This window comes from Echiichthys vipera (genome assembly GCF_963691815.1).
Source record: "Echiichthys vipera genome assembly, chromosome: 1".
Classification (NCBI taxonomy): Eukaryota; Metazoa; Chordata; class Actinopteri; order Perciformes; family Trachinidae; genus Echiichthys; species Echiichthys vipera.
Window position 1 is genome coordinate 22,153,886 of NC_139826.1, and position 256,935 is coordinate 22,410,820.

The window sequence follows — 256,935 nt, forward strand, 5'->3', positions numbered from 1 at the left end:
ACAACACAGAAACAGCAACCTAATGTGGGCCATATTAAAAAGTGAGCTACATGTAAACACACTGAAGCTTCTAATAAATCTCAGTGTCATTATTATTACATTTCACAATGTTATTAACATCACTGAGATCGTGATTATAATTAATACAGTATCTGAAGACACACACAGCTGAATCACTTTTTAAATATTGCAAACTGTGCATGCTGTCTATCGTTCCATTTCTGTTGTGCGGTAGCTGGAGAGAGATTACACATGATGGTGTTTAATCTCTCTGGCTCCCGAGGAGAGGCTTTCATGTAGGTTTAATTAGCTTCTTTAACCACCAACACAGAGTAAGACTGGCTGTAAGCCTAACTTTAATCTTAGTCAACTCTAAAATGATTATTACCTCTTTTCACACTACACTTAACCCAGGCACAATTGTATTATTAAACTATTAACCCTTGGATAACTGTGCTATCAGTCATGTGACAAGGAGATGAATTAACCCTGGGCCGACACGCTATAAGGTTCACTGAGTTAGACATACATAATGTGAACACCACTGTTTCTGTTTTATAATAACATACAAAGACCTTTGTGATCTAAATGCTGGCGAGTACAATTAGATTCAGTAACTGTTTTTTTTGTTTCCGTGTGTTAACTAAACTACCATTTGAGTCAATAATATATCAAAATATCTGAACCCAGATTAACATAAAGCTATACTGGCATAATGAAAACATCATGTTTTCAGATAAAAGATAATGAGTTATTGCATTGATATTCCCTTCAGAACACACAGGTTGCAACAAAGCCCTCCCGCTGCCTTGTGTGGGTGCAGCCTTCTCGGCTCTGATTTGGGGAGACTGATATAAAATGTAACGTCTGGAAAAAGAACACGAGGATAAAATGGCAGCAGGCTTTTTTGATTTAGACTGAGCTGTGACAGAATGAGGGGGCTAATTTTCTGGATATGTATCTAAATTCTGTTAAAAAGACAAACATACAAAAAAACGCTCACCGTGCTTAAACATTACTTGTCACATTCACCCATTCATACATTCATAGGCCCATCATCTAACCTAATCCACCTCTCTCTACGTCTGAGCTACCACAGCACAGTTAAACAGTGCTCCTGGCAGCTTGTTAAACACACAGGAAATCACAAATGTGCACAGGCAGTTCTGTATGTGCAAGAACACGCACCAGAAATAAATGTGCTGACTATTTATAGATTTCTAGACCAAATAAAGTTTGTTCATTGCTTCATCCAGTTTTAACACATAGGTGCATTTGGGTTCACTTTCATTTATCAGAGGAATTAAAAAGAGAAACAGCAGAGAGGCAAGGGCGTGAGAGAAGGTCAATAGGGAGTGAAAGAGGTAGTGGAGCAGAATCTTGCTTGATGCAACCCGGCTGACTGACTCACCTAAACAGAAAGGGCTGAGGGGGAGTGCAGGAGGGGGTAAATAATAAATAAAATAAGGGAGAATGAAACAAAAAAACTCTGAGTGCAGGAGAGTAAAAACAAACTAGAGCTGATAAACAGGAGCTTAGCTGAGAACATATCCTTCACTATTCACTACTACCTCTTGTTATTTACCTGCTTTTGTAATGAACGGACACTGGGAAACTAGGACCTAAATGCAAGAAACGAGCTCCAGGGCTTGTCAGGATGAAAGTTCCTGATGAGAGCTGGGATGAAGATCAGGGCCCTGGAGATCCAACTCCTCTCTTCAGGACCAAACCCCTCCCAATCCACCAGGTGCTGGAAACCCCACCCCCTGCGTTGCACATCCAGGATTCTCCTGACCGTGAAGACTTGATGACCACCCACACATCGGGGGTTGGTGGGACAACGGCAGGAGGGCACAGCGTGCTGGTGGTCACTGGCTTCAGCTGGGAGACATGGAAGGTGGGGTGGATCTTGAGAGCAGAGGAGAGTTAGAGGTGAACAGCAAAGGGGTTAATTACCACCTTGACTTCATACGGGCCAATGAAGTGAGGGGCGAGGGCGGATTACAGACCCTTTGACCGGCCCTCCCTATCCCCGATTCCTTGGCAGGGAAGAGAGGAGGTGGGTAGCCTAACGAGGCCCCAAAAGGTGACATACCTGTGGCTGAGCAGGTAAGGGAATTGTGAGCGTATGCGATCCAGGTAAGTTGTGTACACCAAGAAGAGGGATTCCGAGCACAAACACAATGGAGAGCGGTCTCCAGGTCCTGGTTGGCCCTCCGCTGAACTGCGGATGGACGAAGGAAATCAGCAGGAGGATGATGAGCAGCCTTGCTTCTAGCACAGGTGGTGCAGGCCTGGATAAACTCCTGGGTATCCTTTTGCATAGATGGCGGAGAAGGGACAAGGTTCTGGTGACCCCAGGATGGCAGGCGAGACGGAAAGAATGACCCCACTGGAGCACCTGGGAGCGAGCAACGGGAATAACCAGTCGGATACAGATAAGCTCCCGTAAACGGTCTTCCCACCAGGCTGTCTTTGACCTCCTCATTTAACCTCTTAAAAAAAGATACTCTGCAGAGCCCTTTCATCCCATCTTAATTCTGCCGCCAAGGTGCGGAACTCAACAGAATAATCAGCTGTACTTGTGGAGCCCTGACGCACATTAAGGAGGGCTGCCATGATGCCATCATGAGAGCTTCTTTCTATAATTATCTGTATTTATTGATGTTGTTTCCACGCTGGAGATCAATAAGGTGTGACTTATCATATCTTACCTTATCTTATCTTATCTTATCTTATCTTATTTTTTACATTAGGTTAAACTAGCAGGTTTGGAGATAAACAGAATACATGTACATAGATTATTAACCATTAAGGTTGAAGATACTTATGGAAATTATTAGTGTTCTCTTATTTCACAAAAGTTACTGAGAAACCTTTCTTTTTAAAAAACGAAACATAACAAAACACATGGTTCTTATTGTTGTTTCCCTAAGGAAGGGTTTCTGTAATATAACTATATATTTACGTTGAAACTTCATCTGGCAAAAAAAAGGTTTGTTTAGCTGACATATTCAAGCTGTGCTTAGTCAACTGATAAATTGACCACATAGCAAAGAATATAGTCTCTGGGCTGTATAGTGTTAATGAACTCTCATGAGGAGGATGGCAGTCATGCTGAGGTCAAGCAGTCAGCTACTAATGACTAAAAACAAACATAAAAAACACAAACACAAAAATAAATACTTGCCATATAAATAAATATGAAAGGTTTTCCTGCATGGAAACTTTAAGTATATATACATATAACAAAGAACTGCAAAAGAAGTAGGTGGTATATTGATAACTAAGCACCCTTTGTCACATTTATACAGAAACCACTGACTGCATTCAGGAACAGAGTAATTTAAAAGCAGGTCACAGCTGAATTCTCATAAAGATTGAAATGCCTCAGCTCTATTAACGCTCCACAACATTTTTGGATTAGCCAAGAGTTAGGCAACATCAGGCACATAGGGCCTATGTACATGTTTTCAATATCAAGTGCACCTCCATTGTGGTAAAAACTTTAAAAATGTACTCTTTTCTGGTTTGTGTTGTTTCTGTTTCCTTTTTTTCCATTTTGTTTAGAACTGAATTAAAGGGGCACTTATTTTCTTTATCCACTTTGTTTATCGACTGCTGGGTCATGTTCAGTGGAGTGATTACAGTCGAGGAGAGAGATGAAAAGCCCAGTTCAGACCAAAGATTCGCAACAAATTTAAACAATTTTAGTATGTTGCAGGTAAAAGATGCAGCGGTGTGAACTGACCCGTCTCGTCTGGACTCAAAATGGCTGACGTTGTCGCCTGTGACTCAGCTTGTCAAATCGCCAGCAGGTGGTTTTAGAACATAAGACATGTCACCTGTTGCAACAGCCAATTAGCTCGTAGCAAAGTCAACTGTCAGCTGGTTGAAATTAACATTTTGGACGGAGGCTCAACTAGTGTGCGTGACAGAGAAAGAGAGAGAGAGGGTTGGGCAGTGGTTGGTTTTTGACTTTAATGAACACGGCATCCTGGTCACAAACTCTCACAACATTTTAAGTGATAAGTATGCAATGTAGTAACAGGATCTTGGTCCATATTTGATTAGGGCCGCCTAGCTTGATTGATTGATCAGAGTTTTGCAAGGCCTGCCCGTTGTGGTTGTATCCATCATGTATCGGGCGGCCGGATCTCCTGGTCTCCAGGACCTTTTCAAAGTTGTAAACATAAACATTATAAATGTGTCCAAGTTTATTACCTGTTGCAGTGAATGACATCAACTGACAGGAAGTTAACATGGACCAAGGCTTTTGCTGCCCAAATATTTTCCATGGTTATGTTTAGTAAAATAAGCACAGCACTACAGGTTAGGGAAAGTCATGTGGAACCCAGAGGAGTCTGTTTTACAGGCTCCGGTAACACTTTAGACATACAGATATTGTCCAGTTGGTACAGCATGGGCATGGGGGTTTTGGACTGAGCATAGCACTGCCGAATGAGGCAAAGCAACAGTAGTGAGTAGGAGGAAATTAGTGATAGAGGAGATTCAGAGGCAGGAACAGACTGCCAGATGTGTAGTCTCACAGACAAAGCAGGGTCTGTGGAAAAGAATAATCAAAACGGCAGGGAAATGAATTCATGCCAGGAGCAGTTTATGACATGCTTCCATCTTCCAAAAAGCTCAATAAATGGAAAGGAGAGGACTCAACATGTTGTTTATGTTCAGGTACAGCTTCACATGGCAAATTTATAATGTACGACAATTGGAAAATGAGAATGGAAATTAGGGAAATGGCTCATCTTTTTTTTCCTATAGCTACCACTGATCTAAGGCTAATTCTTGTGTTATCCTTAATCCTGGGAATTGCGGTGTCCTTGTCCTGTTTCAGCAAGGGCATGGCTGGTTACTTGCGTGCCGGACGGCCCCATTCAACCGACTGACACTTCCGCTGTATGCCGATCTGACGACCACATTATGCTTTATCATTCATTAACTTTTCTTTTATTACTGTCCGAACCTTTTGTTACACTTCCCGGCTGCTGTTTCACTCCGTCATATTATGTAATGTATCATTATGAATTGTTGTGCATAACTTTTCGTGAGATATCATATGAACCTGCTGAAGAGAATAGGGTGGATTGATTGATGTGTAGAAATGGCCAATTACCATGGTAGATAGCCTTAACATGATGTTAACTGTTGGCCTACGGTGTCAGACAGAGAAGAACTTTTGGCTGGTTTTAATGTTTATCGATAACCATATATGTAAACTTAAACTCTAAGAGACAGTATAGCTGTGAAACACAAAGGAAACCATTAGTGGTTGGTCCCTGTTTCAACTCAACTTGGTCAGTTTATGAGACAACTAAGAGCCAGCACCTACTTCTTCTGATTAGCCACTCTGGGTTCACACCCAGACGCCCAGTGAATATCAGTGTTCACTACTGCTGTATCTTGACACGATAATCTTCTTTTTAAATGCACCACTGCACCCTTTTCCCCCACCATAGAGCACTGCCGACAGCTCATACATTATCATTGAGTGCCTTTTCTCTTCCCTTCCCCTTCTCTCTCTCCATGTCACACCCACTGACTCCCCCACACACCGTCCTCCCCCGCTGTTCTCTCGAGCTGGAGTATCTCAGTGTGAAAACCTCATTATATTCTGCTACTGGACCTGCAAACTCAATTGGACAGACAACAGTCCAGGTCTAAGCCAGTGGTTTTTGTGTGAGTGTGGATGCACATGCATACATGCCGTATGTGTGATCAGTGGTGAATAAATAGGGGAAGGGCTCAATCAGTGTGACAGTGCCCAGGTGGTGAAATGCTCCCTCATTTTTCGAGTATTGGGTATCAGTGGCTGCAGCGTGATTTGGCCGGGCTGATGATATGAGGCCTGCGGCCAGCTACACATTTCACAAAGCTTTAACTGGCACCTCATTCACTCTACTTTGCTTCCGGCCCCCAGCTATTACACTTAAGACTCTCTTGTTCAATAAAAGCCATTCTTTAGCACCACTGTCTTTATTCTTCCAGTGTGTAAGTTTCAAGATCTGGATATAATAGAGAAGAATCAACTATCTTGTAATAGGGCTGTGAAATTTACGGATATTATATAAAGGAAACTCAAGGAAGTTCAAGTTTATTTGTAGTAACACAGCAATGAAATACAGTGTGCCTTGGCACTCTTTCAGCGATCTCAGTTTTGGATGAAGCCGTCCCTCCCTGGAGCATCTCTCGGATACAGAACACACACACACACTGACTCTACGCCGTTTCCAAACATGTGATGTACTGAACAAAGAAAGCTGGCTCTATGAAGAACACTGCAGGTTCCTCAGAGAATAATCCAGCTTATATTGGCCAGGCTCTGAAGAAGCAATTAGAAGGATGATTGAATTATGCTCAGAGATTGTGAGAATATAAAACTTTAGTTAACTTTACTATCGCCTATTTCCTTGCCTTGTGCCGTGAGACACAATAGAGGGTGTGCATTCTCAAACAGCCCCATTCATCATCCTCCACGCTCCTATCTTTCTGTGTCAGGGATAGCCTTGTTCACTCAGGCTGCCCAGTTCGGAAGAACCCCACCACCACTACCACCACCACTCTTAACTTAAGTAGATTGTTCTGCATCAGTAAAAGAGAAGCCTGAAATCAGAGAAAAACATGCAAAAGCATGCCACAGGGCTTAAAGTTCTGATTTCAGACAAAGAGCAGTTTTAAATTCATATATTACTTAATTCAATACATTTTAGATATGTCCTCCTGGACAACTTTTCAGGCTCACAAATAGTTTTTTGATTTAACCCCTGATACCAGAACAAAATACCACAGAGGGAGCAGAAACATTGGTCTAATAAGGAACAATTAGATGACATGTTTATGACATTTGTTCTCATGTATGCTGAATTTCCTGTCATTTTCACCAACTAATTGTCATCTTTATAAATAAAATATTTTTTGTAGTAACAGTAGTAGACTTGTCAAATGTTGGATATCAAAGAAGTTTCAGGCATTAAGAGCACACTTTTGACAGATTTTTGTATTTCATATACTGATACTGATACATCAACTCCTGAACCTAGCTGAATAATGTGTTTAGCAAAGGTGTAATGCAAAAGGAAATAATGCAGATGTCTACTGCATTTGCTCTTTTTTGGTTGACACCAACTACGAGCTGCTTAATGCTCCACTATGTGCTAACTCTGTCTGTCTGCTGTTTGGTACTGGGCATGTAGTCTACACCCACATTGCTGTATTTTCGATTAAAAAGCATATATCTTTTGTTACGTTTATGCCTTGCATCCACGCTATTCCAGTGTCTCTGAGTGTCAGACACAAACAGCACTTTCAAACGGGAGACCCAAGTTTGCGCACCATGTGAAACAATGCCTTTTTAAGTTGACTTTCTTACATTATGTCCCTTAGTCTTTTAACCCAAACCATGATCGTTTCCTAAACCACATAGTTGTATTGCTTAAACCTAACCAAGTAACATCTGTTTTGTTTTTGCAACTCCCAGACAGTTAAAAAGTAATGCCAAGGGGTACCGGCGGCGACCGTTACCATGTGAATAGATAACAGCCTCCAGAATTTATTGGTGTAGCAGACACCTCCGGTCCATATGAGCTGAGTACAGTCTTTTAATGGAGCAATATCATCCAAAGCAGTTTGCTGTTGGTCCAAGCAAATCTCTGGTCTTACTTTTCCCTCATTGCTGTTCTACCTTGGAAGTATTTTTAACTTATGGTTTGTAATGCTATTTTTTTAAGGGTAAAAAAATGCAAAAAAATGTATTTCCTTGTTTCTTTACTTATATCTTGGTTCCTTTATGCCTAGTGTATGTGAATGGTCACGTGATATGCGTATCAGGCTTGCTATTATGGACGGAGAATCTTTCTTATAGGGAGCTAAAATGCTTGTGTTGACTGAAACGTTTTAGTTTTGAAACATCGTTTCAGAATGAAAACTTAGTAGTGTAGATGTTAACTGTGGTCTGTGGTCTTACTGAATGTATGTGAAGCAAAAGGGATTATATAAAAAATAACAAGGTTGCGTCTTTTCATGTTTGATTATGTGTTATATGTTATTGTTATCTTGTAGACATACTTTTTTTCAGGCCTAACAACCTTCATGACAATACTGTAGTCGCTCACAGCTTCCTGGTTATTATCATTTAACCACTCATCCACTGACCAAGAGTCGTGTCTCTCTCTCATATAAAGTAACGGTTGCAGATTATCCTCACCCGGTGCAGCAGTCCTCAGCACCACTTCTCATCTGCTCGCTTCTTCTCTGTTCAGCAAATGACACACTTCCCCCCACCCTGTCAGACTGCATCCCTCTTTGAAGTTAATGAGTCAAAACTATCACTCGTTTCGCTTTTAATTAGAAAACGGACAGAATGATTACATTTTTAATTGAAGCTGTCATTTTCAATTTACATATGACATCCTTGAGAGGCACTCTCCTCTCTTAACTATTTATTTATTCATTTATCAGCAGCCTTCTCTAGATTTTCCACTTATTCGCCTCCTGATCTTTTTTTCTCTTCCTCAGCTCCTCTCTCGCTGTTTGGGGTCCTTCTCAACAGAAGGTAAAGATGGAGGCCCCTCTGTCAAGCACTGCTTTACTCCAAGTAATCTTCAAAGCCTTATTTTCTACTATCTTACAATAATTTATGGTTATGTCTCTTGTCAGATTCTATCATTTAACCCCCATTATTATTATTTTTTCATGTTCCTTTGTTGGAGTTGACATTCCAGATCCAGTTAATCAGGATGTGAGCCAGCACTTCTGGGAGGCTTGGAGAATCAAAATGAACACAACTATCTGGAAACTTGGTTCAAAGCTCAGATTCGTACAGTTTTTTTTGTGTGAGTATAAAACACATGCCATCAATACAAGAACAAAGGAAACAGACAAAAGACAGAATTAATAAAACAATATACTTCCTGGTCAAACTACATTGCTAATAGAAAGGGTAAGTCCTACATTTAGATGATAAACACATATCCCATATCCCATAACCCAAAACCAACTATACAACAGAACTAATACAGAACTTTTCACCTAACTGGAGAAGGAGTGAGCTGACCTCCTTCACACCCTCCAGTCTCTTTCTCACAACTTGCTCATGGACCTTGCCTTTTTGCGGTATTCACAACACAAAATGTTAAAATACTTCACACCTCATCTCAAAGAAATTATCGAAATGCAAAAATAACACTCATATTAAGAAATGTTTTAAAAATAAGCATGATGAGCCAAAGTTGAAGCCATTTCTTCACAAAGGGGTGAATCTGGAAGAAAGCTTTCTCTCGCTCAAATTCTTTGGGTTTAGGTGAGTTTCATAGATCGAGGAAATGGACTTTTGGAAAATAAATTGTCATTTTGGATGCTGTCTTAACTTTTTGCTCTAAAATAGTATTTCATGTAAAGAAATGGCTACTCTGCCAAGTAAAAGTTTGTTGAGTTGGTGAAATAATTTTGTGATTTGGGGGGGAAATTGCTTTTCCATTTAAGATTGGCAGCAAATTGTGAACCAGGAAGCGACTGTTGTGTGTGATGAATTCCCCCTGATCTTTCTTGACAAGTGTATGCTAAAAAAAAACACCCAAGATGGCTGCCTCAAGATGGCTGTCAGTTTTTCTTATCACGCTTTAATATTACATGTATGTGTGGATTTTGACTTTAACTTTCATCTTTCTTTTCTCATTTTGTTTTCAGAAAAGTCTAATTAAGTAATTTAGGTGCTGAAATGTTAACCATGAATCTTTCATGTTGTTCAGACAGACTGTGAAGGGATCAGATGTGACCTTTAAATTACAAATTAGAAGCATTCAAATGTTAGAAAAATTAAAATGTATAACACTGTGTATTTTTGTGTGTTTTAGGGAATAAAGTGTGCTTAGCTCTGCTGCATAGACACTTTCTGCAGGGGGATTGTTTTCGTTTTGTATCAGTTCTTTTGTTGGCATTTGCACGAAAAGCTTGTTCAATCCTGAAAGGACATCATGTCTGACAAGGAAACAATGGTAAATAATTTGCTAACCAATGGAGACACAATTATTTGTGCTTTTCCTGGTTGTCAGTGTAAGCAGCAATGTATCTAATTGGTAGAACCTGTTTAAGGATTGTTGGGCAGTGTCGCAATTCACTGGGAATATAAAGAAATTTATAGATATTTCTAATGATATGTGATCAAACTGATATGGTTTCAAAAGTAACATACTGTATTTTATAATTTCATAGTGTTACAGCTCATGCTAATTTTTTTGTATGTGACAATATGGTGAATAATTCAGTTCTCTATGCTGAATTTCTACCAGCATTAGTTCATGTTTCATTTGTACTAATGCTGGTGCAAAATAGCTCAGAACAGCTGTAGTTGTGAGTTCTTTGTGTTAAATGAAGAACTGACCCTTCAAACCAAATATCTTAATATCTTAAACTTGTTGAACTTTTTAGTTGTCTTAACTGAGTTGGTTTTGCATTTTTAAAAACACCAGGGGGATAATAGAATCATCTATATACAGTAGGACATGCAGTAACTGAGCACAGAATTTAGTTGTTCTAAAGCTTATGGATTATATAAAATACAGTAATTATCTATCATTATGTTTGTTCCCTGGTCTCTACATTTAAATGCTTTAATCATGTATTTCCTTTTCTTGCATTCTTTGTCTTCCACACCCGTCCTCTCCTGTCTTTCCCTGATTCTATTGTCTTTCTCCTCTTCTCCTCTTCTCCTCCTCCAAACCGGGAGGAGTGGGTGGCTGCAGCTCTTTACGGTCCATTTCCTGGTGAGGAGGCTCTTGAGTGCAGCCCGAACCATTCTTTCTCCGTACAATGCTGTGTTCTCATTAACTCTTATCAAAGTTCATCTTGCATCCAAATGCTGTGGGCTGCTCAATACAGACTGCACTGAAAAGAGAAAATGAAAAAGACAAAGATGTAGACACATACACACACACACACACACCCACACACACACACACACACACACACACACACACACACACACACGCACACACACGCACACACGTACGCACACACACACATAGGGAGGCTGAGAGACAGAAAGACAGACAGAGAGAGGGCATTGTGAAGATAAAGGATGGAGAAATAATGGTTTAATGGTGATTGAGTATGGGCAGAATAATCACTGCTGTCCTCTGACTAGACTGAATATTGGTTTGATGTAAAATTAAACTGTGCTCATATCTGAAGCACTGATAAGCGTGTTTTTTTCTGTAAATCAATATTTTTCTTTGTCCATTTAGATTCTTTAGAGCTGGAAAAGGAGTTAGAGAAGCATAACTGGCTTGGGAAAATAATTAAAAAGAATTCATAATCGTAATTCAATCTCACGCACACAATAGAGGCCCTTTGATGAATGCCCTCGTGTTATGTGCTTTCAATCCAGCATCAAAAGAGAAATGCCAATGCCAACCCTCACAAGCTCTTGCATGGTGCAGAGCATAAATGAAAACACTGTCTAAACAGAGGACACAAGCAGGTGGAGACAAAAAGAGAGCACTTAGTGCAATCCTTGCTTGATTTGCTCAGATAATTAGAAATCACCCTGTAATTGTCTCTGTAAGTATCATCTACTGCTACTCATAATGGTAACTCCTCCTCCTGTGTCATCAGATCTTATGATGCAGCTGGATTTCTTCATTGAGATGTAAAGAGCGATAATTAGAGGCTGATTGCAGCCTTCAATGACTATCACAAGATGCTTAAACACATAAGAGCCCTATTTATAATGAGAAAAAATATCCTGTTCTCTGATGAGAGCTTTCATCTAAACTTGTATTATCTTCTGATGCATAGGTATTTATGTGTGTCTACCTTTGCATGCAGAATAGGCTCTGTGATAGGCAACGTACTTCTAACAGCCAACATAACTTGTTTCCAAATGCTCTATTTTCATGAAGTCCCTGTTATTGACTGGTGTTTCAGCTTAGCAGTCATTTATCCCACCAACATAAGCATACTGGAAGTGACACTGTTCTCCAGGACTGAATGAGGTTTGTTAGTCTGGCTTTACCACCATGATTGACATGAAATTCTACCTGAGAAGCCATTTAACACATCTTGTTCTTATTCCCTTGGCGTCAAACATGGCGCTTTGTCACATGACCTAGGCGTCTGACATCGCTGCACAAGGCACCCTCATGCCAAAAACACACCAGCCAAGAGCTATGTAGTGCTTGCCACAAACATTATATTTAACTATATGTTTTTCACAGCACTTCTCCCAACTTTTAGTTTGGCTGAGCTCGGAGCGGTTGACACAGGTTTTCATAGACATTGCATGGTAGCTTGCCACTGACTGCACTTCACCATTGCTTGGTGCATTTTCTGCGTTAAGCGTCCGTATGGGACGCACCAGGTTTTTAACTGTAAACCCATCAAATGGGACAAGCTGATGTTGTTATGCTTAATGATGCTGCTATAGGCCTAGTCTGCCGGGGGAAAATCCTGTTGCTTATACTCTGAGCTTTTATCCTGTCTGTGTGTATCATTCATGTCTCATCAATGCATGTTACTAATTCAACTCCATGTTTGCCACCATAATTATTATCATTGCCACCTTCCGTCACTATAGCTGTGCCGGTTTCTTGCTGTTCTGCTGTATTAACTGTAACTTGTAAGTCATATTCATTCCTTAGCTATCACTTTAGTCACTTTTGTGGTTGCTTGTATCTCTGGAAGTGTGTCTGCCTGTCTTTCTTTGTCTCTCTCTGTCCATCTGTCCATCTTTTCTCTCTTTCTCTCTTCATTTCTTCCTCCCCAACAGGTCAAGACAGATGTCCGCCCGCCACAGAGCTCGGTCTGTCCGACGTTCCTGCCCGTTATGGGGAAGGTTTTCGTTGCCACCGTACTCAATGGGGGAATTGTCTGGTCTGTGTAAATCATAAATAGGTCATAGAGTGTGATCTTTACCTACTCTGTAATGTGTCCTGAGATAACTTTTGTTATGATTTGGCATTATAAATAAAATTGAATTGAATTGAATTGAATTGAATTGAATTGAATTGGATTGGATTGAACAGGACAAAAACTGTGTTCTCCTGGGTAAGAGTCCATTGTATGTATGACCCAGCCCTCCAGCCCGACCTCAGCCCTAAGTGGTAATTAATCAATACTACGTCACCCAACTTCCGGAGCAGTTGCCGTTAGTTGAAAAGCCCAGTGCATGTCATACAGATAAAGTGCTAACTTTTCTGTGGTCTGTGGTTATATTGTTGTTGCAGCTATCAGTGTTCAGTTAAGGGCTGCTTAAACATAGGTCTGAAGGTAGTCGAAAAAACATAACACTACATAAAAACAAAAACTTTTGTGATAACAGCTTTATACACATTTATAGCACACAAGACAGTAGGTCAAAGAAACACATACAGCCACCAGTATACTCCTTCAGAAGTGCTTGTCCAACTTTTAGTGATAAGATACTGGATGTGTGCGAGCAAGTCACAGCATTGCCTAAAAAATTTATATTGCGAAAATAAAATGAGCATGCAATCGTATTTGTGGATTATATTCTTATTCGCTGGTAGTTTTATATAACAGTTGTCAATATATCAATATTACAAGATAATGTCCCTACAGGGGATTTGCTGGAAGGCTGGTTGAAATAAAAATATTTACATTATTAAAAATAGAGATGTAGCCTATAGTTATGTCGATAGTAATCGTATTATGTGTGCAGAGATCGTAAAGACGATGGAGAAACGAGTTTTATAGGCAGTGGAAATAAAGACAGAAAGTGTTTTGGAGGGAGGGTGGCCGCAGAATAAATGAGGCATTCAAGAGGATTGTTTGTCTCTCAGGAGAATCTCTGAGCAATTGTCAGTGCTGCGGTGGGTGATTATTAGTGGTGTTGCTTAAAACAAACTTATCTGACTCAAAGGGATTCTTCTCAGCTCAAGGCTTTCAGGGCCCCACAGCACACATACACTTCAATCACAGCTCGGTAGCGTGAACACTTTGGAAACCCTTCGCCCTCTGTCGAGACTCTGCCTCAGTTGCCAGATAAACACTCACAGGAGACTGTCTTATACCATAAACACCAAGAATTTAACCATGATGGATGGTGTTCGAGAGAATCTCATTTCGCTCAGGAACTCTGTCCCCCAACTCCAATATTTAGGCTTTTACAAATCAATAACTCATGTTCCTGAGTTTGTGTACATTTTGTGCTGAATAAACCTCTTGAGTTATTTTGTGCAAACTGCCTGTGCCCCCAAAATAATCAGGTCTGTAAGGAAAAAGATAGTTTAGAGGATTAGATGTTCTTTGTTGACAGGAAAATACAACTAATGGGTGTGTGAATGTTTGTGTGTCTTGGTCCTGCTTAATGTGTGTGTTTATAGACAACCTTCGGTCTTTGAGATGGCACTGTTCTGCTGCTCCCACTTTAATTGGCTGCTGGCCCCTCAGCCTCGCCTGAATGGAGAGTCATTTAGGGACCTTTCACTCTCATTGAGGATTGTCGGTTGCCGCTGCAGGAGAAATTGCATTCCTGTTTCTATACAATGGCTGGTCTGAGTAGGACGGGGCAAGAGTATCACTGTCATTATCATGACAATGGAAGCTAATTCCACTGCTCCTAGCGCCATTCTGAAACCCTCTGCAGCACCAGCTTATCAGGGGGCACCATGAGACCAGCAGGAAGCTGTGCAAGCCCCGCGTCTGAGGCAAAGATTTACACATACAGTACACACTCACAGGCATACACATATACACACATACACACGAACACATTCAGGTCTCATACTTTGTTTAGAGAAGCAGCCACATCCATGAATCAACACATCAGCAAGAAAAAGTTTATAACACAGCACATCTCTCATATTATACCCCTGTCATACTGAGGGCTCAACCAGGGTTGATTTTGTATTTGAAAGGGTTCACTCATGTTGACCTCTGCTTTGTGAACCCAGATTGAGAGGTGGGTGTCAGATTTTCAGCAAAAAGGTGAATAAATGTAATTTCCCAAAATGTTGAACTTTTTATATAAGATGACAGTACAGGGCCTGTTACAGCCGATTTAATAGTTAACAAGTAAACAAACCGGACATGCCTGTGTTAGCCTACGTCGAGACACTGTGTTGTATATTTAGCTTGCAGACAGAAAATCTAAAATGTGTTGGGTAAAGTGGAAACTACAGAGCCCCGAAAGTCCTGAATGTTAATTTTTTTTTATCTTGTACAAACAAGAAAAAAATAAGGTTTATTTATCGATTTAGGTAAAATGTGGTCGCTGGGAAAGTTCCAGGGCACTCCGTTTTAAATGCCCTCTCACTCGGCATGTCTCGATTACAAAAAAGGACCCCAGAGGGATTTACCAGACTGTGGAGGTGCCGTATTACTCTGAATGGGATTTGATCGTCAGAATGGCACTTCTCCAAGTGAGAAAAACAGAATAGTTGCAGTTTGAATTGTCTGGCTGACATTCAGACAGTTTTATGAGCACTTCAAGAGCCGACCATTATTAAAAGAAAGACGATGAAAACAAAGAATTTGTTATCATTTTGACATTTAGGGTAGCTTATTTGATTCACAACATCGTCTCATGTACAAGTAATGTGAAAGAAAACACTCCACCTTAAAAATTCCGGTCACAACCAGGCTTTTTTCAGGGGAGAAAAAAGGGTTAGGGTTACAGCCACTAGGGGCGGCTCACATTCAAATTAGGGGCATCTTGGCAAGTGAGACCCACCTTGAGACCCCATGGAAACGCAACTATAGATACATTTTTTGGGACTTTAGGGGCTCCGTAGGGAACTCAGTAAGATGTTGGTTTGCCCCCGCTATTAAACCTGCAACCTCATCCCTGTTTTGTTCATTTGCACCATTTAACTGCAACTTTGCACGTTGGTCTGACCCCATTATCTACTGCCTTTATCTTTCTCTTCCCTCTGAGTGTATCATCATCTACCATCTAGCAGGATCTTTTTCTTTTCACTGAAAGGGCAGTATGGTGTCGGACCTCAGAGACGCTATGAAACACCCACTGACCTGATCCATATTTAAACTACACGTCTGGCTGCAGCCGCCACTCTCAGGCAGGAAATGCTCATAAAAATACAAAATAAAATCGTACTGACACTTCCGGTGGAGCAACTTTTTTCCGCCATCTTAACACAACTCTATAAAATCTATGCTTGCGATGCGCACATCAACCCAGCCCAAAGTCAAATATGCATAAACTTAGGCCAGCCGATTCCCCCGTTGTCAGTCAACTGAATGGGCGTTATCAGTTGTTATGAGGCCCGAATCTATCTGCTACTTGGCTCAGAAGGCCGTTCAACGTAGCTGTAAACGGCTTAACCACGGGCTGTATGAGGATGTATCACAGTAGAAAATGAGTCAGCTCACGTGCAGTGGGAGTTGATTGCTTTTTAAGTTAAGTTTCTTCCTATGGTTCTTTAGTCTTTTAATCCAAACCACATCGTTTATTGCCTAAACCTAACCAAGTACCAGCTTTTTGTTTGAATTCACAATGCGACTCCCAGACTATTAAAAAGTGACGTTTTTTTAATGGCAACCGTTATCATGGGAATATATTGCGACAGGAATTACAATTAACATGTTTTGGGTTTTTAAACATATTGCTGATTGCTGAGTCAATGTGTCGGTGAGCGCAGGGTGAATCAGCAGCAGAAACACATTAAGCAGCTTGAGGAATCTGTTTGTCGGTTGATATGTATTATTCTGACAGAGGTCAAGTGAATCTACCGCCTTGTTTCAAGTTCAGATTTACCCTTGGACTGAAAGAATTGGTGTTTCTGAAATACTAAATGGCATGAGCAACAGTATCTTAGGGGCATTTCCATTGTAATTCTTTCATTAGTAAGTAATAAACTTGATAGAGGCTTTACTGTAATAGAAACCTTCGCTGTCCAAGGTGCTGAATCTTTCAGCATATAGAATTTTCTTTCTTGTTTTTCATGATAAGCCTATCTGGACCAATATATCATGGACCTTTTTGTAAACTCAGTCACAGTTTGACCATTTTACAGGTGAATACAAGAGTCACTGCCTCACAGGATGTTCTGCGATTATTTACACAGCTGCAGTCAGGAAATTATTTTAAATTCTTTGTGTGTTGTTACTCAGATCAAACTTTTATATTCCACTTTGTTACCAGCCGTGACAGCGACACTTGTATTGCTTTCAGTTTGTGAGTCTGTGTGTGTGTGTGTGTGTGTGTGTCATCATGGACACACACACGCACACACACACATGTTGAGGATCAGTGACAGAAATAAGGTAACTTTAAAAAATAAATGTCTAATGTATTTTATTAACTGAAAATAGCTACTTTCTTCACCTCTGGTGCTTTTCTTATCTCTAGTATGTCAGCTATACTATAACACTACTGTATAACAGGTGGCACCAGTGACATAACAACTCATCTCTTCAAGAAAATATCCACATGCTCTCAAACTACACCCCATTTCCTGTCATAAATCATTCTTTGTCACAAACAATGAATCCCCTTCTGGCTTTCTGAAGGATGTCTCGCTTACATTATTATTTAAGGGTCAAAAGCATTCTGTGGGTCGGACCATTGTTAGAGGAAATGAGGCTCATACTTTAGTTTTTTTTTTCTGAAAACTACTCAGGTAAGGAGTGTGGGATAAGAAGTTTATAGAGTCTACAGCAGTGCTAGCGACTCTCTGAGGCAGTACTTAAACTTATTATATCTAATATATATCAGTATAATATTGACATTGTTCAACGTTGTAGTTAAGCCTTTCAGCATGCTAATATTTGTTAATGACACTAGATGAAAAGTGTGTGAGTGTGTGTGTGTGTGTGTGTGAGGGGGGGGGGGGTTATCGAAACTGTGACAATTCTCTTGACCAGAACATGAATGTCGCATCCACTTTGAATGTCATAAGCCCACCTTGCGTCTGTTATCGGTTGTCATCGAAAGCATAGATTTGAGATGGTGCTGGATCCCTGCAAGGAAGTGACATCTAGTAGCAGTGGTTTTTGATGGGAGCAAAGCAGTTGTAGTATAAAGAGTAACAAAGATTGCATACTATATAGTTATGTTTCACTTCCCGTTGACCACATGTTTAAAAACTGTGACCATTTGACCATGTGCGAGTGAATGCAAATTTCAAAGCAATCAACCCAATAGTTGTTAAGACATTTTACTCTCAACTTCAAATGTCTCATGATGTGGGAGGGAAAGTTACCAGGATCACCAAAATCGGTATGATTCATCCTCTTGGAATAATGACTCCTAAATGTCTGCACAAAAGTTCATGGAATTTAATGCCGTATTGGGCCAAATATAAGATTTTTTTTTTCCTGGAAATCTGCCTGAAAAAGGGGGTCGTCTTATTTTTGGGGTCTAGTTTTTAAAGACCAAGTAAGTGCTTGAAAAGACACAGTCACTTAGTCAGTGTGAGCGTTACATGTTAATACACAGTCTTAACAATAGGTGGCGCCAAAGATCTCTAAAACAAGTTTTGTTCATCACGAGCCATCAATCACAACCTCAACACGCAGACGCAATTATCGGAGTCCGAAAACAGTATCTGTTGTAACCGGGTCCCAGAGTGGGAAGATTTGAAAACATCCCCCGTGGCATTGTCATCTGGACGGCGAAACCGCATACTTTGTTAAAAGATGCTGTCATCTTCCCACCTCGGACCACTAACCCCTGCAGGGTCACATAACAACAACAGTGCTGCTGCGTGGAGAGAAGAGAGACACAAACCCATAGGCTGTATACTGAACTGTACTCTGAGCGACATGCATGGGAATGAATTAGGCTGACCATATATTTCTCCCTTTTCCCTGATGGAATGAATCGCTAAATTGGTCGCGAGTAGCTTTATAAAATGTTTTCCAAGAAGGTCGCACCAAGTAGCGAGACAGTGCCCACCTGTGAGTGCTTTGGTACAGGGAAGGGGCTCACAGCCGCACCTGCTGCTCGGTGAGGACAGTAACTACAGAGTCCAAAACACCACAAAAGTCTCCAATAAAACCAGAAACAGTTGACAGATTTGGATGGATGTGGATTTCCGAAATCGCCAGATTTGGCAAGAAACTCGTCTGTGTTTGTATTATGATTACACACAACAGCGGCTTTCCCTTTCGTCTTCTCCTTTGTTGGTGTATTTCTGTGACAGTTACAGCACCACATCCAGGCCTGACATGTGTATTACAGCGTTTTAGCCGGTTTCACTGGTTTCGTGTGGATGCAGATATTTCTTGAGCCGCGTCCGTGTGGACTGAAAACGTTTTAAGAAAGAAAGAGAAAATAAAGGTCGCTTTCAATCGTGTGGACTTACCCCAACATTAGCTTTCAGTGACAACTAGCTTACCGTGACATGGGCCTGACTCATGGAGAGGCATAGTGATCGTCCTGACAAAAGTAGCTCAAAAGTCAAAACTTAGCTGACAACTGAGGGGAAATTATGATGCCAATTTTAAGGTAATGGTGATTAACACGGCAGAGTCAAACAGCTGTCAAGCAACCGAGAAACACAGGAGATTTCATTGTCAGATGATTTACTTTTACTGTAGATGGTGAATTGGACACAGAAGGTACGACTTGGTCTTGTTTTTGTTGACTAACAATTATTTTGAGACTGATCATTTTGTTTGTTTAACGGATTCCTGAAGAGGACTATTTTTGGTTTGAGACTAAGACTAATTTGATCTTCAAAAAGTCTTTTTCCAAAAATGATTCGTAAAAAAGGATAGTCATCTTATAAACAGGGTTAACTTATATTCAAAACAATACAGTCATTTTTTAGATTTTGTTTAGTCCAGGTTAAACTGATGGACTGACCAATAGATCACCGCCCCTAGAGCCACGGCACACTGCTAGCATGGCTAAAAATATAAATACTAAATGATGAATACTGCTTTCCATGATGCACCCTTTAGAGAATATGTGCACCACTGGTTTTCATTGTTCTCAATTCTTTGCTTTTGTGTTGTTTTTGTGCTGCTGTTATCTGTCATATCTCTCCTCTGTTCTTAAATCAATGGTGATTTGAACACAGTCCAACACTGTATAAAGTCTTCACTTTTCTTTTCCCTCATTCCTCTAAGCAGCTTTAAGAGAACTGAAACATCATTTAATGATGGCAGGCCAAAACCATTTCCAGGTCACATGAGGCGTTGCGGATGGAGGGGACACAGCAGCCTTTTCATTCCAACTGAAGGTGCTCAGAGGATAAAGAATGAAACAATTACTTTTCTATGTAACATACATCCGTTTAATGTTAAAACATTTGTACATGCACATTATATACAGTACATCTAAACTACATTGATTTGTGTACGGTTGAAAAAACAACATTACTGGCCATTGTCCTAACCGACATTTAACACATACTGAACACCTAGTTTAACCCTTTTGAGAAATCCAGATCACCTGTTATCCTCCCACCGGGCAATGTGCTCTGCAGCTGTGAAACACACATAATCACACATACACATTATGGAAACAGTGCAAATATGTATGGAATTCAGGAAGTTGAGCACTGAAGCTAAAGTCGGTAACTTTCTATGAAAGATATGTTTGATTTAGATTTTTTGTTTGCTGAAACTCTCACTATATCCTGACAGCACTTCAGACAGATGATTTGTAAAAAAGTCATGTACCTCTAAATAAAGCTGCTCCTAATGGTATCTGCTAGATTCCAAATAACCAGGGAGAGCGGAGAAGTCTCTGACACAGGGACTGCTCATGAACTCCAATCAAACTGTGAAACTAGGCAATGCTAATCAAATATGAATAAAGATTCTAATACTGTATTGCCTATTTCACGTGTTTGCAGAAACATGTTTTAGTGTACAAATTAGCTGTAAAATGAGAAAGTTCGTGACCAATTCGAGTCTAAACCAAGCACTGTCCACCAGCCGACTGGCCAGACAAACTCTCATTTTAGAGCTAAACGGTAACCTTAAAAAATGTTTCTGAAAACATTTTATTTGACAAATAGGCAAAACAGTAACAGACTATTGTTTCATATTTGATCATGTGCCTAGTTTCACACTCAATTCGGAGTTCAAGAGCAGTCCTTTTCACACAGAGATTCTGAGACAGCGCCGGAATGGAGGAACGTTGGCTCTTTTTGTTATTCACACAGACCAGGCAAAGGTGGCCTCAAGTCAGCCCAGATGTGATTTCACACAGAACGGCAGCATTCTCGAAGCAAAGGAGACGTCAGCGTCTAGTGTGTGTGCAGGAGCTGGTCTGCACCGTTTATCTACCACTAAAAGTCAACCCGATCTACACTGCCAACTTTATACATTATAGTAGCACAACTGTCAGTAAACAGAAGGAGAGAGCTGGACTGCAGTGCCGTGACCATGTTTTGCGTGTGTGTGTTTGAGAGAGGGAGTGAGAAAAAGAAAGAGGGGAAGAGACAGCGGACAATTGCAAGCAAGGTTTTTGTAAGTTATTATAAAGTGACTGGGTTGTCACTTTTTGACCCTCCTGTGAGTCGACTTGTGCATCATTACTGTATGTCGTTCCGCCCTGCAAGCTTTCCCATTCACACAGATGTCGGCTTGGTGCTGTTGCAGCTCTGTCACTACCTCCGTTGCTAACTCAGAGGCCTAAAAGATCTCTTTTAGACCTCTGTCTCTCAATTCCGTCTCTGTGCCTTTCACACGGTGCAACAGCCCAGCAACAAACAGGCAGTGTGATTGAGGTAACAGACACTGCGTCGGAGTGGTTGTCGGTCTAGCAAATGCCATTAAGAGAAGACAAGGTAGAGCATAAGGTAGAGGTACATATCTTTTTAACAAATCGTCTGTCTTATTGTTCTTTCAGCAATAGTGACTATTTCAGCATATATGAAAAAAAAATTACACAAAGTTACGGACGTCAGCTTTAAATGTGCATAAATCCCCAATAATCCTTCAGAGGGGGTGAGGAAACAGTTATTAATGTAAAACATGAAACTAAGATTTCTTTAAATGCATATGGAAACACACATACACACATGCACATGCAGTACTCTGGAGAAACGTAGCTCCGTGTCTGCCTCAGGCTGTGTGATATCCACTTATCATTTTATCACCAATTAGCACAACATCGCAATGAAGGCTGGAAATTACTCTGATGAGGGCTCTGTGTGCTTATAATCAGCTGAATTTATACATTTCACTCTTTGTTGCTTCAGTGAAATGTTGCTTTATTTCTCGAGAGGAAGGATTTTAAAATGATTGAAGAACATTCACATAGGTTTAGCTTTGTTAATAAACTCTACTACTGTGGTGGTTGTAAGAGGGGGCAAGGGCTAGTGACCCTGTAATATTAAGCCTGGACCCCCCTCTGCACCCCCTAACTAGACTGTCTTTAAGAGGCTGTAGCACTGACTGAGGCATCCATAGTCATCCGTTTGTAGGGCGCTTAATAACATTACATTTTACATTGTTACAACAATACAAATAAAGAATACAAATACAACAACGCATCAGAGTCAGTGAGCACAATTCCAATCAGAAAGCAATCTATTGTTAATTAATAATTATTAATATTTCTATATACTGGGATCCCTAACAGCCTTGGAATTACATTATTAGGGTCTGACTGGAAAGCTCAGACTCTTGTTGGATTGGATTCAATTCAGCCCAATTTTATTCATGTATAATGATTAGTCCTCATAGAGGCCATTTCATTATGTGCAACCATTTTTTTTTAAAGGGCTATATTTTCTAACCCAAAAATTATGGCCACAGCTTGGCTCCCCTAATGGTCTAGAACTGCCATTGCTGCTTGATTTGAACTACTGTTGACATAAAACCCAGTTTCCAATAAAGCTGGGATGCTGTGTAAAATATAAATAAAAACATAATGCAATGATTTGCAAATCATTGAAACCTCATATAAAATCAAAAATAGCACAAAGACATTTCAAATGTTTAAACAGAAAAATGTAATCTTGTGAAAAGTATGTCAGCACTACGTTTTAAAACAGTTGGGACTGGGTCATGTTTACCACTAACACTGTTGCACCACCAAACATTTTAAGTGGGTGACATGTCGGGACTATGTACAGAGCCATGCTGTTGGAATATGTGCAGAACGTGGTTCGGCATTGTCTTCCTGAAATAAGCAAAGCCTTCCGTGAAATGGATGTAATTTACTTGTTAGCATATGTTGCTCCAAAGCTTGTATATATCGTTCAGCATCAATGGTGCCTTCACAAATGTGCAGGTTACGCCTGCTATGTGCACCTATGCACCATTGCACCCCCATACTATCACAGATTCTAGGTTTTGAAATGCATGCTGATAACAAGCCGGATGGTCCCTCTTCTCTTTAGCAATAGTTATAAGGATGCAACATCTACCATTTAAAAAACAAATAATCTAATTTTGACTTGTCAGACCCCAGGACACTTGGCCTAAGTCCATCTTAAATGAGCTCGGGCCCTGAGAATGTGGCAGTGTTTCTGGATCTGGTTTATTTATATGGTTTCCTGTCTGCATGGCAGAGTTTCAACTTGAATCTGTGGATGCAGTGATGAACTGTTCACAGAAAATGCTTCTTGGACCACGAACGTCAAACATTGTTTTTTGGTCTTATCCCTTGTTTACAGATATTTCTTCAGATACTCTGAATCTTTTAATGAGAGTGGTGACTCCATCCTCATCTTTACTATAATCCAACCCGTAAACCCTCTTTTGATCACGATCTGCTCGTCCTGTTTTACACTAACAAACTACAAAGAGGGAGACATTAAGAGGTCTTCAAAAAGCAGGTTGTAAAAATGTAAGCCTGGCAACGCTGACCACATTCACAGCAGATCATTCATTCAGCTATGAGTGATCAATACCAGATTACACATCAACCACTTGCAAAGATGCACCCAAGTGGGTAAAACTAAACATCTGCCGCGTCACATTCCTTACGATCAATGTAAGTGCTATGTATGTGTCTAACACTGCAGGTCTTTGTGGAGCTGACGTATATTGATCGCTTAAAGGCTCTGGTTGGCAAGCAACGGAGTGCATTGATTTTGACTGAGTGCCATGTTTAAATATGTAGGTAGGATCAGAGATCTTTCAATGTTGTGGACACACTGGATTAACATTTTAGACATCACCCTGCTGTGATTATTAGTAGCAGAGGCTGTGAAATAAGTATTACTAATTGTCTCGACACAGTAGAGCACAGCAGGTGCTACCATCCAAACAAATACAAAAAAGCTGTTAAGCTCCATTAAGTGATATTTTTGACATTAAAAGCTGAATCAAATCAATGTGTGATGTGAAAGACTCGCTTGTATCTCTGAACTGACCCCCCGAGTCTTCAGCTGGCACTTTTAGTTCACTGTTTTATCTGGCCTTCACATTTACTTTATTAAACTAACTACGAACCGCAGCCCCTCTCTCTCTCTCTCTCTCTCTCTCTCTCTCTCTCTCTCTCTCTCTCTCTCTCTCTCTCTCTCTCTCTCTCTCTCTCTCTCTCTCTCTCTCTCTCTCTCTCTCTCTCTCTCTCTCTCTCTCTCTCTCTCTCTCTCTCTCGTCTTCTCTCTACTGTCATCTCTAATAACACCATAACTGCTCAAAAATGCTCAATAAAAAAAGGAGTTGGTGGACCAAACTAGACCTATGTTGAGGGAATATTAATCAGTCGGTAGTCGTGTCGGATTAAAGGTGCAAGTGTGTAGGATTTAACGGGATCTTGGTAGAAATGGATTTTAATATTAAAAAGTATGTTTTCTTTAATGTATAATCACCTGAAAATAATAATCCTGAGTTTACACTTCCTTAGAATGAGCCATTTATAGCTACATATGGAGCAAGTCCTCTATCCACAGAGTCCTCAATTACCAGTCACTACTGTCACAATCATACTCAGGCAAAGAAAATGGCGATCGGTGCACAAATCACCTGCCTTGAATACTGTTCTGATGGAACTAGTGCCACAGTTTCGGGGGTGGATTTATTTCACCATGAAATCCAGCTCCTGGTGGTTTCGTGCATCAATTAGATTTTATTTTAAATTACGCGAGGACAGGCCAGTCTCCTTTGCACATCAACTGTAGACATGCTGCTGCAGTTGAAGAAATGCAGCCGGATGTGTATAGTTGTCAGAGGCAAGGGAAAAACAATGCTTCAGTGATCAGCTATTTGGTTGTGTGCCCAAAGTATGTCAACAATGGCAAGTCTTACCTATTCTTAATTCATATTATGCTTATACTGTATATAAAATGTCATATTTGTAGTGACTACTGCCTCCCCTCCCCCCTCTCCTAGAAGGAGCCTTACCATGCAGGCATAGGTATCGGTTCTGTGTTTTACATCGCTGGTCGTTCCAGTTAAAGGCACTTGATGCCTGCAGCTCTACACAGTTTCCAAAGCTAGACAGAGAAAGAGAAGGAGTAAGTGACTCTGTGTGCTGAGTTTTTTTCTCTGCATCTTATTTTTTGAGCTTCTGATTTGAAATGTTTACTGTGAAATTGAAGAAAAAGAATAAAAAGTAATTTTTTCAGACCAGTTTTGGTTGTTTGAATTTATCAGTTTTTTTCAGGTTTTACTACATAATAGTAACGCACAAAGCAAACAGACACAGAACTCCTAGATGGATAGATAGATAGATAGATAGATAGATAGATAGATAGATAGATAGATAGATAGATAGATAGATAGATAGATAGATAGATAGATAGATAGATAGATAGATAGATAGATAGATAGATAGATAGATAGATAGATAGATAGATAGATAGATAGATAGATAGATAGATAGATAGATAGAACAGAGGAATGGAGTGAGGGAGAGACAGAAAGAGAGTGACATCTAGTGATCAGTATGAAGGTTGCACACCAGCAAGCACAGATTCGTCCATGTATACAAATGTGAAGTACAGTATTTGAGAAAACCTCAGTGCATAATGCAATTTTAAGATGAAAATAAACGAAATATCAAAAAAACGATGTATCTCTGGCATTAATATTTCGGTCATACATACTGTTGATCTATATACAGACACATCCGTAGATTAGAAAAAAGCTTGCAGCTCCCACCTAGAGATTCAGATGATCAGTTTTTTGTTTGTTTGTTTGGCTCCATTGCACTTGGCTGTCTCTGTTCATCATGTACTATAAAAGTACAAAGTAAATGTGTCTCTTACCCCTGGTTGTCAGGTTGCCCAAAGGCAAAGCTGCTGAATCTAGGAATCTCTCCTGTGTCCCAGCGAAATGAGTCTTTCAGAGGCTTATATGTCAAACCTGTGCAGCAAAAACATTGCTGTTTTATCTGTGCAGCATCTCAACAACCTCCACCTGGTAGTACATCTGGTTCAAACAACAGCAGTCTGCCATCTAATCTGGTAGTGCTGCCTGGTGTTAGAAAACATTATGATATCTTAACATGTATGTGGATGAACAAGATGAAACACTGTACCAATCCAGAAGTTTTGTGTCTCAAAGTCAGTGTTGGTGACCTCGTTGCTCGTCTTCAGCTGACTGAGATAAAACGCCATGATGTCCTGAACCTTCTGATTGTGGATCTGAGCTAGAATACTGCCTCGTTTCTGGTGGTGTAAACAAAAGGCCACACAAAATGCAGAATGAAAGTCCTTGTATGTAGATGTACATTGTATATGATGTACTATGGCTGAAGAGCTCGTCTCACTCTCTCAGTGGGCAACACACACCTGTCTCTCACCTGACAGTGACTCTTGGCCCCATAGTACGTTTCTGCTTCTGAAGATACCATGAAGCAATCACCATCTATCAGCACATCACAGTTGTGGAAGGGAAACTGCACTTTCTCTGTTGAGACACAAGCCACCAAAAAATGCTGAAAATGCACAATAATGATACGGACTATCCATCATGGCTCAGGTTCAATGAACAGACTTCAATATGTAGTATCTTTAAGCTATATGGTGCTGCAGGGATGATGTTTTTTTGTGTGCAAACCCAGAAGTTAGCATTGCCCTGGTTCCATTGACAAAATAGGATGATGGGATTTTTTCATTGGAATTTGAATTATTGCAAAAAATAAACTCTGGGAATTTTGAAGTGTTAATGCAACTGGCAGAACAAAAAATGCACTACCACAGTCACATGACTGTCAACATCCACTATATTCCAACTGATTTTGCGTGTCCGCCGTGATGGCGTTTGAAGTCTCATTTAGCCACTTGTTAGCAACCACCTTTTGTAAGGCGGCTACAGGCTTCAAAATTCTGATGTATTTCATGTCAGAGGGGGGAAAAGTGAACATCTCTTAAGCCTGTGTTAACCACAGACCTTTTTTCTGGCATCTAACCAAAAACCCATTAAAAAAAATGTGAGGGATCCAGAAGTGCAAAAAGGCTAAATCAACTCCAGGATTCAGGACTCATTCCTGCAGCTTTCTGTTACTGTTGTAAATGTGGAATTGTTGCCTACCTAACAAGAAGATATGAATGCACATAAATACATCGTCACATTTGTTGCCAGCTTTAACACATCAGTTTGCTGGTGCTTTCACCATGTCTTCACAAAATGTCACCAAACTAACCATCCCTTAAGATAAATATAGAATGTAGCAGCAACCACATTTCTTCATTATATGTGTGCATGTGCGTGCTTTTGAATTTGAAGACAATCTGTTCCTCAGAGTACAAATTGCTGAGCGATATGAAAACACACAGAAGCACAATGCACTTACCTGCACACTCAGCACCACCATAGCCAACATCACACAAGCAAGAGCATTTTTCTTCTTTGAAACGACCATGTACACATTGCACACTGCACCGTACTGGAAAAACAGACACTTAGTACAGTGAAATCTGCCTCTGTACTTTGAACATAAGACTAATTTAATGAGACCTGATACGAATTTAAACTAGCTTGACACTGCTATGCTTGCTGTTGATGAGTGGTACCCTGGCAGAGGCGTCCAGTGTACCCCGGGTCACACAAGCACTTGCAGGATGAGATGTTAAGATGGCCGTGCTGACCGCAGCTCATTCGACATGGATTTCTTGGAATCTCTGATAACAAATGTGCATGCACACCAACACACACACACACGCACACACACACACACACACACACACACACACACACACACACACACACACACACACACACACACACACATTGCAAAAATAAGAGCTAAAAACTTTTACAACCGATCATTTTACCCAAGTTAGTTGACATTGCAGCAGAATTCTGATTCTAGGTATAAGCAGAATATCACGAAACACACAAAATACTTCATGAATTGCAAAGCTGCATATAAAAAAGAGTGGTAGAAAGCGTAAACAAAAGACTTCAAAGCAGATATTAATTGTATACATCATCCATCTTTGTTAAATAAGACTTAATTTGCATTGCTAATCATCGCATTTCATTGATGGTATGTGCACAAATAAGCATGATGGACATTAGTGGAAGTGGTCTTGGTAAATTCAATTTTCATCCTTTTCTATTTAATATTTGTGGAGTGCCCTAATGAAAGCCATTAATATTTATAGCAAAGACCTGGAGTTCTCCCTCAGAAAGATATTGTGAATGTCAAATGACAGCAATATTAGCTTCTGCAACTGTAGACTTACCACATAATCCACCCACATGGTCCCACAGTCTAAAGCAGCCAGACATGGATGAGGTGCAAAGAGAGCAGTACAGCCCCGTCTTATAGGGCATCACCAGCCGTCCATTCACCTCCCAGTTGCCCCTGCAGCAACACAAATACAAACTACAGAATACATATACTAAGAGACACACAAGGGGCACCTGGGCTAAAACCATATTAATGTACAAAATGTTAAACAAAATCTCCACACAGAACAGGGGCTGAGGCATTCACATGACCTATTGACCTGCTGTTGTCTTCAACGACATAATGTTCTGTGAGCTGTATTGCAGATAAAGCGGTTGGTATTTTGAGTATTCATCTTTATTGTGTAATGTGTGTTACCCAGGGTAATATGCACAGACAAACATTTCCCAGAGGTCTCCTTCTCTCAGACACATCTGACTGGCACAGCCCACGTGACTCGAAGTGGCCCATACCATCTATTCATCAACACAAAGTTTAGACACACTACATCAGCACTTTTGAAGAAAACACACAAACATGAGTATCTGCGAGGCGTCTCTAAATATATATTACTCCACACAAATTTGTTAATACCTGTGTATAATGTTGACAGGTGGCATTTTCCCTACATTGCCCGCTTAAGTAGAGAAAATCTTCACCCTCCTCAAACCAAGAGTGAATAGCATCAGAAAATGAGGCGACACCGTAAGCAGAGAGATGTGTGTTCCAGCCAATGTGAGTGACAGATGAGGAGGGTTGAGGAGGCGGGTCTGTGTGACACGATGCTGCCCTCTCCTTCGCAAGTAATGCCAATTTCTCATTCCACTCCTATAAAGACAATAATCATAATTAATAATATCATTACACAGCTTTCATTTTTAACAGTGTGAGTGACACTTGTTAAAGAAAAATGTAATTTTGCTGACCATGTCTTAGACTTCTAATGTTACAAGGATTACTTTATTGTGTCTGTGTGTTTCAGAAGTGCATGTCTGCAGATTAAATAGTTTAAAAGCAGACCTGTTTCAACTTTTCCTCTATAGTTTTCAGTATTGGGGTCCAGCAAACCTTCAGATTATATTCATCATGAGCAGTTCTATCAGATTTTACCATAATTATTTGACATAGGTCATCCGTCAGCTGCCATCAAAAACCCAAACAGCATTCACAAGACTTTACTAAAGGCATTTCATAATGAATAATCAATTATTAATTGAAATGAATAATGAATTACTAATTAAATCAATAATTACCAATAGGAAATGTCCATTATGAACTCATTTAATCATAAAAATATGTTATTGGCGTCTGTTGGAGCTGCACTTTAAATCTGAAATGAAGGTCATATTGTACTTTGTAGGAACTGATTAAAACGGGATGAAAGGAACAACTCTTTGGCATGAAGGTCACTCCTAATAGTGCATGAGTGATTTTCTTTAACCGCTTAATCCTTTTCAGGGGTCGGAGCCAGTCTGGCAGGACCAAGAAACACAAACTGACACTCATTGTGTGCTACTAACCAGTAAAAACACTTTACTAAGCGGCACATTTTCCAAGATTGACAGTGGCTGATTCAAATAAACAACGTACAAACTTTCCACAATCAATCACTCTGCCATATTTGCTGTACAAACATCACATTCAGGAACTCTCGCTAGAAGGAAAGGCAACATGTGGAAAGTTACAGATTCAAGCTCCTTATGAAAACATACAAAATGAATGAAATCAAAGAAATTGAAAGTTAAATGACCTGAAGTTGAATCATTTTCATTTTTGTATTATACACCTTACAAGGACTGGTCGGTTAAACTCTCTTGGGCAGCACTTTCTAGCAAGAAACCCTACTATAAGGAATTATAAACTAATGGTTTTATCTTACTGATGCTTTGTAGATTAGTATGAGCAGTGTCGGGTAGTAATGCATTACTTGGTAACCCATCTTTTTCAGTAACTAGTAGTAAAATAGATTACAGTTGAAAATCAGTAATTACTGCTCCCAGTAATGCTCTGTTTATGAAAAGATGTATGAACCCTGCAGCTAAACAGTGAGAACTGGGCCTCTGGGAGTCTGGTGCCAATATTAAACTTGCTGATAGTCAGTAAATACCATGGATGGATCATAACAAGTTTAGTTACTTCTTATGAACCATTTATATATGGTTCCTTATTAAAATGTTGTCTGGATAAATTAGGCTCTCCTTTAGGTCAAAGAAGAAAGGTTAGAGTGGAACCTCCAAATATCCTAATCAAATCAACACAGAAGGATGGTAATGGACGGTATGTATACCACAGGCTAACTGCTGCGCAAACGTCTTTATAAACTGACTTGTGGCAAGTGGCAAACTCTCTAAGGTGAGGTTTTGCAACAAACAAGCGAACAGTGCAATGCATGGAGAGGCATCTTTTGTGCACTATGTCCATTGTCTTGCTGCTAGAGAGTAATGGAGGATTGGATTTAACTGCTTCATATTCCTATTAGTAAATTCTCTTGAATTTGTCAAATGGCTGCTGCAGTATAGTTCAACGTCTGTTCTTCTTTCATTCTATCATAGAAAAAAGAGGTCTGTTCTCTCTCTCACGAAGTGAGGGCCAGCGGCTAGCTGTCACTCGAGAGGCAGCGCCCCTAATTAATCATAAAATTTAACCTCCAATAAAATAAAAACTATATTGGTACAAAAAAACTCATCCCTCTCAGTGTTGTCATGGAGATATGACCTAAACATACATCCTAGAATGTTTTTTGTACCAGGCCTTTAATATGTTTAATTATGCTGTGAAAACGCTGGTGGCCACTGCAATTTTGACACTTCCGCATTGGATGTACCAAGAAGTTGCTGTGGTTAGGGCTTGAGTTCTATGTATGAACCTGATTAGTCGACTTTGCTCTCTGATACCAGCCAGCCAAAGTCATTGTCTGACACTTTGATGCCCGGCAATATTTCATTATGTCATGTTGTATCCGCTGTTTTATACCAAATTAGCTAAATCAATAAAGCTCCATATTTTTGCTGCGCGCTCTACAGATCTGTTATTTTTTTTCGCCCTATAAATGTGTTGAAGTGAATTGCTGGAGATTCAGAAGTTATGGGAGAGATAAATAATTACGATCTGACAAACAGAGGTCATGATTTACATATTAAAAGTAAATACTGAACTTTCATTTCTGTCTTTGAGAGCGATGGTGTGACCTTGTAATAATTCCTCAAGAGCTCAAAGAAAACCAGCAGATAGGGCGTTGGGTAAGAAAGGGAGGAGCATCATTCATTCCTAGAATACTGGTATTTTATCTCACCCTGAAAGCAAAGCCTAAAGGTCTATATAATCACTTCTACACAATCTCACCACAATGCTTACTGGTTCATTCCTGCGTGGGAAAAAAAAAACCTTATTCAGACATTCACAAACAGCCGAAGCCTTGAGCCTTTTAACGTTTATCAGTAAAGCTCTTTAATATGCCTCTTCAGCTCGGCAAAGCTTCCTCTGAGGGTTTTCATGGGGAAATTACCTGTAATACCAGACTTGTGAATGCAGAATGATTATCCACACCCTCTTTTTCTCATTACTGTCTTATCAGTTGAGAACATTCTCCGAGGCTGAAGAGCAGGGGAATAAAGGGGGCTCGGTCTGTACGGGTGGCTTTGAGGATGCAATCTATGAAAAAGTGACTATTTGCCCTGGCAGAAATCTCATAATAGGCCCGGAGGATATCTAGTGCATTGTGAGTTTCATAATCCGTGGTTACCTCCCCGTCATAATCTCATGCAGACGAGACAGTTGTGCAGATAAGTACTCTTAAAGCAATGCAATAGATGGAATAAGATAGGGAGAAGATTTACTGTAGTTGGAGTGTTTTGTAGAGAGTTTAATATTAATTTGAATATTAAGAATTGCCAGACATTCAGTAACACCTCACCATGACACTGTTTCTATCGCTCTGTTAAAATTATGACAGGCATTTTGTGTACAGTACTTTACTTGTGTTGTGCATCATTATTAAGAGCAAATGAATAAAAATGTTGCTTAGATAAATGAAAATGTTGCTTAGTTTCATTCTTATTCTGATTAAACAAAAAAACATTTTACTTTCCAATCCTCACAAGACTACACACTGCTAATTGATTCTGGCTTCATTCTGACGGTCCACACTATCACTCAGCCTGCAGCAGGGCGGAACAAATGATGCACTAACACTGGTGAGACTATCAGCACCACAGGGGAAGACAGCTCAAATAAAAAACATTTTTATCAATGCCTTTATTTAGCGCTTTGGTGATTTCACTTTTGAAACATAAACATCTTTTTTGGATGTGGATAACGTACATTTACTTAAGCACTGTCAAATTTTGAGGTATTTTGTACTGCATGAGTAGTTCCATTTTATGCTTCTTTATACTTTTATTCCACTTTACTTCCAACACTGAAAATAACTGTGGCAGTTTTGATGGACAGGTGTCATGGTCATAAATGTTGTTGTGGAAAAACTGTAGAAATGTGATCGATATTGTGCTTTGCCTGTGACTACTGCAACAGTGTAGAGATAGAAAAACAGTAAAAACAGAGATCTAAACCCAGTTTCTGGACTCTATTTTTGGAACTTCAAGCTTCTCTGAACTGTTAACTCACATCCACATCAACAGGGTTTCACATTCTTACGCAACACATCAGACCGTCAGACATAACAGTTTTCTCATAGGTTTTGCACTGGCAACTGCAAGCTTGTTTGAACTCAAACCATATTGATTAAGTTGGGAAAGTCTTCCAGTAGTGCAGGGAGAGAGAGCAGAAAGGCTACAGAACAGTTATTCATGGCAAGAGACTAATGTGAGAAAGTGCCTTAAACTCACATTTATGACAGCATTCATGCCATTCAAACACACACACTGAAGAAACAGACAATAGATGCCACAAACCATTTTTTGCATGTTAGCTGCTGTGGGTTTGACCCAGCTGCGCAGTCTATTGTGCTGGGCAACAATCTGCAAGTGCTCCTTCACCCCGAACCCTGGAAGAAAACAGAAACGCTCATTTAGTAACTATGCCTCTACTGACGTCGCCATGGAAACAGAATGCAAATGTGTTGGCGGATTGTGTGAGTGTGTGCGCGCGCGTGTGCGTGTGCGTGTGCGTGTGCGTGGGCGAGTGTGTATGTGTGTGTGTGTGTGTGTGTGTGTGTGGTGGTAACATGGGTTAATACCGTCAGTCAGTTTCACTCACAATTCAACTCAAGGCTAAGGTCAGTTGAGTTAAAGACAATATTTCAATCAAAACAAAACAGTTCCTTTCATGTAAAGATGATTTAAAATGAACTATCATAAGAATAGACTCTGAATTTATATATATATATATCTACGTATATATACAGTATTAAAACAGACAGAATATCTACATAATGCAAATATATATATATATTTATATATATGAGAAGAAGTAATAATTGTTGAAGATACTGTACATTAATATAAACTTAAAATGTTCTTATATTTGCTTGTAACTACATTATAATGTGTTGTAAATCATTTGTCATACTGCTTAGAAATAAAGGGGTTAAAGTAAACTTTGCAATCTTGGAGGCCATGCCAAATTAATATTACATTAAATTGTCCTTACAACTTTCAAAGATTAATAAAAGGATAAATTCTGAGTTATTAAATATTAGACGAGACTTTGATCTACTTTGATTAAATTCACTTATTTAACTCTTTTAAGTTACTCATTGCCTTCATCTGACTAAGCTCATTTCACTCAAACGTTAGAGTAGAGATTCAGTGATGGGTTAATAATGTTTCCTTCTGTTTGGCAAAATGCCATCAAAATGGTAATTTGTTAAATTGATGCCAAACGTAGCACAGCAGACAGTGACAGAACAGTTGGGCAGCTGGTGCTCTGCCAGGTGTGTTTGGACAGCTAGGAAAGCCCACTTGAGTCTACAGCTTAAAGGATTGCCACCTGATTGCAAAATAAAAAGAAAAACTTCCACTTATAAAATTGTATTCTCTCTTACTACTTCCAATAACTTAAATTACACCATGGGAGAAATGTCAAAATTATATGGAGGAGTCAAAATATGTGCTATATGTCTATAACGTTCATCCTGCGCTAAGAGTATAGCTGTCCCTCGTGGACACCTGGCTCGCGCACAGCTTGAAGTGTGTTTACCGGTGATGGTGGACTTCTGGAGCTTCGGTGTTTCCGTGATGATCCGGTTCGTGCAGATAAAAGGGGGCCGCAGAGATAAAACGACCAACAGATGCAAACACCGGGACGCGGTTCCAGACCCCATTGTTACCTCCTGAAGTGTCTCTCCAACAACAGCGACCATTTTGCTCAGTTCTCCTGCCTCCCTGCTCTTCTCCTCCCTCTATCCACTTCTGCGGCTCTCACCCCGCTGCAGCGCAGAGCACATGTCCAAGTTCAGTTCACTATTCCTACAACTGGAGACTCACTATAGTTAACTTCTTTTACTAGGGCATTCCTCTAATCCCTCTTTTTTTTGGGGGGGGGGGGGTGTACCAGTTAAAAAACAGTCCAAATGTCTATTATTGCATTTTTCAGTGTAGGTGGGTGCAAACGTGCAAGAGGAACAATGGGTCCTCATCATTATCATGGAGGAAATTATAGAAAGTTCAGATTGACCTGTCCTTCTAAAAGAATAAAAAAATAAAGTTTTCAGACATAAATAAAAACATATTCTCAATGTCATAGGCTACTTACCGTAACTACCAGAAGACAAACGACCTTAAAAAAAATACATGATTTAATCAGATCCTTTTAATTATCTTTGTTCAGTATTATGCTTTTCTGAATACTAGAACTTTTGATCTAAATATTCCTAAAACATGTATTACTTCAGTTTATTTAGCAGCATTGTATTGGTCATCAAAACGCCTTTCTTAGGTGAATGTAAATATGCTGCATTTTAAAACATCTTTTAGAGTTACATGTTTAGACACATCTGGTTATTGGGTTATTATCCCTGGTTCAATAACATGTAGCAGCTTTTTAATGTTATAATTGGTCAAGCTTTGACTTTTACAAACTTTAATCTATAACATGTTTTTAAGCTGATAATGTGATTTGTGTGTGTCATGACCTGTAACATACGACAATAGCCGCAAAATAAATGGAGTGCAAGTGTTTGCCCTAAAACATGGTGGATTAGAATAATACCCGTCAAATGGAAATACTTGAGCAAAATGCATGCATTTCAAAGCATAACTTAGTACTTGAGTTCATTCCACCATTAACAGCAGGTGGGATACTAGTGCCATTCAGTCACTGATGACAAAAAAAACATATCCGTTAATCATCTCTATCATCATTTCCTGAGAGCTTAACTCTTGGTCAAACATGAGAGTTCATCTTTTTTAAATGAGAGGAAGTTGAGAGATGTGTGTTCATCATTCAGATGCATCACTACAGATATGGCTTCATTCCTGATGATGCAAGGGGTCATTTTTTTTGTTATATTTAATGAGCAAAAATGTTTGTGATATTTTTAAGTGTAGCAGAACATGAGGTTACAGAACTTAAAATGGTATAAAGTGAGCGGATGTGAGTGTGTAAAGGTCCAGGAATGAGCTGTCTGTGTGTTGTTTAGAAGTGGTGACAATGTTTTTTTATGGGCTCAGTGTGGGAAGCATGAATCATGCTTCGAACATAATGGGATGATTCAGTGTCTGGAGATGACTGCAAAGCGACACAACCGACTCACACTCACTTCTCTCCCCTGTGGGCTGAATGTATTTCAGTCCCCATTATTTCTTATCTCTTTGATTGTTGCTGCCTCCTTAAAGGACTTTATGACCCTGCTGAGCCCAATGGCAGTTTTGCATGCAGTCGGTTCTGGCCTCGGTCACACACGGCCACCAACTTAGATGATTTCTCAGGTGAATCCAACAGCCAGAGGAACCACTGTAAGCTTCCTCCCTGCTTGAGCACATAGACCCTCGTCATTACTCGTTGTCCAAAAGTTCATCTGCACTGTTTTCTCTACAGCAGCTATAGTTCAGTTGCAAACTCATACTGAGACACACTCACGTCTTTACCATGTAATTTAAATGACTGGATTTTCCACAAAGGCAGTTTTGTCAAGAATCAATGCAATGTTCTTTCTGTATACCCCGGCAGGGTTGAAAGGAGATGCTTGATGGTTTAGACCTTGCAGTAAGTAAAAGTAATTTGAAAGCCATTTAATTTTTTTGTTGACATTATCAGCCAGTACAGAAACAACCTGTCTGCCTTGTTTATTTTGATGTAGTGGGTGTATATGGTTAGAAAAAATAAGGGAATTATATTTTTCCAGCTGTAAATCAACACAGTTATAATATACAAAGTAAATAAATAAATAAAAACTATCTGTCATCTTAATCCATCTTTTTAGATTACTACCCTCATGATATAGCCATGTCAGGTATGGCTATTTGTTTGTAACCTGAGAAATATACGTCTGGTTTTGTTCGGTGTAACTACTATACAGTACAGGATCGCATTTATTACTATATTCCTGTAGAGGGCACAGCTTCTCTCCAGCACTGGGAATGAACACTCCATCACAGGTTGCAAATACAGTATTCTGATTTCAAGCTGAGCTGATACTAGTCAGATGAATCAGATGATGTAAAGTAGTCTAATACACAAAAAGGTTTGGTTCTATACAGGGTGACCCAAAAAAATGTATACACACTTTAAATCATTGTTAAGTAGTTCTCAAACTGACGTCCGTTCTGGTCAAGCCACTGCTGATAATGCAAAGCAATGGAATCACACACATCACCAAGGGTCAACCATGCCCTTGGTATTTGCGTGTATTCGCATTCAATGGCTGATCTCAATTCAGCAACTGTTGCAGGTGTCATAGCTTCGACTTTGTCTTTTGGTTATCGCCATAAAAAAAAAAAAATATATATATATATATATATATATATAGAGAGAGAGAGAGAGAGAGAGAGAGAGAGAGAGAGAGAGAGAGAGAGAGAGAGAGAAAGAGAGAGAGAGAGAGCAACTGAACAATTGCGTTATCAGCTTCTAGAGTGTACATACATTTTTGGGACACCCTGTATTTGTCCTTTTTTTAAATTTAACACAACTGACAATATTGTGTCTACAAAAACTTTTGCTGTAAACAAATCTTTAACAACATCAGGGAACAAGCAGGTTATAACCCTGTTGAGTATCACCGTACACATGATCCAGGACATCTTTTCCTCCACTTTTGTATAAACAAGACCTAAACTAAGCTTCTTTGATAGAGAGGAACTGCACAGGTTAAGTTAATGTAGTCACATTTTTCTTAAAGTCTCTTTCTCCTGATTGGCTCCTGAAAAGTAAACCCAACATTCCTCAGTGGTTCTCTGCAGCAGCTTTTCCAACCACCAACTGTGTTCCTTCTCTCACCTGGACTCCCTGCACGCACTCACACAAGTTCACACTGCCTGCATCTTCTAACACACTTGAGGATCGCTCGTCGTCTGCGTGTTGGACTGGGATCAGTAGAAACATGATTGCTGCGACTGTTATCGCCTTATTGTGTTTCTGCTCACTCCATCCTACTTTTGGACAGGTGAGTGAATTCAATATCACAGGCTAATGCATCTAGGTGCCTTAGCATATATGACATCATTTCAGTTAAACAAGTTGAAAGCCATGAGACATGCTCACAAAGATAGGTCTGTTCTATCTGGTGAATTGATTGCAACCGTGCCTCTAACTACCATGCGTGGCTTGAAAGGGAAACATTTCTAAAACCTGAGAAATTTTTCTCACAGCAGCATACTGTGAGTGTCCTGGTTTGGCATCACATAGAAGATTTTCTAAACCGTGAGTCACTTTCACGCTGCATTTAATCTTCAGGAACAGGACCTCAGAAAATAAATTCACTAAACAGAGAGAGAGAGAGAGAGAGAGAGAGGAGAGAGAGAGAGAGAGAGAGAGAGAGAGAGAGAGAGAGAGAGAGAGAGAGAGAGAGAGAGAGAGAGAGAGAGAGAGCTGTATGTATGTTACTGAGAGATGATCAGCATGTTATATCGTGTTAAATGTCCAGAAGATTGTGTTTGCTTGGTGGACGGTTTAGGTGTGTACGTGTGAGGACAAGTGTTTAAAGTTGCATTTTCAGTGTTTCAAAATATTTGTACATTGAAATCTGACACATCTGTTTAGATATTATAGTACCGTACTGTAATCTTGAGCTCCCGTACTGCGTGCCTCCTGCACACCGTCACCCAGTTTACATGGAGCCGTGTGAAACGTCAATTAGCAGAGGCAGAAAGAGGCCTTTGACAACTACACTATAAACACCAGCCACCCCTCCCAGATGACTGAAGCCTCTCCAAGTCCCAGTTCTGTCCGAATCAGAAAGGTGTTTTCAACAAATATTGACTCTTCTTACATAACCCTGGCTGGACGAAAACACTAATTGGTTGTCTGAAAACATGCATGAGAGGACAGGGCAGAAGGCGTAGAATGACGCTGTTGAAGAGGACACGGATGGAAAACACTCCCTCGCCCCCGCAGCCAATAGAAAGGGATTTTGTAACACAGGTGATGTTTACGCTGAGGGTGTTTTTTACCTGACTGAACCCCAACCCTAAATCCACCACACCATAAAGAGCAAGTTAGCTGTTGCTGATTCCTCTTCTCCTAAAAAAGGCTCATGACAGTTGCAGAACTTTATGCAATGATGAGTTTAAACATCCACATGGGGTCACACCTACAAACTTAATGACAAGAATATAAGACTTTCAGAAAGTGTTCCTGTGTGTATGACTAAGTTACAGTATCTAGCTTTGAGAGGAGGAGGTTCCTGCTTGCAAATACTTACAGTGGCCAAACATACTCTGACCCTACTGTATTTACTCGCTCATATAACAGCCCAGCCTCTGTACTGCACAGATCTTCAGTAGGCTTCAATTTGTTTACCTGAAGAGGGGGAACTGACTCTGTTTATCACATTTTGTTTGGAGACATGATTATATTTCATACTTTTAATTGAACCAACTACTTTCACAATTACTTTTACAGTAATAAAGCAATATATTGACTTAGATTTTTTTTAAAGTCAAAATCCAGTATGCATAAAGTATAGACAGAATTCAACGTCTAATTCATGTGAGGTGACCTGCAACTGAAATTGCAATTAGAGGGGAATGTATGATTGAAGCATTAAAGGACATGTTCTGGCTCAGACACTATAAATAAATAGAAACAAGATATTTTGGTTGTTAAAAGCTTTTAACATTGTTTTGCATCTTGCGAATGAATGGAAAGTTAGTTCTCCAGCCAATACATCATTTACATCACTGGCTTTTGGTCCTGCGTTCTCTTTTTCATGTCGAGAAATATTTATTTGAATGTACTGGATCCAGAGGAGTAACTTTTCTGTATTCATGAATTCAGCAAAAGATTATTCCTTTTTAATAAAACTCATAAAAGGTTTTTTTTAAGGAGAGTGTTTTGTAGGCTTCCAATATTAGTAACACTATGTAAAGTGCAATACACTCTTAAATGCTCCTATGGCTTAGAAGAACACAGTATTAGCAGAAATCATAACTTCTCATATCAAAATCATTGAATGTAAGTGCTTACAATTATGTAGCTACAGTTTTATATATTTGATACACTGACATATTCTTTAATGTTCAAAGAAAACACATTATTTTTCTCATGCTGTCTGTTTGAATATTCCTGTATTCACCTTCTGTTTGTAATAATCCGTTTTAGCCCCTCTCTCTTTAAGCCCTCCTTCCGAAAAAGTCAGCTCTGATTGGTCAGTGAGTCCGGGTCTTCCACATCTGCGCTCTCTGCGTCTTTGCAGGCATTGCAGCCTGCGAATGACTGTAACTTCAGCAGTACTTTCTACCTATATATAGTATAGTTGTGACATCACAACTGTACAGAAGTCCTGATAGCTTAAAGTATCCCATTTCTTAATACAGGCTGTGTGCATTCTCTGTGGATTGAGTGTGTTGGTACTTTCACAGTATTTATGTAGCACCTCAACCTGCTTTATAACCAAAGAAACTGATTTGTCCCAGGACTGTCCTAGTAGACAGGAAATACAGGGTTCATTGAAGCAAGTCCAGAAGCTTCTCTCAGCCCATGAAGCCTCATACATGCAGAGTCTTCGCAACCTGAAGAAGAAAATAAACCTGTTGCAGAGCAGCACAGGGAAGCAGACCACAAGAGCCATTAACAGTAAGCAAAACCCTCAGAAATACTGATTGATTAAAATGTTAAATGTTGACATATGAGCCTTTCTGCTGTTTTTCTTTATTACCTCCAGGTACCTGCCCAAAACTGGACACGCCGATCAATGGGAGGAAACTCGGCAAGTCACACAGCGTGGGTCACGAGGTTCACGTTCTCTGTGACCCTGGTTATGAGCTTGTAGGATCAGAGAGCAGGGTTTGTCAGGAGAGCCTGACCTGGAGCGGCCAGCAGCCTACCTGCAGAGGTGAGAAACCAGCAGTGATCTCCTGCTACCTGGCCCTTACTGTGAGGGTCAGTTTCCCTGCCTCCTCCTCATCCTCTTCCCACCATTGTCTCTCCTCTTCTTAACCCTGACCATCACTCATCCTGTTATCTAACCCACAGATCACTTCCTGTCATCATCCTTTTGTAACCTTCCCCTCTCCTGCTCTCTATTGCCATTCCTATTTTTGTGCATAATGCATGTACCCCACATTTTTCTTTGTAGAGATACATTTCATATGTGACCCATGATCATATTTCCTCTTTATGTAGTCTTGCCATTCTCCAAAGAGCTTAATGACTGCTGTGATATCCGATATTTCAACCTGTATGTCCTCTGAAGATAATAGCTTAAAGGCTGTTTGATGAGGACTAACATTAACTCACCTGCTCCATTTCTTTCTCATTCACTCTCTAACATACTCATGCAATGATGTCACAAACTCTTATCTTCCAGCTTCAAAGATATTCAGTTGCATAATGTCCTTGTATCTCTAGAAGGTTGAAGTGTAGCAATGGAGTCTCCTTCTTTAACCTTCCTTTATGTCTTTTCACTCAGATATCAATGACTGTTCCTCCTCTCCGTGCCTGAACGCTGGGACATGTGTGGATGAAGTGAATCAGTTCTCTTGTGTCTGTGCCAAAGGTTGGACTGGAGCTACCTGTCAGAGCCCTGTGCCAACATGTAGGTATAATACAGTACATACTCAGACCACACACATATGTTGGAGTTGGAGTATCTTCCCCGTCTTACACATGAGATGTCCGGGATTTGTATTATTGGGTTGCATCAAATGTTTTGGGAGATACATATAAAAACTAAACACTTGTACTCCAGAACATAGTTGTATAGGCTAGTATCCAAATCCTCCCAGTCTGCCCAAGGGGATTACATTGGCCAGTGGTTTGGCTTGCCAATTCAAACCAGTGCTACATACCACAAAGTAGGTTATTGAATTCCAGCCTGTCCATGTCTGTGTTGGTTGGGTGGCAGTGGTCTGCTACAGGATGTGGATGGTGCACTGTGAATCTCTGATGCCCAGTTTATTTATTTTTTTTCTATTTATTAGATATTCCCACACTAACTTACAGTTTGTTATCCTGTGTCTATTAACCATTAGATATTTTATTTATCCTTTGGGGCAAGTTATAATTTATCACATCAAAGTCAGACTCAATCAGATCAGAATCAGAATAAAGTCATGACTGTTTTCACATATGAACCCGAGACAATGTCAGGAAAATCAGGTCCGGAGATAGTCTGTAGTTTTCTGTTTCACACAGGTGTGACTGGCATGACACAACTACAGCGCGCCGACTGAGACGTTTCTTAAGTCGGTCACAAACAGCAGAGTCTCTTGCAGTTCTTTGAGTCTGTCGGATGATTTTGGTGTCTGTCTTTACGGACAGAATTTCCTGAATCTTGTCCTCTCTCTTGTTTTGCTTTGCTGTTTGCTGACGCATGATATAAGTGTCCAAAAGATGCCCCATTTAACTCTGTGGATACACCGGAGAATAAGCGGCTGTATTTGAACACACATTTGACTGCATACAGTCCTAAAGCACTGGGGAGCTGGCAGTGTAAACTCTGTTTGATGTCCAGTCCAACTGAATTGGATATTTGCGTTCTCACATATAGCCCCGCCAGTTAATATTTAGATAATTTCAGGTTCGGGTGCATGTGTTAAAGGGCCTCCCCTTCCGGTGGAACACAGTGAGACCATATGTCAAAAAAAAAAAGTATGATGAACTTTTTATTTTTTTATTTTTTTACAATATTTTACAGTTTTGTAAAGTATTTTGACAATAATATGTGCACAATGGACTATTTGACAGTGGAAAAATAAACTTTCTATTGGATTATTTATGTAATATAATGCAATGTAATGTAATTGGTGAACTGTATGTCTGTTTCTGCTGCTTATATTTTATATTTTAACATGGTGATTTTGACTCCAGAAGTGTACAATATAATTGCCCCGAACACTGAAAAAAGATTCATAAACAGCAACCCAACTGAATAACATGAAGGATAGGCATACAGTTGTCTTTATCATTACATAGTTGAATTTGCATATGGATGGATAAAGCTCCCAATACTAAATTGGACTGAAAAAAGGCAACCTTGAAATAACTGAAAACATTACAGCCTGAAATGAAAACACTTTTCCTGTCTTCATCATTCAGTCTTTGTCACCATGACAAACACTTCTGCCGCCACCGCTGCTGCTTCTACTTTGCCGGCTGCCACCACTGGGCCCTTTGTTCGTCCATCACGTTGCACTTTAGTGCAGGGGACCACCCACTGCACCTGTGAACCGGGATACACCATCTCTGGCAGGGATAGCAACATCTGCACTGGTAGGATTAAAACCTGTCCTGTGACTAAACCATACATTAATGTTTCCATGTGGGATGTTAACTGTGTGTGCATTATTCATTTTTAGATATCGATGAATGTGAGCTGTTCCATAATGGCCAGGCTGGGAGACTGTGTTTACATACTTGTGTTAACACTCCTGGAGGCTACCGCTGTTCTTGCCCGGTCGGATACAATGTGACCCGCGAAGGACGCAGCTGTAAAGGTCTTTGTTTTGTTTTGCTATCGCTTTTCCTTCTCTTCATTTTTTTTAAATCTGTACACAGCATTATTTAAAGTATTCCACAAGATTCCTTTTACTACAGTGCATTTAACACCTCTGGCCCCATTTTGATATAAAATCCTTGCTATACTGTGTAGCTTAGACTACATGCAACTGCCCTGGACATTAAATCACACTTTTTTAAGGAACTTAACTTAGGATTTAACTGCAAGTTTCATCTGAAATGGCTTAAGTAAAAGAAAAGGATAATTGAATTCTCATACAGTATGAATGATAACCAAACTAACATTTTTGTTTGAATACATGGGTTACTGTGTTGATGATTCGTCACAGACATTGATGAGTGCGCCACCAGACAGAACAACTGCACAAAGGACCAGATGTGCATTAATACGTACGGTGGTTTCCAGTGCGTCCGTGTGGACTGCCCCAAAATCCCTAATGCTACATATGTCAAGACATCACCAATGTGAGCATTACTCGTAATTTAAATTTTTTTGCATCCAAGTTCACTCACCATTGTATAAATATTTTTTTTAATTTGGGGATGCCATCTTAGACCAGATAAAACCTTTGACAGCGACTTGTTTGATTCCATTGAACACCGTTTCTCATTCATGGATTAACTTTTTTTTCCAGGCGTTGTGAACGTAACCCCTGCTCTGTGGACAACAAAGCATGTTCTCTGACCCCGAACTCCTTCTCCTACCACTACCTGGCTGTCGTGTCCAACCTGACAGCTCCTCGCGTCATGTTCAGGGTCTCAGCATTACGTCCAATGGGTGACACGCTTCGCTTCTCTCTGCTGGGGGGAAGGCAAGCTCGGCGCCACTTCACAGTCCAGCGTTCAGACCGTCTGACAGGTCAGCTGATGCTGGTGAGCCCTGTGCAGGGCCCTGCCACGCTGGAAGCGGAAGTGGAGATGAGCGAGCTGGAGAGACGAGTCCAGCTGGGGAAGTACATCACCAAAATCACCATGTTTGTTTCCCAGTATGACTTCTAGAAAGAGACAGGTGAAAGTGGATACTTAGAGCACAAAGGCCAAACAGATGTCTGGACTATATTTGGTCATGGATGAAGTGATAATCTGATATAATGTGGGGACCATCTATTCTACTGCTAAAGCGGTTGTAGCAGCCAGATCGTAAAACTGTAGTCAATTGAACATATTGACTCTCAAGTGATGGATGGATTAACAACACAACTGCATGTAATTAATGTTTAAGAAAATGGGTTCTTCAGGGGCATCGGTGAAGCTATAGAATGCAAATTGAGTGTAAGTTTGAGGTAATTAAACTATAAGAACAAGAGTTTTTTATGGATAAACTGGAACATATTTATTGCACAAATATAAAAAAAAGGAGATTTATTGTAAAAGGTGGATGACATGATGCAAACAGCAAAATAGCATTCAACTAGAGGAGTGCTATTTTTTTTGTAAATGCCAGTCCTGCTTTGTTGACATGTACATGCATGTTATGTATACTGGACATGTAATCATCATGACGTGTGAAGATTTTGTAATTCTCTTCATTATCGTGTGTTATTTATATTCTGGTTTCAGTACAACTATAATACAATCATTAAAAACACCATATCGATCCTTAAAAGTTCAGTTTTTTTTATTTTAAAAAGCACACCTTCTGCAATAAGAGAAGTCTGATGTTTATATATATACAGTATATAAGCGGTGGTATATGTGAGCAGTGGTTGTTTGGGAAACACTTCAGTTCTCACAGTACAGAGCAGTGCTGTTCAGCAGACAGACAGCCAAAGACAGGCTGCTCAAAGAGCCACTGTGTTCTTACAGTGCATGAATAACTTTTAAAACGTGCAATACAAGGCTGCACAGAGAGCTGCACATTGCGAGTAATGCTTGTGTGATCATTTTCCCTTCATCAGGTGTATATGTGGAACAGTATCATGGCATTTTAGAGAAGTGTGATGAAATGTGTCACCTCTGTACTGCACCAGCCATCCATCTACTCGTTGACGTTACACATCTATCTAAGAAAGAATCCACACAATACTGCATCTGTGGATAGTGACAAAAGTGTAGGTTCACTGGAGACAAACAGGATGGCTTTAGTTGCACGAGGGGGCTCCATACTGTGACTGAGACTTACCCATGACACCACTGGGGGTGGGGGGGCTTTAGCCACTGGATCCTGCACGCTGAGTAAAAGGAAAAAAGATGCTAAGAGATAGGGAGGCAGACAGAGAGTGATGGCTGAATAGAGAGGGCTGAATAGAAGACGAGTCACTCCAGCCAGCCAGTCACTGACTGAGGGGTGTAGGGTGAATTAAAAACTCTAGTCTTTATTACTACAGCAGAATAGACCTCTCACTGTTTCTCAAGAAGAATGTTTTAATGGAAGAAGAGGTCTGGCCCTTTGGGATCCACAAGAGGTGATAATTCAGTATCCGAAGTTTAAAGGGATAGCTTGGCTATTTTGGAGCAGAGTTGTATGAGGTACTTATCGATAGTGGGTTACCTACAGTAGATCAAGGTAAGCATGCCCCCAGTTTGGAGAAGCAGACCGTACTAACACACAGCTGACAGCAAGGTAAAGCGGTGAAAATTTTTGTACGCCATACTTTATTATCTTCACCACTTTACGCTTTTATTGTATTTTTAGGTGAGTGTTATTTTAGGTTTATTTTAGGTTATTTTTCTGTTGCCCCCGTCCACAGCAGCTTCTGTGTCGAGATTCCTGTCTACTTCTCCAAACTGGTGTTGTGCTAACGTCACCTACTGTAGGTAACACACTAACTATCGATAAGTACCTCATACAACCACAACCACGCAAAAAAGCCGAACTATCCCTTTAACCTTCTCCCGTCCCCCCAATACAACCCCAAATAAAACCCTTCTCTCTATTCATCTACAGTTTATGCTTTCTGTGGATATTTTTTACTTTGCACTGCTTGTGCAACGCCCAGCCTTGTGCACAACAGTTACTTACTGTATACCACTGGGCTCTGATAAAAGTCTGCCTGTGAGAGCACCTGGTTTGAAATCTTGTGTTTTGACTGTGCTGTGTCACTTTTCCCCCCTCACTGTCCTCTCTTTTACTCCCCACCTCGGCCTTATCATATTACATCCACCTTCTCCACCTTCTATCCATTTCCACCACCCTTTCTCTAACTGCTCTCTCCAATGTGGCTGAGTCACACCGTACAGATAAAGCGTTGACAGTGTGTATGGGAACTGAAATCAAAATCCTGATCACAGTCTGGTTGTGAGGTACCGTCATAAGAAACCAGCACACTCTCTTCCACAGCAGACTGGGTTATCACTGGTTCTTACTTTTGAAAGGAAATACCTCAGTCTCCTCTGAAGTATAACAGAACAAAGGAGAGTGTGACTGGGTCTGCTGAGGCTCCAGAAAGTGCAGACAGGACTCCTCAGTCAGTTTGGCTCTGGGCCATTTAATGTGGGCATGCAGGTGGTGGAGAGGAAGGAAAGAAAAGGCCTGCCAGCAGTGCCCACAGTTGCTGTGGTCAGTTAAACTGCATGACAGTGCAGCACAGAGCAGACAGGATAAGAGTTTATAACTTACCTCATTTTTTAATCCAAAATCAGAAACTGTCTGTAACCCCTCTCTCTTTTCAGTGCATTCTCGATTACTGTCCAGTCAAAGTATAATGATTGTTGAGTTTATGTCTAAGTGTAAGTCATGCAAAAGAAAACCTGTGTGCATTTTCAACCCCACAGTATTACACTGCCCCCTGCTGCTCACCCAAAGTGCTGCCTCTATTTTCAAACTGATGTGCTGTTTTCGTCACTTTGTGCATTGTCTCCGTTTGTAACATGCACAGTTGAATGAATATCATGTGACAATAAAACTTCATTGTAAACAATGCAATGTCCTCTCAAAATGAGGTGTGTCTAAATCAAACACACACACACACACACACACACACACACACACACACACACACACACACACACACACACACACACACACACCATTATATGAATAGACATTTCTGCAAAACCAGTTGAACACTGATGTGCTCACTGTAAAAGACTATTATGGATGTAAAACACTGATGAATGCGTTATCATGTCTTTTGCATGTTCAGTTACACTTTACAGTAATATGATTGAACTACATATTGTGTTTCATAAATTATCAAATATTCCAGGGCACATGTTTCTTGTTACTGTGTAATAATTCTGTGTTGAATTCTGCAGTTGCATCTCTGCAGGCAGGAAACTTCTTGGGGCCTAAGGCCAGTAGGGGGCCCCGGAGAGCTGACAAAGTTTAAACTACGACGTGACAATGCACAAAGTTTGCAATGACAGTAGGACCTGACCTCCCTAAGGGGGCCCCACCTGACTCCACCCAAGTTTGTATTGTTCTGTTTATTAATATGTTTGAATCACAAGTTGTTTAATGTTTGTTTGAAAATAACTTAAATGTGCACACACAAAAAAGTTAAAATTTTGCATTTTTTTTGCTGGAGTCATATTATTTATTTAGAGGGGCCCCTGTGAATTTTTGCCTAGGGGCCCAACAGACCCTAGAGTCGCCTCTGGCTGCAGCAGGTAACAATTAGTGTGACTTTTCTGCACCATGCTCTGCACTGATCCCTCTCAGTCATGATGATGCTCTCCGGAGACCACACCCAACATTCAGCCCAAACTCTCGGGCTCCTCCCCCACAACTTCCACACAACTTCCACTCAAAAGAAAAAAAACCTCCAGTGTTATCCTGAATCCCTGTCGTACTTCTGCGACATTAAAGTAAGTCGTGTTAACTGTTAGCGGCCCCCTGAATGCATGCTGTCTAATGTTAGCGCCTCTCTTACAGGATCATGTAACCGCAGCACTTGTAGACACAGATATCCATCCTCCTGTTTTGATTTTGTTGCTCGGACTGCTGGCTAACTTTGCTAACTTTAGCTTAGCTGAAGTAATCTGCGAAACAGGCGATCAGCAAATGTGTGAGATTAGAATAAACTTCTTGTTATGGGAGATTTAGGGTAAAAAAAAACCCGCGTGTGTTCATTGTGGATACTAACGTGTTTACTTTGTTAAACAATGATAACTAACGGGGGGCTCCGTTTGCTAACTTCAACTTGCTAACATGGTCAAAGCAGAAGTCTGTTACTGGCCCATGCATGTTCAAGCTCATTTATGCATTGCCACCTCTGAACTGAAACTAAAATGTATGTCTCCCATGTCTCACTTATTCTCGCTTAAAGGTGTGTGATAGGAAGCAACACCGAGATTGCATTAACACACGCTCACATACTTGCAAACTGACAGCTGCATTGATGCTCAGGTTTTTACACACGGGCAACTTGCCTTAGGTGTAAATATGCATGCAAAATGTGTATACATGCACAACTCGGAAAGACAACGGCATGATACAGTATACTGTAAATCAAGGCAGGGCAATATGACTATATACCAGTGGTACATTTACTCAAGTACAGTTTTCAGGTACTTGTGCTTTACTTGAGTATTTCCAATTTATGAGACTTTACACTTCTGCTCTACTACATATATTTGGCAACTTTAGTTACTTTACAAATTCATATTATTAATACAAAGCATTATCAGCAAATTTAATAACATATATTGTTCTAGATTAAAAATACACAGCCTTATATAAAGAACTATAAACTAAAATACCTTTACCATCCTTTACCAAGTGATATTTAAATTAAAATGTCCATAAGTATAATCAAGTATTCTGAAATGGGCTATTCTGCATAAAATAATTTTTGTACTTTCATTACATTTTGATGTTGATACTTTTGTACTTTTACTTAAGTAACATTTTGAATGCAGGACCTTTACTTGTCACAGATTATTTCTAGAGTGTGGTATTACTACTTTTACTTAAGTAATGGCTCTGAGTACTTGTTCCACACCTGCAATATACTAGACTTTGAGACAGTATGAATTTGTCAAAGATTTTGCAAAACCATACAGTCTCTTTGTTTTCTCTGAAATTTCTCTGAGCACACGCTTCTTGATTTGTCAGGTGTTTAATTTGCCCGATTAGCCAAAATATGGTTTCGCATTGCCAGACCATATTCCAGAGTTGCAATATGGTCTGGCTGTACAAGCCATATTACATCCTTCAGCCAGATGACATGAGATTAAAAAAACAAACCTTTGGTGACAGGTGATTTCTATCCCCTCTAGTAGCCCAAAGATGATCCATACGTAACAGAGGACCACAGAAGAGCAGAGCTCCAGCGGTGCAGCAGAAATGTCTCCCAAAGTGCCCAGTGGCCAAGGCAGAGGGGATTATTCTGCAGTGCAAGTAGCTGTTAGAGTGCGGCCCCTGCTGCCTAAAGAGCTTCTCCACTGCCACGAGAGCTGTATCACCGTGGACCCGGAGCTGTGTCGTGTTACTCTGGGCCACGACCGACACTTCCTCTGTGACTACCTATTTGAAGAAACTTGCTGTCAAGAGGAGGTTTATTCCTCGTCTGTTCAACCACTCATAGATGCTTTCTTTCAAGGTTTCAATGCTACAGTCTTTGCCTATGGGCAGACAGGCTCAGGCAAGACTTACACTGTTGGAGAAGCTAACATTTGTAAGTTATTTATTTTTATTGTCATAACATGTCAATGAGTTTTAATGTAACAAACCACTTGCATTCAGTTATGTGTGTTTTCATTGTGTTTGTAGGTTCCTTTAGAGATGAGGAGCAGGGTATTATCCCGAGGGCTGTTGCAGATGTCTTCAAGCTGCTAGATGAAAATGACCTCACAGACTTCTCTGTCCGGGTCTCCTATCTGGAGGTCTACAAAGAGGAGTTTAAGGACTTACTGGAGGTTGAGACAGCCAGCAAGGACATCCGTATCCGGGAGGATAAAGGCAACATTGGTAAGAAAAAGGCAGCCTGAATTGCCTTTAAGCATGTCTTTGTGGTTGTGTTATGAAACGTTAAGCAGCATTTTACTGCATTTAATCCTCATTTTATCTTTTTCCCATAGTTTTGTGTGGCGTAAAGGAGTGTGAGGTGGAGGGTCTCGATGAGGTGTTGAGTTTACTAGAGTCAGGAAACACAGCCAGGCACACCGGTGCAACCCAGATGAATCCAAACTCCAGCCGGTCTCACACAATTTTTACCGTGTATATGGACCAGCGTCGGGGAAGCTCTCGTCTTTATGGGACTGCTACAAATGCTGGACCACAAATGTTGTCTTCCAAGTTCCACTTTGTTGACCTTGCGGGGTCAGAGCGCATCCTAAAGACGGGGAACACTGGAGAGAGACTGAAAGAGAGTATCCAGATTAACAGTGGTCTTCTGGCTCTGGGGAATGTTATCGGGGCACTGGGGGACCCTAAGAGAAAAGGCTCTCACATACCATACAGAGATTCAAAAATCACAAGGTACATTTTTAATGTGCTCATGAGATACTTTAGCAAACCACTTTAATATGTGGTTGCACTGCTCTGTAGCAACCAGGGCTTGTGCTACTTTTGCTGCCATTTTATTATTCTATGTGATGTTTTATGTGAAGCAACAGACTGTTTTATTGTGCCCAAGACAACGTTTATTCTATTTTAGAAAAAAAAGGTGTAAAATGTCTCTTTGGTTTAATCTCTATAATCCTTGTTTCACCTAGAATCCTAAAAGACTCTTTGGGAGGAAATTCCAAAACACTGATGATTGCCTGCATCAGCCCGTCTTCCTCTGACTTTGATGAGAGCCTGAATACACTGAACTATGCCACAAGGGCCAGAAACATTCAGAACCGGGCGACAGTCAACTGCAAGCGTGAGCCAGATCGGGTGGAGGGACTGGAGCAACAAATCAAAGCCTTACGCAGAGCCCTCGAAAACCGCCAGCGTTCAGAGACCCGCATCATTTCTCACGCCGATCTAAACAGGAGACCACGACTTGGAGAGGGAGAGATCAGCAGACTGCAAGCCCAGAGTGCCCACTACAGGACATGCACCGACACTGCTTACAGGTTAAAGCACATTGATTGATCAAGTTAAATATAGTCTCCATACATTTTAATTGGGCTGTAAGGATGTAATGGCCTGTTTTTACTGATATTTTTTCTGCACGTCCTTGAGCATGTGAGTGGCAAGTTAATTTGTGGGTTAGGAGTATTATTATTATAAAGGTGTTAATTATGATTATTATATTCTACTTTCTTTTAAATGCATAAAAGGCTTATATTTGGCATTGACATATATCTTCATTTTGAACATTGTTTGTGTATTTTTTACCCCTTTAACACCAAGGGTTCAACCAGGGTGGAATCGGGGTGAATTTTGTGCTTGAGGGTTAACTGGTGTTGACCAACTCGGTGTTACCCAGGTCGAGGGGTGGGTTGGACATGGTTGGACAAGAGACTATTTCAGTGGGAATGGCAAACTACCAGGGTCGCTAAGTACCACGTAATTTGTGTTTATTGCTCCTAGGTTGAGTCCAAGCCGCAACCATAGCGATTTCCAGGTTGATTCAATACGGAAGTGACAAAAATAGCAGTTTGCCGAGTGGCCACTAGGGGAAGGTTTCATAATAGAGCAATTTCTCATTGACCCCCATGTTAAACATGTTGTTTTCACAGCATAATTTAACTTATTTAAGGCCTGGTACAAAAAAACCATTGTAGTCTGTATGTTTAGGTCATACCTCCATGACAACACTGAGGGGGGTGAATTTTGTTTGTACCAGGCTAGTTTTTATTTTATTGGAGGTTATAATTGATGAATAATTGGGGGCGTGGCCTCTAGAGTGAACGCTAGCCGCTGGCCCTCACTTCGCCTCGGAGGTATACGGCAGCCGAAAGGACGTATCTTCCTCCCCCCCAACGTCACATACATGCCCTTTTTTGGTAAGAGGAAATGAGGCAGAGTCTGACATGTTGGCGACTCCCATAGGTGACTACGATTGTATCAAGTTGAGAGATTGGACCTCGACGAAGAGGCTACATCCATTTTTTTATACAGTTTATGGTTGAGGCCTAGGTCGATTCTGAATTGTAATGACCCAGGTTAAACCTAAGTTGAGTTGCTTGGTTTGAATTGACCAAAGAAGGTTTGAATAAGGGTCAGATAACCCTGGTCTCACCCTGGTCATTTGTGTTAAAGAGGTATTAGACGCAGTCAGAGACAATATTGGAATGTAATTTTAACTTTTGATGGAGTGCATCTTACTGCTGAAAAGAAGAAAATTGCCAGGGTAATTAAGGAGATGAAAGGAATACATGAAACTCTTTGGTAAAGTGGATTTTTTTGGCAGGGTTTCAATCAGTAGCATGTCTCAGGTGTCTCATCCTGACTGTGAGACGTGTGTTTTGCTATATTTCATCCATTTAGGCTTCCTGACTTCAAGTGTTCTATCATTAATATATCACAGGTTGCTGCAGGAGCTGCAAAGTGAAGGGGCTCTGACTGCAGAACAGAGTCTGAGAGTGAAGGAGTGGCTGTATTCAGTGGAGGAGGAGCGGAGTGGACTGACCACTGCCTCAGGACCAGACAGCGGCATTGAGAACATCTCCACTGAAGACAGTGTTACTATAAGGAGAGGAAGGCCTTCTCTGAGGAACCAGGTATGTCTCTTTCAACACTCCCATGGAAATGTATTTTTTTAAAGTTTTAAGAATCTTATGTTTTATGAATCTGTTATAAAAATATTACCCAGGATTCAGATGCTGCAGAGGAGAGATGGGGCCATGAGCACGGAGAGAAAGAGGATAGTGTCGTCCTGCTTCAAGCACAGATCCAACGGTTGGAGGAAGAGAACACAGATTTTTTAGCAGCTCTGGAGGACGCTATGGAGCAATACAAGCAACAGGTGAGATCCAGTGGAATTCTAATATTGTTTTTTTTTTCATTAGTGCAGTGTTTCAGTTTAATCATGGCATGCCACATTCATCTACAGTATATTATGTGTGTGGTCAGTTTAACCAAGCTGACCTGCAGTAATATGGACCAATTTGGAGCATGCGTTGCCTTTAGTGATAAGTTACTTATTTAATTGCTTTCCTTTTGTCTCAGAGTGATAAGCTGCAGGAGCAACAGGACTTGATAGTAGAGCTGCAGTGTCTTCTGTCCACTCCAGGGCTGATGGGCCTGGGCCTTAACTTGAGACCACGACCACACACGGCACCTATGGGCTCCATGCAACACAGTCAGAATGGAGGCACATACAGACAGGTAACCAGCAAGCATAGCTAGGCCTTCAGTTTGTGGTGTGGATTAAAAAAATGGTGGTTTATGCTCATCAATGGGATCAAAAAAAATCCATCTTATATTAAAAAAAAGGCCCACAGCATTTATTGTAGCTTGTTTTTACTATCATCTTTAAACACATCCAAATCAATTAATTAATTACCAGTTTATGTTGTTGTAGCTGACTTGTTTGTTGGTCTGTGGGTTTATGTATATGTTTAGTTACAGGTCAGTCCAGTGGGCTATCTCGGTAATGGGCCCTACGGTGATCAGGATGGTAGCCTCTATGAGGAGCAGGAGATCCCAGGAGGAGCAGAAATGCAGGACACAGAAGAAGAGGGCAGTCATTCCAACCTCAGCCAGGAGAAACGCAAGTATGTTTTGTTTAGCTTACAGTACGTTAATAAAATAAATAATGCACAGCACACTTAACAGTCTGAGCACATTCTTATGATTCTGTCAGACAGGTGAACCTGACCTGGACCAAGAGGGACATGCTGTCAGGAGGACCAGTAATTGGTGGTCGAGGGCTCATATCTCTGAATGAGTCAGACCTGCACCCCCGTTTAGCCAGAAAAGCATGTAAGCCTAACAACCTGAACTTAAGGTGCCCCTGTATGGTAGAAGTTAGAAGAAGAGTAATGTTTGGGAAGGCAAGAGTCAGTTATTAACCAAACTGTTTGTGTACTTGTTTTTGAATTCATGTTCACGCCTTGAGAAACATCCACGTAGTTACTGTAAACAGTTAACACAGAAAATGATATGCAACAAAAGGCCAAGATTTGCCCCGAAACATTTCACATGTTTAAAATCTTGTAGGTTTCTACACTGTTGCTCCTCTGATGTTTAGGCATGCAGTCTTTGGTTTACTGAGCATGTCCATTTCCAAGTTAAGGAATACTACTAGTAACTTTTTTGTTTAGTTTTTTCTTTTGCAGATAATGATCTTTAATTAAATTTCAGAGACACTAGCCACATATGATATGACAATTGAAATAGCTTTTTATTGTTTTGGTTCCTTTTGCAATCGAATGTTAATTGTTGTCCTGATAGAGTCATGGTAACCTCAGGCTTTTAAAAGCTGTTCAATATGCTTTTGCTGCCTAGTTTGGCCCGGATGGTACTGGCCCCTGAGTATGTATATCAATGAATGTTTATCCCTAAGTGATTCTCCGGTGGGTCCCTGTTAGAGATTCCAAAATCTAGACTAAAAACCAGGGGCGACCGGCCTCTGGAATGACCTGCAGGAGGAAATCATAGCCACAAATTAGTCCTCCTTTAAATCTCTTCTTAAAGTTTACTTTTTAAAATACATTTTTACTTTGCTATGTATGGCTTTTAATTAATTCAGAATCGGCTAAAGAGCGATCTACCGAGGCGACCATCCACAGCTGTTGTGGAGTATTTTGTAACTTTGTTTTAAAAGTTGCTATACAAATGACAATTATTATTATTATTATTATTATTATTATTACACCCAATTCATGCGCAAGTGGAGAGTGAGAGTCAAACAGGGATTCCTGATCTTGAGGGAGATCACACATGACGGGTTGAAGCTCTGGCCCCTTTCTCATGAAACCACCCTGCTGACCTCCTTTGTATTCTCTCAAATCCCTGTTTAGCCAACTCCAGTACTGGGGAGACATCTGTGCGTGAAAGTCTGAAAAGTTTTGAAGGTGTTTCAGAGTTGGGACTTCTTCAGGCACAGCAGAAGATCAGGGAGCTGTCTGTTACAATCCGTATGAAGGAAGAGCTCATCAAGGAGCTGGTCAAAACGGGTAGCGATTTCAATTTCATTACCTTTCCATAGCTGCATCTTTTCGAAATAGGAGGACATCTTCTGTGTTTTTATACATCTGTTGTTTGTTCTTTTTTTTAGGTAAGGATGCTCAGGCCCTGAACAGGCAGTACAGCCATAAGATCACAGCTCTGGAAAGTGAAGCTGTGCAGGCTCGACAGGAGCTGCAGGAGGCCCAACGGCAGCTGCAGGATCTCGAGAGGCAGGAAAGGGAGATCAGTGCGACGGACAAGACCAGAGCACAGGAATGTCGCAGGAAGATAGCTGCTGCTCAGAGCAAAGTTCAGGTTTGACTGCCACATTCATTCATGCTCTGTAACAACACATAGGCCCCAGAAAACTGGAGATGTACTGATGCTGATCTTTGTGGTATCTGAAAGAATATTTGGGTACAGCTAAGATACTATTTTAAACCCATATTCAATAAACAAGAAAACTCTGTACTTTTCTATTTATATTCTTATTCATAAGAGCAAAATGTTTATGGTTTGGAATTAGGTTCTAAGTCAGCGTCAGAGGGATACCGCTCGTCTCGCTAACCTCCCTGCCCAAAGCGAACGTCGTGTGTTAGAGCTGGAGCGAAGTGTTCAGAATATGAGGCAGCAGCAGGAGCAGCTTCAAAGGCGGCTGCGGCAGGAAAGTCAGCAGAAACGACATCTGGAGAGCGAGATGCAAAGAAGAACTCACAGAGTTAAGGTACCTCAGGCCAAGCGTGACAGCAATATGTTGAATTTTTGGGGATATTTGCAACCATAGAATTATTGGTACTGAAGCTAACTCTTAATTTATGCAGGAAATGTACATCATCACATACTACTTTTTTTATACATTTTCATATTTTGTTCAAGCAGAAAACAGAAGCTCATTTGAAGAGATATTTTACTGATTAAAATCCAGCTCTGTGTCATAGCAATATGGGCTGTGTGCATTAAAGGTCCGCCAAGATCTGCTGGACGACGCAAAATGCGTCGTTTTGCATCATAATGAACTGCTGAAATTTGATTTCAGCAGACCTCGGCTGCTACAATCTGCTGGGATTTCCGTCGCGAAGGGAAGCCAAACACTGTTCATCTGTACACACTGCCCACATTGCCATGATAAAGAGCTGGTTTAAAGTGGGCAAATCATCCCTTTAAATCATTCTGTCAGTTTAGTCCCAAATATTTTGCAAAACTTACTGTACTGTACAACTGTACAGTTGCAGGGAACCCTTAAAATGGTTCTATGACTGACTACTATATCACTGCCAAAGTTTGGCATGCCATTGATTTATGGTTCTAGTTATTGCCTCTTAATGTGTGTAAAAACAAATGTTGTGAAATGTTACCATTATCTATTAAAAGTCCAAATGTCTTTCAATGGCTTAAAAAAAACATATCAACTTATTTATGTCTCTTAGGCAGTTAGGCAGACAGTTTTGTTTTATACTAGTCCTGTTATTGACCTTTATCTACTTTTTTCCACCTCATCCCCTCTGTAGGAACTCGAGATGAAGAATGAGCAACAGCAAAAGATCCTGAGAATAAAGACAGAAGAGGTCGCTGCCTTCCAGAGGCAGAGACGCAGCGGCAGTAACGGCTCTGTCATCTCATTGGAAGAGCAGCAGGTGGGACGAGAATCTCTTGGAGATTATTTTCCTCCCATCTTTTAACTCAGAAAACAAACCACCTTTAAATCCTGAAAGAAAATTAGCAAAGAAAATTGTTTGATTCTGACTTTTTCATTTTCGTAAAGATAACAGTGGAATTTTGCTTGTGGGGCTTTCGCTCCCCTGTAGCCTCACTTTGTGTGTCTGTCTCTCTATTTCTGCATGACGTGTGGGCTTTTGTGTCTTGACCTCTTGTGAGCAGAAGATTGAGGAACAAAAACGTTGGCTGGATGAGGAAATGGAGCGAGTACTGGGCCAGAGGAGAGAATTGGAAGATCTGGAAGGCGAGCTCACTAAACGAGAGCAAATCCTGGCCAAGAAAGAAGCGCTGCTACAGGAACGCAGCGGATTAGAGACCAAGCGGCTTCGCTCCAGTCAGGTATTAATAATTGCAAACAACTCTATTCAGCGACACAGGCAACTGTCAAATGCTGAACATTTTTATTTATCTTCCCTCCAGGCCCTGAGTAAAGACCTGATGACGCTTACGGGCCGCATTGAGTCACTTGAGCAAGAGTTGAGTGAGAGGAATGGTCTTCTTCGCAGCGGCAGTGCTCAAGATTCACAACAGATTCGCCAAGAGATCTCCAACCTGCGTCAAGAGAAAGATTCACTGCTTAAACAAAGAGTGGAGCTGGACGATAAGCTGCGGCAGGGTAGCCTGCTGTCACCTGAGGTCAGATATTATTCTGGGTCCAAGCGCCAACAGAAATAAGAATGACAGGATGTGTTTATGTGTTTTTATAGCATAGAGAAAGATTAAGTTATTGGAAAGAAATATATATTGCTGTGCAGAAAACCTGAATGAAATATCACATGGTAATAATAGGGAATATGACTAGAAAACATGTGGCATTAGTAACAAATTCTTATCGATTGGCTCTGATATGACCAGTTTGTGACTGAATATTCATGTTCTCGTTCTCATTAAGTCCATCTGTTCCCTCTGATATTTGTAGGAGGAGCGAACACTTTTCCAGTTGGACGAGGCAATCGAGGCTCTGGACGCAGCTATTGAGTACAAGAATGAAGCCATCACTCAGAGACAGAGACAGCTGAGGGCTTCTGCCAGTATGCTCTCCCAGTGGGAGATGAACCTAATGGCCAAACTCAGTTACCTGTCTGCATCTGAGACCAGATCTCTGCTATGCAAGTACTTTGACAAGGTATGTGCAACTCTCAACATGAGATAAAGCTGTATTTTTTTTACCCTGTTCTCAACTACTTCAACATCTCAAAATGCCATATGTACTAGTTTTTTTAGTCAAGCTGGCTAGTAGGTTACACTACACTAAAGATTCTCTGAACTAGAGATACTACATTTCAGGCAGCGCCAATTGAATGGAATGGTAAACACGTCTGGTCTCCTAAATGTGCGTGGCCTCATTTGAAAATGTAATGAATGTCATGAAGATGGATGGTGTAAAGTTATAGGTGCATAATTTATTTATATTCTTTTTTGCCAATATTAGATATTTAAACAGTAAACAGCCATGTTCAGCATTACAAAAAAATCTGGATATTCACGAATGCTAGTTGATGTTAGCTTAGCTGTGTTTCCAGATCTAACAAGAGTTTGTTGCTGGGACAGAAACGGGTCTCAGACAAAGTTAATTTTCTCCTTATTTGGCCTTCTGAAAAATGCCAGTTTGGTGTCAGAATATTTAGGAGATATGTGGTTCATGTTCACTTCTCCAATTGGAATCAATGCACTCAGGACCTGCTGCTAGTCTCCTAATGAGCCGGAGCAGTGATGAAACGCACATGGTGCAGTTAAAGGGAAAATGACTATGAGTTGCTCTGTCTCACTTCTCAACCGTCTCTACTTTAATGTATTTTAAATGACCATGAGTAGTGACAACACTTGTTCATGCTTTCAAAATAAAGCTAAGCAGTGTCAGACCTTGCAGGGTGTCACTCTTTAGGTCTGAACTCGCCAATATGTGCTCTGAAGAGTATTGATTTTTCCTGTAGGTGGTGTCTCTGCGTGAGGAGGAGCGTAAGCTACAGCTCGCCCTGGCTGAGCTGGAAATGCAGCTGGATGAGCAGCAGAAGCTGTTGCAGTGGTTGGAGAACGCTCTTGATCGTACACAACTGGACACAGATCGCCGGCTCACACAACAGCAGAAGGAACACGAGAGGAGTGTGCAGCTCTTACTACAGCAGTGCAGAGGTGCGGATGACATGGATTTTTACAAAAGAACTAAAAATGATCACTCACTTAAAAAGTGAAAAATTCTTGTACAACTTAAAAAATATTCTCCATTCCTTGTCTACACTGCGTGTATTTCAGGTTTACAGGTAGAATATAAGTTGGATTCAAATAATGAAACATTTTTTGTTAGCATGTATTATACATATTCTTTTATCAAATTATATCCATAATCATCTGATGAAATTGATAGTATTTGCGCACCCTCAACTGTATGTCTCCTGCCCCCAAAGAGCAAATAGATGAGGGTCTTGCAGGAAGGCAGCGGCAGTATGAAGGATGGATCCATAACCTCAGCATGGAGCTGAACCACTACAAGGCAGCAAATCTGGAACTAAGCCACAAACTGAGGGAGCTCTGTGGTTCAGTCAGTCAACCAAGGGAACATGCAAAAGGTAGAAGTATTATTAGATCAATGGGTTTTTTGCTTTTGATATGTACGATTATCATTATCATTCTGTTTACAAATGGCTTCGGATAACCATGTTGTTAAGCCATACAGTACTTTGCTTCTTGCCACTTCATGTGCAAGTACCCTTCCACACATCTTCGGGCAAATCCTTTTTTTTTTTAAATCTTTTGTGTCTCTCGAGTCAACTGAGACTCAGCAGCTACTGTATCTCCATCCTCCTCTCCATTTTGTGCTGTACGTACAGTAGCTCAGTATCATCCTTCTGCTGAGGGAGCAGAAGAGATCTTTCCGATGGTTAGATAACTGCAGCACATTAGGGCTGCAACTTATGATTATGTTCTCTATCCATTGTTCTTTCTGCTATTTTATCAATTAATCAATCTATCAATTCGTCATTATGTCTTTAAAATGTCAGAAAAGGTGTGTGTGTGTGTGTGTGTGTGTGTGTGTGTGTGTGTGTGTGTGTGTGTGTGTGTGTGTGTGTGTGTGTGTGTGTGTGTGTGTGTGTGTGTGTGTGTGTGTGTGTGTGTGTGTGTGTGTGTGTGTGTGTGTGTGTGTGTGTGTGTGTGTGTGTGTGTGTGTGTGTGTGTGTGTGTGTGTGTGTGTTACATGAATGAGGGTGCAGGGAATGGATGAAAGGTGCTATATACGTAAGTAAAGTTGATTTGATTTCTTTTGTTCTGCTGTTTAGTTTCAAACTGTTATTTGTTTTTGCTCTGGTTCATGCCTGAATGCCAGTTCTTCATTTACACACTGGTGAATATCATCTGACATCCTATTTCTTTGATCAGATTTTTAGCCCCTTCAATCTATATCTTAACATTTCTTTTTGATATTCAACAAGCTCCAAGTCGTAGCACTCAAGTTCACTCAGCTCTAACTTTCCTTTTGATATGTGTTGTCTCTCAGCTGTGGCATCTGATGGTAAACCAGCAGGCATCGGCAGCATGGAGAAGCTGAGCCGCTGCCGTGAAGACAGCCCAGGAGGCAGGGGGACGGGCCAGTCCGACAAACCTTCCAGGTCCAGGGAGGAAATGCGTGAGCTGGTGAACACCCCTCTCCCGTCCACGTGGAGACGCTCCTCTCTCCCCACAGAGGAACCCGCTGTCATGGAGGAGTTGTGGCTTCAAGCGGGCGGGGATGTTCCCATTAACCGTGTAGTTCAAACTGGTACGGGGTCCTGGGGCGGGCCGGCGCCGTCGCTGCCTGTGGTTAAGTCTCGCAGAGAGTCCCGTCGCTCCAGCCTCAACATCGGACCACTGGCTTCAAACAACGCATTAATTGATGTGCGGAAGAATCCTGTTTGAAGATAAATGTGTTATATACTGAATACTATTCACATAGATTTTTGTTCTGTGGTTTCTGAAATATTTTGTTGCGTTACCCGTCTTTAGTATTTCAACTTTTGTACTTGTATATAAAGTTTTTTAAGGACACCCACTGATTTTTATATGAAGGTTTTATGCCTAGTAGATAAAAAGTATTGCCAACCATGAAAATCACTAAAAGGTGACTCATTTGCATTGTTACAAAGTGACGCTCTAATCATGTATTGTTTTTGCCTTCTACAGTATTTTATATTAAAATGTTTTTGCCTATCACACTCATCTGACTTGTGTTTTTTTCATGAAGAGTAACAAAAATGGAGAAATAATGTTATAATAATGTTGTTTGATCTCTCTTTTTAAAATCGATATTCAGGTTGGATGTTATCACAGTTGACGTAGATGACTCATGAAACGCAGCTGTGAGTTGTCAGATAAGTGTACGCATGTGCAACTGTGAGGTGTGTCTCGGAGGCCACAGCTGAATGTGTTGTCTTATTCTAGGAGGGAAATTCAAGCCCCCAAAATAAGCGATGATCGCTCTTTTGCAACCATTTTATCGTGAAGGGCTACTACCTGGATCTTGTCAAAAGTAGTATAGTGTATTCATTAGAGTACAGTGAAGCACAACAATATGGGAAAAGTCACACCCTGTAATGATTTAGTAAGGGAGAGTGCATTTTATTTTTTATGGGACAATCCTATATAATATTGGATGCGTGGAAGAGTTTGTTGCTGGGACAGAAACGGGTCTCAGACAAAGTTAATTTTCTCCTTATTTGGCCTTCTGAAAAATGCCAGTTTGGTGTCAGAATATTTAGGAGATATGTGGTTCATGTTCACTTCTCCAATTGGAATCAATGCACTCAGGACCTGCTGCTAGTCTCCTAATGAGCCGGAGCAGTGATGAAACGCACATGGTGCAGTTAAAGGGAAAATGACTATGAGTTGCTCTGTCTCACTTCTCAACCGTCTCTACTTTAATGTATTTTAAATGACCATGAGTAGTGACAACACTTGTTCATGCTTTCAAAATAAAGCTAAGCAGTGTCAGACCTTGCAGGGTGTAACTCTTTAGGTCTGAACTCGCCAATATGTGCTCTGAAGAGTATTGATTTTTCCTGTAGGTGGTGTCTCTGCGTGAGGAGGAGCGTAAGCTACAGCTCGCCCTGGCTGAGCAGCAGAAGCTGTTGCAGTGGTTGGAGAACGCTCTTGATCGTACACAACTGGACACAGATCGCCGGCTCACACAACAGCAGAAGGAACACGAGAGGAGTGTGCAGCTCTTACTACAGCAGTGCAGAGGTGCGGATGACATGGATTTTTACAAAAGAACTAAAAATGATCACTCACTTAAAAAGTGAAAAATTCTTGTACAACTTAAAAAATATTCTCCATTCCTTGTCTACACTGCGTGTATTTCAGGTTTACAGGTAGAATATAAGTTGGATTCAAATAATGAAACATTTTTTGTTAGCATGTATTATACATATTCTTTTATCAAATTATATCCATAATCATCTGATGAAATTGATAGTATTTGCGCACCCTCAACTGTATGTCTCCTGCCCCCAAAGAGCAAATAGATGAGGGTCTTGCAGGAAGGCAGCGGCAGTATGAAGGATGGATCCATAACCTCAGCATGGAGCTGAACCACTACAAGGCAGCAAATCTGGAACTAAGCCACAAACTGAGGGAGCTCTGTGGTTCAGTCAGTCAACCAAGGGAACATGCAAAAGGTAGAAGTATTATTAGATCAATGTGTTTTTTGCTTTTGATATGTACGATTATCATTATCATTCTGTTTACAAATGGCTTCGGATAACCATGTTGTTAAGCCATACAGTACTTTGCTTCTTGCCACTTCATGTGCAAGTACCCTTCCACACATCTTCGGGCAAATCCTTTTTTTTTTTAAATCTTTTGTGTCTCTCGAGTCAACTGAGACTCAGCAGCTACTGTATCTCCATCCTCCTCTCCATTTTGTGCTGTACGTACAGTAGCTCAGTATCATCCTTCTGCTGAGGGAGCAGAAGAGATCTTTCCGATGGTTAGATAACTGCAGCACATTAGGGCTGCAACTTATGATTATGTTCTCTATCCATTGTTCTTTCTGCTATTTTATCAATTAATCAATCTATCAATTCGTCATTATGTCTTTAAAATGTCAGAAAAGGTGTGTGTGTGTGTGTGTGTGTGTGTGTGTGTGTGTGTGTGTGTGTGTGTGTGTGTGTGTGTGTGTGTGTGTGTGTGTGTGTGTGTGTGTGTGTGTGTGTGTGTGTGTGTGTGTGTGTGTGTGTGTGTGTGTGTTACATGAATGAGGGTGCAGGGAATGGATGAAAGGTGCTATATACGTAAGTAAAGTTGATTTGATTTCTTTTGTTCTGCTGTTTAGTTTCAAACTGTTATTTGTTTTTGCTCTGGTTCATGCCTGAATGCCAGTTCTTCATTTACACACTGGTGAATATCATCTGACATCCTATTTCTTTGATCAGATTTTTAGCCCCTTCAATCTATATCTTAACATTTCTTTTTGATATTCAACAAGCTCCAAGTCGTAGCACTCAAGTTCACTCAGCTCTAACTTTCCTTTTGATATGTGTTGTCTCTCAGCTGTGGCATCTGATGGTAAACCAGCAGGCATCGGCAGCATGGAGAAGCTGAGCCGCTGCCGTGAAGACAGCCCAGGAGGCAGGGGGACGGGCCAGTCCGACAAACCTTCCAGGTCCAGGGAGGAAATGCGTGAGCTGGTGAACACCCCTCTCCCGTCCACGTGGAGACGCTCCTCTCTCCCCACAGAGGAACCCGCTGTCATGGAGGAGTTGTGGCTTCAAGCGGGCGGGGATGTTCCCATTAACCGTGTAGTTCAAACTGGTACGGGGTCCTGGGGCGGGCCGGCGCCGTCGCTGCCTGTGGTTAAGTCTCGCAGAGAGTCCCGTCGCTCCAGCCTCAACATCGGACCACTGGCTTCAAACAACGCATTAATTGATGTGCGGAAGAATCCTGTTTGAAGATAAATGTGTTATATACTGAATACTATTCACATAGATTTTTGTTCTGTGGTTTCTGAAATATTTTGTTGCGTTACCCGTCTTTAGTATTTCAACTTTTGTACTTGTATATAAAGTTTTTTAAGGACACCCACTGATTTTTATATGAAGGTTTTATGCCTAGTAGATAAAAAGTATTGCCAACCATGAAAATCACTAAAAGGTGACTCATTTGCATTGTTACAAAGTGACGCTCTAATCATGTATTGTTTTTGCCTTCTACAGTATTTTATATTAAAATGTTTTTGCCTATCACACTCATCTGACTTGTGTTTTTTTCATGAAGAGTAACAAAAATGGAGAAATAATGTTATAATAATGTTGTTTGATCTCTCTTTTTAAAATCGATATTCAGGTTGGATGTTATCACAGTTGACGTAGATGACTCATGAAACGCAGCTGTGAGTTGTCAGATAAGTGTACGCATGTGCAACTGTGAGGTGTGTCTCGGAGGCCACAGCTGAATGTGTTGTCTTATTCTAGGAGGGAAATTCAAGCCCCCAAAATAAGCGATGATCGCTCTTTTGCAACCATTTTATCGTGAAGGGCTACTACCTGGATCTTGTCAAAAGTAGTATAGTGTATTCATTAGAGTACAGTGAAGCACAACAATATGGGAAAAGTCACACCCTGTAATGATTTAGTAAGGGAGAGTGCATTTTATTTTTTATGGGACAATCCTATATAATATTGGATGCGTGGAAGAGTTTGTTGCTGGGACAGAAACGGGTCTCAGACAAAGTTAATTTTCTCCTTATTTGGCCTTCTGAAAAATGCCAGTTTGGTGTCAGAATATTTAGGAGATATGTGGTTCATGTTCACTTCTCCAATTGGAATCAATGCACTCAGGACCTGCTGCTAGTCTCCTAATGAGCCGGAGCAGTGATGAAACGCACATGGTGCAGTTAAAGGGAAAATGACTATGAGTTGCTCTGTCTCACTTCTCAACCGTCTCTACTTTAATGTATTTTAAATGACCATGAGTAGTGACAACACTTGTTCATGCTTTCAAAATAAAGCTAAGCAGTGTCAGACCTTGCAGGGTGTAACTCTTTAGGTCTGAACTCGCCAATATGTGCTCTGAAGAGTATTGATTTTTCCTGTAGGTGGTGTCTCTGCGTGAGGAGGAGCGTAAGCTACAGCTCGCCCTGGCTGAGCTGGAAATGCAGCTGGATGAGCAGCAGAAGCTGTTGCAGTGGTTGGAGAACGCTCTTGATCGTACACAACTGGACACAGATCGCCGGCTCACACAACAGCAGAAGGAACACGAGAGGAGTGTGCAGCTCTTACTACAGCAGTGCAGAGGTGCGGATGACATGGATTTTTACAAAAGAACTAAAAATGATCACTCACTTAAAAAGTGAAAAATTCTTGTACAACTTAAAAAATATTCTCCATTCCTTGTCTACACTGCGTGTATTTCAGGTTTACAGGTAGAATATAAGTTGGATTCAAATAATGAAACATTTTTTGTTAGCATGTATTATACATATTCTTTTATCAAATTATATCCATAATCATCTGATGAAATTGATAGTATTTGCGCACCCTCAACTGTATGTCTCCTGCCCCCAAAGAGCAAATAGATGAGGGTCTGGCAGGAAGGCAGCGGCAGTATGAAGGATGGATCCATAACCTCAGCATGGAGCTGAACCACTACAAGGCAGCAAATCTGGAACTAAGCCACAAACTGAGGGAGCTCTGTGGTTCAGTCAGTCAACCAAGGGAACATGCAAAAGGTAGAAGTATTATTAGATCAATGTGTTTTTTGCTTTTGATATGTACGATTATCATTATCATTCTGTTTACAAATGGCTTCGGATAACCATGTTGTTAAGCCATACAGTACTTTGCTTCTTGCCACTTCATGTGCAAGTACCCTTCCACACATCTTCGGGCAAATCCTTTTTTTTTTTAAATCTTTTGTGTCTCTCGAGTCAACTGAGACTCAGCAGCTACTGTATCTCCATCCTCCTCTCCATTTTGTGCTGTACGTACAGTAGCTCAGTATCATCCTTCTGCTGAGGGAGCAGAAGAGATCTTTCCGATGGTTAGATAACTGCAGCACATTAGGGCTGCAACTTATGATTATGTTCTCTATCCATTGTTCTTTCTGCTATTTTATCAATTAATCAATCTATCAATTCGTCATTATGTCTTTAAAATGTCAGAAAAGGTGTGTGTGTGTGTGTGTGTGTGTGTGTGTGTGTGTGTGTGTGTGTGTGTGTGTGTGTGTGTGTGTGTGTGTGTGTGTGTGTGTGTGTGTGTGTTACATGAATGAGGGTGCAGGGAATGGATGAAAGGTGCTATATACGTAAGTAAAGTTGATTTGATTTCTTTTGTTCTGCTGTTTAGTTTCAAACTGTTATTTGTTTTTGCTCTGGTTCATGCCTGAATGCCAGTTCTTCATTTACACACTGGTGAATATCATCTGACATCCTATTTCTTTGATCAGATTTTTAGCCCCTTCAATCTATATCTTAACATTTCTTTTTGATATTCAACAAGCTCCAAGTCGTAGCACTCAAGTTCACTCAGCTCTAACTTTCCTTTTGATATGTGTTGTCTCTCAGCTGTGGCATCTGATGGTAAACCAGCAGGCATCGGCAGCATGGAGAAGCTGAGCCGCTGCCGTGAAGACAGCCCAGGAGGCAGGGGGACGGGCCAGTCCGACAAACCTTCCAGGTCCAGGGAGGAAATGCGTGAGCTGGTGAACACCCCTCTCCCGTCCACGTGGAGACGCTCCTCTCTCCCCACAGAGGAACCCGCTGTCATGGAGGAGTTGTGGCTTCAAGCGGGCGGGGATGTTCCCATTAACCGTGTAGTTCAAACTGGTACGGGGTCCTGGGGCGGGCCGTCTATGCCTGTGGTTAAGTCTCGCAGAGAGTCCCGTCGCTCCAGCCTCAACATCGGACCACTGGCTTCAAACAACGCATTAATTGATGTGCGGAAGAATCCTGTTTGAAAATAAATGTGTTATATACTGAATACTATTCACATAGATTTTTGTTCTGTGGTTTCTGAAATATTTTGTTGCATTACCCGTCTTTAGTTTTTGTATTTCAACTTTTGTACTTGTATATAAAGTTTTTTAAGGACACCCACTGATTTTAATATGAAGGTTTCATGCCAAGTAGATAAAAAGTCTTGCCAACCATGAAAATCAATAAAAGGTGACTCATTTGCATTGTTACAAAGTGACGCTCTAATCATGTATTGTTTTTGCCTTCTACAGTATTTTATATTAAAATGTTTTTGCCTATCACACTCATCTGACTTGTGTTTTTTTCATGAAGAGTAACAAATATGGAGAAATAATGTTATGATAATGTCGTTTGATCTCTTATCTTTTTAAAATCGATATTCAGGTTGGCTGTTATCACAGTTGATGTAGATGACTCATGAAACGCAGCTGTGAATTGTCAGATAAGTGTACGCATGTGCAACTGTGAGGTGTGTCTCGGAGGCCACAGCTGAATGTGTTGTCTTATTCTAGGAGGGAAATTCAATCCCCCAAAATAAGCGATGATCGCTCTTTAGCAACCATTTTATCGTGAAGATGATCACAAACAGCCTACTACCTGGATCTTGTCAAAAGTAGTATAGTGTATTCATTAGAGTACAGTGAAGCACGACAATATGGGAAAAGTCACACCCTGTAATGATATAGTAAGGGAGAGTGCATTTTATTTTTTATGGGACAATCCTATATAATATTGGATGCGTGGCAGCCCTGGTAACATCCCACCATCTGTTTATAAAGCCCCTGAATTATAGGAACCATAGTTTACAAACTCCGAAGAAGATTAACCCTCAAGAAACATTCGGATCTGCTTTTATATAGAGACTGGTTTGTTGCTATTCAGTTTATTCCTTTATCTGTGTTATCAAAAATAATATGAATGAATAAAAGCTCAATTTATCTGTCCTGTTACATTCAAGTGGACGATTACTCAATGAGGACAAGGCAGCATATGTCTTTTAACTGGTCATCTCCCCACAGTGGGGTACAGAGAAAACCTGTGACAGTGTGGACACTATCCGAGCAGCAGAGGGCGGTATATCCTCAGTGTTTCACACCACTCTGGAATATTTCGTAATCATCTCTTTGAGGGTCGAGCAACAGGTTTTTTTTATTTCTCCCTGGACTGAAACTTGGATTTTTTTTGTTTTATTTTGTTTCAGGACTCTGAACACTCCAATGTAACAAGAGGGGTGGTGTACAGTGTATCATGCTATATAGAGTCTTGCTGGTTTGAGCTCATCCTCATAGAAAGATAAACAATTTCTGTTTAACTCATTAGGGAAAATAAAAATTTTCCCTAAATTACATTAGGGATTGTCCTGAGCTACACTTTACTGCACTAGTATGGTGAGAATGTATTTTAAGTTTAAATTGAAATATCAGCCATCAAGGAAACAAACTTCCCTAATGCAGCAGGAAAAGGTTCATTACCTAAGAATATGGAGTTGGACAGTGTGTAATGTGCCATTAAACCAAGAAAATCATTGTTCCTAGAGGCCTATGAAGCATTAAATGTCATTTCCTATCTTGAATATGACAAGTGGTACACTAGAGCAAAGTCTTAATGAGTTGGTTTTACTGTAACACGGATACACCACAAGCAAGGGCTGACCCGATTATGGCAGAGAGCTTTAAAGCATATTATTCAGCAGTCTATAATGAGCAGTACAATGTATATGAGCAAATGAAAGAGGAGAACATGTTTGGCCTTAGAGATACACACAACATCGAATCTAATTGTACAAAGTCAGACATTTTCTAATTCTGTATAAAGTTTTTTTTAATTATTTCTTATTTTTTTACAGTTAAGACGTAGAAACCACTTTGTTTGTTCTCCTAAACAATGTCACATCTACGTTGTCATATGTAAATGACACTGAAATAAGAATTCAAGCGCAGATAACATGCGCCACAGTTTGAATATAGAGAATAAGCAGAACACCGCCATCTAGTGTCTCAAGATCGTAGTCGCAACAACAAAAACTATTCCAGCAGCCGGGTTGCCAGGTTTGTTGCCAAGTGTGTCAAGCGATGAATCATACAAGCTAACGACTAAGTTCTACTTATCAATTCATTTTACAACAGTATTAACGTTAGCAAGTCTTCAACTGAAGTCTTTCTTTGAGTGGTGTGTGATCGATTAGCTAGCTGTCAACTCAAAATGATTCCTTGTTTCTGTAGCCTAGCAACAGACAACCCTGGCAAACCGCGATGCCAGCTGCTATCCGGCTGTAAAGTCTGACATAACACCCTTTCAAAATACGATTTCCGGGTCCAAACGCTCCATTAAAATAAAACAGACACAACAGCCAGCAGAACGTGACAGGAAGTCACTGTCAAACTCATCGACAAAATGTTTAAAAATTCATTCAGACTAAATATATTTTCTTATGGAAAAGCAATACTTTAATTCTGTACCCCTCAAAACGCCCCGTGGGTTTATTATTTTTTTTATTTTTTAAATAATATAGCTTTTAATTAAGATTCTACTTATTCAACCTTTATAATAAAAAATATATAAATTAATTATATATTTTTTTACAGTACAGTTCCTCACAGAGAGAGTTAAAACAATGAACATCTCACCACACTCACGGGGAGGCCACACGCGATTGGTTATCAGCGACTTGCCGTGGGTGTGACGTCATCGCAGCCTTTAGCATTTAGGGGGGAGAAAGAGGCAGAGAGGAGGTGAGAGGAGGAGATCACTGGAGGCTCCGTCAGGGGGACACAGCGCAGCCACAGGACCTCGGACCGAGGGCACACACTCGCCCACACTGCGGATGAAAAAGGCCGACCCACGTCTCTGCTCTCGTCTGCTCGTGCACGGACTTGCAAATCTCCCGATCACGGATACAAACACACAATTCAACAAGGATATCTCACCCACCCAGCCTCGGCAGACGGTGTGGGGATTTATCGATCTGATCCACGTGCTCACCTGTTTGTCAAAGCGAGGCTGCACCTGCACGCGAACTCCGGTGATCACCTGCACATCTGGAGCCTGAAACGACGCTGTCCTCAGCACCACATGTGGATGTTTTTAGTCTCCATGGATGCAGCGGGGCACGATGTCAAAGTGAGTCTCTTTGAGATGCATGCAGTGGTCTGACCTGTTCATATCATGCATGTTTTTTTTTAAATAAATGCATCTCACTCTCAGCCTAATATTAGACATGTTTTAGCACCAGGATGTTTAAAAACAGCCTGCATTCATTTATATATCATCATAATTCAAGTCTAATGTTTCCGATAGGGTCAAAGCCACAACCAATAGATCAAGTCTAGTGGGCAATAATGTCTAGGTTATAGTTCTCGCATTAAAATCTCACATGGAGTTTTTAGATATGGTTTCCCAATATCACAAAGACAACATTATGAAGCTACAGGCCTTATAAAGAGCGCCTCACAACCTCCATGAGTCAGTGAAGGCGACAGTGTGAGGTTTATTATTGTGTCCTGCTTGTCAAAAAATGGTCAGTCTCAAGTCTGTTGTCTTTTGGATATGTTCATAAAAAGCTAATATAATGTGTCACGTGTATGAGAGTTTATTCCTAGATATACAAAGAAAGTGACGCATGCCTTGTCAGTGCATTTTATCCCCAATTAAAACGACCGACGTCATACGCAGAGTACTGACAAAGAAAAGCGTGAGTTCATAGCGAGGTTATTTAGAGCTAAGGTATACATTAAAATAGCCTATAAATAAAATAATTTTAATGATTTTTGGCTCTTTCATTTGTAAGAAAATGCATTTGAAGGAAGGAATTGTAGAAAGATGATCCGTAAGCGTCAGAATTCCTTATCTCGGGGACAGCATCACAATTACATCATGTGAATCAAAGTATTGCATCATCGTATGGTTGTAAATGATGAAAAGTGTCAGATTAAATACATTAACACAAGGCATCAGCACAATGGCCATCTATGGCCTCTGACTGTACAAATCCCAAAGATTTGTAAAGTTTTATCGTTATTGTTAAACTAACCCTTTACTGTAGAGACAAATATCATGTGGAGCTAATTAAAATGTTAAAGCAGAGCAAAGCAGGGGGAGATGCAGTGCGGAGACAAAAACAGGCACATAGATATGTATATATTATTTAAAGTAGTAATGTAAAGTTCAGTAAGAGCTGGCAAAATGCTTGTGGTTGGTTGTTAGTTAGCAGTCTGTATTGGCCTTAAATGTAATTAATTGTAATAACCTTAATAACCTCATAAAGACTTGATGTTTGTCTGTTACTGCAAGAAAAATAATACATTTTAAATGTGTATTTAGATGAAGAAAAAATCTTACGGCTTAAAAAAGCATGTTTTAGTTGTAAGACATTTCAAGGTTGAGGTATTTCAGATTAACAATAATAATAATAATAATTGTTAGTTGCATTACGCCTGTAATTAGGCAACCATTAAGTCCTTAATCATTTTCTTTGTTCACAGGAAGCTTCAGGCTTTCCTTTTGCTGTTACAGCAAACAACGGAGCCTGTTCCTGTCTTTGGTTATCTAGCTGTATGAGTGTTAATCATCCATCATAAAGCTAGATAACCGAAAGCAGGAATGACCTCCAAACCCTCAGCTTTCTGCATTAATGAGAATAAACACATGAGGACGTCATGTCTTTTCAGGTGGGTTATGAAAAATATGCAAATGACACACAATTAGTTATTTTTCAGTGAAAAACGCCTCACTTTTCCGAGTTCCAGTTTGTCATTTGTGAGAATGTGATGCTTTTCCTAACCTTATGTGATAGTAAATCGATTATTTTTGATCAACTGATCATTAAATAGTTATTAGCTGAATGCAACAACATTTTATACGTATATATATATATATATATACATATATATATCTTTTTTTTTCAGTTTATTGAACACCCCCCTGTGCACAGCTTTGAAATTGCCCTCTCTTACTTGGGCTTGCTGATTTGTTCCATTACTATACGTAGAAGGCCAGACCACAGTTTAGATTTTCTCACACTTTAAGCTCTAATATCTTCTCTGTTTCCCCTTTTTTTTTGTCTGGGAGATTTCACTTGTTGAAAGACAGGACAAACTTTGTTTTCTCTCGTGAGATCACGATAAGCATGGGAATCACTTTTAAAACAAATCAGTCCCTCTCTCTTTTATAGAGGAATTATATGTCAGAGTTAAAGGTCCAAAAGATGCCCTGCTGTAGTGTATTAAAACACACGTGAACGATGCTGTCCAATGCTTCCCTTTGATACCTGAGTCTTTGTATCTTACTGTAGTTCTTGCTGTTGAGTCGTCCGCTCGCAAAAGTCTTTGTTGAACAAACCTAAAACAACGAAATGCACCAAATCAAGTTAACTCAGTGTTCTTATTGCTTTCATAAATGCAGATGATTTGGATAGTAGGCTATAGCTTAGATCTACTAAACTTTTATGCATTTAAATAAAAATCGTTCTTTTCATTATCAATTTTTTTCTCAAATTTTATCAAATCCTAAATTTCTTTGAATAATTGACAAGACAGGTACTTTTTCTGCCTCTTCTGCTCTGAAATATGTTGCTTTATGGGAATGACTTTGTAAGTATTAAATTATCCCTCAGATTCACCAAATATTTTACTTTAACCAAATGACTGTTAGCCAGAGTGCACACTTTAAACATTCACTATTTTCCCTGTAAAAATAACACACATGGCCTCACATTGCTTCCACTCCCTGAGCTGCAAATTAGCTAAATATTAATAAATGAGTAATTCCACAAAAACTCATCCGAGCTGTCAAGCTATACAAGAAAAGATAAGTGCCGTCTTGAAATCCCCTTTTGCTGTTGCCAAAAGGCATTAATTGTTTTTATTGTTTTTATTAACTTTCTTGTCCTGAATAAAACAAAAGACATCATTTTAATTTGAATGACACGTAATCTTTTAATGTAATTTCAGGCATTATTTCATGTACAGACACAGTGTACAGCAGTGATGTACTGCCAACAATTTTAAACAGGTGTTGGAAATGCAAAGAAGAACGAAAAACAGTTTACTCTGAATGGCCGCCCGTGTTGAACAGTGTAGGTTAGAGCTCAGCCTCCTTTACTGCAGGAACGTCATGTTGTCTATATGGAGGCCATCTTGCCGGAGTCTCCCTGCTACCTTTTAAAATGGTTGTGTTGGCACATAGCAGGGCCTCTTTAATTAGTCCATCGCTAGCTGTCTATCAGATCCGAATCTGCTCCGTCTTTAAGCCTTCCTGTCTAACACCACGTCTCCTCTGTGGTGCGATCTCACTAACTAAGAGATGTAACTAATTAATGAGGTCATGTTACTGAGCCCTTTAAAAGTCAAACAATGAGTCAGTGTGCATAACTGTGATTGAACAGGGAAAGAATGAATCAGTGATTTAGTGGGAAGAAAATCTCATGACATTTGATTTTATTAAAGCTGCTGTTCCTGTATACCTGACATATCACACTCATGTCACAAAGGCATGGGGAAATAGGAATAATTCTAATTAGGCTTGTTAGGTCAAGTTTGGAGAAACAATACATCATAGCACACTTTTGATAACATTTAATAAGGAAATATTAGACAGCGCTTATCAAAAATGAAGTTAAAGTCATTGTTGCTTGTTTTATAGTAAGCATGACGGATAAAACTGTATAATTTTTAGGTCATTAAGGTAGTTAAATTGTTCAGAACCTACAATCACCTGTCAAATCCAATGTGAGCACATGCTCCTTATGCAAGACTCCGCCCACATAAAACAACAAGAGAGAGATCTCAATCAATTATTTTGATGGAAAAGAAATGTAGGCAGTTAAAAATAAAAATAGGTAAATGCTTTTGTATAATCTCTGTTTATTTGATCATTTTAAACATCCCCATGACCACTTTTTCTTAATTGAATAGTGCAAAAATATTGTTATCTTTCATTTACAGATATATTTTGAATAATAATTATTTAAAATATAGTAGATAAATAAGCCTTATAGGCCTTGAATAAGGCCCTTGTATGAAACTTCTTTCTGAGCAGAGAATTACAGGCCATAATAGGCTTTTATTCAGTAAATCTGCTTTGGTGAAATATTACAGACCATCAGCCATGTGTTAATTAATGTATTTATTATTATTTATCATTGTAGGTGTAACAAATAGAGATGCAGCCAAACGACTTTGTCAAATGAGCACTGACCGTGGAAACCATTTATTTTTCTAAAGCAATCTCCATCACAGCACTGGGATGAGCAGCCTTACAAAGTGGTTTTCATTGATAAATCAATGATCATGAACTATAATTAAGAAGTCAGATTGGAGAAGGAGGCCTTTATTTTGAAATTAGCATGTTTATTTTTTCCAAAAGGCCATACTGTAACTCAAGGGCCGATTTAAAAGATTTACAACAGGGAAAAATACAACTGTACTGTAACCTTCCCTCCTTTATTTGAAACATTTGTCTCACCTTTACAAACACTGCAGGCTTAATTGTGTCATGTGGACTTAAAGTTCAATACAATTAAATATGTATCATCGAAAATGTGGGTTATTTTACAAATATAGCCCAGAGATAATAGGCTTCTTACTTACAGAGTGGTGTGTTTTCCACAGTGTTGAAACAGAGAGAATTAAGCTCACACAGGACTGTGTGCTGCAAACCTAAACGCTCCTTGCAGAGGTCTTTATCCGACATGAGGGCTCTCTGTTGGTCTCTTTGTGGGAGAAAGCAGAGCTGCCAAGAAACCCAAGAGTGGCCTTCAAAGATGGAAAATAAAGGAAACAATCACGCAAATCCAGCCGATAATGAATAGGAGCCAGACAGCTCTGCATATTAACATAATTGCATAGAAACGACGGGAGCAGAGAGAGTATTTAAAGGCACAGCAGCACCCAGCGTGTCCCTTCATCTGCCTGTCTGAAGAACAAGACAATATGCACATTTAAATTATAGATCTAAATGTTTTTAAAGTTTTTTTCACAATTTATCTATTATGAGTTGCCCTTAAACCTAACCTGAAGTTATAATAATAATGTATTTTTTTAATTCTATGCTTAGAGGCCTTTACTAACATCTGAAAATGAAAATTGTATTGGCTATAAGTAAAACCCCATAAGCATAGATAATTAAGTATAAACCTACAACCAGGACTGTAAAACATAAACATTAATACCAAAGTCTGAGTCCTTCTCAATGCACTCTGCCATCTTCCTACCTGCCCTGAAACATTTCTATTACAAACCAAAAGTTGTTCAATAATTGGTTAATTTTCTGAAACATGAACATGTAAATATAGATTAAAAAGCTCCAGATTACAAAATTAAAATTTTGTCGGGGAAATACTGAATCCATACATTCATCTATTTTTGGAGTGAAAACATATTTAAAGTTTGTCATTTGAGTTTAAACATACTGTACAATTTCCTTTGAGTTTTAGGGAAAACTTTAGTCCTGCTTTTTCAAGAACTTGTCCTCGTGATTTTAAACGATTAAATGTTGCATAAAGGGACTTTAACTGTAATATTGTGTTGTTATTGATACTGAAACTATTGAGTTAAAAACAGTCAAAGCACGTCCCTGTTCTCAGAATATCCTCCAGCTTTTATTTTCTGATTTATATTACTGCTGGCCTGTTGTCTTCCACGCACTACCAATTTTCTGTAACAATCTCTGTTCAAAGGTTGCTGTTTTCTTACCATGACAAGGGCAAGTATTGGTTTTAATAGTCGGCGCCACGGCTTGAGAAATAAAAGAGGGACTGTTCCTTTATTAGGCACCAGACTGTAATTAGACAAGCAGCTGTGGGGAGGGGCAGGTGTGAAGCTGGGCGATAATCTGAGCTCATACTACCAACACAGAGCACATGTGTACATCAGCCTTATTAGCTTGTTTCAAAATTGGTTTTATTTTTAGATTTAAAAAAATGTTGTTTGTGCGTGTGCGAATGACTCATTTTGATTTATAGATCTTAATTCATTTCATCCTTACATAACTAAACCACCAGAAGATATTTAAACCTGGAGTCCTAAATATAATGTTAACTTTACAATTATGTATGTCTTACATAATTGAAGAAAATTCTGAAAAGTATTTTAGAGGGGGAAAAGTCAGATTACAGACCAATTAATAAATAAGTTAATGAGCTATACCTAGTATGCACCTGCACACATAAAGTACGAGTTTTAACCCTGATGCTGCCCTCGTAGACGTTGTAGGAGACCTGTTGGTAAACAGTAGCCAGCGTCCACATTATCATTCTGATCCTGGCTTCGCTCCACAATGGCTGCTTTGTGAAGGGAGCACTTCTTTTCCCCAACGCTGTATATGAAAGAGGGCGCTGCAGTAAACCCTGGGCAGTGAGGTGGGAACGTCGCATCAGTCCAGACAGTGGCAGATGCCTGCATTAGCACTGCAGCCATGAGAGTGTCTCCTGGAAAAGTTGTCCCTTTGTCTTCCTGCCTCTTTATGTCTGTGAGGGACTCTCTCACAGTCAGTGTGGGTGTGTAGGGATGTGTGGTCTCATGCCAGAACTAATGAAAAAGAACGATGCCATTGTGTCCTACTTAATTCATAGTCCGATAAGTAACTCAATAGAGCGCAGTTCATATGAAGAACTGTGCTGTTTGCAAATATGTAGCCTCGCTAGTTTTTTTCTGTTACAAACAAATCACACAGAAGACACCTGTATAAGTACACCAGCTGTGATGCCAAATCACTATGAATAGCATAATACAACAACTCTGAAATCCAAGGCATTATTTCCATTTCGTTACAAAAAGGTAAAATACATATTTAAAAGGGTTTTAAGATGTTAAAAAAAAAGTAAATATACTACTGTTTACCATAAGGTGCTAAAACTGGCAGCATCAGCACAAGACAATGAGACACATGAGTTTGCAGGTCTTCATTGTAAGGAGTGAGTGAGTTTAAGGGTGTTTTGGGGGGGCCGGGGGGGGGGGGGGTTCTCTTACGAAGGAGACGATAAGATACACAAATTATTTATATGAACCACAACCTCCGAGCTCTCCACATTGTATGTTTTAGTCTACGTTCCTGCAGCCCCCTATCCCCCCACACTGATACTGCAGCTGCGATCCTGTCTTAATCTGGGGATAAACGTGATTATCCTGCTATGGCTTGTTCTTGGCTTTGTAACAGCGACAGGGGACCTTTCATGGCTCCCTTTTTTCCCATGGTCGAGTTGGCCAGAGCAGCTAAGACCCCCAATGTGGACCAGTCGCCATTCATCGGCTTAAGGCTGGAGCAAACAAGCACATCACATCGACCCTGAGGCGGATAAATGGAGATAAACATGGAGGTTGAAAATATTAGCCATATTATTATTCACACTCCTCATTTCAACTGTTTCAAAAGAAAATTTGAGATAGCTTTGTGCAGTAATGATAACTAATAAGTAGTAAAAACTATTTTGTAATATGTGTATATAAAGTAAATGCCACTGGTCTACATAGTATTAGGTATGTGATAATATAAGAGGAAATAGAATAATTAATCTAATTTTTCCCGTTATTCTTACTTGTTTCTTCATTTCTTTATAAAAGGATAATTTACAATAATGCAATTTCAATTAAACTTTTTGTTTTTATATAGTTGACCAATACACATTAACTCATGGCCCACTCGAGCCTTTTCTGGTGCTTTCTACCACATTATCTTACCTAATCTTCATTTAAATGATTCTAAATAAGATACAAATTAAGATGAATTTCCAATAAAACATTTGTTCACTCAGATTAGCAGCTGTTTTTTTTTAACATTTACAATGTGTAAAAGTACTGGGCACAATATCACAGAAGAAAACCTCAGCAGAATGGATTTCCATTCTCCCCCGCCAGTCGTTCAGACTGTCAGTCAAGTTCAAGTTCACAGGGTGGAAATGTCTCGACTCTTCATTCACTTCTGCCGTTCCTCCCCCAAACTCCTTCCTTCTCTGTCCCTCTCCCCCTGTGCTCTGCACTGACTGCATGGTGTTACTATGACAGAGGGCCTGTGGCGTTGTTATGGCAGCGGGCTGAGTGGCCGGGCTATGCACTGGTGAAAAGGACAGCCTGTCAGGGAGAGAGAGAGAGAGAGACGCAGGTTCCCCCCAACAGCTGGGCACGGCCCCCACCCCCTCAGACTTTTCAAACAACCAGACCCTGGGAACACCAAAAATTCACATTCATCATCCTAACACACACACTGCCCGCCTCTGTCTTCCTCCCGACTCCTACCATCACTAACCCCCCCCCCCCCACACACACACACACACACACACACACACACACACACACACACACACACACACACACACACGTATGCCCACCTGTAATGTGTAATCAGCAAAGTGAAGCAAAGGATTTAAATTTTTATTTTAAACTGAAATGAATAGAATGGCTGTGAAGATGAGTACATTTTCAAACCAAACCTGTATGTGTGTGTGTGTGTGTGTGTGTGTGTGTGTGTGTGTGTGTGTGTGTGTGTGTGTGTGTGAGAGAGAGAGAGAGAGAGAGTGAGAGAGTGAGAGAGAGAGAGAGAGAGAGAGAGAGAGAGAGATTTTGTTGAGGTCTCATTCAACTTTGAGCATGAAAGGCTGATGATTTGCATAAACTACATGCTGTCTGAGGGCTCGGGGGTGGCAGCCATACTGAGAGAAGATATGAGAGAACATGACAAAAAAAGAAAGCACAATCCTGCATTGTGGAGCTGCAGGAAGAAAGAGGAGGTTTGAATAAGAGAGAGGGTGAAAATTGGCAAAGAAAGGGTCTTACTATGTCCCCCAGTGGGATTAAATTGTCCGGGAACCTCTTTATATATAATTTGTTGAATCTGGCAGCAGCATGGCTGCGGGGCTGATCTCACTTCATGCTCCCGCCTGAACTTCATCCGACAAGAATACATGTGCTCAGATGATGCAACCGGCTTGAGAAAAGTGTCAATGTTCTGACTATGTGACAAATACCTGCACATGAATGTAAATGTTGAATTACGGAGACTGAATCTGATTCCTTTTGTTTTCGTCTTTTCTAGAAAAGGACCATAAGGAGGCTGATGCCGCCATGCTGTGGAGGATCTGCAGAGCTGGTAGAAGTGTGGTGATCACATAGATTCACAGACCAATATTCATGGGAGGTCTGTGTGCTATAATGTGGACGTATAATGACTGAAATGGGATCTTTGATTCATGATCCTGCTTACCTCTATCAAAACATTTGTGATTTAATTAGTATTTAGATGAAATGGATTTAAAATAAAAAAACGTTAAAAGACTGCTGATTTCATTCATTTACACTTGTTTTGATCTTTACTCAATAAAATAAATGTTGGAGAAATATGATGACTGTGTTATTATTTACCGTGTTGAAGCAGTTCATAAAGTAAAGACTGGTTTCTGGTCAGCACCTTGGACAGGGACAGCTCACTACAAACAAGCCATTTGGAGACACATCCAGTCAGTTATATAGTTACATATTGTTTGCATTGCAGGGCTGTTTAAATCTCTAATTTAAAGGCCTACAGTACTTTTCAATAAACACTACACTATGGCGGGGAAATATAGGAAACAATTTCTTTAATTTATTCATCTCCTTTCTAAAAAAGAAAATGGAGATAAGGTGTCTGCTTATATAAATGACCAAAAGACCCCCCCATGCAGTGTTTTTTTTTAAAATAATGATAAATAAATGGGAAACATAAATGTTAATTATGAAAAAGAAACAAAAATAACATGGGTCTAATTGTAGAATAAGACATCTAATCTCATCTGCACTAATACTGAATCCAGTCACTTTAACTTTCTCTTATGTCATCTAATAAGGAGATTATGTAATCTGGCATGATGGTATTGTAAACAAACTGTTGTGTATTACATGTTGCTATTCATGCGTGCAGCCCACATGCAGCAGTAAACGGTCTGTTGACCTTGTGTCCAGAGGGAGTCATGACCTTTCACTCTCATGGGACACAACTCGACTCAGCGCAAGCCGACAGACACGTGCGTGTGTGTTCCACTGGTGATGCGCTGCACAGATTCATGTGTCACATCTGATCCAGAACGATAAAGATGCATGTAGGCCTATATTGATACTGTCCTATAGGAGAATATCTTCTTTTAGAATCTCATGGAAAAAAAGGAAGAAAGAATCGTGTTGTATGAAAAGTGATGCATTAGTGTGTCCCCCAGGCCTCTTGGAGGAATCAAAGGTCAGTTTTTATCCCTCTTTTGTAACCAAAAATGGTATAAATGCATGTGTTATCAGAGCTTTTAAAAATGAGAAAATATTTCTTCTACTTAATATAATCCAAACAAATAGCATCAGAAACATTTTCAATCTTCTATTTAATTTCATTGTGTGGCTTGAATATGTCGACGGCATGCTTGACCCATGCTGGCTGGTATTTATGGTTTTACCTATTAGGCTCCAATACTGGAAAGCTTGCTTCAGTGATATTTTATACTATTGCTGGCTTCTATCTTTGTGGCGAAACAGTTTCAGGATGGAATTGTTTGTCTGTTTCAATATTACAATGCATAAAAAGAGGTCCATAAAGAGATTGTGTTCACTGATGGCTGCTAAAGTGCATGACTTTGCAATGAGAGGCCCAAAAATCACATAAGGGTGTCAACATTCTTTTGGTCACTTATGTCTCTCCCTTCACATTTGAGCATCAAAGCCTCATTCGTCTTTGACCGGAGGAACTCATGAGTTGCTGACTGCAGGTGTTCTCTACCGCGGCACTCAATGTGTTTTCATTCATCAATTCTGCTCAGATTTTCTACTTGTCAACAGATAAAGATAAATGATTTCTATTGTGGTAGGAGTCCCCAGAGGTCGCATTACTCACCAAAGCTGAGAAATTAATTTTCAGGCCGCGCTGCAAAGACCAAAGCAGTCTTTTACTTGCTGTTATTATACGTCAATAAACTAATACTTACCACGACATCCCATTCATTACACTGCTTTAAACTGCAATATGGAGTCCAGGCAACATTCTCCATGAGACGGGACTGGATTTAATACTTTATCAGAGCTTTCCTCTCATGGTGCTGTCAGTAAAATCATCATCTTCACTTTGGGAGCAGGAAGTGAGACGTTCAAAGTGAAGAGACCAGGTCTGTGTCTGTGGCAGGCTGCAGATGATTATCCAGTCATTTATATCTTCCAACTCAGTGAGCTTTAGGTCTTGTACTTCCCGTTTGCATAAGAATAGAATCAGGTCCTGTGAACTTCCCCAACCTATTGACGCAGCTCCCCAGACATGAATAGCTCTCCTATGAGGCTCCCCAGCCTCTCAAACAGGCTTTAACCATTGCCTTAAGTCCCAATCATGGCAATTTAATATATCTTAAGCCCCTGGCTGTTTTGCTTGAGCCCCTCTACAGTTTGTTTTGGGGCATTCTCTGCTTCTCACCTCATCAGCACTACTCATTATTTGGTCAAATTTAAGGGGCTTCTGTGGCACTACAAATTCCTTTTCAGCAGTTAAACACGCCTAGATTCTACATAATTAGAAAATGTTTTTTTTATATTATTATTCAGTCTTTTGATTTAGAAGAAAGTTCTGGGGATGTAGCACTTTTTTTAAACTGAATTATTGATATTATCAGACATAAAGTATAGACCTTTAATAAAAAAGGCACCAAAACAAGTTATGATATATCATTTTACATGTAAATCACATCTCCTACCCCGCATTGCCTACATTTTTCTGCTGTATTTAGGTGTATACGAAGTATCAATTATGAACTGTTTGTATTGTTTTGAGTGATCACTAAAGTCACTAAAGTGTTGTACAATGTTATAGGAGCCTGTGCCATTTTCCATGTATTTGGGGTTCCTGGCAGTTTTACCCTTTATTAAACCGACAACATAATAAGCCAGACTTACAGCTGAGTTTATGCTGAAAAAAGTATATGTGGAGTACGGACACTTTAAAATGTGCTAAACAATACAAAAAATGAATGCATATAAAGCTGTAAAGCTGTTTTAAAACCCCTGATGACAGCAGCATACTACGATACAAACCGCTTGAGTATAATGTATGCTGTTTCAAGATCTTATGGTCCACACATCCTCTAGCATTACATCATTTATCAGTGAATATCTCCTTAAGGTTATATATATATATGCAGAGATATATATATTTGTATCGCGTCCAATAACAAAGACAACATTTGAGCTAAATACATTTTTAAAAGCTGGGATTTTTGGATTTGACATACAATTGGTTTTACAGTGGCTTTTGTACAACTGGCTGAATGACACAAGTTTCTAGACCACAGAAGCAAATGAAAATCTTGGTTTGTTACATGACAGTGTAGGAGCCACATGCATGTTAATTGGTTTAATAGTTAAATGCCATTTAACTGACTCATCATCAGTAACTGAAATAGAAAATTAAAGTAAGAGTCTAAAAAAATGTAACTGTGCTCCTGGTTACTTTGAAAGTAACTGTTATATAATGAAATGTAGAAATAAAAGCATAAACATAAAGGCCACTGAGAAACAGTAACAAGAGCCATTCATTAAGCCTGAAGACAGTCAGTGTGCCTTTCAAGCATTTCAGAAAACAGGTTCAAATTAAATGTTTTCATTTAGGGTTAGTAAGTCCATAAACCAGATGGATGGCTCCATTAATGGATAGCGATATATTACAGTTCAATGCCCATTATATTTTGCTATATCCACAATGAATAACTTTTCTTTCAGCTTAAGAAACATGCAATTACCCTATAAGGTTAAGCTTATGTTCAAACATTTATAATCCATTAGACCTGTTCTTGAATTATTTCTCACTGTTGGAATTTAAAATGGGCGTCCATTTCATTCACACGTTATTTAAATTAGGTTAGATTTAACATTCTTGTCAAGTAAAAAAATATACATATTGCAGGTTAATTAGACTGAAGACCATCTACTTGATTCTGATGTGAAGATAGCAGTGAGCCCCGTCAGAAGTCAAATTCACAGTGGTGTCTGACAGTGGAGTCCATTCAGCAGCATGACTGAGTTGACACTTGTGTTGTGGAGTGTGAAAGAGGAAGAGAGAGCTATCAGCCACACTGATGCTCCCTGTAAATATACAGTAAACTGGACTACACCACCAACGTTACCTCTGCATCTGTTTCTCTTTGTTACTGTCATATACGAGAAAAAGACAAGTTGTTGTTGAGGGTCTACTGTGTGAGGGACTTAGTGTTTAGTGGGGTGATATTATCGGCTACATGAGGACTGTTGCTTATGACAGAAAATAGAAACAAGTGCGATATTTATAAGATTTTTAATGGTTAAAAATGAATTCTTAACTTGTTACATTCAGTGTGGAAAGGTTTCACCTTAATAAATAAGTTTGTTGTCACTAATCAATTTAGAGAAGCAGGTTACCCAATTGTCTCATGTTTAAAGATCCACATGGCAAACTCATTGTTTCTTCCAACATGTTGCCCCAAAAATCAATAGTGAAATAATAATACAATGAATTGGGTGTAAAAAAAAATGTTTATGACAGAATTAATGACCAGCCAGTGTCATTGTGGCACCACCTGCTGGAAGCTTCAAGTTCTTCCCTTGCCTTCTCACCTGCATTTACATCCTCACACATGCAGACACAAACACACACACACACACACACACACACACACTGACTGGATACATACACACAACCAACACCAACTCCACATGTTAAAGTTATGTTTGTGTCACAGAACAGAAATAAGTGTGTAAAGGATACTTTCTATTAACACAACCTTATTTACAACCAAAAAGTGACAATAGACATAACTTATAGTGCTTCTTTGGTACAACAAAAGACAAATATTAATATTTTATGTATTGTATTATGAATGAATGTAAAAGAAAATAAAACTGACATTTCGGTTCACATGCAATCAAGCATTGGGATGTGTATACTTTTATCACACAGAGGATGAAAAAAATATTGATGGACAAGTCTCTATTTTCTTAAGGTGGCAGGAAAATCGTTCAGTTTTTGAGCACAATATACATGGAATTATCAGCAACACATTTTCAAGATCAACACGACAAGACGATGATTTCAAAACACTTCACCTCAGTGTGTGATTGTTTTCACTGAGCAATGTCCTCTTTTGACTTGTTCAGATGTGCATGTCTCTGTATCTCAATATCATCGCCAATAGGGAAACATCAATAATTGTCGAGGCTTAAATCAAGTTTTGGATGAATGAATTTATCTTTCTGAAAAATGGGTGCTTAGCTCTTTTAACCAAATATAAAAAGATTAATATGAAATAGACAGCTGTCAGTTTCTTGTTACATAACATTATTTTGTAAAATGTAGGCTAAAGTCTTGTCAGACGCTTATATATATAAGTAAAGCGTGTTCAATCCCCTGTCTCATGCCTTCAATGCAGTGCATTGTTTCAGTTCACTGGGATGGCTGATGAGATTGGAGGATGGGGCACACATGGATATTTTCCCAAAGACAGAGATGGGACTGGTCCTGACACAAGGACCTCATCAAAGTTTGGGACACAAAACCCTTCCAGTTCTGCAGATACATAAACCCCTGAGAGGAGAAATGTGTACAAGACAACAAAGCACACGTTTGTTTCTCTTCTCTTCACATCCCAGTCAAAGCCTCTAATTAACACAGTTTCTTTTCAGATAGTGGAGATCAAATAGTAGCAATTATCTGTGCAAACTTTGATGAGGTGGAATCCCATGCATTCATGGCTGCACATTCAACAATAATGTCGGTCCGCGGCCCGGTTCACTGCACAACCAGAGCTTAGGGAGGCCCGCTCTGCAAGAAATTTAATGATCTCTAATTAAGTTCCATACAATGATCCATGCCTTACTACAAAATTGCAGGATAGAGCTGATTCACACACACACACACACACACACACACACACACACATTTACATACACACATATCTTTGGGTATTCAACAATGATTTGAAAAGTTTTGTAAATTCACCAGGTTAGAGAAATAATGATTGATACCATGGGTACAGATCCCGGCGGGACGGGGGGGACATGCCCCCTCAAAATTCCTGAAAAACATGAATTAAGAAAATAATAAATACCCTAAATTTTTCTAAATAGAACAAATGTGTTTTCGGATTTCACATCTAAAAATAATTGATAATATGGTGGAACAGATAATGTTTGACAAATATATTTCTGACTGCATATTCCATCTCTGGTCTCCTCCACTATAACACAAATTACAACACAAGTTTCTTACACAGATGCTGATGATCAGCAGGCTTTAAAACGAAGGGCTTCATATTTTGACATTACTCCATATCAATTAATCATGCATAAAGTAGTCCCATACACTGGGAGAAAAGATAGATGATGAAAAGAACTGGGGGTGAGTAGACATTACATGCCTGAGACCCTTTTAATTATCCAGGGGCGGCCGGTGGCTGAGTGGTTAGAGCGGTCGCCCCATGTAAAGAGGCTGAAGGTCCTCAAGGCAGCGAGACTCCGACCTGCTGCCCTTTGCTGCATGTCTCCCCCCCTCTCTCTCACCCCATTTCTTATCTGTCCTATATAATAAAGGCTTGAAAACTGCCCAAAAAAATAATCTTTAAAAAAAATATATAATGCACCAGCAGTATGCGCTGTTGGCTGTTTAGGACAAATAAAGAAAGGTAGGAACAGTAAATTATTCCATGTACAGTACTTTTTGATTGATATGGCAAGCCTCTACAATATTGTGATATATGATGACATGGTGTGAGTTGCATACTGTACGCGTGCACAAAAAAAATCTTGTTATCAGATCTACGCCCCTGATTGATACTAATGATAATAATGATGGTTAAGGAAACCTTCACTCTCTAGTCATGCAGCAGAATGTTGATGTTTCGTTTTCTGCTCTTTTGTCTTAACAACCAAGCCACGTCTCTGCTGTGTTTCAGCCAAACCAGAAACAAAGCTGCTCAGTTGATCATCTCTGCTTTAGCTTGGAAGTGTTCATGTTTGGAAACAGACAATCATGTTCGCAGAGGATGAATCCTACTTGCTGCTCTGACTTTTGCTTTAGCGCCACTATGAGGTCAACATTTGTGGTTTAGTGTAGACAACTTTTGATGAATTTCCACGAAATTTGGAACCAACCACAACCTAACCAATCCACCTCCTCAGGATAATTTGTAAATATTATGATCCCCTGATTTTCCATCGACGGCACCAGCTATACTTTGTGTTTAGTGCTAATTAACAAATTATAGCATACTACAGTAACACCCTAAAGAAACCCTGTGTCTAGTTTTCGACTGTATGCATGTAAACTGGAGGTTGATGACCAATAAAACGCCACTACTTCCCTAGATTTATACATATTATAGGGATTTATTATTATCCTGTTCGTTATTAAACTTGAATCATATTACCTTTATTTTCAGTCTGTCTTTTCTGACAGTGGCATGTTTTTTCCTTTATTGCTGTTTATTTATTGACTCTATATTGTGTAATTGTGATCTTAATGGGTAAAATGTTTTGAAGTTATTTTCTTTTCGGGGTTTATATATCATAATAGGGAAACTGTTGTTAATTGTCTGTGAAGTGAAATTCATTATGTTCACATTCAAATTTGAAGTTTGTCATTTCAACTGTAAAAAAAATATTGTAAAAATTAAAATAATTTCTTGAGGACCACATTATAAAGGAAACAAATCATAAAAGCATCAAGACAAAAACACAATTTTCATCTTAAGAGTGCAATAAAATATTTGACTATATTCAAATGCAATGCATATAGCAGGATATACCGGTAAATATATTTTAAAATATATCGCATTTGCCACTAAAGTTCATACACTCAAAAAATGCCTGACAGATAATGCAAGATTGAAGCCAATAGCTTTTCCTAATTTGTGAATCCCATGGAAAATAAATCCAACATGAACCAAATGTGGCATCACACCCTAAATTAATGTCTAACCCAATGGTTCTAAAGCTAAATACTAAAATACAGTGTGCCTGCCACAATGAGGACCTAGAAATTACCATTTTTAAGGTGTTTGTCATCCAAAAAAAACATACACTCATGCAACATCAACACTTGTGGACGTACACAAACACACAAACTGAGCGTTCATAAAACCGGCATCCCTGTGCCTGAAAGGCCGAGAGGGAAAAGGCTGAATTTCCTCAGGAGAGCACACAATCACAGGGCCACAGTGTGTCTCTGTAGCCAGGCAGGGCAATGTGTGCACATCAGGTTTTGTGAGGCTCTGACAAGATGTGACAGCCCAGCTCTCACTCAAAGATCCACAAATTTGGTCCATTTTTCTGCCTTTTCCATTTACAATGCTTCAGTGGAGATTTCTTTATTTCAGAATGGACAATGGTCTCTTTCTTTCTCATTCTTATGTCTGCTTCTCTCTCTCTCTCTCTCTCACACTCACAGAAACACACACACACACACACACACACACACACACACACACACAGCTTCGGTGGCAGACGCACGCACACTTGCTTGCTGTCATGCTCATTTTGATGGTAATTAATGACATCACCACTGCGTGCGGGTGCATGGTGGTGGTGGAGTGTGTGTGTGTGTGTGTGTGTGTGTGTGTGTTTGTGTGTGTGTGTGTGTGTGTGTGTGTGTGTATGAGGGGGTGCGTTTGTTTGTTGAGCAAACCGTGGGAACAGGGAGCTCTCCAGGGTGGCGAGTCAGGGCCTCCAACAATACATATGCTGTTGCTTTTCACCCAAACACCCTCCCTTCCCAAGAGAATCATTCCTCTCCCCTCCCTTCCTGTCCCCCTTTCCCTCCTTTTTCTCTGTGACTTTCCCTCCTTCATTTGCACAAGTGTGAGATTACTGCCCCCTCTCTGTCAGTGTGTCTCATCAGCTTGGAGCTGCCGGCCTCTGTTGAAGATACAGTACGTTATCTGCAAGTTTTATGTTGTAAATGTGTGAAGTGTGTAAATATATTGGCACCTGGCAAACAGTTGGCAAGATGAATTTGATGCACTTCCCTTACGTTTTTAGACTTGCTTGAGGTGTTGATTTTCAAAAAGAGATGATGTGCTAAATGGGACATGGAATAAGCAACATTTAGCCCACATGACTGATGACAGCTGTTTCGTCTGCAGTTGCCTTCTCAGATATCCGGACAGCACGAAACATGTCCAATACTAGCTGACAATTAAAGCTTGCTCAATTTAAACACATTCACAAAAACCTCTCTGCATTTTTCTCTCATAGATCGGTTAGATGGCCAAGGCAACTTGTTTCTTTTCCGGTTAGCAACTTCATCTTCTTCTACTCTGTTTACTGGTGGATTACAGACATGCATTGCCTATAGCGCCAACTTACAAAACTACAGCCTGGTTTATTATCTCTTTGTCTCCGATTGCTAGACAGCATTCCAGCACTGCCTAGCTACACTGGCTTATAATTATGGGATGGGGGAAACAACTGTACACTAGTTGTGTTGTAACAGTATGTGTGTATGTGCATGTGTCTGTCCATACATCTCCGTATGTTTTTTTCAAAAGAGAACTAAAGCATATATACTGTCCAGCACAACTTCTGAGGATGGCGATGCTGATAGACTGACCACATGCACTTTACAGCACACAGTCTTGCCTAGCGACCAGCCTGCAGTGAGACACCAGCAGCAGCATAGTAATGAGAATGTCCTGAACTTTGTCAAAGCAGCTCTGTGGTCCTGTGAAGGTCTCTCTGTCTCCAGATGACAACGTAGCCTACTTTTGTGTCAAATTCATCTGCTATTTCTGAAAAAATAATCCTCAAGTGTCTCTCTCTGGTCTAACCGTAAAAGAGACAAATACAAAGGAGTGCACTAGTGTCTGAGGCACGTTTTAGTGATTCTATTGAACGTCCAAACCCAAACAAATAGGTTTTCCACGACCTGATAATGACAATGCGTTGATTAATTTGCTGTAGATTCCTACATGTGAACAAAATTCCTGATGGTTGAGGCTTCTTTTATTTCCTTCTGTCTTAATTCTATTTTATTTTATTTCGATTACTAAACAAATCTTTTTCTTGGATTGGTCTCTGTCAAATACAATAAAGTTGTAAAGTAAAGGTGCACAAGGGCTTGGGTTGGGACACTTATTATTTATTATAATTATTATTTATTTCATTATAACTATGCTTAATATATACATCAAAAACATTCAAATAATTGTCGAATACCCAAAGATATGTGTATGTAAAATGTCAGAAAAGGTGTGTGTGTGTGTGTGTGTGTGTGTGTGTGTGTGTGTGTGTGTGTGTGTGTGTGTGTGTGTGTGTGTGTGTGTGTGAGTGTGTGTGTGTGTGTGTGTGTGTGTGTGTGTGTGTGTGTGTGTGTGTGTGTGTGTGTGTGTGTGTGTGTGTGTGTGTGTGTGTGTGTTGTTAAAATTCACTCCACCAATACCACTGGAAAACAATGTTGTAAAGTGAGAAATACACACTTATTTCCAGGCACTTGTATTTTCCCCTCCTTTCTTTTTTGGCTTTTGCAGTTATCCCGACTCAGAATTTTACTGTAATAATGTCCTTCCTTTCAAGTTGGGCCAGGAGTAAAAGCTGTTCTTGCATTGAGTTTGTTTTTCTTTTGCATTTGCACCTCTCATACTAGCCCTGGGTATTGTAGTCTGTTAATTACAGGCTTCTTACATGGACACCTACTAATTGTTAACAAGCTGCTAGGCATGTTAGAGGCTGACATTTAGCTGCACTTATACTTAACTAGTCAGCCTATTACTTTTTGATTCATGTTAAATCAATGACACAATTTTATTATAAAATCATAATTCGGATCTGGACCTCCTACAGTATTTCAGTCAAGAATTCACTGACAGAGACCCAAAAAACAGTCCAAGACCCCAGACAGCTAATCACAGTTTCATGAAAACACAACATCGTCCGGGTCAACCCCGCCCTTCCTCTGAATTTAAGAGATGTCCCAATTCCTGAGTAAAAGTTGGTCTCAGCAGCTTTGTGAAGAGGTTTTAAGACGATGGTTTTCAGGTGTCGGTGTCTATTCTAGCTGTAATGTTTTGTGACTATGGGCCCAAATATCCTCAGGAAAGGGTCATTCTTTTCAGATCAAAACAACTATTTTGCATGTGAACCTTTGGGGCGAAGAAGATGTGAAATGCATGCAAATACTGGCAATAAGCAACAAACAAACAGAAACTTAATCGTATCTCTATTATAATATTCAATAGCTCTTATCCACTAATTAGAGCTTGGTGCAGGTGGAGCTCCTAATGTCTTTCAGTCTAGGGAACTAGTGGCCTTTGTGGCCAAATCAAAGCACTCCCCTGCTATGAATAATTTCTGGTCCTCCTCCTCACCAGTGTTTCTCCCCTGAGACTTTCCCCTTTGACCCCAACAAATGGACTCTTGTCAACTGAATTTAAAAAGTAGTGATCGGCCTTTAGTAATGCCTGTTGTTCGGGGAATGGACATTTGATGAGTGATTACAATGACAGAAAGGATCCTACAGAAAGGTTGGTGGCGCTCAGCACTCAGTGGGATGTCTTGTGATAGGACGTCGGCATTACCAGCTCTGGACACCGAGGAGGTTAATTCTGTTGGTTAAATTAAATGGATTTTATCGCATCAACAACAAACTTCATCTTCAGCCTTCAGCCTTGTGTGTTTCTTTTTCAAATGAGATAACATTATGAAATAGTCCGTAAGAAATCATGGACGTGATGATAATGATTGTCAATGTGAAATTGACAGTGTCATGTGGAAATTGGGTATTGTGGAACTCTAGAAGGGCAGGAGCTTTTGTGTACGCTGATGAGTTTTATTTAGACTACAAGAGCTCCTGATATCTCGTTGAGGCCACTTGGCGAAGACAGTGAGAAAATGTAGGTTGTAACATCCATCTGAAAGCCCAGATGGACTCTGCAGCCTGCTCCAATCAGCTCACAAAGGTGATATAATTGCCAGGGCAGGATGGGACAAGGCCACCGCCTTTGGAGTTCTTCAGTCTCCTCCTTTTCCCATTGCACCTATTCTCTCCCACTCTTTACTCACTGATTATACTCCCCTCCTTCATTGTCCCATTATCCCCCTCTAACAACAGGCCAATTTGTCTCTCCAGCTTGGCTCCCGCCTCCCCTCCTGCTGCGTTATTTAGCCCCTCTTCTGCACTTCAATGGCAGGTACTGATTGGAGAACTTCCACGACCTCTTCACTATTCCTCAAAAATCCCTCCTCCCTCTCCCAGCAACCTTTAATCTGATTACAGGCCTTTCTGCAGCTTTTCAAAGGAGGCCAGTCCCAAGAGGACAATAGCAGACCAAGTGGTTTCACAAACACTCTCCCCAGGGTCATATGATTCACAAGAGGAGCTGCGTCCACTCTCCTCCGGCATCAGGTCACTGTAAGGCCCATCTGAGAAGTGATTGACAAGAAACATCTCTGTCAAAGCGCTTCTATCACTCACCTGTTGGACCCTGTCATCAAAAACAAATCACAGCAACTTTTGGAGTGTCTGGATAGATTGGATTCGAATTATGATCCCAAATGTCCATCCGTCTGTTTTACAGAGGATAAAAGACTGGAGCACACTGACTGATTTGAAGCATGTGGCAGGGCAAATAAACAAGCATTTTGACACCACCAAACCTTTATCGCATATATATATATATATATATATATACATATTTTATAGCCCCATGCATCACACGTTCATGTTGCCAGACTTTCCTTCATGACTTCTGTGGGATATCATTTGAATATTTTAGAAGTTATGTAGTTTAAGTTCAAGGAGACAGAACCAAGAAAATCACAAAGACAGCTTTACTGTTGTTGTCTTACTATAAACAAATGAATACTTGGTAATATTAACCAACAATGCAGTTTAAATGTTGACCTAATGCTGCGGCTGGTACACACTTTCATTTTAACAGATAACCCCTCGAGTCACTCGTTTTACCCATCAGGCACTTTTTAGAGACCTCCTCACTCAATAAAACTTCTACCACCAGCCAACCTGACAAGACAAGTACAAAGCCTATGTCCACCCAGTGTTTTTAGAGTTCATGAATGTCACAGTGATTGAACAGGAAATGACCCTATTGAGTGGCCTGACAGGCCTCATTACCCTCAGAATAAAGGGAGCAGGGGAACTGGAGCCCTGAGGCAACAAGCCCACAGTGACCTAAAGGAACTGGATGTCCACTTGCGAAGGGTTTAGCCTTCTTAACGCTCTAAGACCCTCCACACTTACGCTTTCAGGCAAAATGAAGCTGTGAAATGATGTTATAGAGATGAGGATATGTGTGCACTCATTCAAGGAGCATCAGTTCACAGGTATTTAAAACTGATGCATGAGTCCATTTGGTTGTCAGTCACATGAATTAAGGTGTCACCTGCTTTAATAATGATTTACAGTTATCAGTCAGGTATTTAAAGTGCTGTGGAAGTTAATCTGTTCTCCTTCAAAATGAGTCCTGTCATGGCAGGTGATTTGAGTTGTGTTGTTTGCCAATAAGTTCAAGTTCTCATTCCGTTCCATACAGGTTATGCAAAAGGGGGAACATGTAAAGTGTCGGAGCCATAGTCAAATTAATATGAATAGGGAATTAAAACAAAACAATAGAAACAAGCAAACAACAGGAGCAGTAAAGCTTGAAACACTACACTTAAGTTTAGGTGCTGAGGAAGAGGAGTCCTTCATGATGGCGCAGGCTTTTCTTTCAGACATCTTTCTGTGTCAATGTCCTTGAGGCAGGGAAACTGGTCCCACTAATGTGTTGGTCCGTCTTCACAGCCCGTTGCAAGGCCTTTCTGTCGGCAGCTGAGCAGTTTCTGATTCAGCAGGTCACTATGGACACTATGGTACATCTGTAGAACCAGGAGAGCATGGATGTGCACAGGTCGGCTCTCTGTAGCCTTCCTAGGAAGTAGGCCTGCTGGTGTCGTTGTGCCTTCTACACAAAGGAGGAGCTGTTCTGGCTTTACCAGAGATTGCCTGAGATGTGCCATACAACACATTCATCATTTCTTTTAAATGTTGGGATTATCTTTTCTGAATACTGAACATATCTGTAAGTGTAGAGTCCAGTATGTGTCTTTATGAGTTAAATGTAAATTTGAATGCTGGATGTTGCCCAGTTGCAAATAAACAACTGTATCAGTTAATTCAAACTAATGGTTGTGAGACTTGAATTAAGCCCAAAGTTTTATTTAAAATTTGAGAGATAATTCAAGACTTAACATTTGTCATGGTTAATTTTTCACAGGAGGAAATAACATATTAATAAGATATGATGTAAAAATAACTACATGTATACAGTGCGAGTACAGCGTAGCATCATATCATAAAAAAGCAATTTAGAGTGTTTTGTATATTACTAACAGAGCAAAGAAAGTGCAAATAAACAGAGATGTCCATTCATACATAAACTATACAGAACATTCATCCACATATACAAACAAGCATAGTGTGTGCTTTTAAGAAAAGGTGCGAATTAAGTTTAAATGAGGTCTAAACTCAGTCAATAAATGTTCATGTTCACAGGTACATTTTATTATTCCCCTCATATACCTCAATAGAAGGTGGTACCATCTGATGCATTATGTAAGGGCTAAATGTGTTGATGGATTGTGTTCTCGTGCAGGTCAGGTCAACTGGAGACTTACCTGCAGGTGAAAATGTATTTTTGAGTTAAAAGCATATTCAGCATTATTCAATTTAGTGTAAATTAATCAATCAATATATTACACAATGTTTCTGTGAGCAAACTGTGCTCTAAAGGTATGAGCCAAGGACGGATTACCAACTGGAAGGATTCATCATGTGACAATTAGTTTGTGGTAATTTCATAAATTTAACATTTTTGAATGTACCATGAAGATGAGATGATGAGATGAGACCATTAAAGCTTGTTGTAAACTAATGTCCACACTGGGAGAGGAAATCTGTTGGGGAGATCTGAGCAACAATGCCAGGATGTATCGAGAGGATATTGTGGGACACTGAGGGGAATATCAATGACCAACTAAACCCTTTAGTGCTTTTTATGGTTGTTTGTTCATTTATTTATGCACAGAGGGAAATGATAACATCATAATAGTCATTTATTATAGATATTCAAGGCACACAAGTGGATATCACAATTAGTAATATCAGTATTATAATAATTTAACTATGATAACAATATAATAATTCCAGTTGCATTGATTTATGAATGTGTACATCTGAAACTATAATATTTCAATGATACATAGCTAGATGCATAGATCACAATCATATATAGTGTATTGGAGGTAACATTCAACACTACAGGAACCACATTCCTGGAGATCATTAGTAACTTCCACCTTAAGAACAACAGACACAGAGTGAGTGATAAAATCATATGTACATGAAGCTTACAAAGACCTATACATTGTTTGAAAGAAATAACTAAGAAAATTCAACTCAACTCAAAAACTGTCTAATTTGGCTGCACTCCAAATACCTCTGATTATTGACTAAACACCTTCATGCACAACGTAATGTATGACAACATATTCTTCATTCATGAGAAATAAAACATAATCAGTGACAATATTCAACATTTAAAAGGCAAGATTTACAAGAACTGACGCAGGCTACAAATGTTTATCAGTTCTACAGCTTACACAACATAAACAAAGTGTCTTCGACTGCAGTTTCATCCAAAATAAAAGAGAAAGTAAATGCAGTTTAAATTTTCCTTCAAGAATAATACCAGTTTTGACTGTAAGACGATTGTATCGGGTGTAAATGGTGTAAGACAAGAGTGGCAGAGGACCAGTTATCAAAAATATTGTTCCTTTCTTGTAGAATTGCTCATTTTTGAGGGTGGCTCCTTCATAAATTAGTGTTGTATCACAGCTGTGTCAAGTTCAAAGTCTTATCCTCCTAACTTTGCTCCACAGAGAAGTTTGACTCGGCTCTGTCGAACAAAAAGAAGTAGATCATATTTAATGCATTTAATGAAAATTCAAAAGTAAATGAGGATGTCTAAGAGTGAGGGAGCTTACATGTCTTGGTGCTTGTGTATCATGTGGTTGTTGTACTCCAAAATAGGAGGGATGCTCTCCTCATCCTCAGGAACCTGAAAGCAATACATGAGAACAGATCAGGAGCCAGAAATACATCAGAGTAATTTCATAGTCATGTTCTTTTTTTAAAAAGAGCAAGACCGCCATCTAGTGGTAGAAAAGCGCTCGTACCTCCCAGTAAACCTCATCCTCAAAGCAGTTGTCATCAGCAGGGTCGCCCCAGATAGGGATCTTCAGAATGAAACCTTTGAAGAGAGAAAAATACAGCATTAAGCACGACTTTAGTTTTAATACCTTCTCCTCCGCCAGGAGTTAAAACCTATTTTGCACCTAAAATAATAAAATCAACCTGTGTAAACATCCCAGGAAACCTGGGCTGCTGAACCAAGAATATTGTTTTTTGAAAATATCAGGTGAAAAGATTTAGCTCCAAAATCCTAAAATATAACTGAATGTTTCCCTACAGTAACCCACTGAAACATTATTTCTGTTTGGAGAAGTTTCCTTTAAAAGCTGCTTGTGCCATTTTTTAAAAACTAATTGTAAAATATATTTAAAGTGCTGTAGAAATAAATATCATGTTACTTGATTCCCTTTTCATACTCTACTAAAACATACTAATTTATATGGAAATACACCAAACTCACCAACAAGTGCTCCTCCAATAAGTCCAAATGCAATTGACACACATGTACCAGCAGCCTGGAAGCCCCCCTGTGTTAATACAGATCTGTCTGCGAAATCGCCTGTAAAGTCAAATGTCTCGATCAACCTAGACAGGAAAAAAAAATAAAACAAATCCAGGGATTTAGTGGTTAATCTGTTTAATTAGGCAAAAATTTGGGTGTGTGCCTTCATTTCAGTGAGAGTAGACCAACAGGTTGGGTATGTGTGTGAGTTCCATTCACTCACCCCTCTTTGCCATAGACTTCTACACTGGCAGCAGCAGCAACAATGGCGCCTATAAAGCCGCCGAGCATCCCTGGCACAGCGTGCAGGTTGTGGACACCGCATGTATCCTGGAGCTTGAGGTATTTTTCCAAGAAGGGCTGAGAATGAGAAAAAAAACAGTCATATATTAATTAGTGATGTGTAACCGGGGGCATAAAACAATTTATTGGATATTACAGTCATGAGTCCATTCACTTCAAGTTGAGTTGAGTTTTTAAAGTGTGTCACAACACCTTTCATTTCATTACTTTCATCTTCAGAAAGTATTCAGTCCCTGCTATTTAGATGAGTCATCACTTGTAATTCTGTTCCTGTATTTCACCCACAACTGGTGTCATTATGTTACTTTTACTGTTACTTTTTTAGCTTAGCTTCCTGCAGTTTTTTTATGCCACTTTATCTCTTTTTTTCCATGCGCATTGATCGAAGCTGCATTCCAGATCTCAAGAGTTCTCTACGGTCATGAATTAGGAGGGTAGAGACTACAGGCTCACCGTGACAAACAGGTAGCCAAAGGTGGAGAGGATGCCACAGCAGAAACCCACGATTAGTGAACCATAAGGAGTGATCATGAACTCTGCTGCTGTTCCCATGGCAACACCACCTGCCAGAGTGGCATTCTGGATATGCACCTGTCAGGTAAAACAACACGTTAGTCATGGGAAATTGAGAAATGCACGGATTACCGGTTGTAGATTTGTTCTTCAGTGACAGAGTGTTACCATGTCCACTTTTCCTCTTTTCTGAGACATGCTGGAGATGGCCACAGTGGTGAGGACAGAGGAAGCGAGGGCGAGGTAAGTATTGATGGCTGCTCTGTGCTGTCCGCTGCCGTGGTCTGTGATGGCCGAGTTGAAACTGGGCCAGAACATCCACAGGAACAGTGTACCTGTGTGGTGAGAGAAACTTAATCAAACCACAGTCCAAATAACACATTTACAATAAGGTAAACCGGTTTGACAATGATGAATGTAAAAAAATAGAATTGTAGGATATAAATAGCTCACCAATCATGGCAAACACATCAGAGTGGTAGACAGATCCATTGAGGCGTTTGCTTAGGTGTAGGTTTGGTCGGTAGAGGACCCATGAGATGGCCAAACCATAGTACCCTCCGAAGCAGTGAATGACCATGGAGCCACCAGCATCTCTGCACTGTGGGAACGAGCACCACAGAAAGAAATTGTAATGTTGCAAGAATATGTTTCACTCCTGGGACAATATTTAAGTTTTGTGTTTGGTGAGACTCACATGAAGGAGGCTGAGGATGATGTATTCCTCCACAGCAAACAGTGTGATGCCAAATAAGGTGACGACCATCAGCTGGACAGGGCTTACTTTTCCCAGGAGGGCACCGTAGGCAATCAGAGAGCCGGCACAGCAGAAGTCTGCGTTGATCAGACTGTGAAGGGACAGGGAAAAGGACATGCAGGTCAGTATGGGTGGAATCTTTAACTGTGAGTAGTCAAAGCAAGACTGGATTACCAACAGGGCCCCAGATCCCTGAGGGCCCCAAAATGCTCAAGCTTCAGTGTATATCAGATGGTTTAGGCCAGGGGTGAGCAGATTGTTAGAATGTGGTGTGTTAAGAGCAGGAAGAAACCTAAAACATGCAGGACAGTGGCCCTCCAGGACTGGAATTGGGCACCCCTGGTTTAGGTGATATGATTTGATTCGCAAATTTGTTTGGGATTGGGCACCACTAAAATACAAAATCAATTAAGGTTGTGTATTATTACCTACTATAACAACTGTCTTTTGGTTTACATTGTGCTCACATGGTTTTTGCTCATATAAAAACCTGCTGCCATTTATAGCTTATTGTGTTCCCTGTAGTTAAAAGAGTAATCCACTGATTTAGCATTGCATTTCTAAAAATACTGTTGGACGTTTAGAGAAAAGAGGCTTAACATTTGTCAAGAAAGAATACAGGGCCTCCAACAAGTGAATCAGTTGTACGTTAGCCATGCTTTCAGTGAATATGCAAATTGTAGGTCTACACAGTGAGGTTGCAGTGAACCCCAACTGTGTTATGCCAAGAATGACTGCTGACTCGGAGATGCAACGAGGCAAGACTAGACAAATAATTACCTCTGTCACATGGTGACAGCTGAGACAGAAGAATCTACTTATGAGCAATCAATAATTTTGACAGGTTAAATAATGTGTTTTATATTTTTTTTAACACACCCATGCATGCACCTGCAACTCATCGGTTTTGATGACATACTGTATAAAAAGCTGCGCCTTTTGCTTTCAATTAGGACTTACCTCTCTACTCCGATGTAGATTTTCCCGGTGCTAGGGTCGAGCGTGTGGAACCAGCCTTGCATGAGAAGAGCCCACTGCAGACCAAAGGCAGCGATCAGGAAATTGAAGCCAACACCACCGAAGCTGTAGCGTTTCAGGAAGGTCATGAGGAAACCGAATCCAACAAAGATCATGACGTGGACGTCTTGGAAGCCTGGAGGGAGGGAAATAAACACATTTGTGTAATGACATTATCTGTTTCTCAAGCACTTTCTACTTTAAATTAACAAACTTAGGGTAATTTAAATGCTCAATTGAAGTTTCTTCTTAATTATGATAGATTTTAAATGTATGCTTGCATGTTGAGACTGTAATCGTTTAATTTGTTTAAACTGGTTACTTCATAGTTGTTTGATCCCTTTGATTCACAACGTCAATTTATGTCCAAGCAATATGAAAGAAAACACTCCACCTTGGTTTGGCTGCACTTTAAGGAACTCCTAATAATACTACTTCTGTCATTTAAAATGTGAATTTCATTTAAAGTATGTATACTTATTTTTATTTATATGTATTTATTGAATGTTGTTGTTTAGACTTCTGAGTATATGTTTTAAATAAAACATATTTTGCATAGGGCATGACGTTTTTGTGGGTGATTGACATTCCAGACAAATCACAGTTTCATCATACTTGGCTAATGTTGATCAGGTAGGCCTTTGTTTAACAATGTTTGATGATGTTTATTCATGATTTCAAATAAAAATTATCCAATGGCTTTTTAGTGCAAACCATTGGCCCCATAGGCTATTACAAAAGTAACTACTTGAGCACTAGTTAAAGCCCAAATCACACAAAAATAACTTATTGAGTTGAAATAATTTGCTGACAGCTTGGGCCCCCCCAGTTCAAAAATGTCATCTGCGCCCCTGTTCATGATGACGTTGCAACATACTAGGATTACAGTTGCTGCCAGATTGCCCAGAAGATTGAGTGTCATAAATTCAGAAATATGATAGTCTAATATCTTAATGTTACACACAAGAAGATGAGAGGGCCTCTCCTAAAATGTTCAGCTTGTGTTTCATAACCTTGCCTTTTCTGCAATTGTGATCTAGATTTAAGTTGGAGAACCAGTCTTGTTATATCGTAAATCATGTTGTTTTGTATAACCTCTGACGTGTCAGTGCAATACAATTTTGGGATGTGGCAATGTCTAGCAGTGAAGACAAAGCAAAGACAGAAACAGGAGAGTGAAGTTGGGGTGAAATGGCCAGAATATTGATCTAAACTGCTGCATCTGTGAGAAATAAACTACTAGGAATCAATTTACCCTCAGTGGAAAATACCAGTGTTGGTGTAGGGCCAACATCCCTGACACAGCATCATCAGAACAACACCTGCATTAGAATACACATCTTTTATAGCATTTTACATCCAGGCCGTCATTGATTGTACTTACTGGGATATCTGAAGTAGAAGTCATTCTCGATGTCGCTGGTGACGTTGTGGCTGTGCTTGTGCTCTATCCATTTCTTCACGTCTGATTCCTCATCATACCGGATGAAAACTCCAAACAGAATAATCATAGCAATCTGCCAGACGAAGCAGACGGCCGGCAGACTAACACGAATATTGGTGTTCTTTTGCGAGCCGAAACAGGTCCAAAAAGACTCACAGCAGTTCCCCATGTTGACGACTCTCTGCTGATGATGCTCTGATCACTCCTCGGTCAGGGCCCCTGAGCTGCTGTGACTTCCAGCAGCTTCTCAGCAGGTATATATATATGTATTTGTATATGGGCCTTCGGAGGGGGTGTGCTTCAGTTCTCCACTCACACAAAGGGGGAAAACACACACGGGGGTAGGACACACCTCACCTGTTGACAGGTTAACCACGCCTTACTGTAACTGCCCGTCTCTCTACCTGTGATTACAGCCAAGCCAAGCTACCGCAGGACAGGCAGCTACTGCAGCAGGAAATTAAGCAAGCGCTGCATTCACGCATGATGGAAGTGACTGCGGGCTAATAAGACATGGCATCATTTTGTGATGTGGTTACGTCTAGCCGTTATTACAAAATGTTCACATTTGGTCATCACAATCAAGAGATAAATATAAATATCAGGCATTTGTGCAACTGTAAAGATATTCAGCCACAGAATCCAACACATGTCATCGCAGTTGCTGTTCATGGAATTGGAAATTATTTCTCTGTGGCTGACACACACAAATAATGAACTCTGTGAGAACAGAGGTTAACACCCCCGGTTTAACACACCGTCACCGGATGATCTTGACTCAATTTAGGTGTGGATTACTTCGATCAGAAGGCATTTTTTTCCTACCATACCTGGGCTTTGGGTGTCGGGCTATACAGAGTACAAATTCGTTTTTTCCTACCTTTGAAAAACAGAATGTATATAAATACAAAATATATATAACTGTCATTTATTAAGAAATCGTACACCGGCAACTGTTAACATTTCAAATGCAACAACACGGGGTTAAAACAGGAATCAAAATTCCAGTATATCATGTATCTGCAAAATGTATGCGCATTTATTCGAAGATGCCTCTCAGCTACACACTTGTTATATATAATATTAAAAAAATATCTAGATTGTCCGTCCAGTAGGCCCAGTGTGAATACCAGTTTCTACAGAAGAAAGGTTACCTTCGGTTGCTTAAGACATTCATGGATGGATCTACAAGAATTTCCTGTCGGCTTGCAAAGGGCCTCGCTACTTGCCCCCGTTTTGAGTAATCATGCGTCTCTTCCTTCCTGCACCGACCCTGCATTCCGCATATGGTCAGATAAGGGCCTCAAAACTCTTAAGGACCTGTATGACGAAGGGGGTTTTGCGTCTTTTGCAGACGGAAAAATACAGCCTACCTAATAGCCACTTACCTTCAAATGAGACATTTTATCCCAAAGCAATTCCCACATTTTCCGAACTGCCCCCCTGAAGCTGAGATGGACCAATTCCTGTCTCTCAACGTACAACACAAACGACGGATACATGTAATTTATAATAAGATTCTTCATGGGGAAAGGATTTGGGGGTAGACCTTACTGATGACCAGTTGAGGGACATTCTGAAACTGGTCCACTCATCGGTGCCAGGCAGTCCCCAGCCGACCACGCACACATGTTCTGGACGTGCCCGAAGCTTGCTGATTTTGGGTCCGATATATTTAAAACCCTCTTAACACACATTTGAAACCCAATCCCCTGGCTCTTTTTGGGGCTCCCTCCGTCTAAAAATCCGCCCATTACCACACAACTTGTCGTTGCCTTTACCACCCTGCTTGTCAGTAACATTCTCCTTAAATGGAAACATGTTTCTACACCGACTCATAATAGTTGGATACGTGAAAATGTACAATGTTTCCGGTTGCAGAGGTTAAGGTTTTCACAGAGGGGATCTTTGGAGGCATTCCACCAAACCTGGGACCCACTGCTGGCTTTTATTAGCAGTAGTATCACTGTTATTCATGACCATGAGGACACTTCCTAGTGTTGGAAGGAGAGAGACACCCACCCGGCCCCCCTCATTTATTTATTTTTTATTGTCTTTGTCTTTCTTGAATTAAGTTAATTATTTTTGCTATTCGTTTAAGTGTGTTTTTCTCTTTCCTTTCCTTTCCTTTTTTATTTTATTTTATTTATTTTTACTTTATCTTACGTTATCTACTTTTGTTACACGTTATTTGGTTACTTGTTGTTTTTTGTTGTTTTTATTGTGACGTGTCTGACGTGGGTTGTTGGGAGGGTTTCATGTTGCGGTTTTTCTGTTTTTGTCTTTGTTTTTTTTGTTTTTTTTCACCTTTAAAGCAAATCTACTGTACATGCAATTTAGCCGTTTCTGTGTTCTCGTCTGCAAAACAGTTTTTTTCCTGTCCTATCTAATACGATGGCACTGTCACTCATACGACTCTCGTTGGCACTTGGAGCACAAAGAGTGTCAGTGACATCGTCGGCCTTGTGAAAGGTTAAATACCTGGATCTCCACACCAGATAGTTGGTCCAGTCCCAGCCTGGTCAGATGCGTACATGAACTGATGAAGCCTCTTAGATGAGAGGTGAAACGTCTTCCTAGACAAACAACCAAGTCCAGTTGCTTTTGACTGAAATTGCTTTGAGGATAACGATGACCTGGACACATGAGAACATTTAGAGGCTTTTCGAGTCTCTTCTTGCCAATTAACGTTACAAATAACTCAAATTCTCAAGATTATTTGATGGTTATCAGTGTTGACCACTGATAGTGTTGACCACTGATAACCATTATGTGTCGTTAAGGGCACTTCAAGGATATGTACTGGGGAATCCTGTTGGGTGATTTGTTAAAAAAACATACCATACTGTTGGTCACTTCCTTTCTACCCTCCAGGTCTATTATGGACTTACACCTTTCAAGTATTAGGACCACTCTCTTACACTATACTTGTCACATTCACCCATTCACACACACACGCACACACACACACACACACACACACACACACACACACACACACACACACACACACACACACACACACACACACACACACACACACACACACACACACACACACACACACACACACACATACACTGTGCCACCTGCTCATCAGGAGATATTCTAACCATTCAGAGGCCGGGTCACTCTGTTATGTACAATAAGCGAAGACACGCTTGTTCCCTTGTCGCATCACGTGCGCACATGTTCATTTTGTTCTCCTCAAACTCTTGTGTACATTGTGTTCTGGTTGTTTATTCCTAACTTGATGCTTATCTGAGAGATGAGATTCCAGTTTAAGGGTTCATCATACAGTATGTTACACAAAGTACATTCCAGATGATATCTGCTTTCCTTGTTCAACTCATTGTGATTATGCAACACGATATTTATAACTGACAGTAATCTCATCTTTGATAATGTTTGTTTACAGTATTTCTTCAAGCTCTATATTACAGTTTTTCTCAATTGCTAAAACACTAAACCCTGTTGTCTGAACCAATTTCTCTGTTGCCTGAACCCACTGATTGAATCAATCACTCTTTTGGCAAAACCATGAGCACTTTTCACCTGTTTAGACACAACTTCCCAACACATTTTCATTGTGATGCACATGTGCTGCATAATGGTGAGCACAGGTGGCAAAAGTCAAACACAATTAAAGCACGGTTGTCACCACTTGAACACAACAACTCAAAATTGATCACACTTGTGGCCAATGATGTGAGGGAATATATAAAGCCAGTTCAGAGAGCACTGATTTGTGAGGCACTACAATGGATAGAAATCTGAGAGGAAGAGTTTGTGTGAGAGGAGGTAGAGGAGATCAAGGTGGTCGAGGTGATCAAGGTGGTACGCGAAGAGAAAGAACAGTAATATCTGATGAAATCAGAGCTACTGTGATTGACCATGTTCTTGTCCTTGGTATGAGCATGAGGGAGGCCGGACAAAGGGTACAACCAAACATCGATAGATTCACTGTGTCCACCATAATCCGAAGATTTAGAGAATAGAACAGGTAATGACATTATAGTACAGTATGTACATGTTGAGAGCAAATTACTGTATGGCATATTACATTATATACTGTACCACAGTATACTGTAAGTAAATATGTTTCAGTACATCACTGTGCCAATGTACTGTAGTATTGTAATGGAGGGTTAGTCTAACTGTCTGTAGGCCTAGTATTCCATGTATATCTTTTGTAACTGCATGTTCTCTTTTTGTAGAATTGAAAGACTGCCACATGGGGTGTGAGGACAGGTAGGTTCTCCCCACACCAAGAGACCCTAATTGTTGATATGGTCCGTGAGCACAATGCCAAATTGTACAAGTGGCAAATGCATACGATTTCTGTTTGTTTTGTACAAATGCTACGTGTAAATGCACAAGATTTCTGTTTTTTGTCTTTGTGTACAAGTGCTAAATGCAAAGGCATTCAGCTTCATGTCCTGAGCATTGTGTTTTCTATTTTTCTATGTAGTGTTTAGTGGCTGCTCAGTAGTGTTTTTAATTTTGATTGACTTGGGGCACGATTTGACAACAAAGTTCAGTTTTGGGCACAGATTGAACTGTTTTGAGGTGAAAGTTTGGTTTTGCAAGAAGAGTCTGAGGTTTTGTGAATGTAGCTTGAAAATTGGGGTTTGTGTTCAAAGTTTAGAGAAAAGGAGAGAAGCTTTCAAGAAATGTGTCTTAGCAATCGAGAAAAACTGTAATACACAACCATCGTAATGTTTATTGTATTTAAGCAGTAGTTTACGACAGGCCGTGGTGTGTTGTGATTATACCACAAGCTAAGGGGCGATGTTTGGCCCGACATGAAGCAGAGCTTACAGAAAACGCTCATCATAGCAAAATTAAAGTTATAGTCACATTTAGTAACAATGTACACAATAAAACAGGCCAGTTGGCTGTCTGCACATAACAAAGCCCACACTGGCAACTAGCATAGGCTTAAAGGGTTAATGTTGGGTTCACCAAAGTCACACAATAACACAAAGAAACTATCGGAAGATCCAGCAACACGCAAACATAGATAATGTTTTTTTGAGTTACCCATCACAAAGGGATGTCTCACAGTAAGGTAAAATTCTAAATATAGCATACACTTAAACTGATATTGACTTTATTTAGCAGATGGGCACTCCTCAATCCATTCCTCCAAAGTTAGGCCATGCAGCAGGTCAAAGTTCAACGTATTTTTATCAACAGGTTGGTATCTTATGAAAAGTTATGCAAAAAAAAGTTGTATGATATTTTTTGAAATATGATGTTCTGTGAAACGCCATGAAACGGGTTTGTATCATTTGTTGTGAAATATGACACACTATTTAAGGCAGTGACACAGAGACCAGAAGTGAATCGCAGCAGTTACATTTAGGAAACCAAAGGTGTCGTTTAGATTTAGGCATCAAAAAAGATTTTTTTTAAAAAGGCTGTGGTTTGGCTTAGTACTTCCAGGACACGAACACCGCTGGGACATTGCGTCTACAGTGTGGGTTAAAAAGCATTTATGTTTTCATGACAGGCAGACATATGAGCTTGTGTGTTCTGGATGTTTGCAACATATTGCGCTGTACAATATTGTTATTGTTATAGTTTAATCACAGATTCACTAGTGTTACATTATACTGGTAAGTTTGAGGTCACTAAACACACCATGGGTAAACAAAATGAGTGGTCTATAACCATTCACTGCACTGAATAAAACACAATGTAATTAATAATAAAGTGACCATATTTAGTCATAAATGCCAAAACTAAGTGTAACAGTATAAAAATGGTTGCAGATAAAGGATACAATATCTATGTACATTTTCCGGATTTTTGTTTTTGTATATTTTTCTTGTTCTATTTTTAAAAAATGAAATAAGAAGAAATGAGCAAAAATCTGAGTTGAAATAATTTGCATAACTTCGTGTAGCAGAAATGTTTTTTTTCCCTCTTCTCTTTATTAACTTGCAGTTTATCTTGTGACCCCTTGTGTGGGTCCCAACCTGACCTAAAACGTAGTAAGTGGTTAACCATTCTGAGTGATGAGTAGTGTACTGCATTTTGCAGGGGTGCATTTTATGGATTATGAATTCAAGTTTTTATTTTTATGAATGATGTTATATGCAGTATTTCCTTCAAAGAGTGTCTGTGGTGTGTACAGTGAAGCTTACTTTTTATCTGATATTATAAAACAGTCACTGGCAAATTATCCTGTGATGAGAATCAGCAAGAAAAACAGTTCATCATTAAACATCTCTATCAGCTACAGCACATGAGTAAAATATAATTAGGGATGGGTTTGGTTTGCCATTGTCAGATGTTGGAAACCGTGTTAAAGCTTCTAATAAATCAAGCCACAGCAGCAGGGTGTTGTTTTGAAGTTGTTTGATGCCTAAGCCTAACCATCACCTTTTGTAGGCTAAAACCACCCACATTATGTTAGTTTTCTTGCCTATACCTAGCTGACACCAAAAGCAACTGTCGCAGTCCACTTTCAGTCCGTTCTGTTGTTGCTGTTTCGTAAGATATCATGAAACATTTTGTGCAGAATTTTCCGGCCAATATCCTTTGAACCTGCTGTGTTTTCACAGCGCTGTCACAGGAAACTTCCACCCTGAGCAAAAAGAGAGTCTGCCTTTGGGGAATAATTTAGGCTGTCACAAATCAATGCTTCAGTTAGGACAGAGTGACCATGCTGTTTTGCCTTTTTCAAAATAATGGATCTTAGCCCTGGAGTGGTTAAACATGTGACAAAGGGACTGTATGAAGGTTTCAGATCTTATCTGTTGAAGGTATTTCAGCAATGTTCCCAGTCACATGGTGTGCACTGCTTTCGCTGCACAGCAGTGGAATGATGCCGCAGGTAAGATAAGGAGCATCTGTCAATCAACAGGTAGTCTAAGTGAAATACAGATTAGTTCACAGCGCAGACAACAAAGCTAGAAACTAGAATGGCTGCCTGAGAATTTTGTAACTTTGGCATCCCATCAGGCCTGCTGAATGGTATCACTTACAAGGACAAGGTCTACATCCGGACGATAAATATTCTAGGTGCAGGAGCTGTGAGGGGCTTTTTTGGGAGAGGTTTTAAGACAAGATTGTATTTTTTTAAAACATCAACATTGCCTCCACATATTTATTTATTTTGAAAAGGCAAAACCGCCTTACTCTCTTACTAACTTGTTTGTTGGATATGCTCCAAAGGCAGAATCTTTTTTTGCTCAGGGTGGAGCAACACTCATGGTTTCCAACATCTGGGAAAGGCAGATACCATCCCCAATTACATTTTTAGTCATCTACTGGAACCACCTTGTCCATTTGCTGATAGTTGCTGACCAAAAAGATGTTTAACTGGGACAGTTATCCTTGATCAAGAGAGGTTTTCTTCAATACTTTCTGATTTTGATTTATATTCATAATATGCAGCGTCAACAAAGTACAAAAACTACTAAAGATCCAAAGGGGGTAATGAAAGGATGAGTTTTGGAATTCAGAAACTATGTTCAAATCAAAGAAGATTACTACACAGAGCCTTATATAAAATTTCATTAGAAGAGAACTTTGAAGTGATTTGTTGCAGATGAATTTAATTTTGTGTTCAACTGCCCCATGGACAGGTATTTGAGGAATCATTTATGTGAAACAATACAGTCATAGGAAATCTGATTTGTTTGGGTGGTCTGGAGGTTATAGGTCGTGTTTACTCTTTAATGAAGATATTCATTTTCTTTAAATGATGAACTGATTAGATTTTGGTGATTTTGGTGATTGGTGAAACCATGAGTGTTGCTCACTTTGACCTCAGCAAATGCATGTTTGGCCATCCACGCTAATTATAACAACATTACACAAAAATGTCTAATAGGATCAAATTAAGTAATGCCATTTTATATCCACAAGGTCAAAGTTCACCCTAACTCCAGAACAGAAGGGGAGACATTTGGTCGGATACTGAATTGATGAAACTGATCTTTAATTGTATGGATCTTCTGTGCAGCGAGATTTTAAAAGATGTCTCCGTCTCGCAAAAAAATCGCAATATCTTTTATTAAGTCTTTACCAATATCATGCCTGTCTGGTAGAAACCTCGTATCGCCATAGTATCTCCACCTAACTAATTAATTTATCTGGATCCACAGCACAGTTTTTTATTGTGATGCAAGTCAAATATAAGAGGTGAATCAATCATGTGCAACTGATTGTTGTAGCAATGCTTTTGAAATAAACTAAGCCTATAGTAATACACTTTGTAGCCTATTGATTCAAGGAAATAAACTGCCAGAACGAGCAGGTTGCACATTGATATGATGTCTGGAGCAACAGGAGGAGTGTCACTAACCACAGAGGAATTTCCTGGAACAGAGCCACATGAGCAGCTAGATATCACACAGATATGAGAGCGTCAGGCAGGCGGCTGTTTTTCTGTGACAGAAAACTCCTTTGCACTCCGATCTGACATTTAGATAACCCCCGTAAGAGCGTCTGAAGAGGAGACACAAGTTCTACTTTGTCATACAACATCTTTGTCTCTCACATGGTTCATCATGTGACTCCAAGGTCACGCACATGCAATTTGCCTCGTGGGCCTTGTGTGTCAGCCGCACAGGTGACTCTTAACAATCGACACTACATTCCTGGTTTAAAAAGCCACTTTCATCTTTTATTCTTTTCACTAAACTTGTATTTTGTTTGTTTGAATTATGTGCATTACTGAATAAATACTTGAAACCAAATTGACATTTGCTTCTTCATGTTGAATTTGTATTTTTTTTCCAATTCAGTCTGTTTTGAATACTGAATGCAACTATTTCAAACATATCAACTTCAGCACAAACTTACAAACAGTAAGTGGAAATGATCTGGCATGATATACATGTGATATATATTATATATTGGCTGATGATGAGTTTTTAAATACTCTGAACTGGTCATATTATGTTGTAATTTGATTTGTTTGTACTTTTGCACTGTTTGTTGTTATACAGATCATTGCCAAGTAAGACGATCAATATGTGCAAATATACTTGGCAATAAACCAGTTTTTTTTTTATTCTGATGTGTGCAAGAAATGTATCTGGAGGCCTTTGTTTTTGTCAGATTTGTCCTGAATATAATAATATATCATGCAGCAACTTGGATTCTTATACACTTAATTATGATTTACTGGGTGGCATAATTAACCAAAATCTTAATGCAGCAACTGTGTCATCACCTGTGAAGCTTTAATATCCAGTTTTCTTTAATTCCCTTTTAAGTCAATCTTATTCCATACGGTCTGACCATATTAAATATATATAACCTTAATTAAATATTCAGTTAAATATGTATAATTTAAAAACAAATGTAACCAATATTCTGCCTGACATGTTTGGTATTTTGGGAAACCCCTGAGAGACAGTTCTGTGGGTTTGAACAAGGACTGGCTGCACATCTTGGGTTTGTGTTGACTGCTCCACTGGCAGGACAGAGGGATTGTATAGGTGTTTCATCTGCTCTGTTCTCTTGGAAGGTCATTACTGAAATGACATGTTTTAGTCAATTTATTAAAGCACATCATATTCATATTACAATCCATTTCTCCGCACACATAATCACCGACCTGTCAGAGCTCCTGTTGCTGTCGATGACACACACCTTAAACTTCTTTAACATCAATAATCTCAATTGTTGAGATGGAATAAAACATCCAGACATACTACATGACATAAGAAAAATAAACATTTGAAATTCTTGTCCAGTATGATTTTGCAATTTTATTTTTAATTCAATTCATAATTCGTAATTTTAAGACACAATAGGAAAGAAAAATACTTTGTTTTTTAATACAAACTATAGATGCAAAGCTAATTAATCACTTTGTAATTGTGTTGTTTTCAATGTATTAACTGAAACAAATATAATTATTCCAGTGGCACACAGTCCATACACTCAACAAGTGTTCTGACAGAAAGCAAGACTGGGAAACAAATAACTAATAGCTGCAGTGCAGTATAATTGTTTTACTCTCCCAGTATTGTGTCCCTGTGAACTGAAGCAAAATTTATAACTAACATTATTTTACATTTTGGTTTCTTTTTTCCCCTTGTAAAGTAGATAAACAGTTGAATGCATTAATTCTAAAATAAATCAGCACTGACATTGTCACTCGAAAATAAATCATGCCTATTATCTTTGAAATGCTAGAAAAAAAGTACAAATAACTTCTGGTTGTTTTGTATCACAGTCATGAATTTCCATTTATGATATTTCCAGTATGCAGGCACACATACTTATCAGAATATCAGAATATTAAGCACATTGTAACATCAGGTAATGTAATTTGTATTTTTGTGAACACAGTGCATTGAATGTTTCGACACAGACAGGGTCTCTGGCACACTTTGTATCACGCTTCACAGGGACAATCACCACAGTCTGTAAACACTACTGAATGAATAACATTTGCTTAGTAAGTCATCAAAAGATTAAAAAAATGAATGCAATTGTAAATTGAACAGTAAATTACAGTGAGTATCCAGAAAGAGAATCAAATGTAATTTAGGGTTGAATTATTTTCTAAATCAATTAATTAACTGGTCAAATTTTCCATCCAGAGCAGCTAAATTTAAGTTTTTTTAAGGTGTATCTTCTGTTTTTACAATGTCTTAGCTGTATGTTTTGTTACCTTAACGATTGCAGGCCTCAACGTCAGGTGGCAACTAAAAGCTACAGAACCAGATAGACTGGTGAGGGGGTTGAGTTATGGAACACTTGAGCACTCAGTTTGAAAGAGCTACATAAAATAAATCATACCTAAGTACCTTCGGCCATATGAGTGATGAGTGACAGGCGCCACTCCTTCCTCCGTGCGGTTATTTGTCAGTGTAGAAAAGACTGGGTGTATGTGACATTAATTGGACATATTCCACTTTTGTAAATCATTGTGGGGTGTAAATTTTCAGTATGATTTTGCAGTCCCACAGTAAGTGACATGGATGCGTCCATTTAGGAGTTTTTAATGTACTCCACTTCTTTTTTCTAATTGTAGCACTTGTAGAAACTTTTATTAAGTAAACTTTAATAAAGAAGTTGAACAACTTTGTTTCAAAGCTCAGCACCTCTGCACTGAGAGTTTCCTGTTTTCATTCTCTGTGGGATTAATCTCAAATTGTAAGTATAAAATATCTTATCACTGAAATATGAAAAGGATTATCCATGCTAATTATACTAATCCATAGCAAATAGGATATAAATCACACAATGTGCACATCACTTCAAGAACAATTACAGTCATCTGAGCCAATGATATTCATCAGCACCTGGCTTCTGTGATGTGTATCAGTTCAGTGTAACCTCTCCTTGACATAACACACCCACACAGCCATCATGATGAGACATGTCAGTGTCACTGAAAAATGTCCCAGGGCTTGTCTGACAAATGCCTGAGACTCCAGGTGAGGGTCAAGGTAAGGTGTATGCTGTTTGATATAAAAAAGAGAGTCATGTTATTGTTGAATGACCAAACTAAACTTGATGTGGAGCATTTCTAGACCAGCCATGATCCCCTAATAGTTTTTCTTTTGTAATAATAGAAAGCTACTGATACAGTAGTTTACTTTCATTGGCTTCTTCAATCCGATCATACCAGGGCACTGTCAATTCCAGTATGATCAGGTGTTTTGAAGCCTCAGAGGGGATCATGTCTGGCCGGGGAGATGTTGATGCAATGTGTTGCGGAAACCTCAGCTGTTTTCCCAGGTCAACGTGTAGCTGCCTGTTGTTGTCTGTGGACATGCTCGGGGTCTCTCTTCAGCTCTGATGAAGGTGACTGCCTTCTTTAGACAACAGTGGTGTTTGCTGGTGCTGATGGCTGAGGCTATGCTCTGAGCAACTGCTTTGAGTATCTTGTCATGGCGCCAGCAATATCGACCTTCAGCCAGGGCCTTTGGGCAGCTGCTGAGGAGGTGCTCTAAGGAGCCTTGACCAGAGCAAAGGGCGCATGAAGGTGTCTTACTCTTCCCCCACACATGGAGGTTTGCTGGGCTAGGGAGGGCATCGTAGACTGCCTGCACAAGGAACCGGACGCGGTGGAAGTCTGCATGCATGATGTTTGACCAGGTGACTATGTCCTCCCACCTGGTCCATGCTCCCACTGCCCTGCCCACTCGCTCTTCCTCCAAGCCTGCTCGGACCTCTTCCTGGAGTAGGTGGTGTCTTTCTTTGCCCCAGGCCTGGCTGACCCCCATCAGTGCCTTTTGCCTTAGGCGGGACTCTGCCACCTCCACTGCCTTTGTTGCCTTCCACTTCCTTCCTGTCCTAACTTCAATCTCGGCTGCTGACACCTTACAGTCCCTGAAATCTCTGTACTGTAGGGCTTCTCTTGTGCAAGCCACCTTGAGTACTTCAGTAAGCTAATGTGTAGGGACTCTTATCATGCTACTGCAGAGGTTTGGTGTTATTTGTGAGCAGTATTAGTGGTTAAAAAAATCTGTTTTAATGCGTTCACTGTGCTGTCCCGTGTTAATCAGTGTTAGCTGCGTCCAGCTGTTAGCGACTGTTAGCGACTGTCCTGGATTTCTCCGTTAATAGTTGTTACAGGAAAAACAGTTATGGTAATAATATATAGCCTATGTTCTATTTATAGTAGCATACACCTGTGCTGTCTCAATAGAGACAGATATGTTGAAGAAAACCTTCTGTTCTCAGGAGGAGGAGGAGGAATGACAAAGCAGACGAGGCAAGAAGAAAATAGAAAACGATAATGCTGCCATCAACTGGGCCACTTATATTTTACAAGTCCTAAAACTTATTTCCAAAGCACAGGGGGTACAGTTTTAGTTATTTCTCATGTCTCTTGAGATTTGTTTCAGTGTTCTCACTGGACTTTTACATCTTTTCTGATGGAAAGAAATTAAAAAAATTACAAAACAATTCAAACGAACAGAAGACTTCAGTACGTGTCAAATAAACAGGCTTGTATTATGTAACTTTGTTGTATATGCCACTGAGCTCAGTCCTAAGTTTCTTGAAAGACGGTCTATGTCTGGGTTCGTACTGCCAGCAGCTGCTCATAATCCTGGAGATTTCCACAGGGCAGCCGTTTGGAGCGGGCATACGGTATCCTGAAACACAGCCAAACAGGTACTTATATCATCTTAGCACGCTTTACGCGTTTTCTGAAGGGTGGAATTCATAAAAGGCATCTGTATTAAAGTCAAGCACCAAGAAGGAGCAGGAATCTTCTTCAACTGCCTGTGAATACAAACACATTGGCTTATTTTGTCCTTACCTTTCTCCACCTCGTCTCGTGTCTGTTGGTTGGTCATGCTTGTGTAGGGCGTCATGCCCATGGAGAAGGTCTCCCACAGTAAGACTCCAAAGCTCCAGATGTCACTCTCTGTGGTATAACGACCTGAAAACACCAGCAGGGGGCAGCATTAGCAAAGGCACATGTATGGCAGAGAGAAACGGGAGAAGTGTTTCTGGTTGTGACTACAGCCTGGTGTACCATAGTTCAGTGCCTCAGGAGCCGTCCATTTGACAGGGATCTGTCTGAGGCTGCCCTCTGCAGAGTAGACACCATCATCTTGCTGACGGGACATCCCAAAGTCACTAATCTTCACCACATTGTGTTCTGCAACCAGACAGTTTCTCGCTGCTAGGTCTCTTAAAAAATTAAAAAGACAGAGGGAGAAAGATGCAAGAGCGATGTATGTATGAAAAATGGATGCAAAAGAGACAGAAAAGCATCATGCTCCGTGTATAAAAAAAAAAATTGAAACAGCGAGAGAACAGACTAAAAGGAGTGAGAGAACAGGCGTAGACTGTTCTTGTCGTATCTCTAGTGTTGCATGTGAGGCACTGTGATATGCAGAGTTACAGGCTGAGCAGCTACCAGCAGCCTGCTCTCATCTGTCCCCACTGGCAAAAGCATTCAGTGCTTCTGTAATGAGCCGGGTGTCACAACCTCATGTCTTCTCCGGAGTACTGACAACCTCCACTGATGCCTCACCCAAAGTACCCTAATCACTCTCACACTGCTAATCCCCGAAAACACCACAGTTTCAATTTTAGGTTTTTCTTTCTTTCAAATACTTTCACAACATATTCTTGATCCCTGCTTTTTCTCATCTCTCTTTTAATAAATGCTTTGATAGCAAGATTTGGGCATAGATTACATACAAAACCTCACGTTTGTTTGACCTTTATAATCAGTTCACTTTGAGCAGGTTTCGTCACTAGAGAGGTATTTTCACATTCCTCTCCTGAAGGAGGAGATATCTGAGCACTTCTCTGCAATTTGAAATTCAAACGTATTCCAGGCAAACTTTAGTTCGTACGTCACTAATCCATAAATCAAAAACAGGGGAACAACTTCAACAAAGCAGGCAAGATGCAACATTTCTCATTGAGGGAGAACCAGTAGATGTGCTTCCAGTTCCATCTGAGTTTTGTTTTTTACTTTCCATGTGGGAAATCCATGTTGAATAAAATATGAATCAGAGGTATTTTTTAAGTACTTTAAAATGTGTCTGGAGTGGCACTTTAAGAAAAATGTTCATCCCTCACTTTCAATTGCCTGTTTGACTGCTACATCAACATATGGGGGAAGTGCAGTTTGGTTCACAGTTGGATAACGTGAATGTTAGGGAAGTAAATTGTGGTATCATGTCCCATAAAGACTTTGAGAAAGATTCATCTGCCTGCAGTTTGTTCCACACTTGTTCTTGTGGAAACAACATCATACTCAGGGCGGGAGTGGGATTAATTTTCAGCCCTGGCGTTTCATGCCTCAGATCAGCCCACTTTAGTTAACAACCTCCTGTATTATACCGGAGATATATAAGTCTGACGGAGAGTATCTATGTCTCCAGGGTTCTCTCAGGGTCCTATGTCCCACAACTCAATAACCTCTTATATTTAAATGGTTTTATGCTTTCAGCAATGCATTTCGTCTTCAGGCAAATGTTCAGTGAATGTCACCTCCAGCCTACAGCCTACAGATGTTATACCCAAAACCTAGATCCTCAAGTCAATGTTCTTATATTTAGGCATTGTTGTCTCCACGGTGGCTGAACAGATTTTTACCATTCATACTGCATTTTAAATGTTCCCCCCTAATTCTTTTGCAATTGAACTGCAAAAATAGAGCTTACCAATCTCTTATAATGAAGACACTTGGAACGTAGGGATGACCTCATGACTTGACACGTCAAGTGTCTCTGACTAAAATTATCCTCTTAGCAATAGCTTTTTTTTTTTAGAAGGATCGGAGGGAATAGAGGATTAAGCTGTACTTAAAAGGTTGATAGATACCAAATAGAAGTACACCATTTGAGAGCTGAAGACTGTGTCGAGTGCACTAGTCATACATTTGTAATAAACATTGATGTTTAGGCACCTATTCAAAAGTTTCATATGTATAAGGGCTTAGAGTATTATGATGCAAGTATATGAAGGCCAAACTTTTGACATTTGGAGATCTCTGTAAGCATTTTCTGGCGATTAGATGTCGCACTTCTGGAAACTAAACTCAGAAAGCCCCTTTATTATCAAGGGATAAAGCCATCCATCCTCTGAATACCCTTGGTATCTAGTTTGCGGTTGTACATTTTCATGAGGCTGTGATTATCCTAGAGGTCACAGCAGCTTATTTTATACAGTGAAGTCAAGTTTAGAGAAATGGTCTCACTACAATGAAATGGCTACTATGGGGACTAACACCATCAAAGTGAATACAATTGGGCTCACTGAATCCACAAGAGTCTCAGCTTTACAGTCAAACACAATAACACATTCGTACTGCATCAGAAAAACTGCATGGGATTTTCATAAAGTGAGCATGTCTATAAGGGGGAGACTTGTGGGTAGCCATAGAACCCATTTTAAGTTAGAAATCTTGAGGGCAGAGGTCAAGGGACCCATTTGAAAATGGCCATACCAATTTTTTTTCCTCGCCAGAATTTAGTCCTACGTAGTGTTATTTGGCTGCAATCCCGACAAGCTAGCTTGCTTTAAAATGTAGCCTGATACATCCTCAGCTGTTAAGAAGTTATATAAAGGCACAATCTTACCTGTTCTTAATTTAATTATCAGACCTATACAATACAATAATATATTTGTATGAAATATTGTACAAATTGTATAAAATCGCATCATATTGTACAAATGTTGATTTATTGATTGACAAACCTGTGGATACACTTCTTGCTCTCAAGGAACTCCATGCCGGATGCTACATTTTCTGTCATTTTGACCAACATCTTCGGCTTCAGACTGTGACTCTCATGCCGTAAGAAAGTGAGAAAATCACCACCTTATGAAATGTTTACAGAGAGAGAGAGAGAGAGAGAGATGTGAAGGAACAAAGCAGGGAAACAATGGTAGAGTAAAGTTTGAAGCTGTTAAGTAAATAAGTTGAGAGATATAAAAAGTTAAAGAGGATCATATTTACCTTGAATGAGCTCCATGATGATGTAGATGGGCTGTTTCTGAGTGCACACTCCAATCAGCTTCACAATGTTAGGATGGTCGTACTGCTTCAGGATCCTGGAAAGCACAGGGGAGGAGGTGTGTGCGAGTCTGTTTGTGTGTGTGTGTGTGTGTGTGTGTGTGTGTGTGTGTGTGTGTGTGTGTGTGTGTGTGTGTGTGTGTGTGTGTGTGTGTGTGTGTGTGTGTGTGTGTGTGTGTGTGTGTGTGTGTGTGTGTGTGCACTAACCTGGCTTCCATGAGGAACTTACTCTTGTGCTCTGGGGCAAGGTTCTCTTTACAGGATTTCACCGCTACAGGAGTGTTATCAGAGCGCAAACGGCCACTGTACACTTCTCCAAAGTTACCCTGTGTACCAACATGATCAGTTTGTTTTTTTACTTTCTCTTCCAGCTAGCAGGGGGACATATCTGTAGATCTTTTCTGTGACAAACCATTACCATATGTACACAATTTTCTGACGATTTTAAATGAATTAAGAGATAAACGTGTAAAACCATTCTAAACTCTCACAAAGGAACACTGTGTAAAATGGGTAGATTGTTTATAGAAAGTGTTTTTGGCTGCTATTACTGTTCCTCCTGCCCATACCTGCTGTGAAGGGAAGTGAGTGATGGGGAACTAAATCTACAGCTCTCCTTCTCGCGAAAAATTACTCTCTAAAGTAGAGCAGCAGCTTGTATGAGCCTTCAGCAGTCTAAATGACACAGACTAAGTGGAAATCTTCCACCGTTTCCAAGGACAGTGTTTGCTTGCTGAGCCGCAGCAGAGGGATAGTAACACAAAGAAGCATGTTTGTACTAAAAACTTCTGAAAGACACACATTTTATTTGAGTAATTTGCACTCATGAAGCCTCATGCTATCTTTACCTTAACCTATAATTAAATCTATTTACAAAGGGATCTCAGCCAGTATGGAGACGAGAAATCATTACAACAAACACTACTCTTTCAATGTCCACGTGGGCAGGTAAGTATTCATTCATAAGACATACTTTATAAAAATGTGAACCTATCCTTTAAAGTGGCAGTAAGATCTCAAGAGCACCCATTGAGCCCCGATGATATAGGGCTTGTTGTGACCAAGCCCCAACCACAGCAACTTCCTGGCTGATCCAATAAGGAAGTGCCAAAAAAAAGGCAGGCTTTATAATAGAGCAGTTTCTCATTGACCCCCATGTTAAACAGGCCGTTTTCACGGCATATTTAAACCTATCTAAGGCCTGGTACAAAAAAAACATTTTAGTTTGTATGTTTAGGTCATATCTCCATGACAACATTGAGGGGGGTGAATTTGTTTACAGGCTAGTTTTTATTTTTATTGGAGGTTAAAGTTTATGAATAATTAGGGGCGCTGCCTCTTGAGTGACAGTTAGCCGCTGGCCCTCACTCGGAGGTATACGTCAGCCAGATGGATGTATGTCCCTCCCCCCCAACATGCACTTTTTTCTGTAAGAGGAAATGAGGCGGAGTCAAAGTCTGACACGATGGTGACTCCCGTAGGCGAGTACGATTGGATCAAGTTGAGAGAACGGACCTCGACAGAGAAGCTACGTCCATTTTTATACAGCCTATGGTTGTGACTCATTCAGCAGGTCTTCCTTGCCCTTTGACCAAACTTCCAACTAAGTTAATATGTCGACAACAGTCTCACTCAGAGACAGACAAGGCTAACTGTTAAAAAGCATTAAAACAAAATCAATAAAGAAAATGAATGTCTGCATTTCTGTTAAACAGATGTTAAGTGTACCCACCCGTCCAATGAGAGGTCCCAAAATAATATCATCATGTTCCAGGACCCACTTGTCCTAATGGGGTTAAAAATGAACAGCAAGAGATGTGTATTAGTTCTGTTTTAAACTGTGACACCAGTGAAGAAGGAGTGAAAATTAAAGGGAAGAGTTTTTGAAAGAAAGATCATAAGAGAACAAGTTTAGGTTTGTACGTGTGCTCATCTGTGACGAACATGGGCGCACTTTAATTACAGTCAGTATGTTGTACTGTGTATTAGAGCAGTACCTTCACTACAGGTTTCTTCAGCACTATGTCAGACCTCTTGGTGATGTGTTGTCGTGAAGAAAGCAGATGATGGATCAGCTGCGGAACACTGTGGAAGCTTTCTCCATCCAGACGGTACAGATTCTACTGACACAGATGGAAAACATACAGGAACGGGAAAATGTTGACGGCATAATAAAAAAAACGTATATATCGAAATAGCCTTTTAAATTGTTAGAAGGAAACAGTACTTTTTCTGCATACGTATTTAAAAAGATGTGATGTGACTTACATCCGTGTTCTGAATGAGGAAATGCTTGCAGGATCTTTCCCATTGCACAGAGAGCACATAACCCTGTTTCTCTTGACTCTTCCTCACCAAGAATTCTCCATCATTCTTCAGCAGCTGCTGGACCTCCAGTCTGGGAATGGCTCCGTGGTACCAGTCCTGCTGCCCCAGAGGTCGATCCACCTCCGGCACCGGGTTGAGGGCCGGAAGCACCTGGAGAGAGAAAGAGAGAGAGAGAGAAAAGCAGAATCCTTAAAGCTAAAATGAATAATAAAACAATAAAATGTAATGGAGGGTGGATTTTAGGGTGATTTTGCAGAGAATATACTTCAAAGGAGAGTCTGAAATACTTTGAAGTCTGAACTGCACCACCTTCCATGCCTCCAGGCAACTACAGAGTTGGGAACTGGAGAGTGAGAAGTAGTTCACACTTAAAGAAAAACAGCGAATAATGCCTGAAGTCCAGAGCATTATAGACACTAACATTTTATTTGCTCAGAATTATGTTTTATAGCATGAACACAGCGTTTTTTATTTTTGTTAAGGAGTAAAAACTGAGAGGCTGACTGCACAGGGTCTTTTCCCATTGAGACTTTGTGAGCAGCACAGCTGGGTCATGACTCTGTCAGTCCAGGATGATTAAACAGCAAATGCAAACTGGCTGCCTGAGAGGTAAATTTAGTTTGAGGTTAGGTAGAATTTTGAAGGTAGTAACTTTGACCTCATTAAGTGAAACGGTGCTTTCAAGAGCACAAGACTCCAAAGAAAGAACATGTGCCTGAGTGAGCTCAGCCATGCAGCGGATACACTTTCTCCAAAACATGATGAATTGTTTGTTGTGTGGTAAGAGGTTTGAGTGCTCAAAAACAAACTGCAGTTTCAGTTTAGGGCAGGGAGGTGGAAGAGTGAGGAGGGGAAGTCTTTCCTTTCAAAATGTCCTTCAACAACATACTAACAAAAAGATATTGTTCTGTACAATGTGAACAGTTCTGTCGAACCACTTGTACTCCATACATTGTTGTTCTGTGTGCAATTATTTTTATATAACTATGTATGTATGTATGTATGTATTCATTATTATTATTGTTATTATTAGGATTATTATTAGCATTATTATTCAGTACTGAACCTACCTCCCATTTGGGTTTAAACAGGCCACTCAGATTATTTAAGATCCCGTCCATAAGAAGTTTGGAAGGTGGTGGAGTGCTGCGGTCCTGAACAAAAGAAAAGATCCAGAGCACATCATGTTGATCAGTAATAATAGGCCTGAATAATAATTGGCAAACATACATTTAGTTTATCTAATGTTACTATCAAATTAAAAGCAATAAATGCAGAAAAAGTACCAGGGTTTAGATTGGTCCCATATAAGCCTCACTTTCACTGTGCAATTCTATCTACCACCTTTTTGTTTATTTGTTTTACTGCACAAAGGAAGAGGAACGTGCTAGAGTTGTGCCTGTTCTTATTAAGGTAATCAAATGAATAACACAGAGGCTTTGTAGATTGAACCATGATGGCAAACTACTGTATTTTGCCTTCCCCATTGTCAGCAGCAGCACATTAGAGTGTCACTACTTTGTTCTTACCTTTCACAATGAACAAAACAGCTCACAACTCAACAAAATAGCTCACAGTAGCTATAATCTGGAAGCGTGAATGGTGGACCGTGGAACAACCGGAGTAACTTAGGAAACTCTAACATTATCCAGTGAAAGAAAAAGAGCCCCACGGATGGAGGAAGAGGGAGAGTGATAAAAGATAAAACGTTCTTTCTACTAATCTCTATAAGCCAGGTGTTTCATGCTGTCTTTATTATAGCAATGACAATGGGTTTGTGGTTCAGATTGTGATTCTTACAGTTGTTTCTCCCTTTGGACAGTAGTCAGGCTGCTAGTGGTAAAATCATAATCATGAAAATCAACAACAGAAAATATGTTTTTACCTCTTTCACCAACAATACAACTTGGAAACATTAGGGGGGAATCCTATCTATCTCCACATTAAACGACTTGTAAAGTTATTATGGAATGACGTTTTTTTCGTGGGTTTTTTTTCCAGGTTCTCCAGCTTCCTCCCACAGTCCAAAGACATGCAGGTCAGGTTATTGTTGACTCTAAATTACCAGTATGTGTGAATGTGAGTTTGAATGTTGTCTGTCTCTATATGAGCCCTGTGATAATCCGGCGACCTGTCCAGGGTTTACCCCGCCTTCCCCCAGTGTCATCTGGGATCGGCTCCTGGATGACTTATTATTATTAATTTGCTGCTGTACAAAACAAATTAGATTAGGAGCTTTTAAAAAAAAAAGACAAAAGGTAGGAAAGACTATGGCAGGGAGATCATACGTTGCTTGTGTTAGATGAAAGTGAGCCGGTGTCTGGGTCCAGTTTCAGAGCGCAGGGAGGTTCTTTGGAGCCCAGCTGGTCCAGTTTCTCCTTCAAAAGAAGCCTCTGAGCCTCCAGTTTGGCTCGAACACCCTGAGATAGAGCAACCTGCTGGCGGCACTCCTCCATTGCATGTCTCTTGCTGAGCTGGTAGACCCTGGATGAAACAAAGAGCAGAAGTATATGTCAGGGAAAGTGAATTATTTATGTGTGGGACCTTTTCAGTGTGAGCAACACAGAGGGTGGCACAAGATAATAAAACATCACAAGTGACGCAGATAGACAATACAAGACCACACAGACATCAATAAGACGTATGTCTGTTTGCAAATGCTTCCTGTTGACTAATGTAGTCGACAATAAGACTTCTGCAGCGACAGCTTAGTCAGCCTTCGTTCTGGATTGAACCCTAAAATGACCCAAGTGTCCTGAGAGTGAGGTGAAACAAGACTTCTAAAAAAGATGCTGAGATTCTACTGTGTGTCTACTGCTACAGTAAACACACGGTTCAACAGAACAGGAACAGTGCATGGGTGGATTAACCTTTTAGAGGACACCAGGGGAAAATGTTCCTGTTGAACCCTAACTGACCACCTCAACCGCTACAGTGTACTCAGTACTCCTGTGTTGCGGAAGTACTAGTGGCCCCGAGTGTTCAGTGAGTCTGTTAAGTTGGTTGTAATTTCATAAAAGCTGCAGTTGGCAAGTCTGGCAGATTGAAATCACTCAGCCAAATTTCTAATGTTTACAACTCTCACGCCACTCCCCCACTACCACCGAGATCCTCCGCTCCCTCCCATCGAGTTAGTGTCAGTGCGCGTGCACCAGATTCCTGTGAACACGCCCGTGTCTTCTCTCATCAATAAACGGCGCGGAGTACATGCTACACGGCGGTAGGCTGGCTAGATAGCAATTGCTAACGTCATTTAGCGCGTGCCTCGCTTGTGGCGTGTGCAATTGATATTGTAACATGTGCGAGGGGGGAGGGAAGATTTGGGATTTGTGCACGAACTGTGCCTGTCAGCTTTCACACAGCCCTGCGCTGAGTGGACCGGATGATACGGGCGCTGTGGATTTTTGCAAAACAAACAACATGTTCTAGGTGCACGTAGAGGCACATTTTGTTTCTAAAACCAGATGATTTATGTTGTTCTATCGGAGCATAGTGTTGAAAAATGTTGCTGACAGCAACTTTAAAATGATGAATTGATTGAAAGGAAAACTATTTGGATAATAATTAATTGCTGTAGTCATTTTTTTCAAGTTTCTCAACTATGAAGATGGAGGCCCTGTTTAGACAAAGACGATCTAGAAAGGAAACGCAAAGGTGGCGTTGCATTCTCACTTTTTATTTTACACATTTAGACAGGCGTCTTTGGGGGGAAATCTATGCGCATACACTCATGCAAAAAAAGGGGGGAATTGGATGTAGTATGCACGTCAGGTGGCTAGGCGGTGCTGTGAAGCACTGCCACACAACACCAGCCAGAGCTTGTGCATGTGTAGAAACTTCCTTCTACTTCTCTCCCTAATAGCGGAGAAGCAGGACACCGTACAGTTTGACAGGAATCTGCAGCACGGTCTGCAGCCTCCCACCGAGGCAACTTTAATGTCGGACTGATGGAAATAAGTCCGCTTTTTTTTTTGCTTGTTTCAGCGCCAAAAACGCCATCGCGGCCTAAAAGAAAGGCACATCAGATAAAATATTATGTCGTTTTCTTCCGGGAGCATTGTCATGTAAACGGGGCCCCCCTTCACTTTTTCCAAACTTTTTTGCATTATAGACTTAGTTTAAAATAAATAACACCCATCCAAGACTGTAGCTTCATACATAAGAGGAATCCAGGCTGCAATCCCTTCCAAAGGTGCTTCAACAACGTACAGAGTAAAGGGTGCATACATTTTGCACATGATATGTCAATTTCTTTTTTTTGAAGGATTTTTGGCAGTTTTTCAAGCCTTTATTATATAGGAAAGACAGGAAATGGGGTGTGAGAGAGAGGGGGAGACATGTAGCAAAGGGCCGCAGGTCGGAGTCGAACCTGCAGCCGCTGCCTCGAGGACGTGGGGCGACTGCTCCAACCACTGTTCCACCGGTCGCCCCAATATTTAAATTTCTAATTTTTTATAAATTTGCTAAAATTTTGAAAAATCTGATTTTGCTTTGTCATTATGATGTATTGTGTGTAGACTGATGAGCAATAAGTATTTCATCTATTTTAAATCAAGCCTTTAATGCAACAAAGTTTGGAAAAAGTGACGAGTGACTCAGTGAAAAGTGACTCAGATTGATGATAAGTAGGAACCACAGTGTACTACAACTTCCTAAAGGTAACAGATTCTCACCTACGAGAGGTCACGCTAGGTCAACCTGATACAGCATGTCACTGTTGATTTGCAAAATGTTTATTCAAAAAACAAAACTAAAGGGCAGCATCACCTCTACTCCCCTCACTTACTACACCCCCACCACCATTTGTGCTCTCCAGCTGCTTTAAAGGTATCACCTTTTTGCAAATAAACATTTCAGTTGTCCTCCAGGAGTTCGTTAATCTCTCCCACAGGACTGTAAACCTCTAACACCTTCAGACAGCCTCATCAACAAAGACAAATGAGGTGATCGAGCTACATAACTCTAACCGTATCGCTGTATTATAATCCATAAGGCGCTTACATCCCCCTGAGACCACACTGTTATTGTTATTGCTGTTGCCCAGCCAAGAGCACGCTGAACTCTCCCGATGGGAACGGCTGCCTGCAGGGACAAACTTCAGTAATTTGTCTTCACGGCTACCAAAGGTGATGTGTTTTTACGTTGCGACCTCTGTGACCTCTGAAAGTCAGAGCATCATTTATGGTGTTTGTGTCTTTTCTCTGCTCACCTCTGGCCCTTCTTGACACCGCCCCGCTCTGCGTCCAGCTCCAGCTCCAGCTGTTCGACTGAGATCTGCTGAGAGCCCAGAGTCCTAGCCAGATTCAGCAGCTCCTCCTCTACCGCAGTCAGTCTGGGAGTAGCAGAAGGAAGAAGTAATTTATGCAAATTAGTCAGAGGAAATAGGAGGTAAAAACAACAGGGATGGTGAGTAGGAGGAAGTAGTTGAGACACTAAAAAAGAAAATTAGAGTTCAGTCATCTGGATGAGATTGGATCGTTTGTCCTCACTTGTGCTGGACTGTCTCAAGCGTCAGGTCGTTCAGTTCAATCTCTCTGGGATGCAGCTGCTCAGTGTCCTCCAGAAGACTGCAATCAAACTCTGCACAAACAGGAGTCTCCCCTACAGACCTGCAAACACACAGACACACAGGATCATCGCTCATCAGCCTTAGCTTTCATGACTGCATTTTTTGCCATCTGAGAGGAAGGGTTTTCTCTCAGTCTACCTGTTTTGTTGGATGAAGCTCTCATATTCTCTGTAAGGATCGATGGCTGTCAGAGCAGAAGATATCTCCCTGTGGATCCGTACCACCTCATGATGGAGGAGTGTAGAAATGTCAAAATATTCCTGCAAGATTTCCTTTCTGGTTCAGAGGTCAAGGATATCACATGAAAAAAAAATAATACAAGTCATTTTTGTACATTTTAGCCACAATCGAACCAGATACAATACATTATTTTAAAGCACGACATAAGAATTCCCAGGTGTCATGCCAATCTACTTTGAGATAAACGGTCCATCACAGTAAAAACATTTTGTTGTTTGAATTCTTGTCATATTTGTGGTTCTGTCAAGCAGGGCCTGTTTTGAAAACACTGCGTTCAAACAAGCGATGACATCTGAGATCTGACAATTGCTGTCAAACATTCAATGAATGAAACTACCAGATTCAGATTATGCTTTCCATTTTGATCTTCATACCTATTTAAAAGACATGTTCTAGGAATGCATAAATAAGTACAAGCTGTCAAAACAGTCACTACTCCAAACTGCATGACCAAATCATTTTAATATAACTGTTCATTTAATAGGACAAAAAATGTGCTTGAACTGTGGTGTAGCTGATTAAAAGATACTTTTGAAGTGTATGAGTTAAAAAAAAACAGAACAACAGAAACACCGCAAAGTAACACACACACACACACCCTCTGTAGCAGATGTTATCTTACAGTATGAGCACCATCTCCTGCTGCAGAGTCTGCAGAGCGCTGAGCAGGGCGGGCTGGATCTCACTGTAGTGCTGCTGATGGTAAACTTGAGCAGCTCGCAAAGACAACACATAGTCATTATGCAGCTCATGAAGTTTCAGCGAAGCCTTTATGTAACGCTCTTTAGCCTTGTCTCGCTCTTTATCTGCACACACAAAGGAGGGTGGCACATTATGTCATGGTGGACAAACAAGCACACATATCAGAATGAAACTTTTCAGAGAAGCATGTGATTTGATTTCTTACCTTTACTGGCCTCCTGGTACTTCCTCTTAGCCTGAGCTGCATCTCTCGCTGCCTGTCTGTAGCTGCTCTTCAGCCTCTCCAGCTCTGTCTGGGTCACCTGAAGCAGCACAAACATATGGAAAACCTTAGGTGCAATGACAGGCTTCATTTTGATTTACTGCTATGTGTGTGGTTAAAAGCTGCCTTCTGTGAAATGTTCACACCTGACACAGGAAGTGGATAGTAGTCATGTATATTTCCCTGCAGAGGAACATGAGACATGAGAGAAAACATAAGAGGAAATGATCTGACCTTTGTTGAGCTGCTGGTGCCAATACTTTACAACTCCAACTGTTAGCATCTCTGACATTGTTGTTCAGTCACAACCACAACATAAAATATATCTTTTGTACCGCAGATTGATTCATACAAAACCAAAGCTTTCATCTGCACAATAAGATAAGGCAATTAAAATAAACAAACTGCCAGACGGCCAAACTGCAACCCAATATGGATCACTGAAAATGAACACATCATTTCCCTGGTGTAATTGGGTAATAAAAACAGTTGGGGCAGGCAACAGTTTGAGATTGCATCAAAATGCATTTGCACACACTCTTTCCAGTCTATTGAACCTCATTTCATTGGACTGCTGTCTATTTATAATGTTGCCGCTGCAATGCTCATCGGCATATCAAGATGATATACTTGGGAAAAATCAACAAATAGATTTCAAAACAACAACGTCTGCTTTCATTCTTACAAGAATAATGCCATCTACATTAATACTTACCTTAATACCTTTTTATATACTGTAAATAATGGTCATTTAATGTGTTTGAAAATACCAGGGCATCCAGAGGACAAGGGGAGTAGTAATGATGATGTTAACTTTGACATAACATTGATCACTTGAACACCATAAAGTCTTTGCTGCTCAAAATACTATTTCAAAAGTCCAACAGTGTTTCCAAATTTAATTCAGTGTTGCTTCATAAAAACTGAGATGTGGGTGGTATTTTTAAGTGTATCATTGTTTAGAATGCAAAAAAGGAAACGTACAAAAAGTTAAATTCCAGCAGCATTGGATCATGGACGACAGTAGAACACCGTAAGTTGTGGTGTATTTGAGTTTATGTGCGTGTTAGTCACACACCTTGCTGAGCTCCTGTCTCAGTAGGTTCCACTGCTCTGTGTAGGTTTTGCGGAGCTGCTGTTTGTCTCTGATGAGCAGCGTCAGTTTGCTGATGGGACCATTCAGCAGATCCTCAGAGCGCTTCTTCATCACTTGACTAAGGAAGTCCGTCTGAGAGACCAGAACACTCCACGACTGACAGACAGACGGACGAGACAAAGGACAGAGAGAGAGAGGTCATTCAAACATAAGAACAACATACATTTTAGCCTCTGTTTTGTTTCTTAGTTAGCAATATATCTAAAAAAAGAATCAGTCAAATTTATCAGACCATGGTCCAGCTCTTTTTCCACAATTTGGATTTATACAGTATAAACAGTATAAAACTCTTTTAGGAGATGTTTTAGGACTATTTTCTGTTAACGTCATAATGCTTCCTGTAACTGGTAGCATTCATGACTTGACATTTTGCAAACATTTAAGAAAGCATTGGGCAATTGCAGCCACATTTTGGATAATTGTGAGTGATATACATAACTTTTGCATTATTTTAAAACCTACAGGCAATACACATTTCACTGGTTGTAACTCAGTGGCCATGGTCTGACATCCACACAGATGTGATGATCAGATATACTGTAGATCTGGATCCATACAGATAAAATACTTCCAAGCTTTTCTTTTCTTTTCTTTTTTTTATGAAAGTAACAAATTTAGAGGATTGTGAAGCGCTGGTGGTTTACTCTGTGTTCTTGCCTTATTTGGATTTGAGAACTTATTTCAACAATTAAATCATTTTAAACCACAGCAACTAGAAAGAAAAAAAAGGTTAATTGGTACCTATGCCTCCAGCAAAACGTCAGAGAAATGGATAAAAAAATGCTTTTAAGGAGGTATTTTGGAAACCCGGAGCCATTTATATATAGTGTATTTTGCATATTGCAAATTCCCACAATTACCTAAGAATATGTGGATTTTTTGGAAGTTTTTTTTAAGCTCGGAAAATAAAACACAGTTGTGTTGATAAGGGAAGTGTTTTTTTTCCCAATATGACCTCATATTACAGTTTAATTCTGTCAGATATTGTATATCTATGTGCATAAATAATTAAATAAAAAGATTTTGGGGGGGGAAGGAGGCAAATCTATTTAAGTTCTTTATATGGGAAACATTTATGTTGATTTCCTCACCTTCATTTTAAAAACTAAATTCACTAAGTCTTTGGGACTTTGTGCATAATGCAGCGGTGGTGATGATGATCTGTCAGACCTCACCTTGTTGAGCTGGCTGATGTAGTCCTGTCCTGCACCAGGCTGAGGCCGGTCCAGCTTCTCTGCCATGGCGGCCATGTGGTGCAGCTGCATTGAAAACTCCCGCTCACTCTTAGCCCGCTGACCCATCCACCTCTTCATGACCTCCATCAGGTGAAGCTCTGAGTCTAGTAGCCGCATGACAGCAGCATTTGCCTGCGGACACCGCAGGTCCTCCCCAAAACCCATCTTAATATTTATATATCTCGCTGCAGAGGATTCTTTGTCCGCAGTAAGTCCTCCAGCACCTTTGTGTTCTCATGTGCAAGACAGAAACAGAGTGGTGAGCTGAAGCAGCTCCCAGTGACCAAGAGTAGTTATTTCTCTGTGGCCAACGACAGCTCTCACTTCCCTGTGAGAACAAAAAAAATGCACAGTGTTTCATGTGAGGCAGCACTTCCTCATGTCTGTTTGAATGAGGTCCTGCCTGTAATTGTAATTTTGCTTTCAATTTAGGAACAACTTTCGCAATAAATCCAAAACCTTCCATTGTTGTGAGTGTACAGTTTAATGTAATGCAGGAACAATACACAGACAGGGGGAAGCTGAAGGCTGAGCACTGAGGTCGTGTTACATTATGGCCACTAATGCTCATCTTTAGCAGTGTGTGCATCAGGAACATCAGATATTTTTAAAAACTAAATGTACTTTACTCTGCTATATTGGAATAAAGTACAAATTTGACTTTGACTTGATTATTTCCACGTTATGTTACTTATTCTAATCTTCACTGCATTTAAGGGGTTACATCCCTACTTTTATTTTAGAACTGCAGTAAGTTACTTTGCTGATTTTGAGTGTTACAGGTAAACTACTAAGCCTCGACCAATTACACAGTAAAATGATGCTTATATCAATGCTTATATCAAAATTTTATTTTTACAATGATTGCTTTGACTGCTTTTAATGTTTGGATATTATATAGTACATGCCCCTATGGACAGCTGGTGAGCAGGTTATTGTCACAGTGTGGCATCAACATATCCCCACAGTGACCTAAACGTCCGATGCATGCGGGTGGCAGGTTTATGATACAGTTCATAAAATGGGGAGAAAGTAATTAAAATATATTTCCCAATGCTATTTAACTTTGAGCATGACCAGTGTGTTGAAACCTTCTCTGGATGTTTTTTTCATTTAAGTACACTGCTTATTGCTTTCAGACCATAGTAGATTGTAAAAACTGCTGATGGTGTTTGTTGCATAAAAATACATGAACATGAACCCAGTCTCACTTCATTACTTGTATTTATGACTTGGCTGGTGTTGGATGCAACCTCTCTGCTGTAAACTCATTGGCTTAATTACACCAGCCATACATCATCAAATACACTCATTACACAGACTGAGGAAAGGACAAAAATACACTGTGTACAATGCAGTGCAGCTCAGAGTGGTGTTACAGACCGCAGAGGAAATGGCTACTTTTATATTTAGATGCAGTATCTACAAAGCAGTTTCAGGTCATGTTATAGACAGCCAGCTGCACTGGACAATGTCAAAATGTTATATGTGCTATGTGGAGCGTTAATGTTTAGAAAACTATTTCCCATAACTGCAGTTTCAGCGGTTAGCTGCAACTAAGTTGCTTACATTTACCCAGGTTCTGCACTCATCTAAGCAAGAAACATTTCATGGATGCACTGGGATGCATCCTCAGTGTTGTATCCTGGGATCATTGAGTGTTTTGGGTCTCGCAACCTCATGCATCCTCGTCCAAGTCCCGATTTGCCTCCCAGTTGCAGTCCCAGGGTTCAGCCCTCTTAATTCAAAGCCACCTCGTGGCCTTCTCTGTGGCATCGCTGGCAGATTGAACCGCCCTCTTCTTGGGCACCCCTGTAATGCCCAAACAACTGAGGACTTTGCAAAGTGAAAGCACTGCACAGCCTCTACAGCCGTCTTCTATAGGCTCATAGAAGGTTCTCCGGCCTCTCTCCCTGCACTCCCCCACAAGTTCCTAATACTTTGCAAGTCTCTTCCCAGGGCACTGTAAGTTCCAGCATGATCAGGGGTTTTGAAGCCTCGGAGGTAATGATCATGTCTGGGCGGAGACTTGTTTTGGTTGCAATGTGCTGGGGGAACCTAATCTGCTTTCCCAAGTGGGCCTGCAGCTGCCAGTCAGAGGTTGTGTGTAGGAGGCCTGTTGTTGTTTGGAGGCGCGTTCAGGGTTTCTCTCCAGCTTTGACAAAGGGGACAGCCTTCTTTGGAGCATGATGGTGTTTGTTGGTGCTGATAGCTGAGGCTACACTCTCAGCAATTGCCTTAAGCACCTGGTCATACCGCCAACCAGAGCGACCATCAGCCAGAGCCTTTCGGCAGCTGCTGAGTAGATGCTCTAGAGTAGAGCCTCTTCCAGGGCAAAGAAGGCAGGAAGGTGTCTCGCTCTTCCCCTAGACATAAAGGTTCGCCCGGCTTGGCAGGGCATCGTAGACAGCTTGTACTAGGAAACAGACCCAATGGAAATCTACCTGCAAGATGTTTGCTCAAGTGATCCTGCGCTGCTCTCCCACCTTGTCCACACTCCCTGCTGCCAGAGCCCCACTGCCCTGCTCACTTGTTCTTCCTCCACGCCTCCTCGGACCTCTTCCTGGAGTAGAGTGTGTCACTTAAATACAAATGTATCAAAGTATCTATAGGTTACCTAACTTGACTATTTCCCTTTTCTGCTACTTCAATCTTCTACTCCACTGCATTTCAGAGGGAAATATGGTTCTCTTTACTACAATTAATAGAAGAGATTAGAATTATTATTATTTTACCTATTTTTTTACTCGTAAGCCTTAAAATTAGATTTAACATTTAAAAAACACACGATAAGCCAAATACAATGCTTTGTTGAAGATTAAACAGGGATTTTTTACTTCTTAAAACAAAAAAGGGTGTACAGTCATGCTAATGGCTCTTTAAGGCTGTACTTTGGCACCCCAGTACTTTGAACTCAACTCAGCGTGTGAGCATGCTAACATTTACTAATTAGAACTACACACAAAGTATATCCGATGCTGATGGAAAACAGTTTCACCGATATTTTTTTCATTAACCACACTACTGGACAAAATATTATTTCGACCTGATGAAAAGTTAAGAGATAACCAAAGTCATCACAATTCATCCTGAGAGGGATACAAATGTTAAATATGTACTTTCTGTGTGTGTGTACTGCATTTACTTACACTAGCAGCAAACAGTTTGTTCAGAATTACTTTGTTGTTGTTGTTCTAGCTAACAGGTGCTAACTAGCTAACTGTCATACACACGTAAATACCACATCCAGGCTTGTGAGATGTTTCAGACCTATGCTGATCAAGCTGTACGTAAAGACTCATAGAAAGTCAGACTGTCCTGATACTAAATTAGGCTAATGCTAGCTTATGTCAGGTATATATTAATTAATAATATACCAGTAAGATGCTGAAAATCATATTAACTGTCACTGTGTGTTATTTAATCTCTGGGCTGTACTGCAGTTCCTTGAACGTCCACTTGTGGTGTACTCCAAGTGATCCAATCCCAATAGACCACAATGTTAAAATGTCCGACTTTACAGCAGACATAAACAAGTTTTTTTGCCTTGTGTGTGAGAGGTCTAATTCCCCCATTCATGATAACTGCACTGGTAGTGATTTTTTATATAATTTGCTCATACAGACCACAGGCTTGAATGCACTTTTTGGAAGTCACTTTGGACAAAAGCGTCAGATAAATGAAATGTAATGTTGATTTAATGCTTAAAGCTGCATACTCTTCCTATTTACATAAAAAAAAAAGGTATTTTGGTATTAAAACCCACATTTTTAATTTAACCAAGTATCCGGTCTGACACAACAGCAGCGGCCAATGCAGTAGCTACTTGACTATTGGTTTTTATAATTACTAAATTATTTGTTTGCTCAGTTTTGAACACTTTAGGCTTCCATACATTTCCGCCGTTGGAAGCAACTACGTAACATCCAGCGGAAGTAGCTTGAATACGGCCGTGCGCAAAACTATCTTTGTTCAAAGCAACAATGTCTTCACTTCAGTATTTGACAAACTTTGTGAATGAGCGACTTACCGCTGCTGTTGAAGAAATATTAGGAGCCTTTAAAACATGCGTTGTTCAGTACGAGGAAGAGATTGACCGTCAGCGCAGACTGCTGGATGTCGCTTTGAAACCCCAAATAAAGTTAGACAGCATAGGTGTGTAGACATTTCCAGGTATAGACGCGTATTTATTGACTCAAATGTCCGTTTTTTTCTACCATCACACCAGTTACCTATGACAAGTGGTTTTAACTTTTAATAGCTAGACTGGATATGTATTGCAGATCTCTGTAATTCAATTCTTACTATTAAAAAACAACCTTTTAGATATCCACAATGGCATTCGTACTAGTACAAATTAAATCACTTTCGCCGTTCATGTGTATTGGGCTTTCAATTATAGATATCTACAATTACATTTACATGTCTAGAATGAACATAATATATAATATAACTGTAATGTCATTCTCACTAGTAAAAACTCACATTTCAGATATCCAATATTAATAGCCATAACCAAATGAAAAAGCATTCCAGATATCTATAATGTCATTTTTACTTTTTTCAAAATACATTCTGACCAGTAAAATGTAATTGAGGATATATACAACTGCAGTTTTTCTAGTAAGAATTACATCAAGGATCTCCAGATCCAGTAAAATGTAATTGAGGATATGTACAACTGCAGTTTTTCTAGTAAGAATTACATCAAGGATCTCCAGAATGTTCACTCTAGATATATCAAATGTAATTGTGGATATCTAGAACTGAAAGCCCAATACACATGAATGGTAAAAGGGACGTAATTTGTACTACAGTAGTAAGAATGTCATTGTGGATATCTGAAATTATCATTCTGACTACTAATGATTCAATTTTGACCAGGACAAATGGTATTATGGATATTCAAAATGTACAGAGAGTGCTATTCGATTAAATGTTAAAACCGCTTCCCTTTTCCCTCCAGGCCTCCCACAGCAACATGTCTGGTTGGTCCCTGACCAGCAGCTCTGTGTCAAGGAGTTGGGCTCCAGTGTGGACCAAGAGGACCCAGAGCCTCCACACATTAAAGAGGAACAGGGTGACCTCTGCAGCAGTCAGGGGGGAGAGCAGCTTCTACTCATTGTACCAAAGCAGGAGACCGTGATCAGTGAAGACCAGACCCTGCTTCTGAATCCTGATCATGAAACTCTGAGTGACAGCTGGCATTTGGCAGCTGAGAGCCAAGATCACACAAGTGACGACCACGGAGACTACGCTCAGCCAGAACCAAAGAAGAGAGGCAAAAAAAGTAGGCCTGGTTTATGTCACTCTACCATGTTAAAAGTTCGCCTGAATAGGACACACACACACACACACACACACACACACACACACACACACACACACACACACACACACACACACACACACACACACACACACACACACACACACACACACACACACACACACACACACACACACACACACACACACACACACACACACACACACACACACACACACACACACACACACACACACACACACACACACTGAAAAGACACCTGATGATCCCACGGGCAAGTTTTCTGTAGCTTGAAATGAGAAAGAACAAAGCAGAATGCTGATAAAAAAGTATCTAAAAAATGAAATATTATTATTATTATATATATTTTTTTTAAAGAAAATATGACTTCAAGTTCTCAGAGTACGACTAAAATGATTTGATTCGTAGGTTTTGTGCACCGAACAATACATCATATTTTAGCAAAAATCCTAATCTGTTAAATAAGCCAATAAACCACAATATTTCCCAGTATTTCACAAAAATGTTCACTTAAAATCAAATTTTAAAATAAAGGGTACAAAATTAATACAATTTCCTATATCGGAACTTTGGTTTTTTTTTTGTTGCTAGTGCCTGTCATTAAGGACATGGCTGGTAAGCTAAGTGGTATGGATAATTATAGACCTATGGCTCTTAGTATTATTTTTAAACCGTGGAAAATATCCTGCTAACAAGGTTAAAAAATGTTTGTGCTCACCGCTGATGATCAGTTTGGTTTTAAAAGCAAACTGATATACTGATAAGTGCTTGTATGCTTTATACACATCACTGGCGAGATAGCCTGCACACAGTTGTACTTTAATGTATTGATGACATATTGTGGTTTTAATATTGTAGCTCCGCCGACCCTCTTGTGAGTCTTAAATAAAGTCTGAATTGAATAAACGACGAGTAATCACGCTCATCCCTAATTTAGTTTTGTTTCCATAATGGGTTGAAAATGAAACTGTGTAAAGTGAAAGTGTGTGCAAATGGATGCCTTTACAGTGCATGTTGCATCCTCATTTAACAGCCTTGTTCGTGTATACTTCTGCAACCCTTCAGGTGGCTACAGAACAGCAAGTTCGCACGCAACGATGTCAACATGTAATTCAAGTACGGGATACACACGTCGTCAACTGTCTGACAACCACTGGCATTTCAATTTTGAAATACCTTGGAAGAAGATGTCACCTGAGCTCATCAGAAAGCTGGAAAGAGGGAGGCGACCAACCAAAAGTGAGAGACTTGAAATGATACGACTGATGGTCAGTGAAGTCTTAACAATATGCCCAACGCCTGGAAGGAAACACCTCAGTGAGATTGCGAGAAAGATGGCAAAGGTGTATCCTGTGGCATTCACAGATGTCATTGAAGGGGAAATCGTAGGCACCGGGTGTGATTCACTCACAAAACAGATGATCAGCAGAGTGGACAACTTGAGGAGAGGAACCAATTTCCTTTCCTTAAAGAGGAAACTTACTACCACCAGTGAAGGAGAGGGTACCACACCCAGGAAGAGAAGACTAGACACCTACGGATGTATAAAGTGGCAACCAACGCGGCTACCGCCTGAGGAAACGCCTAAATCCCAGAAACAAGCGCAGGAAGAGTTAAAGAAAATGTACAAAGACAGATGCTGTGATGCCAAAGGTATTGAGAATAAGATGAGGGCCACCTTCTTCACTCAGAGAAAAGACATTATCAGTGGAATTGAGACTTCTGATTTGACAAACAAATGGCCATATTTATTTGAGACAGCTGGCATGAAGACTCATTTTAAAGAGCTTACAGGCGCCGACATTGATGACGAAGCTGTGGCAAATAAATGCGCCAGAGTTGTTTCGTACCTCAAGTGTAATGACAAGACAGGGAAGATGAAAACCGTCTTCAGAGAGATGGAAACATCAAGCAAGAGTGTTGCAGACGTCACCGCTGCCGGGTTTCTTCAACTTCTTCTCAAGTTTTTCAACGAGGAAGAGGACCAGATGTTACATAAAGTGGATCCAACAACGCTGCCCTTTGGAGTGGACGGTACAGAACTTCCAAGTGTGCCATGCATTGTTGTATGCGGTATGTTGAATTTTAGTCTTTTTTTTTTTTCTTTTTCTGTTGTTAAGAAGTGGTTCTTATGCTCTGACTTATGACGCCATGAGGTTTTTGACTGGTAGCAAAATGAATGTATGGACCATAGCTCAGGCTACAGTCACGCTGATAAGGCATGTCATTGAGTCAGGTGGTCGTCAGACAGCAGAAAACCAAAACATTTTAAAATCACAATAAAACACATGGTGGAGTGTTGTGGGTTCAATTTGCTGTGGGTCGTTTGCTGCTGCTTTGGTGGTGGACAATAACACCTTAAAACTATGTGAGGGATAACGTTGAGTGAGCGGGTAATTATTGCAAATGAAACCTGACAGGATGAATCACTCTGAAAGGGTTTCATTCACATTAAAGACCTGCTTCCTGTACATTGTCCCGCGTAGTATGCAGTGTCTTGTGAAGGGAATCAATAATTTGACGTAAAATATTGATTTTTAAAATGATTTAACTGATGTAAAAATAGTCTTCCAGGGTCTATGATTAGAACTGCGTCCATAGCAACTGTCCGTCATACATAACAGCGTTCAGCCATTTAGAAATACTGTAGAATAACCTTACATTTCCAATCATAATCAAGTGTTCAGCAAAGCTGTGTTATAAATTGTGACTACAGTAAATACTGTGATAGTCTCGCATAGCCAGACCATACACCACAGCGCTGTGGAGTGTGGTCTGGCTATGCTGCTGCTAATTTCTGCTGTACCGTCAGCCCAACACCAGAAATTGCTGATATATTCACCAGGTCTATATTTGCATTGATATCAAACTTATTAACCATATCTACATTGATCAATCAGCTCCCAGTCTGTGTGTGAGACGGATTCACCTCACTTGCTACGGTGGGCAAGAATAAAAAATGTAATCATGCATAAATACTGTTGATTTTCCACATGGAGCCAACAGAAAAAGCTATTTTGGTTCAGTAAATTTGCGCTTTCAGTAGTAAGATGAGACGTCAATTAAGAGATTCACAGTAATAAGTAAACACAATAAACTCACAAACTGTATTCTTACACTAATTTCCATATTATACAGAAAAATACAACCGTGCAGGCAATATAGGCTTTGCAAGGATGTGCTTACGTCTGCCATGTGGAGGAAATTATAATAAACAAAGATCCCTTTTTGTTAAAATGTAAACATTGAGTAAAACATAGTAACACCTTGTCATTAAGATGCAAATATGACTTGAATTATATGTTATTTTTGTTTTTTGATCGTCCCCAGCATGAGAGGAAATTAGACATGCAAAGTCTCTACACTCTTGTTGTAAAGCAGAATTTTCACAGTCTCAATATTCTCGCAGGAGCAGACACTTCAAACCTGCTGAATTTTGCCATTTCTATGTCGTAAAAAGTGTGAAATTGGACGAGAGAGAGAGAGATTCTATCTCCTCGTTCATATTTTATAATGCTACAAATCATAGCCAGCTACAAAAAAAGCCTGGAAATTCAAAAGTTAGAATGGAAGTACAGAGAGTCATTGCAGTAGAGATGATGCACAGATAAGCGCTTATTTTTCAGCTTTGCCACCTGCTTTATGAGCAGCTCTTTTGAGGCACAGACCATTAAATTAGCAAAAAAAAAAAGATAACTATTGGCCAAAAACTCAGCCGAGAAAAAACAACCTGCTATGTACTTCCAACCATGTCAATAGATATATCCGTCCAATAACCCAACCTATTAACATCAGTGCAATATATCTCTTTACAGTAAGGTCAGTTAAAGATTTGGACTATTGGTCTGGGCTGTGGTTTGATTGTTTGTGTAACTGTAACATCTGATTTGACGTCAGTGGTTGTAGCTTTTCTCAGTTTCATATTGTGGGATTGAGACTATTAATTGAAAATGTCTTTGTCTAAACTATTCATTCAACAGGGCTATTTCATGTATGTACTTGAATGCCTAAATAAACAAATGGACTTCTAGACATGGGCTACGTTTGTCACGAGAACATACTGACCTCCCTCTCTTGTGTATATGTACAACAGGAAGTTCTCCTTTGGAAGCAGAGTACTTCATGTTATCTGTGGACCAGACCATTGTGAACAGCCACATCACTGTCTTCAGTGATGCTGTTGTGTTGATGTTTGCCTCCTACTATTGCCTGAACATCTCTTACCCGGCAGCCCAAGGAGCAACATTGGAGTTTTTGCAGAGGTAAGAAAGCAGAAGTAAATTATTTTGATTTAGGGTGCACTCACACTGTCCGCCCGTACCGTGCCCCGGGCTTTAGGGTACTTGTCCTCCCCCTTCCACTCCCCCCGCTGGCCAGCCCGTTTGTACTCACACTGCCTGGGCCTAGCGCAAATGCTTCTTGCCTGTTCATACGTCATCACGCCGTAACACGTCACACGCATTGATTGATGTCATCGCGATGCGTCGCTTTGTTTACAAATCTTTCCATAGACCTCGGAGCTTTTGTGCGTCTTGTCCGACTGTTTTTGAATCTTTTCATCCGACCAAATCTGCAGTAAACACTCCACCTCCGCATCACACCAACGTGAACCTTGCGCCGCCATTGTTTTAAATGTCCGCTCATGGTCGGTTCTTTCTTTTTTTTTTTATATATATGTCCGAACAGGCGCACATAAAATGACATCAGACCCGCTGTAGGCCTCGTGCTCGTACATGTGCAAACACGCTCTACAAAAGGCCACCTCTCTCAAACGGGCCGTGGACGGCCAGCTGGCCGCAGTTAGGCACGGTGCGGTTGCACTCACACTAGTCAAACAAACTAGGCTTTACCCGTAAAACCTGTTTGGGCACGGTACGGAAGGACAGTGTGACTGCGCCCTTAATTGAACTGCGTAATATTAAAAGGTCTTTCTAATATCATCCACTTACATTTTCACGTCTTAAGGACTGGGGTTTTACAAGGAAGTTACATGTTCTCGCTGTTTTTGTAAAGGCTTCCTCCAAGTGCTCAGCTTTTGCATCATCAGAGGACTACCAGGATGTTTGCAACAGCTGAGTGAACCAATACATGGTTGTTTCTTAATAATACGCCCAACTGTTAATTCAGACAGGCTCCAAATCCAAATGTCATACCGAACAGAAACTTGAGAGCTTTTGGTAAGGAAACAATGATGAAATGAAACTACCCAAAAAACCTTTCAGTAGCCAATTTTCCAATCACTTTCTGTTCCTTAAAGTGACATGTATGATTTGCTCTTGGGCTCCCCCTACGGTTGGGAAACAGTATTTTCTTCGACTACTGTCGTGGTTACATGATCAGGGGATACATAAGCATCTGTTGACAAGCAAAGGATACATGCAGCCCAGTCTGCCCAAGCCAGAAGTACCAGAGAGTAGAATGTCTTCATCATGTAATGCCAAATGGATATAATTTACTTACTTACTAGTAGACAACAGCATTAAAGCCAAGTTGCCATCGGTGGTGAATCCCTCTTCCTCCTTTAGCTCACGCCAGCGGGTGAAAGCTGAGCCAAAGTTGATCCTCGTCTTCCCTCGGATTCTGTCACTATCCCTTTTTCTTTTCTTGCTCTCCTCTGACAAAACCTTTGCTTCCTTCAGTTTAGTTTCATTTTTGGCCATGACATCAACACAGTATATAGTGTACACCGTCTATGCTGTATCAGCCAACACACATACACACGCTACTCCATAAAGAAGTCGATTTATTTTGTAGTTTTGTAAACAGATATGTTATTAAACATATTGCAAGTTGATGTACCATCACAAGGGTCTTGGACATATGTTATGAAGGTTGAAAAACTACATGGTGTTGCTTTAAAAGTAGCCTGTCCAATTTGGAGTCACCAGTTAACCTAACCTCTGGACATACTGGGTGTTTGGCACAGGGAGAACATGGGAACTCCCACCACAAACATGCTATACAAATCTCCACTATTCTGCTACTTTTATTGCTAATATATTACGAGTTTTACATTGAGAGTCCATGTTTTGACTGAAGTCGTTTTTTTTGTATTTCAATCGACAGGTGCCTCTTCAGGATAAATCCAGACAAAGGATCAAAAGTGGAGAAGAGGTCTTCCGGGAAGCGGCCGGTTATCAATCCAAAGGTTCTTTCCCTGATAACAAAAATAGCAGACTACGAATGGAGAGAGTAAAAAGACACATTTTTCAGAAGAGAAAATATTGGAGTTCAATCTCCCTCCTTTCACATGCACAGTAATTCATAACTCAGTTTCACATCGACTATACAAAACACTTACTATTGCCCACTTTATTCACAAGTTGGAGTATGTGTTGTCAGATAGTAGCACTGTGATGCATTTTGTGTACAGATTCTTACCATATTTAAAGTAAATAGTAGGTTCATACTATCAGACAAAGTTCCCCCAAGTCACTTCAGTAAATTTAGTTTCAAGATACTGTGCTTTTTAGCAGACTGGATGCCTTTTTGTAATCTTTTTCAATGAGAGTAAAGCGTTTTGCTCGCTGATGTTTTCTGCGTCCTGAATGCCTCAAGTTGAAAAGCGCCCAATGTCATTTAGCTTCACTGCTAAAACATGAATGAGGACGGGTGATTGTGTGGTTGCCTAGTAGCAAGAATAACAAAAAGACTCAGCTGGCATTGCTCTTTCTGATCAGGGCGTCTTCAACTAAAAAAAAGCAGTGCACCAAAAACCGAAACAAAGTAGTTAAAGCCAGAAAGGAAAAACAATCTAGGCTGAGCTGGGAGAGCAATTTCACTGTGAATCCTAACTGCAACAACACTGGGAGCAAGTATTAAACATGGATTGAAACATTATTTATCATTATTAGGTCACCATGCCTGTTGTTGGCCCAAACGCAAGAATTCCTACAGCAATTTGACAACATGTCACACAAATGTCAAATATGAATGCAATGATGAAGTGATGACATTTAATATACAAATGGTCAAAGGTCAACTTCTGTGACATCGTAATGTTTCTGTCCATTATTCAATGCCATAAGTTGGAAGGAGAGACATTTAGTTGGATACTGGATTAGTGAATTTAATCTTGAAACTGAAGTGATTGTTTAGATCTTCGGTGCTGCCTGGTTCAATATGTGTGTGAAGCATCCACATTTCGCCAAAAAATACACTTAATACCTGTTTATTAAATCATTTTAAAGTCTTCACTACATATGTTATGTAAGTTTGGACAGTTTGGGTGTAAAGTGCAACTTGACTGGTTTGCAGAGGCATAAATCTAGTTTATTTTATTGTGTAATTTATTTATTTTTTCAAATGGGCAACTTTAGATGCACCAAGACCAGACCCTGCTTTTGAATCCTGATCAAAAAACTCTTTCAACTGGCATGCAGCTGGAAGGCAAGATCACACAAGGGACGGCCATGGAAACTCATAATCAACTCGAGACGCTCAGCTAAAACCAAAGAAAAGATGCAAAGTAGGCCTAATGTTTGTCACACTACCATGTTGAAAGTTCAGCTGAATACTGTCACTGGTAAAAAGTTGTTAAAATGTGAAACTTGTTGGAAAGCTTTCATTCAGCTATTGACTGCAGAGACACCTGATGATCACCCAGGTGAGAAGCTCAAAATTAGTAACAACTGTGGAAAAGGATTCTGTGAGATATCAGTCTTTAAGCCACAAAACAACTACATGCCCGCAAAACATGTTTCAAATGAAGCTGTCTCTTGAGGACTCACGCAGATGAAACTGCAGCAAAGTAAAGTCATATTCATGGTCCCCAAAGGAGGACCTTTCCTCTCGTACCACCATGAAGTTCACATTTGAGTTTTTGACTGAAATGTCTCAACTGATTGATGGATTGGCAAAAAAATTTGGTACACACAATCATTTCCCCTTCAGGATGAATTCTAATCGATGCATGCGTGCGGCCCCTGCAGCTGGGTCAAATTTCATGTTTCATTTAAATGTATTGTTCTCATTTTATTAATTTCTTAGGGTTATAATAGTAATTAACCTCGATCTGTGTCTCGAACTGTACCTTGTTGGGTCCTTCAACTTGATATTTGAAAAGGTGAGGGAACCCTGTACAAATGACAATAATCTGTATTGTAATACATTTTAAAAGTAATTCTTCCAACACATTCCAATTTGCATAGATCTTTATTTTTTTTAGTAGAATCTATAATTGACATCAATTAAATAAAAAGGAGAAAAACAAGAGCAAAAACAAATCTTTAAATTACAAGAAAATTACACTGCACCATTCATATAGTACAAAAATATGCCTTATTTTAGAGTTATGTCCCATGTAAGATAGTCATTCTTGTACATTATTCATAGGTCACAAATCTGTAAGGTACTGTGTGCAGCCACAGGCCAGGAACCTCACAAAAAGGCGGGAGGAGGTCAACAGCGTCGTCGGAGGCTGCTCCACCAATCCCCCTCCCCCTCGGTCATCACAAAGTGTTTCATTTATACTAAAGCGAGCATATGCACACATGGACGCACGCAAATCTGATTCAGCCCTTAAGTTAATGGAGATGGAGATGGGATACATTCTACCTCCTCCCTCCACGGCTGTTGATTTTCAAAGAAGAAAAAAAGATGACAGAATGATTTTAACAAAACACTTTGAGCACGAGTGAAGGGGGTCGATAGACTGTGACAACCTGAAAGCAACACGTCGTAACACTAAACAGACAGCATTTAAATGATTGTCTTTGGTTATGCCAAAGATATTGCTCCTATTAACTCCATCTGACTTCATATTGATCACTTCAGACTACATCCTAAGGCAGGACTGAAGCAACATCGAGCTCCACGTGAAATAAGTCAGCTGTATGAAGAAAGAACTCTCCATCACTCCCATCCTCTCTTTATAGCCAGAGGAGACAATTTGCGATGAGCTGATTTTTTTTATTTTTTTTAAACATTCCTGTTATTTTCTACATTAAAAGACTTCACACATTAGTGCCTGTGATGTTGCAGCCTTAAGATGATGAACTGCTTTCTGGCACAATTAAAGAAACTGTTTTTTTTTTTGTGTTTTTATAACTTTTAGTTAAGTGTGTAGTTTCCGTCACATTCTTGCAGCGAAAGGAGTGAGCTAAGTTTTCAGCAGCTCCCCGTGCTTTGGAAGCATGAGCTACTTAATGTTGTCCGCATTCATGATTTTCGTATAAATTGAAAACTTCAATGCACAAAGCTCCGCATTCATCAGTTTTAAGTTTCCAGCTGTAGTGAATACAACATCAAGCTAAGTTGATAAATTGTTTTGTGTGCGCGTTCGAGGGGACACAGAAACTTGTCTGAACACCCTCAAAATGTTGCACTTTAGGAGAAACTTTATTCTTGCTTGGAGCAATATAAATCTTTAGTAGGGGGAGATAAACAATGCATAATGTTGAGACTTAGTATCAATACTAATTGCATGGGTCAGAGTCCCACATCATAGTTCTTCTAAAGAATAAAAAAAAGCATAGCAACCAGAGTTTAAGAAAATAGTTTATGGAAGCAATTTTGGTGCCGCATTATCTGTTGTGTACACTCTTTACACCAAGCTGGGAAGTCGATCGGATTTTGTGGCTCAGGTCTGAGACTGTAGTTATTACATTTTTAAATGAGCATCCAACCGGGGCTAATCGAAGCCTGAATGGCAGTAGGCACTAATGTATATCACACAAAGTGATGCAGCACACGCTCGTTATTCTGCAGCCACATTAGCTTTGTTTATTATGAAGACATTTTCTCTAAATCCACACTCTCAGGTTTGTTTCCAATCCAGTTTAGTGCTTCCTGGCTGAAACTGCAGTGATAAGCCAAATGTGCTACACCTGCACCGGCCATCTGAGATGAATTAAGCTTCCTGGCTCAGTGCTGTGTTTGAGAGCATACACACCAATCCATCCATCCCTTTGAGCAGGATGTTGGAAGGTACCGGTTTGAAACTCTTTATTCTCTGATGTTTATTCATCTTTCTTCTTAAATGACATTCAGCTCTTAATATTTATGAATAACACCTTCTGAGATAGCTTACCCAACACCCAGTGGTTAAATTAAAAATAGATTAGCTTTGTGTGCTTGTGCACCTTCTCGCCCTTAAACAAAGGAACTTTTTTGATTGTCAGTGACATAAACTTATGAACAAAAAGGTCTCCAGACCTGATGGAGCCACCTGGGAAAACTGAGTATGAGAGATGAGGAAAACAAACGCCCCTACCAATTTAAAGTTGATCCGACACTTAAACGTTAGCCAACACGATATATGAACATCCCTTCTACCCATTCTATTTTCAATAACAGGTTTTAAAGCCCAGGTGTGGCTGCCCATGAATGCTGATCCTAAAAGCAATACATTTTAGGAGAGATAGGAGTTCCAGCAGACTAGAATTTACAGCAGCTTTACAGTTTCTGAATCGAAATTACTTGTTTCCTCTTCTAAATCATTACATTTTACTAACATGCCTATTCTCCTAAATCTTTCCCGACAAGCATTGTCATATACGACCTACATATAATTTAACCTCTATTAAACAGCTCCTCTACCGGCGTATGAAACCTTGATGAATGATATGAGAGGTAGATAAAAAAAAAAAAAAAAGGATGAGCAGCTGCAGGTTTGTATGCATGTCATCACCATGACAACCCCTTTCAGCCAGCTTCGCCGTTTTTGTAGTGGGAATGAACAAAGAAAAAAAAAATCATAATTTCAACATAGCAGGAAAGGAGATGGATTCAAAAATGGCTGCACTTTGTTAAATGAGATGTTCATTTTAGATGATAACCAGCCCGGGAAAAAATTATAATTTTAAAACAATCTTTCCTTAAGATATGATTAAAATCTAGAATAAATATTTGCTGCAGTATCATTCAGAATATAATTAATTGGCAAGTACACTGAAGAGTTCATCTGAAATTCAGATTAGATGAAGACTGGAGGGTAAATGCAGAGATACTGATGAGACGTGGTGCCTCAGGATTTCTAAACAGCATTCAAGATTTGAAGAAGCGAGTGGAGACTGAGAAGAACGAGGAAAGGAAACCTTCACTTCAGACATCAGATACACGTTTTTAGACCTCATGAGCAGTACATGCACGCACAAACACGCAAATAAAGTCTCAGTGATTAGAATATGAGGTGTGTCTACATTTTGTAGTGCTAAAGTGCTCTGACAAAAGGGAAAGCCTTCATTTATTTATTGATAACTGCATCCACTCTGTCAAGGAATCAATCACAGGTCACTCAACAGCTGCCATCTGTTTTTGAGAAGCTCTTGTGCTCAACAGTCACATATTGTTCTCGGCCCCATCAGTACTCAGTGATTCTCTCTCAGCCCTGGGATGTGAGCACATCAAACACAGAAAATTAAATATTCCTGGACAGGATGGTGCCTCAGGGTTGATCAAGCAGTCTTTTATTCTTTTAACTGATCATACTTTTTCGATACCCCTCCATACTTTATGACAATTGGGGAGGTGAAGAATTTATGAAACTTTCCAAACTGGGAATAAATTGAGTCCATCTTGAATCCCAAAAGGCTTTGTGACTCACAGTTTGTTCTGCAGGGACTGAGAGAGATCTTCCCAGACTGTGTGTACAATTGGAGAACGAAAGCTCCCCTCACACCTAGAACAATAACTTTGCAGACAAAAAAATACCGTGTGAAAGATGGATTTTGTTTAAAACAAATACAAAACATCATCTCATCGTAAAGATAAAGACGACAGAGGAGCTTGTTTATCTGACGTAGTTATAAACCATTAAAGTCCGGACATTTCCTTGGCAACTATTAATCTTTTGATTTGAGCATTTGTTATATACACTATGACTTGCTGCAGTTTTCATGAACAGATTTTGGACGTTGATGTCACTTAACGACTTAATGAGACTCAATGTTTTCAAATTAAATTTCAGGGCTGCGTAATACCATCTTCTGTTATCGCTTTTAAGTCAAAGTACTAAATGTGTCTCTATGAAGGGCAGTACACTGTTCATCAGATTCACACACACACATACGTGCGCACACGCACACACACACACACACACACACCTCTACTCCTCACATTCGACAATCTCGTCTGGCTACTGCACTGAGACTGATGGGAAGAGGAAAAAAAAGTAAATAATGGTTTGTTTACTGTAACAAAAAGGGGGAAGATGGACTCTGCACAGACAGACACTGTTAGTGATTGAGGGCAAGAGGAGGGAGAGAGCCAGTTTAATAGAAAAGCGCCCAAGTGTGAACAGAGCAGAGTTCGGGCCATGCCGAGCTCTGAAAGACAGCCGCTTCCCATCATGTCTCCCACAGCAGATCCTGAAGCAGGACTCAGATGAGAACCCGGTAAGACAGAGACAGGAAAAAAGGGACAAGAGATAAAACCAGGAAAGACTGTGACAGAGCAGTTACCACAGCCCTGAATTATCAGACAGATGAGGGTGAGGAGACTTAAAAAGCAGGAGAAAGGGAGGAATGTGGGGGAGGCATTAAAGAGCACTTTGTGTTTTGATAAAGGCAGTCCTCTCATTTTGGACGTCAAACTCTTCGTTATCAGAGTCTGTATTTACCCCATCATCCCCCCACACTGTCGGGATGCCGCGGTACGACACCACCCTATTTCCCCCGAGGCTGAAACTGCCCCCGAGGCCGCTACCGGCCTCCAGAGAGGGCAGCTTAATGAGTGCGCCTGAGCGCAGCTGCAGCAGCAGGAAGGTGCCAGCGAATGTGGCGATGATGGCCATGCAGCTGAGCACGGCAACGGTGATGGGAAGCTGGGAGCTGAGCTGGAGCTGCATTCCCGTGTTCCCCTGGCCAACCATGAAGCTGCCAGGGGACTCTCGCATATACTGGTTGAGGTGCAGGCAGGTGCCAGAGATGGGGTCCAGGGAGCTGTGAGGGAGACAGGACAGGCAGGCCCGAGGGCTGAGGCTGCTGCAGGTCAGGCAGGGCGGTGGGCAGGGCAGGCAGGCTGGGACGGAAGCTGGTTGTATAAAGTTTCCCACTGTGTAGTTGAGGGGCTGGGAGCCCACCGAGAAGCCTGCTGTACATTCTTTCACACAGCCCTGCTGAAAGAGGTAGTAGCCAGCATTGCACTCTGTAACACAGAGAAACAAAACTGACATAAAAAGCCACACACACCTTACAGCCACCATAAACCAGCATCCCTGGACCCGACAGTCAAGACTCAGAGGGCACAGTCAATATTGTTGTGTGACATTTATGTATACATTAACCCATGTGTTGTTTGGTATCTTGGTAAATGCGAATCAAAGTTTTGAGGCAATCTGAAGTCACCATTTTCACTTTTGTTAGTGCTTCTTTTGCTTACTAAGGAAACTGATGATGAAATAAACTTTGCAATTTATATGCTGAGTGCAGCATGTTTAAGTCAACAGAGCCATTTCCATATGCAGCAGGCCCAGATGCAGACCATTGCCTATAGTGGCAATTAACAGACTGTGGTCGGGGTAACTGAACTGAAAACAGGAGCGAGAGCCAAAAGAAGGAGGAAAATCTAATTTACTGCAGGGTCTTTGTCAACATGTTCAGAAACAAAAAAAATGTAGTTGTGAGCCCCAAGTCAGAGAACGTTTACTAAACCATACATGATAATCACAATGATATTATATTCAGTTCACCCTCTGATGACTGTTTATGATCTCGTCTGTGGGCATATAAATACCTCAGACAGCCTGTAGGGGTCAGATTGACACTGTTTCAGACGAGATATAAGTGGACTTCTATACAGTAGTGTCTTGAGACATTGCCTATAGCAGTATTTGAATTAGGTAGGAAACGGCAGCATGGACACCATTAAATTTAAATGAGGTTATTAAAAAAGGACCTGCATTAAAATTTGATCTCATCAGAGCTCAGATCCTTATTTTAAATTGATATTGATGCTAAAGCGTTATAATGGCATTACGTGTGCAGGAAGAGTTGAAAAAGATAATTGCATGACATTCAAACCCCCCAGCTCCTCAGCTAACTTCCTGTGGGACAGGAGATCTTAGGATCTTACCGATGCAAATCTGCCTCAGATCCAAGGTCTTACAGTTGCCATCGCCAGGCTGAGCTTTGTCAGAGGAGCTGGATGACGCTGAGCTGGTGCCATACATCACCAGGGTGAACTGGGTCAGAGTGCCTGAATGGAGAGATAGAAGGGATAAAAAAACGTTGTTGTTTTTTTTATTAAATTGGAGACAAAGAAGCCCTGTCAAAAACAGTGAAGCTCCGGCGCTCCCTAGGGTGGATTTTGTAAATGTATTCGCTTTTTATGGAAGACTCTTGGATTTGCTGCATTAAGTGACTGAAAATGAATCCTCAAAATGAGCTGCAATTTAAAGACGGCATGATTTCACTCTGTGCCTAATATGAGTATTATAAAGTATTCGGAAGAGTCATTCAAGTGTAGAGACTGAGAGGTTCCACTTTAGCAAATCACTTCTTTCTGAGGAGGGAGGTGTGAGGCGTTCATCTCCATTGGTCTTCTGGGGTTTTCTTGGCTTTTGAATACTATGTTGTGGGTGGACCTGATAAGTTCATATGCAGACGGTTATTGGCTGATGATCTAAGCGCAAATATTCTCTCCACTGCATTATCATGCTCCCCGCTATAGAAAAAAACTAACGGCTGCAGAGCTGCACAGAGTCGGCTTCGCAGCTCGTATTAAGAGGACGAAGGCGCATGCACCTTTGGAAAACAGGAGCCACTTGATCTCTAATCTCCTGGCACTGATTCCTGAACCCTTGAGCTGAACTCTAGACTCAACAGATTAATGCATGTGTTGAATAACATTCATGTAAGGTCATTCTATGCCACTCTCGTGGCATAGTGGTTAAGACGCATTACACATGACCATGATGCCCCCACTTTCAATCCACTCTTAGCCTCTCTCCTCCTGTGTTTTCTGTCTAAATCTACTCACTTTAAATTACTGCTGAAATTTAAAAAACACAACACAATATTGCCATTAACTTTACAAATGAGAATCAGGATTTAGTATTCTGATTTACATGTCCTTTATATCTAATGATGTAGCTCTTTGTGAAAGTGAAAACTTTGTGATTATTTTTGGGGTTGTTTGTTTTTGTTGTGCTTTTGTCTCTTAATTAGTAAAATGATGCAAATGAATTGATGATTGTTTTTAAATCATTCAAGATTTTCCTGCTTCCAGCTTCTCAGATGTGATGATTTATTGCCTTATATAATTGACGATCTTTAGGTTTTAGATTATTGGTCAGACAAAACAGCAAAACAGTTATATGAAGATGTGTCTGCTTGAGGCTTGTGATGTGCATCTTTAACTATTTTCTGACACTTTACTTAAAAAAAAATATTAACTACTTATCAACAATTAACCAGAAAAGTAGTCAACAAATGAAATCAATAATGAAAATTACCATTAGTTTCAAATATGTCCAAAAAAGACTTGGACAGCATCAAATTCTAGATATGAAAACACAAACATGCAGACAAATCCGCCAACAACGTACCATAGTCACTGGCACCAGCCACGTTCTCAATCTCCAGCATCCATGCCCCTGTCGGGTTCTCATCCCAGGAGTGGGTGGTCATGAAAGCCCAGTCATTAAAACCCTCTGATGAGTAATCATGAGGCCTGCAGGAAAACCACAAGCAAGGAGTGTAAACAGTTTGTGTTTACCAACTTGTACTGCGACATGTACTGTATAGTCTGTGTGCATGCATGCTTGTGTGTTTGTACCTGGGGTGGAGCAGAGTGGAGCGTGTGCCGGCAGGACTAATGAGGTGGATCGCCAGGTTTCCCCTGCGGTTGTAGGACAGGGTGAGCCGGGCCTGGACATGCTCTAATGAGGTCACGTGACTGTCTGTCCCAATGCAGGCGTCCACACTCTTGTTAATGGACAAATGGCTTCCAATGTTGCTGTAAAACATGAGAAACGACACAAAGAAGCGGATGAAGACAGCGGTGCGCAATAGCAGGGGTTCCCACTCTTTTATAGAGATCATTTTCCAGGACATTTTCAGTGATGATCTAGCTGGTATGACAGACAGGGATTGTGTCGTGTGCTATGTTCCTCTCTGTGGAAGTCTGATTTAAAAGAAGTGCAGTCAATGGCTATAACTTATCTGTGATATCATCTCTTACATGCTTAGAAATGATGACACATCTCAATTTATTAGTATAACGTTGCTGCCTGTCGTTTTTACATTTCTCCATAAATCAGTGTTATTGGTCACTCATTACGTCTGTGTGTGGTTTTTATAAAGTTTTAACCATGTAAAATATTGAACAGAGCTTGTGACTAAATCTTGTAAAGCCATTGGATTCTCAAACTGTCAGCAAAACCTCACTTTCTTGAAGAATGAGGGTTTTAGAGATACTTTTTATATATATACTTTTTCTTCCATCTCTCTCTCCAAAAAATAAAAAATAAAGCTAAGCAAAATAAAAGAGCCAGCAAAAGTATCTGCCTTAAAAATAATTAATTTTGGCAAGAGTTGTTTCGATACTGATACTAGTATTGGAAATGCCTCCGATACTGCCGAAAATGCTGGATCGCCTATCGGTGAGTATGCAAGTCTGTACAATACCACCCAATTTAGCCTGGAAAAATTCAACTTAAAAGGTACTTTTCAATTGGATAAAACTGCTGTTATCCCAGAATCAATTCTTCTTCTCTACTCAAAAGAACAGTAGCCTACAAAGCAAGCTTCTGCAACATAACGGCCTGTTCAATAAATACTATTGTAAGGTTACCGCTTGAACGTTAATATGAACATAGCTCAGGGTAAATCAGTGGGAACCCTGATTAGTTGCAGGTTGCTTGCTGCTGAAATCATTAATGGCTCGTTCTGAGCTTTGAATAAGCTACACTGCAGACAACTGTGTGAGTGTGACACTTGGCTCCTGGCCAGTGAGAAAGCCTGCGAAGGGTGAAAGAGTTTGTGGCCTTGAACAGGATTAGCGTCTCACAACCTGCAGCAACAGTGTCCTCTGTGGAAGTAAAGCTCCTACCTCTTTTTACTCCCTCGCTTAGGAGATTACACGCATCCACAACAATTCTAAGGAGCAGGAAGACTCTGGGTTTTACTGACACAAGGTGCTGTGATCACCAAACTGTCACGCTGTTTTAAGACATAGTCACACCAGGTTCAGTCTGATACATTTTTCATGACGCATTAAAGGACTACATAAACCCCTCTACCTTTGTCAGCAGCCTCATATGGGAACAGTCCAAAAGGTTAATTTACAGCACTTTGAGAGTAAGGCAAGGCAAGTTTATTGGATAGCACCTTTCAACAACAAGGAAATTAAAGATGCCAACAGGTCAATAGCTCATTCCACACATACACTGCTAACCTAAAAATTATATTATACTATATGAGTTGTATGTGAAAAAGCAAATCTTTGCAAAGACTGTGTAATGAGCGAGTGGGCGTGTTCACGATGTTTCTATCATGCAACTGTCGTGAAACCAGAAGGAAACAAACATCTGAGGGTTGAGAAAAAGGCTGATTTACACTTAAATGGCAATGAAAATGTCTGACTAGAGAGACGACGAGATTCAGGAACTTCTGTCAGTAAGGGTCAATGCTGAAATCATCATATTGACAAATTTGAGGAACTGTAAAAGACATTGTTGATTATGACCAAATGACCAACCACCTTTGTGATCGTAGTGTAATCTGTGTCATGTCCTGCCTCCTTCACACTCTACCCAGGCGACACCCCTCACCTAAAGCAAACTGAGTCTTTCCAATAAGTGAAATCATGTTTAACACTGAGAATCTCCTGTTGTGGAAGGGAAACTTACAATATCCACACCTGAACCGAGGACATTGTTCAGGGCTCATATGAGGAAACTGCTAGTGACTGCCCACATTATTATTTAGATCCAAATTGGCTGCAATGCAGCACTTCTACATTTGCACGTTTAGGTTTCTGCGTATTTTGTGGTGATTTTATACAAATGGCTGCTGAAGTTGATTCATCATTGCCATTCGACCACGTCGGCACAGGGGTCTGTGATTAAGTGTCTGGGAGAAACATGTGGCGCTGTTGCAGGCATTGTATCTGTTTTTATAAGCACACACATTAAGATAGAGGGAAGGTTATGCAATAAACCTACAGACCTGTGAAAAATGACCAGGAGCAACTGATCAGGAAAGAAAGATGACAAGTTTAGCTTTTTTTTTATCATCAACATTTCAGGAGAGGCTACAGGTGAAAATCACTTCAAGGATGACTGTAAAAACACTATTCCTGTAGTGAATCTAAAAGATGCCTGGATAAAACACAAGCTTTCTTTGTTCATCACCAAAACACAACACTAGCCAAAAGAAAAACATTGCACAACCAGTATTTCTTTTTTTTTTTCCAGTTGGCTTCAGCTTGAATTAGTATTTTTCTCTGGCGTTTAGCAGCTCACAGCAGATTTTGCCTAATGCAATATGAAAAATCTACCACATACCTATAACATATTGGAAATCCTTTATTGAATATTTTTTTGAATTAAATATGTTAACAGCATTAATCCTGAGGAGACACAAATGTGTTTTCTAATCCTGTGTTTATAGTTTAAAGCTTTTCAGAACCACGGCAAAATATGCTGGGAGTCGGCGAAACCCGGAGTACTGCCATCCATTTGTGGTTAACACACTTCAGAGTGTTTCTAAATCATGAATCCTTTTTTGAAACATTTTTTCAGAGCATTCGCCTCATACCATGCTCCAGTTTGCAGCAATACAATATGTTGCAGTCCTGGTGGTAATTTGCAGCAACTTTGCTCAAAACAGAGTGCACACACGCACGCAAACCTGGATGCCACAATCAATTTTCCAAATGTATACACAAGGTTAGGCCAACGGAGGCAATAAAAAAGAATGATATGCAAACTGCTGCCACTCTGAAATCAACAAACAAATGTTTTTATACACGGAATGACACTCAAAACCCAAAAGTTATGATCATCATCTAAGTGTTACACATGTTAATGGCAAAAAGGAATTGAAATGTTGGTCATAATGGTGTACAGTTTACCCTGAACATGTGTCCTTTCTGATGACGCCGTCATGATTCTGTTGGATGTAATCACTGGATATAATTGTCAGTAAGAAAGACACTGCACCCCTACCTGCCGACTTATTTCAAGACGCTCTGGATAAGTGAGTCAGCTAAACACCTAAAATGTAAATTGAATAACCTGCCTTGACTGCTGTTCGCAGACGCTTGAACCATCTGCTCTGAGCATCTCATAGCTGCAGTAAAAGAGAGAGAAACCTCATTCCCTGCGAGGGGAGTGACAAGGAGCGCATAATGAAGAGGAGATGTCAGACTGTGACACTAGGAAAAAGAAGGAACAAAATGGCTGAGGAGGAGAAATAAAGTCTTAACAGCGAGTGCTACACATGAATTGACAAGTTATTATTTCTCTTTTAAATGCTCCCTCTCAAGCAGAGCAGAATGTCTGGCGCACGCACACACGCAAAAAAGCGTCATGGAGCGGTTCACCGAGTGCACAGAGCGGAGCTGCAGATGAAGACATAACATGTAACTGCAGCAAAGTGTGACAGCTCAGTTATACACGAGCATCTACTACTATACACCTGTGTTCTGGGCCACTTCACATGCTGAATTTACATCAAAACAATGTATACAACAATGTTTTTATTATGCATCTGTTCTGCCATTTCTTTTAATGGTATATGGACTACTATTATTTTTCATATTAGTGTTAAATTATCTCTCTGATCACATTCATCCATTCTCTGTTTTTATCATATGTTTGCTTAAATAGTTATTTACCTGTGAGCTCTATATGTGATGCTGCTATCTTACCCAGGACACACCTGTATAACGATTTTTTTTATACGAGCAAGGGGCTTCTCTGGTAAAAGGGGCCCTCCAGTGATTTAGTCGAAGGACTCACAAAAGACATATTCAGACAGTCAGGAGATATCCTCCCTGACTTCAGGGTTATTTTCTCAATGTTTAGAAAGCTCCAGAGCCAAGGATGACTTTAAACAGCTGTTTCTAAGTGCTTAAGAGAATCCACATGACGAGTAAATCCCTGATATTATACTTGTAACAATCAGCACAGCAGACAGGTTTCGATCCAGCAGGTGGCATTTCTAAACTACACGGCCCATCTGATCCAATGACTAGGCTTTTGTTGTTCTCAGCTAGCCATACTGAACAGATAATCATATCTCAGCGCAAACCAGCTGAGAAATAAAGGTTTTGGATTTGACACACTGATTGGAATGTTGTGGGCAACGGTAAGGCCTTTTGCTGAGTTTGCAAAATGCAACTGTCTTACAGTACCATCAGTTTTTACTCAACAAATCATGTGTTACTTCTAATTAGTAGGTTGTTTTTTTTTTAAAAGTGACAGCTGTAATATGTATCGACACTTGTGGTCAAGTGTGTATGTGTGTGTGTGCGTGTGATGTACTAACCTTGGTTCACAGACCATGGTGATCACACATTTCCGCTGTGGCTTCACACTGGTCCACGTTTCTGCCAGCTCTACAATTGCACTTGCATCAAGTAGACCGTATCCATATGAATGACTAACTGCAGAGACCGAGAGAGAAAAGAGGAAACACACGCATGAATATTTTGCCTGCTGAGAGCAGCATCCTCTTCCTGCTGCAACTTATAGACGAGCTGCGGTGTGTATCCAATTTTAAGCTTTCACACGAGCAATCCCAGGATCCTGCATCTCTAGTTGCAATTTGGTGTGATGCACAATGAGCTTCAAGGGCATTTGCAAACTGCAGAGGGCAGAAGAGAACTTGGGAGAAACTTTTGTACCTTTGCGTCCAACTCCATTGGTTCTCCAGTCGTTGGTGAGCAGGTGGTCGGGGTGAGAAGTTCGAACAACCAGATGTTGCATGTCCCGCCAGGTCAGATTTTTACTGGAATGCACACACACGCGCACACATACACACACGCGCGTACACGTACGCACACACACAGACACAGACAGACAGAGAGTAAGACTCTGGCTTAAAAAAAAATGTAAGCACTCAAACAAAAGCCTCTGACAGAACATCCCGCGGTTTTAACCTGCAGGTGGGCAGCTGAATAAATACGATGAAGTACCAGTCACATACATTCCTGAATTAGAGTAAATCTTCAGTCAACACATGTTTGAACTCAATTTTTACCCTTTGGCAAAACGTATTGTAAAGAGAAAATCTAAAATATTGTTAAGTGATTATCCTGCCTGCCAGGCAGACACACGGTTTGATTTAACTTTAAATGTATAATTTGTGTTGAAGATTTAGTCAAATTATCAAAACATATTATTTAGTCACTTTGCTAAATCACATTCTCATCCATTCCTAATTGCAATCCTTTTCTATCACCTCACTCTGTTTTGATACAGGACTAATTACTCATGTTTGTCCCCTCCTTAGTGCTGCGTGACTGGATAAGAATGATCAGTGCCATTATTGTAAATGCACTGTAAAAGTCTGTCAGGCAGGGTTAAAAAGTAATTCATAAAAAAGGATTTTAAAACAGAATTGATGCATAAACAAGCAGCACCTACAGTTAAAAGCCTGATTTATAACAAAAATGTTACATTTTTAATTGGGCTAAAAGTCTGTGCAAAATGGGATAGAAAATGGTTTTAACTGTGCAACTCAATGCCCACTTTGCAGTTAAGACACTTCTAAACGCGGGCTTGAAACTGATAATAGTGGGGCATTAACGCAAACTACTGTCTGAGTATTTTAATGTACATGAAGTTCTGAAAATGAACAATCTTTCTCTTAAGTAATTACAGCAGTCTTTTTTTTTTCTTTCCAAATTATATTTCTAACACTTTTTTATCCTTTGGGAAGAGAAATTATTTAATCAATAAAGGTCAGGGAAATACGCAGATGGGGAAAGTTGGAATGATGCTGTTAAGCTGTAGAGAATCGCAAGGCTTGGTAAGACTATGAAAAATGGTGATAAGCACTTACTTGGCCTCGAGGGCAAGAGCGATGATCCCAGCCGCCAGCGGGGCAGAGGCAGAGGTGCCTGTGTGGGAGTCTGTGCATTTTGATTTAAGGTCTGTAGTCACCTACGGAAGATGAACATGGTAAAGGTGAAAAAGGCAACTTCAACAAAAAACTGGACAAGTGGACAATATCCTCGAAATTCTTCTTCTAATTGAGTTTAACAACTCAGGTCCGTTCTCACACAGTATCACAAGTCCTAGGCTTTTACCAGAACTGCTCTTGTGCCTTCACATTAAAAAAATACATTCACAAGAAATTCTCCTGATAATATAGAATTTGCCTCCTTTAAGTGAGCAAAACACTTCATACTCCATCACTTCCTCTTACTATCTCATATGCATTTGCTACAGGCAAAGAAATCAGAAATCACCTAATGGTTGAAGAAGCGGGAACTTAAGAGCAAAAAGCTCTCAGCATGGCTCCCTGAACCAGCTGGAAAATCAAAGCAGGGAAATTGTATAACCCTCCCTAACAACTACCAGTGAGGTGTATTTGAGCAAGACTCTTTTTAGATCAACTGCTCCTGTGGAAATCTCCTCTGTGACTTAAAGCAGAGGGCTGTGGCTGCACTGGGCAGCTACCAGGAGTGAATTTCTGCAGCTGCATGAATACAAAGCGAGGCAGTGCACAACCAGCATGTTTGTAGTCGACAAAACCTATCTTGGGAAGGTAAGATAAAGGTTACAAAACATTGTTTTGCAAAAAGCCCTGTAAACCAAGGTATAATCCTAAATGTGAGGTCAATCTGCGTAATTTAATAAGATTGATACAAAAGCAGTTAGAATAGAAAATCTGCTCAATGCGCTGACCAATGCAGAACTTCCAAAACTGATCTTTTAACGGACTAAACAGACAAAATAATAAATGCACTGGCAAAACTGACTTTAATGCTCCAATTATACATGCAGTAACATCCCATATCCCCTTTACTTTAAATTGAAAGAGAAGGATAATAAAAGTTGAAAAGAAACTAAACGGACATTAAGATATTCTCTCCTGCATAATATGAGATGACCCACCCTCTCTTTTCTACTCCATCTCTTCATGCCTGGGATCATGAGTGACAGCACAATTAAATGAAGTATTAAGGGACCAGCCACATGTCATAGAGATGTCATAAGCTGTCCGTCTAGTTGGCCTGGCTGCCAGACTGTGCGCTAGAAAAAGAAAGACTGTGCGTGTGTGTGATTTTGTATTTGTGACAAGAATATTAAGAAGCAACAGATTGCCAGATGGCGTTTTAGCCGTTTACTATTCATAATAATAAGTCAGGCGTGGTTCAGGCGGTTTAGGATAAAGCTGCAGAATGTGTTGTATATACAGAAACAATTACTCCATGAATCACATTGAGATAAAAAATAAATATGAAACTACTCCGATAATCAATCATCCATCCATCCATTATCTGTTGGCACTCATCGTATCTTATCATTATTGGCTCCAGTGGCAGGGCTGGTAGCTGAGACTGGGCAAAGGCGGGGTAAACCTTGGACAGGTGGACAGACATAGAGAGAGACAACCATTTTTTCTCACATTCACACCTACAGGTAATTAGAGTCAACAATTAACCTGACCTGCATGTCTTTGGACTGAGAAGAACCCAGGGAAAACCAACTCTAACAGTAAGAGAACATGCAAACTCTACACAGTCACGTCACGTTGGCCAGCGAGTTTGAATATTTCTCGCTGTGAAGCGCTAGTGCTAATCACTGCAAACATAATTGTGGTTCCAGCTCCTCATGGAGGCTGTTTCTGTTTTTCATTTTGTCTTCGTTTTGAACGGCTGGTCGGACAGAACAGGACTTTTAAAGTGTACTCGAAATACTGAAAAAATATACATTTGTCACAGTCCTCTGCACAAGGCGCTATGTGTGCATGCAAAAACATGAGCATGCGGCTGGACCGGCTATCAAAACAAACAACAGAAAAGCTCAGATTACCCCCCCCACACACACACACACACACACACACACACACACACACACACACACACACACACACACACACACACACACACACACACACACACACACACACACACACACACACACACACACACACACACACACACACACACACACACACACACACACACACACACACACACACACACACACACACACACACACACACACACACACACACACACACACACACACACACACACACACACACACACACACACACACACACACACACACACACACACACACACACACACACACACACACACACACACACACACACACACACACACACACACACACACACACACACACACACACACACACACACACACACACAGAGAAAGAGTGACTTCTCTCTCTGCTCTGTATCTTTAGGTAGCAGATATTTGTTTGCTGCTATATTAATGTACTGACTGTTGAGTACAGATCTCTATCTATTAATCTATGATTTTCTTTATTGTTTGATCAATTGCCGATACAATAGAGAAAAAATTGCCATCGCAATTTCCAGCATGGCGTCTTCAAATGTCTTATTTTGCCCAACAAGCTACCCGAGCAAACCACAAACATATTTAACAACAAAAAAAAACAGACAAAAGCAGCAAATAATTTCTGAATCACCGAATTTGAAAGGCTGAAACCAGTTAACATTAGGCTTTTTTCTTTGATAAATAACTTTAAAGACCTTTTCGAAGGAATTCCATTGCTAAGCAACAGCGGGGGTCTTTGTTAACTTCTCGTCAGTGATGTCATTCACAAAGACTGCAGCAGGGAACCTCTAACAGAAGGAACGGTCATTGCTCCTCAGAGCGTCGCTTTGGTGCCTGTTCTATTGAAGTTAATGGGGCGGAAATGGCAAGTCCCACTATAACCCATCAAATATGTCCTGTTTTACCTTTAACTGAAAAACAATTCCATAATATAGAAGTTAACATAGTATTGCGTGATGTTGACCGATGTTATCTATCAAAATGTTCATGTTTGTTGTCCTTTTATGCTGAAGGATGAGTACTTACTAACCTCCTGTCCTATCAAAAGGTAAAAAAGCCCCATAATAAAATAAAAATCATTAAGCATAAAAACTTGTATGTGCATTTGAGGAAGTTTAACCATATTTTGCTGTTTCCATAAAGCTCGTACAAATCTTTCTTCTCTTACAGTTTCCTTGCACTGCAATAAGAAACATAATAGGGAGCATATGTATGTATCTGTTTACATCCGTGAAATGTTCTATAGATTGAAAGGTACCTTGAGGAGTTGCTGACCATTAGAACCATGGAGCTGTGTTTTATATCAGTGGGTGCCAGCGTTGTTTGTCTTGTGCACACACACCTGAGTGATGCGTCCTGCTAATGGCTTCACACTATTCCAGTAATATACAGGTAAAAGTAACAATCTAAGAAATACAACAATGTGCTAGCAAATGTGGGGAAAGTGAAGAGTGAAAGCAAGTAAATAAGGATGTAAACAATGCAGGTTTCAAAATGTCTTTGGGGTGGCTTTGTAAATGTTTTAGAAGGAAGATAATGTGTTCAACACATTCAAGGATACAGCCTGGATAAGGGTTTGTCCTCCAAATGTTTCATTAGTTATCAAGAAGCTGAAGACAAAGTTAAACTTCACCTTTTTTAACCGCAGACACACAGTAAATGTAAAGGACACATGGCGAGAAAGAGAGAAAGACACGACTCACTATCTGTTTCTCGTTGAGGTTCCCCGAGCTGTAGGTGGTGGCGAGGGTGGAAGAGCAAGCCTCGCTGTACCAGGGGACGTTGCCATTCTGAGTGGAGCTGCTGATGGACAGGGTGTAGATGCTATTGGTGTAGCCGTCACAGTTACAGCTATCTTTTTCCCTCCCTCCATTGCCTGAAGCCCACACAAAGATGGAGCCCAAACCACCACGACCCTGGAGAGCGTACAGTACATTTAGACACACACAAAGAAAACGACCACAAAATCTTTAATTAATTAATTCATTCACTCATTCATTCATTCATTCATGCCACTACTATCCAGAAAAGTATAAAATCTCAGTGTATTTTTCATAAAAATCCCAATTATAGGAAGGCAAATTAATTTCAGGGCTCATTTAAAAACAGGCCCATTAAGACGCAGCATACATCAGAGGCTGGGTGGTCACTCAGTAAATTAAAAAGAGCTAAATATTGCATGACAGCAATGCAATAGAAAAAGGCACAACAGTTCATTGTGATTAATCATACAACCTCTCAGCCTTTGAAGTGCAGTAATTTTCATCCAAGAGCCACTTTATTGTATTGATCAAACCCAGCTATGCACCACCCACACTACCATCTGACAGCACTGTCACTGTGGCAATTATCCTAGTAGTCAGTGTCAGCGGTTCCAACCAGCTTTAAGGCATCTGTCTTGAATCCTACTGCTCCATAATAAGAGTCAGTGTGAGCTGGATGGATGCGTTTATTCATGGAGTTCAGATGTGAGAGCCTGCGGTGTGATCTGTATGCCTATTAATCTGTTCACTTGTTCATTTTACATATCTGACAAAGTCATGTGAATTAAGACAAGTGCTACAAAAGGACTGGTAACGTGACAGCGTGGTCACTTTTTGGTTAACTTTCAGATTGATTAAATGCTGATACACTAGTTTGCAAAGCTACGCTCTTAAAATCTGTTTGGAAGACTTTGATTAGAAATTCTTTTCAAGTAATTCAAAGGTCCTGTAACGTTTGATTGAAATAAAAATAAAAAAATATGTAAAAAAAACACAAACTGCCTGACTGAAAGAGTTCAGAGATAAAAGATGAGCTGGCAGTTTAAGAAGTGTGCCCTTCATCTATCAATGAATATTCAAAGAAAAACTTTTCATACTTAATTTCTGTCAGGGCTGCTTTTATTCTTTTTCCAAGATTTTCTTCCCTGGCGGCTTTTAGAGGACATTCCCTTCCATTCATAATAGTCAGGGTCAAAATTGCTTTGTTCTTCCTGCTTGTGTCCTCTCATGCTTGAACAGTTCAATTACTGACTGCTGAAAGGAAGCCACACACAGGCAGTAAATAATTTCTGTCTCACACAAACACACACACCTCTGTAACTCCGCGCAGAAAGGCTTCTTTGGCAAGTTTGGCAGGTCCGTCGACAGTTTTGCCGTCATCCTCTGGGCCCCAGCTGGCGCTGTAGACGTCGATGTGTTGGGGATTCAGACTGAGGGACTGGGCCTCAACCATGTCAGTCACTTCACCATCCAGCATACGCACACCTGCATAAAACAGAACAGTTTTTATTAGCACATACATACTATGTTACATACATGTATATACTAAGTAGGGATTAATACCATTTTGATATAATCTGCATCATTTTTGTAGTGGAAAAACCTATTATCTATTATGAATGCACTAACATTAAAAGAACAAAATGCTGAATCTGAGTCTCCACAAAAAAATGATGCACTGAAACATGCAAATAGTGCTGCAAGTAATGACAGTCATGCAGGATCCGGTTTCCTCTAGTCTGTAGCTCAGTCTTTTAGTTCATGGTGTTGAAGCTCTGTAGTTGTAGCTGACTGTGCTCATGTTCAGACCTGTGTAGGGACAAAACTTTGCTGCTGTGGTGTGGTTTGATCTGCATATTTACATGTTTGTTTGCATTGTTGTACATTGTCTAAGTGAATTTGTACAGTTCGCAAGCAGCAGTGCAGCACATGCTGGTGGTATTCGTTTTGGTGCATCCACTGTGCCGTTCTGACGGACCCCACCATGTAAATCAACGCAATCTCTTTCGATTTGCTTTGGCACAAGAACGGGTTTGAAAAAAGAAGGACTGAAATGTAATGAGATCAATTGCATTGTGGGTGAACCGCCTACTCAAGTGTGCAGCAGACTTCTGAGACAGAAAAATCAGATAAAAAGATGAAAGGCAACATTAGTTGTCTTTCTCTGTGTGTCTGGATGAAATTGGTGTAACTGTCTGAATGTAAATTGAATTGACTTGCTCCTACTGTATGTCAAGAGAAGTGAACAAGTTAGCAAATGGAGATCAGCGCGCGCACAGAGAGAGAGAGAGAGAGAGAGAGGAAAGACACCTAAAAACAGACTAATTTCCCCCTCTGATGCATTGCAGGTCAGGTTACTCTATGCTGCACTGGCTCTTTGAAGTTCTCCGAAAGCATCAAACAGGGATTGGGCTGTTAGTGTTTCCATGGCAGCCAGCACTTTTGTGAGAGGCCCATGTGATTCGTTGAAGAGACTCAAGTATCTATGGTCCCCAAAATATCTGTCCATCCCAAATACTGCATGCCAAGATTTATTATTCATCAAGGTTCAAGCTTATATATCTCATATTAAAGCTATAGTAAATTTAGAATTTTCTAATCGATCGATACCAGCAAATATGAAGCTACAGCCAGTTAGCTATATTTAGCATAAGGACTGGACGTGAAAAACCAACTAGATGAGGTTTAATATGAAGCTGCAGACTAATGCTTAGTGCTACTGACCCTCTCATCTAACTCGCAAAGAAAGCCAATATGTGTACATCCAAAAGAGTTAAACTATTTCTTTAAATATCATTGGTGAGATGACTGAAACAACGCCACAGATAGATACAGTAGTCAATAACGAAAGGAAAATGTCAATTTCTGACCAGATTCAGACGGTTTGAGGTGGCGTCCTTCAGGGATAGCAGCTCTGAACAGACAAGATCAGTTACCCCATACTTTTTTGGTTCACCTGAAGGACTATATTTACCTCAGACAAACTAAATATTGCAAGAACTAAGACAGCAAATGTGTGTTTGAAATTACTGTGGAGATATTTCACAAAAGTGTCTTTTGGCTGAATAATGAGCCACAGTATGGCAGGTGGCATGGGGTCAAGTGGGCAAGTGATCTTGAGCACAGAGGAGTCACAGAAGCTTGAGCAGTGCTACCTCTGCACACTGTCACCCAAAATATTCTCCCTGGCCACTGGTTTCAAAGCTGAAAAATAGAATTCAAACGTTTAAAAATAAGATTTTAATTAAATAACTGCTACATTTTTACACCCTTTAGCTTCTGTATAAGACACAACGGGCATTCAACTGACTCCAGTGTAAAAAAACAACAACATCCATGTCTATATCGGACACTCGGAGCAAGTGGCCTGGAAGTCAGGTGACATAGCGTACTGAGTGACAAAGTTTTGAAACATACTTTTAAATCGTGTAGCTGTTTTGATATTTGATGGTCATCTAACCTCACAGAGAAAATCAAATGTTGGATTTTGACTGAAAGGTTTATCTTGACACACATTTTGTAGAGCTAGCAGCGCGAGGAGCGATTAACACAATTGAGACACAATTTTAGACCACAAAAGTGCACTTCTTTCTTGCTTTAGTGTCACAAACATGCTTAAGGACTTTTTTGTTTGTTTTGGACTCATTCCGTTGATTGAAAGAGCCTTGAGTGTGGATAAAAGCATGTGAGGGTTTTCACATCACCGTGCCGCCTCCTGCTCCACCTACATGATCACACACAGCCCACTTGTTTTGCTAGAAAAGCTGAATGCCATGTGGTATATTATCACTCACCATCTGGAATGATCATAAAGAGTTTTAGAACTATACAGAGGGGGTTCAAACTTTAAGAGAGCTCAAAGTAGGCAGGAGACTATTGAGATAAGCTGAGTTGATGAGATAGAGCATGCACTGGGATGAAGCGGCTCTTGCTTTTAAAATTCCTGGAGTCTGACATTTTTCGCATATCCTCTCACAGGAATAAGAAATAAGCAATTACATATTTAAAACATGTGCATGCTTACTAATGATGTGACCATAACAACAACTAACTTGAATCCTGATAGCCCATTTAATGAGGCATCAATTTTAGAAGAATAATGGGAGAAAAAGCTAAAATAAAAATATCATGAAATAATAAAAGGAGCTTTTTAAGATGAAAGAAAAAAAAAATCAAATCAACTTTGTTGTTTGTTTTTATATCAAAAAAGCTGCTTTTGAAGAACGGGAACAGAAAAGGCAAAAAACTGTTCCCTCCCTGAAGGCAGAAGCAAAACAACCCAACAGGGTGCAAAATCCTTTTTTAGAGCAAATTAATATGTTGCAATATTTTGCAATATTTTTGTAAGTTCTCATAAATGAGCACATTATACTGTTTGTTTGGAGGGTTATTTCGGGGGGGGGGGGGGGGGGGGTGTCACAGCGGAGCGTCAATAAGACCTTGGAATGTGTATTTTGACAATCTGACTTAAACCGTCTGACAAAGCTTCACAACTGAATGTACAGTGAGTGTTTTGCCTTCCACAAATTATAAAGTCAGCATTTTCAAGGTTGCACTAGGACTGTCAAACTCTGAGGCTCTTCCTTTCACATCCAGGGTAGATAAAAGTGTTTTGTCTACACGACAAAAAATGATCTAAGTAAGTTATATCAGCCATTTTTGTTTAAGTTGTATACAAGCCAAGAGCAGTAAATCTGACATTAATTTAACACAGATTCCCTAAAAGCTATAGCACTGGATCATTTCAGAAGCGGCATACCACTGTGCTTTTTCAACACTGTCACTCCATGCAAAAACAATACCGTTACACTGAGTTGGCAATCCTCATCACAACTGTGGTAATGCTCAGAAAGATTCAGCGGCATGCTGTGCCAGGGAAATAGGCTGAAAATAACACTGGTGCTGCGGAACAAGTATTTCAACTATTCTGGCAGTCATAAAGGAAAACTGAGATGAAACCCAGGTTTGCCCCTGTGAGAGAGAAATCGATCATCCGCCTGCTTTTATTTGACCTTACCTCCAATCTTGGCGTTGTAGGCCACACCGACTCCACAGATCCCATTGTTGGCTACTGCTGCCACTTCTCCTGCACATCGTGTTCCATGTCTGGAGAGGAGTGAGAATGAGAAAGTGAGAGGTATGTTTAAGGAAACTATTTATCCTTGTGTCATTCACACAATGATAAGGCATTTTACTGTATATATAAACAAAAGCAGTGAACATGTCTAACAACGGCTGCTTGTGAAAGAATGTGCTCCCTCCTGCACCAAGGTCGAGCTGTAGACTGAGACAAAACAAACTCATGGAGACACGTTCTTGGATTTGATTCCTTTAAATAAATCTGAATTCCCATTTGTCCAAAAGAAAACATTCAGGAGTTCAATTAAATTAGTTCAATTCAATGAGTGGATACCTATGTACATCATCTATGTCCTTCTAGCATTAGTAACCTTGGAATGCCTACAGAGCCTGAATCAAGTCAAGGGAAATAAGACGACATATGACCGTCTCACATGGAGGAAACTGTGTATTAGATCTGCCATTTTACAGTGGGTCTTTTATTAAGCCTAAGCCTCTGTAGTAAGATCTAGCTCCAGGCACCGCAGTGTAGAGACCCAAGAAGCTGGTAAAGAGGGGCTGATCATCACATTCCAGTCAGGTGCATTCCCCTGCTCTGCCAGATGGATACGCACTCTTAATGCCTTTCAAATCATGGCGCAATCCCCACTGGAGTGCAGCCATTCTCAGACAGGAATGCTGGAGCCAGGGGCACACCGTACCACATCAGGAAACAACAGAAATAGGGGAAATTCACTACTGAAAGAACGATTTACGCCAGCAGGCCTCCATTAAGGGAATCTGGGTAACCAGCCAAACCAAAAACACAAGAATCAAAACACAACATCAGCGGCAAACATCCCCCTCAACTCAACAGGCTATAACTGCTGTCAGAATATGGACATGTAACCTGAAGGATGCTTGCCAAATCTACTTTTATCAGTTATTAATGAATTATTTATCACCTACATTTAAGTTACACTGCTGACATTTCAGCAGTGGGGACGATATTAGCAGTGGGGACGTAACAGCTTATATTATAGACATAGGTTTAATGACAGAGGGTCAGAGTATTTTAAATTCTCTGCTGTCCTTCGAGATCTCTTCAGACGCGTTGATGAGCCGAAAGGGTGAAAGGTTAATGGCAATACCGCAGTCAAAAGTGGCACCACGTCTCTAACGTGTCACAGGGCGTCAGTTATATGGAGTCAGAGGCTCAGCTGCCGCATGCTAATAAAAACATCCTTATCGTAACGAAAGTAAACACACACATCAACACACACAAACGTCACCTGGACCATTTTCCTAGCTTATCTCTACCTTATCTCGTCGTTCCTGGAAATGCTGGCCTGTTGACTTTAGGAGTCGTATGTCCTTCAGCATCCCTGTTTGTGATGCAGCTGATGATAAGGAGCAGCTCAGGTGTCTGAGATGGGATGCCGGGCATGTACGGGCATATTACCGTCAGTGTTCAACTGAGTCTTTTTCCCAAATCTTCTTTTGACACATTCATTACAGTCACTTAGATGGTAGACTGATTCACAGCATACAAATGTTGTCACGGAGGTAAAGCTCTCAGTTTCTGAATCCGATTATCCAAGAAGTACTTGCATAATCAGGTTTTTTGGGAGTGAGCTTTCCTGAGAGTGATAAAATGGATACAAGAAAGTATTCTTTTAGTGCTCCAGCTCAGTGTTTGGGTCAGAGTGCATCAGTAGGTCAAACACTGCTCTTTGCCATTTATCCAACATGATTTACAGGAGTCTCTAATGTAATATATATTATATTAAATCATAGAAAACCGAGAGACACATATTACCATTAAGAAAACTGGCAACATTAGCATTCATTTCCAATATGAATGTTTTACTGAACATATACAGAAAACAATGTTAGGGGTGATTTAGAAATGTCTTTGTTAGTAATCATTTATTCTTTATTTTCTGTGTTCATGTCTAGAACTGCTTTGTATAATAATGTTAAATATTCTTTCTTAAAGTTATAAGTTTTAGAAAGCAACCTTCTAAGTACTATTGACATATTTGTGCAAAATCTATGTAGAAAAGGCGTACTTTTATTCTATCTTTAAAAAAAAAGGCCGCTATTTTCCCCCTCTAAAATCTGTTTCCGTCTCAAAAATTTCATATCATCCAGGCCCTACTATCGAGTAAGGATGTCACAATGTGAGATTTTGATTTCACAATTGTTGTCAGAGGAAATATCACGGTTTCACAGCTTTCACAATTATTAATCAGGTGTTTATTATTCGACACTATGGAAGGAAAAAGACACCTAAGCACTCTTTTGGTCCGGCACATAAAACATGTAAGCATACTTTATATTGAAAGCAGAGGGTTCTGCATGTACTCATAGAACTGGCGTTAGATCCAGGTAACTACATATCCCCGGAAGATTCAAAAAGTTTACAATAACACGTTGTGAACTATTCCCGGCCGGGTTTAAACTGTTTAGACCAGCTTAGTGAGATTAAATTTGCTAGTTACGTTTTTGTTTTTTTCACCTTGACTTGAGAATAAAGGGGTGGATGATTGTCTTTAAGATGTTAGAGCATACTTGAAGTGTTGTAACCTTTGCAGTCACTTTTAGACGACACACTTTGCAAATTGGTTATCCATCTTCTACAATACCTCCCTGGTTTTGAAGATATCCAAAATGCTGCCGCGATACCGATTTAAGGCGCTGTCTTGGCAGATATAAGGCTGGAGTGTCAGTTCTCCCTGACATTTTTACGATTCAGGAAAGTGGCACGACTCTCCTGCACACAAAACAAGCCAGCTTGCACCCATACTTGTTACGTGACTTGCAAGAGGAGATTTCACCGCACACACCAACAACTTGACTCACAAGATTCGCTTTCACAGGGCAACAATGCAGGAATCTGGACATGTTACATATCGCAGCTTCTACAATTCTTAATGGTTATGAAACTTTGATGTTATGTAATCGCTGTCATGGCAAACTAAAACTGGTAGGATCAAACTGATTAGTTTTTAGGGTGTGAAACCACATGAAGGCAGCCCAGCAGCAGTACAAATTAGTGTGAAAGTAAAATATAGTGTGAAACGATGAAATGCTTAACAAAAGAACGATAACTGATTTGCTGATCTATACAAAATAAAACGTTGGACCTGATCTGACCTTTATAAGACATTGTACATCACAGTAACATTACATGCATGCATACACAGCCATAACCCAATTAAACGCATCATTAAATTGGTTATTACTGTTAATTTATTTTTCTACAAATGGCACCCATGTTACAGATTTTACTAGTTTACGGCCCAAATCCACAAATGCAGAATTACACTATAGCTAATTAGAAACTTTGACTGTGTCAGTCCATACGTCAAGAGGGTGATCAGTCACAATGAGATGCCCAAGGGAGCTACCAGCACAGGAGATCATCACATGAAGGGCTCCAGTGAAATCACTCCCAGACAAAGTCTGCAGGGACAAAGAGCTGCCTGTCACTACAAGTACAGCATTGTTAACAAGTCACAGGGATTAATGATCACTGCCGTAATATCTACCTAATAGATTCCCTGACACACTGGAGGGCTCTCTTCATTCAGTTACTACATAACAGAGAAGTCTTGACTCTCAACTGCGCTCAGGAAAGATGCTCACTATCCCTTCTAATACCTGAGATCATTCAACAAATGTGTGAGCCAACTCAAGCATGCTGTAAGGACTAAGTCAAGAAGTCATATATCACAGCAGACCATACAACAAGATAGGTTTTAGGATGTACGATAGATCAAATTCTGTTTTGATCCCATGCATGACCATGTGGTTATCTTAAAACAAAACAAATTTGCTAGATATAAAAGTTGCTGAGTAGTTTAGTTGTTGTTGTTGTTTTTTCTTGTTTTCGTTAGATTGGCGTTTGATTGGATATTTTTTTAGTAAAATCCCTTTCAGATATGCTTGTTATGAAGAGTTGTATAGAATATAAAAAATGTAATTGAGAAAAAATTAATATTGACTTCTACATACATAGGGCTAGGCAATATGGCCAAAATCTTCTACCCCAATATAAGTCATTTGATAACAATATATCACAATTTAGCATGTTTTCCTGGTAATTAAATGAATAAATAGTCTTCATGAAATAACCACATGGTAAAGCCTATTTTTTTTTTTACAGTATAATCATCTGTAAATAAGATACTTAAAAGACGAGAAGTACTGAGTATTTTCTCATTATCAAGAACTTTAGTGCAAGATGAACATAATGTACAAGGATCAGTAAGTGCTGATCATTTTGACAATAAATATCTTCATATCGCCCAGTCCTATGTTAACATAAATAAAACATCACTGTAAAAAAGCTTTCCATTATTACATGCACCACTGCGTTGTCCTTATCATGACAACAGTCAATTAGCGTGGGTGTCTGCCACATTGCTAACATAATGTAAACCGTCCTTTACCTTTTTCATCTCAACGCACTCACCACAGCAGTTGCAGTGTAAGCAACGTGTTATTTGTTTAAAACACTTTCATTCTTCTCAAAAAAACTTGATTGAAAAAGTCGCTCCCTTCTGCAAAAGGAAACAGGAAAGTGTTGAATACATTTCAAAAAGGCTTTTGAATCTGAAACATTGTCATATGTAATGGTGGTGATAATAGGAGATTTATGTGAACAAAGAGCAGTTTCAGAAAAGTCTTGTTCCGATTACAGTGAGAACAAACCCTGTGGCAGATTTTAGGCACAGAGACTAACTCAGGTTACAGCAACTCGAGTCGGCTGCAAACCCGAGGCCAACAACACGATCAGTATTCATACCCACAGCTGACAGAACCATTATAACTGTGCAAACCCTAAACCGCCTCTCTCTGGAGTCTTGCTAAAGAGACATGCTATTGTCATACAGATGCATCTAAACAGTGTCTGTGGGTGTAATGCAAAGATGGGAAAAGTGTTTAACTAAACCTGCACTGGGCTAAATGTGCGTTACAAAAAAGAAAATGGCACAAAACTCGCTTTGTGGCTTATTATGTACAAATCTGCCCCTGATGTTGCAGGTTTTCTCCTCCTGCGAAACAGCCATCAGCTAAGGTGCCATGTGATGTGTGATTGGTGATGGGTGATGTGGCCACTGCAGTTTGTGATGCATAAAATGTGTGACTTTACAACAAGAGGACATGTCACCAAAAAACAGAAACATAAAAGACAAAAAGAACAATTTCCCATAGTGGGTCAATAAAGCTGAACTGAAATAGCTCAACATTTATATAAAAATGATTTCAGCAAGGCATCCAAGTTGTACATAAAGTACAACCTTTTATGCATATAATGTTTGGAGTATTGTGACATATGCACTCTTCCAACATTGCATTGATCTTTTATCATCTTCACCCACCTCTCGCCCACAGTTTGGCACATCTTTCCTTCTCTTGTTTAATCTCTCTCACATTAGCTTATATAATATAAAAAAATAAATCACTGAGGCTTTTATAGGCCATGGATAGTGGCGTTTGCTGTTCATTAGTCTCAGGGCTGCACTGAACCTCAAAGGTAAATCTCAACAACTGTTTTACCCTGTTCATTCTTTAGTCTGTTAGTGGTTCTGCCAGGTTATTAATGAGCTGGTCTTCAGAACAAAGGGCTGGCGATGTTCACAGAGCACATTGAAGAAAGGAATATGAAGAAAATGTCTACAGACAGATTAATGTAGGGTCAGGTGCAAATTAATCATCCTGCTGTTTGCAGTACTGTCTTTGTATTTGTTGCTGTACATTCAATGTTTCTGAATTGACATGTGTAGTCAGTGTGAACTGGCCCTTGTTGTGCAGAGTACGTTTACCTTGTTTTATTGCGCATGTTGAACAGTGTGATTCTGACTGCCATAGTATATGTTGCGAGCTAGTGTTAATCTTAATAAGGAGGCAATTAATTTAGCTTTTCTTTTAATGCCTGTTTAGCCAGGTTTAATTCAGAAAATACACATTTGGAAACCATCCTGATAGAAGGCAGAGGAAACTCTGGAAAGAGAAACATCTAGATCCCATGCCGTCTTAGATAAACATGAGGGTGAATGGCCACATTGCTACTGAGCCATCCTCGTTTCTTCCTGTATGCTGGTAAAGAAAGACAGCCTTATGGAGGTGAACAGAGTTAGGCTTTCTGCAGGGAACAGACACTCACAGTCTTACACAACTGTGCGCATTTTTGTACCCGCCCACAGGTTGTTTACACATGCATCATTCTACACCAGCCCACTGTTAATTGACACGCACGCACGCACGCACGCACGCACGCACGCACGCACGCACGCACGCACGCACGCACGCACGCACGCTCCCTCTGACCTGGTCTTGCCACAAGGAAGACACGGAGAGCTGGGTGGCAAAAGATAAGGGCTGAGGTGAGCAAGGGTTGGAAAGAGGAACAGCCAAACGGAAGGAAACATCAATAGTAAGTGTCTTAGCTGGGCTCTGGGCCACTGTGAGCCACAAGAAGAGCTTAAGCGTGCCTTGGCATAGATTGTGGAGCTGGAGGGATGTTCTCCCACATTCTTCTTCTTCCACAAAAAATTCCAGCATTTAGAGTCTTGTTGAGCTATGTTGGTAAAAAACAGTTTGAGGCAATGGCAAAGAATCTTTAAAACATTGGGCTGAATTAGAAAGCAACATCATAGTGTTTGCACTGTTTCCAGCAAAACCTTTACTGATAATTATTTGTGTGTGTGCGTGTGTGTGGTTCTGCCCTTGAGTAGTATTCTCTATTTTGAGTATGAAAACAATTACACACTCTCTACAATCAGCCTCCACCTCTTATGTTCAACAAAGCCTTTAAGCACTTGATACAGCATTGGCATAGTTACAGTATGTATAGGCCATTGTGCAGCTCTGACTGCATCCCTCAGGCGTTCATATTCATGGTACCTGCTCCTGGTCTCAGTTGGGGACATCTGATTTTCATCCCTGCCTAACTATAATCTTGCCTGCCTATCACCAGTAATCATGATGAGCCTCAGGATGAAAAATAAACAACTCTCAGGCCAGCGTCCCACAAACAGCAGATTACAGCAAATCAGAAATTAAATTCAGATCGGAGGCAGGCGGTAGGAATGAAGGAAGACAAGCGGGGGCCCTCCAGAGCCAAAATATTTGCTCAGATTCATTAATGCTGATGAACTTAATTCAATCAATTCTCTGCAAGGCATCACTGTGGTGGCAAACAACTCCTAATGCCATCTGCAGAGGCCACTGCTATAAAGCGGTTTTCTTCACATACTACCTTTATCCGTGTGTAGATTCCCTCGACTTACCCAGGCTAAAGAAATGCCCTGTGTGATTTTAGAGGCCAAAGCAAATCCACAATCTCTCAGTTGTGGGATTCAAATTAGTAATTGCCCATTTTTGGGAAGTAAAAACTGCTAAATGGCAAAAGATCTCAATTTATTGGGCAAAGCCCATAGATTATGGCTTTTAGTTAGTTTTGTTCCCATAAATGGTGCTCCAGCCATAGGCTTATTTAGATGTCAGCTGTCAACAATTAGACTATGCCGGGGACAAATTAATGAACTAGTGCAATTTAATCCTGACATGTCCTTCTCACAGCCAGCATTTAGTAAACACTGGTGGGTGTTTCCAGGGCAGGCCAACAGACACGGAGCAGAGTGGAAATTGTTATCTGTGCAGATTTCTACCTGTTGTCATTAAGCTGTGTGTATCGAGGCTGAGGATCTGGGTCGCCATCATTCACATCGTAGCTGGCATCCGGGTCCTAAATAAAGACAAAGATTTGCTCTTAGTCAGATGCAGAAGTCAGTTTGGTTCATTGAAGTTTTCACAAATCAGCTTAATTTTAAACCTAAAAATCTGTCTGCACAAAAATGATTCTTTAAATCCAATAACGGCTCAGTTTTAGCACAAAGACAACATTTTCTTTATTTCAAAATCTGATCTGTTTATTCTGTTTTTATCTTCATTCTGTCAGCTGCTGCAGAAACAGCCTCTCCATAGAAATCACAATGTTGTCACACTGATGAGTTGTACTCACGTAGTTCTGCGCCAAGTCAGGATGGTTCTTCTCTATTCCGTCATCCAGGATGGACACCACCACCCCTTTACCTGTGTAGCCCAACTGCCAAGCAGATTTGGCATTCAAGTCACGGTGGTTGCTGTTGTACTGAGGATGGAGAAAGACAAAAAATTTGATCCAAGAGACACATTAGTGCGGACAAGATTGTGCTTGTAACTATATCTTGAAGGGCTCAACTCTAAAATAAAAAAAGGCAATGATTTAAGACAGTACTTTAGACTTAAGCATCCGGGCCTCTGGTAGCAATTAGACAGAGCTACAACCAATCGCAGCAACACAAGATGGCGTGGTGCTTGTTCCGTTTTGAAGCAGGAAAAAAATGCGGGGTCAGACATACCTTCTGGTTTTCACACGAGGAATAAAGTGCAGCTTATTGAATTCCCTTCTTCCTTAGTGAAAAGCTATAGATCCTCAATGAGGGCTAGGTGGTATTGCAAGATTAGAGAGAGTATATCTATTCTCAAAGCATCAAGGTCATGCTTGCATTTATTATTAACTAATCAAGTTAAGCACAGGTGAACTGGATCATTCTGTATGCTTTTTGATATTCTTTTGACATTCTACTTGACCTTTGGTCAAAAGCCATGTCTGGCTTTCATCAAGTTCAAAGCTGTTACTGCAGGTTAAATATAATGTGTCTGATTTCATGAGAAGAAAATCAATTAAAGCTGAAGGCTGGGATCTGCAATGCTGATTTAAATTGAAGGCCTTTTCTGGCTGACATGCTGAGAGTATAATAAATCTGAGAGGCAGGTGCTGTATCTCATTTTGAATATTGCTTATCAAGCCAGTCCTTTTCTTCCTTAATGTAAGCTTTCCTTCTGCACATGTACAGTTTATCCGCTTTGAGGCTTGCACATGATTCCTTATGTGTCATAATTTATATAAATATCAGAAAAATATTAAATATTCATTATAATGGCAGATGCTGTCCATTAGCATCTGTCCACCAAGGACGCTCTGCTAAAGAACCCACCCACACTCTCCTCTGGTCCGGTTCAGTTTTAATGAGGCACAGACTTTTTTCCTGCTGGGAAAGAGAGCGGCAGAACATTCCTGCAACCTGAAAACCTTTGCCACATCTTTGTACTTCTGAACATCTAAAATACACAGAATATATTTGGATTATGAGAGAAAAATATATATTTTTGTAACTCGGCAAAGTGTAGATATTTGTGCAGTATATGACCTGTCCTCAATCAATAGATTCATCTTGATTAATGCAAACCTAACTCGCTAAAGTGTTTGTATTAACAACCATCATGTTCACTTGCACTTTTTTGACATGGTGACATTAATATTTCTCTCAAAGCTCATCTGATCCCATTGGTGGGAAGGATCTCAGAATAGAAAAGTTGTTGCTCCATTTTTCATGTCTTTTGGTGTTTTAATGAGCTTTGCAACCTCAAGGGATGCCCACACACTTATAAATAGAACTCAACATTGAGTTTCAGGTTTTCCACTCACACAGGTTTCCTTAAAAAGGACCACGGAGAATCATGTTCATAAATATCAGCACAGTAGCTTAAGTCATATTTTTTAACAGTTTACTAACATTAAACATTTGTCATTTCTTTATGTATGCAAACATGCTAGAGCTGCAATAATTAGTCAATTAATCCATTTGCTGGTCAAAAGAAAATTCATCAGCAACTACTGTATTTTGATAATGCATTACTAATTTCAGTCATTTCTCAAGCAATAAAATCCTAAACATTGTATTATGTTTATATGAAGTATTTGCTAATTTCAGCTGTTCAACTGTGAGGATTTGCTGCCTTTTTCTTTGGTCTTTGGTCATATTTTTGTATTAAATTTAGTTTTGGACTATTAGTTTGACAAACAAATTCAAAAACATCTAGGACTGCTCTATAAAATGCCAGTAAATAGTAAAGAATCTCCATCTCAGTTTGTTAAAGTTCAAGGTGATGTCTTGGAATGTCTTTGTTTTCTCAGCCCAAAAGCCAACAATATTCAGTCAATATGATACAAAACAGTGGAAACCAGGACATCTCCATATCTGAGATGATAATAACAGCATTGTCTGCCGTGTTTGCATAAAAATAACTTTCTATTAATCAATTGTCATAATAGTTGCCAACTATTTTTCTGTGGAAATTGTGATCAGCATTATTTTTCTAACTTTTAAGAGACTAAAGGATTAATCGAGAAAATACATTGCAGAAGATAGAAGATACTAATACCCTTTTTCCACCCAACAGCGCCAGATGTTAGTGGGGTTTTTTTGTCCAGTGGGAAAGGGGCTTAAGAATGCTATTACCTTTTGGCTACAAGTTTGAAATATCTATATGTATCATAGTTATTGGTATTTTGGTGACTAAAACCTGCCTGTTACAATCTTATACAACCAGGCTCTTATCTACTCAATTGCCTTTCAAGTTGCCCATTACTACTCCAACACGCTGGGTTATTCAGTGTCTGCCACTGTTGCATCATCAGTTTTTTAAAATGCCTGTGCTGTAAGTCGGTTTTACATCATCATGAATTTCCTTCCGCCTGAAGCACCCTCACAGTAAGGAAGAGCGGAGCCGAACAGAAAATCTCAGGGGGTGTTATTGCTGCTTTTAACAGGCCAATGTATCAGTGATGTTCCTCAGGTCACACGGAAAAATCAATCAATTGACAACAAGAGCACTTCAAGGTAAATCACCTCTGTCTTTTCCTCCACAGTCTCTCTTTGTCACTATATGGACTAAAGGAAACCAGCTATTTCAAAAAAGCATGCAATTCAAAGAGGCTCTGTGTATGCATGTGGGCTATTGTTCAGGCTAAACCCCTAAGGTGAAGTCACTCAGACTCGTGCTACGTGTTCTGCAAACAAGACAAAAGACACAACAGCATTCCGCATGAGGCAGTATATTGGATTTATACGACTTTGTCTTTTGACTCGGGGGAACGAACATCACAGCCCCAAATTTAATTACATGTATTGACTTTAGGTGGATAGAAGCTCAACCAGTGTGCAGCACTGACTTATGTCCCACAGGTGGACACAAAACACACAGCACAGGCTTTTATTTAATGAAGTTTGTGTTCAGTAGCGTTCATACTCACCAGGTACCACTGGTCTCTGAACTTGGGATCTATCGGTTCTACGAAAGCATCCCTCTTTTTCCTCCGTTTCGACACTTGTTGCTCAGCCCAAGTCACCTAAACATAGAAATACACATGTAGAACTTAGGAATATAAACAAAAAGGTGAGGTGAGGTGAACAAAAATACGCTACTGCAACAAATGTACTGTCCACTGTTATATATAATAAGAAAAAAAGAAAAATGAACATGAAATAATTATGAGCTGGACAGAAGGGTCACCGTGTCAAATGAATTAATAGAGATCCAAATTCTCAGCGGAACAACAGCAGACAGAGAAAGATTAGAGGCACTGGGGTATCACGGACTCCTCACTAATGAGACTCGCTGATGAACTCCAGAGCAGCCCGGGACTAATTAAAACTCCAAGATTATTGTATAATGGGATGCACTAGGATCTATTTTGCTTTTGGATACAAACATCTATGCACACTAACAATATACCCACAGAAGAAGAAACTAATTCATTCTAGTCTGACAACATAAATGTCTGCAGCAGGATTTCATAAAGTGCGAGCTCCTGCAGAAAGTGTTGACAGAAGCAAAATGCATACAGTGAAAATACGCCTGCATCTTACTCCCTTTGCAGAGCTGTGCGAGCTGTATAGCAAAAACGCCCGTGTAGACGAGAAGAGGGAAAAAAAATATGTCAGAGAAGGAAGACAGAACTGCCTGCCGCAAGGACGGCGCACCTGATGTGAAGGACAACCAAATCACAGTGCACCTCTCTGTCTCCGCCTCTGCAGATCCCCAGAGACACAAGAGTAAAATTGGAAAGAAGCAATGAAGGTCACATTAGCTGCTACAGTGAACCGATGTCAATTCAACACTACCATAATATGACAGCATAATGGAATAATTTCACTTCAAGGAGGCAGAGGGGTTTGTGTGTGGGTTCATGTTTGTGTTCGCTCCCGTAACTGGTGAGGCTAAGTAGAGGAGACGTTTCCACCCCCATTCATTTGAGTATTACTGGGAAGATGAGGTCAGCCCTGTGAGGGGCAGCTGTGGCAGTTTACACACAATACGTTTTTTTTCTCCACAATTAACAAGCACACTTTGGAGCTACTGCTGACAAACACAGATATTTATATTCCCTAACGTGGGAAATGGGAAATTTAAAAAAGTAGGCAACCATTTTCAGGCCATAGGGAACCCTGACTGTATACACTCAGACCATGCATAAAGAATAAGTCGGTTTTTTAAAAAAAGGTTAACTGGCAGTATTAACTTATTCTCTGAGTTTATGTTGTCAGCCTGGGGTCTTTTGCTTTTGGAATAAGAAATCTTATCTTATTTACCACATTCAAAAAATAAATGCCTGTGTCCTACTTCTGCGTTTTATTCTGGTAAATTCGCTTGCAGACACAATGAAAAAATAAATGTCTCAGAAAAATGTACAACTGGTCAGGAGCTGTTATGAAGCTTTAGTGCCCATATATAATACTAAAATTGACGTTTCTGTTTCTTACTGTGATGTGTACACCGGCAAGTCCTACTCAGAGGACAAAAATAACTTCAATATTGCTTTTTGTAGCACTGAATCAAATCTAAAATGAATGCCATCATATCGGCTTCTCAATCTCATCTTCGCTGAATCAATAAATACGTATCTAATCAATATTTCATTTTTAGAAGGAGCCATTTATCCCTCAAGTCTGACAAAAAGGTATTCCTAAGTAGCATTATTACTATATCTAATTAGTTTCAGACAACAAGAAGGAGAGTTGTTGTTGAGGTGCTTCTCTCAGTCAGGCTTTAATATTGGTGTTCTTCTTGGTGTTATTGGTGTTATAGTTGTATTGACCAAGTGACAAAGATTCAGTTGTATGCAGGTTCAAATTCAGTGTCATTACACTAGTGCATGTGATTTTCAGTCAGATAGAAAAAAGCTATTTTCTCCTGCGTCATAAGGTGGTGTGAGTGTGATTTCCTCTCTTCTGCTTTTCATGCACATGAAATCCTGTATGAAACCTCTTGTTCTCTCACATACGTAGGGGGTAGGTCTCTGTTGTGGGAAGTGCCCAGGCTGATTCTGTTAAACAGGACAGGATTCGTGAGAAAAAAGACACAGTTTTTGTGCAGTATATTTGATCTGGGGAAACACAGGAAGTTATGTTTAATGTACCAGGCAACAGACTCTTTACTGCACTGTGTGTAGCTTGTGTTGCATCAAATGCTCTTTAAACCATTTCATTATCACTGCAGAGCATTGTGTAGCTTCTAATTCCCTTGGTATTGTTTTGCATACGGTATAAAAAAACATTACAAGTAAGTCACATTGTTATCTTGTGCACGCTTTTCCCGACAATGTGACCGCTTCTTTTCACACTTGAGCTGTTTACAGGAAAGCTGCTTTGTGTAACAAGACGGACTGGTGCAACGACTACATGAGATTGTTTAAAATGAAGTCCTTGACACTTGATTCGTCTGTAATAAACACTGCAAGTCTTAATCTAAATTGCAGTTCAGAATCTATATTAAATACATTTGCTCCTCAAAAAGGAAATATTTCCACTTGCCCTTTAAGGTCGAGCTACGGGATCAGGCTGAAAACCATGTAATAACATGACCGCTTAATCATGGTACACATATCTCCAGCAAACATGCACATTAGCTGCAGTACAGTAGCTACAGTTTCTGCTCCTTTTAGCTGCAGACACCTCAGTGACACCAGTAATTTGCCACTAATTTGTGCAGCCAGTCGTCTTAATGTTGCACGCAGTTCAAGGAAATGCCCATCACAGCACAGCAAGGACATGCCTTTGCTTTAGTCCTAGTCATCAGGAAAGATGGCACAGATTAGGGGCTTGGGTGTGTTCACAAACACATTATGGGGATGCTGAATCAGTTAACCCCGGGAAAAAAAACGTCCTGAAAGCTGCATACGAGTACAGCAATTACCTCATCTGAGTACTTTCTGTTCCATTTGTGGGTAGACATATCATTTTATAAAGTGCAAAAAATACTTAATACAGGGATATATCTCCCTAATAGCACCCTTACATTACTTATCAATCCCTTTTAATATAGCATACCAATGACTACTGACTGTAAAATGAACAACTTGGATATCAAACTGAACTTTGGATCAAAGTCCTCACTTCCAAAAAATGTTCTGCTCCCTCTCCGTATTCACAGTAAACAAAAGTCATATTTTATAGCTCCAAATTCATAATCCATATTGAGCAGACTTTTGGCAGGAGTGGAACAACAAACATTTCCATTTTCTATTTTGCAGTTTTCATGTTAAGTGTCTTTTGAAAATTCTTTAATAGTCTGTGACAGAACACAGAGCCCAGAAGTTGACAAACTGCATTTTTCATTATAAATGGCTTTGAAAATGGAAAATTGTGTCTATCTAATGCTTCCAGGCCGTTCCTTTGCAGAAATAATGTTCAAACAGATACGATTCACCACCGAGCAAATAGACTCCCCTCCCTCATCATTTTGTCCCACCCTGCTCTTTGTCCTTCTTCATTATACAAACATAGCATCCTCCCTGTGAGGTCAAAGCCTCAAATAAAGTGTCATAACAATAAAGGAACAGAATAGATCAGTGGCTATGTAATTTACTTTGATACAGTGCTAAAGTTTTTATGGTACAACTACTACTGTTCTTGCTATAGTAATAGTCACATTCAATGTTTCGGGAGCCACTCACTGCTTTGCTAGGTCTGTCCTTATTCCTTCTCTTCTTTTCAACTAACCAAACAAAAACACTAAAGCAAAACCAACTGCACACAACCACAGAATAAAAAGAAACAGAACAGTAGAGGGCATGGAGGTACCACATAGATAAGAGCTTCAAATCTTCAATAGACCCCTATTAACAAGCCTCTGTTAACCAGTCTATGAGATCTGGCAGAGGTCCAGGTGCTTTTGTCAGTAATTAGACACTCTTCAAAGAGAGTTTACTGAGCCTTTTGTTCAGGCTTCATCTCGACCAGTTTAAAAGCTGCGGGGACCGTCTCTCTTGAATTCCAAATTTGACCCATTACAAATATTTTTGCAATGTTTTCCCTTTTCAGAAAAAAAAACCATGCAGCTGATGAAAATGTGAATCAAATTTGCAATGATCTGCTGGTTAATGAAAGCTTTGATCAGACCATTAATTGCAGCACAGTTAGAGAAATATAACGATGTTTAGAGCCAAAGAAATCGAGGGAATTCTGTAAATATTACAAGCTATTGCAGCATTTGCAAAGCTCCCCTGATTGAATAAACATCAGAAAGAAACACAATATAGTAAATTCCTGTGTGGGTACAGACACGCTGACCGACCCCTCCTGTACAGACAGGAGGACCTGGGACTGTAACGCCCCCCTTTCTCTGAGGTGCTGTGGGAAAAAAGGAATTCAACAAACAGGAAATGGAGCCGCAGAGTCAAAGGAAATCCTAGCGAGGAAGATGGACCATTTGATGGACACAAACAAACCCATCAGAAGTTGTTCTACTCCAAGTGTGCACCTGTACGGTGTAGCTGCACAGCATGACCAGTGATACCTTAAGGCAGGCTTCAATTCACTTTTTTTAAATGGCAGTAGATTTTTATTAGTAGTAGTTTTGATATATATGATTCTTCTGCAATACTTTTATATACAGTATTTACATGACAATGTATCTATGTTACTGTAATTGTCCCAGGAAGGCTCTACTTACTGAAATCAAATGGCACAATTTAGATGTTACCATGTTCATATAATTTCAAAAGATTACCTAGCCAGAAAAAAGATAGAAGATACTGTCTTATGACTAGACAGATAAATGAGGAACATTTTCTCACAATTCTTAAGTTTCTTGTAGACTCCATCATTAGGAGAAGGAGAAAATATAATGCAAGAATTAACCCAGATCAGCAAGGTAACAAAGAACTCAACAACATCTTGAGTCGTGGAGCCTGATCCAGTCTGCTGGATCAGCATCAGAGTCAATTGATCACTATTGGCTATATAAAGCCTGAGCCATTTCAGATTCATTGTTCATTGTACTCCATTGTGCTCTGGGTACAGCAGCTGTCAAAAGCACCCTGCTGTAAAGTTCTCCTGATGCACGGCGTTGTCAGCCAGTGAACCACGGAGGGGCAGAATAAACAAATGGCAGCCAGCAGTGCCAATTAATATTTTTCACATTGACAGTGAGTGTCAGTAATTTATGTAAGAACGGCCGCTCAAAATGGTGTTGTTGTTTTAAAGTGACTGTTCGGTCTCTGTTTCAGTGACTTTTAAAAGCTACATAGATGCTCTGAAGTGCCACTATCAACCGAAACCTGCATGTAAACTTTTTTTGTTTATTGTGGATGTAGAGAGAGTGAGACTGTCTGAAACCAAACTCTTGTGTCATAACAACAATAGACGAGCACTCCCCTGTCACATAATATAGAAAACAACATTAAACATTATATCATACATTTTGTCAGACCTTTAATACTAACCTTTTGTTTAGAAAAGTAATTTCAAATGTTGGAGGCTGATAGAGGATTCTTTATAAAAGTATACACACATTGTCTTTCTCAACTGCACACTGGCTAACTTTTATTCCCACAGCTCTGAATGTTAATTTCCCACTCTTCCCTTTCCCTTTTCACCTTCCCAAAGGGAGTAGGACACAGACTAATTTTCAAACTAACCTCAAACGTTCTCGCAAAACAGCGAGGCAATACAGAAATGTGAAATTTCAATTTAGAGCAGTCAAGGAGGAGGAAGTAGTTTCACAGAGGAGTGTCTGTATCTGGGGAGCACCAGCTGACCTCGGAGTACTCAGGTGAAAGGAAAACCGGCACTGTGGTGTGGATGCCGCAGCAGCCATTTAAACAAGAAGGAGACACATGAGGGCTATGGGTTTGGTTCTTTGTCCTGTGGCCGTCAGCTATATTGTATTTCTCTTTGTTTCTATTGTGCTTCACATCCTACATACACACACACACAAACTAGAGACTGGATATAAAGATGGACCGCTTTATGGCTCCCCAAAAGAAAAGAACAAAACAACTTGAACACACCCTTGTCAAATACATTTTTCTCAAAGATGGTTTCTGTCATTTTAGGTAGTATACATCACAATGTTTGTTCAAGTCCTAATTGTTCTGATGAGTTTGGTTGTAATTAGTTATTAAATGCATGAAAAATGGGTGACTGACAGCTTTGATCGAGTAGCAGTTGGTTGGGCTGGTGTATCGCCTGGCAACATTAAATTTAATTGGGGAAAAAATGACATGAACATTTGTAAATTCATATAATCAACGTAATTCACCTCTCTAATAGCCACTGAAATGTTCAGTGTTTTCCAAACACTCATATTTCCACTATAAAAGCCATAGTGAGCTCAAGCACCTTACTGCATAAGATACTACAACTAATGATTATACGATGATGTTAAATTAAAAAAATGACATATGTAAAATAGTATTTAAAAGCTTTATAATCCATCAAAGGCCAGAGAGGATGAACTCTGTGTTTGCTGGGTCAAATGCCGAATAAATCCAATTACTCCAAATACCTGATTCAGTACCCTTTTTCTCTTAAATGGCGAGAAAAGAGCTCTGAGCATGTCATCCTTACACTAATGGCAACACCACAAACACCACTCATGGTTGACACTACAAATAGAGCCACAACACCCACACTTCCTCCCCACAGCATACTCCAAAACATCAATACACCTCATCCACATCCATGAACACACAGTTCATCAATCATCGCCCCGAAATAAACGTGTTACCTTGGGATCTCTTTGTAGACGGACTTGTGTCCCCCGGTGATCACTCAGCGATCTCTTCACCACTGTACGATGCCGGAAGTGATAATAATCACCAAATACCTGGAAAGACAAAGAGATATGATCAGTTCTCACATGAGGACATTTGAATCTGTAATCTGATGAAAAGCTTGGGATCTGATAATGGCTTTAATGAAGTATGACATGACTCTGGTCGTGCTAGTACCCTACTACTAAACCACCATGTCAAAAATACAAAATGGTTGCGTACAGAATACCAGTCAGTACAAAGCACTGGAAAATACATAGCTGCATTATCAAATAATGCATGAAGCCATCAAAACAACACGTTAAATAATCTTGTTAAAGAGCTGAATTCAGTTTTGGTACTCGGCTGATGATGCAATAAATAGGTAGCCCAGAAACATGCATGTAGACATCTGACCTTCACATTTATTTACACAGAGAAGTTGGGCCAATGTAGATGCCGGGATCCAAACATGCAATACATCAATAAATAAATGGATAAATACAGCACAGTAAATCCATTATTAGCTACCCAGGTGCTATGTGGTTAACAAATCTCTACATACTTGCAGCTGAAAATCATTTTTCTCTGCATGTTGTGGTTCCGAGTGAGGCTAATGAGCTGTATTACTCAGTAAAGGGTGAACTTACAATTAAAGAAGCTTATTTCCATTTTCATTCCCAATAACCCTCTCCAACTCCTGGTACCGACACACTTACATATTCCCCTGCGGCAAACCCGACACAAGACCCATAATGCTCTGTGCTCAGTCCAGTTTATTACCACTGCGTAATCAAGGTCATTAATAGGGCGGTGACACACTTTACTTCAAAGAATATGTTGTGCGAGCAGAGAAAAGCACTCCACATTACAGCTGAACAGTTTCAGAGGGAGACGACTTGATAGCGTGAATCTACACATGTGAACAAATAATTAGTCAATTAAAAGGGAGAAACTGAGTGAAAAAAGTAAGTCATCAGTGGGGAAGTTTCATGGTTTTATCTATTAGTTAACAATAGTTACCCTATTCACTTGTAGTGTGTTGCAAAATGTATGGAATACATATCTTTAGGGCTGTTTTCTCAAAATGAGTTCTTTCTCACTCTGAGCCAGAAATCTTTCAGTAGCACTTGCATTCACCAAACTTTACAGTTACATTCCTATCTATATTACGAATGTTTTTACAGAGGGGTTTGTTCATATATAATGGTGAAAATTGATTTTTTTTTTTAAGCCTGTTACCAGTGTTTTGTTATTTATGGAGTGATAGAAAAGAGATATCCAAAACCCCCTCTGGCAAAAACCTTTTGAATCGAATATCTCTATAAAACCCTGTAAAACAACAAAGAGAAGCTAATTAGTCTCGTAAATGTTTTTCATTTCTTTTGTGTGTTTTTTGATTGATTATTCAATCGAAAAATTAATAGATTAATATATTGTGGTGATGTTGCAAATCTAATCTAATCTAGACTGAGGCAAACATGAGAGATAAATACTGTGATTAGCAGTCGACGATGAAGTGCTCAGGTGGTGTTAACAGCTCCATATGCTCCAAATTGTTAATTAATGATTTCACTAAGGAGAAAATGGGGATATGCCTGAGAGTCATAAACAAAATTATCACAGCACATGTATTTTAGATGAGAAGTAAATATAATTATGGGCAGCAAACACACATAAAAAGGATAGAAATCTATACATATTTTCAACAGACTGGGTTGCTTTTGTGCAGGTTGATGTAGCGCTAAGGTACTGCAGTGTGTACTGCATTCTTTCACTCTAAAAAGAGCCACGGTTCAGTCCCCCAACCTCCTTTGCTCCCATTTAATCACAGTAAACAGGCCGATTCCAGCCTGGCTGACACAAAAAGCCCTGGCACACAAAGCCAGTGGACAAAAGGGGAGGCAATAACCAAGAGGGAAGACACACTTTACAGTACTCAGCTAAGAGGTGGAACCACCACCACCACTGCAATTCTGTGAGTGAGCGAGTGAGCGAGTGAGCGAGTGAGCGAGTGAGCGAGTGAGTAAAGAACAAGGCCGGGGAAAAAATGCAGGATATAAAAAGAGGACAGAAGCTGACATCGAAAAGCATTAGCTGAGCCGCCGGTCCCTTTCTCCAAAGAATAGAAGAATAGAAGCAGGTAGTGGGCTCATTGTGTTAGCCAAGATAAGAGTCTGGGAGGTGGGACAGTGATCAAAGACATGGGTGGAGAGTGGCATGGTCCATTAAACAACTCTAAATACGCTACCACCATTGGAAAGATATACTTTAGACCAAAACACCAAAGGTCGATTTATCTCATCAGCAAATGTTTTTGAACGTGATTCATCACAGTTTAAAGCAGCTATTGGTCTTGAATCCTGTATTTCTGGGCCCATTTTGTTGATGTGAGATATTTTCTATGAGATATAATTTCCCATAGACAACATAATGTCAGTCTTTGAAGGCAACAACAAAGCATGATTTTGTCAGAAAAACAATTTACAATTTAATTTGAAACTCATTGTTCTGTTAGAAATTGCATGATGCAATCCACTGCAAAAGACACCAACCCCAATATCTCAAATTGTACAGATTGTAATACAGACACGGCACTTCCCATGGTTCACGTTTACTTTTTGTACTAATTATTGTCTTCACTTTTAAATATAGCGATCTGTAAAGTGTGGACAGCTCACAAAAATCTCGAGGTTGTCAATGTTGGAAATCCCTCACTGGTGGGGAGATTTGGGTATAATACTTTATTAGAAGATAACACCTGAAATGCTCTGTAAGTCATATATTGGTGATGCAAAAACAATGTACAGTACTCAAGGCTTGTCCAACAGTGCACAATTACTTCCTAAAACTTCCAGGCCAACTAATGTCTAGATGTCTACGCTGACTTGCTTAAGTAGATTTTTAGGATAGATAGAACATTTTGCATGGGAAAATTACAACAACTTCCCTCCAAGTAGAAACCGAGCAGCCTCAGACTGGAAAGAGAATTGCTCCAAGATAGACCAAAAATACACCTTATACACATGCATAAATGCAGATATACACACATACAGGGACAGAGGTCACCTCACATTAAAAACACCTCAACTGTATCAAACATATGCAAACACACACTCACCTCATTCAACAACATGAAGTCTATTCTAGTTTGCTAAATGGTTACCCCTGCAGCTCAGTTGTCATCTGGCAATCAGCAACAACACTTAAGAGCTTATGTTTTCGACCATTTAATCTCAGGACGACAATGTTTCTGTCGGACTTAACTGCTTTCCACTGGAAAAAAAAGGGCAGTTTACGACAAAGACATTCAAGATGGAAAAAGGGATGTGGAAACAGAAGGATCAGAACTGACTGGCCATTACAGATGCAATAAGCTGGGCACTGATTGAGCAGAGCAGGCTTAACCGGTGCTCTCCGAGTGGCCTATTACTGAACTGAAGCGTTAATCCATCAACCTCATTAAAATGCGTGGTAACAGACAGCGGAAAATTACTGTCTGCTGGTTTGTTTGCATGTTTGCTCCCACCCCGCCTGCCAAATTTACCTTGTGGGAAAGCACTTATCGAAAAGGTCTGATGTCTCATCTCCTGTGACTGTTGACACAATTATGTTTTACAAAGAGCCACACAATGTCTGGAGACAAAGTGGTAAAGAGATTTGGGGGGCTGCAATAAAGTGATATGGAACCGTTTTCCATATGGAGCTGTGAATGTCAAGAACAAAGCCAGTGGATTTTGAAAATCCCACTTATGAGGAGGCCATTATTTCAGTTTCACTACGGACACATCAGTCATGATACATTTCACATCAATCATGACACATTTGCTTTCATTTTGGACATTTAACTGCATTTGATTTAGAGGCATCTGGATGTAGGGCATTACCATATTTTGTTTGTGCAACAGCAGGTTGAGATAAATTGAGAAAATGAGACTTATACAGGCACAAGCGAAATAGCCTCCTAAAATAGTTCAGCAACCAGTTTATATAATGAGGCTGGAGTCTAATTACTCAGTGCGGTGAATGGGTAGGACAGGGGCACAGACCGCCACAGTGGCAGCTGGAGGTAACTGGCAGTTCTTGTTAAGGAGGGCAGAGAGGACTGAGCTGCCCCCGTACACCTGAAAAAATGGGTCTGCACAGCTGGTCTGCCTTTCTGCCAAACTATGCTTAGTCATTGCATGGTTTCTTCTCATTGTTTTCCTCCCTTCTTTATTCATCCCACATCAGTCAATCTGTCTCTCCTTACTCATTAGCCTTTAGTTTTATTTGGCATCTATGTGTGTACCTGATAAGAACCTAAGCTAATTCGACAGTTTTGGTAGCCTTTGCACTTCAGAGGTGTACAGAGGTGGAGGTGAAGTGTGCAGAAAAGTTGTCTAAATACATCTAAATCATCTAGAAATAAACTATTAAGTTTATTAAACCTTATAAGGCAAACACAAGCTACCTTATTTATCAACACACTGTTCATTCTCAGCTGCGGGCCACATTCCTCTACTGTGTTTATAGAGTAAATACAGATTATGATTCTTGGCAGAGTCCACGCTTTACCGTGATTGTTCTGAAGAAGTTAGATCAGTCTATTAAATGGTGTTGACAAAAACAAGCGGATTTAATAGGATGCTGAAATATGGTGCATTTGAGTAGGGATGACAGCTGGGAAATACCCCAGTGACTCCATGTCTACAGAGGGGAGTCAGAAGGACTCAGTTTAAGCCCAGATAACATAAAGTAGTTGTTGTTCAATGTTTTGTGGCTCACTGAGGGTAGTAGTGTAGAAAAGCCACTAATTACTCCTGAAGGGGTCACTGAGAATCATGTGATTATCACAACTATATCAGCAGACAACCTAGACATTATATCCCCTTTGCATGGGCACATACTTTTGCAGAATGATTTCTTGACCATTTCATAACCAATCCCTCACTTTTGGCTTTCCACTGAAAATATTAAATCTCCTTAAGTCTGAACTATTATTCCATCACGTTGATCTGTACAGAAAATGAATTATTCTGCATACATCAGATAACATTGTTCCATGTGCTCGGCTGTTTGCCGATGATTAGCGTTTTCCATTTCTGAAACCTTACTATCAAACACCCAGTCTTCATTTCTTCTACACCGTGGCTCGCCAACAAAACAAAGGTCCCCTTCAAGTCAAGATTTTCGAGTTACGGAGCCTGAGGACCTCTCAGCAGAATGCTTTAGTACCACTTCTCCCTTTGTCCTGGCACCTGACCTTGTTCTTGCTTCGTACTAAGAAAAAAAGTAAGTACTGTCTTCTATGTCTAGGGACTCGAAAGTAATTATATTTACATAATTTTCCATCACTGCGTTTTGAAAAGTTAAGTCACCATTGTTCTGAAAACGCTGAAGTTGCTGTGGTAACCTAACGACCAGAAACTTTTGTTTCCACTCTTCTGACTCTTCTGATGTTTCTGAACTTTCATTTTGGCAATGCTCAGCAAGTGATACTAGGGTTAAGCTCCAGGTACTCTCACAGGAGAAGAAAGGCAACGGCTAGCTTGCAGCACGGAAAACATCCCAAAAAATGCAGGCCGTATATTAAGATAAGGAGGTCTGTTTAATATGCAGCCGATATTCTGATTCAGAATATTCGATTGTCTTGTTATGCTTTTGTCAATATGAACTGTATGGACAGTGCTGAGGAGTGCGACTAGTAAACTTCTGTCTGATATCAGTCAACTCCGTGGAGTGGTCTACGGCATATCACGTTACCCTGACGACGCCAAAACATTTTATAATTATAATTTTAGATTTTATAATCCATGTCAAAACAGCACCATTATTAAAAAGGTTAATGAAGAATCCAGGTGCGCTTGCACCATCTTAAATCCTGAATGTTAATATACCTGTGTAAATTTAATATGCCAGGCTGAACACCCACATGCCAATCCTTCTTGTTTACCTTTTTTTTTTAACGTGTTCAGATGTGTGTTCAGAAAGTCAATCTGCTAGAGAGCCCTCCTGACGATTAGACAGCGGGTCAGCCCTCACAGACCAAGAACGCGCCCCACAGTCTGTAAGTCCATGAGTGTGAAGATTTAACCTATCTATCATATTTGATTAAACTCAGACTTCCTGTTAACTTTTGGTAAAAGGGTATCTGCATGATTTCAGGGAAAAGTGAATGTTTACTTGCTGGCAACACTGCCGGAGCTTTACTGTTGACAGAATCCCACTGTGGTGTAATGTGATGCTTGCAAACCCAATGACATTTTTACTACTTATTAACTTGTACGAACACAGTAAATGTCAATGATGTGCAGCTAGGATAAATATTACTTAAATTTACCGCAATCCTCTGAGATCACAATTTAATAGTCGTAAAAATGGGGAGAATATCATCTTATTGTATACTCCATCCTCCTTGGGTCTCTGAGTTAATACAACAGCTCATCCACTGCAGCACACCACGACTTTATGGAGTGGATGAGCATGTAAAAAGTTTATAGTGTCATGGCAGAACTGCTGCAGGGCTTTTCGCTCACGGGTCGATGGAAGCTGTCCTCAGATAACTAACTCTTCCCAGCAAGGTCTTTGTGGTGATGCAAGGGTAAAATCAGACAAGCACAAGACTGCAAACATATGCAGTTAAGCAGGCCTTATAGCACCACTACTGAGGTTGAAAAGAGTCAGTACATACTATAATTAATTACAGAAAAGTCAATAGATTTGAGAAGTAGACAGGCAACCACTCTGTTTTGTTGTTTCCCCCTGTTATAAAATTAGAAGTAATGGTAAACAGAGCACAGAGTGATTGCCTGTCTGATAAAAAAAAAAAAAGACAACGTGACGTGATTAGCTATTTCAAAGATATTCAGTCGTGCTTATGGATATTTTCCCTTTTGCTTCGTCTAAAAAAATGTTTATGCCCTCTATATCCATTGTTGACAAAAGAAAAAACATATTGACGTGGTAAAAGGAAAGAATAGTCATGACCCTTCGACCTATGATCGAACACTCTCACTCCCCCGCTGGACCAGAACTGACTGACTGTGTGAGATGTGAATTTTAGCCTTAGGGTGGAGTCAGGTGTCATCTCAAAGAATCATTCCTGAGAGGAGGTGCAATCAGCAGGTGAGGCAGTGAAACCTCAGTCTGAGAGGTCCTTTTTGAAAATAACCTCTCAGAGCAGAGACGTGCTCCTTTAGACAAGAGCCAACTGAGATCAGAGGGAATTTTTCAACATCTTGCACTTCCACACTAATAGACTTTCTATTACGAGTCGTTGCCCGCATCCTGGTGACTTTAAAACAATGAAAATAACAAAAAAACGTATACTATATGTATAATACTTAATAATTCTAATACTTACTTTTATTTCATCTTTTAATTCTGCTTATTGTAGTTGAAAGTGCAATGCTTTCAAATTAAATTTGCTCATTCTCTCTCTGTCCCTACCTTTCTAACCCTACTGAACACCCTCTCTGAAGATGCATTGCTGTGTGGTACGCACAAAAGTGGCTTCGTCAGATTAGTCAGATTCCTGAACCTTTCATCTTTTGCCACGATAGAAAAGTCAAGTGCAAGATTCGAGTCATCAATCGCACATTATGTTTTTTCTTCTTCACCAAGTCAAAAACAAAGTACATCCATATTTGTGCAACAGCTTTCCTTTCTTTGTGTATTACTTTTTGCCAGTGTGACTTTGATCATAACTCTTCAAGCAACACATTATTTTCATAAGCATTTCAAACTCTGGAATTTATTTATCTGTAATCACCTCTCAGGCCACTGCAGAGCTTTGAAAATCCATCAAACTAATCCAGTTCTTCAGTGGAAAAAGGTCTTCAGGCATAACCTGTTCAGACTGAGAATGACAGATACTCTAACTCATGTGGTCCTTAAAGGGGAGATGATGCATTAAACCTTTCAATCTTAAATAACAGAGCAAAATTCCTGCTCAAGCAGGACAAACAATTCATTTAGCAATAACCATATGCTGAACTTGTCTGCCTAAAAATAAATACACAAACAGTTTAACTTGAATTTGTTGATAAAAAATATCATATAATACATATTCAAATTTAACTGGCTGTTTAAAATTAAATATTTGACCAAACTGATAACATAGTAATTACCATTAGAAAATAAAATGAAAACTCAAGGATCAATTCAAATATAAGCTTTTCAGCAACTGTATACCATTTCTATTATGGATATATCTTGGAATAAAAGCCATAACCCTGCGCAATCACTCCACTTTGTGCGGTGTACTTTTTGAGACATTTCTGGGTCTTCTGCTATGTAATCAGTTTCACAGAATCTTTAATCCCACTTGTCTGATAAATCTGTTAAGAGCCGGAAACAAACAACTTTTCATGATCAGTCTGCTGTAAATCAAAGGTCGCCCTATTACAATCATATGAACGGTTAAGAGATAATCACTTGAAACACGTTGTTGACTCTCGTGCAGATGCTTTGATGAGCTCATCCTCATTAGTGGAGGAATTCTGCATCCATCGAGAGTTACCCTAGTGTGTGTGTGTGTGTGTGTGTGTGTGCGTGCGTGTGTGCGTGTGTGTGTGTGTGAGAGAGAGAGAGAGAGAGAGGGAGAGAAAAAAAAGGAGCTAAACTAAGGTTGAGGAAATTGGAGAGGGACAGAGAGGAAGCAGTTTTCGATCAGGACTGAGGCATGTTGATCACTGGTAGTGGAAGTTGTATGATTGGTTTTGATACCATGGGGGAAGACCTAAGGTAATCTGGGGTTTTGGATCATTATTAAACAGTGCCGTTAAATTACCAACATCTAGTGTAAAAAAGAAAAAGATCAGGAAAGTGGGAAAGCATTTTTCACTTCTGACACATTTGGCATTTTGATCGACTCTAGTTTTCAAAACTGCAGAACAGAGAGACACTTTTCAAAAATGTGTCTTTTATTCAATGGCTGTGAACAAAGTACAAAAGGCTGTCATCACGGTGATGCGTTTGATGTCAATCAAACATGGGCATCTGAAAAAAAAAAGTGTGTGGGACCATTCCTGTCCGTAGATGTAATTTCCTGTATTCAGGTGCCTTTTAATTAACCAGTTGCTTTTATAGCATAAAACTTTATAGCCTAACAATAAAAGTCTAGTAAGAACAAAAAAATATTTTTCCACCAAGCGGTTAATCCACAGCCACAGGTTCGACTCCGACCTGCGGCCCTTTGCTGCATGGCTCCCCCTCTCTCTCTCCCACCCCAATGGTTTTTGATACCTATGCGTAGGTCAAGTGCAGGTTATCCTGTATTTTCTGCACTATGGCCAAAAGGCTATGCAGATTTAGGCAGAATATGACAAAAACTACCACAGACAAAAAGGAAATGCAGCTACTACAAAGGCTGAAAATAATTATAACTAGACGAATCCAGTGGAAGTTCTTTCTAAGATTTTATTGGAACGTTTTCTACAATAATCACTTTTTTGAGTAGTAGATAATAATAATGATGAAAGAAAATTTTAACAAATTAAAGTAAAAAACATCATCGCATGTAAATGGGCTGGATTTGCAGTATGTAAGCTATTTCTGCATCAAGCAGGACAAAGTAGTGGCAGTGACGGGAAAGACAGGAAAGATTTACCATGAATTTATTGGCATTTAAACTGCTTCTCAGCCCCCCAGGGCTCCCTGCCAGGAGCGCTGGAATAAACGGCATTATATAAGAAGACATGAAAGCACGCTGCATAAAATCCTGGGCTGGACGGAATTAATGTGCACTGATGAATAAGCATGAGCAGTGATATTAATACAGCTGTGAGTCTCAGAGTATGAGCAAAGCCGCAGATTACAGCACTGAATTAAATGATTAGGCAGGGGTATTTTTTAAGTCTCATCTGATTTCTGTTCCATTTTAAAAGTTGGTCACGTGAGAGATTTCAAGCAGGATTTGAGCGGGATTTTTATGGCCAGTTTGGGAGGTGTACACAAGGGTAACATTCATTGAAGATGAGTTTGACAGCTGAGTCTCTTTCTATAAAGTTAAGTTCACTACCTGGATTATAAATGCAGAGAGTGCAAGGACACACGTACTTTAACTTTAAAAGTCTTCCTTTTAACTATATCATCTCATTAAAACACACACACACACACACGCACACACGCACGCACGCACGCACGCACGCACGCACGGTGATCGTCAGTGGGACAGGAGCTAATAAGATTCAACTCTGGCATCTAATTTTATCTCCCCTCTTTACTCCTTTAGCACTGCTGCAGGACAGAAATACCAAACTGGATCTTCCCATCCTAATGAAGGACCACAGGGGCCATGTCAGGAAGCTGCACTCTTGATTTCCTAACAACCTCTCCATCTAAAAACATTTCCATCACTGTTTTCCTCCATCCAGAGAGGACCAGGCACTGTTGTCTGGGCACCCACCACATGTAGCAAACCCTTCTGCACTTCAATTTAATGGACTGCCATGACGGTGTCCCGGTGGTGCCCAGCAGCATTCTGAGAGTGACTTTGAGAAAAATGTGAAGAGGACATAATGATCCCATATTGGTGGGAGAAAGACAAATGCCCTCATAAAAAAGGAAAAAAAGTAGTTCCTTTGTTAGGTAAAAAGAGAGAAGTAGGTATAATATGCATCTGTCAAGTTGCACACTCTGGACACACTGTATTTTTCTTATCATTGTTGGTTTGGTTATTCTAGCATGTCCCCGCTGCACTCAGCTCATATGAAATTGAGCCACAACCTCATCTTACTGCTGCCAACGCCCAAGGCTGCACACATAACAGTCTGTGATCCCCCTCACTCTACAAAAAGCCTCCGACTCATTGTGCTCCTCTTCTCTGCACGGAAGGTGAAGTGGGGTGAAAGAAAGACGGATCACAAAGCAAGATCCACCACACAGATGGAAGAGGGGAAGCCCTCCAAGACTGTTTGTTATCACCGTTTCCACGGAGATCAGCTATGGTTCAGTTTTGGCAGTGTGGTATGTTGCATGAGGGCTAAGAGGGCAAGAGATTGTAATAAAGTATTTGGTTTTGCAAAGAAAAAAAGAGAACATTTCAGAGTTTGTTCTTCTAAGATAGCAACAATATGATGGGTGATGTGTGCAAGAGAGGAAGACAAATCCTCAGGAAGACAAAACTAGTTTTCCATTGTTTTGTAATATTTTACAGCATCACAAGCAAAACATGACACCAACTGTGATTGTTTTGATATGGTATGCATTGCCAGTTGGCATAGCTCACCTCAACTTGGCTATGGAAAAATGATTAAGCACATCATATTGGCTGACCAGCTGATAGGCTGTCTCATCAGTCATTACTTATCTGCACTGCTTTCGTCTTGCTCAAAAAAAGACTACAAGCTGTAGCTAAATGTTTCTATAATAATACCCCCGCTCAAATCCAACATCATTTTCACAGATAAACATGCAGAAATCTGCCACTGCTCGCACATAAAAGTACTGAAATAAGTAGACACAAAATAATTCTACAATATTTCTTAATAACTGGCATGTTCCTTATTGAGGGGAAGGTAGTCTACACAATATCTATGAAAATTCGTATTACAGGCAAAGCATGTTACCCCCAGGTCTTATGTAGCACACCCATGGACTCTAAAAATGATTGATGTAGGTTTCAGATCTGAAAAGTGAAGCCAATGCCTTGAACCTGCATTCGGTCTAATGGCCAGCAACCAGATGTATTACCTCAGTAAACATTTTCCTAATAACAGTCTAATCGCTAGTGTAAAATCTTCGATAAAGCACACTGTACATTTTGTAAATTATGGTCCCATTTAGAGTGGATGACTTGCCTCAACCAATTCAAAACTTGCAAAGTTTCCCTCTTTAGCCTAGCACCACCCTCTCCCCAAAAGTGGCCACAAATCCAAGGCTTCGAAACGGCAGTCCACAAACCAATGTATGACATCACAGGAGCTTTGTCCGCTTCTTTTATACAGTCTATGGTAAGACCTTAAGGATACACACAATGCATTTTTGTGAGAACCACAACGAAAACAACCTTTGTGTACAAATAAACTCTGAAGGCCACCTTTAAGTATTTATCTGAAAAATGGATGCAGCAGGTAAACAGATGAGTTAATGAAATATAAATGGCTTGTCCTTGCAGCATAAAACAAGGCCACATGGTTATACAGGTAATGCCCTGGGAATAATGAGTAGAAGCTAATCAGTATAGTACTCTTTTACTTACAATGAAGCTAAGTGGAAATACTGTCAATAGCAATTAAGTGAAAGTGAAATTAGCTGAAAGCAGTGAGTCCATTTCAGAGAAATTGGATTGAGCTTTCAATGGGTCATCACAGTTTATTTACGCCATCATTCTCTAATCTTACGAAAGTAAATCAACATAGAAGCCGCACACAACCTGGGTCCAGCTGCTGCCGTACACACTGTGACACAGAGTACACAGTGCTCCTCCTTATCTGAAATTGATGTGTTCATTTATGTGGGTGAATGTCAATCAACAACATTATGCATAATTTCCATTCCCATCGGCAGTATGAACAAATGAGCTCTTCCAACCAAATAATTCAGCAATCGGGGAGAAGCTATGTTGAAAGCAGTTACGACACAGAATTATTCATAGTAGACAGCAGCGCGGAGCAAAACAACTCTGCTCTCATCTACATTATGAGAAAGAAAAGCAGTCACTGCCTTGTCAAGCAACATTAAACTCATATGACATGGCAGCCTTTATTTCAGCTCCCTGTCAAATAAAGCTGCGCTGGGTCCAGCATCAAAATAATATCAATCAGACTCTCGTTCCAGACAGTGGAGAGCGTACAGACATAACTCAGTGTGTTGCCTTGCATATTATGTGTGATTCTGGCATCACAATCAAGTCCTACATTAATACAGTTTAGGTAACACAACATGAGCGGGAAGCTGTACGTGCAAGATGAATTACCAAAATCAATTATGACCACGGTATCCATCTCACTCAATTTACTAACTTCAATGTCAGACCGCACGCCCTCTCAAGATGCGTGCTAAGCGCGTATCTCTGAGCTGAGCTATTTTTATGAGAACGTCTTCTTGGTGTATATTTCGGTCCAACAATCTTTGGAGGCAGCTGTTTTAGAGACACTGAAGTTCTCATAAAAGTGAGCACAGATAGTGAATTTTTACAGTTTGGAGAAGCTGTGTGCTTGACCTCATTTGATCAATTAAAATGCACAGATGTTCATTTTCTCAGTTGTTTCATTAGTCTCTGCACTGTAGATCTACAGCAGTGTTTGGATGTTGTTGTCACTGAAACATCCGACATTCAACGTACACTCGACTGGCAAACGTCTGGTAACTTTATACATCCCCTGTGCTCATGTTCTGGTCACCTTCTCAGTAACCATACTCTGGATTTTAGATATTATGTTGAACATACCTGGAAAAGGACAAAACAACTCACAGAAATACAATGAGAAAAGTCGTAAGTGTGTTCGGCACAGCTCTAAAAAGGGACACTGGTAAAGATGGCCACTAAACAGCAGAGGATGGTGTGCAACTGTATTGCTGGATGGGTCCTCGTTCAAACAGGATGCTCCACGTCGTCTGAGCACATAGACATCCAGCCAGTCTCCATCCCTGCCTCCTCCTTAATTTCACTCACAGCAGGTAAGAGTGAAAACAACAGAGCCAAGCATTACAAAATAACTTGGTACTAGCAGTGACCTTACACAGGATTGGGGTGGGGATGACAACAGGTGGAATCCGACACTGGACAATAAATCAAAACCCACATAGTAGGCAACTACAGAAGGACTCCCGTTTCAGTCTCTCCAAATTCAAGTCCACCCACACAACTGTTTTGGTTGTGTACAAAGTGATGGATTGACAGCTGCCTCACTTTCCTGTAAGTTTTAATGCACTTGTTAGGGCACAACAGTTTAAATCGTTATCATTGTTATCAGTTCATAGTTTTGTTGCATCAAGTAATTCCCAGCATTTCCCCCCAAAAAATGAAAAAAGATAAATATATCAGTTATTAAATTTTAAATGCCGCTTGAAAGTTACATTTTTTGCGACGTATCACATATTTAGCCCGTAGCGTTGCGCCAGACTAATTTGCAAATGCGCATTACTCCCTCAGTTCATTATCAACAATGCAGGACAAAGTGCCTCTGGACGCAATTGGATGGATGTACAACTAATCAGAGGAATGAAATGATGAAGCTCTGAGCAACACACTATCTCAAATTACAGCTATCCAGTACATGGAGATGCGTTTCTAAAAAACATTTTAGTTGAAAAATAGGCAACAAAGTAACAGAACCTTGATTCATATCCCCTACTATAATACCAAAAATGTTTAGTCGCCCAACTGCTTCCCCAAAACACTGGCACATGATTTACTTGAATGTTCTTGATACATTCTGCGTGCGTGCGTGCGTGCGTGCCTCCTGTGGTGGCATTTCAGGTCATACTACTCCAGAGGGGAACATTCCTTTCTGTTAAAGGGTCCTGTCCAGTGGTGGTGGATGGGACAATGACAGGAAGGCCGGCCACAACCTTTTCTTAGAGTCTGACAGCAATATCAACAATCTATGAAGATTCTCTGTTTTATATGTCATTTATGAGATGACTTGGATCCCTGATTTTAAAGCCACATTTGTAACACTTATTTCAGCTTGTAAATAGATACTGGTTTTTAATTATTTCTATATCCATACATTTTGGTATAAATGTGTTTCATGCTGTAAATTTACTACAGCGGAATAAACAAAGCCACCTTAAGGCACACATTAGTTTGTAGTTGCCCCTCATTTCTCACTAAGCTTGTAATACTCCTACTACTACATAATACAAGGCATGTTTCCTATAACCTACAGAAACATCAGTCTCACAGTTACTGTAAGTTGGGACAACAAGTAAAATGGAGAACATTCCCAGAATAGACAAACAAGCCGACCTGTCACCAAACTAAGGATAATAGAAGGTTCCAGGCTGTGTTGTGTGTGTGTGTGTGTGTGTTGGGGGGGAGAGAGAAATTCTTTCATAAACAGCTAGTATTATAGGTCTGGAGCAGTGGGAGACTGACTGTTTTCTGTGGACTAAACACATGAACCCACTTGTTGGGAAAGCTCCCTTACAGCTAAAATCAGCACAGGACTCAGCTCTTTCCAGAGCACCGTAATTGCAGTTCTCCTGGTTTACTTTGCATATTGGAAAGGTAATGGATGGCAGCACCAAACACTCGGGAAAGCCTTGAAGGAATCTGGGAGCTGGAGTATCTCTGTTGTGCCACAGCAATGCATCACACCCTGGGAATGAGAGCGAGTCACTGAGGTTCACCAACTCTAGCCACCACAGTATCCTGTCCAAGAAATCGGTAGCATTCCCTGAGCAGAAGCAGCCTCCAGAGAAACAGATGTTCACGAAACAGGCTCTTCAGTGTTTCATGTGCAGTTGGTTTCTTGTATATTGTGGTAAATATGGCAGGTAGGTTGTGAGAGTCCAGTTCACTCCTGAGCAAATTACGGCTCTAGTGCATTGCATGTTTATAGTAAAAAATTGTATTTGCATCATGATTTATGGACTATTTTCTACTATTTAACTATCTATCTACAGAATTGGAAATTTTTCATCACGTAGAGAAGAGAACGGCACTGAGGGCTAGTCTTGACGAAAAAGTTGATTTCCTTTTTCTCCTGATAGACTTTGCAGAGAGTTTGACGGATGGTTCATACAGTCACCCGCCAGGTATGTTTTGAAAGTGTCTGCTCTTTCCCAGTCAGTTTCTAATGATGCCTTGTCAGACAGTTCTGTGCAACAAACCATCTGATGAGTCAAGTTACATTTCCTAAGAATGGGTACAAATTTGTAGATGAATGGAAATGAAAGGAATGGATACAGGGTTTTTGTAAGAACACCTTCCTTAATTCAATGAAATTACACACAGTTGGAGGTAACAGGCATTAAAAGGCCCATTTCTGATTAAGAGTGCAAGTCATTTATATAAAGCTAATGCTAACATGTACTTCCAAATTGCATATCACTGAATATCATCATTTCATAGGTTAATCAAAAAATATTGACAAATTAATCAATAATGAAAAGTTAGTTGAAGATGCATCCATATACAAAACCATAAAGTAATCCTTGTGATTGTAATATTGATTTTTTTTTCAAAAAAGAAAAAAACTGCACAGTCTTCCTCCCAGGAGCCAAAATATGTACGTATGTATTACTGCATCATGGTGACAACAATCCCCACAGGTATAAACTGACTGTATAAAGCATCCAGTTCAGTCAGCAAAATCATCCCACACACAATAAGGAAGATGAGCTTCATCTTCAATAGCAGACACCAGGGATTCAATTTCACAAACTTATGATGAGGTGGGGGGGACTGTAACTCATTGATGAATAGCTCAAGTCAGCAACAAAATATTAATGAACACTCAGGCGCGCAAACACACACCAACAACCCATACTGTACATGGACGTGACACATCCCACTTCCTTTGCAACATGGATAGATGACCCAGAAAGAAATGTTTCAGAGAGTTTGTCACTTGACTGTCGAGCGCAAACATCCCAACTTTAAGGATTTCCACTGAAAATGAAGAACACACACACACCTATCACGCCAATAAAACAGACATACAGATATAACATTCTGGATAAAGAAAAACACTCATTTTTCCAAAAGGGAAGGAAAAATACCTCTAGCATATTAAGAAAACCCTTTCTGCCAAGTTGGCAGGTTACCAAAACATTACTGGAAACCTTCAAAAACAAATAAGCACCTACTCAAGAGTGCAGTGCTGCAAGGAGGAAATAGCCTGATGTTTGATTGGAAATCCATTTATTGAAATTAATTTAAAAGGAGAGAGAGAGAGAGAGAGAGAGAGAGAGAGAGAGAGGGAGAGAGGGAGAGAGAGAGAGAGAGAGAGAGAGAGAGAGAGAGAGAGAGAGAGAGAGAGAGAGGGAGAGAGGGAGAGAGGGAGAGAGGGAGAGAGTGATGTTTGTATGATCGCCACAGTATTTTAACAAGATTCCTTTCGAGGCATGTGAATAAAAGCGACTGTATCAACATCTTGAGGTCATTCATGCCAAAGTAGAAAGAAGATACAACCGATAAGAGAAACAAGACGTTCTTTAGATTCTAATTTCGTAGCACTGCAGTGTACTGGCAGGCACACAAAACATACCGTGGGTGTGTTTGTACACCATGTACATCACAGACAGAAAGAAGACAGTATAATTATCATACTTTAAAATGTGATGCTGGTGTTGTGCAACAACACAACACCAGAATCACCTTACATAGAAACCTGTTTTTCCACCCCCAGCATTCAGCGCTAAACTTACTCTATAAGTGATAAGGACACCTGATCTGAAATCTAAATCCAGCATCTCTGCTACACTGCAGCACAACAGTCAGCTCGGATCTGTTACAACTTAGCAGGACTCCTGTTACAAAGAAAAAAAATCACTTGCAGCCATCATAAAATAAAAAAGCTCCACCCAAATGCTGCATTCCTCCCACACAGCACCATTAGTGTAGTTATAGGCTTTTAAAACATTCACCTTTTCATTGTTAAAAGGCTTATCAGATCCAAGCCCTTACCCTTTTCAATTTGCAACACAAACAACTGCTCCCCCCCTCCCAGGTCAGCTTGTGTGTGCGTGTCTGCAAGTGTGTGGACCACATGAGGAGGGAGGCTGGGTCGTGTAGGCCCGGTTAAAGGCAGGAGCGTCCTGTCCTCCTTACGTGCTCCATGACATGAGATACAAGCCAAAACCAACTCCATAAACAGATCAGTAACCTCTAACACAGCTGCCAACTTAACAATTGAACTTTCTCTGTTCGGCCAATGAACAGAGGGATATCTGTTAGACCTGAGGCACTTCATATTAAACTTAATGAGAAACCATGAAGGACTTACCTACATAAATCCTGTGTAAATACATTTGGTAAGCATTCTGTCTTTTACAGCAACACATTCGCACCTGGAAGCTGCCCAGAACAAACACAGTCGGATCTCGTGGCCACTGGGGCAGATGGGTAAGTACATTGTTTAACAGCCCTGTGAATTGGCTTCCTCTCCGTAAAGTGTTCATTTTTCCACACAGATTTATACTGCATGTCCTGTGAATAAATTTATGAACTTGCATTAAAATGTTTAACCATATTTACCTTTTTGTTTCTTTTCTGCATACCATATGGTAGGGCAGGGAGGTATGGACAAAATCTTCTATCCTGATACAGGTGATTTCTTGTTATCTCAATAACGATATATATTATAATGTAGCATGTTTTCTGTCAGTTTCATAAATAAATAGTCTATATGAAATAACAGCATGGTAAAGCATGCTTTTGTACAGTCCTGTGTGAATTATTTTTTTTCATTTTATTTATAACTTCAGTGCAAACAGTTTCAAGTGAAATTATAGAAAAATATAGAAAATATACATATTTTATTTCAGCTCTACACCGACTATGTTTACATGCATGCACAGAAATAATGTGATTCAAAAAGTAAACTGCAATCTTCAGATAATATTTCCTTTTCAGAGAAATTTTGAATTGGTGAGTGCTTGTTATTATCAATTTAGACACCATAATTGTGTATCATGATATCTTCAGCATCAGATTTTCATCATGATAACATTCCATTGAAAGACAATCAATTATTATCTTGAATTATCGTCCGGCCCTACTCTACAGCATCCTAACTGAGGACATTATAATTTGTAAATATTGGAAGCAATTTAAAAGAAATATATATGTACATTTTGTGGCTTTTATTTATCACAGGAAACAAGAGATAGAGTTTGGGAAATGACATGAAACAAAGGTCCCGCTACATAATTGAACCAGGGACGTTGCAGTTACTTGATATGCATCTATCGACTACCAGGACACCAGGGGCCTCATTTATAAAGCTTGCTACGCACAAAAACCTTGCAGAAATATGCAGTGGCATAAGATTCGGGAATCAGCAATACTTGATGGAAAACACCATGAACAGAGAGCTCAGTCAACAGAGAAAAACACACATTAAGTATAAAATAACTGGCAGCAAATGTATTTCCCACTGTGCAAAGCCTAGTTGTAGTTGTGGATAGGCTATACTAAAATAGGACTTTACTGTTGGCACGCAGTTAAGATGCAGCTTGAATTAATTATCAAGTTTACATGATGTTATTAACATGTTTAATTGAGTTTTAGAACTGCATACGTCGGCAGGTGTGTCCGTTTGGCTGAAGTTGTTAAAAAGTTTAGTGGCCAACAATTATGAATTGAAAAGGTAAATTTCGTTAGATACAATCATTTTCTAAATTCAGGAAATTATTACATTCATCTCTTTTCAGTCAAATTTGACCCTTCTGAGATCTAAAGTAGTCGATGTGAGGATCTCTCGTGTTGCAAATAATGCTCTTGAATATCATCCTTTATTTATTTTCGCACTTCATACATATTTTATAAATACATTAAGGCCTGTGATATTATTCCATTTTTTAAAATAGCCCTAAATATTTCATATGTGAATATGCTATTATTATTATTATTATTATTTTTACTACAAATAATAACGTTGAGTGAAGTTGATTCACAGCAGCAGTTATGTTGCCATTTGCTCTCTTTATATTTATTTGAAATGCCTCAACTGAGGTTTCCAAACAACACCTTTTTGCAGTGCTCCACCTCTGAAAAGCACCTCCATTCAGACATAATTTTCCTCGCCCCAGTCAATGTAACGTCCTTATTAAGACAGCGTCCATATTCATGAGCTATTTAGCTTATACAATTTATAGTGGATAGTGGGAGGAAAAGTGGGATGACACTGGGCGTAGATCAACCCTGCACAATTCACCCCAGGTGGGAATTTATCGGTATTTATAAAGGAAAGATTGTGTGCAAATGTGCGCCGCACAGTTTTATAAATCTCCACAAAAAAAAAATTGTGAAGCACATTCAGGGCTTTGTACGAAGACCATCTTTTGGGAGTATTACCTTGTACCTTGATGATACATACACATATATATAATTTAGTAATGTATGCCAACAAGAGGTTGTATAACATATTTGATTGCCAGTTATTTTTTCTTCAGCAAAAATGTGATGATCAAAAACTGCAGCCTACTGCTATTATTCTAACCACTATTATTATCGCATGTAAACGTTAAAATATAAGTTCTTTCCATTTCAGTGCTGCCATTCTTCAAATACCTCAACCTGTGCGTGTGTGCGTGTGTGTGTATGATCATATTTAAAAGCCAGAGAGAAGTGCGTGTCACATCTGGCTCTTGTTACAGCCCCTGTGACCTGTGTGTGGTTCTGCTTCATCCCAGCCCCCATCGCTCCTCTGTGGGAGAGCAGAGTAATGACTGACTGCTGCTGGGCCTTTGCTGCTGCAGTTCCCAGGACCCCTGGCAATATGGGTGTTCACTCCTTTGCTCTATGCTGGGGATAGCCTCCTGCTGACCAGTTTGTTATTTTTTTCCACATTTGTCTTCGGGGTGAATTTTTGTTTTTTAAGGAGAACGAGTAAAGCCAGACATCTATGTCATCCTCAGGATAAGCCTCCAATAACTGCTTTTGTCTTCTCAGGACTTTACTGCTATCACTGTGGGGCAGTTATTTGACAATATAGCAATTATTGGTTTGAACTGATGCAGCGATCTTTTGATTAATCATTTAATCTGAAAACACATACAGGGTAACAACATTTGATGGTTGAGCTGATATTAAGATACTGGCAAACAGAGCTGAGAGAACATGTCTCTGGTGTTTCAGGCTATTTGCATCAGTATTGTTTTCCTAACTTTTGGGAGTGAAACAGAATTGATTCTATATAAATGCAGTGTCCACACTTTTAGTAACTGAAAACTACAAAAAAAATCTACCTGAAAATATTCCCTAACAAAATACCTGAAGGAGTGGCTAGAAATCCCTTATATCAGAACATGTGGAGGGTTTGGGGACACCAATCATACCAGCTCAACGCCAAATCGGGGTAGGGGTATAAAGTGGTGGGCCAGGGGTAAAAAGTGGTGGGGCAGTGGCCCCTCCCCTACTTCCTCCCAAACTATTTTCCATGCCCTTGCTCGGTCCACACATATCGCAACCTTTATTTTGACCTCAACTACAAACCTGTAAAGTTTTGTGACTACATTTGGCAAGGTTATCGTGCCAGAGGCATAAAGTGCTTTCTACCCACTACTTCTGACACCAAAGCTCAGATGACACACATTTTCCAATTTGGCCTTCATTTTGATCTCAACTACAGACCTTTAAAGTTTTGTGACTGTATCTTGCACGGTTACGACACTACTGCGGTGACAAACTCTGTCCACAGACAGACAGATACTCCCTGCTACAGTAGCTGTCTCCAGGACCACATTTTGTGATGTCACACACACACACACCCACACAATACCAGTGTTGCTGTCACAGCTTATAAAAAGCATTTTGAACCTAATTAAGACCGGATTGGTAGCATTTGTTCTATGCACAAGAATAGCATGGTTAAAAGGTGGAACAAATGAACGAGAGACAATTCTCTGCCCAACTTGTTTTGCAGCAGTAAGAAGTGTGTAGGCGTGATCTTATTTTGTTCCAAGAGGCTACGGCTGATAAATGACAACTGAAAGACTGAAGTTCACTGCTCAGTTCTCATTATGCTGTCTTTATTTCTTGTTTGGCTATTTTATTTTATTATAGTACAGTATGCACACAACTGAATCATATTGACACACTCATCTTGTAAACTGTGGCACACACGTCTTTCAGGACCAGTGCCATCATCCTATTTTAGATTCATTTGAGCTGAGGATTTAATAAATGAAAATATTGCTCCCTGGAGGTTTAGGCCAATCTATGAGCTGCTTCAGAAACCAAGAGGTTGGTGAGATGCCAGATACTTACATGTCAGATGATCCAAAAAAGATTCTAATAAACTGTATCTATAACATTGTTTGTGGTGGTAATGTTTTAGGATTTAATTTGGATGTATATCTGCTCCAAAGTCCAACACAAAAATCTGCAAAGTAAACAGAAAAGTCGATCTCTGCCGTTCATTAACTTCTGAAGAAGAGCAGCATGTACTGAGATGAAGTGAGATCTAGGTCTGTCTATTGAGAGAGAGGCCAGAGTGTAGAACAAAGGGACTGCAACACAAGGACCAAAGACGCTGCAGCGATGCGCCACTATGCTACTGATCAACCATAGCGAGATGAGAAAGGATCTCTCTCTAAATAAAAAGCCAAGCCTCCTAATGGGTCGGCACCAAAGAAGGGCCCACATCCAACTGTTCAGAATGAACTGTGTTTGCAGTGTTATCGTTAAAGCACTTCAAAGCGGCACCAACTCTAAAGGGACATGCTACACTGACTCTATAGAGCTGCACACTTCGTTAGAGCCATCAGCTCTCATTGGCTAAAGTAGGCCACGGTACACAGAGGGGTCCATTAAAGATTAATGAAGATACTGCTCAAGTAAACCAGCTTACAAAACATGCTTAAGCATAATAAAATATTTAGAGGTGGCAATCTATATAGCTGGTGTGTTTGAGCCACGTGTTTGACTCAAGGACCCCGGAAAGGCCCTCGGGGGTATAGTAACATGGTTGAATAGAACAGTGATGCCGTTTCAATTGCTGGTTTTCAAGTCACTGTGACATATACACTTTACTGAATATCATATATGATTCAAGAGGGCAGAATCAGAATCTTCTATTTATCTTGCAAAAACGTTCTTAGGCCCGCTACGGGTGTTCTTTTGTCAATAAAGGGAATGTTTATCATATAGAGATGAACAGGCATTCGTCATATTCATAATGATTTAGTGGAGTTTGCTGACTTTAAATTATCTGTCCAGCACATCTCCCAGATATATTAAATGGGCTGTGCTTCTCCAGTTTAGCTACTGCTGTGTTTACATTAGAATATTGTAAACCTGCAAAGATGCCTGCCATCTTCATACCCACAGTGTACATGCGATAAGCCAGACTAAGAGGCTACAGTTAGGTGAAGAAGCAAAGAGGCCCTGAAAGGGCTTTATGAAGGTATTGGAGAGTTAAGCTTCTGGCAGATGATTTGGTGGCAATGTAGCACAAAAAAGAGAAAAACCTGTGTGGGATTGTACAAATCATGCAGAGCAACTCATTTCAGTCCTCAGCAGGCAGTTTCTTCTCTCATCATCTCTAGGCCAATCATATCCTGTCAGAAGATTTTCCAGCAAATTTCTTCAACCCCTCAATTTCCCCGTAGTTAATTGCTTTACTTCTACAGAGTCCAATTGTGGACTCCATACCTTCAGTTTCTCATTTTCTGGTGTTTTCCAATTCAATCTGGTTGTACTTTGCAATCAAACTTCAACTGAGAGATTGGTGAGAAATGATTCAGCCGTTATCAGGCAGAGCAGGACCAATAGTTTAGCAGAGCCTCTAAATTGAGGTGTTGCAGTTTACAGTTATACACACACAGTGAGACCTACAACAATAACCAACAAAGGTGTGCTTAAAAGCAACACCTTCATAACAAAGTAGACAGACCAGTGAATAAACATCCTGTAATCATGCATGGCGTGATTGTTTCCAGTAGCAACACTTTTAAACAAGTCAAACACTTTCATGAATCAACAAATATTGTTTTAGACAACAAAACCTGCCTCCTCCCGTTCTGCAAACTATATACAAACCTAATTATTTAACTGATCGATTACAATTAATTGAACAATGTTCAGTACTGACAACGCACATTGATAAATAAATAGAGACGTTACTTACATACTACTTACTTAAATAGCAGCAGAGTCCACAGGGTGGGACTTCTATAATTATGTTACAACAAATATTGTGCACAAATGTTGTAAGTGTGACAAATAGAAATTGAAGAATGATGTTGAGTGTAATTTTATTTGCTACCTAAAAACGAAAAATTTACAAAAGGGTACTCCATCGCTGTGGGGGTGGCTTAGCATACCATAGATATAATTTATACAGAATTAGAAGTTGTTCTTAATATACATTTGAAAATATTTGCTTCCTCCGTGTATGGCACTACTATTAGGAAATTCATTTGTACAGATAAGCCTGTGAATGTTCTCATTCGTCCAGGTCATCGTTATCCTCAAAGCAATTTCAGTCAAAAACAACTGGACTGGTTGTTTGTCTAGGAAGACGTTTCACCTCTCATCCAAGAGGCTTCATCAGTTCATGTACGCATCTGACCAGGCTGGGACTGGTCCGAGATCAGTGCGTGTACAGTTCACATACACAGCAACACAACATAATATACCACGCACACGTAACTTAAAAAATTAACCACACATGTCCACACATGCTACACGCTATTCTTCCATTATACATTCTGCAGCGGCGGCCTGGGGATGGATGAATGGTTGGCAGCTGTCCGGTAATGGCAGCAACTAGTTTGCAATTCCATGCAAATATGTTCCAAAAAGCACCAAAAGACATTTGCAAATGATGTCACGTTGTGTCACTACTAAAAGGAATCTGGTAAAATATATTGCAATATATGATGTTGCCTTGCCCTATGGGAAGGAGCTTTCATTTAAAGTAGGCCTAGCCTGTAAAATAAAAGAAAACTTAAGGGAAACCCAACCAAATGTGGAAGGAAGAGATTAGAAGTCCATCCCTCCCCTGTATCCTTTGAACTACTTTCCTTTTTGTTGTGGACTAGATTAAAGTGTTCCTTCAGAGGCGTCCTTTAAGTGCACTGCTGTGTCATGTGTTACTGATAGGAGTGTCATTTCATTTTCCTTCATCAGAATTACAGATAATATCTTTTTTGCCTCTTCTTCAGTCTTGTGCTGAACAGAATATTAATCATCTTCGTTAAAAAAAAAGAAAAGAAAAAAAGGGTCCAACCCCTTCAGACAGGAAGGAAAGAAATCAGCACATTAGATAGCAGAAATAGGCCAAGATGGTGCCACGGAGTACAGTGAGGGCACAGTATGCCAAACACAATCCTCCCTTACATGCAAAGCCCTGGGGTGGACCAGCAGAATGAGCTATGAAGGCAGTTGGCCTCTAAATATGAACACAGAGAGTTTTATCCACCTCCAGCAACAGAAACCACTGCTCACAAGAAGGGAAGTGACAGCTTCTGTGAAGTGCCACATTTTACTTTGAAGTGAGAGTAGGAATAGATGTATTAGACAACTTATTTATTTTTCAACTTATTTTCTTCCACCTCTGGTTATGAGTAATGAAAGACGGCTTGTAAGGAAATTAGAGATTTATTTTGCATCTTCTAAACATAGCGTAACTTAAATGTTGCATCATTTTGGTATTTTCAAAAAGTAACCCATTTCATAGTCTAGGAGGAGGAAGCAGGAAACAAAAATACTTTCATGCAAATGGGATCATCGGCAACATTTGTCCAAGGACCAGACATTTCTAAGCACCGACAGAGGCCATGCTTTCGAATATTTTAATCAGCCTATCACTGTTTAATATGTTCCTTTTCTTACAATATTAATGTTATTTCTATACGCTTACATCAGTGTGAACAGAAACATGGGAAATTCAGAACTGTCCACAAGAGTCTGAGCTTTACAATCATACCCAGTTTATGCAACTCAAAAACGTTTAAGGTCCACGGTATGCAGAAAAAATCAAATACTCCATTTTTAGAACAGGCAAAAATAACACATTTGTACTGCATGACAAAAACTGCATGGAAGTAACACAACTTTGGCATATCTGTAAAGGGGAGACTTGTTGGTACCCATAGAACCCATTTTCATTCAGATATCTTAAGGTGAGACGAGACTCCTCTGAAAATGTCCATGGTTGGTACCAATGGATGCCCTGGGTCATCTAGTTTCAAATGATACCAATATCTTCACTCTAACTTTAAAACAGAGCCAACTACAGCTTCTTACAAACAGTAATGTTGGCCCAGATCAACACCAGTTGACGATCACTGCCTTATTTAACAGATGCAAGTAGACTTACTTTTATCATGTTGAACACTACACTTTATCCCTGAAGCACAAGTTAAAGGTTCTTCTAATTGTGGATGCGCAGGTTTACTTCTCAATAATGCGCTACTGTCATGGGTTATTATTAAACTACAAGAATGCAAGTCATACAAAGGCTGTAAATTGCTCAACACAAGGTAGGGCCAGAAAGTAGTCCTGCAGCATTGCAAAAAACAAGTTACATATTGAGAAGCCTTTTCCCATCATCAGTAAGAGAACCTTCATGAGCTGCATACAAGATGGACAAGATAATGAAAGCCTGAGGCTACAGACAGAGAGGCACAATGTTTCACAACATATGACTTACCTAAAGAAAAAGAATCTATCTAGCCATTAAACCAGCAGTCAAGCGTAAATGATCAAGTAAAAAAGGGCTGCTTTTATTGTAGCAGTGAACACAATTGATATACTTCCAATTTAAGCCTTTGATCTTGTAGCCGTTTGATCCATTTCATAGATTGCACTATAATGATTCTTAAGATTCATTTAACTCGTGTCAGTTCTTCTTATCAAATCACTTCTTACTACTAATCGCAGTCCCTCTTATTCCATTTATTTAAATACCCGAGTAATCAAGGTGCAATTGAACCACATGTAGCACAAAAAATGTGAGTTCCCTGTTAAAAACTGCAGCCCAAGTCTGATGATGTGGGCAAGAAAAGGTCTTTAAAATGTAAAATAACTATCCAGAGTTGCAAGCTAGCAGTTAATACCCATTTACCAAAGTGAGAGTCAGCCGTTTCCTAATTTTATTGCTTTAACTTAGTTTTAATTATTCTCCTTGTTTTAAAATGGCCCTATAATGTAGAAGTGGGCTGGAAGTAAGAGGTCTAATCCATTTGCACACCACTTGGTCATGGCAACCTTTTACTTTTAAAAATAGATAGCCCGGTTCATTTCAGGTTCATTGTAATTAATATTCCTTACATGCATCATCGGTTGCAAAGAAAAAGAAGGGAGGATTTTTAAAAGCCATATGACAGCTTAGTAAGGGATAGGTCAAAGTGGGGGTGTAACTTAACTGAGACCGTTCGTGCATTGAGGGTTTCATGATTTGCTGCTGTCAGAAAACGATTGCCTTTAAGTTTCCTCAATGAAACAACCAACCGACTGTCACATTGGCTAGATGGCCTTGATTGACAGATGCCAAAGCAACCATAAGGATCTAGCTGACCAGCCAGTTTGTCCTAATCTTCAAAACATTGTGGAAAAAACTAAGAAAGTAATCAAGACGATTATTTTCAGGTGACAGCGAACACTCGAAAACATATGGTTTAAAACAAGTATGTTTTAAGATATACGATGACGGAGTTCACAAAAATGTGTCTACACCTTCATGACAACGTGCTGGATGCGTGACGGTGGAGGATTATAAAATCAGACATGTTTAGGGTATAGAGCGTATGGATGCCATAGTGTTAGAAGGATGAGTGAAGGCAAAATAAAAACAACCATCATCGGAGCTGTAAAACCTGCCCAGCTGCAGTCTTTGATACTCCCCTCAAGCTCTCCTGTCTAATTCCAACACCTGCAGACACCAGCAGAGTCAGCCACAGAGCTCAGACTCACCGTGCTTGGCCACACATAGCAACTCTCATTTACCCCTCAGCTGTAGGCAAAAAAGGCTTAACAGATTTGTTTCCCAGCTCTAAAGTGAAGGCTTCCTTTTAATCAATAAGCAGTGACATACTGTAATGCAGTCAAGGCAGTTCAGAAGGTAGGAGCCTTTTTATTTTAGTCATCACTTGTGGTTATACCTCACCTTTCAGAGTTAATGAGCAGAGAGAATGCATCAATAACATGCCGAGGGCTTATCAGATGTGACTGCTTTAACATGTCATAAAAGGAGTTATTACGGCGATGTCATGTTTCCAGTTCTCATGCTATATGTGGCCAACAGAAAGCCACCTGAAGCCAGTGTCTAAAGCAGTCAACTTAATAAGGGAGCAACTAACATTTTTTTTCATAATCGATTAATCTGTTGATTATTTTCTAAAAACAGTCAATCGTTTGGTCTACAATGTCAGAAAATGGTAAAAGATGCGCATTACAGTTTCCCAAAGCCCAAGGCGACATCTTTAAATGTCTCATTTTGTGACACCAACCATCCAAACTCTAAAGATGTAAGTTTCATAATGGTAAAAGAAGAAGGAAACCACAAACAATTCACATTTCAGAAATTGGAACCAGATTAATGTCAAATTAAAAAATCAATTATGAAAACAGTTGGCAAATAATCTTCTGTTGATTAACTTATCGATGAATCGATTAATCTTTTCATCTCTTTACTTATCAATGCATCTACATCGACATGCTCTATTCATTTTTTTATTTTATTTTCTACTTTTATTTCAGCACTATAGGAGCCTCCTCAAGTAGAGTAATAATAACATATACATATATATATATATATACACTACTATATATAACACAAAGTGATTATAATATCTGTCTCATGAATTTCTGTTTGATACTTCAAACTGACTTCATTTGGCGCCAGAAGTCTAACATATGCAAATTAGGACATAGCAGGGCTCCAGACTGCGACCAAATGGTCGTATTTTGCGACCAAAATATGAGAGTTTGCGGCGGAATTTTACATCTGGTCGCGCATGTGCAAACAGATCAATGTACCATATCAATGCGTAAGTGGCTAAACAGCAACAGAGTGACAGATAAGACAGGAACAATATGTAAGCACTGTAAGAAAATAGTGCCATCAGGACAAACAAACACGTAGCATAACATGTGAGCCCCCCAGCTGACGGACATAAAGCCTCCCAATGGGACGCGCTGGCTGTCTGTCGGCATCTCCCGAGCCAAGTGACAGCAGAAATTTACTTAACCAAAATAGTTTTCATGTCGGCTCCATGAGAAGAAATCAACAGTGTTTAACTGATGCATTGACTTCATTTCTCCGCTCAGAGCAGCGAGTGAAGCAGCAAGCAGCAGGTAACACACAGATTGAGCTGATCAGTCGATGTAGATACAGTTGTAGTGAGTGACGGTTGTCACACCTCTTCTAATCTTGCTCTCTGTGTAGCAGGGGCGGGGCCCTTTTAGACGGCGATTGATTGACGGTGTGTGCCCCTAAAATGTCTGGTTGCACCCCTTAAATGTTCAGTTTAGGGCCACAGTGCTCCTAGTGAAAAAAGTTAGTCTGGATCCCTGCATAGGTAATGATTGGATGTTTTAGCAGCACCGGATGGATTCTATGGTTATTTCTACAGAACACATACTGGGTCAGATCAGTGATGTGGAGGGTTGTAATTGGGGGTATTTTAACCAGTACAAAAATGTATGCCAGCTCAGGGATTTAACTTATGAAGCAGATTTAATAAGGCAAATAAATGTGTAGGTAACTAAATACCTGGAACATCTGTTTTTACTTGAGTCGATGTTTCACATTTGAGAGATTTGAAGGCTTTACTCAGCATTTATCCAGCTGACTTCATTAAGCCTTTGTAAGACAGGCCCCTTTCTGACATTTTTCCATCTTATACGCTAAGGCTAGCTCGTCAAGCTAGCTCTGGTCGGACATAATAGTCAATTTTTCCTCCCTACAAATATCATAAAATAGTTTTAAGCAAGACCAGCCAAACCACACAGCTCCTCGTCTTCAGGGACACTTCTGTACGTACATGGGTGTAATTGCTTTGTCTGGAGTCCTCACCATCTACTGGCAATACATAGTTAAAGGATTTAAGCGTGTTGGATTACTCATCAGTCTGCATGCTGTGATTCAGAGCACAAATAACATTCCTGGTCATGACCAGTAAGACCATGTTGGTAAAAGCAGAAAACATTTCCCTGTAAAAGTGCTGAGATCATGAAATTAAACATGTGCATGAAAAGCTGCTTGTTGTTGTCTCAGAAAACTACCCTCACATTCTTACATTGTACTTAGTATCTAAAGATCATTTAGTTCAGTGTCACACCTGCTGTAATTAATCCTGAAAGTCTAAAAGGCATAGTGTGCAATCTGCAAATTACAGCTTTATGACTTCAATGCATTTCTTCTAAATAACAAGTTGGGAGGAACAGATGATCCTCACATGTTGTTTAATGTCCCTTGTGGTAAATAAATTGATATTTGAAGTGGCATGACATAAGTATCTAGGTTGGTTTAAATACTTTGAAAGTCTATTTTAAGAGTTTATGGCAGAAAGAAGAATCAGCAATAATATTACAGTCCAGTTCATGGTTTTGTTTTTTAGTACAAAGTACGTACATCGAACACCAAAACAGATACTCATATACAAAAACTGTCCTGGTAACATTTTTTTTTAAAAAGCACTTATGACTGTTGAACAACAGTACAAAATACAAAGACGATTCTATATGGCTATCAAAACAACCTCCAGTAGTCCTCCTGAAGACTAAATTAATTCTTAAGTCTTAAAAGTTTTTCAGAAGAGGATGTGACATTGTTAAAGGACAACTTGGCTTGTTAGTTTGAACTGAGGTCGAACAGGAAGTGATAAAAGGGAAAGCTCACAGAAAATTTTGCATCCACTGGACTGGAAAAATTGTGGGCACAAAAAGATTTTAATAATCTAAACCTTTCTCAAAGTAGGAGTTGACTGAAAACAAATTTTAGCTCAACCTAACTCTTGTCAGTCAGGAGAAAAATGTTATAATGTCGTGGTGTTTGGGAAAAACATAAACTTGAGATTTTTGAGATAAAAAGCTGTGCCTCGAGTAAAGGTGGTTTTATAAAACAGGTCATCCAGATTTTAGTGCACGCCCACAGTTTCACTAAAGTTCATCTCACTCTTCCAAAGTTGACTCACCTCAAACTTTTTTTCTCCGGCTGCATTCAGTCCCTGTTGGCCACGTCTCTCTACCCACAGATTCACAGAAATCTGGCATTTTCATCTGTTTCTTTCCAGCTTTTACACACAAACTTCAGCATAAATCTGTGCTTACGTAAGAATCCCTATTCTCACATGAAATGTGCACACAGATCTAATCTTACTGTCCGTGTTTTGTCAACTGTTTACTCAACGCTAAAAGCACTGTGTGGTGGAACTCCAAGTCATTATCCATTTGTCTAGCCTTTGTAGATTTTAGTAATCTTTGAATTTGTTTCTAGCTTTAGTCATGTTTGTGACTGTACAGTGTAGATATGGACTATTGGCAAAAAGAAAAATAACCAGGTTGGAAAACAAATCAATTGTTGTTACATTCATGTTTGATGAGTGTATTGGTACAAAAGCACCCTGCTTCTTGCAACACCACTGCCATGAAACAACGCACAGGTATGTAAAAATAGCCTTTCTATGACAATGAAGCAGTGATAAGATGTTCAGTATGTGGCAATCACATAACACACTAGTGTCACAAAATAGGCCGATTATTGGTTTTCATTGTCCAGCCAAATTATTCAAAAGGGTCTGTGCACTGTCAGGCTCCAAAACAAATAATTTATTAAGTCAATTATTAAATTATTTGTATTGGAGCCTGACAGTGTGCAGACTCTCTTTTGTTAAATGTAACTGACTAGTCAAATGAATAAGATCTGGAATTATTAATACTTTCAAAAGATTTTAGTCTTTGGATGGAAAAAGTGAAAATCAACAGGAAACGATAGGGCGGAAAAAAGAGAAGCCATACTCCTACTGCACCAGGCTCTTTAAAAGCTGGGCCAGCAGGAAAGCCCAATAAAATGGACTTTAAAATAATGAAAATGAATTATAAATAACTCATAATAATCATAAATTATACAATAACACAGTCAGACATTGTACAGTGAGGGCACACTGTGGGCAGCCAGCTAACCTCCTTTAACCTTTCAAGAGGCCGATGCGTCTGATATTTGCATAGTCAAAATGCTGCTGGTTTTAGTTTCCACATATGGCTGCTGTATCACGCCAGGTCTTGGGTGCTTTGTCATTATATCTAAACATTACACCAATGCAAGTTCCTTAAAAAAAAAAAGCGTATTACTTACATGTCCGTAATTGATGAACCCATGTTTACTGGCAATTCTGTCAGCCTCATCCTGACCTCCAGGTATGTGGACTGCCCATGTGTTGGTGTAGACCTTCTGCCCCACTGCTGGCTCCAGCCCAGAAACCAGCAAGACCAACAGAGGCCCGAGTAGCAACTCAAGCAGCCTAAGCCTGCGGCCTCTGGAGGAACATGGAGGGCCAGAAGCCATGGGTTCTCCTAGTGCAGCACAGTCTCCGAGCACAGCGACTCTCCGACGGGCCGGGGTTGCCCACGGTTCATGCAGGTGTACGGAGAGAGGAAGAATGGGGGCAGTCACAGCTCACCTGGCAGGAAACAAAAGAAGAGGGAAAAAAATTGCAACTTAACACATCTGTGAAATTTAGTCGAAAGTTTACAGTGGGGAGTCCTTCCTTGTGATCCATAAAGAGATTGTATATATCCTGGACTTGTCAAGATCCACAGGGAAACTATTTACATGAGACCAAACAAAGAACACAATTTGAGGTTTTGTTTTTCCCTTTATAGTTGCTTCAATGTTCGGTGGGATACAGAACATAAACAGGAGTAGAGGAATAAACGTGGTGTCAACGCTTTCAACTGTAACTGAATGCAGATTTGTTGAATGATAACAAAACACATTACATCATTTTTGGGAGAACAGAATGCTTAGTGCAGAGGTGTACTGGGTTGCCAGCAGAGGTGGAGATGTGTGGCTGGAAAACCTACACTCCACCCTGGATGCTGAGGGATCACAGCAATCGGCTTTACTACAAGGGGAAGGAGCCAATCGAGGGTGGAGGTAAATGCCTGTGGTAGGAGCTGAATGACTGCGGCCAAGGAGAGAACATGTAGTGTCAGAGAAAAATGTTGAATGGCGGCCTACAATATAATGATTTATGTTTGAGAGTTTCTGCGTAATGTGCTGACTCAGATGTTATCACCAAGCCATAAAAAACAAACATCTAAAACACAATCTTATGAATAAGACAAAGCAATATATAATATATATATAGATATAGCAACACTAACCAGAGCTCACGGTGTAATTGTTAGCTGATACAATTTGCCTGTAAACTGTTGTTTCATGCTAGAAAGGTCAGCTGCATCTTCATTATGTTCACACCATTATCTAAAGTGCTTACTCCATTTTAACCTCTGAGTTTACTGGACTGTGCTGAACTCTGGGTTTCCTATTGTATGCAGTCACATTTGTTCTCCTGATTTAAATCAAATGTGGGAATGGGTTTCTTATCACCTCCTATAAATCAATCTCTCGCCTGTGTTAGCCATCAAATGAAAATAAGTCCCAAATTGTGCAATTCTGGCAACTTCGACATGAACAAACAAACGCCTCAAATTTTCCCAGGGACAGTTTGTTGTGGGGCACAAATGATGTTGTTGGAGGCAGCCGGGAGGTTAATCATCAACTGTGTTCAATTTGTTAATTTTGAAGCCTCTTTATAATTGAACCATATTCATTCTCTTCACCCCAACACATAGACCTATAAATTCATCATGAACCTTCTTTTTTAATTAACATCCGTTCACGGGGTTATTCTCAGCTGTATTAAGGCCACTTTTGGGAACCTGGAATAGATTCTGAAATATTTGGGTATTCTGTGTACAAGGAATCTTGATCCATTTAATTTGTTTTGTTTGTTCAAAACTGCATTTTTTTTTTACACTGAGGTTGGTATGATACAATTAATTCTGAAAAAGCAACGTTTCAGTCATGCATCATTAATTAATTTGTTATAAATTGCTTGTTACTTAGAAATTTCAAGGATGATCTATCTTCTTTTGCATACATTAAGACAAATGCAGCTACTTTAAATCCCATCTTACTCGCATCAATGCCATTTATCATTTATTATGCTGTTATTAGCTTTCACTCACCTATACATGTTTATTGTAACAACCCTCAAAGTTTTAGCTTTTAACTCCCGTTTGGTCAGAGGCAATTTAAATCCATATATTTGATATATATGTGGAAATTATGTTAGGTACTAACATATGGTGAAAAAGAAAGTTTTTAACAGCTGAATAGCCTCGATGACCTGTGTACTTTAAGAACAACTTAATATCTAAAGGGTTAAGAGAGACTTGGTTCAATGTGTTGTGAAACCACAGGTAGTGGCATCATTAGCGATCAGCAAGCTTATAGTCGGTCTGGCTGTGAGTCTGTACGCCAAGCTGCTAATCCACGTGAGGCATTTCAACAGTACATTTCATAAATACCTGGATAACAGCTTAGCGCACAAGAGACAGATTACTATGTATAAAACAAGCCCCATGTATAATAAACCATGCAGAACAAATCATGTGCTGAAAATGTCTCTTAAAGCAGAACCATTTACGCTCCAACCTTCAGGAACACCCAAATCCCTCCACCTTTTTAATTCGCCCTTCCTGTGCAGTTAAGCCTATTTAAAACATATTAACACATGCCAATCATTCTAAACTAAGTAGCTAGGATCCAAACCCAAAATGCATTACATGTTTACTTTTTGTATCATCTGCTCAATTGCTGAAATTGAAGATGAACAAGAATGGCTATCTGGCTATTTAAGCCAATATTTGCCAAAGTATTTATCAGATTTAAATTAATATAGAGAAAAAAATAAATTAAATAAGCAAAAGATAAGTCTGGTCCCATAACTCACTCAACTTTGTCCTCTGTCCTTGATGCAACAGGTAAATAGAGCGTGAACACTTCCAAACCTCTGTTTGATTTCCAGACACACACCGACTTTTATGTTCAGATGCCTGTGACCTCATCTGGGCACTCAACCACTCCGTTTCTTTAACGTCGGTGTGAAAACCACCAACCATGGTGTATCAACTGTTCAACTACTTTGCTGTTTGCCAGAGATTACAGAGAAGATGATGATCGCACTTGTGAGTGGTCTTTAGTGTTACCACAGTATTTTATACCATATGCCAGGCTGTGATAACAGACATTATAACAGAAATAAAACTGCACCCAATTATAATTAGCCAAGTATCATTAACCCAAAAAGATAATGCCATTATCATTACCAAACTCATCAGGACGATTTAAAAAGATAACAGTTTACACCTCATCAGTTTATTATTTACATTTTAATGAGATGAAATGAACTCAAATGCATTTAGCCCATATGAACCTTTTTCACTCATATATCTTGTACTCGCTGCCGATCGTCACGTTGTGACACACATGCAATCAATCTCAGGAATACCCAGATAGCCCACAGAGATTTGGAAATAACAAGCTGTCACTGATTAAGCGACCGTAAAAATATTGATAGCATTACGTTAATAAACAACACTCAAAATCACATCTCATTTGCATTTGAACTCATTTGTTAGATAGACATATTCTTGTGGCAGACTGACAGTATAAAGCTGGGTTTATCTCTCTCACAGCAACCATCACATAGTGAGTGAGTGTTACATAGGCAGCAAACTACTCGCTATCTGCAAAAGCCATTTCCTCAGGTTCAGAGTAACTATCCATGTGATGGTACGAGCGTTCCAGTATCACTACCCCTAATTACAAAGACTGCTTAATAGAAAATGTTTATTTGAGATAACACTTCAGAAAGCCCATATTTAACAAAACATGCTCTTTAGTGTCATTACCAGCAGTAATCCAACATTCAGACCATTACTATCACAAAGATTAGGCTTGAATGTTTTTTCTTCTGGTTTCCAAATTAGGTTTTACATGTTTGCCTAAATCCTCAGGTTGCAGTATTATCTGAATCTGCATTTAAACAAGTGCACTCATTCTACAAGTATAAATTAGGGTCTGAAAGTAAATCTTTCAGATCTTAACCTGCATGTTTAAAAGCCTGTGCACAGATTGGAATTACAAATATCAGCAAAAGAGTGAGAGACTTTGTCTGTATTCAGTCCTCTCATGGCTATGAGTTTAATTTAGATCAAGTGATCAATTTCGTCTATAGATCTAAATATCTGATGTTTATCTATCTGTTTGAAAAAGATAGTTATCATATAAGAGTGGATCCCAAACTGGGAGGTGGAGTAGGTGATGAAGAGGGCTTAAAAATATTTTTATCTGCAACAGGGGGGCCATTCAGAAAATGTTTGGGAACCTGACTATCATATAAGAAACAGCATTTAAGCAAACAGAAACACAAAAGATTTTGTTTGCAGAAGTCTCTTTGTGTGTTGATGGAAGCCTGGATGACACAGCTTTCTACTTGCATACCTTTAAAGAGTTTGTATTTTTTAAATTTGATTCAATGTGCTGTTGATTCAAATATTAACAAAAACAGTGACCCTGTGAGAGCTGTGGGACCTTCGTTGGAAGTCCACAGGCACTCAAACTAAAAGGGAAATAACAGGAAACAAAATGGTGGAAATGTACCCCTCTGGAGAGCAAGCACTGTATCAGTCAACGACTATAAAAGCTTTTATTCAGGATGTCAAAACTCAGAAAAACACCTTCATTACGACCAATACTGTGCCACATTGTCTGCCCTCCTGAATGGGGAGTTTTAATAACCACAGTGGACTTTCACCTCGCTCTCTGAGATGGTTTAAGATTCCACCGTTTTGCTTTTTATTTAATAAAAATGTATCCATGCTACTTAGTTTCAATGTTTCAAAAGCACACAACCTTGACCAAACAGGACATCATCACAGTGTAGTTGCATTGAATGCATTTAGCAATCATCTTTGCAAGTAGGTCTTATTATTATTATAATATAATAATGGAACCCAATAAAACCCATTTGTGGTTTAATGGGTTGATTACAGTGCTTGCTAAAAAAAAACCCTGCTGTCTGTTATCCTTTATGTTGCCTGGTACATTTGTTTTGACCCAAGCGTTTGTCATTTTATCTGCTTTTTCCAGAAATCCAGCAGCAATGATCAGCATTAACACAATCAAAAATGTCTACTCTACAGGTAAATCTGGAGTTTTCCCTTTCTACGTTTAGGTCTTCCTTGATAAGAAGCCGTGCATGCATTTCATTGAGATGCTTGTGGAGTAAACATCTTATCATTCTGTGGAAGCAAAGCAGCCCGACACACTTATTTCTGAAAAATGTGCATTTGAGATTGCCATTTTGTAACTGCATTCAAAAGGGGCTTGTTTTAGTGGTGTCACTGGAGATGTAAAATGACAGTGTTGATGTTTAGTGGAAGCACAAACAACACAAGGAGGTCAGTGTCCACAATGAAACACATATGTCCACACTACTGTGACACTTAATAGCTGAAGCGCAGTCAGCGCCGTCGTATAGGGGGGAAAGGTGATGACAATTCTAAGGGCCCACAGCCAGCCAGGGCCCACACACTGCTCCAGTAGCCTCTATGACAAAATTATTATGCACTGAACTAATATATATTCATACGAATGAATCCGAATTAAAACAAAGCCACAAGTTGTACAATACTCTATATATATGTTTATTCTATTCAATAACCCCCCTGGCCCCTTCTTAGAAAATGGTTTGGTCCACACCGCGGCTCTTTCTTCCCGGGGTTCTTCCTCATCGGAATTAAGTGCTAGCCGGTAGAGAAGCTAACTGCAGCAGAGTCAGTATGCCCCCCAAAAAACACAAGTCTGGACACAAGAAAAAAGTTGAGAAAGAGGTCAGGTGTAGGAACAGCAGAGCAGGGGCCCAAGACATCAAAACCTTTTTTTTTAAGAATGGTGAGAGTAAACTACCGAGGGCGGCTTAAACAATTAGCCTGCTTGTTCATTCATTTAATGTCTGTAATATTACCTTTGACGGGGCGCAGGCTGGAGCCTACGCTAGCTGTCATCGGGCCCCGCTCTGGACAGGTCGCCAGTTCATTAAAAAAAAATCGCCAGGTCATTGTAGAGCGACGGTTCCTAGAGTAGCTATAACTGAACGTTACTAATCTAGGGGCTACCACCGTGACTGTGTGTTTCGCACATAACACTGTCGGACAGTGTTCCAGTAAGCGCCCATTCAGAGGCTGCATTCAATTGTATTATGACCCATTCAATTTCTACTCAGTAATTATGAGCATCTGACGAAGGTCAGTTACGTTTTCATGATGTGTTCAATGTGGTCTTGTAAAATGTGTCATTAGTGGGACATTTGAATAGTCTAAATACAAAAAAAGTTAATTGTTCAAAGATTTGTCGTTGTTGTTCTGTTTTTTTGACAACAACAAAGTAAAAAAAAGACTATTTAGAATTTTGGACAGTTTACACTGACTTTTGAATGGTTTAAAAATATTTTATCCATATCAGGACTTGAACCAGTCACCTTCTGGTTCCCAAGCCAAGTCCCAACGGACTGAGCTACTGACGCCCACCATTAATGTATACAATAATGGTCGGCAATAATGGTGGACAATTGGACTTTAAAGACCTCATCAGCGAATTTGCCAACAAAAAGGCCCGGCGTTGGGCTTTCTGATGAGACTTACAGCGAACAAACTATTATTTACTACAATTTAAACTTTCAGTGGGATTAGATGAGGATTGTTGTTGTTTTTGATATTTGTTTTACAACGTATTCTATGTTCTCGTTGTTTTACTTGCACATTTAAGTTAATTGTTACATATTTACCTGTGGACTACCTTGAGCCAGGACACTGTTTTTCCTTTTATATCAAATTATTTCATAAGCATATCAGTGCTTGATTGTTGAATACAATAAAATACCCACTACCTATTTGTTGAGTGGTTAATTGAAAATATATTTGCAATCAGAAGTGTAATAACATGTTTCAAATCAATAAAATGAGAATAAGACAACTAATAATACATAATTTACATAATAATACTCTGACTTGTTAAGTTGTTAATCTTAAAAAAGGAAACAAATTGGGTGTATTACACCAGGCACCGTCAAGAACACTCAAAAACAATACAATTGAAGGTGGCAAGGAATAGGGTAGGGCCCACACCGATATTCTTTCAGGGGGCCCAGAATTCCTAGCAACTGCCCTGAGCGCAGTTACACTAGTGTTCATCATATGAATCCAGATTATGTTTCATCAGATTAAATCAGCCCCAGTCTAACCCAAACAACATCAGCTGTGTTTACATTGATAACTCCTCAGGTCAAAGTTCAGTCCCAAAGGAAGCTTATAGCCATAACAACCTTCTGATACATCAGATCAGAGTTTAATAGTAAAGGTTCCCTGCTTCCAAAAAAACAGTAAGTGTGGAGCAGAGATCAACCACGGCAACATGAGGAAGGAGCAAAACGTCTCTCGCTCCGGCCTGTTTTACACCAAACACTTTGAATGTTTGTGAGCTAAAGTTAAAGACATTTAAAAACATCAGCTGGGAAGAGTAACGCCGTGAGTTTGGGGTCGGTTGTCTCACCTCACACGCGTTAAGTCCGTGACAACAACGCAGTCATAAGGCTGGAGCTGATCCGGTGATGATGACTCCTCCGCTTGACAAATATGTCTGAAACTGTTACCGCACCGTGTTTTAACGTAAACTTGACACCACGGTAGTTCTGCCCTGCCGCTCCGTCTCACAGGTGCCTCCCCCTTTTGCTCCCCTCTCATCCACCCCTGACGAACATTTCCGACCTCACATTTTTACTACTCACCCTGTAGGAGCACGAACAACACGGTTTTTTTTTAGTTTTTTTTTTAGCAGGGACACATAACCACAGAAACCGGACGCGGCGCAGTCGACGTCACCTCGGCGTGACGAATGTGTGTGTGTGTGTGTGTGATCCCCCCTAGTTCGCGAGCCGACACACACAACAAACTGACAGCAACCGGGATCTATAAAAGACAAACCCCCCGTCCGGTCCTGTGCCGTCCTGTGTCAGGGTCCCCCGGTGGTACCAAAGGCAAACTCGGCGACCACGCAGCCCAAACAAGTGAAAAAATACAAGCTGGAGCAGACGGGAAACTTACAATCCGCTCAACTTACCAGCTTCCTTTTACATCCTGCTCGACCCCGGCTCGTTGTCGTTGTCTCTCACCGCGGTGTTAGAACCGACGACGGCACGGTGAAGCGACTGAAAAATTGATAAGAGAGAATCGCTGGTTATAAATAGTCATGATACCCCTCTGGTGTACCGCTGAGTGGTCCGTACAAGCCCCAGGAAATACGTCACGGCCGTGGACTGAGTGGAGGAGACGTTAGAGCAACACCTACTTACCGGCCAGCAGCGCTGCGACACCCCCACCTGCTGGTCACAGGCGGAACAGCACCCTGATCCTCACTGAGCCCACCAATAAGACTGAGAATCTTCATTAAAAGCTATATTTTTTTTAATAATAATAAACCCACGGGGCTTTTTGAGGGGTACAAAACGAAAGTATTGCTTTTCCATAAAAAAAGTATATTCAGTCTGAATTAATATCTTATATATTTTTCTTTACAGGTTTGACAATGAATTTCTGTCACGTTCTGTTTCCATGGTACCAGCCAATAGGTGCCAGCATTGCAGGTTGCCAGGGTTGTCTGTTGTTGGGTGCAGCTACTGTAGGCTGGCGCTCGTGAAATGGAATTTGTCAATCCTGCAGCTGCTTATTTGTCCCAGAAACTGAGTGACTGGAGGCGGGGGAAAATTTAGAGTCAATATAGGCCAAGCATTCACTCGATGGGCTGAGGTAAAGGAGTTCAACGGCATTAAAACACACACACAAATGGCTACGTTTCTCCTTGATCACTAAGCTAACTTTCATGTTTACTTAGCTGTAACGGCTAACACTAACTGTCAGTCAAACTCCTCTAATACTTGTGTTTATGGTGTGATTTGTCATAGGGGACGGGTTCAAACAGGCTCAAACAGACTCTGGTTTCTTGTAGGCTACTGGACCGGGTCTGACCAACCTGGCAACCGGAGTGGTGGAATTATTTTCTGTTGTTGCGACTACGATCTTGAGATACTAGATGGCGGTGTTGTGCTCATTCTCCTTATTCAACCTTTAAAGTGCAACTTTTAGTACATTTACATTTAACCTTTCTCTAAAATGACCATTTGAAAAGTTATTGTAAGATTTTTTTATGTTTTACAAAACATAGGGGCAGAAATCGAAGGTGAAAGTGGCCCTTTTGAGCCGTACTTCTAAAAACCTCTTTTTTATACATCACACGTCAAACATGTCACATTACGGGGAGTCGTCCTCGCTGTCCACTGTACGATCACTGTGCGAGCCCCAAACGACTTTGGAATCACCACTGCATGAGCTTTTGTTGGTTATAAGTAATTCAGAGCCATTCAGTTTTTAAACTGACTTATTTGAATTTGGTGGATTTTTAAAAGATCCTGTATGTAAGCACTTGAAAAACTTCATAAAAACATTTTAACAGTTATTATTGATATTGCAATTTAAGTGCAATAAACCAACTTACATGCAACATAGATCTAAAAGTAGGCCATTTAAAATGCTTATGTCAAATTAGCCAAATATACTCTGTGTACAATATTTAAGGTGCATTTAAGTGGATAGCTTACTGTATAATGTAGCATTATACTGGTTAATCCACAGTATACTAGGAAGTCTAAAGACTAATTTATTCATTGTTGACTTACATTTCCTCCAACATCTGCCCACTCAATATATCATCTGAGATCCTTGGTTCTGGCGACGAAACAAAAAGGCAAACACAATCCATTGTTTTTGATTAACAATCTTTTAGACAACACAAAGCTACACTTCACAATAAACTACCTGCTGGCACGTCTCTTTGAAGATTAACTACAGAGTATTCTTCCTGCAAAAAGTCATGTCACATAATTTCAGAATGACTTTACTATATTTCCAAAACATAGGTACAGTAGGTAGGTGTGGGGAGTAACCTAAGACACTCAGGACAGTAGCTCTCCAGGAGCAGAGGCCAGGAGCACGCCACAGCAGAAAGGTATGCTTGCTATATAACAGAGTGCAGTCTAGATTTGTTCCTGCCTGTTAAAAGGAGTGTTTTTGTTGCCCCTATGCACAATTTTGCTGGATAAATATATAGATATTGCAACTTGCTGCTGCTCATGGAGGAATTGATGGTCTCTGTGAATCATGAATAAGTCAGAGTGTGGACCATGCCTACTCTATCTGTAAAGTGTCTTGAGATAACTTTTGTTTGGTACTATGAATAAAATGTAACTGATTATTTATTATTGTTTTTGTTATTTAAAAACTAGGCAGTATGAGGTAAGCTGTCTCAGGAAGGTAACTATTTGCTCTTTTCCGGCCTTGCTTTTTCTTGAGCATTTCCAGGTGGAGCAGATGGACTCCACCTGGAAATGCTCTTTTTTTTCATCATGTATCCAGATTTTACAGTTTAAGTTACTTTTTTTTAGAATAACTTTGATGGCTGCATAGTATTTTTATTTTTTTTATCCGCATGGCCAAAAAATTCAGGTTACAGATCTGTACCTGTTAACAGAGCCTACACCACAGAGACCAATCAGCTGTGGGGATAAGGACATTTTTTTCCCACGAATGCCCACGTCAGTTAGGCTCTAATGCAAATCTACGCAGGGTCCAGCTGACAGCTCACATAAAAGCCTCCACCAGTGAAAATGAAAGGACCAATGCACAAAGAAACAGAACAGTTCAAAATATTTATTTCAAGTACAAATATGATACCAATAGTTACATTTGTTCCAGCATGTTAAACGAGGTGCCATAACAAGAGACACAGAGCCAGTGAGCGTAGAGTGAAGCTCTCTGCTGCTGGAGCAGAGTTCCTCCCTGTGGAAGCAGAAAAACAGCTTTCATCACCCTCTCGTAAACACAACGTAAAAATCATATTGGTTAGAGGAAACAAGTACTATTATAATAAAAGTATATGCACTTACAAACACGTCCTCAGATAAATAAAATGACTATAACCTCCTCTTTATGCAGGAGCTTTGTCATAAGGACATTTTATCACCTCTCAGCTCCAGCAGGACGTCTCCTTCGTACCGAGCGAGTCCGACAGCGTGCCTCTGCTCGGTGTCCAGTTCTGCCCACTGCTCCACAGTGACAGCCCATGCCTGCTCTGCACTCAGCCACGACATCTGAACTGCACTGAACACCACCTGTCAGACACACACCAGCACACATACTAAGAGAGGGGGCCCTGTGTATACTTTAAATCAAGGCATTTAAGTCATTCATAATTTGCACAAGCACCTGTAAATCAATATAATTAATACAATTTGTAGCTCAAGTTTTAAGGGGCATAAACTCACATGGAAGAACTATATCCGTGATGCAAATTAATTTAGAGAATACTGACAATAATGGAGCAGATTAAAGACACCTGCCGACATACATGTACCTCTTTACTGAAGCTAAATATTGTTTTGTAGGTTAGTCCTATAAAATCCTGGTTGAAACTCACTGCCATCTTTTTTGGTGACATCAGGGCAATGGCTTCAGGGGTGATTCCCTCCACTTGTTCTGGTACCAGAGCTGACAGCACCATGTCCTCCAGGCCCACTGGACAGAGACACAAACACAGTGTAGTCAGATAAGCAATGTTCTTTATAGCAAATCACAGAAATTATGAAAGTTTTCCTAAACCTTTAAACCCTCAGGGATATTTTCTAATTTTGCCAATCCATCCAAAAGTTGCCATTTTCTTTCTGCTACCCTCCTCAGTCTTTGAAGAGAAAAAAATAAATCGAAAGAAAGTTGATCACAAAACAGTGTATAGCCCCAGGGATATTATGTTCTACTGTACCTGCCAATGTCCCAATTTCAGTGAAAACTTCTGGTCCCCAAGCACTGACTGGACCAAAAGCCTCAGGTCTGGACAAACGGCTTGTCAGTGCCTCCATTTGCTGCTCCGTGCATGGCAGGGACATCTCCCGCAGGAACAGGACAGCCATACTGCATTGTGAGAAAAACATTTAGAACGTATCCTCCTTCATCAACCACACCTGGGGGTATACAAGATGATTTATGAAGGTTGTGCTACTAAGAAATGTGCACCAGGTTCCTGTTAGATAGCATCTGTGAGAAGCTAGATGTGAAATCAATGAATGACTCTCTGAAACCTTAAGCAAGTAATTCTGTTGTGACCTTAGAAGGATGTGTCACTGCTGTTAACTAGCTACTGTTATGTAGGCGCATACTGTTCTTACTATCTTATATACAAATTAGTATTTGTCAACATCTTTGGACTTTGTATGTCCATCTTTGTTTGTGTTCGTCTTTGTATTGATGCCATTTACCCGTATATGTATATATTATACCATATTATATAGGTATGACACAATTGTTTTGATGACATATTGCTGAGCTTTCTCTTTTATCTATCTTTTATCTTGATCTACTGTATTAAGGGGTGAATAGAGTAAAATAATTTAACTACCTATCACCACTTCACCCATTCACCTTCACCCTTATATAAAATATAATTTATTAATAAATATATTGAATATTTTTTTATAACAAGTTTTCTAAAATTATATGTTTAAATATGCAAGTTAGGCATTATCTTATGAAATGCGTGCTTATTTGCATTCATTAACAAAACAGAATTGCAAACACTAGATAAAGCAAGGTTAAAAAATCTTGTTTCATTTTGTTGACATATTAGAGTCAAATATTATTAATTAATTAATTATTCTCTTTTTTTAATCACTCCATAAATGAGATGTTATCTAATTCTAATTTTTGGGGATTTATGAGAAATCTACAGACACAATCAGAAAATGTCGTTAAAAAGAAACGCCTAAATGTGTATTTTGGAGGATGCTTTTGCCTGAAGTGACTCTGTTGATTTGATAAAGGAAGTTTATACTTTGTGTATTTGACTGACCTGAGGTTGTAGGGGCTCAGTCTTTTCATCTCTGAGGGATACAGACCACACATCAGATGGCCAAATGTTGCCAGCTCAAGAGCGGTTAACTGCTCTACTTTCAGTTTGCGTTTACGCATCATACCGACAATCACCGCTCTCATCTGGGGGAAAAAAACAAACAAATACAAACATTAAACACACACTAATGCTTTCATTTACTCAAAAGTTTTACATCACAATGAAAAACTCAAAACCTTTTTAGGGCTCCAGTCCGTCAGCATCCCCAGATGTGCCAACGCACCCAGATCAGTGAGACCGGCGTCGTGCAGCTCTCTTTCTCCCATCTCAGTCACTACTGGGCCCAGAGCCAGCACCTGATCTGCTCTCAGCTCTCTCACTGGTCTGAAGAACTGGATTAAATGAACAACCACAACATGTTTCAACCACAGATTATGTTGATGTTAAAAAGACAGGTTTTACTCAGCTGTCTTTGTCTCTCAGGGAGGGAGACCATCAGCTGGAATGAGACTAAAAAAACACCACAAGTCAAATTTTGATTATAGGTGTGATGCATTTTCACTAAGAATTGTGTCCTGATGCTTGGATGTGGAAATTGTATTATGTTGTTCTCCGTAGTCAGTGTGTTATCAGCAGTAGATGGCGGTTGGCACACCCCCAGTTTGGAGAAGCAGGCAGGACCACAGGCATGGAAGTTAAACACACTACTGTGGACAAGGGCAGCAGCTAAACATACTTTAGCTATCTAAAAGAAGGCCCACCAATAAAAATCTGCAGCTATTATCTATGCGCCCGTCAAAGCCACCAGACTCCACTGATAAGAAATAACACCTTTACCTCACAGAACATGAGAGGGGCTGGACTACAACTTTAGGTGGGTCAGTTTACTGTGTGGCCGCATCCACAGCAGTGCATTGCTTAGCTTATTTGCTGAGACTCCTCAGGGCTTCTCCAAATGGGGGCATGTTGAACGCCATCTACTGTAGGTTATACACCGACTATTGGAGGGGAAAGAACTGTCGCATCAAAAGTCAGACTTTGAGGAAATATGATGATCTGATATATCCTAAACTTCCTGTGGTCTTTCGCAGATGTACTGACCTGCCGAAGTTTCACCCACAGAGCACGACGCTGCTCAGAGCTCAGTGAAGCGTCCTGAGCGAAAACATCAACACACAGTTTCAGATCCTGCTGTGACATACGGTTGAGCTGAGTGGCTGTCCAAGCTGAAGGAAACGTCCCTCTGATGTCTGCACAGCTTGGGACTGGCACTGTTCGGGGAGACACCAGGGAATTCAGCGCATTGATTCGAATAAAACCTTACACAAAGTATTAGACACAGTATAACAACAGGTCTAAAAGTTATAGAAAGTATTTATTGAACCTTTTGCCCTTCTGCTCCGTGCTTTGACAATCCCTCGCATGAGACTCTGAGTCTTCTGTCTCTGACGATGCTGGTCCATACACTGAGTAACACAGACTCCACCCACCACACTGTCCTCCCAGCGACTTTGACCCACCAGCACCTGCTCCACCGTGTCCTTATTTAACACTGTCTGCACAGGGGAAACACATATTACCCATAAGTGCAATGAAATAAATATTTTTTTAATGGGCTGATGCTTTTGGCAGCTTACCAGCGGGATGGAGTTAATCTGCTTTGTTGAGAGAGAAAACACCAGTCGCCCCAAATGTTCCACATCCCCAACTTTCCATTTGGATGGCTCCCTGGCAAAGTACAAGTGTAAGTGTCTTACAATTACTGCTGTTTTTATCATCAGGCAATGATTGTATTTAAGACTGCATACAAACTATTTTACATACAAACTAGTCTCTCGTTACTTCTGGCAACACTTTATATTAAGATACTCGTATTCACCATCAAATAGTTGCTTATTTAGCATAATTAACTAATCAGATTCGAGTATTCAACCAAGCTGTGTAATAAAATTAAAGTAGCATTATAGAGGTGATGCCTCATTTAGTTTTAAATAACTTGTCAAAATATTTTATATAAGTCATATAGTCATTAAAATTTCATGTTTTAAGTCTTTTTTCCTAAATATATAAACAACTGTTTGTAGTTGTATGTGTGCGGCCAATAAATCACTTTTTTAAATAATGACTGAAATTAAGCTCTCGACTTATTATTGCACCAGGTCATACCATACATTTTTCAGCAGATGTGTTTTGTTTTGTTTTTTTACCCAAGCATGTCTTTCTGAGTGAACAGGGCACTAATTTCTCTCAGAGCCTCTTTAGGAAGGCAAAAGCTTCTCATCTCCTCCAGCCGCAGCGCTAGAGCTCCTCTGTCCACCAGAGCCAAACTGTCCTGGTCCAAGAAAGGCAGTAAAGGCCCCAAGACATCCAGAGTGGCACCATCAATCTCCCCATTATAAGAGCCCTGCAGATCATCACATATTGTCAGTGGGCCTGGATTTAACTGAAAACTGTTCTGCCCCATTGATGTTGATAAAAATCAAATACATGCGTCACCATCAGTGAAGCACACCCTGATTTCCCTGACCAGAACCATCCATCAAGTTCTGAATTCTCATCGTGCTGGTTTAATTACCCCAAGGTTAATTTAGGAGTTCTGTTTCAACTTAAGGAGATAGTTCAGATTTGTTGAAGCTGGGTTATATGAGGTAATCATAAATTAGTCAGTGTTTTACCAACAGTAGATGACGGTCAGCATGCAAGCAGGTAATGTACTGCTGCGGATGGGGGCAGCAGCAAATTGTATGTTAGCTACCTAGATAAGGCCCGCCTACAAAAATAAATATCACTTTACCTTAAGGTTACACAGGGGGAACTAAAAGCGTTATATATGCCCCCTTCAAAAGCAAAAAAAACAGTTATTGTACCTCACATGAGAGTTGGCGGTCAACTGTCTCGATAAGTTAGTTTGTTTGTGTTATTGTGCGACTTTGTTGTTTTAAAGGGTTAGAAACTACCAAAATGAACAAATTGCTTGACTGCATGTAAAGCAGTGAAAATATTCTACAATAAATACATCATACACTTAAACTAATATTGATTTTCTGATAACACACTATACCTAATACTATTTACCTAATAATAATACACTGACTATGAATAAGTACCTCATACTGTCAGCTGCTGCACATCATGTAAGGATATGACATAAACGCAATGTCTGTATAGTTCATATTGGTGTTTTACCTGCTCAGTTACGGCTTTCTCTGCTAAATTTGTCTGCTTGTAATGTGGCAGACTGAGGAAATCAGAGAAGTGTGCCTGAATGTGGTCCAGAATGGCTCTGAAGGATGCATTAGAGAGGTCCTCTATCATCGTCACGCTGGCAAAGAACAGAGCAGATGTGTAAATGCAGTTATCTGTGGATAAACTGTAAAATAGTTACGTTTCATAAGGAGATAGCCTACTTACGGTAAAGTGGCAGCAAATCCAGAGCTCAAAGTACTGATGTGGAGCCCAGGTTGTTTCCTTAATTCGTCTACAATACATTTTCGCTGGTAACAAAACACAACTGAACTTGTTAGAATTAAACATACTTTTGAAATATAACAACAAACTAAGGAACCATGGCCATATATCAGATAAAAGAGTTTGAGGAGCGCTAGAGTCTTTGTTCCTTACCAGAGCAGGTCTCACGCCTCCAGGCAGCTCACTAACAAACTGAAGCAGCTCCGCAAAATCTGTATCGTTGCTCCAAAGTCTCAAAAAGCCACAACTCATTCCACCAGCAATATGATCCAGATCCCTCCAAGTAAAAGACAGGTTGTTATTTAAATTGTTTATTGAGTTCTTATCAGACCTGAAAATTCCTGTGAATTTGGATTCTTTAATTCAGTTGGCAGGTGAAATAATTTAATGATTAAAATCAAAGATCTGAATGTTCTGGTGCAATACGTCCAACTTACCTCACCATCTTGCTGGTAATGTTTTTAAATTTGTGGATCTTTTTGAACAAAAGCTGAGCCTGTCGGGACAAAAAACAAAAGTGTCAAACTTAAAATTAATAACATTTTATTCAAGCAAGATTTAACAAATAACAAAATCAATTGAACCAGTTTTGTTGTCTTTTAGGCATGAGTGTGAGAAAATTCACAAAACATTTGCTTATTCGGCATTATTGCTTTGAGATCTTTCTGAGGTTGTTCAGATATTTTATTGTGAAAACTGCCCACTGTTGGAATTCCTACAAAATAAAATGAGTCTGCTGCTTTGTTTTTTTGAAAAAACACAAAATTAAAAACAAATTGAAAAGCATTCAAGTCTATTGCAAGGGGAATAGCCTCTGATGTTTGAAAGATTTTGGGTGAAATATCACTTTCCCATATCCAATACTTTGGTCCAGAGAACGACTGGTCAAATTGCTGTTAAAGTTGATAATCCTGGTATTTAACATCCTGGAGGTTCATAGCTCGCAGAAGATAGATCCTGTTCACACATGCTTTTGATGGTCCCATCATCCTCCCTTTACAGTCAGCATTAGGGCAAAACATTCATGTTTTCCAGAGGATGAACCCTCTCCATTTTGAACACTGAACAATGAGCTTCTCTTTTGTGCCACTGAGACTAAACTTAATAGGCAGATTAACATGATGTTGAGAATCAGACTCACCACTCTGCATTTTAGTACAATTGTCAGTGTTTTGTTTGTTCCATCCAAGCATGTTTTAATTGCAGTGTGATTAGTACAAATTACAAACTCAAGCTGAACCCCAGCTACAGGGGGAGGAGAATGTCGGCTGAAATAAGCTTTATCACAACAGGTAAGATCTACTCTCACTTTGAACTCATAATTACATCCATTTTGCATATAACAAATTGCACATTGAAACATGCACATGAGATAATACTTAATAATAATACTTTTTTAACTTTTTAACATAAATAAAGTATCTATCGATCTATTGGACCTTTAGGGATCACTTCAAACTTAGTTTTCTTAAAAAGCCGTTCAACTCCAGCTACACTACCAGAAAATCTTCCCGTCTGATGTAATACTGGTGGGATATCACTAATTTGACTGCACCACATAAGATATACTATCTTGTATATGTGTAGAGTGGCAGTTTCAGGTTAAACCCAAAATTTGATGATTATTGAATTGGTTGATTTCAGGAACAACACAGGCATGTTGATTAAAATGATATTGACACTACAACCTCGCAAAATATTCCTCACACTAACTATACAATAAAAAGGATTTTTTAAAATACATGTTTAAATCACACACATAGCACTTGCTGTTGAAACATTTAACTTTAAGGTAATTTAAATGCAATATTTTAAGTTTGACACAATATATAATTCAGTGCAGGTACTAAATGAAAAAGACTATTGTTATTGATTTGACTTGGGTCTCATTAGGCTGAGAACAGGAGGTGAAATACACTCTTGGCTGTGACAAAATCCCTTTAAGGTAGCCATTATTAATTCATGCTGCACTCCACCACATCATTGTACTACATCCAAACTAATTAGCTTGATGGCAGCTGATGCGTGTGGAGTATTAATATCCTGAAAGGCTCCTCTGACGCATATCCAACGAGTTGCAGATTAATGGGACCGAAGACCGAAGCTTGAAACATTTTCTTCTTTAGTCAATGATCTGCCAGCCGTCATATCAATCTAGTGTGAAACAGCACACAAAGACTGTTAAAAGTAAAATGTGCACCTGCTGTGGTGACCAGGGTATGTCTCTGTACAGGCTGACATCTCTCAGGATTGTTTCTCCGTTTAAGGTTTCAGTCAGTTTCCTCAGAGGGACGAATGGTAATAGACAGTTTACCTGCTGAGTGATGTTCTGCAAGTCTCTGCGTAGAGCCTGTTGACAAACAACAACAAAAAAGACTGTAAATTTAAACCCAGAAGCTTTTAAATGCAACACAAAGCAGGTTTCACACATGTGGATCAAATGGAGACTTGTTGGAACCCTAGTGCCAGATTAGCTTAATTAATGTAGCCCAGGCTACAGTTTTTAGTTTTTACTGACCTAGTTTAATCTTTAAAAGTAAAAAATGTACCTAATGGATCTTGTGCAATAGAAATAATTACATGTATTGTAGTGCAATAATAACATTCATACCAGTGGAATTAAAAAGCAACAATTACATTCATACCAGGTAACGTTTGCATCTATTTTAGTGCATTAAAACTCATATTCTAGCGCAATTAAATGAAGAGAAATTTACGCTGGATTTATTTATTTTTCTAATTATGTCTGGACCAGTGGTGTCGGCTGTGGATGTTCTGTTTGCGTTTTTGTCTTGGGGATATTTTTCCCAGTGTTTTTTATTGCACTGATCAGAAGTAGCACAACTCATTTCATTGTACTCTTGTATGACAATAAAGGCTTTCAACTCTATTGTATTTCTGATATGAACCTATCAATCTTCAGCGTGTCAATTTACTCATCATGTGACAACAATGTGAGCCACAGCTTACTAAAAGATAAGAGTAATAAGTGTTGCACTGAAGACAGATAATAGAATCGTCACCTCCTGCACTGCATAGTATAGCATGGCTCTATGGCCAGGCTTAAGCTCAGTTAGCAGTGTTCTCCAGCAGTGGCAGTGGGTAGCTTCACTGAGCTCAGGCCACTGGAGGTCTTTGAGCACAGCAGGGGAGAGACCGGAGAGTAACGGCTTCAGTCTGCACAGTCTTTCCATGGTGAGCTGGCAGGTAGACAGAGAGAAAAACAGGGTGATGAAAGTGCATTTGGCTGAAATTCAGTTAAAAAAAATGTTTTAAACGTCTACTTACAGTGGTGTCCTTTGAAATCTTGGATAAAATTTGAAAAGCCTGAGGAAAGTATTGAAAAATTAACAGATTTGCATAAAAAATATACTGAAGGTCACATGTGTCTCTTGGTAGCTAAAAACACATTACAGCCAAGGCTTTTCTTTTCAGTGATACATTGTAGTTACATGTAGAATCTTAGAGATTTTTTTTTATCTTTTGATGATCAAATCTGAAAACTTTCATGGAAATGCAACTAATTTCTATATATTTACAGTTACACTTGAAACCTACAGTTTACTATTATCTTTGAGAACATTTTACCATCTCGCCCAAGATAAGAATGACAAGAAGTCACATGTGAAATGAAAAACAAATATCCCTGCTGACCTGTGCTGGGGGATATCTGTGCAATCCTGGTTGTGATAGGATTTCCAGGAGTTGCTGTGAGGGAAGCGATAGCAGGAAGGATGCTCCTAACTGCGGTAACAGACCGCTGAGAGCGGACAACTCAGGGGGAGCCATGCTGCTGACGTTCAGGGGTTCAACGGCTGGTATCAACCAAGAGGACAGCTGTCAGTGAAACACAGGTAAACACAGTTAGTCAGACATTGGGAATGTCAGATTTTCTGTAGTGGACTACAGAACATGTGCTGATTACCCTGCCGCTGGTACTGATGAACCCCTTGGACATGCACTGAGCCAGCTGTTGCCACAGAGCCGAGGACACAGCTGAGTCCTGAAGAAATGAACCCAAGTCCGCCGGTTCCAGGTAGCACGCAAGGACTCCTAACCTGAAAAAACCCCACATTTGTTACCTTTAAAAATGAGAGTGAGTGAGAGAGGAAACAGACAAAAGCACACACCAAAATGTAACGCTATCTAGATCAAAATTATTTGAACATGGTTACTAATCTACAGTTAAAAAGAACATTGAAGATGTACAGACTGAGTGAGCACAGACTTGCCACTGAAAAGGGGCAACACAGGAAAACCTGGGCCCCTGTGCTCTGACTGCACCCTTAATGAGCCTGAAACATAATGACACTTCCACCACATTTAACAAATATACAAATATTAGGGAAATACATTAAAAATGTAAAAATCATACGGGAGGAGGCTAAGAGCTGTGAGCTTACAGCACTCTATGTTGCTGTCTGCCACAAACTGAGGGACAGTGACTAACAGTCACCACGTTACACCTTTTCCAAGGTCAAATTCAAGCACTTTTCAAGCAGTCCATTTTCAAGCTTAATTTCTGTTAACCTTTTCAACATTTACATATGCTTTGGCAATAAGTACAGTGTTACATCATGCCAATAAAGCCATTTTAATTTAATTGAATTGAACTAAATTGAGAGAGGGCGAAACTGAGACGGATATGCACTTTCTTCTACAATGTAAAGCATTTAATGAAATAAAGAACATTCACTTTAACAAGTTTAACTCTCAAATTTCAGATTTCAGAGTTAAAAAAATACTCCTAAGAGAAGGAGCCAAGGCATCTTACATGCATATGATATACTGTACATATACTGTATATAATTCATATATGTCAATATTGATGTGGCTTTATATACAGTCTTGATATGACACATCATCGTGGAATCATATTACATATAGAGTACTGTAAATTGACATCAGATGTTAAAAATAGATAAACATGAGTAAACATTAAGTATGTGGGTCCCACCTCAGTATGTTATCACTGGTCAGATTCCTCTTCTTGCTGAAGAGGGTCCGGAGTACATGACGCCCCCTTACACCATCCAGACTGCCATTGCCTAGCAACTCTACCAGAGGAGTGAGCTAAAGGAGACAACAGTTAAAATGTTGAAACAAGCCAGAAACAACATGTAATGAAGGCCATAGAGAATGACTCACATGTTATTTTATAACCATAAAAAACATTATCCTTGTACTTTGGATGGAAGCATCTGTTTCTCATTTATTTAGATTTTCCCTTTAATTCTGTCATCTGCAACAACCCCGATGAAGGTACAAGGTTTACATCTATGAGAGAAATAGCTACGGCAGTGATGTGAAGATTTTTACCTGCTGTGATGTCAGTTGCTGAAAATGACTGACTGGGAGGTAAGGCAGAAGTGGGAGGATGGAAGTGAGAAAGTACGGTGGCCATGTCGGGACATCACCCACGACACTCGACTGCAGGAGTCTTTTTACAAAGGCCTTTTTCTGCAGCGACTTCATCCCTGAGCTGTGGTCACGAATGGCTGTCAACCTAAAGAGGAACATAGAAGCCATCGGCATGGGGACAGTACGGTATACTAAACTAAACTAAACTAAACGCAACCATTTCTTGTGTCAGTTACTCACACACTGTCGTTGACTATCAGGGAGGCTGGAAAGCTCATGATATCAGAAACAGACATGAAGGGAATGAACTGAGACAGGTCCACAAACAGTTCTGGGGTCACTCGGGGGAACTTATGGATGAAAGCAGCGGTCATTGTTTCCATGGCCTGCAACTCTTTTTGAGAGGCCTGACATAGAAAACAAAAGAGCGAGACAGAAACTGATGCACATTCAATTTGGCCCTCTTTAACTATGCATGGGTAGTGACATTGATTAAAATAAAATGGATACAGCACGAGAAAGTGCAGTAGTGTAGAACTGTAGTCAACAGAGCAATGAAGGATTTTACCTGCACAATTAGCTTAATAAAATGTGTCAATAATAGTCCACTCAATGTTTCGTTGGGAGTTTGAGAAACAAACCTGGCCGGTTTCAACTTGTAGCTGGTCCCAACTTTGATGCATATGGGAGAGAAATCTCTTAACAGCATCTTTTTCAGCAGACATCACTAGAGTGCGAATGCTGTCTCTTGGCATCTGGAGGTACTCCTGGTGAGATAAAGTGATTCACCTAAATATAAAGTTCAGCGAACTGATCTGTAGTGAAAGTTTAAAATGTGAATGTAGCTGCATGGGTCAGTACCTGCAGCAGAAACCTCAGAGCAGATGAGTTATCGTCCCGCTGGATGAGGTCCCACAAGACGGGCTGATGTAACAGCAAAAAACAAGTTATTCTCTCTTTGCTCTGTGTGAGTGTGTTTGTGTGAGAGTGTGTCAGCTGTCTTACGCTGAAGCAGCTCAGGAGGTCCTCCTTGAGAGTGGCGTTCTGCTCTCTGCGGAGGAAGACTCCCACGGTGTGAAGGACGCTCATGGAGGCTTCTGGCTGCAGTGCGGCCCAGGAGGTGTTGTCAAGGAGACTTGAGAGGAGGATGGCCTGACCCAAACCTTGCCTCGCCTCTCCCTCCCCTTCATCCAGACCCGAAGAGAGGCCTACCATGAAGTCCAGGACTCGCAACACATATCCCAGAGCCACTAAAAACCCTTCGCGCTCCCCTCCCTCGACCTCGCACACACTCAGCTTGTGTAAAGCTTCCATCAGCAGTGGAGCCGGGTCCACACACAGCTGCGATGTGTCAAACTCATATGGTGCCGGGAGCATGTCAAAAAACCTCTGCAGGAGACACTTTCTGCCCTCCAGCTCTGCGTGCAGATTAGCACAGAAATCAGCAAACTGAGGTGCTGATTTTAACAGCTGATTGAAGAGCGTGGTGTTTAGACAAATGTACTCTCTCAATCCGTGCATCTGCCCACAGAGCTCCAGGAGGGTGGAGTTGGTGAAATGATGCACAGCCCAAGCCCTATACTGACAAGTCTCCTCACTGGTGTCAACATGGGAGAAGTTGTGTATTTTGGAGCAGTACGCCGCGGCCCAGCTGCCTTCTTGCAAGTATTGGTGCGAGTCACGGGACTCACTACCACACAGAGCTGAGATCAGGACAGAGTTGTTGGGCAGGAAGCAGTGTCTGAAGGCCTGGGCACTTAGCAACCTGCTGCCCAACTGGACCACACAGTTCTCATCGAGTATTGGACTTTCTATTGCGTCACCTGTCAGCTGCACACACAGGTCGTCGATACTTGTCAGGTTAAAAAATTGGTAGTCCCTCGTCACCGCAGCCTGCAAATATTAACGTTAGAAGTTAAAATAAAAGAGAGGGAATGAGTGAAAAAAGCACGCACAAATACACGACAGCATGTCTTTAGTACGACTTTTCATCAAAAAAAAAAAAAAAACACATTACCTGATGTGCCCTCTGCAGCCAGAAAGAGGAGTTGGCACACACTGTGTTGTTGAACTCATGGGCAAAGAATTCACTGCAGACATGAACCCAAAGGAAGTCCTCCTCAGCAGCAGACAAGTACCAAGCTGCATCAGAGCACGTGGCATGCAGGTCAAGCCCCATCTGGGCCTCTGCAGGATTAACTGACCCGTTCTCCCCTTCAAACAGTTTACAGTAGAGGAACACAGTGAAGTTGGAGACGCCTGTCAAGCCTGGGATGGATTCATTACATGCTGCCTCCAGGATTTCTATAGAGGTGAAGTACTCCATCTCTCTCTGCTGGTTGAGCTGAGAGCGGTGAGGCGTGGCAGAGAGGTCATCCAGGCGTTTTTGTTTGGAGAGGGTTCTTGAGGAGGGGTTTGTTCTGGGTTCCTCTTCTTCAGCGGAGGGGCAGGACAGGAACGGGAGTGAGCTCGGGAGACCCTGGGAACTAACGCCCAAAGCCTGAGAGTTCCACGTCACATTGTGTCTAATCCCCCTACGTGTGTGTGGACAGAACAGAAAGTAAGTCTGTTTTTGCTAATAATACTGACAAATATGTGGACTAAAATTACATAGTGAGTCATTTTATTATAACATCTTACCATAAGATCAGTTGTCTAAGGTCACCTTCAAAAAGACAAATGAAAAGCAAATATTAGCAGAAAATCAAAGTGAGTGCTGGATAAAGCAACTAGGAGCTCCTGCAGCACACGGCCAGGCCTGATGTAACAGTGCAGCTCAGCTAACAATGCCCAAGATATAATGTTACTGACATCAATAAGAGGATAAAGAGATTAGCTGGGCTAACAATTGATGCTTTCACCAGTCACGATGATTATAAAGATTTTAAAGCAGTGTCAGTCACTGTCCCTCCTGTATCCTTTCGGTGAAACAGGGCCAACCAGAGGGTGCTCTTTTTTTATAATCAAATGATTCACTAAGTGTGTGTGTTACTGCACATGTAACTTTAACAAAACTAATGACGAGGGCTGACAAGGTTTTAACACAGCCTTTTGTCTAATATTAATGAGTTCTTATCTCTTATAATTGTGCAAACAACCTCTATGGCTAACTGCTCCACATACTCACCAACTGAGCACCTGCCCCGAGCGTTGGGTTGTGGCACTTCCACCAGGCTGCTGACATCATCAAGCAGCGCCATGGTAACTTGTGACACTTTCTTCCTCAAGTTACCGTAGACAGAACTACCCACCCTGTGCAGGAGGCCCCTCCTCAGTCCATCCAAACTCTGCACCAGAGCTAGATTTTTCTGTGCCAAGTAGCCCCCTCGCTCTCCTCCACCTGAACGTGACAACGCCTGCAGCAGGAAACTCTGCATGGAGTCTGGATCATCCTCTGTGGGCATCGCATCATCCAGAGATGTATTTCCATACATCCCGTCCTGCCTCATGACCTCAGGAGGCAAGCTGAAGGGCTTCAAACGTCCAAACGCACTTGAACTCCTACTGTGTTCAGCACCTTCCCCTGCTGGATGTAAACTGACCACGGGCTTCCAGTTGCGTGTTTCTAGGAAACGCAGCAGCTGCTGAAGCCAGCTTACATTGAAGGCGCAGTCACTGCGACCCTTTAGAGCACAGATGAAGCCCTGCAGGCCTGCACTGGCCTGGCCATAAGTCCCACTGAGCAGAGCCTGAAGTGCAGCTTCAAACACAGCGCTCACTGTCCTCCAGTTCTGAGATAAGAAAGTCAAGAGGGGCCTGTGGGGCTGACGCTCTGACAGACTGATCAGACTCTGCAGCAGCCCCAGGAACCAGTCCCAGTGAGGGCTGCCCCTCAGGGACAAAAACCAGTCCTGCACTCTGACGCTGGGTCGGGGTGGTACCCGGCCGTTCCACTGGTTTAATGCAGCGCTCCCTTCGGACTGAAGAAAGTAATGCAGCACCTTCTCCCACAGCTGCTCCTCATCTGGCTCTGCCGGTGCCGTCTCCAGCTCAGCACCCATCTCTTGGAGGTACAGCGAGATGTTGTAGAGGAAGCCAGAAAGACGGTGCCTGTCAATTGGTTTGTTTAATGAAGGAAGGTTTTTGCTGGGAAGTAGGCCGAGTGTTTTTAGGCTCCCCATGATATTCCTCACCCAAGGGTGCACAGACTCGTCCTTGTTTGTTTCTGGAGATGCTTTGTGAGGATTCCAGCCACTTCCTGTACTCCATTTTGAAATGATCTCCTTAAGAATGGCATCTCTCTGGCCCTCTTTACCACCTCCTGAAAGAAACCCAGTAGAGACAACATCAAGTAATAAACACGTGTATATTAACAAACACAACTGTTAGATTTAGGAACATGTTTTAGTGGTTAACTCACCTGTCTTCTCAGGGGATCCTTGTCCCAGTAAAACAGCACAAAGAATGATGCTTGTGAATCTAAGAGTGGTCATCCCTGGCCCTTTCTCTGCCATCTTCATCTCATGGCAGCATGCACAGTGACACAGTGGTGTCACATCTTTCTCTTCAGGCCGTTTTTCCTATTGATTTCAACAAACCCTGTGTTAAACAGATGCAGCTTTTTTTTCATTTTCAGCTATGGAGTTGAGTCAAGGAGTAAGGTGTCTCAGCGGAGAGGGGATATTAAACCTTAATGACTAGCCACCACATCAGCTTACTGCCCTTACCACAAAACAAGCATCAGCAATGTACTTAACTTATGAAAACATGGACACTAGGAAGTATTAAAGGTAGGTCCATATGTCATGCTGAAAAGAGTAGGTAGGAACAAAACAGTTCTTAAAGAGATCACAGTTTAAAAACAATAGTAAAGAATACATCTGCTCCTGTGGTAATTTTAATGTCACTTGTCACTCACACAGTAATGATAAAGTATAGAGAAAAAGAAATTCAGAACTCACCAACTGTTACAATCCATTCATTTCTTTATGGATCCTCTCAAGCATTTGCCAGCATCTCTGACTCAGCCGTGTCAGCACACTTGGAGCTGACCTCTTTCTGAGTGGCACTCTCTGTTTCACCATCGCTCAGACTTTCTCTACATTTCACTCTCTCCTCTTGCACCCCTCCCACCTGCGTTCTCTATTTCTCTCTGTGCTTTTAGCTGTTTGGGGCATTTGCTTTTTACCTCTGGGGTTTAGGGTTAATACTTGGCTTCATATTTCATGTCTTATCTTGTTATGCTACAGTAGGTTTTCTATGACAGAGTGCAATAAATAAAAAAAGGGAGAGAGCAGTGTGGTTAGGTTTGGGTGTATATAATCCCATAAAACAAGACTTGTCTTTACGGTCACTGCTAGTATTTGGATGTTGTTTTTATGTGTTTCCGGTTCGGTATTGTGGGCCATCCTGAGGCTGAAGGAAGGTCACAGCACTCAGCTAGGTGCTCAAACAAGGTGAAAATCTGGATCATGTTAATCACACCCAGGATATCTATCCCGTTCTCTAACTGTCCGATGTCTCCCACTGACTGATTCCCTATTGAGCTGTCTTTCAGCTGGGACTCATCTCGTGACTCCGGGTTTGTTGGGGGTGTAGTCTTACTGACGGGGCCGGGCCAGCAGAGACTGTGCAGGCTGTCACTGTTTAGACACATTTATCCCTCGGTCAGGCAGACTTACAATTGAGCCCTGTGCAAGGCCACAGCAGCCGGCTCCCCAGAGTCAGACTACTGTCTGCAGGCCCTGAAACCCAAGAGGGCTGAGTGAAAGGACCACCCCTCCCTCCACTTGCTTTAGCTGGATGATACTGTGGCTTGAACAGGGACAATAACTTCCTCCTGTATAATTGATACTGCGAGGAACAGCAATCACTCAGTGCAGCAGGGCTCGATTCACCACAGGAATATTCAATGAGAAACTAGATCCATCCCATACGTTCCTCCTCTCTGCTGAAAACTCAGACATGGCAGAAATCAGCTGGTGAAAGTAGCTGTTGAGATTGGAATACTTGGTTTGAATCCAACTTTTATATAATATATAATAAATACCTCAAATTAACCCCTAAAATGAGCATGTCTTTCGTAAGTGTCGTAATTTACTGACATTAGAAGCTGAAGAAATTATTTCAATGGCACTTTTTAAAAACTTATTTTTTGAAGTACCAAAGTGACAAGGAAACCTATTCTTTATAACAATACTATTAATAGTTTTTCTTCCTGAAATAAAATGAACAAGATTCTGTTGGCATATCCTCTGTGACTCAAGGTTGCAACAAGAAATGTTTTCAGTTCCAAAACATAAAATGTCCCACTTCTACTTTACATCTGGGACTGATGGGTGAAGCTTCTCTGGTGTCAGGTATAATTAATTAAATTGCAATTGCCCATATTTAGTGTTCAATGAAAACATTTGCTACTATTTACACACATTCCTTCTCAACAGTCATGTTACTCCCACTTTAGCACAAATGAAAGTCTTTATGGCCAATAAAATTAAAAAGATTGGTGTCACCTAATATTGAGAACGACTTCTACTGTTGCTGTGACCTCACTGCTATAATCAAATTCATGGACGGCCATCCATCCTGAGAACCCAAATACCAAAACATTAAAACAAAAACAATCTTTGCTGTCATTATGAAAAATAATTTACAGTCAGCCCAGGACTGTAAACTTTAACTGTTAAGAGATCCACCACATTAGTCATGTCTTACATTCATTGCAGCCTATAAACCCACTATTTAAGTAACCACAGATTACACAAATGGCCTAAATAGAGCAGATTCTCTGCATCAAAAAAAATCAAGTACACGTCATATCATTGAAATATATTAACTGCTAGTTGGAGAAAAGTCATGCATGGCTTTCCCAGCAGGAAAAACAGCTCCAACCACAGTCAGCGAGACATCATTTCTTACAGACCACACCAGAACATCTGATTGTTGTCAGCTCATTTAGTTTTACTGCACTTCATATCAGTTGAAATAAACAGGAATGCAATTGCAGAAATTGAGCTAAGACCTGTATCTGCTTTATATACAAACTGTTACACCTTCTTTGCTGTAACTACAATAGAGATAAGAGATCGGTCATGATGGAGAAAAAAAGCAGCTCAACTTGTCCTATATAGCTACTGCAACTAGTTTAACAGAGTATCAGCTTCTTCAGTTAAGTTTCTTTTAAATCGCATATTTAAATGAATTTAACTCTAGATTAATTAATGAAATCAATTTTAATATTAAATCTTAATAATGTATGAAGACACACAGCAAAAAGTATTATTATAATTTTCCTCTGAACCATTTCAAAAGAATGAATGAAAAGAATTATCCATAAAGACTTGTTCAAGACTAGTTCAAAGAAAGCTGAAGTAACACATTTTGTATGTATGCTGTGTTTTCTTTGGTGACTAGCTTTTAAGTAATGTGTTTAGTCTATGAAAATGATTTTAAGGCTAAAAAATAATTAGCCTAAAATATATCAAATAAGGCATTACAACCTTTTCATCTGTTGCACTGTTTGCAGATCTGTCTGTAAACTTCAAAACCTTCTTTTAAACTGCAGTTACTTAACTCTGCCTTTGGAGGGCGACGTGAATCAGAAAGAGATAGAGAGATGAGATAGCGCAAACAATGTTTCATGTGATACTTTTTTTGTTACTGAACATCAACATTTGTATCAAAGGAAAATCTGAGAAGCGTGATAGATTCTAATGAGAGCAGATGCAAAGAAAGAAAGACACTTGCTGTAAATGGTTCAGTCTTTGGATTCATTGCTTCTCATTTTGGGGCGAACCCTAGATCTGAGTCCTTAAAAAGGACTTTTTCCAGCAAGACTGCTCTTAAAGGGCTTCACACAAAGCTCTTCCACAGGGACACCAAGAGCCCGTTGCTTTGCTTCGTAGGTCTGTAGCAAATCCTGACGGACCTGCCGAATGCACAAGTGTGATATCACTACAAGCATTTATTGAACATCATCATTAGTACATACCAAATACAAGACAACAATTTCAGGAAGTAAACAAACTACTAACCTCGGAAATCTGAGCTTTTTTATACTGTAAGTTCTTGATGGACTTATTACTGGAGTCAACATTTTCCTAAAAGCAAAAAACTTTATATTATGTTCTCAGTACATGTATTAAATACTGTACATATACAGTATATTTTAAAGAAAAAGTACCTCAATTTTCTTGGCGACGCCATTAAGGGCAGTTTGGTCAATGTTTGAGGCAGAAAGCACCAAAGAGAGCTGAGCCTGCGTCTTCTCCAGGCCGTCTGCCAGGTCATTCAGCTTCTTTTCCAGCATTGTGCTCTTCAACCCTGCTTTATGTTGCACCTTTTGTATGTTCTGATTGAATGTCTCGTATAGCTCGTCCCTTTCCAGCTGAAGCTGTGTGACGTGAAGCACACACAAAACAATTGCAAAAACATTCACATAAATACCAAAAGTACTCAAGCATTTGGTTCAGCACATAAATCAGGACAGTTGAGGAAAATTACTTTATTCTTTTAGCTTTTACCTTATGGAATTTCTGTCCCAGTGTCTCATGATCCAATTTCAGATCATCCAGTTCTTTTGTCTTCAACTTTTCATTTGAATTCTGTGAAAAACAGTGTCACAAATTGACCACGTGCCCATTTACAGTATTCTACCAACTAAGGCAACGAATCTGGCACTTGTAGCAACAAATATAAATGCACTAAATGGCAACAAAACAACAACAAAAAATATTAGGAAACATCCAACAACCTTTGTAATTGAGTAGTATTTCATTTTTTTCTCATTTTCTGCATTTTCCTCTTTGACTTTCAAGAGAAGCTTAGCGAGATGTTTATTATCCTGCAAAACACAGACCAGGCCCTTTTCCTTCTCCTTCTGTTTCATCACCATCTCATCAATTTGTTTCTGAAAAAATCCAATAAGACAAATAATGTGGGGAAAAAACATTACTTTATCAAAATTGCTGCAACAATTTGTCAAATGACGGAAAAGTCACTGTGAACAATTTGAGTCATTTATTAATGAAAAATCCCAAACATTACTTGGCGACAGTTTCTCAAATTTGAAGACTTTTCTGTTTTATATTATTTTTTAATTGGATAGCAAATTGATCATCAATCAAAACAAGCAAAGTAAACACATGGGCCTTTTTCCACTTTATAGACTTAACAACTGGTCAATTCATTAAAAAAAAAAAACAATCAACAGACCCATCAACAAAGAAATGAATCATGTGTGGCAGGCTTAAAATGAAATCTAAAATTTATTTGGTGTCAGTCTGACAAATGCTGAAAATGTGCACTTTTACCTTGAGTGACTCATTCATATCCGAATCCTTTTGCATGCGATTAACGAGTGCGTTAGCGTCATCTAAAGCTTTGTTGTGGTCCTCTATAAGACTGCTGATGTGGCTGTTCCAAAGATCCTCTCTCTCACTTGTCATATTTTTTCCAATGTTGTCCAGCTCTTGTGGTAGCAGCTCGATCTTTTTCGCATATTTTGCTTGGGTATCTACTCATATAGCGACACAGAATTACATGTTTTTCACAGCATTGGGGGTTGAATTCAACTTAGAATAAGATTAGATCTTTACCTGTGAGTTGCTTCTCCCAGCTGTTCCTTGTTTTAGTCATTTCTTCATCATGTTTCTATTGAGATAATAACCAAAGTGGTGTTAGCGTACATAGCATTGATGCTTACTTAATAACTTACTTAACCTTTCTGTCATGTTCGGGTCAAATCTGACCAATTTCCTACTTTCATCTATCACAAATATTGTTTTTTACATTTGGCCTTATGATATCCTCCACACTAGGCATTTGAACATATACAATTGCTGATCACCACTTTCATTAAATTATGAGTGGTTTGGATAACTTTTTGTGGTGTTCCCAGCATAGGACATGAATGGGTGACCCTAGATTGTCTTCATCCATCACATAGTACACACACTCTCTACCTCACGTGAACCTCTTTCAGACTGAACACTTAGGTGTCTCCTCTTCCCATCTCTTTCCCGTGCTTATGTGCCTATCTCCCCACATGAACCACACCTTCCAGACTAAACATATAACACCTGTTTCACATTTCAAAGTAAACAATTAGGTGTTTGCTATGGGAACCCGTCTCTTTCCTTGGCTTACGTGCCCATCCCCCCATGTGAACCACACTATTTGGGATACAATTTACAATTTCTGTGTTTGTTCTTTGTATATTCACTGCAGTTATTCATGTAAACCAGTAGGCTGGAGCACTGTTTACAGCCTAAAAGGGAGTTAAATAAAATTTGGTGACGATCAATGGTTTTTGTGTTAATGTAAGGGGAGTTAAAACAGGCCAGGCAAATTTGACCGGGAGCACCAGGCAGGTACAAGTAATTATAGCAATAAAATAGTGTGTGTACAAACCAGTTCAAGCTCCTTGACACGGCTTTCATTGTCGAGCTCCTGAATGTCGACCATGATGGCCTTCATGTTCTTATTAAACTGAGCCTCTAATTGTTCTTGCTCTTGCTGCAACTTCTGAGTGGAGACTAAACAATCTGCTTCGAATTCAGAGATCATGTTCTGGTGTTCACACAGGAGGTGCTTCACCTTCTGTTTATACACCTAGTGGGGGGAAAAAAGAATCAAAAGTGCATTATAAAATGTTATCTGGAAAATGCAATACGATCACATGATTTTTCCTGAGAGTTGAGAGGACAACCTATACTCTGCAGTAAAGAAATGACTGACGCACAATGCATTGTGGGATACTAAGAATGGAAACGAATACAAGGTTGCATCCATTGCATAAAGAGTCTTGTTTACTGTTCTTGCATATTCTGGTATAAAATAAAGACTTGGGAAAATCTAGCGTATGAGTTTGGAAGCAGTTTGACTGTGTAGCTAGAATACACCTTACCTTGATCTCTATTTGGTGGCGCCCCTCATCCTCTTCTATGTCCTTATCAAAGTTTTTCCGTTCAGCCTTAAGATTCTCCAGTTGTCTGTCTGTGATCTCCCAAAAGTTGTGGATCTTGTCCCTCTCCAGCTGAAAATAGTTTCTCTCTTCCCTCTCTCTGTCCAGCTCCTCTCGAAGGCGCACAATGTGCTCTTCCAGCTGAAAATACAGTAAAATATCTTAGTATGAGCGTATCTGAGCCAGACAATGTAGATGACAGTTTGGCGTATTGTCTCATTTATTCAAATGAGGGACTCCAGCCATTGTACATGTCAAAGTCCAATTTAATATTCACAGGCGTACCACTCAGCCTGTAAAATCAGATATAATGTCCTCTGGAGGAAAGTCTGACAAAATGTTGCTGATATGTCTTTAGTGCTATCTGAAAAGTGTGTGAGAGGGATGTAGGGGTGGTCTGATCTTGCATATATATATATATATATATATATATATATATATATATATATATATATATTATTATAGTGTCTTGTATTCTTCAGCCCTAGGGCTATTATGTTATGTTAGTAATTCAACTTCTTCCCCAGAGTTGTTTGTGATGCTGCTGATCGTGGTGGTGCCTGCTGTCGTGGTCCTGCATGACGCTTCCTGCTGCTATTATTACTATTACTCATATAAACTATCATTAGTTTTATAAATTATAAAATTTGTAGCCATAAAAACACAATCAGCAATATGTCTCATTGTATCACAACTGTTATTACCACTACTCATCATTGATCATATTTACCACCATAATTATTATCATTGTCATATTCTGTCACCTTAGCTGTGCTTGTTTCTATTATTCTACTATATTAACTGCCATAAAATACAAGTCATATTCACATGACTATAGATATTATTATATTTACTGTTACTTTTGTGGTTGTTTGCATCTCTTGAACTGTCTCCCTGTCTGTATTTGTGTCTGTCTTTGTCTCTCTCTTTTCATCTGTCCGTCTTTTCTCTCTCCCCAACCAGTCAAGACAGATGGCCGTCCTCCATAGAGCTGGGTCTGTCCGAAGTTCCTGCCTATGGTACTCAAGGAGGTAGTGGTGGGACTATGTAAATCATAGACACACACACACACACCCACCACACACACACACACACACACACACACACACACACACACACACACACACACACACACACACACACACACACACACACACACACACACACACACACACACACACACACACACACACACACACACACACACACACACACACACACACACACACACACACACACACACACACACACACACACACACACACTTCAGCTCTGACCTGCTCCTTGGACATCTCCTCCTTGGTAAGGCCATCTATCAGTGTGGGCGTCCTCGCTTTTGCAGGCTTTTTGCTTGAACCTTTGTTTTTGGGAGGCTGCACCAAAGTCAACATAATAGAAACAGTTAAAACAAATCCCAACTATCAACCTAGTACGTTTCTTCATCGTTGTTATTTAGGGGAAGTCTGTGCCTTTCATGGATGTACGTTAATTACAAGTATGAAATTCATACACCAATCAAGCGTTATAGGGAATGTATCACCAGTCGGACGCCGTTCACTGGTATTAGCCCTGTCCTGGCGGATCTGGTCTGCCGCAGTTTCCGGTCTTTTGGTGTCGCTTTTACTGGGTGATCGCCACCGAAGTGCAAGTGTAATTAACTTACACACATCTAAGAATCTACAAGTGAAGTGTCATATTTGTATATGAGCATTTACATGTCAAATTAGTAAAATAAAGTGACTATGATGAGAGAAGGAGTGAATACGCTTGGGCGACGCTCAGGCTGAGTGGCTCAGGTGGTGGTTTACATTATAAATGGAAATGAAGAAGACTTTATGGTGTATTTTGGAGCTGTTTCGGAGCCATTTTATTGTGAAGGACTGAAGTATTGTACCGGATGTTTTGACATCATTGATGTTAATGTCGACGACCAGCAGCTCCCAGTGTTTACGGCGAGGAGATCGGGGTGTCCGATTAGGGCCGAGGGATGCACACGGCTAATTCGCCGGTGTTAGCGTCCTTTTGAACCCTCTTGTAAACACAAAGGTAAATTAGGCCGTTAAAACGATATATGGTTACAAAGCTAAGAAGTAAGACTTTAGTCTGACACCATTAAATTGACTCAAAACATTACACCATCAGGTATATTTGTAGGTTAAATAAAAAGTTTGATAGAATTTAGCCAAAAAACTGTCCGACTGGTACAGTTTAAGTTAGCTGCTAACGTTAGGTAAGTTAGCTAACGACTTGTTTGGCTGTTCACGACTGTCAGCTCTCTGTGAACCAACGTGGTTGTAATGAATTAAAGACAGACGTACTTACCATTTTAGATATTGTGCAAATAACACGGAGAGACGGGTAGCGTTTCGATGGTTTTGAAGAAGAAGCTAGCACACCGGTTAGCACTTCGCCTCAGATGAGTGTCTCAAACATTGAGTTGCCATAGCAACAACGGTTGTGTTCGGATAACTATTTCTATTTTACTTTCCCTCCTTTATCACCACGTGCAGTTAATACGTACAATATATATTTATGTCTATTTAGTCCACATATAAAGTGGATGTTGCTTTTTACTACATTCGTTACACTTAATTTGACGGCATTTAAGAGTTTATGAATGTCACAAATTCACACAAGTCTTTATGAAGAAAAAAAAAAACACATACATTACAGCTATTGTTCAAATGTTTTGTACAACAAAAGTTCACATCTGCAGTTGTAAATCAGACAGCACACAGCTTCACAGAAGAGTTACCAGCGCTTGTACTTCTTAAGGAAATGTTCTCTTTTCAAATTCACAAAAACCATGATGACCCTATTTAAATCATGGTTTTATTGACTTCTATTTTTATTTGGTGTCATGGTTTGGGAATTTGTCTTTGAGAAACAAAAATTCCTTGAACCAGATTGTAAGGTGGGCCTATTTGGTGAGAAACTTGGAGTCCCTGTACACCAGACAGGTACAGCAGTTAACCACCTCTAGTGTAAATTAGATCTCACACCCTTTAGTTTACAGTCAATTTCAGCACATACCCTCTTGACCGAGGTTCAAGGTCCCAAAATGTAGAAAAAAACAATATAAAAAACGGTTTTGTTCTCACGTTAGTAACCCATGTGAATAAGATGCTACTGCATAGAAGAAAATAATATCCCTGTTCTGAGGCTAGAGCACTTATGTACGGTTTCTGATGTGTGTTAAGATGGATGCTTTTTCTTCTCCACATATAGTGCAAACCAAATTTACCTAAAGGTGCAAATAAAGAACCTGAACCTGAGACTTGAATCGATGAGGACACCAATAGACATTTTGGGGAGTTGGACTTGTAAATTGTTCATTGTACTCACTCCTTTTTTTTGGTTTCACTAAAATTAAGCAGTGTTTAATCAATAAATCTATGTAACTTTCATGTTGCATGAGCCAAACAGCCTACAATTCACTGTTGCTATGCTTTTTAATGCGTACATGCAGTGAAGTATTATGCCTACAGGAGGATAAATACAACCGAAGCAGATAAGACAATCTCAGTATACGTACCCTCATCTAAAATACATATGTTCTAGGTTATGTTTTTTGGCCACGTTTTCCACAAAGCTCTAGAGATGGTCCAGACTAAAGTGGCTCAACAAATACTGCATGGATTGCCATCAAATTTTGTGCCGAATATGATCCCCAGAGGCTGAACCTCATGTAGTTTGTATTGGACTGTATTATATTGCAAGGTGTTTCTAATACTGTTACTTCTTAGTATATGAATAAGGTGGACACAGTATTCAAAATCATCAGTTTATTATTTGTTATACTCAAATAGCTTTTTAAAAACAGACAACTATATACATTTCCAGATGTTTACTGAAGTCTTTAACCCAGGATTTAATGCTCAAACATTGAGCATGGGGACGTCAAAGAGGTCAGAGACGCCTTCACTCTCATCCAGATTGTAGCGGTATTCATTTTCAGATGGCGGTGGAGAAAGACGGAGGAGTGGAGAAAAAACTGAAGAGCAGAGGCAATAGTGATTAATACAGATAAACTGCAAATATATGATAGCCAAGAATATAATGTGTATGAAGTCAGAAAATAAAGGGCACTTACCTTCAGAGGCCATAAACTTGGTGATCAGACCTTTTTTCATTACTTCTACAAAATGAGGGAAGACATTTCATACATCTGTACAGTCAAATTAACTAATGAGGATTTAATAAATATAAATAAATAAGACACAAGGGACCTACCTTTGTTTGGGTGTAATAGATCCCGCAGTTCTTTTGTTATATCTGGGGAATAGATTTTTAAAAACACAAGAACCCCGTCAGTACTGAAAGAAACCAGCATGAAAACATTATAGTGTGAGTATGCAAGAAATGACTCACAGTGAGAAAAGACACTGCAGAACTAGCACTACAGTGACACAAAACCCATAAACTGTTATCAGTCAGTGAAGGAAGTGCTTGATATCCGTTTTTTCTCCTCCTAAGTTCTAAAGGCGTCAAGTTTGAGCTAAGTTTTAGATATTTCAACAAAAACACACTTGAGAAATTGTACGATCTCAAACACTCACATTCAGCTGCATCAGCTCTGTTAAACCGAGCGTTTATAAATGACAATGACGTTAGTTGCTGCTTGTCCTCCGTTGCTGTCAGTCTAGAGTTGGTGCCGTTTTTCGCCTTAGCTGAAGCCTGACATGGTGTGATACTGCTTTTTGTCTCGTCTGAAGTGGACATGGCCGCTTTGGCGTTCCGTAAAAGTTCTTCAGGCGGTGGGACCGGCAGTACGACGGGAACAGAGCTGACAGAGAGTTTGTTAAGAAGCACGACATCTATCGGTCCATTGATGCTTTTCAGATAGATCTGGTACTTTGCTGGGCTGTTCTGGACCTGAAAGAGGATGCATGCACATATTAAATCCTCCCATCTGAGTTAAAGAAAGCAATCAAGTAGGTTCCATTGTTGCAGGACTTACAGCTTTGGGAATGGGAACATCTAGCTTTGTGCCAGATGGCGCTCGTACTGCCAAGAGATTATGGCCTGGAGAAAGAAACGAGTGAAAATCCTTTTAATCGACAATACTTTAGTGTGGTCTAACGTTGCAAAATGAACCACCAACATTTCATCTTACTAAGTTAGACACGTTTGAGATGAGCCAGGCCTGCACACTGACACACTTCACAATGCATGCTGTTTAGATTTGTGTCCGACTTGAACTCGACTTGCTCTGATGTCACGCACATGTGAGCAGGCCTGCCGTGCGTCCTCTACAAGATTTTCTTTATAGTCTTTATACATTCATATTACAGATAATCTCAATAACAGATCCCCTGCATAGCATTTCAATAATCTTCTCGGCAAGTAATATTTTAGATTTTTGACCCAGATTTATCTCATATGAGAACTTGGTTCTTGGTTTTGGAGTACATTTACATTCAAAAAGTTGGAATACACTGTTGCTTTTTAATCTGGAACCTCTTGAGGTACAGATACATCAATCAGTGCAAGTCAACAACAGCAGGAATGAAATCTGAAGAAATGTGCTGAGGAGATATTTGCCCGAAAAGCAGGGAAAGGATGTGTACCTCACTGACTGCTGACTTTGACTTGGATTCGCCACTGTATCAAAAATATGCTGACACAAAAATGTACACAGAAGGAACCGTAACTTACCACTAAAGCAGTTGCAGACATCTTCATGATCCACATAGGTCAGAGTTGATTTGAGTTAAGGTTCAACTTGAAATATTGTGTTAGTTTAAGAAGAGACTTCAAGGGTGCTGTCAGTGTCGGAGAGTAGCAGATGTTCACTAAAATTGATCACCCGTTGTGTGATAAAGGACTGACTATTCATCCATCCATCCATCTTCAACCGCTTGTCCCTATTGGGGTCGCGGGGGGCTGGAGCCAATCCCAGCTGACATTGGGCGTGAGGTGGGGAACACCCTGGACAGGACGCTAGTCTATCACCAGGCACAGAGACAAACAGAGACAGACAACCATTCACACTCACATTCACACCTATGGGCAATTTAGAGTCAGCAATTAACCTAACACCTGCATGTATTTGCACTGTGGGAGGAAGCCGGAGAACACAGAGAAAACCCACGCAGACACAGGGGGAACATGCAAACTCCACACAGAAGGGCCCCAGCCGGGATACAAACCCTCTTGCTGCGAGGCAACAGTGCTAACCACACCACCGTGCCGCCCTTCATAAAAAGGACTTAACCACATACAATATGATTAAACTTGTTAAAAATGCTGTCCGCAGTCTAATTTTTCAGTTCAAATTTTACTTTTAAAAGCAGGAAAAGTTAAACACATACATTTCTGCACTCTTCCTTTTTTTTTGGTAAAAAGGATATTCGCTGCAGTCTTCTGTTGTGTTTCTGATGCTCTGCTCAACCCAGAATTTCTGCTGGTCCAACATACGTTCTTTCTGCTCCAAGTCCTCCAACTCACACTTCAACTTCATCAGTCTGTTGCTTGACTTGTATGAATTTTCTCCTGGCAATGTACCACTTATTTAGAAAGAAACGCATGTATTATATTTTAAAATGCATTTCGCACCACGCTCTTGGAACACATGCAAATCGAAAAAGCATGCACAAAGCAGGTTAAAGACTTACACCCACTTCACGGTGCTCTTGGAGATTTTCACAAGCAGACCAACGCCCTCCAGCACATTTGTGATGTCATAGATTCGCCTTTTCTGTCCGACAGCCAGGATCCCGACAGCCTGAAAGGAGACAAAAAAGACCAGTGAGCCTCCTTACCTACATGCTATGAGGATTTTTGTTTCACAATGCCACTGGGCGTCTCAGCGAACTGCACTGAGACATTCAGAGATCACTTAGGCTACAGTGGGTATTACAAGTCAAAAACATGCTTTAAAAAATAAAATATAAAAATAAAAAAGCACTTAACTGAAATACTCGATACACTGTTTGTTCAGGGGGGATGCACACAGTTTAATAACATCAAGCTTTTCTTCTAATTTTGGCTGAGTATTATAGACCTTTTTAATGGTATTCCATTGCTAGGCAACAGCCTTGGTCCTTGGTAACTTCCTGTCATTTACATTCACTGCAACAGGAATCCAACTTGGACACATTTAGAATGTTTATGTTTACATCTTTGAAAATGTCTATTGACAGTTTCTTAGAAAAAACTGTTTCTGCTAATTGATTGATATACAATATAAATAATGATTTACGTTTTTAAATTTTGACCTTTGAGGTGAGATTTCCTTAATAGGGTTTGTTTGTTTTTATCTTACCTGCACAATATCTTCCTTTTTTAATTTTCCTTTGTATGTATTTATTTATGTTAGCCAATGTTTTTTTTTATTATTGTGCAAATAAATAAATAAATATAAACAGTGTTTACTGGAATGTAACTGGAGAGAAAATTCAGGGCTTTAGAGTCCAACAATCTAAAAACCTTAATTTTGATTTTCACATCTTTCACCTTACAGAGGACAAACGCTGATGTTTCAATAGTCACATATTTCTGACAAACGACACAAAAATGATACATTAGTCGCTGGGTTTGACACAGGATAAGAGAAGAGCATTGCTGGCTGGACTTACAGATGCAAAGACACTAGCTGCCACACGTTGGAAACCTCCACATTCACTCTCCTTTCGAGTTGGGATTTTAACATATTTTCATATTGTTTAATTGGAGTTGTCAAGAACTAGAGTCCACGGAGCAAAAGAGTCTGCAATAGAGGCTTGGCACTCACTTAACTATCCTCCGAGGGCTTCAGGTGTTATATGTAACTGAGATTTGGCGATCTGGATCCAGGGGGTGGGTGGGTTATATCTTGGGGTTTTGCTACTTATTTTTATTTTTTTATCTTATTTGTTGATCAAATGTATTTGTATATATGCATAGGTATAGATATGTATGTGAATATATAGTGTTATGTTCTAGTTTTGACGTGTATATTGTTGAAGGATACACCTATATATGCTGATTGTTATAGTGGTTAAAAGTATCACATTAGGTGTTATACATTTATACTCTGTGTTCATTGTAATTTTCATGTATTATGCAGACAGTAGGTGCTTGTTTCTCAGCCTTGAAATCACTGTGAGAGTGTGCAGAGGAGGATAGAAAGGAGTTTGTGTAGCAGTCAGCAGATAGGGCAACTACAAGCGAAAGAGCACTGAGGCCTTCAAGGACACTGTCTGTGGGTGTGTGATATTTGCCTTTACCTATAAAGGAGAAGTGTACTCCGTATAAGCAGATCTCATCGGGCTTGCAGCCTGAACAAATGTGATTCTCTGTGGTGACATCTCCAAAGATCTTTGCATTAATAAGTATCTTAAACTTGTTTGTATGTGTCCAAACTGATCGCTTCTCATCAACAGATCCAGGGAGGCTTGTTCCCTGCCTCAACCATATATACCTGAATGTATTTTTCTTTAAAATAAAATAAAGATTTGATCACAAAAATAGCCACAACAGAGAAATCTAAAAAGTGAAATCTTATTAATTGTCCACATGTTTGTTTTTATAATCATTAAAACATTACTGGTGTCGGCTCACTTACATGCCTGAGGTCCAGCACACCGCCGTCAGCTTCTTGTAACATCCTGACAAACCTCGTGGTGAGCATATGAAGGCTCCTCAGGTTCCTCCGGTATTTGGGGTCGTGCCGGTCAGCCGTGCCGGTCTCTCCATCGGGACTATGTGGGCTTTCTTCAGGGTCCATTCTGCAGGACGCGAGAGGGGAACACAAATAAACCGGGGAGGAGCCTCCCTGCGGTGTGTTGTTTGAATCAGCTGCGGGGAGCCCGCTGCACACAACCAGAAAGACTTCAAAATAATATCAAAACCATGACGGTGTTTCCTGAATTAGCACTCTTTTGCATATGTATACGGATTAGAGTGCATGTTGTTAAAGTAAGACTTGTGGGGAGAAAACCGATTTGTGACGAAAAACGTTGTCGCGGATACAGTAACCGGTGGTGTATCTTTTCAACCGGGACGCTACAAGTTACAGTTAAGTTTCCTTTGTTGCAAAACGTGTGGTTGTCGACAAAGCGTTGCTAAGATACACGCAGACGAGCATGCGGACCACATGACCACAAACAAAGAGTGAAATGACCGAGCGTGAACTGTGTTTACCTGGATTAATTGGGAGCAGCGGTGCACGGAGCTGCTGCTGCATACGATGCCAAGATCAAGTTAGCAACCCGGACGACGAGAACCGACGGTGTTTTACCTTAAATGAAACGTTTCAGTGGGCATGCACATTCATCTACAGTTTAATTACGATCTAAAGCCAATGTTTATGGCAATGACCCAACTTTACTGATAGTCTACCCCCAGAGTTATGGAGTGGAAGCGCGTGTTTTTCCGGGAACCGAACATACCTGCCTTCACAATAAAAGCCCAAATGATTGACTGTCCATCATCATACACACTGGAGATCAAAATTACCGAACAAAGTATTAATACTTGATTTATTCTGAAATAGTGTTATTTTTTACCGTCCATAATTTGATAGACGATCGTCTGTGGCCATACCACAGCTGTACTAGCATGTTTTTTTAAATAACCAAGACACTTTAACAAAAACTTTTATTTTGTGGAAAAAAAAACTGTGAGCAAAATTAGAGAACAGTAACTATTGTGTCAGAAAAGAAGATTTAAACTGTGTTTTCTTCAATAGGATTAAAAAATGAATAGGAAGTGTAGAGGCCCTTGCTTTGAATGACTTAGCACATTTGCGCCCACAGGACATCACTAGTTTCTCACACTGCTCTGGTTTGATCTTGGTCTGTTCTTCTTCAGTCTCTTCCACAGTTCAGTAACTGTAGTGGGTTATCATATACCATGTTGTGTTTTTGTTCTTTTAGCCCCGAAATAAAGCATTCAACCATTGTAGGCCTACTTGATTTGCTTTTTGTTACCCTTTAATTTAGGGTAATAAACAGCCACTTGTGATTAATCTGTGTTGTTTAAGTGTGAGTGTGTTCCTCTAGTTGCACTGTAAATATATTCAATAAAAAGTTTTAGATAACAAACTCAATGATACACCTGCTTCTCCATCACGGATGTATTGAGCATGGTTCATTCAGCAATGATGCACACAACATGCATAACTTTTGACATAACATTCACTTTAACATTGGGACAGACGTGATGTTTTAAAAGACAGAACTGAAAGCATCACATTAAACACAAGACATCTGATTGTGACTGACTGGTGTGTGTGTGTGTGTGTGTGTGTGTGTGTGTGTGTGTGTGTGTGTGTGTGTGTGTGTGTGTGTGTGTGTGTGTGTGTGTGTGTGTGTGTGTTTGAAAAGTTGCTAAAGTGAAGCTATAGTTTGTATATTCACTGATCTGTTGGACGTAACAACAGAACATTTTCACTTCAGAGTCCTTCTCTGAGTCTCTTCTCACAATTTACTCTTGGTGTTTTAATCCTGCCAGAGAAATCAATGCAACAGTAATTATGACCAAATGACAGTTTTACAATAAGCCAAGAAGTTATAAATTATCTCCTACATAGTTTGTCATTTAAAGCCCTGTTTAATGTGCAGTTTGTGGTTCTGAACATAAACTGCTGTGACAAATACATATTAGGAAAATTGTGTCAAAAATAGATTCATTATGATTATTTTTAGTTGAAAAGGGGTAGAATTAAAGAGAGAATTAAGATGTTG

At 40.0% G+C, this 256,935-nt stretch overlaps 12 protein-coding genes across 13 annotated transcripts; 5 read left to right on the plus strand and 7 right to left on the minus strand.

The window, feature by feature from the left end:
• Positions 1-20,391: 20,391 nt before the first annotated feature.
• Positions 20,392-34,819, minus strand: LOC310952039 (C-type lectin domain family 18 member A-like; the record flags this gene model as incomplete). Its single annotated transcript, XM_083920526.1, has 12 exons — positions 34,685-34,819; positions 33,439-33,530; positions 29,123-29,356; positions 28,907-29,004; positions 28,542-28,663; positions 27,867-27,974; positions 27,647-27,739; positions 26,654-26,760; positions 26,390-26,519; positions 26,118-26,214; positions 25,252-25,343; positions 20,392-20,429 (listed from the first exon to the last, which is right to left on the minus strand). Exons 1-12 carry the CDS (start codon positions 34,806-34,808, stop codon positions 20,392-20,394), a joined length of 1,335 nt encoding a protein of 444 aa, XP_083776652.1. The 5' UTR covers positions 34,809-34,819.
• Positions 34,820-37,971: 3,152 nt separating this feature from the next.
• LOC310966631 (fibulin-7) lies at positions 37,972-45,010 on the plus strand. Its single transcript, XM_083940430.1, has 8 exons — positions 37,972-38,087; positions 40,558-40,717; positions 40,806-40,976; positions 41,553-41,678; positions 43,181-43,354; positions 43,441-43,578; positions 43,930-44,065; positions 44,236-45,010. The coding sequence occupies exons 1-8, from the start codon at positions 38,025-38,027 to the stop codon at positions 44,597-44,599; spliced, it is 1,332 nt and encodes a 443-aa protein (XP_083796556.1). The 5' UTR covers positions 37,972-38,024; the 3' UTR covers positions 44,600-45,010.
• A 3,260-nt stretch (positions 45,011-48,270) lies between these two features.
• kif7 (kinesin family member 7) lies at positions 48,271-61,318 on the plus strand. Its single transcript, XM_083912718.1, has 20 exons — positions 48,271-48,349; positions 49,763-50,160; positions 50,256-50,453; positions 50,564-50,963; positions 51,200-51,547; positions 52,948-53,140; positions 53,233-53,385; positions 53,589-53,747; positions 53,985-54,136; positions 54,226-54,344; positions 55,385-55,540; positions 55,642-55,847; positions 56,059-56,256; positions 57,041-57,166; positions 57,411-57,587; positions 57,669-57,884; positions 58,168-58,374; positions 59,183-59,381; positions 59,654-59,815; positions 60,742-61,318. Exons 2-20 carry the CDS (start codon positions 49,830-49,832, stop codon positions 61,137-61,139), a joined length of 4,098 nt encoding a protein of 1,365 aa, XP_083768844.1. The 5' UTR covers positions 48,271-48,349; positions 49,763-49,829; the 3' UTR covers positions 61,140-61,318.
• A 285-nt stretch (positions 61,319-61,603) lies between these two features.
• On the plus strand, positions 61,604-64,347 carry LOC310951731 (kinesin-like protein kif7; the record flags this gene model as incomplete). The annotated part of the gene is made up of 4 exons (XM_083920119.1): positions 61,604-61,618; positions 62,285-62,462; positions 62,735-62,896; positions 63,771-64,347. 4 exons carry the CDS (start codon positions 61,604-61,606, stop codon positions 64,166-64,168), a joined length of 753 nt encoding a protein of 250 aa, XP_083776245.1. The 3' UTR covers positions 64,169-64,347.
• A 285-nt stretch (positions 64,348-64,632) lies between these two features.
• Positions 64,633-67,172, plus strand: LOC310951739 (kinesin-like protein kif7; the record flags this gene model as incomplete). Its single annotated transcript, XM_083920130.1, has 4 exons — positions 64,633-64,647; positions 65,314-65,512; positions 65,785-65,946; positions 66,781-67,172. The coding sequence occupies 4 exons, from the start codon at positions 64,633-64,635 to the stop codon at positions 67,170-67,172; spliced, it is 768 nt and encodes a 255-aa protein (XP_083776256.1).
• A 27,057-nt stretch (positions 67,173-94,229) lies between these two features.
• rhcga (Rh family, C glycoprotein a) lies at positions 94,230-100,181 on the minus strand. The gene is made up of 11 exons (XM_083916141.1): positions 99,865-100,181; positions 98,424-98,616; positions 97,404-97,554; positions 97,160-97,307; positions 96,875-97,041; positions 96,647-96,784; positions 96,114-96,250; positions 95,849-95,973; positions 95,373-95,446; positions 95,181-95,254; positions 94,230-95,092 (listed from the first exon to the last, which is right to left on the minus strand). The coding sequence occupies exons 1-11, from the start codon at positions 100,091-100,093 to the stop codon at positions 95,059-95,061; spliced, it is 1,470 nt and encodes a 489-aa protein (XP_083772267.1). The 5' UTR covers positions 100,094-100,181; the 3' UTR covers positions 94,230-95,058.
• Positions 100,182-112,806: 12,625 nt separating this feature from the next.
• On the minus strand, positions 112,807-128,052 carry fes (FES proto-oncogene, tyrosine kinase; the record flags this gene model as incomplete). The annotated part of the gene is made up of 18 exons (XM_083914072.1): positions 112,807-113,006; positions 113,174-113,296; positions 113,393-113,550; positions 116,077-116,200; positions 116,339-116,433; positions 116,603-116,721; positions 118,128-118,181; positions 118,393-118,515; positions 118,664-118,873; positions 119,794-119,877; positions 121,012-121,207; positions 123,933-124,055; positions 124,213-124,332; positions 124,431-124,568; positions 125,155-125,338; positions 125,440-125,536; positions 126,575-126,748; positions 127,828-128,052. The coding sequence occupies 18 exons, from the start codon at positions 128,050-128,052 to the stop codon at positions 112,864-112,866; spliced, it is 2,490 nt and encodes an 829-aa protein (XP_083770198.1). The 3' UTR covers positions 112,807-112,863.
• A 3,818-nt stretch (positions 128,053-131,870) lies between these two features.
• Positions 131,871-139,586, plus strand: LOC310951749 (uncharacterized protein; the record flags this gene model as incomplete). The annotated part of the gene is made up of 5 exons (XM_083920142.1): positions 131,871-132,042; positions 132,854-133,177; positions 134,264-135,271; positions 137,292-137,460; positions 139,265-139,586. 5 exons carry the CDS (start codon positions 131,871-131,873, stop codon positions 139,392-139,394), a joined length of 1,803 nt encoding a protein of 600 aa, XP_083776268.1. The 3' UTR covers positions 139,395-139,586.
• Positions 139,587-141,339: 1,753 nt separating this feature from the next.
• furina (furin (paired basic amino acid cleaving enzyme) a) lies at positions 141,340-221,835 on the minus strand. 2 transcript variants are annotated; one of them, XM_083912482.1, is made up of 16 exons: positions 221,701-221,835; positions 213,808-214,132; positions 181,879-181,977; positions 175,121-175,216; positions 172,004-172,132; positions 171,651-171,727; positions 163,928-164,016; positions 160,223-160,395; positions 158,851-159,063; positions 155,152-155,252; positions 153,992-154,095; positions 153,634-153,751; positions 148,916-149,095; positions 148,686-148,810; positions 147,212-147,334; positions 141,340-146,284 (listed from the first exon to the last, which is right to left on the minus strand). In XM_083912482.1, the coding sequence occupies exons 2-16, from the start codon at positions 214,015-214,017 to the stop codon at positions 145,677-145,679; spliced, it is 2,445 nt and encodes an 814-aa protein (XP_083768608.1). In that variant the 5' UTR covers positions 214,018-214,132; positions 221,701-221,835; the 3' UTR covers positions 141,340-145,676. The 2 variants fall into 2 exon arrangements, with proteins under 2 accessions (XP_083768608.1, XP_083768607.1); XM_083912481.1 differs by lacking the exon at positions 221,701-221,835 and adding an exon at positions 221,134-221,314.
• Positions 221,836-224,391: 2,556 nt separating this feature from the next.
• LOC310951758 (stereocilin) lies at positions 224,392-239,822 on the minus strand (the record flags this gene model as incomplete). The annotated part of the gene is made up of 29 exons (XM_083920154.1): positions 224,392-224,471; positions 224,656-224,803; positions 225,109-225,206; positions 225,451-225,599; positions 226,534-226,676; positions 226,770-226,925; positions 227,635-227,804; positions 227,918-228,089; positions 228,171-228,261; positions 228,741-228,937; positions 229,720-229,855; positions 229,945-230,027; positions 230,155-230,278; positions 230,439-230,497; positions 232,202-232,351; positions 233,025-233,201; positions 233,290-233,328; positions 233,656-233,838; positions 233,927-234,059; positions 234,959-235,074; positions 235,321-235,507; positions 235,603-235,769; positions 236,004-236,129; positions 236,224-236,286; positions 236,368-237,255; positions 237,380-237,896; positions 238,003-238,027; positions 238,490-239,623; positions 239,723-239,822. The coding sequence occupies 29 exons, from the start codon at positions 239,820-239,822 to the stop codon at positions 224,392-224,394; spliced, it is 5,811 nt and encodes a 1,936-aa protein (XP_083776280.1).
• Positions 239,823-243,112: 3,290 nt separating this feature from the next.
• LOC310951764 (dynein regulatory complex subunit 4-like) lies at positions 243,113-247,656 on the minus strand (the record flags this gene model as incomplete). The annotated part of the gene is made up of 10 exons (XM_083920168.1): positions 243,113-243,229; positions 243,336-243,401; positions 243,485-243,694; positions 243,825-243,905; positions 244,160-244,210; positions 244,614-244,816; positions 244,899-244,953; positions 245,713-245,913; positions 246,209-246,406; positions 247,543-247,656. The coding sequence occupies 10 exons, from the start codon at positions 247,654-247,656 to the stop codon at positions 243,113-243,115; spliced, it is 1,296 nt and encodes a 431-aa protein (XP_083776294.1).
• Positions 247,657-250,143: 2,487 nt separating this feature from the next.
• LOC310951772 (transcription factor E2F5-like) lies at positions 250,144-255,534 on the minus strand (the record flags this gene model as incomplete). Its single annotated transcript, XM_083920181.1, has 10 exons — positions 255,392-255,534; positions 254,814-254,976; positions 252,883-252,992; positions 252,619-252,774; positions 251,924-251,967; positions 251,226-251,290; positions 250,825-251,140; positions 250,499-250,540; positions 250,359-250,403; positions 250,144-250,259 (listed from the first exon to the last, which is right to left on the minus strand). Exons 2-10 carry the CDS (start codon positions 254,973-254,975, stop codon positions 250,144-250,146), a joined length of 1,056 nt encoding a protein of 351 aa, XP_083776307.1. The 5' UTR covers position 254,976; positions 255,392-255,534.
• Between the last annotated feature and the right edge of the window lie 1,401 nt (positions 255,535-256,935).

Bases quoted from the DNA above. Each gene is read 5' to 3' on its own strand.
- LOC310966631 (XM_083940430.1), top strand. From the start codon at position 38,025: ATGATTGCTGCGACTGTTATCGCCTTATTGTGTTTCTGCTCACTCCAT. The intron at 38,088-40,557 runs GTGAGTGAATTC...GATTTGTCCCAG, and splicing joins TCCATCCTACTTTTGGACAG to GACTGTCCTAGTAGACAGGA. The intron at 44,066-44,235 runs GTGAGCATTACT...TTTTTTTTCCAG, and splicing joins TATGTCAAGACATCACCAAT to GCGTTGTGAACGTAACCCCT.
- kif7 (XM_083912718.1), top strand. From the start codon at position 49,830: ATGTCTCCCAAAGTGCCCAGTGGCCAAGGCAGAGGGGATTATTCTGCA. The intron at 57,588-57,668 runs GTATTAATAATT...TCTTCCCTCCAG, and splicing joins AGCGGCTTCGCTCCAGTCAG to GCCCTGAGTAAAGACCTGAT. The intron at 59,382-59,653 runs GTGCGGATGACA...CTGCCCCCAAAG, and splicing joins CTTACTACAGCAGTGCAGAG to AGCAAATAGATGAGGGTCTT.
- rhcga (XM_083916141.1), bottom strand. From the start codon at position 100,093: ATGGGGAACTGCTGTGAGTCTTTTTGGACCTGTTTCGGCTCGCAAAAG. The intron at 96,251-96,646 runs GTGAGCCTGTAG...TCTCATTCTCAG, and splicing joins TTGGCTACCTGTTTGTCACG to CCCTTCTTGGAAAAATACCT. The intron at 95,255-95,372 runs GTACGAGCGCTT...TATTGCTTTCAG, and splicing joins AGGATGAGGTTTACTGGGAG to GTTCCTGAGGATGAGGAGAG.
- furina (XM_083912482.1), bottom strand. From the start codon at position 214,017: ATGGCTTCTGGCCCTCCATGTTCCTCCAGAGGCCGCAGGCTTAGGCTG. The intron at 171,728-172,003 runs GTGAGTACAACT...GTCTTTATTTAG, and splicing joins CTGACTTGGCGCAGAACTAC to GACCCGGATGCCAGCTACGA. The intron at 149,096-153,633 runs GTTAGTACATCA...CATGTTTTACAG, and splicing joins ACCATGGTCTGTGAACCAAG to CAACATTGGAAGCCATTTGT.